The sequence below is a fragment of the Phyllostomus discolor genome, chromosome 5, assembly GCF_004126475.2.
Source record: "Phyllostomus discolor isolate MPI-MPIP mPhyDis1 chromosome 5, mPhyDis1.pri.v3, whole genome shotgun sequence".
In the NCBI taxonomy this organism is placed as follows: Eukaryota; Metazoa; Chordata; class Mammalia; order Chiroptera; family Phyllostomidae; genus Phyllostomus; species Phyllostomus discolor.
The window spans coordinates 171,490,198-171,774,145 of NC_040907.2; the positions used below are offsets into that span (position 1 = coordinate 171,490,198).

At 57.0% G+C, this 283,948-nt stretch overlaps 1 protein-coding gene across 1 annotated transcript; it reads right to left on the reverse strand.

The window, feature by feature from the left end:
• Positions 1-2,196: 2,196 nt before the first annotated feature.
• On the reverse strand, positions 2,197-233,195 carry ADAM12 (ADAM metallopeptidase domain 12). Its single transcript, XM_036027533.1, has 23 exons — positions 233,144-233,195; positions 232,194-232,330; positions 196,402-196,475; positions 103,994-104,072; positions 92,519-92,595; positions 81,286-81,472; positions 74,752-74,817; positions 73,557-73,628; positions 68,817-68,986; positions 66,416-66,500; positions 62,708-62,856; positions 47,414-47,591; positions 42,594-42,683; positions 40,983-41,178; positions 30,100-30,208; positions 29,791-29,989; positions 27,637-27,714; positions 24,928-25,036; positions 22,612-22,747; positions 21,664-21,772; positions 19,801-19,980; positions 4,915-5,045; positions 2,197-3,096 (listed from the first exon to the last, which is right to left on the reverse strand). The coding sequence occupies exons 1-23, from the start codon at positions 233,193-233,195 to the stop codon at positions 3,036-3,038; spliced, it is 2,724 nt and encodes a 907-aa protein (XP_035883426.1). The 3' UTR covers positions 2,197-3,035.
• Positions 233,196-283,948: the final 50,753 nt, after the last annotated feature.

Consider the following 283,948-nt stretch of genomic DNA (forward strand, 5'->3'; position numbering starts at 1 on the left):
CATTCTTCCCGGGGCAGCGCCGCTGCGTGGTGCTGATCTGCCGGAGAACAATGGCCGCTGCTTTTAGCCTGAGAATACCTCGTCAAGCTAAGGAGGCGTGAAAACATCCCCTCCGAGGCCAGTGAGGAGTGGTTGCTCTCATGTCATTTAACTTGTGGCCCGTGTGGTTTCTGTGATGTCACCCCACATGTGTGAGCTGGAAACATTCACAGTGGGCAGTGTGGCGGGCCTCCGTGTGCACATTTCTCGACAATGGAAAATGTTAGACATTGTTTCTCTTGGTTGCTACACATCTGACTCCATGTGTCGGGAAAACAAACTGTTACAAAACCACTGAGGAGATAAATCTGGGAACAGCACACCAGGAAGGCTAGCCCCGTCCTCACCAGGAAAGTGGGGGCACGTAACCTCGGCTACCGTGAGTTGGGGGGAGTGGAGCGGAGACCCTCAGGGCCCACCGTGGGTCCCCGCACATCAGCTTGCTCGGTGGTGGCCGTGGAAACGCAAATCAACTCCATCACACACGTCTATACACCTTCAAACAATGGGGAAAACAGGCTGCCGTTGAAAGATGAGTATTGGTTTTCGTTTCCATCGTCTAGGAGGATATAAAAAGAGGGAGGCATACCGCCCCCACCCCCAAAACCTGGCTACTGTTCCCTTTCCTAAGTTAGAGGAAAAGAGGAGTTATTGCTAAGTCTGCCCAGTCCATACGTACTGCATCTGGGAGGCACTGTCCCTTTAACAGTGGCACCTGTGCACGGGAGGGGGCTGTGGGGGTTAGATACGTTCTCACCCAGGGATACATTGCGTGGCTCTAGAAAGGCCATCAGGACTGCAGTGACGAGCAAGTGCCACCAGCTGCGCCCCTGCAGTGGCCGGTGGGTGACGACGAGACGTGGGGGTCACAGCATTAACCGTGTCGGCTGTCAGGCCGTCCCCGGTTCCCTGAGGCAGCGTGGGAACCGGAGCTGAGGACCGACATGCGGGGTTCCCGGCCTCCGCCTCCCAGCGGGAGGAGGGGCTCCGAGGCCGCGGCCAAGGCTGTGGGCGTCCGCAAAGCCCCGCAGGATGCACCGTGAAAATTCTGTAAACTTTTCGACAGTGTGTTTTGGCCTTAATACGATCAGCAAATGTGACGGCAGTCCCAGTAATTCTGTCCAGACGCCTCGGCCGTCCTGTTCTCCAACACGGATTTGCATTTTTTAAGAAGTCAATAATTGCATAATAAACAGACGCCACGAGAGCCGGCATGGGGCCTCGCCGGTTTCCCGGGTGTGTGTGTGTGTGTGTGTGTGTGTGTGAACCGTGGACTCCCTACCCACGATCGTGGACATGGCGTTGCCTAGAGGCGGCGGGGAGCGGGAGAGAGTGATACGCAGGCCTGTTTTCAGGAAGGCAAACCGGGATTCTCGGCACCTTTTGCCTTTCTGCGTCGAGGCAGAGAGGGGCCAGGGAAAAGGACCCTCATCGCACGGCAGAGCGGACGATGGGACCGCTGTCGGCTGCTGCCTTCCGTGGCGCAGCCCATGCGGGGACAGAGGCACAGTGGCGGTCTGCGTTGCCTGAGTACTTCCCACCTTCCCTGCCGCCAACTCGGGCGTCTCCAGGGCCTCCTCGTGGACGTGGCCCCCGAGCCGGGCGCCTGAAGAGCGAGTGGTTGTGGGGCTGCTGCCCCCACACTGCATTTCGTGGCTGTTGGGGATCGAGACATCAATCTCCTCGTCGCGTTCCGTGGCGCTCAGCGGGTAGGTGGCGAGTGTTTAACAGATTCAGGCTCTGTGCTCGAAACATCTTTTAGAAATCCTTGCAGCCAGGCTTGGAAACAGGGCGCCCCCCGCCCCCTGTCCCAAAGAGCTCACTGGAACTTACAGTTCTTCGGCCAACAGATGCTAACAAGCAGACGCAGGCGCAGCCGGCACCAGGGAGTGCGGCACTGCATTCGGTTGTCGTTTTTGCAAGCTGAGGGCTTCTGCCTAATTTCTAATAAGCTGAACCTTGCGACGAAGGGAGATTTTATCTACGGCAATGATTCACTAGGTCTGGGCACTGGGTCACATCTGCACGTAGTTACGGCCCCGTGGCGAGCCGCCTCTGTCTGTCTGAACAGAGTCCCTGGGCTTGGGGGGAGAGGACGAGGTGGTGGTTTGCTGAGCCCCCAACAGTGCGGGGGGGGGGGCGGGCGGGGGGGGGGGGGGGGGGCTGCAGGGCTTGCGGAGGGTCCTCGAGGAAACCCCGCCTTTCCCACCCGAATCAGGTGCTGAGGGCGCTCCCCCGAGGCGGGCCGCGGGCAGGAGGAGTTGCTGGTGTTTCTGTAAAGCAAACCTTGCAGCCTGCTGTCCAAAGAGGCTCATGGCCGGTGAGCTCAAGGTCAAGTCTCGGCCTGGCCTGGTGCTCCCGTCTCCGACCTGGTGAGGCCACACCTCCCAACTCCTCTCTGAGACCCAGCTTCTCTCCACAGCTTCCTGGTCAGAAGCCGGACCCTCCCCTGCCCTTCTGGACCTTTGAGGCGGAGTCCCCGGTGGGCCCGGCACGGCCTGGACCTGCAGCCCCCGGCCCCGGCCCCGGCCTCGGCCTGAGGGGGCAGGTTCCAGAAAAGCACTCGAGGTTCTGCCTGGGGTCTCCGGAGCTGCGTCTAGCCCCACGACCACAGCCCCGGCCAGTGGGGGGGCGGCTCGCCAACAAAGCCTCGATCCGAAGGCCACTTCCTGTCCGGAGTCCCGGCAAGCGTGACATTTCAAGTTCGCTCAGCTAGTATGAGCACGAGACGCCTTCCTTCCGAGGAAAACCCCGTGGTGGTGGACCGCCCGAGACGGCGCGCCGCGCTGAGATGGGCGAGCTGCATAAATTAATAATTTACAGGTACCTGAGCACGCTCACGGAGCACCACTGCGGTGGCAGGAGCTTGGAGTTCTTAAAGTAGCGGTGGTGTCGACATGAAAATTCTACAAGTTGGTACAAAAAAGGAACTCCGCCTGGAGTTGAAAGATAGTGCAAACTTCTGTCTTCACCATGGAAAGGTGTCGGCTGGCTTCTCACTTAGCGTAGGCGGGGTGGGCGGGCCTGGGCACCGGGTGTGGCCGTTTGGGAGCCGCTCTGCGTCAGGAGGAAAATGAAACCAGAGTCAGAGGCCTCGGACGGAAGCCGCTGGGTGGGCGCAGGCGTCCTGGGTGGGTGGTCTCTGCTTGCACTCGGACCTGAGTCTGGGACCGGACGCCAGCCCTTTGCTCTGGGGCCGGGGGCGTGGGGCCTGGGGCCTGCTCTGGGCCTCAGCAGGGCTGCAGACCCCCTAAGGGACCAGGCTTCCCAGCAGCTGGGGACTTCTGACCAGGAGAGGTGCCCTCCGGGAAGCTGCCCCTCCCGTCCACAAGTGGGCGCTAGAGGGGCAGGAGGGGAGTGAGCCCCAGGTGTCATTGAGCACCTCAAGGAGTTACTGATAGTTGGTATTTGGGGGCCACTTAATCTCCACAACCCCGAGTGGGTCTGCACTCACAGCCTATCTCGTTTTTACCGGCCCGAGTGTGCCTGTGGGGAGGGGAGCCGGGCACGTGGGACCCCCCGCCCCCCACAACCCCAGAGGGACCGGGCAGTGTCCTCCTCCTCCCAGGACAGGGCCACCCGGGCGAGCACTGGGTCAGCAGCGGAGAGGTGAGGTGGCCACCGCGGGAGGGCTGTCCCCGGGGCACACCCATGCAAAGTGGTTTTTCAGTCTGTAAAGGCCTAAGGAGAAGGTGGCGGTTCTTCTGAACGAGGAAGGGAACTTCCCAGCCCGTGTACGGACCGGACCGCAGTGAGAGCACCCGGAGGCTCTCTGCGACTGATGAGGCAGCGAGCCCTTTCCCGGGCCGGGCGTTGCCCCCCACAGCTGTGGTGAGGTCGCCGACAGGCACCCTCCCCCCTGCTGCAGAGAGACTGAAGGTCGAACCCAGGTACCCCCACCTTTGGCTGCCTGCAGGGGGGTGGCATGCAAGATGGGGGACGGTGTGACCCGCCTGTGTGCTGGGCGGATGGGGTGGGGGCCTGGCCCACGGCACCCTCCTCAGCACCCTCCTGCCCCCACGGGCACAGACCGGGCTACTGACACCCTGTGCCTGACCCGGGACGAGCTGGGCAGTGGCCTCCAGGCGGAGACAACAGGTGCAGGTGACCTTAGCGCACAGGTGACGGTAAAATGTGGTCAGGAGCGGAAGAGGGTGTGTTGTGCATGCGTGACATCTCGTTTTACACACAACTCGTATCACTGGACGTGTATATAACACAGTTTTCGGCGGAGGCTGGGCTCAACACCCGGCTTGCCCAGTTCCTGGGAATGGGCCCTTGAAAACCGGCGCAGGCTGGCTTCAGGGCCCCACCCGGTTCACCTCCCCCAGTAAGTCGGGGTGCAGGACGAGGCCTTCCCGTCCTCTGGGGGACAGTGGCGGGGGCGAGCATGGCTGCAGAGGGTCTGTACGGTGGTCCCTCTGCCCGTTGTCCCGAGAAGCTCCCACGTGTACCGGGTCTTGGCCTGCCGCGTGGCTTCGCCAGCCTGACTCCCCGTCACCAGCCCCCTGCTTTCACTGCCCCTCCAACCCCACTGCACTGCTCAGGCCCGGGGGGCAGGGGACAGCACCTGCCAAGGACTGTGATTGTTCTGGAAGTATGGGATTGCCCTCACAATACTGCATCCCTCGGTGGCCCATCTCAGCAGCCGCTGCCACTGTCTACTTCTCCTGGACACGCTGGGGCCATCGCTAAGGGTGATGTGGTCGCATCTGGGATCACAGGCTTGCAGCGGCCCCCATGTGTGGGGGTGCAGGAAGCCCGGCCCAGACCACCGCCCCCCGTCCTGCCATGATCTGAAAGACCCAGCTCCATGCAGCGGCCCCACACGGCCCGGGGGAGGAGGAGGAGGAGGGGCGTCTGTGTCTCACCGACCTGAGGGGGGCCAGGCAGAGCCCGGGCTCCGGCTGCCCCGGGGTCCTGGCAGAGGTGTGGCTGAGCCGGGCCCCCTTGCTCAGAGGGTCTGCAGGCAGCGGCTTCTGGGGAGGGTTCGGCTTCCAAGTTCCCTGCAACGAGCCACGAGATGGTACGTGAGCACCCGTCGCTGTGAACTGAGATAGGACACTGGCCTCTGAGGCCACGGGTGTCCCCTGAGAAGTGGGGGGTGGAGCACGGTAGGTAAGTGGTCGTGTGGCCTGGGTCCCCTTTTCTGGGTGCATTTCCTGAACACAATGTTCTCACCGCACAGGTGGTGGCCTCGGGGGTCTCCCCGCCAAGGTCTCTCCAGCACTCGAGCCACCCATTGCACCAGGTGGTCCCACGCACTCAGGGGCGGGGCTGCAGGGCCCTGCTGCCCCCAGGCCTGGGCGGACGGCTGAGGCTGGCGTTTCGGGGCCGGTGTCCCCAGGGGCTAGAAACCTGCCTGTGTCCCTGGGTGTCTTTCCAACTTGTAAAGGCCTACAACAAGGAGAAGGCGGTGACCATCTTTCTCAACTTCCCATTCACGTCTTCCAGTTTTCCAGAGTCACACGACGGAACCTGTTCACCTGTGGATGGATTGGCTGAAGAGGGTGGCCGCCACCCGTCTGGGTGAGGTCGGTGTGCCAGAGGTCGGTGCAGGCACCCGTGAAATACGCACAAGCCACACCGCCAAAATGCGCTCGAAGCGTCCGATCAAAGACTGACAGACTCGTCTGGAAAGTGGCGCCAAGAGGTGATGGCCAGGACCCCCAGGTTGAGGGACGGCGGTGGCTCTCCGAGGACGCTGACAGGGACATGGGACACGGGCCCAAGACCAGTGAGGGAGTCGGCAGGAGTCCAGTTGGGTTCTCGCCGGAGACCGACGCTTTGTTACCCCGAAGGTCCCCTCGCTGCCACTGAACCTCAACTTCTCCCTCTGTAAAATGGGAGGCCACAGGCCTCTCTCGTACGTAGCACCGTTACGCAGACTGGCTAGTTCCTAGGAAGCCCCCAGAACACAGATAACGATCACACCAGCCTTCCTTCTCGACACACATTTTAAAGCGCTTAATGGGAACAGGAGAAAACCAGCAGCAACAGTAGGACAGTGAAATGACAGGACACTCGTGTTCGTGGGACCCCCTCCCACCAACCCTGGCCACTCACACAGGGGGTTCCCCGGGGCCCGGCTGGGAACCCGGTGCTGGCAGTGTCCCGAAGGCCCAGACCGTCCCCAGGAGATGGCGCTAGAAGCCCCAGGGAGACAGGACGGCCCGCTGGGCGGCAATCTAGGGTAACTCTCGGTCCCTGGACGCAGCATCCCACGCTCCAGGAGCGCGCAGGCGCGTTTAAGACACGTGCGCCGATGAGTGCCCGGCAGGACTCATCCCACCAAAGCGACAGTTCCTCGGTGGCCGGAGCTCACGCGAAAGCACGCAGCAGGACAACCACCATTTAGCGTGTCTTTGTACAGAGAGGGAGGCAGCCACCCCGAAGCTTGTCAGCACGGCCGTGTGGGAAGCACTCCACGTCACAGCAGCCGGCAGATGGGGACAGGGAGGAGCCACGGGAGGGGGACAGACGGGAAGGGGCGTTTCTGCGGAGGCTCTCACTGAGGGAAACGGGAACCGGCTGCGGACTATGAACCTGGGCGCATCCCTCCGCGGGGACGCAAGCCCGCAGAGCGAGCCCCGTGGCGTGAGCCCTGACGGCGGGCTGGCTGCGGGGCGGCGCGCTCTGCATGCGGCTCGAGGCACAGGTGCGCCATCTCACTCCTCTAAGCTGCAGAGAGAGGACGGCGACAGCACCTTCCTCCCGGGGTTGACGCGAGGACGACGTGAGACGTTCCCTGTGGATACCGGCGCCCAAGCAAAACTCTCCGCGCAGGGCGGGGCACGCGGCGTCCGGCGTGGCGCACGGGTCCTGCACTGTTCCCGATGGAGTAATTTACCCTCTGAAGGCGCCGTGACCCTGCCAACCGGCTCCGAGTAATAAACTGCGGCAATAAACCAAGCCCCACTTCCCACGAGGGCAGGGGACCGCGAGCAAGATATTAGCGTGCAGTGTAAAAACGAATGTGTGCACCCGTAAAACTGAAAGACTCCGAGGGTTAAATAATTCATTACGGAACGACACTAGCTTTGCTGCTAAGTATGAGTAACCATCTAAAGATAAAGTCAGGTTTTTACTGCAATACTGGAGAAAAAGTGAGTCATGTATCACAATATACTTGGATTTATCACAGAAACTTAGGAGATAATTAGGTTGGCCATTCATTCTGGTTTGCCTGGGCTGTTCCCAATTTAAGTTTATGGCTCTGCTTAATTATTAATCCCACGCTCCCAGCTGTGTCCTGGCTGGGTGGGAGGGTAAATTACATGGTCACCATGGTGACGACAGGCCAAGCTTTTGAGACACCGATGGCAAGTTCTGACTTCACACCTGGGGGTCAGCAAAGGTACCCGTCCCCGCCCTCCTGCCGTGCCCAGGGCGCGGTTTTGACGGAACTGGACACCAGCTAATGCTCACGAGGCAGCCGGGATGGGGGACTTGCTTCCTAGCAGGACTCACAGGGACAAAATGGCCCAGGGGGGCAGTGGAGTCCGTGACAGCGGGTCCATCCGCACTGGTCAGCTGTCAGGCATGGTGACAGGGGGCCCAGGGAGCCCCTGGCCTCGGAGGAAGGGGCAGGACTCCCACACTCCCTCTCGGGGTTGGCTTCTCACGTGGGCCTTGAAACACCAACCCGGGGGGCTCCCAGGGGCCCGGCCCAGCCTGGCCACAGGGCGTCCCCTGCAGGGAGAGGGGACACGCCCCCAGCCAGGCCGCTCACACTCAGTAAGTATTCCCTTGTTTCATTTTAAACAAGAAAACGAGGAATCCGGACCCCCGCTCCTCCCCGTTTTCAGCCTCTCGGTGCCGGAGGGAAACCGGGGCGCCCTGTAGAGTTGCTCCGGTTCTCCACGACCGGCCCACGTTCTGGCGGCAAGCGCGCGTTGCCGGTTTTACAGAGGACTGAGGACAACGTTCCAGACACGGACACAGCCCTTCGCCCTGCCCATCAGCACAGAGAATGCTCAACCGGTGGCTCCTTCTGCAGGAGAAGCAAGAGTAAATGCATCCTGCCTGTGCAGAGCGGTCTCCCGGGACCCCAGGGTGTCGTCCCGGGAGGATGATGCAGGGATCCCGATGCCCGCCTCTGGTGCGGCCTGCTTCCAGCCCCACCCACCTCTGGCCCCGTGGGGAATGCACCCTCGGAGGCAACACGCCCCGCGGGGTGGGGGCGGGGGCGGGGGGATGCCTCAGACCCTCCGTGCTCCCTGTTCAGGAAAAGTGGGGCTCTCGACAAATCTGCTCTTAACAGAGCATGATTACACCCAGCTCCAAGGTGTCTCCGGCACCTTCTGTCTAAAACTAGCTGAAAACAGCAAGGAAAATGCACAAAAAGGAGCGAAACTCCATTTCTGAGGAAAATCCAGAGCCCCAAGTATATGTGGAAAGGATGCAGAGTCCCCAGCAGGTGAGGGTGAGGAGAGACCCCGCCGGCAGAGGACAGAGGGAAGCCGTCTGCCCAGGCTGGAACAGGAGGGGGCGCCAGCGAGAACATGCAGCGTCGGGGCTGAGCACGCAGCCAGCCACGCAGACACGGCCCGGTCATCTGTGCAGGCCTGCAGCCGCGGAGCGGGCCCCGGGTCAGTCCGCACGAGAGCACGGGGGCCAGCCCGCCATCCTCCCTCAGAGCTGCCTGTCCAGTGTCCTCCATGCGGCGGGCCACGTGGAGCTGGCCCCGAGCACTGGCCCGGCCGTGCCTTTAATCGTCCTGCAGCTGGTTCCCTGGGAAGAACGCTGCCCCTTTAAACAAAACCATTGCAAGGAAAAGGAAGTGAGGAGCCACGATAAAAAGGCAAACCGAGGCCCCACCCTGAGAAAGTGTATACGTCGGAAAATCAGAAGGGAGCTGGCAGCAGCGAGGAGAAAAGGGGAAGAAGGAAATAAAGCAGCGGCACAAACTTACGACCAAGCTAGTGGCACCGAACCCAGGCAGGGCTGTGGGGTCCTGCTTGACGGGGTTCAAGGTCGGGGTGGGGGGTAGACAGTAAACGACAGATGGAGAGAAAAGTGATACAACACATGCATAAATGGCATCACATGCGGAATCTGAGCAAATAGTAAAGACAGGAAACAATACTCAGGTGTAATGCGCAAGGAGCCAAATCCGTGGGTCGAGGGGGCGAGAGTTTCCCTGGGGGAGATGAGTCAGACCCCCCCCCCCCCCCACCGTGAAGATGCAGCCCAGGGAAGCCAGTGGACCTTGAGGATGCGGAGTGGTGAGCGTCACCCACACCCGAACACGTCCGTCCCCGGATCCCCGAGCGGGAGGAAAAGCCGGCTGCAGCTTTCTCCGGAGCAGAGCGAGGAGGCACGTGGGTACGAGTGCTGGGGGAGGACAGTGTGGTCCGTCAGTTCTCCCTGTCCAACCGCCTCTGAGGAAACAGAGCGACAGCCAAACGTCTTCAAGCTTGGGAAAACCCGGGACGGGACGTCCTCAGGGCCCTCCCGGGAGGAAGCACGGCAGAAGGACCCCGGCCAGCTGGGGGCGAAGAGGAGAGCTGGCAAAGGGGGGGGGCGTTGGCGAGCACAACGTCCTTCCGGTGCAGACTTGGGGCGCACGGCTGTGGGAGCCACGGTTCCGAGGCGCGAGGCGTGTGCTGTGAACCGTGCACGTGATTCCACAGCACAGGACCGGCCCCGGTCAGGTGGCAGGCCCTCCGCTTCCCCACCTGGCAGACGGGGTTGGTGGGACCTACCGTCTCGCTAAAACCACTGAACCTGTCAGGTAAAACACACTTCCAATGTTTCTTGAAAGCATCCAAGGTCCCAGGAGACGTTCTCGGGCCGGTACCTTGGGGACAGAAGCACCCAGAGAGGCGAGGGGCCGTCTGAGAACGCAGGCATTTGCTGAATGAGGGACACCTGGGCTCTGGCCTTGGTACCCTTTTCAGGTGTGGGAGGCAGGGGTCAGAGGTCGACGACAGCAGCCCATCAGTGGAGACCTTTCCCCTCCCGACCTGCCCCGGGGAAGCTGGGCTCCGTGCCGCACGGCACTGCAGGCAGGACTGGGCTGGGACTCCTGCCCAGCGCCGGGACGCTGCCAGGAGAGGGTTTCCGTGCCGGGCAGATCCAGGCAGGAGCATAAACCGGTAACCGCAAACAGCCCCCGAGGACCGGAAGCTCAGATGGCAGCGCCCGGCCGGCTGAACAGACTCCGCGCCATTGAAAGGGGTTGGGGAGGCTGGCGGTCAAGGGGGCCGCGCAGGGGAACGCGGCACTCGCCTCCTCCCACAACCACGTGCACATGGAAGCTACAATGGAACTGCAGAGCTGCCATCGGTGGGGACCGCCTGACGTCCCTCCAAAGGGAGCTGCTGGGACTGGAGCCATCCCAACACGGCCACGCTGGGACCAGGAGGAGCGGTGGGGGCACCGAGGGGCTGGCCCGACGTACGAGTGCTGGGTGACAATCGGGGGATTTGCGCCTTGGCCGTGGGGGTCCCCGCCCTGTCCCGAGGGGCCAGAGGTCCCCGTAACTGCTGCCTGTACAACCAGCCGGGATCGAGGCTGAGGGAGATGAAGGGCTTCTAGAGTCTCAGGTAGTTCTCTTAAAAAATTATTTTATTTTTAGAGAGAGGGGAAGGGAGGGAGAAAAGCATCAATGTGTGGTTGCCTCTCACATGCCCTCTGCTGGGACTTGGCCCTCAACCGAGGCATGGGCACTGGCTGGGAACTGAACCGGTGACCCTTTAGTTTGCAGGCTGGTGCTCAATCCACTGAGCTACAGCAGCCAGGGCCCAGGTGCTCCTCTTAAAGGGCCCTTGTATGGAGTTACTCGGGCTTGCCTGCTTTGAGCTCCAGCACTGGGAAGCGGCTCAGAACAAGCCAGGGACACGGAGAGAGGAACTGAATCATCCAAAATCAGGGTGAGGGCTGGCAGGCAGCTCTCTTCCAGAGAGAAGTGCTGGCAGAGGCCACTGTTCTTTCACTGAGTCCCCCCACCCCCGAGGGCAGGCAGGCAGGCGGTGCCGTATCTGAGTCTCCGTCGACCTGGCTCACTCTCTTGCCTCGCCCTGCCAATTCCCTGAGACCCTACCCCACCCCACTTCTGGGCCCACCCAGGCTGTTTCCAGTGGCTTTTCATACAAACATGTTAAAGAATGGCTCATGCTAAAGACTTCCCTAAAGCTGCTCAAGATGCATGAACCTCAAGCAGCATCTGGCCTTGGCACGCCCTGTATCTCTCACTAAGCGGTCCTGGGCCTGGCATGAGCCGTAGCCGGCCTGGGTTCACAACTTGGCCTTTCCCAGGCACTCCCAAGCGCAGCAGACTAAGTAGCAGTCATCTGCAGGTGGCTCCGTAGCTCATACCGGGTGGCCCCAGGGCAGGGCACTGCCCAGGACACCCCAGAGCCAGTGCGGCTGGTGGCCGGCTTCAGGCCACACCAGGGCACCACACCCCGCCATCTCCACGAGGGACACACGCAAGGGGCGGCCTCCTCCAGTGCCAGGGCCCTGCGGAAGGAAGCCCTGCTCTGTAGGGGTGGCCCCTGAGCGGCAGCTGCTCTGCGGTGGTCTCTGTCCGTCCTCCCAGCCAATCAGCACGGGGTCAGTCCCTCCCAGTGACATGCTAACAGCAGCCAGGGCTCAACTGCAGTGGGAGGGTGTACACCGCCCACGTGGTGGGTGCACCTCGAGTGCCCAGCTTGGGTGAGGGGGAGGCTGCGCCACTGGGGCCTGCAGGACACCTACTGTGTTAGGCCACTCGCCACGCCTGGGAGACATAGCAACGCTACCTGATACGTAGAGACAAACACAGGGAGGCTGCCAGAACAAGGAGACGAAGAAACATGGCCCAAATGAAGGGACGGAGTAAAACGCCAGAAAAAGAACTAAATGAAATGGAGACAAGCAAGCTACTAGACGAATAGCTCAAAACACTCCTTACGGGGATGCTCAGGGAACTTGGGGGAAGAGCAGATGAGCTCAGTGAGAACCTCAACGGAGAAATAGGAAACAAACATGGGAGTAAAAAAACACAAAAGAAACCGTCATGAATGCAGACGGCAATAACTGACCTGAAGAATACACCACGGGGAGTCAATGGTAGAGCAGATGAAGTGGAATCAAGTCAGCAGTTTGGAAGGTAAGGAAGCAGAAAAGCGCCCAATCGGAACAGCAGAAAGAAAAAGGAATCCAGAAAATGAGACTGGGTTAGGAGCCCCTGGCACAACTTCCAGCGTGCCACCATTCGCATCATGGGGGTGCTGGAAGAAGAGAGAGAGAAAGAGATTGGAAAATTAGTTGAAAAAAAAAATGACAGAAAACTTCCCTAAGGTGGTGAAGGAAACAGACATACAAGTCCAGGAAACACAGAGAGTCCCGAACAAGATGAACCGAAAGAGACCCACTCCAAGACCCATCGCAACTAAAACGCCACAGGTTAAAGGTCGAGAGAGAATGTTAAAAGCAGCAACACAGAAACCGTTAGTTACCTACCAGGGAGCGCCCATAAGACTGTCTCTACGGAAACACCACGCAGCAGGGAAAAGAGGGAGGCAGATCTCCACGTAACTGACGTGAAACAGCCATTTTCATTGAAAAACGCGGACCCCAGGGAAACAAGAGTGACAGCAGGCCGGTGGCGGCCGAACCCGGGTGGTAAGCCCAAGGCTTCACTGAACTTCTTCTTTCTCATTTTCAGCGTCTGGAAATGTTCACGTTTTCCATCAGCTCTCTCTCTGCAGAGAGAAACGGGTGGGCCTGAGACTTTCTGCCGTGTCCCAGGCTGTGCGTCACAAAGCTCAGCGACAACGGTCGCTTCCAGGAAGGGAGCCTGGACACAGGGGGGAGGGGACCGGTTTCTGAGTAGACTATTGGGGTTTATAATTACGGGCACACGTCATCTATTACCAAGTACAAAGGTGAGATACCAGGCATCTGTTTTCACGTACGGTTGGCGTGTTTATAGCCGCTGAAAGGAGTGGGAATCACACACCCCTTCGAATACCGTATTCACAGGAATGCCTTCCCCTGAAGTTCCTTTTCCCCAGGTTTGCTACGTGAATAATCTGTGTAGGATACGAAAGCAAAGACATTTGGGTTCAAGTCTCCGGAAGTCCTCAGGTGGCGGGGGGAGGTTAGCAGGAGTCCCAGCCCTCGACAGCCACTCTGAGGTTTACTGGGGGAGGCGACCCCTTACATGCAAGGGCCGCGTGGGGAATGGGGACTAACTGGCGCTGGGGCAGAGCTTGTGTTTTCATGTTTAAAATTCACATCAGCTTGGCACACGCCCTCCCCGTCCGCTGCCTTCGAGGGACGGGACCCAGGTGTGTGCACCTGGTGTGAAACTCTCAGCCTCTGCCCCCGAGATGGCGGCACGGCGGCCTCCAGGCCAGGCGGCCGGTGAGCGAGTGGACCTGCGGGAGGAGGCGGGCTCGGAGGCCCCCCGGGAGCTAGGGGGAGCCCCGGAGAGCGGGGACCAGGTGCGGGGGACGCGACCCAGCTCTTCCTTGGTGAGGAGCTCCGGGTTGTGTGCGGCCGGGAGGGCTTTTCCAAGGATCCCTGCTCCCACAGCTCATCTCCCTTCCTCGGGAGCCCGTCCTGAGAGATGGGTTTCCTCCCCTCATTATGTGCTGGCACTTCTGATGAGCACGGAGCTGAGCCAACTGGTGGCCGGACTCCGTGAGTGGCTGGTTCACGTGTCAGACACCCACACGGGTCAGGAGGGGACAGGCCCCCATCCATTCAAACGCAGAATGCCTTCTGCTGGGGGCTGTGGAAACTGGGGCTCCACCTCGGAGCGCACCAGCCACCCCCAGACGGCTCTGAAACCCGGGTCCGAACCAGTTTGTTTTGCTGACGTTTATATCCCGACAGAGCACTGACGAATGAGTAGCTGTCACTCACCAGGGACAGCCCGTGTTCATCGGTCAGCGCCCTGCGTGGGTCTGGGGAGGGAGGGCATTGGGACCTTCTTGAAATAGACCCCCCACACCCCGTGGCCGCTCAGGCAAAGTCTGAGTGTTCTACGGCCTTCAGTTGGAAGAGCCTACAGGGTCGGCCAGGCGTGCTTTACACACGCATGCCGGCGTGTTGCAGGCCCTTCAGACACGGAGCAGGCGTGGTTGGCAGCGACGCTGCGTGCGTCAGGCACACGGAACTGAGGATCTGCACTTCCACAGGAAAGGCCGAGCCTCCCAAGGGCAAGCCCACCGCTTCCGAACGGGGGCTGGCTCCAAGAAAGACCCACAGGGACAAGGGGGACTGGAGCAGAAGGAAAGAGAGTTGCAAGACCCTCACTTCAGACTGAGCTCCCCGCCCTCCCCTCTCCCACCTTGTCCTCTGTGGCAAGAGAGGTGGGACGGAGGAAAGGTCGCCGAGGCCGTTGGCTGTCTCAGTTGTATGAGCCACCGCTGTCTTCCCCGCACTGTCTCCTTCCCTCCCTCCCTCCGCTCTGGCTGGCCTCGAGTGCACCCGCGTGAAGGCTTGGGAGAGGACACGGCTCTGCGTCCCGGCTCTCCCACCCCTGGGGGCTGTGCCGGCTGCCGGGCCCCACCGTGCCTTGCTCCCCCCGAGGTACGACGGTGGTGTCTGCCTGCCAGGCTCCTCGCTGAGAGGGTCAGAGGTGCTGTGAGGGCCCAGCAGAGCCCGCCACATCGCTGGGGCCCGAGATGTGCTTGCTCTTTTATGACAACTCAAAACACAACCAGGAGCTCCTTCTCCAGCAAAAGAAAGCCCCCATCAATCTCCCCCACACCCCCCCCACCACACATACACAAGCACAATGGTACACCATTCGGTTGGAAGAATAACAATAGCAATGAACCCTGCCATCGCAGACCCCCAGAAATGTCTGCAGTGCAGACGCGTGGGGCCAGAAGCCGGGCAGGAGCGTTCTCAGGGTCTGTCGGCCCCTGCAGGAAAGGACGTGGGTTTGGCAAACGTCAACCTGCCAGACGCATTGGGCTGTGTTTCCTTGCTTCCTATTGTTCTAGCCCAGACGCTGATCCGACTGGGAAAACAACCTCAGCCGTTTGCTCGGGGCTCTGGGCCCGATAACATTGTCTGCGGGAAAAGCCGCTTCCTCACCTTCCCTGGGAACCCGGGGCTCCCCACAATCAGGGCCGCCTGCAGCTAACTCCTGCCACTCGGCTGCACGTACGGCCCCGGTGCCCCTTCCCGGGCTGCCTCAGGAAGAATGCAGGTGAGTTGGGGGGGGAGGGGCAGCCCTCTCTGAGGTTTTCTCCTGGGGAGGAGGCCCCCCTCTGCACCGAGGGTGCCTCTCGCCCTCCTTCTGGCGCCGTGCCACCCTGTGGCAGAAAATGACTTTTCGATCTGTGACTTCTTGGCACAGCCTCCTCCAGACACAATTTTCTGCGAGCAGGGAAATCCACCTCACATGGGCCGCAGGGCCCGTGTTCGTTTACCCCTGAAGTCAAGCCAATTACTCGGAAGAAACTGCGTGGAGGATTTCAGTTGAAGAGGTTCTAGAAATCTAACTAAACCCCCAAAAGGCCGTATCCCTGTGTCTTCCCGGTTTTCCTCCAGGAGTGAAGTTGTGCAGACCGGTGTTTGATTGACAGTTAGGAACATCCCCTGACCCTGGCCGCTGGCCCCGTGGGTTAGAGCTCCGTCCCGAGCCGCCGAGGTCAGGGCGCCGGCAGGCACCGGCCAACGAAGGCATCACCAGGCGGAACGGCACATCCAGGTCCCCCTCCCCCTTCCAATATCAATCAATTAAGTAAAAGAGAATGTCACCTGCCTGCCCTCGTATCTTCTAGTCTTTTGAGGGTCACACTTTTTTAAGTTCAAGTTTGGTACCTGAGAGCCTGTCTTGTGTGACGGTAGGGACACCCGTCCATGCCTGAACCTTCCTGCTTCCCCAGGTGGCTCTGCGTCTGGGCTGCTGCCCAACCCCTCCCCCTCCCCCCATGCCCCTCGCCCACCCCTGGACTCCCTCTCCGTCAGGCCCTCTCGGCCCCTCAGACCCGACTGCGGGACCCTGTCCCCTCTCCGGACATCTGTCCTTAGTGTGACGATGGCTCCTCCTCCCTTCTCTGGCCCACTCGGGCCACGGAGGTTAGGGGCTCCTCAGAAGGTCTGGGGAGGCCCTAAAGGACCCCGCATGCGGGAGAGAAAAACACACCCACTCCGTGTCGGATGGGACTCCTCCGTGGGGCCCCCCGCTCGCCCGGTGTCCCGGGGCCCCTTCCCTCCCGGAAGCCAAGTCACCGACTTCACACACGGCGGCTGAGTTAAGCGCAGCGATCCCTTTACTCCGTGGGAACAGCTCCCAGCACCCCACCCCCCAGGCCTTGGGGGGCCCGAGGAGGCCCCTCCCAAGCAGGCCCTTTCAGCGCCCTGCTCAGACACAGGCCAGGCACGCACCTGCCTTCTCTCCCTTTCATGCGTATTATTCTTTTTATTGTAAACATGATCATATAGTAAAACTGGCTTTTTCGGGTACTGTCATCAGAGAACAGCCTGAAATATTGAACCATCTCCAGCAAGTCTCTGAAAGCCCCCGGGCTCTGTAGGCAGCCGCCCCTGTAGCTTCTCCTTTTCCCTTCCACTTCCTCTTCTCTCCAGAGTTGGGGGGACCCCCCACCCTGCAGCAGTAGGTGCAGAAAGGTGCCCTGGTGCTTCCAAAGGGGCCTGTGCCGTGCAGAGGGCGCCGCTCTGTCCCTCTCCCACCGGGGTCCGCACGCCCAGTCCTCTGGGTCCCGGGGACTGCAGACCTCACGCCCAGCCCTGGGGACCACGGACCTCGCGCCCAGCCAGGATAAGGAAACTCACAGGGAAGGGGCGCACCGCTCCGTGGCTACCTGAGACTCGCCTGCAAAACACGGAGTTTTATCGGTGCGTTTTCCAAGCGCTCACACCTGTCATGGGAGTCTCAGGTCAGTCCCTGGCCCGGAAAAGTGTGTGCCGCGCCCCCGCCTCCCGCCAAAGGCTGCAGAAACGAAGGTGGGACAGCGGCCGACGGCCGATGACGGGAAAGGAGATTGCTGGTGGGCCCTGATCCCGGAGTGGGGCGGGGGCGGGGGGACTCTGCGAGCACAGAGGGAAAGGGAGAATTCACGAGAGAAAAGACAAACAAACTCTTCAAAAACTGGAATTCCTCCTTTACCAAAAAAGCATCATAAAGAAAATTACAAGACAAACGAAGGAGGGAACATGTGCACAGTGAATTCCTGGGAAAGGGCAGGTGCTCCCAACCTGCTAAGAAAACAGGCTCTCCCACGCCGGGAAGGAAACCGGACCTCTCACCCAGAAAAACCTGGTCCCGGGGGTGGGGGGGCACGGACACTTCGCAGAGCAGATGGAGCGGGCAGCGGCCGATTCTCTGTCCGGGTCAGTGACGGCACGTCACCTGCTTGATGTCGGCCCTGTCGGGGGTTTTTACAGCCGAGAAATCACCTGCGGGTCGGGGCGCCTTCTTTTTTGACAGCCAATTTACCAGCAAATCACTGGGAACAGAAATATAACAAGAGCTTCAAGGGTACCAGGAATCAAAGAAATACGGAAAGAAAAGAGATCTGGAGAAGACGGAAGAAGCACGTCTCACCCCGTTTCTCCCGCTAATTATGGGAGTCTAGAAACCCGTAAGGCAACAGAAGGAGCCTCTGAAAGTTTACGAGAAGTGGACTTCAAGGAACTACCCAATAATGATTGATTGATTGATTGATTGATTGATTTTTGCCTTTTTTAGATCCTGACCTGGGCTCTGGAAGAGTCTGGAAATGCCAACGGCACCAGATGAACAGAAAACCCAAGGAGAGCCTGGTGTCTCCGGGCAAAAGACCCGGACGAAAGAGACCCGACGCACGAGAGACATTCTGAGCATCCACCCCTGACCTCGCTGTACCGGCAGGTGAGCGGCCGAACAACCACACTCAGAAGCCCCACAGACGCATCAGCACAGACCACTGAGAGATGCTCAGCTAACCCCCGGGAGCTCCGGAAAGAACAGCACGACAGACGAGAGAAGGAGCAAACACACGGATGAAACGGCGGGCGTCCGCGCTCACAGACCAGGAACGGCATCACCGGTAAACGGCCTACACACGCTGACGAGCAGACAGCGGCCGGCGGAGGGATGGAGACACAGCCCAACTGCGTGCTGTCGCCGAGGAACTCATTTCACAGAAAAGGACACAGGCGGGTTAAAAGTAAAAAAAGATGAAAAAAGCCGTACCTTGCAAACGCCACTCAGAAGTGAAGTAGTTACAGTAACGTGAGATGAAGCTGGTTTTAGAACAGAGGACGGCACCAGAGGTCAAGGGGGACATTACACAGAGGTCAGGGACATTACACAGAGGTCAGAGGGCCCGTTCCCCCGGGGAGACACCCCACCCAGCCGTGTGTTGTCACCAACAAGGGGGCTTCAGAGCACGGGAGGAAAAGCAGAGGGACTGAAAGGAGACACATTTGTGGATTGGAACTTCAACGCCCCCTTTCAGTGATCGAGGGGACGTTGTGTTCTGTACGTGACGTTGGCAAAGCTCTGAAAGGCTCTGTAGTAACAAAGTTGCAAGGAGACACAGGGAGACAGCTGCTCTGTAGTAACGGTATAAAAAATGAATATAAAAGTCCTGAAAAAAATATTTAAAGTGGTTCTACCAGTCTTCAACCCCGTACTTTCACTTTTAGGAGAGTCTCCTCAGGGAATGAAGGGGTCCAAAACTTATCTCTCTGGGCCTTCGTATCAGAACTCTTTATTACAGCAAAACTTAGCACTACCCAAACATACCCATTGATTGTCAAGTACTTAAAACATATTCTGTATGCCTGTGTAGTGCTGTTAGGATAACATTTTAAAAAAAGATTTTATTGCCCTGGCTGGCATAGCTCAGTGGATTGAGCATGGGCTGTGAACCAAAACATCGCAGGTTTGATTCCCAGTCAAGGCACATGCCTGGGTTGCAGGCCATGGCCCCCAGCAACCGCACATTGATGTTTCTCTCTCTCTCTTTCTCCCTCCCTTCCCTCCATAAAAATAAATAAATAAAACCAGCCAGGACAGGATAACAAGAAAAAGAATTTTTTTAAAAAGAATCTTTTAAAAATAATTATTAGTCCTGTGGTAAATGTGAGTAATTTTAAGGTAAAAAAGGAGTATACAAAGCCATGTCCATATAAAATGATCTATGTGACGTTTTTAAAATACACGTAATTATGGACATATACAAAATTACTAGAAGAAAATGTAGCGGATAATCATGAAAAGTTACCAGTGGTTACCTGCTTGTGCTTTTCATTTGCTTGTCTGTACTCCCTGCCCCACGTTTCCTATTGTGAAACAATGTCCCGTTCACGGTCAGAACACAGTTCCGCCCCACCCAGCACGGAAACGAGACGGCACGCAAGGGTGTCTAGTGCAGTGCTGCGTCCGCCGTGGAGAAACCGAACAGGTGGCGAACTCTCTGTAAACCATTTGGAAAATGACAGCGAGAAAGCCCTCCCACCGCCGCTCCCACAGCGACCGCCTCTGTTTTGTCGTCCAGGTCCAACTGTTCCCAGTGGCCCCTCGAGTCTCAAAAGTGTCACGGTTAGGACAGTGGTTTCAAGGGCACCCTCGCTGCTCCGATGACTGAGACACCCCTCACAGTAACTAACAAATGTTGCACCGTCGTTCCTGCACACCCAACACCGCACACACGGCTGTACTCGGTGGACCGCCTCATCGAAGCATCCGAGGGGGTCCGGCGGCCCCGCAAGGAAAGCGACCTGGCCCAGTCCAGGCATCAGCGGGTCCCAGAGCCGGGACTTGGACTGCACCCATCACGCTGGCAGCCGAGGGCCTACCTGGACCTGCCTGGGAGCAGGGGTGGCTGGCAGGGGCCTGGCGGGGACCCCAGGTGCGCGGGCAGCCTGGTGGAGGGTCGGGAGCACCCGCTGAGGCGAGCTGGGCCGCGGGAGGTCCAGGGCTTGGAGGGGCCTGCTGATGTCGACGCTTGGACCCGGCGGCGGTCTCTTGGGGCTGTCCTGCAGGGTCAGAGCAAACAGCCATGACACGAGGGTCTCAGAAGCGTGTGTTATTCCTTAAGGATGAGGCCTGGCTGACGCGTCTGCTGTAGCCGAAGGGGAGGTGGGGGGGGGTGAGGGGTGGAAATCCAGAAGGTGCACCGGAGGGGATCTGTCATCATTTACTTAAACTTCACATTCTGACGGAAGCAGCATCTCCCCCACCCCCTCTGGCCCAATCTGGAATAGAGGGCTTGAGTTCTATTTGGATTATAAAAAACTGGTTTCGTTCATGGACCAGTAGGTTCAAGACACCTGAGCAAGTGCCGAGCAAGGAGACACAGACCAGGCCGAAGGGAGTGGCAAAGGAGTTGTGGAGACATGGAGTCGCCCAGGGCACACGGCCTTGACGGGAAACCAGGAGACTCCTACCAAAGGAGCTTGGGGTCCTGGAGGCCAGGGCTGGGGTCAGGGCCCCCAGGCGGAGGGCCTTAGTGACCGATGAGGGCAGAGGCGGTGTGAGGCTGTGCCTCGTGCCCCCCGCCCTCCCTCTTCTCCCCCTCTCGTTCTGAAAACGGCTGTCCTGAGGTGCGCTTAATGTGATTAATTGCACGTATTTAAAATGTGCTGTTTGGTCCGTTTCGACACATGTCCGCACCCATGGAGCCATCAGAAGCAGCGAGATAATGAAATGATCCATCATCCCAGAGAGACTCCTTGTCACCCCCCCGCCCACCCTCCCAGCTCCCTCCCCCGTAACTGCGGGCCTGCTTTCCGTCACTGTTAATGAGCGTGTGTTTTCGGGAATTTCACGTGAGTGACATCAGGGCATCTACCCCTTCCTGTCTGGCTCCTCTCACTCGGTGTCATTGCTTCACAGTTCATCACGACGTGGGCTGTGCCAGGGGCTCATCCCTTCTGCCTGTGGGGTGGCCGTCCACCATGCAAAGGTGCCGAAGCAGGTTGACCCTTTCACCGACCGATGCCTGTTTGGGTCACCCCCCCCATCCCCCCGTTTCTGGCTCTCGGAAATAAAGCTGTTCCTGCTCTAGTCCTGCGTTCGGGGACGAAGGGTGGCGAACGCCTGTCAGGAGTGGCGGCCTCCTCTTTGGAGCCCCGCCCCCTCCACTTTCAGACGTAGGGAGGTAAAATCCTTGGAATGAGTCCGACAGTCAAGGATTCCTGTGGATACATCAAAGCCCGAGGTGGAGATACTACGTATCAGAGCGAACTCCGGTTGTAATTTATCAGGGTGGTGGGAAGTCACAAGGCAGCAGGGAGCCAGGAGGTCTTGGGGTTAAGGATCTGACTCCTCGAAACCACGGAGTGGACAGGGCTTCCCTAGCCCAGGGCCGTGTGACTTTCAGAAGTTCCCTGGGCGTGGCGGTGGGCCAAGGGAGCTCGCCCCACCCAGTGGGTGGCATCTGAGGCCACAGGAGCGGCCTGGAGACAGGCACCTGTTTGGCGGCAGGCCCAGTGGCCTCCTGGGAGTCTGGCTGGCCTATGTGACTGGATGGACCGTGGCTCACAACCACCTCCCACCATGTCGCACAGGGGACACTGCCTGCCCCAGTGAGGCCTCGTAGAGCCGCCACGGGGCGCTGCGGTCACCCCCAGCCCCTGGCCACCGCCTCAGGACCCGAGGTGCTGCCGTGTGTTTCACCCTGGGGCCCAGCCCCCGCCTTCCCACGCACACGGACTCACCTTGGTGGGGCTGGGCTGGGCTGGCTTCCGCGTCCAGCCTTTGCCGAGCTGCGGGAGGGGAGCCTGACCAGGCCGGGGGCCGCCGGAGGGCCGGGCCGGGCGCACACACCTGCAACGCAAGCCCACACGTGCTCGCCGGGTGGTTTTCCCTCCAGCTGGCTCAGTTTGTTCGATTTTGTTCACCAGCACACTAAAAAACCCCAATTTACTGAAATTTAACTCCACGTGGGTAAACATGCAAAGGTAAAATCATCTGACACTCTCTCAAGAATAAAAAATAAATACCAGCCCTCGCTGGTGTGGCTCAGTGGATCGAGCACCAGCCTGTGAACTAAAGGGTCTCTCCCGTTGGATTCCCAGTCCGGGCAGATGTCTGGGTTGCGGGCCAGGTCCCCAGTAGGGGGCGTGTGAGAGGCAACCACACACTGATATTTCTCTCTCTTTCTCCCTCCTTTCATCTCTCTCTAAAAATAAATAAATAAAATCTTCAAGTAAATAAATAAACACGAATTGTTTTCTCCCCGAAGTCACTATGCTGTCAAATCAGCTCCTGAAATCCACAGATTCGAGGCCCCGTGAGCCCCGGGAGGCACTTGGTATAAAGCTGGTGTTTCAGCAACACTGTCTGAACGCACTGGACTCAGAGCCCTGGGGAAACGCTTTAACGTCCTGCGTCTCATCAAAGTAGCCAACGCCAGGGCGGCGAGACCCCACGGGCGAGCTTCGTGGGCTCCCTGCCTGCTTGTGTGAGAAGCAGGCAGCAAACAGGGGGTGGGGGGGTGGGGGGGGGTGGGGGTGGGGGGTGGGGTGAAGGGCAGTGCAAAGAGGCCGCCGGTCTGGCGGGAACGCAGCGATGGGACCCCGTGCCGGTTCTGCCCGCCAGAGCACCTGCCCGCCTCTTTGCTGGGGGGCCGCCGCGCCTCGCAGAGACCACCCGCGCCCGGGCACCTGAGCTTCTCCACGGTGGTCTTCTTGTCCGTGAGCAGCAGTCGTGTGAGCGGCCTCCTGGTGAGATACGCCGCGGACCCGGCCGTGAGGAGGCACAGGACGGTCACCAGGATGGCCACGGTCAGACCCTGGTTGTCTGGAACAGAACGTGCCGCGCTCAGGTCAGGGGAGGGGGCGGGGATGGCGCAGTCGGGGGGGAGCCTCGGACCTCGACCTTTACGGCCGTGCGGACCCTGAAGGGACGAGGATGAAGGGAGTGGAGCCCCGTCCCAGGCACCGTCACTCCCCGCTGGCCGCTCTGGGAGTGGGACCGCGGCCCTGGCCTCACGGGCCCCCGGAGCGTGGGAGCAGCAGGGAAACGGGGGCCACGGGGGGCCACGGCTGACGTCCCTTCCCAGCCCCCAACACACACACACACACACACACACACACACTCGTGTGCTACTCCAGCTCCTTCCTCCCCTCCTGCTTTAGTGTGGGAGCCTGGTTTGTTTTTTTATCTGCACACTTCTCTGACCAAGACTCCTTATTTCTGGACATTGTCAAATTAGAAGGGAAAAAAGGAAGAAAGGAAAACTCCCCGCAGCGCGGTGAGATGCCCACAGGCTCTGTTTCACGTCAGGGTGTGCGGCTCAGCTTCTGGGGGCAAACCCTCTTTCTGGGAGGATGCGGTTCATCTTCTCCATGGAAACAGGGCCTTCCTGTGCTGGGACCCATTTCGTGCTGGCCAGGACACGGTGGCCCCTCCGAGTGCGGAAAGGAAGGGAAGGTGCCGGCGCCGGGTGGCTCTCAGCGGCCGCTGGAGCAGGGGCCTGGGGCGGACGCTCAGGGCCGGGCCTCCAGGGGCTTCCTTTGTCCGTGCTTCAACAGGACGGAACCTCCTGGGCTCACGGAGCTTGTGCACCAGTCCCTGTTCTCCTGCCAACAACGGGCAGGGTGGGCGGCACACAGTAGGTGCACGGCCGTCCTTTCAGGCTGCTGCTCCTGTCACCCAGGCTGCCCACCGCTGCCTTGGACCGGGGCGTCCGGCTGGCTGCAGACTGGAGCGACACGGCTCGCACCTCAGGGTGGGGGGGAGGCCCTCACACCCTCCCTGCCCCTGGCCCTCGGCTCCGACCGGCAGGTCCTGTCAGGGACGTGTCCTAGCCTGCGCGTGGCCACCAGCACAGGCCAGCTCCACCCACTTGTCAGTGCTACTGGGAAGGCCCTGCCTCTGGTTTCCTGGCTGAAATGTCCTCCTCGACAGACGGCGTGCCGGCCATCACGGGGCACCGGCTGCAGCCCTGCTGTCTCCGAACGAAGCTCATTGAAAAGGCAGCAGCGAGAGCCTTGCGTCAAACTCCACCTGGCTTGGGGAGGGTGACGTCCTGTGCGGCAGCACCGGCCACCAGGAGAGTGTCGTGGGGCTCAGCTGAGCGGCAGGGGGCGACACCCGGGGGCTGGCTCCCGGGTCTCCAGCTGTACCTCAGCACCTTTGGTCTTGGGTTTTTCTCTGTCAAAGGGACGCTGCTCAGACTTGCTCCTTGAGTGCCTGGCCGGAGCTCGGAGGAGAGGCCGCTGCACTGGGGGACATTTCTCAATGTCACCCAAGATGAGGAGGACAGAGGGTTCAGGCGCAGCCGTGATAAGGAGCGTCTTCGGGGGTAGACAGGCCTGTGTCCCCACCTCGGCCGTGGGACTCTGGGCAGGTTACTCAACGTCCCCCAGCCTCTGGTCCTTTGTAAGTGTGGAAAGGACAATGCTGACCTCAGAGTCCCGTAAGGGCTGGGTGGGATAATGCGCGTGAAATGCCACGTGTGGCACCGGCACGTAAAGAACCTCTAGGCAGACAGAGGCTGCTGCCGCTGCCACGGGGCGCACGCCCTTTCTGAAGAGGAGGGTGTCTTTCCGGTGAGAGTTTTAAAAGGCAAGAAGCGTCCCACCTCTTGGCCCTGGGGCACAGAGGCTGGCCTTTACCGAGTCCTTTGAGTGGACAGGGACGGGCTTGCCCATTTGGCACTCTGCTGCAGAAGCGACCTCAGTTAAGGAAAGCGTCACAGGCTACACACTGGCAAACTCAGCCCCCCCGCCAAAGCAGCCTGGGGGGTCTCCAAAAAGACCGGGAGGGGACAACGGAGAATTCAGGAATGGAGAGCGACCTCAGGCCGTGTCAGACCCAGGTGGGGCCCCCCCTGGGTTTCCTGCTCCCGGGGGTCTACACACCCACAGCCACGACCACCCTGTCCTCCTTGGGAAGCTCCGCCCACCCTGGCATCCCACCGCCCCCCACTCCCCAGAACTCGGCCCCCTCCCCTCACATGTGCTCTCCCCACCAACCTGCTTGCCGGACGGGGCCGCTGTCCGTGCTCCCACCGAAGCCGAACTTGTCGCAGAAGGGGGGTGCCCAGTGGGCCTCGCAATGGCAGTTCTTCCTGTTGTTGCACACCTTTCCGGGCAGCCGGGGGGGGGGGGAGGGCATGACAGGGAAGCAGAGTTAGGGTGCCTCGTCCCCCGGGGCAGGGGCGCCATGGCCCAGCGAAGGCCCTGAGCCAGAGCCCCCCCCCCCCAGCACCCACAGAGCCAGACTCAGTAGATGTCACCGCGAGAACAAGCCCCAAGCGCCAACGACACCGGAGACCGGGGCCTGGGGCTGCCGGTGTCACCTGCACGTGTCACTTCGCCTGCCTGTTGGCAGCTGTCCAGGGAGTCGTGACGACAGATAGGGCATCTCCATTCCCCTGCCCCACTGCTCCTCAACCCCCGAGTCCCTCTTCTTAAATCCAGGACCACCCTCCGCACCCCCCGTCTGGCCGACATGAGAGGCCTTCTCGGCGGTGAGGAGGGACCCTGCGTCGGGATGTGGCGTCTGAACCCTCGGGTGTCGCAGGCCCGACAACCTCTGGGCACCTCGGACAGGAGGCTGGGTGGCCGGGGTCCCAGAGCAGCCCCTGGTGGGGCCCTGGGGACACTCCCACAGGGCCTGCCCCCCCATCTCCTGCTCAGAATGCCCCGCTTCCTCCCCACAGAGCCTCTGGCAGCTGTTTCCCAGGGCTACAGTCCCACGCGGTGGGCACAGCCAGTGAGGACCACTGTCCCCCTGGAACAAGAAGATGGCTCTCCTGTGACAGGGGAGACGACCCCAGAAAGCAGGCGGAGGCCCTGAACAGGGAGCTTAAGGTGGAGGCCAGAGCCCTCCCTGGATGGGCCAGTTCCAGCACCCCTGGTTACCACGGCGACAGCTGGTGGCTGCTCCCGAGCCCGGGTCCCTGTTGGACCTGCTGTTGTGACCTGTGTTTACTGAACTGCTACCTGCTGCTGTGACCTGTGTTTACTGAACTGCTACGTGGGCTGTTCGAAGAGGAGCCGGAGGACGAGGGTGTTGTTCCTCTGAAAACGAGGTCGTGTGCTCTGGGAACGCTGGGAAAACCCAGCCCCTAAAGGGAACCGTGACAGATTTGGAGTGGGCGGGGCACCTGCAGGGCGACAGCGAGAGCTGCGGGAGACAGGCTGGCTTCTGCACATGGGCTGCTCCCGTGGCCACGTCCCCCTTCCACTTGGGGAAACAGGCTGCCCGGGGCCAGAGCACGCTGCTATGTTTCAAGGCAAAATACAGTGTTTGGGGTGTAGGTCTCACTTGTGGTGTCTGCCTGCTGTCACTGACTTGTTTTTTTTTTTTAAATCCATCAACCGCCTGCCCCGGTGCTTCGAGGAAGGCCGTACGTCAGGACAGCCTGCGGGAAGAGGGAGCCGCTGCTGCTCTGGGCGGGAGCTGAGAGCACTAGTGACCGGTGGCCTGGCCTGTGCGGAGTCAGAGCGTCCGGCCCGTTTCCTCGGAGACGCTGCTGGCGTCCCACCGGGGCCCCAGGCCGGGGCTGCCCACACGGCTCCGTGTGGCTCTGTGCCCTTCGCAGCTGGTGGCGGAGAGAGACTGCAGCCCCTGCACCCCCCTGCAGGGGCTGCTGGGGGGCCTGGCTCACCCGGGAAGGGCTGTGGTCACGTGACATGCTGCCAAGTCCAGCAGCGGCCCCACCCACCCGGCGGACGTGGGCCTTTCCTCTCCGGTGTGCAGATGGGACCCCCCAGGAGTGCTGGGAAGGGAGGGGTCTGTGGCCCAGCGCTGCTGCTAGCCGGTCAAGCCACCTCGGACGTGTCCCAGCCCCCGCGTGAGCCTGGGCTCCCTCGTCCATCAAGTCCCGAGGCTGCACGAGGCTGCACGAGGCCATCTCTTCCCGCAGTCAGAAAGGAATCCAGGGCCCAGTGCAGACATAAAGGGACCCGTTCCCCACTGACGGCCCCTCACGAGGGGGGTGGCACTGTCATCCTCTGCGGTGACAGTAACTTTCTGAAAACCCCAGAATTCTATGTTAGAATCCTGGGTGAGTGTCTGCAAGTTCTAAAAATAGGATTTGGAGAATGATTTCTGTAGAAAAGGTTTCAGAGAAACAAATGAACCACTGGCGTGGCAAATCAAGATGAACGTAGTTTCGTTGGAAATAATTAAGCCCATCAGGAAAATAAATTACGTTTTAAACAATCAGAGTCTTCTTCTCCCCAAAAGAGTCTCTGAACTAAAATAACAGCCTTTGTTCGTCGAAACCCGTTGCCCGGGATTTCAAGCACATGTGGTCAGTATCCCGTCTCCTTTAATTCCTTGTGGAGTTTAATTCCTTCCGGAAGCATTTCAGTTCAGACACATTCTGAATCTTGGCTGTAAAGGGAACAGCGCTGTCTGAAATATTCTTGCAGAACTCTGCATGAAGGATGGGTTGCTTTTAAAATTACTTTGCAAATGACAAAGTCTTTTTTCCAAAAAAAAAAAAATCACAGAATGTTCATGTGCAAGTTAATTACTGCTCAATCTAATTTTTTTTTGTTAAATAAAAATCACATTTGTGATGCCACGTAAAGGTCGAAGGAAACTAAACGTCTTTAGAAGAACCTACGCAGGAGACCCTGCTCTGTCTTTAAAAAGTCACCGATCGGGGAGAGCTTGACACGCGAGCCAGGCGGCGCCTAGCGGGTGGCGGACCCGCGGGAGGAACTCACCCCTCTGCTGTGGCACTGCTTCGCACACTCGTGGACGCCGAACACGCTGATGTTTTGACACCGACGGTTGAGGCAAATCTGCGGGAGAAGGGAAACACAGCGCAAGCTGCAGTACCGCGGCGGGCACGCACGTGTGCGCACGCACATCTGCGGGTGTAAGACCAGAAATCGAAGGAAGTCCTGGGGGGAGGAGCTTCCAGCCGAGGTGGGCGGCGCCGCAGTGGGGCGTGTCCCCCGTGACGTAACGCGGGTCCCGCCTGACGCCCCACCCCCATACTCAGCCCGCTTCGATCGCTGGGGGCGCCATGGAGTTCTTCCTGGCCTTCTATGGGGTGTTAGTCGAACCAGAAATTATAACTGATTTTCCATGATCTGTGCTTAGAGCTGGCGATGACACCTGCGCCCCGCAGCACTGCCCCTCCGTTACAAGATGCAAGAGAGGGCGACATGGATCCTCCTTACCCCGGGGCCTGTGTGGGCGCAGAGACCCGGACAGCAGGGCCCGGGAATCGTGTACAGGAGACAGGGAAGGGTGGGGGCCTCTCCAAAATACTACTGGACGAGTGCGGTCACCGATGGCGTACACTGCCAACCGCAGTGCTCGGCGGAGGAACACAGTCGGTCCCCTTGAATTTATCAAGCCCTCGCGGAGGCAGCCCTTTGCCGGATGACACCGGGCGCGCTGAGAGCGTTTGCTTTCATTTCAAAGGGGGCGTCACCCGCTCCAGACTTTGGGGATCAGGCCCTCGACCTCCCGTAAGACGCTACAGATTAGCGGAGTCGATGGAGGAAAGTCTAATGTTCCCATTGCAGAAGCATTTTTAATCATGTGGAACCTTCCTAGGGGAAATTCACCACCCGGCCCAAACGGCCTGGGTCAGGCGCAATTCACGCAGCCCTAGGGGCCGGCGGCAACCTTGGCCAAGGGGACTGCCACATTCCAGCTGATGAAAGAAATGGTCTGAGACCGCAGGGACACGCTGGAGCCTGCTCTCCTCCAAACCTGCAGACAAGGTGACAGAGGCTTTCGAGGAACGCCATGTGCTGCAGAAGCCAAGGCCAAGGCCCACGGAACATGGCGCGTGGAGGAAAAAACCTCATTACTAAACGGATTCCGGGAACCTCAGCGCTCGGGTGCACCTGCCCCGGCTGTTCCGACTACGGCTTTAGAAACGGGTGCCGTTCGAACGCCAGGGCCTGACTGTGGGTGGGCTGGCGTGTGTGGCGAAGGAGACAGCCGGCGTGTATGACACATGACACGCGTCACTCGAGCTCCTTGAGGACCGTTTGCAGCTCAGGGTGTAGGAGGGACGGGGGTGAGGAGGGGGCGTTTCTGGCAGGAACTCTGCCGAAGGAGCTGCGTGGGCGTCCGTCTCCTCTGGCCTCCCTGGCGTGAGCGATCTCATAATTGTTTTGAAAACAGGGTCCTCAGAAAGCACGCGGGGCTGACTCACCTTCGCTCCTGCCATCATTTGGTCTGATGAAGAAGGACGGCGAGAAACATGAATGTGGCAGACGGTGAAAAATCTCTATTTCTTTTTTTAAATTTGGATTTTATTTCTAAACCCTAAAATATCTGTCTACCTTTCTCCCTGGTCTCCAAAGAACTCTCTTTCGGCCTTAGGGGAATCCCACCTCTTCCTCTTCCTCTTCCTTCTCCTCCCTTCCCCTCCCCTTACCCCTCCCTTCCTCGCCTATCTTCTCCTGGCGGGGTGGGGGAACGTCTCTGAAAATACATCTGACTTCCCAGTGCAACCCCCGCCCCCTCCGGTGAGAACAAGACCCCAAGAACTCTGCCAGAATCCGAGGCCACGTTTCCAAAAACAATACAACAAGGGGCCGAGTTTCCTCCCAAAGGAACCTCCCGGCTGCAAACCCTCACGGCACCCAGAGTACAGAAATGACTTATTAACACTGAAGGACTGAGGAGGCAGGTCGATTCCCCCAAGTCTGCATCTCAACGGTCGGCCCGGGGTCTAACATGTATCGATGTTTCCTTCCAGGAGCAAAGAACTGGATCCAGGAGAGGGAAGGGACTCACAGGGAAACAAACCGACCTCGTCACTCAGCCCTTGTGAGATGAGACGTTTCTGGGCGGGCCTCGCCCCGGACTTACGCTAATGACGCAAGTGAGCATCACACTTTGGGCCTTACTTTCCCGTCTGCGCACTTGGTGCCGGCAAGCACGAGCCCGGGGTCCGGCACGTCATCGCCCAGGTACACGTGGGTCCCGCGGCACATGATCCGGCCTCCCTCCTGCAGCGGGATGTTCGTTTCTATGGAAACCGCATTGGTGCCGATGACCGGCCGGCTGGCACCTCCTTGACACTGGATTTTCCCACACTTGGCGTCTCTGGAAGGGCGAGAACAGACAGTCCCCCGACAGGAGGGGGAGCTGGGACCAGCTGTCTGCCACGTGGGACACTCAGAGTGACGGCGGTGGGTGAGGACGCGGGACCCTACCTCGTCTCACACTTGGCGAAGGAACTCCTGGAATCTTTGCCGCAGTTGCCGTACGGGTCGCCTGCAGAGTTGACTCTCTCGAAGCAGATGCCGGGGGCAGGTTTAGCGCCTGGAATGAGAGCAAGGCAGCACGGTCACCGCCTGCCAGTGGCTTTGGTGTTTTCCTGCGAATGGCACTGGGTGGTGGGTTCCGTCCGGGAGGAAGTGTTCTGTGCCCAGAGGACTGGCACCCGGTGTCCCGGCTGACTGCCGACAGGGGCTGGCTGGTGGCAGCCCAGCCTCCTCTCCTGGCTCAGCTCCTGGCCAAGCACGCGTTTCACAGCTCAGGGGACAAGGCCCGGCTGGGGGGCTGGACCCAACGCGGACAGAAAGGGGGTGGCTGGCTAGAAAAGGGGGTGGCTGGTTCTCCCCCACCACATCCCACACGGTTCTGGTGGGAAAACGCACGCTCTAGCAGGTTCCAAAGAGCAATGATGATTGCCGTGGGCAAGCAGAGAGAGAGAGAGAGAGAGCAAATGAGAGCGCGGCCACCTCACCCCAAATTTTCAGTCCCCTGAGGCTCCCTGTATTTGCAGGACGGACTCCTGGGAGGCCACGGAGATGCAAAACCCGACAGCCGTTTTGCCCCACGTGGCAGTGCCCACAGACAGGGACACGGGAGGGACGCAGGGAGCTCCGGAAACGGCCACTCTGAGCCCATCTGTGGGCCAGTGACGGAGAGCGCAATCGGGTCTGTGACGCTGAGGCTTTGGAGGACCCGAGAGTCCCACGAGCGGGGCTATCAGCTGGAGACCATGTGGGAAATTCAGGAAAATGTCCCAGGGTCATCGGCGCACACCGTGCCCTGTGGTGTGACCTGGGCCCTGGCCTCTCTCCCACATGTGTCTGGCCGCTTCCTGACACATCACGTCCGATGGCCCGGATGCCGCTCCCGGCTCTGGGGAGGGAGGCTCCTCTCACCTTCCCAGGGGACCGCTGACTCTTTAACACAGCGACCTACGGAAGGGCAAGGCCCCCTCCTCCCAAGAAACAGGAGGTGCTCTCACTGCTAAAAACCCCCGTCTTCCCCAGCCCGTACCCGACTCCTCTTCACCAGCCACCAGCGGATACCATCGGCATCTCGTGGAAACAAAGAAGCAGACAAATCGGACCAAACCGAGCCCTTGCAGCAGCCGAGGTCAGGAATGTGCTCAGCCGCTGACGCCCGCCACCCCGGTCTCTAGTGCATGTCAGAGAGGCCCCCATCTCCTCTCTACAGCGTCGCCTCGGACCGGACGCATTCTGTGGACAGAGGTGAGGCCGCAGCCCCTTGGCCACACAACCCTGTCACTGTGCCCTCTGCACGCCGTGTGGCTTCGGCACCGACCTGCTCGGCTCCCCACTCTGGTGGGCCCGTTCCCCCCACACTCAGCCGTCTCGTTCTTCCCCGTCTACTTCCTGGAAGGGGCTGGGCGGGGCGGGGAGGGTGAGCCTCCATGCGGAGCCTGCACTTTGTGCTGAAATGAATCCTGTTTGATGGCGTTGGGACCAAAGTGCCCGGGCTCCATCGATCAAGGCAGCCGGAAAAAACTGGTCGAGAACACCAGTAGCTCAACGGTCGTTCGTGCATTTGCGAGGACCCCGTGCGTCTACCTACTGCTTGTCTGTCTGGCTTTGTCTCCCCTCCCTCCCTCCCTCCCTCCCTCCCTCCCGTCCTCTGGTCGCACTGCAGACTGCCATCACACACACACACGCTCTTCCGGCATGTACTGTCCGCCGGGCTGGGAATAATACAATAGTGACCAATTTGGACACACATCCTGCTGGCGTTAGAATTGCAAGAAGAAACAGAAAACACACGGGTGGACATGTTCCTCTGCGGCGGAGGGTGGGGAGTGCCTCGAAGGAAGAACTCCGGAGTCGGGGGTCCCGGCCGCTGCTTTGCACAGGCTGTCAGGGAAACCCCTCGGGGACCGACAGCGTTCCTCGGCCGCTCTGCAACTGCTGCTGTTTTCACTGGGGGGGGGGGGGGGCGGTGGTGAGTGGGGGGGGGAGAGGATGGAGCAGAGCCCTGTTTACAAAGCTCGGTCTCCCCCGGGGGCCTGGCGCTCTCTACCCTGGAGTCTCCAGGCTGGGACGGGGGATCTTACACGAATGTTTGAGGGCCGAGGGGTGTGAAATGCACAGGACGCCCTTTAGAAACGTGTGCACGTAAGCAGTCGTGTGACTCGATCCTGGTTGCTACACGGTCCGGCAGCGCCAGCTCCGGTTCCAGGCGGCAGGACTGCGCCGGGCGGGCTTCTGGGCCACCCCCTGGGGCCAGCGAGCTCCCAGCGGGAGGCGGGGCACTGCTCAGCACGGCCTCCCCGGGCCCCCTCCCAGGAGACAGAGGCTGCGCAGTGGGGAGGGTGTCTGCTGGTCGCTCGGAGCCTCGGGAGCTTGTGACGATGAACCGTAGCCTAGGAGACACGGGGTTGTCCCAGCGTTCATCTCATCGGACATTTCTCCCGTGTCCCCCTTTCTAGGAACAAACCCCTTTTCTTATGGGAAACCCATTCGATGTGGCTTGGGTGGGGCTCCCTCTCCCTCCCCGGTGCCAGAAGGATGAGCGTGAGATTCAAGTCTGGGCCCCCAGAGCACTCCACGCCGCAGTGTCCCGGGGTGGGGTCAGCGCCGGCACAGGGCTGTAGGCTGGCCATTGGGGTCGTCACTGCCGGAGCCAGCCGGGGGAGGCTGTGCCCTCCACACTCCATCCTTCAGGGCCTTTCTCCCCCTCACCGGCTTCCCCGGAGGCCAAGGCCACAGCCTCCCTCCTCTCGTCCCTCCTGTGGGCTGTCCCCTCCTCATCCGGATGCTTGCTTTTGCCTCCTGTGACGTCTGGAGGACAGGGGTGGTCCTCCGGCCAGCGCAGAGTCAGTGTGAGCCAGGGATGAGTGACTGAAAAGCCACTGGAAAAGCCACCGTCCTCCCCAGGGGAAGCCACCTGTGACTTCTGGTTTATGTCCATAAAGCATCCTGGTTTATGTTGTCTGTGACTCCGGATTTCCCCGTAGTTGTTCACGTCAACGATCGCCCTGATGACGAGGAAAGAAGATACAAGGTCACGACAAAGCAGACGGTTTTTACTTACTGCAGAGAGCAACGGTCGTTCCCTGCGAGCTGATGCAAAGTGAGAAACCTCTCCAGCAGGAAATCCTCTTTCCTGGGGCTCAGTGCCCATCCTGGGAGTGGAGGCAGCTCTGCGTGAAAGACAACATCAGCACAGGAAACGGACGTGAAGACGCAGACCCAGAGACAAACTCTCGAGTGCCCACGTGTTCAGAATCTGCTGATGCCAGTGAGGACAGTGGTGCGGCCCCTGCAGGGTCCTTCCTGTGGCCTCGGAGCGTTAGGGGCGGCCTGGCAGTTACCTTAGTTGGTGTCATCAACAGTCCATCGTTGATGAGGCGCAGGCCTCACCTTGCCTCTGCAGGGAGTGGTGGATGCTCAGGTGAGGCCCCCGCCCCGCACTGGGCGTGGCCAGTCACCGCTGCTGCCTGGACCGGGCCCTGCTGGGGCTCCAGGTGGCTCAGGCGGCGTCCCAGGTGAGCTCCTGGGAAGAGGACTCGAGGTCCTGGTGGAGCGGGTCCTTCTGCACGTTGTCCAGGCGCAGGCAGAAGCTACTTGAGGTTAAATCACAGGGATGGGCGCATCCTGACCGTGCAGCGCGTGATACGGACCTGCGCGTGTGTCTGACCGCACCCTGCACCCCATCCTCCCCCGGCACTGGGTGTCCTCGCACACTTCCAGCACCCTGCGGGGGTTGGGGTGTGCCGGAACCCACCACGCCAGGATGGCGAGTTTGAAACGGAAGTGTGTTTCGACCCGATGGTCCAGCGACCCCATCTGCTGACGCCGCTTATTCGGGGGATATGGCCTGCACAGAGACGGTCACGTGCACGCTGAGGGCCGAGAGGGTGCGTCTCACGAGGCAGAGTCCGTGCTCTGTCTGGACGGTGCTGATTGGTGTTTGGACAGTGGTACTCGAGACTCTTTTCTGATTGCTTGGACGCACTCTGGAGCAGGAGGACAGGACCGTGAATCCGTGCGGGCGCTGGCCGCTGGCTGCGAACCTGCTCCTTGCACCTGCCTGGGAACTCTGCTCCCTCTTCCAGCTGGGGGGTGGGAACAAAGCCACACAGTCTCGTTACCTTGGTTACCCCCCAAGGAGGCGGAGCAGCAAGCTCAACACCCGTTTTCTTTAAAGATCAAACTTCCTGTAAAAGGAATATGCACGATACACTAAGCTCGAAGAGAAGGAATGTAAATGACTTCCGTCCATGCCTAAGCTGATACGAGGCTTTAGCTCTTTTTCTGGAGTTCTTGTTCTGTTTTTTTTTTTTTTATTTGGGCCGTATTTCTTTGTCTCCTCGTTTTGGCAGCCTCTCTGTGTTTGTTTCCACGTATCAGGTAGAGCTTCTTTGACTCCCTGTCTTAGCGGCGTGGCCTACTGTGGACAAGTGCACCTGTAGATGGGGTGGGGCAGAGTCCTAAGGAACTGGCAGGGCAGCCTGTGCGGACCAGGTTGATGGGGTCTCAGGTACGGTGTGGCTGCTCTGGGACTGTGTCGGGGAGGGCTCGGAAAGGGGACAGGGCCACTGCCTGGCCTCTGGAGGTCTGTCTGGGAGGAAGCCGTACCCTGGCACCGGCCCTGATGTCAGACACTTCAGTTTCTCCCACTTTCGCCGCCGGTGCCGCCCCAGGTGCTGGAGCCCAGAGGGAGCGAGTCTGTGTTTAAGTCCCAAGTCCCCTGTGGGCCCTTTAAGAGGAGACCCCCGAGAATCCCGCAGTCTCTTCTGCTGCCCCCACCCCCACAGATGTGTGCAGCCAGGAGTTATGGGGACTCATCTTCCTGGGGCTGGAACCCGGGGCTTGGTGGTACGGTGTGGGGCTGGGACCCCTCGATCTTGGGGCATGCCTCCTGATTTTTATCTACCACACGTGGGTGCGGGACCACCTGTTCTGTGCTTCTGCCCCTCCTGCCTGTCTGGATGAATGCGTCTTCTTTAATTCCTTGATTGTGGGACTTCCATGCAGCCCGATTTTCCGATGCTTGTGGGCGATACTTGGTTGGTAGTCCAGCTGTCATTTTCGCTCGGGTGGTGCAAGGAGGCGAGCCGTGTTTACCTGCGTCCCCATCTTGAGCGGAAGTCTCAAAAAATGACACGTTTTCTTTCTGCCACTATATTGCATCAATGTACAGCCTTTGAATTCTTAATGCTGGAATACTCCGATGTTCTGCCATTATCAAAAGATGAAATTTAACTTTCAGAGGGAATGTTGACACCCTACTGTATTTTATAATCATCCGGGAAGGGATAGGTTTTAATGACCAGCTTTAGCTTCAGAGCGATGGAACTGATATTTATAATCATAGTTTGGAAGTTCCCAATGTCATCGTGTCTTTGAGAGAGACATGATGACATCTTGAATTAGACGCACACTCGGCTTGATTGAATCTTCCCTTAAAATGACTCCATTATGCAAATGAGCTTCTCTAGCTCAGTCAAATCAGCCCCTCCCCCCCCGTCACCGATCCCGCTAACCCCCATCACTAACACGCACAGGCTCGCGCATCCTGGCAACAGCCGAGTGCTGTCCCAACCTGTCTGCGTTTCTCTCTCTCTTCCTCTTCTCCAACTTGGCCTTGCACTCATCAGAAAACGAAGTCCCAATGAACAAATCGTTTCTTTCTCAAACAGAGGGACAACAGGGACACTTTTCTGACTCCTAAACAATGACACTTGGAAGAACTGGTTTCCATCTGTAGCCGTCATAGCTGAAGAGGATGAGCAGAAGTACTGCCCCAGGTGTCTCGTAACAAACCCAACTCATTTAAACCGGTCTTGCAGCCCCGGCTGGGTAGCTCGGTTGGTTAGAGCATCGTCCCGATACACCAAGGTGGTGGGTTCCATCCTTGGTCAGGCAGGGCACATGCAAAAATCAACCAATGAATGCAGCAATAAGTGGAACAATGACAACTGATGTTTCTCTTTCTCTCTCTCAAATCGATTTAAAAAAATCAACCAGCCTTGCTGATAAACACTATTTTTCCACCATAAAAGACTGCCTGGCTAGCTCCCACGGCAGGCTGAGCGGCACCAGACCCGGGGCGGGAGGGGAGAGGGAAGGCGAGTGCGTCCCAGGCCCGCTCCGACACAGACGGTGCGCGGCTGGCCACACGTGGTCATCCGTGCGCTGTACGTGCACGCGGGGCTTCCAGTGACCATGCTAGCAGCTCGGATAAGCGGCGTTGGCAACGGCCACCATTCTGCCCGAGGAAAACGCCCCCTCGGTGTTGCGGAAGGAACGGAGGTCGGGTCGCGCTGGCGGAACGTCTCTGCGGCCGATAAGACTGAGCTGGACGAGGTCAGCTCACTGCTCGTCACCGCCTGAAGACGTGTGTGTTCGACCTCAGGACACAAAGCCTTGAGATACAAGATTTATGGGAGACAAATCAGTGAGGGGAAACAAAAATGAAACTCCTGGCCAATAAGATCAACATCAACAATAACAATTTGAGCCCTAGCTGGCGTAGCTCAGTGGATTGAGCACGGGCTGGGAACCAAAGTGTCCCAGGTTTGATTCCCGGTCAGGGCACGTGCCTGGGTTGCAGGCCATGACCCCCAGTAACCACACATTGATGTTTCTCTCTCTCTTTCTCCCTCCCTTCCCTCCCTAAAAATAAATAAAAAAGTTTTTAAAAAAAGTAAACCAATAAAATCTTAAAAAAAACAATAACAATTTGAAAAACAAACAAACAAAATAACCCCAGAAACTCCAAAGATATTCCGAAAGTGGGTGACTTTGCCAGCTAGGAGGGGCAGGCATGTGTTTTGAATTTTTCTCCTTTTATTGGAGGGAGATCTGGAAGCAAGACTATGTTACTGAAGTGTCACGCCGGGTGGAGACACGCCCCCTCCACAAGGGTTCGCTGCGGGAAGGGCTTCGTCCGGCCAGTGCTCGGATGGCCGGGGCTGGGGGGCGGGCAGCGGGCTGACCTCCTGAGGGGAACCGGAGAGCCCTGGGCGTGGCAGAACTTGGCCGTGCGACCTGGGGGCAGACGGCCGGGCTGGTGCAGCGGGAACTCAAGGGCTCCTGGAGCCGAGAGGTTGCAAACGCGCCCCTGACCATAAGGTTCCCATTTCTGAGCCCTGGAAGCACATTCAAACCGACTGCTGTCACCCGGCGCTCTAGGGCTCTCGGCCGGCGCACCCAGCTGGCACGGGGCCCGGCAGAGGACACCCCCTCCGCCCCCGGCAAGGGCACAGGGACTGTGGGAAGTCCGTCACCCTAGCGGCGGACTCAGGGCCCTGGAGTCAGCACCCTGTAACGGCAGGGCAGCGTGAGCATCGCACAGATGAGGGGGCGGGGGTGACGGTGCAGCCATGGCTCTCCGAGCCGCAGCCCGAGCTCCCGACAAGCAGAACCGCCGGCATTTCGTGGCACGGCCCCGTGGTTCCACCCCCCGCCCCCTCATGGCCTCACTATAGCCCTGGGCCTCGAGGGTCCTGCTCACTCCTGACTGTGAGCTTCCTGCAAACATGGTCCCGTCTGATTTATACAGTGTCAGTGTCGCACGTACCGGGCACCGACCGGGCACCTAGCATCCGGTGAAGGTGACAGATTACACAAAAGACACACCAGGCTATGTCAGGGGACAGCAATACACCCAAGGGGGCGGCCTCTCGCTACCCCCATGGCTCGACGAGGCACAGCAAGGCTGAGGGGTCTGCGGAAGGTCCCCCTGCCAGGAAGAGGTCTGGGTGATGCCTGTGGGGCGGGGGGGGGGGGGGCGGCGCAGAAAACCGGCCCCCCGGTGAGGGCCCCGTGCCCATTCTGAGAGCCTGGCATGGCCGGAAGGACCCTGGAGATGTGGTGAAGGGAAGGCTCTTCCTGGGCGATCCGGGTGGGTCCCATGTAGCCACAGGGCCCTTCTGCGAGACAGGCAGGGGGGTCGGAGTCGGAGAAGGACATGTGACCACAGAAGCAGGGGTCAGAGAGCGACAGAAGCTTGGAGACGCTGTGCGGCTGGCCAGGGAGGAGGAAGGAAGAGACCAGTAGCCAGGGAGCCCCTGTGTGCTGGAGAGGGACCTGGGGTCGCCCCCCTCCGGATCCTCCCGGGGGGGGGGCCCGCCCCACCTGCATCTGACTTCAGGACTCTGACCCCCAGAACTAGAAGGTGGTGAGTTCATATTGTCGCAAGCCACTCAGTGTGTGGTACTTGTTCGGGCAGCCACAAGGGACCCACACGGGGCCCTGGAACTGGGAGGCAAAGCGGCCACACTGGTACGGGAGGACAGGGGCGCCTGCCCTTGCAAAGGCGGCCGTCGAGGCCGTCAAGGTCCTGAGGGCCATGGCTGGCCCTGAGGACGCCTCCAGGGTGACCTGAGGTGCTGAGAAGGGGTTGGTGATGTGGACTGAAGTCTCAGGCCCGAGGTGGCTCTCCATGTCTGGTCCCCCCAAGCCCATCGTTTCGGGAACTCTGAGCATCCCCGAGGCCAAGCGTGTCTAGTTGGCGTGCTGTGACGCCCCCGGCGAGCCCGGTACTGCCCCAGGGAGGCCTCCTCCGTCCCAGCAGCTGGGGTGGGGCAGGGGAGCGGGGTGGGGGCTCCGGGGGATGGCGGCGTGGGGCCCCAGGCTGCCGGGCCTCTGGCTTCGCCCTGGGCCGCGAGGACGGCAGAAGTTCAAAGCAGGTAACTTCCTACCACTCCCGCTGTTGGAAAGCTTGGTTCGTGAGTCAGCTCCCTGGTGTCTCCGCCCGTCTGGCTCCGGCTCCGGTCAGGGAGTCCGAGGAGGAGGAGCCGATGAGCTAATAAATGCCGGACTGGGTCGCCAGCGGGCAGAGGCGCGTGGCCAGCTGACTCGGCCCGTGGCCGTGGCTCTGGGAGAGCCTGGGGGGCTCCGTGTGGACTCACTTCAGACTCGGGGCCAGACGTCCTAACGCAGCAGGGCCCCGAAGGCCCACGGCACCCCGAGGGCTCTGGTGCTGGGTGTGCTCTGGCCAAGGGTGCCCCCTGGAAGGTGGCACTGACACATCCCCTGGGACCCAAGAACCGGAGGTTGCCAAGTCTGGGGGGAGGCTGGGAAGGGACGGTCACTGGGGACGCTTTAGGCCACAAAGACTTGGCCTGCAGCAGGAGTGACTGTCCCACCGGTAGCCAGTGACCTCACTGGGCTAGAAGGTGTCGAAAGTCACCAACCCATTCAGAAGCCACACAGCCGTCTGGCATGTGTAGCGTGAGTGCCTACTTTGTGCTTGTCTTTGCAAAGAATTCGCCTAGCTTAGGACGGCAAGATGACCCCACCCTTGCCTGCGGGTCCTCGCAGCCCAGTGGGCCAGTGGGCCGGGACTGGGGGCTGGCCAGGGCCCATGGGTGGAGCCCTGGGGCCCCAGGCACTGCAGGGCCCCCCTTTGCCCCTGCCCCAGTGCACCCACAAACCCCAAGGTTCATGGGAAGGCCCGGGTGGGAGAGGGCAGGGCCGCATGCATGAGCCCCAGGTTGCCGTGCCCCTCAGGAAGTTCAAGTGCAGAGACGCATGTCGGGCTGGTGTGAGGAGGGGCTCCCCGCCAGGACTCAGCCCGGGACACGTCTCCGGGTTCTCCTCCCTCGGGTCGTTGCTGCCGCACACAGTTCCACCCCAAGGGTTGGTGTTTAGTCATCATCTTCTGCCCTAGTTTGCTCGCGGCGTCACCCCTGGAATCCAAACCTCACCACGAAGTCTGACACAGTCCATGTGGGGTTTCTGTGCCCTCACTTGCCGGGGCCCGAGCTGGCCTGGCTCTCTGCCTGGCTCACCACCGTGGCCTTGTCCCCACTGGGCTCCCTGCCCAGAGCGGAGGTCACCCCTGCAGCCAGCGGGGGAAGAGAGACGACAGATGAGTCCGGGGGTCCTGCAGGCCTGGGAGGAGCTCTGCCAGGGCCTGAGGCGGGCGGCACACCTCGGGCCACGAGCCCCTTGGCCTGGGCTGCCCTCCGAGCTGGGGACCTCCGGCCCCAGAGGGAGGGGCCCCACACGAGAGACACACACAGGGGACCGATTCTTCCCCCTCTCACACCCGCATGGGCTCGGGGCCTCACAGGCCTGTGTCCCAGCCTGGCCTCACGGCCTGGGGAAACTGACTTGTGGCCTCTGAGCCTGAGCTTCACCGTCTGGAAACTGGAGTCAGGGTGCCCACCTCCAGGGTCCCTGCAGGGTCGGAAGGGACCAAGCGTCCGGCCCAGAGTCGCCCACACGAGAAGCGGTGAACGGCCGGCTACTACCTGACCCGGCTGCCGCCTGCCTGGGGCTTTCTCTGGAACACCGCACCTGACACTCGGCCTGCAGAACCACGCGGGCACGGGGGGCCTCACACTCCGGCGTCCCTGCTCCTCCTCTGAGCCCTGGTGTCCAGTGTCCCATCCCCACGGTCCCTCCCGTGTGCCGCCCGTTTGGAGGCTGGACGCCTGCTCCCTGCCCTTCCTGGTCACAGAGGACTCGTGCGCCAGGTCTGTGTGGGGCTGTCACGGTGCTGGGCAGTGCCTTCCTGGGGTGCCCGCCCTCAGCCCTTGCCGGGGGTCCCCGTCAGGCACGAAGAAGCACGTGAGCCATCGGAGCGGTGGTGGGCAGTGCTGCCTGCCCATCCGTCTGCCCGACCCCCTGCTAAGCTACCTGAGAGCAGGGGCCATGGCTGATTCTCCCTGGCACCCACGGGCACACAGCAGGCGCTCACACGTCTCCCACTGCACAGCGCTGAGCTCCTCAGGGCTGGCTCCGCCGGGTTGTACCCCGTGCCCGGCAGTCCCCAGCCCCACCGGGGAGCTAAACCCGGCGGAGGACAGTGCGCCCCGCCCTGCCCGGAGCGGCGGGCCCCCGGTACCTACCTGGCCCCCAGAGGGTGACGCACTGCTGCTCGTGGGTCTGGCAGACGCCGTTGTAGCAGTAGCCATCCACGCCCTGGCACGGGTGCCCGTCGTGCAGGTGCACGTTGGCCGGGCAGTGGGGGCTGGCCCCCGAGCAGGACTCCGGCAGGTCGCAGGCGTTGCTCGGCCCCCTGCACGCCGTGCCCGCGGGCTTCAGCTGAGGGGAGAGGGTGTTGACAGCGCGTGCTCTGTGGGAAGGGGGCGGCCGTCCCCGCAGCGCTCCCGGGACGGACCGAGCCGCTGTCCTCGCGTGTCCCGGAAAGGGGCACGGGGTTCCAAGCCAGTCCCCTTGGAGCAGAGGGAGCCACCGAGTAAACAGGCTTGCTCTGGTGACAATGGCTGGATGGCTACGGGGGGGGGGACCTCAGGAGCACCCTCTTTTCAGCGTCCCGCACCTTAGGGTTGTCTGGTGGGCAGACGAGCTGGTCCCTGGTGCCTGCCCCTCGGGCGCAGGGAGGGGAAGGGAGAATTGCCTGAATTTTAAGAAGGTGTCTGGTCACCAGTGCCATCGCCTGTGCCAAGGAGAGGCTAGCACTTGTGGCATTAGCATTCATGGGCAAGCGGACACAAATAATTCTGAGGGCACCATCCTAAAGCTACTTTACATTGACCTCAGCGCACGGAGCTGGACACCGGTCAGGAGGGCCTCGTGGGGCGGGGTGCAGAGGACAGGAAGCGGGGGCGGGCACAGGATGTCAGGGACCACCCGGCCAATGCCTCATGGCTTGTCTGAGGCTGCTCGGGGTGGCCTCCCCGCCCCAGCCATGTCCAGCCATCTCCTGCCACCCGCTGCCACAGGCCGGGGGTGCTGGCTGCTCTCAGGGTCCCATTAGCTCATCCCGAGTAGGAAGCGGGTAAAGGGTGTTCTGAGCGGAACGTCAAACGCTTCCCTGGGCTGTGGGGGGGGGGGGGGGGGGGGGTCCTGCAGGCGGGATGCTGAGATCCACTGCCTCATTGAAAAGAAATAAAATCCTGCCCCTGGAGCCTCTGAATCAAAAGCTGGGCCTCCGGGTCAGATCTCAGCTCTGAATGAGGAGGCAGACAGTGTAGCAAATGCGGCGATGGCCGTGCAAACGGCAAAGGCGTGAAACCGCCAGGCTGGGCTGGGCTGGGCTGGGGCGCCCTCCGTGGGGAGGGCATCGAGATCAGGGTGTTCACACGCGCACCCCGGGACAGCCCGCAGGGGGCTCCTCAGCCCAGCGGTGGGTCGTTCTCGGGGTCCAGCCCAGGGAGCAGGCGGGAGGTGGAGTGACAGGAGTGGGGCTTGTTCTGGAACCCTCCTCTGGTCCCGGTGACAGGGCTGCCCGGGCCGCCAGCAGCACGGCTGCAGCGGAGGGTCCCGGTCCAACCCCTTTTCAGCTCACGGATAGCTGATCGCAGACGACTCAGCAGGAAAAGGTGCCCTTCACACGCAGATCGGGAGGGGCTACAAACGGCAGGTGGTCCCGCCAACTCTAGCGAGGGGGTACCGCTTCTGCAGCAACGGGTGCCGGGGAGCGGCCCTGCCCTCTTACTGCTTGCCGGGCCGAACCGCCCGGGCGTGGGGGCGACCCTGGGGCTGGGAGACCTCACCTGGCAGCCTTCGCAGCACAGCCCGTGGGCACAGACGGCGCCCGGCCTCAGGGTGCAGGTGGTGGCGTTGCAGCAGAGACTCGTGCATTCCTGGGGAGGGAAGGGGGTGCGGTGGTCAGCGTCACGGGGAGCAACCCTCATGGAGAGCAAACGTCCCTGCAGAGACTCGAAAGAGAAGAAAGAACCCGGCGGCCCAGCTCTTGAGCGGAAGACGGAGGACCATCTTCACCTGTACGGAAGCAGAACCCTGTGAGTGTCTATAGACTGAGGGGGCGTGTGGGTCCCTGGAGAGAGCCAGCAGCACCCAGGTGTGGCCGTGAAGGGGTTGGGGAGCCCGGGCAGGAGGGCTGGTGGCGAGGCAGCCCGTTCAGGGCAGCTGCTGCTGGGGGGCTCCGGAGGGAGGAGGGGCCTCCCGTGCCTACGGGTCTTATGGCGGGGGGGCTGCAGCGGGGTCGCTAGCACACTGTGAGCTTGAGTGAGTTATCAGACAGCACACAGAGACGCAGGCAAACACGACTCTTCCGAGGCGACTGTCTCCGTCCGGAGCGCACTGGCAGGGAATGAGGTCCAATCAGCAGTGTTGGAACCGCAGCTCCTTGCCGTCCTGCCCGGAGCGGTGGACAAGACTCTCTCTCGCTCAGCCCGGTGGGGCTGTTGAACAGGACCCAACTCCTCGGACCCGATTCCTCGGGGCCGACATGCACACGGGAGTGACCGAGAGGCAGGGAGGAGGTCTGTGGGCCACCCGTTGGCAAGGGATTGAAACCCAGAGGTTTACATATGAGAGGCATTGTCTTCTCTGAAATCGAAGTGAGAGAGGAACCGAACTCCTCTGTTCGCCGTGAGCCACGAGTACCCGCTGTTCTTCTGACAACAAGAAACACGAGCCGTGGGCTTAGCTCCCGACAGGGGGTTCTCACGCATCTACCTGGCGTCTTTATGAAGTCACGGCACAGCACGCTCTCCCATAACTTGGAGCTTAGACACTTTAGAAAAACCCGAATTATCAAAAGGAGTAACAGTTCATAGACTAGAGTCTTTGGCATTAATTCAGCAGTGTCCTTTACTGTTACTTAATATGTGGTGTATGCTAAAGAATTATATACTGTTGGCTACCATGCGGCCAATCCTGCGCTATTTTAATAGTAGAGTGTTTCACTCCTGAAAACCATCTCGTGTGAATGAATTTACAACTAGTATCGTTAATGCAATTGATTAAGTTTTGTCGATAATCCAGAACACTGAAGGCTGACCCAGATATCTGAGTCGCACCCTGGGTAAACTATGAATTCTATTCTTGTTTGGGGTTTGCCTTGCGCTCCCATGATGCATGCATCCAAAGCTGTTAGATGTAAAATTTGTGCAAGGGCTTTATAAATCTCCTCAGTGTGTTGTGTCCACGGTAAGATAAAACTGCTAAGCAGAAGTCGTGGCCGTCACGATGGTGTGGGTTTCTAACTCCTGGACCTACAACCCTAAAAAGCTCGGGAACCTGTTATTAGTATTTTTCTCTTTTTCGGAGGGTCCATCGGCTGCATTCCTGACCCGCACCATCGAGTGTACAGCAGCGTCGTCTGCTCGTGAGGGTCTCCAGGGCCCTGCTAAGGACGCGTGAACCGAATCACAGGCTTCCCAGGTCTAAGTGAAATCAGCCATCCTAAGACTGGGCCCTAAGGCCCTTTAGGAATACCTCCCCCGCCAACCACTCCCTGAATAATAGTAGCAGCAGCAGCAGCTCACATGGAAATGCAGCCAAGCGGAGGGCCTGGACTTCAAAGGGGACTGATACTATGAGAAGGGAACCACATTTAAAAGCGATTTGCAAGCGAGTGGCCTCCTGGTGACTTTCCACCAGGAGCCGAGGTGGATTCCCATTAGCAGAGGATGAGTGAGCGGGCACATCCTTGTGGCCGGCAGAAATCCAGTGTCCCCACACGGGAAGCTTCCCCGGTCACGCGCCTCTTTAACGACACAGGATCTACTTCCGCAGCGTTCTACTGATCAGGAGGGACCGGTTCTTCCTCTGCCGACCCACTCGTTATTCTAGGGCTCAACAGAGGAGCTCAGCAGAGCCGACGAGCACCCCGGCTGCAGAGAAGGAAGAACAGCGCGGCCGTGGGAGGGCTGTCTGCAGACGCCCCCACTGCCATTCTTGAGTGGAGGGTCCTGCGTGGACGTGGACCCTTCACGACAGCACCCCGGGGCGAGCAGTCGCACACCCTTGCGAAGGTGGTGGAGATTACTCCTGGGGGCGAGGGTGCAGAAGCTGGCTCCAGCGGTGAGCTGGGGACCCACAGAGCCCCCGGGTGGGCCGCAGGACGCGCGGGCCAATGCGGAGGAGAGGCGTGGGGGGTGTTTCCAGGGCCTGAGCATGGGAGGGGAGGGGGTGCAGAGCCTAGGTCAGCAGGTGGGACTACACATTTTGGTCAAAGCGATTTGGAAACTGGGGTTGGGCTGCCACACTATTGGACACAGTTTGAGCTCAAACACTGAAAACTAAAAAATAAAAAAAACAACAACGGCAACAAAAAATTAGGCCCTGGCCAAATTGCACAGTTGGTTAGTGTCATCCTGATACGCCAAGGTTGCAGGTTCGATCCTCAGTCAGGACACATATGAGAATTAACCAGTGAGTGCATCAGTAAGTGGAACAGCACATCTGTGTTTCTTTCTCTCCCAAATCAATCAATAAAATTTTTTTTAAATTTAAAAAATGAGGCAAAGGCTCACCTGTGACTTCACAACATTTCTCGGAAGGACTTTGGTTGAGGAGAATGAGAGTTTTCTTCAAGTATCAAGAGCTTATCCTATGAAATAAGGCCGCTAACCGCAGCCACATAAATTTGGGGATTATGTGTAAGTGAAATCTGGCTCCACACAAGGAAAGAGTTTGAGTTAATCCAATCTGCCCTGCAGTGCAACGTGCTGCCTGGCCAGAGAGGAAGCATCCTGTCAAAGCGGACTGACCCCTTGATGGAGGTGAGAGAGAGGCCACAGTGTCCACGGATGGCAGAGCTCAGGTGCACAAGCATTTGCTGATAGCCGGTGGTGGCTGTGGGGATGCTGATTGGTGGGACTGATGGGGATGGTGGGGGTGCTGATTGGTGGGATTGATAGGGATGGTGGGGATGCTGATAGGTGTGGGTAGAGGTAACATTGTTGTGGTGATGATGATGATGACAGTGGTAGTAACAGCGGAGTGGTTATGGCAGAGATGGGTGGTGGCGACAGAGATGGAGGTGGAGACGGTGACAGTGCTAATGTTAACAGTACTGATGGTGAGGGGGGCAGCGACGCTGGTGGTCCTGCTGGAATGTGGGGTGAGTGATGCTGACAGTCACCCCGAACCTGGCAGCTCGTGGCTCCAGGAAGAGCCGTCCAAGCCATTTAGATCAGTGAACAGTCCCCAGGAGTTCCGATCAAAGATGAGCCATTTTTAAGTCAGCATGGTCTCCCCTGAGAAATATGGGGGACCTCAGCTAATTTTGTTTTCTTCTCTAGGTAATTAACAAAGACTCTAAGGAGTCTCCCCTGGGCACACCCCACCCCAGAACAGTTTCACACTTTCCTCCACTGACCCTAGGGAGTTCCTGTCGCCCCGTGATGAGGCCTGGTGCCTCGCCGGCAACCCAGCCCGTGCACCGGGAGCAAAACCAGCCACCGCGGGGGACGAAACCTTTGATAAAACCACCACTAGAACCCCCTCCCCGGTGCTTACTTATTCACGCCCGACATTCTTGCTGAAAGGGTCCGACCGAGACCAAGGCCATTCCCGCGGGGGCGGGAAATCTCCGAGTCTTGGAGAAGGATGCGGTGAAGATTCCCCGAAGTTGTTTGTTGGGCGAAGACTGGAGTCTGAGGCCCGTCCCGAAGTCTCAGCACGATTTTCCCCAGTTGGAGTGGCTCTCCAAAACACACCCTTCCCAAGCCTCCACCATCCTGTCCGTGGACTGAGCCAAGCCTGCCTTGACCTTGTCGTCAGCCCCCCTGGCTCGCAGACGCTGGCGGGCAGGGCATCCCACACTCGGCCCGCCTCTGCGCAAGCTCCTTGCTTTCATTCACTCTAAGCACAACCTCCCGAAAGCTTCCAGGGGGCACTTGTTTTACCAGGGGCCTCCCTGTCTCCTGTCCTTCTCGTTCGTTCCCTCTCAAGACTGTTTGAGAGACTAAAGAGTGGCTGTTACAATTTTTATGCTGATTAACGGCACCTGGGGCCCTCCAGGAACAAGACGGTTTCCCAGCACTGGCTGGAGAATGGGGTGGAATAAAGCCCTTTGCTGGACACAAGCGTCCCCTGCGTTTGCCTAGTGCTCCTGAAAGCTAATGAGCAGGGAGGCGGGGGGCCGCGGGCCGGCTGGCCGGCGGAGGCGGCTGCGGCAGCCACACGGGGTTCCAACCTGGGAGGAAGCGCCTGGTGAAAAGTGAGTGTTGCGTATTCAAATTCCCCTCGTTCACCCGCTGCACAGAGAGAGAGAAGTGGTGCTTATTAGCCGTTTGCAGCCGGCGGGCCCGGGCTCTCTCCTCTGTCGAACTCAAAGCTGAGTGCTTCGCCACTGTGCCGGTGCTCGCCTTGCCAAGGACACCGTGTCCTTCAACAGAGAGGGTCCTTTAGCTCTTTAAGCCAGTGTTACGACTTATTTTGTGCAACGGTTACAATCTAAGACAGAGTCCTGGCTGGGGGCTTGTTGCAGGTGTCCCTGAAGGTCTTTGCCAGCTGCAGCCCAGCCAGCCCGGCCACTCAGCCGTGTGAGTGCTCCGTGTTCCCGCCGCTCCGCCCGGGCACGCCCACGGGGCCTCAGCCAGGAAATGACGCCCCTTACCTCCGGCTCCCCGCAGTCACACTCCTCTCCTTCCTCCACGTAGCCGTTCCCGCACTTCGGGCCCCCGAAGGCCTGCTTGACCTCCGGCAGGTTGAAGAGGCACATGCCCACGCCCTTCTCCAGGCTGGCCTCCAGGTCCTTCCGGCTGCAGCTGCTGAACACCATGGGGAAGGGGTACCTGCGGAGAGGAGCAGAGGGGCCGGCGGTCAGGGCCTGGCCCGGCCTCGCCTGTGTCCTGCACTGCGACTCCTGGCCCCCCCCCGGTGACTCCCACCGCAGGTTTGCTGCTGGGCTCGCGAGCAAAGCCTCCAACATGCAGTGCAGGACGAGGCAGACCAGGCACTGCTTGCTGGGTGTGCCCTGAGACCCCTCCCTGCACAGAGCCAACGCCACCGACGAGGACTGCGTTATCCTAAAGGACACGATCTTCCGACGGTCCTCAGGCCAACTGGTGTAGACAGAGTCACATCTACGTTATTAATAGTTCCACGTGGGCCGACACCCTGGCAAGTGAATTCTTAGGATTGTAGCCAGTGCCTCGGACACATACTGATGTCCTTATGGGAAAGCGCAAAGAAGGAAGGGGGACAAAGGACTGTGCTAGCAGTCCCAGGGATCCAGGGACACCGCCCCGCTGTGGTCGGGGCTGGCTGATCCTGGCTGCGTGTTTGTGAAGGCCCACCCGTGTTCCCCAAGCACAGCGAGGAGAGAGTGGAGGGGCCGCGGTGCAGGGCCCGCTCTTGCCTCAAAACGCCAGGGATACGGAGGGACGCGGCTGGGTCGGCCACCTTCCCAGGAGGTTCGTGTTCTCCGTTCCACGGTCAGAGGGGCTGCCCTGCCCCCTCGCACCGGGTGGGTTCCTGGGTTTGGCTCAGGAGCAGGGGTGGCAATGTGCGTCACTTTGGGTCAGAGGTGTTTAAGCGAATGTTCCTCTGTGTGCCCGCTGAGCTCAGGGTGCTCCAGGGTCCTAGGACCCGGAGGAGCTGGGCCTGGTCCCGACTCACTGTGGGGAGGGACGCCACTGGCAGCGCAGAGCCCCGGAGGGTCATTCTGCCATGGCCAGCCCCTGGAGGTCAGGGCTTTGTCCCTTTAGCAGCTGAGTCACCCGGTCTCGCTCTGTTTACAGGTGCATTTTTGCATGGCCTCGGGCAACCAGGGTCGGAAGGGACGGGCATGCCAGAACCCAGAGGTCTTCTCGCTTAGGGAGAAGGCGGGTCTGCTGAGTAGCCACCCAGCACCCTCACCCCGTGCAGGTGGCTACAGGATGACATTACAGCTGGGTCCCAGTCGACTGGCCACCCCAGTGCACGCCGCCCGCCATCCACCCAGACCATCTGGGTCAGAGAGCCCAGGGGTGGGGCCCGGCAGCCTGTGTGCTACCAGCTCTCCAGACGAACATCAAGTTCATGATTTGGAAGTATAGTCTAGTTGCTTCTAATACATTCACAAGGGCGCACAACCACCACTGCTATCTAATTCCAGAACACTCTCCTGACTCCCAAAACCACCCACCCCACACCCAGCAACAGTCACTCCTCCTCCTCCCCTCCCCCCACATCACTGCCAACCACTGGCCTGTGGTCAGTCTCCCCGGGTTTGCTATTCTGGGCTGTTCCTGTGAGTGGAGTCACACAACACGTGACCTCTCGTGTCCGGCTTCTCTTGCACAGTGTAACGTTCTCAGGGCCCACCCATGTCGAGGCACGTGCTAGCGCTTTGTTCTTTTTCACGGCTGAATAGTATTCCATTGCAAGTAAGACCGTCCGCCACCGCGTGTTTCGTCGGTTCTGGCCCAAGCGATTTATCAAAATTACAGTTTGGGAACAAATGACCCAGATTTAAAAACCCAAACCCTGTGGAGATAATATACGAACCAATCCATGCCCATCTGCATCAACAAATAAATGTAACGGAGGCTCATCACAGGTCACCACTCAGGCACTTAAATGAGAAAGAGTTTTTTCACCGTGGTTCCATTTCCTCAGAAAAGCCCAACACACAGCGTTTTGAAAAATCTTCCGTGATTTTAGGCACACGCCAAACCATTCCACGAGCCCCGACCTGTCTCTTAGAGCCAGACTCAAATCGTGACGGAGTGTTCAGGCATCTCCCAGCGCGACAGCGGGCAGACGAGCTGTCACACCGTCAGGTAGTCAAGGGGTCGGGAATGTTTCCGACTGCGAACAGCGATGTCTCTGTTCTGAGGCCAGTTCCTCCCTTCGGCTCCGAATTCAGCGTACAGTATTTGGCCTTCCGTTGGCTCAGACTGTCCCTTTTGTAGTCTGTGCCTTTACCCGCTGGCATAGGGACAAGGACGTGGCGTGGAGTCGGGCCACGGAGCCGCCCACGATACCGCAGACGCTGCGCCGACCGTGTCACTGGTTGAGAAGCACAAGCTTCCGTGTCTCCCACAGCGTTTGGCAAACTCTTCCCAGAGTATGTGTGTGTGTGTGTGTGTGTGTGTGTGTGTGTTTAATACTTCTCCTGAACACCCCAAACACGTCAGGATGGGAGCTAACTGAACCGACAGATCTCGAAGACGAACTGGTGCAAAGCGAGAAAACTGGAGAATTATCCAGAAAAGAAGCCCTTCCGCGTGGCACTTGGCCTCAACATGAGAACGCTCGACAGTAACTGTGTCCCGGACCCAGAAAAAGGTGCCGCTTTCGGCTCCCGGGCAGAGGCGCTCCCCGGGCAGCTGCGACCTGGTCAGTGTCCACACGTCCCCCCCTTGTTCTAAGGCTTGAGCACCAAGGACACCTGGGGGGCAGATTCACCGAGCTGCACGCACGGTTGGGAACAGGAAGGGGGTGCGACAACTGGGTGGTTCTGGGAAATAAAACCACACATGAAACCCAGTGTTCCAGAGAGGAACGCCACCTGCCACTTCCGACCATAGACAGAGCCCCGGCTTAAGACGGCAGCTGCCCCGCAGCTGCCACGGAAAGCAGGACCGGGCCCCTTGTTCCTCTGACAAAACGGTCGTTAGAAACCTGTTCTTGCAGGGGCCCCCTGTGCATTTCAGTGCTATGTTCTCGGGGTGCGCCCCCCCAGAAGCCAACTGATCGACCCCGGCAGTGGGGCTGGGGCACTCTCGGCCTGCGAGAGCTCTCTAGCGTTCTTGGGGGGACAACGGCTTTTCCTGAGGGAAACCGGGCAGCGGGGAAGCAGCCGAGATCAGGCTGCAGGCCACGGTTCTCGGCGTGTCGGGCGACTCTGCTGCCTCCCTGAGGAGCGTGCGCTGCTGGGTCCCGGAGTCCCGGCTCTCCTGCCTCACGCTCAGGGGTGACATCGGGCCATCTGCCGACTGCAGGACAGGGGTGGAAGGGACCAGGGGAAGCAGGATGACGCAGCGTGGGCGGCAGCTGCGGGAGCAGACACCGCTGTGGGGCAGGAAACGCCAACGTCGCCGGAAGCCGGGGACGGATGGGGAGCTGTCCGGAGGTCTCTTTTTCAATCCATTCAAAAAGAAAAATAAAAAAGGAAACCTCCCATTTCCCGCCACTGAGAAATGATCAGTTAAGGAATAGCTGCTTCTGGAAAATATTCTGCTTCCCACTGGCTTCGTCCTGCAGACTGGAACTGAGCTGTATTCTCTCCCGACGGCGGAAGGGACAGAGTTAGCCGCCCTGGGGGTCGTGTCTCTGGGCCTGGGCCTGTGGCGCGGAGGCGCTGGAGAAGCACTGAAACTGGAAGACCAGGTGTGAGCACCACCGATCACAACGAAAGCTCAGCTTTAAAACGGAGCCTCAGCCTTCCTGTCTGCAGAATGGGGATCAGAGCAAAGCCCTCACGTGGATGAGGATGAGGACCAGCGCGCTCCATACAAACACACGAGAGGCTCTGGTTCATTTCAATGCACCGTGAGATGCCGGTTGCCGGTATTTATATGAAAAATGGTGCGTATCTATTTTCCTCACTTAGAGTTGCTGCTTCGGCTCTTTCAAATTGCTGCCTGGCAGCGCCTGGGACATTCAGCGGCCGGGCAGCCTTTCCAACGTGGGACAGAATTTATTCTAATTGCAGCCCAAACATAGCCATCGTTATAAAACCACAAGGACAAGTGAACTCGAGAGGAAACTGACTCAGGGGCCAAAGGCAGGGTCGGGCCGTTCCACACGGCCCCTCCCTTCCACACGTGCACACGTGGTGTGAGAGCGGAGAAAGACTCCGCTCCATTCTGGGGGGGGCCGGCTGCCGCTCACTCAACCAGGCCTTGACCTTGGGAGCACAACCAGCCAACCAAACGGCCAGCACACTGGAACAAACAGAACGTGCTTCGACGGCTGCCACCGGCCGGGCGGCCACGGCTGTGTTCAGTTGCTGGACGCGTCTTCCAAATGTCTTTCCCCCCCAGAGCACTGGAGCACCCTCCAGGGGTTCTCCCGTCCTGCTACTCCATGGTCAAGACCACCTGAGCTCAGAGCGGGCGGGGCCACAGGCAGACTGCACCTGGCACCGTGCTCTGAGAACATGACCCGATCGATGACTTGCTCTTTATCATTACCTCCACAGCCAGTTTGAAGACGTTCTCAAAAGCGGCTTGCTCTGTCACCGTTCATGGCCAGTTCCACTCATTTCTTGCCCCTCGGGGGCATGACCCCTGCGTGACCACCGTCTCCTCTGCCTGGGTGGGCTCAAGGCCCACGCAGAGCCAGAGGGTGCGAGAGGTCACGCTGCGGATGGACGCTGCTCCGCCATGCTTCAAGCCGAGGACTCTGGGGCCACCTTCAGAAAAACCCTCAGGGTTGTCACAAGAATGCCCAGGAATAAAACTTGCAAACGCACAGAATTCAGGGGAACAGCAAAGACTGCCCTGTTGGGGCTGGTGGCGGCGTCCTGGCCCGCGGGGACCAGCCTTGTGGGCAGCGGGGGATTCCGGGCCTCACCTCACCTTGCATTTCGAGGATGATGATGATAAATATCAACAGCACTTGCTATTCTTCAGTGAGCCCCTGCTGTGGGCCAGAGCCTGGTGGGCACCCTCGCTCACCGACACCCTTGGGAGTCCCATGGTATCACTCCCATTTTACAGACGGGGAAACCGAGGCTCAGAGAGGTCGGGTGCCCGGCCACAGTCGTGCGGTTCAAGTCAGGACTAACAACGGCCTTTGACCTGAAAGCCTGTGCTTTTCCCAAGCAACCACGCTGCCATGAGGGTGGTCAGGAGGCCCCCGGGGATGGCAGGGGACGGTGGTCTGGGGTCGCCTGCAGGGCAGGCTCAGGCACGACCTGGCACAGGTGGCCGGGCGAGGACCGTCAGCATCCGTGGGGGAGAAGGCAGCGGCCTTGGCGCCCCGGGCCCCTGGGTTTAGCGCGTGAACCCGTGGTCCTGCCCGTGACTCTGAGGGACCCGCAAGCCCCTCCCTGACCATCTTCAGTGCAACGGCAAACAAAGGCCGGGGCTCGGGGTTTGTCCAGCACGCTCAAGGTCAAGGCCGGCCAGCCCGCACACCCCTGCGGGAGGCCGTGAGGCCGCTCGGCCCCAACGAGCTGTGAACGGAGGAGAGAGCCCCCCCTCCTGGACTGCAGGCGCTGGGCCGGACTCCTCCAGGGTGTGATGGGCGGCGGAGGCGGACCCAGGGCACCCTCCGCCGGGCTGGCGAGGACACCGGCTTCGGCACGGAGCACAGGGTGGGGGCACAAGGAGAACGCTTCCTCCCGTCAGCGCCAGGGGAGGGGTGGAGAGGGGCGGTGTCAGGGCTGAGCACGGACCCAGCGGACTCCCCAGATGGGCTGCAGGTGCCAAAGGAAAGTGCCAGGCCAGGAGCAAAGGGTCACAAATATGTCCTTAGTAGGACACTTCCCTCGCTAATAGCAAACCCCTGGGCCCCAAGCAGAGCCATCTGCGACACATTATAATTCCCGTTTTTAACAGGTGAACCTTGACCTCCGCACCTCCTCCTGGAAGCCCGTGAAAGTGCAAATGTAATTCCCAGAACGTCTAATAGAGAGAGAGACCGACCGAGCTCTGGGCAGAGGAGAGGTGCTCAAGAGCCCTCCGGCGTCACCAGAAAGGAGACCCTTCACTTCTGAGCGACAGCGGCTGCGTCCCCCCAAACCCAGTCCCGGAAGGCAGGGGACTCACGGGCAGGGCACCCAGAGCCACACTGCAGTGACCCCAGCCCATCAGAGGGGGCGTCTGAGGTGCACTTCTCAGCTTCACTACGAGAAAAGGCTGCGGGGCTCGCCCAGGGCGGGGCTCTGGCACACACAGACAGGCTCCGAGGTTAGTCAGGGACAGTGGACAGCCGGAGATGACTCGGCCCTCTCCCCCCACCCCGGGGACGGACCTGCACAGATCCTGCTGGCCGCTTCTGCAAGCCCGGGGCAGGGAAGACACTTCTAATCAAAGGTGACACAAAAACTGGTCCAGGTGGATGCCTCTGAGCCACGGCCCCAGGGCAGGCGTCTACACGGGCCATGCTCCGGCTTCCCTGAGCTCTGGGCCCTGGGCACGCCACCATGGCCATCGGGAGACTCAGGAGCGGAGCAGGGCTGGCCCCGGCCCCCCCCCACCCCCCCTCCCCCCCGCCCCAGGGATCGGGAACACATATGCAGCGAGGAGCCAGGGACCGGGCCCAAGGCCACGAGCCAGAAGCTGTGGGCTGACATCCGGATCGGAGCCCGACTGGGCCTCAGTCTTCCCGCCTGTGGAATGGAGGAGCTGCCATCTGCTCGCTCCTCTCGGGGCCGTGACAACTAGACGCGGAGGGAGAGGAGGCCGTTCTTTGTGACCCGGAGTGCTCGCCGGGGTCTCGTTCCTGCAGCCACTTCCAGTTTTCCTAGTTCGGGTCCTCTCCTCCTCCTTTAGCTGAGCCGAGCCGGGGCTGCAGGAGGGGCCCCTTCTGGACGGGCTCTGCCTCCGGAAAGCAGGTCGCTCCTTCGCCCTGACCTCCGTGAGCATTAAAACAAAAGAGGCCACCATGGACCAGGTTATCTACACACCTGGGGTTTCTCAGCCCTCATTCTGTTTTACGTTAGTTTTGCTTTTCTGCTTATTGTGTGGTAGGTATTCTCTCGCGAGAGCTACTGGAAGCCCGTGGCAGGCTGGTGTGGGGGATACACAGGAAAGGAAGGTGGCAATGTTGCAGGAGGTGCTCAAGTTAGTGTGAGAGACAGGAGACCGGACTCTTTCCCTGGAGCTTCAGCCGTTACCAGGAGTGGGGGGTTGGCCTCACTCCTCCTGCATCTGATTGTACTGTAACCGCCCTCACCCGTTCATCCACCCGCCATCACCTAACCATCTGCTCTGCACCCACGCAGCCATCCCCCCACCCACCCACCCATAATCCATCCCTCTGCCATCCATGCACCCACCCTCCCTTCCACCCATCCTTTCAGTGAAGAAGGATTTTTTGAACTCTACGACGCACCAGGCCCTCTTCTAGGTGCTGGGGACTCAGCAGTGAACAAAACCGTCCAAACTCCTGACCTAGTGGAGCTTGAAGTGGGTCCTTCTGGGTGCTGTGGGTTGCGGAGAGGCCCGTGATTTGCCCTTGACCCCACCCTGCAGCCCCCGCGCCACCTGTCCCAGGGAGCGGAGGAAGCCGTGGGTGTGTGTCGCGGTGGGGGGGGGGGGCAGGTCGACAGGACTGCAGCCGAACTGTTTTCACACATGTTCTGCCACAAATAAAACGCTGGATTAATGAGCAACGGCAGGAAGCAATTCTCTGCTGTTGTAACATAAGCTGAGGTTTGCAGAACTAAACGGCTTAAAAATGGGGCACCGTTCCCGCCTCCCAGAAGTCGCACAGGGACACTGCTCTGGGCTGAGGCTTCGGTCTCCACACGAAGTCCAAACATGGCAACACACTTGTGGCCACTTCCGTGTGGCAAACAGGGGGAGGCCTGATTGCCCAGCTGCCCAGGCTTATGCTTAGCTCGGCTGCACGGAGCCCAGCTGCACAGAGCCCGGCTGCATGGAGCCCAGCTGCACGGAGCCCAGCTGCAAGGAGCCCAGGTGCACAGAGCCCGGCTGCACGGAGCCCGGCTGCATGGATCCCAGGTGCAAGGAGCCCAGGTGCACAGAGCCCGGCTGCACGGAGCCCAGGTGCAAGGAGCCTGGCTGCACGGAGCCTGGTGACACTGAGCCCAGGTGCTGGGAGCCCAGGTGCACGGAGCCCAGCTGCACGGAGCCTGGTGACACTGAGCCCACGTGAACGGAGCCTGGTGACACTGAGCCCAGCTGCACAGAGCCTGGTGACATTGAGCCCTCGTGAAGCCCGTGGTTGGAAGCTTAGCACATTTGTCTCTGACCAGTACCCTGGGACACATGCCTTTCTCCTCTTCCTGAGGGTTGGAGCTGCTGCAGACCTTTATTTGAGAGAAGGAACACGAAGGTGGAAAGCCAGGGGGCTGGCTCCTGGCGACGTGGCCTATGCTGGGGGCTTCTGTGCGGGTCGTGTTGAAAGTGTAGGCAATTCTCTTAACTTTCTGAGCTCCTGCTCCCTTCTCTTTAAGATGGGTTATAATCCTGCCCACGTCACACAGTTTACTGATGAAGGGAGACACCCTGAAGGCAGTCCTCCAGGGTCAAAGTCAAGTTTGCTTCCCCTGAGCTGGATATTCCAGGAACGGTGGCCACGCAGACCCGTCTCCCTAGCGTGGCCTACGTCGTGTGTCTCACTTAAGAGGGGAGGACCGTTCCGTCATGCCCCTGGGCAGTGACTCCCAGTGTCCCGGCTCTGCAGCCATCACTGATGGACGCCTTTCCCGTCCAGGGAGCGACGTTTAATCGTGCGGAGCGGAAACAAAACGTGCCCATACATATCCACGTGTCCCACACCGGTCCTGCCAGGCCGGGTTTCCCGGGTGATAACTTCAGCTGCGGCCGCCTCAGCCACTCCGGCCGCAGCGGAAGGAAACCGATCCCGACCCGTTCTGTCCTAATCTCACTGGGCTTCCTCGTTTTGCAGCTGCTGCTCCTCCCTTTTCTTCCCCTTCTGCAGGAAGATTTCCCTGTTTCCTCCTACACTTGGAAGGAAGAAGTAAAGACTGTCTTAAACTTTTCATTGAGAAAAAAAAAATGATCAAATGGAGAGCCGACACGGGGAAATAGCCTCCTCCAGTCCCGTTCTCACCAAGTGCCTTTACGGCAAATATTTTTCGCGGCCTCCGCCCCCCAGAGTTCAGAAGGGGGTGAGTTTTAACGAAGTGCGTCCTGCACTAATTTGCAGGAAAGCAAGTTCTACAAACAGGATGTAGGGCTTCCAGATGCATCGTATTTCTGTCCATTCCCACCACGTCCAAAGCTCCAGGGAGTTTTTCACTGAAAAGTGCCGTTTACTTCAGTCCTTTAAAACACATTTTCAGACAGAGGCCTCCACAAAAAAAAATCCGCTTTCCCCACCATGTGAGGGAGGAGCTCCGTGGAGACCCACCGGACCCTGTTCATGCCTTCAGGGGTCGGCTCGGACCGGACTTCATCCCAGGAGGTCTTCCAGGGCCATCTCCCCTTTCCAGCCTTTGCTCCTGTTCACAGTGAGTTACAGGTTGGTTTTAAAACGGTGTAAAATGCCGTGATGATGATGATGATTATCTTTTAGAGGCACACCCTGAAACACTCAGAGGGGAGTGTTTCAGGGAGGGGCGAGGAGGCCCGGGGTCGTGTAAATGGGTCAGAGTAGGGACCCTAAGGTGCCCGAATGTGTCCCACCAGCACCCCGGGCTTCCGGTCGGGGAGCCCCCGCTCACTTGCCCGTCCTCCCCGCCACAGCACAAGTTCCCAGGCGTTGAGGCCCCCGCCTTCTGCATCTGCACCCCCGCCCGCTCCTCGGCCCCTGCACACAGCCGCAGTGCACGTTGGTTGAGTCAGCGACGGGCCGCCTAACCCCCTTTCCTGCAGTGGGCCTGTCCTGAGTGGGAGGCCGGGCCTGCTTCCTCCGGGTTTTCATTAGACAAGGCTGAACTTGGGTGGAGGCCACCCAGAGGTGCTCCACGTCCAGACAGCTGGGGAGCCAGTAGGCGAGTTAGAAGGAATCGAAGGAGCCAATTATACAAACTCCAGGGGGAGGAGAAGGGCCACGTTTCTCCTTCAGCGTGGTTGTTGGATCTAGTTGCACACGGTGCTCCTGACTGTCCAACCGCAGCGGAACGTGGGTGACTGACCCCCCCGGGGGCCCGGGCTGACCCTCGAGTGCTTATTTTCTCAGCCCCCATTACCCCGGGCACTTGACGTGCAGCTGTCACTCCCGCTGGGGGCCGGGAGCACGTCCCTTCCCCAGGAGCCCTTTGCCGGTCCGGACTAGACAACTCGAACAGCCCCACCTCGCTCTGCTTGGCCTCAGCGTGCGAACCACGGCCGGGAGCCCTCTCTGACACACGGGCAGGGGTGATGGGCTTGGTGGCGGCCCCTAGAGGACACTGGCCATAGGGAAAGCAGAGCGCAATCCGGACAGGAAAGGATCTTCTACCGCCCACACCGCGTCTCCGGACTGCAGAGCTGAGCGGAGGGGGCGGGCAGAGACGGGGTACGGGTGGGCTCACGTGGGACCTCGTTGTGATTCCAGCCTGTTCACTGCACTGATGCGCAGCTAGTGTTTATGGACTACTGCCCCCCTTTTTTTTTCCCAGGAAGCTCCTTAATGTGGCGAGCAACAATATCTCAGATGCTACGTGATCCTCTTAACAATGAAAAAATCCGCAAAGAGAAATCAGGTCACCCCCCTGGCTCCGCCTAAGCCCCCCACCACCCTGGTGACTTCTCACTGGTCACCCTGGGGACCCGAGAGGAGGCCCTGCCCCTGCTGTGTGGACCGGGCTCTGCCCTTGGGGGCTCCCCCAGTCTGTCCAGCAGCACCAGCCCCCCCACATGCTGATCCAGCCCCATAAGCCGCTGGGCTCCCATGGGCAATGCCGCCAGCTTCCAAGCCCTGGCTCAGCGTCCCCTCCGAGACCTGTGACCTCTGCAGGCGCGCCGTCCCTGTCTTCCTTTTGGGCTTTGCTTGAAGGTCCCGCCCACACAGAACTGGTCCTTCCCCAGACCCCCAGTTCAGGTCGGGTCCCCCCGCTGGCGTGCCTGCGTCCTTTCCATCCTCACCATTTGCTTCCCTCGGGTCTCTCTCCCCTCCCCGGAGCGCAAGTTCCGTGAGGGCGCCGGAGGGTCTGTCCCGCTCACGGCGGGAACCCCCGCCCTTACCGGAGTGCGTACCGAGTGGCAGGACCCAGTGCCCTCCCAGTTCGGCAGCCGTGCGCAGCTGGCTCTGTGACCCCAGCCTCCTTTTAACACAAACCTTGCTGCCAAAAATAAACACGCTGTGAGAGTAATTTCTGAATGTTAATACTGCTCCCCCCTACTCTAGGAAGTGGTATTTTCTACTATGCTAAATATCCTTTTCCAAAAGTGTTCCAATCACGTCCACAATGTGCTCACTCCCTTCACTGTGGCATGCTTAGCTCTCACCCCCTGGAGACCCAAAGCTCCGAGCAGCTCAGGAAGGGATGGACTCCACCGGGCTGGGACTCCCACGCGAATTCCCAGATAGCGCCTTGGCCAGAGAGTGATTTCCAGGGCGGGCCTCACCGTCAGCTACCCACAGACATAAAACACACCCTGTCACACACCCTCCAAGACGCGTGTAATTCACGATACCACCGGCGAGGATACTCCCCCCGCCACGCTGGTAATGTGCGGCGTGAGTTACGACCCATGGGTTCAAAAGACCTCCCTGCGCTCCTAGTATTTTTGGGCCCGCGGGTCCAATGTGTCAGCGACGGCAGCTGGTTACAATGTCCGGAGTCCAGAGTCCGGATTCCGGATTCCGGAATGCCTTCCCGAGGACCGAACAAGGTGTATATTGGGGGGCACTTCCTCCCAGAGGCGGTCTGTACACTGTCTGCAGGGCTGGGTTCTTTGTGAATCTGGGAGGTTTTAATACCAGTCACCGACTCTTCTCTTTGAGAGTCACCTTCGGGGTGACCCCTGAGACCCTATCTTTAACATTTGCCATGCACGCCTGGATCGGTAGTGGGGAGGCCGCGAGGAAGCCGGTGCTGGGACCGGCGCCGTTCACACAGAATCCGTGGGCACGCTGCCCAGTGACCCTGCTGTGGCCTTCGAGTGCCTTCCAGAAACTACGAACCAGAGTTTGGAAAGAGGCCTTTCACTCATTGATGGTTCCAAGGTCCCTCTGCGCTAAACAGCAACCCCAATACCACCACCCACTCGTGGAGTGATTTACGGTTCCCCGAGACACATGATCTCATGTAATCCGCTCTCCCGTTCTCGGGGGGACCCTATGAGGTAAGGGAACGGCCACACGGAGATAACCCTGGAGATGAGAGGCAGCCCGGAAAGTCGACAGTGGGTGATGGATGGCCGGGGGTCGCCCGGGTGGCGTGACCTCCCCCACACTCTGGGCCCTGGTGATTAATTCACCCACTTGCTTAGGAAGTTTCTTTCCATTGGAGAAAATTAAAAACACCACTCTCTGGACGGGAATGCAGGATCATAAATGAGGACCGAAGAGAAAAGATTTACACAAAGGCACAAGCTCAGCAAAAGGGAAAACTTCGAAATCGCTAATAAGGTATAAATCAAGCAAGGGCTATTAGCAAACCCCTGGTAAGGAGGGAAAAAAAAGCCTTTTACGTGATTTGCTGGTCTCTGAACAATACCATTCTGCCCACGGCTGTCAAGCATCTCCCGGGGGGTGGGGGGCTGGCTCATGTCCGTAAACACTGGCGAGAAGACCTCCGGTTTGACACAACGGCCTGGAGAGGACCAGAAAGAGGGCCTCCTGTCTGTGGTGCCCCCAGAATCACGCACTTCCTAGAGCTGTGGGGTGCCCTTCATCTGGGTGCGCCCCACGACAACAAACCTAGGGGTCAAATATTTGTGCGCCAATCGGCAGAAAGATGGGCGATGGATGGACGGACAGACGGATGGATGGAATAATGAATGGACGGATGGGTGGAGGGAGAGAAGGAGGGAGGGAGGGAGGGAGGGAGGAAGGAAGGAAGGATACACTGCCTCATTTTACTGATGGGGAGCTGGAGAGCCAGAGGAGGCACTAATTTGCCCGCATTACCAAAAACAACGGGTGTCAGAGCTGGGGCCACCAGCTCTCTTGGATCCCAGCCTAGCATTTCCGGTCCAGATTTTCCTTTCTTCCATTTGTCTCTTGTACCAAGAGTTCAAAAACACTAACAATATTGGTTAATGGTATGACCTGTCCAGTCACTGGGAACCACCTGGGCAGCACCTACAGTGGACCCTTGAACGACTCGGGGGTTGCGGAGCTGACACCCTCCCCATCCTCTGAGATGTTGAAAATCTGGGTGCAACTTGGACTCCCCAGGTACTTCAGCAGTCCCTCGGGTCCCTCCTATCCGTGCAGGGCTGGTTCCAGGACACCTAGCCCCTCCCCGTGGGTACCAGGGGCTGTGGACGCTCAAGACCCGCCAGTCAAATTCATAGAACAAGGCACGCAGCCAGCCCTCTGCATCCCAGTCCCCAGCCTCAGAGGGAAACATGGTTTCAGTCGCCGGCGGTTGAATCTGCAGATGCGGAACCTGGGGGTACGAGGGGCCGACTGCTGTTTACTGGACACGATGTGCGTGCACCTGGGCCCACGCAGACCCAGCCCACCTCGCTCAGGGGACCCTGGTGTGGGACGTGTGGGTGCCCGTTGGGTGCCAGGGGAATCAAACCCAGAGTGAGCGTTTGGCAGCCACTTCGAGTCCGTCAGGGACGAGAAAGCGTGTGAGGACTCACTTCAGCCTCCTCCCGCCTCGCCGGGAGGGTCACACAGCAGGCTGGCTGGCTGGCCTGCAAAGCAGGGCTCCATCTGGGCTGGTGGGGTGCTGGAAACAGGAGCCCCCCACCAGGCCCCGGCCAACCCCACACCCTACAGAGGAATGCTTGCCCCAAGTGCCCAACCCGCAGTGACTCTCCCCACCCGACACTCTACGTGACAAGGGGCACACTGTGTCTCGGTGCCCGGCCCCCCTGTGGGGGAGCTCCCCTCGCTGGTGCCGGAGTCTGCACTACTTCACTCCCTGTTGGCGTGGGCCCGAGACACCCACTTGGGCTCGGGTCCTTGCCCTCCGTCGTCACAGACGCAGGGGGCCAGTTCCGCTAGCAGGCCTCGGCCTGGACTGGTGCACGAGGCAGAGCCGTGAGCTGCAGGGGCTGCTCCCGAGGGCTCCGTGCCCACGGCGGCGGCAGACGGAAGGGGCAGCGGCTGCTGGAGGAGGACACCTGGCCGCAGCTCGCACGGAGGGACGTGAGCGTGCCGGTCTGGTCTGCTGCCCTTCGTTCCAGGGGTCCGGTGAGGCCCCGCAGCCACTGGACAGCGGGCTTCCAGGGCTATCGCTTATAAAAGCAGGGCCACATTCCACAACGATGCATCCCTCCCCTGGGACCCCGACACCCGCTTTAGCAGGGGTCCCCCTTTTGGTATGACTGCCCCGTGCTCATGAGTCTTGGCAGAGGCCTGTGTCCGGGCTGCCTGTCTGCAAAGTGAACCCCAGAGCAGCCTCGGCCTGGGGCGTACCTTGAAGATATGCGCCGGGAAGGTCTCGAGGGGTGGTGAAAAGGATGGAGGTGCTGAGGAAGGGCGTGCTTCCCTTGCTAATGGAGATCTCGGGTGAGCACCACATTCTGGGCTGGGACTGGCCCTCGAGGCGCACGGAGACAGCAGAATCTGCAGCCACTCCGAGCCGGTCTGTCTCCACCTCACCTCATGCTGTGATAACAAAACTGCCTTTCTTTGGCTCTGGGCGAACCCGGTCTAGAGCTCCAGGAGGGCGTAAAGTGAGGGGTGACAGCAGCATCTGCTGAGACGGAAGTCACGGCCCCGAGCCCTCTAAGACCGGCTGTGGTGACGTGGTATCAGAGGCGGGGGCCCAAGTCCCCCAGCTGCCAGCACCCTTCGAGTCCCCCGCAGGGCCAGCCCCGTGGGAGGAAGCCCCTCTCACTCAGCACCCCGAGGGACGTGGGTCTGTGTGACCTCACCCACTCTGCCCCTGGGGGCACCAGGCCCTCCGGCGGCCGCAGCACGGGGGCCGTGGGTTCGAATCACACATGTGCCAGGGCTGCAGGGCGGTGTGTGGTTTCCGGACGAGGACAGCGGCACGAGTGCCACCCGTGCTCGGGAGGAGGTCAGTCCTCTCCATGCAGCACTGCAACCCGGTCGCCTAAGGCTCTCTCAGAGCAGCATGGTCCACTCTTGCTACTCAGGGAGAAATTTCTTTCTAGAAACTTCCACGGGTGCCCTGGCCGGAAGACCCGGGAGTGCCGGGCCCAGCCGTTTCCCAACGAAGCGGCGGGAGGCGGGCGGGAGTACTTGCCCGGTGGAAGGGTTCATGATGCAGCCTCCTTTGTCGGCAGCCGTCCTGCAGCCGCAGCCTCTCTCCGGGGTGTCGTGGTTCATCCCGAAATTGTGGCCCAGCTCGTGTGCCAGGGTCACGGCCGCGCCAAGGGGGCTGTCCGAATGGTCCTCCAAGAAAACACAAGGGCACAGATGCACAGTTCACACGTCTCCTCGGCCCTGTTCCCCCGGGTCCCTCCATCCCAACATGCACTTTTCCTCGACATTTGACTGCACCCACCCCCCTGGGAACCCGCATTGTCCCGGGAACCTGCTGCTGCTGACCGAAGGGAAGGCTGTCCTCCATCAGAGGAAGGTCTGGTTCCTCCACGGGGAATAACAGCATCGTTCCATGCGTGACTGAGACCTTGCCACGGGAGACCGGTGCGGGGAAACACACCCTGTGATATACCCTGGACGACACCTGAACGCTGTTGCTGAGCACGCCCCCTCCCGCCTGCTCGGGGGAAGGACGCCTGGGAACCTCACGGTGATTCCCAGTAAACGCTACCCACGTCGAGGAATCCGTGTGGATTCACTGAGACCTCACTGAGCTGAGCCTGCGAGCCAGTCGGGCCCCTCGTTTAGCCAGGTGGCCTTTGGGACTGTGTGGAGCGGCCTCCTGACTCTCTGACTCTGGTGGCTGGGGTTCCCTCAGCCTCCTGCTCGATGACGGGACACAGTCTATTTACTCAGCAGTGCTTGGCCACTGTACCTCGGCGGAGTGCGTGTGTGCATGCGTGCGTGCGTGGCTTGGCTAACCAGAGATTTAAAATGAACTAAGAGAATCGATACACTGTTATGTGACTTTAACAAACGGAAACCGGTCAGTGGATGAGACCTGCGGCGCCATGCCCACGGTGTTTCCAGGGAGGGCTGCACGCCGAGGAGCGCTGAGGGCCCTCTGTTTGAGTGCCGCTTTGCACTGCCCCGGGATTTCAAGAAAGCATTGTGCTGGAAAATGGAGTTTTTGCGAGGCCTCTCCAGAAAGGTGCCTTCAGGCCCGATCCCGCAGGTGAGTTAGCGGTTCCAGCTGCCACCGCCTCTGCCCCCAGCCCCCGGTCTAAGGCAAGGACAGCGTGTCAAGGGAGCGAGTTATTCCTAGGGCAGATGGAATGCCTAGAAAATGACTCTGTTTGGATTTTACAGTTTCCTGTTGTAGGAAGCTTCACAAATATGTTTCAGGAAATCGATTCTCAAGAATAACACACGCCGGCGAAGAGCGTTGGAGCCAAAACTGCAAATGCAAAGGGCTCGATTTAGCATGCTTTGGCCCGAAATTCAAGGACTTCATCCTTAAAAAATTACTCGGCATCTGATTCTTTTGCATCACCGAATATCTCGGTTTTGATTTTAATTGCCAAATTGTTTTGCATTCTTTCACGCATAGGTGATTATAAGCAGAAGGCCTCTTAAGAGACCCTGATAAACAGTTTACGTTTGCAGTAAGGGGGAAAAAAAAGCGACCTCTTTATTCATGGCATTATCCCCAAACCAAGACTGTTTTAGCTCAGTGTCACCAAAGTAAATGCCCGCCCCACGCTGAGAACATCGAGAAACGGTGTCAGAAGGCACGGTTTCGTCCCAATGAGCAGCCCTGCTCCCTTGCTCCTCCACGTCCTTCCCTGCGCAGCTGTAAGTTTCTGAATGCGGCATGGCCGCATGGGACCCCACCCCCCCCACCCCCCCAGGGATGTAAGTTCAGAGGCACTAGGAGAACATCCAGGGGCTTTAGATCTGGTCAGGCCGTGGATCTTGCTTATCGCGTGAATGTGATAGACGTCAAGGGGCTGTGTCCTCCTTTGCCCACCTGATGCTTCTCTTGTGTGTGTGGAGCAAACAAGGAGGGTGTCTGGGGCCCACCTGAGCGGCTGCCAAGTCGGCCAAATGCACTTCCTGCCGGTTGACTTTGGCCTTGAGGACCTTACTGCAGAGTGCATATTTGCTTCTGTTTCCCATATTCATGTACAACTTTTTTTTTTTTTTTTTTTTTAGGCTGGGCATTCCTGTGTGCTTTTGCAGAAGGCATCTTGGCGCAATGCTCACAGGGAAACAGAATAAGGGGTACAAACCCCGGAAAGACATTTAGTGCGATCAGGTTGGTTATAAAAACGTCGAAGCACCGCACAGGGACCCAACTGGCCATGCTTATGAGGGATTTGCTTCGGCTCTAAAAAATGTTTACACTAATTCGCAGTGGCAAAGTCAGTGAGCGACTGACCGTGGAGCCATGCGACAGGAAATGATCCCCTTTTGAAACTTCGCAGGCTGCTCTGTAAAAACACTGTTGGGACCTGGCTTGAAATTGACGTGGCACCGAGAAAAAGCAAACTTCCCAGTGACTTCCGCGGTGCGCAGTGCGTACAGGGCTCCCGGGTTCAAACAAAGCGGAGCGCAGCCCGTTCAAGCCAGAAGTCAGGGCGTGGGCGCGACCCCTCCGCGCGGCCTCCCCGGCCTCTCCGTGCGCGCGGGGGAGGGCGCACCGGAACCCCCAGCACTGCCCCGAGAGAGGAAACGCTCCCTCGCGTCCGGTCACTAAGGAGACGGGGGTGGGCGGTGTGTGGAGGGAAATCAGAGTCAGCAGAACATACCATACCTCCTTCCGCCCTTGAACACAATGGAACAGTCACAAATGTTCTGTTTGACAGATGCAGAGGGGTTCGGGGTTCCTGGGAAGGGCCAGGCTCTGCTCGTTTCATGGAGGTGGTGGGACGGTCCCTGAGGACACTGCCCCTGTCTGAGGGCGGGTGCAAAGGGGGCACCCCACTTTCAGAGCAGGGGCAGCACTGGCCCGGGGTGAACTTCCCCCCAGTTATGGAAGGGATCCGCGCAGGAGTACCTTGCTGGGCGGCCCATCAAAGCCGCCTCCCTCTGAAGTTCGTAAGAAACGAGTCCCAAATATCCCTCCCATTTTTATTTCCTTTTACAAACACCTAGAGTCCAGACACGACAAAAGGATCTTTGTACAGCAATAAACCCGGGCCGCTGCCTTCCAAGAATAAGGTTTCACACAGACGGATTGGACACTGGCTAGGAGGTATGTCAGGCATTTGCGGTGGTAAATAGTTAAAAACCTCAGACTTCTGGCTGTCGGGCCTGGAGGCAGAAGCCTCAGAAAACCGTTCTAACGGTTCTGTTTGGGGAGACCACAGGCCATCCGACAAGCGGAGCGGTGAGGGCAACCCCGGGGCCCTGGCTCCTCCCAGCGCCCGGAGGGGATTCCCGGACTGGAATGCTCTGACCAGAATCCCAGCTGAAACTTCTTCCCCATAAATGGGGAAGACGGGTTTGCACTGAGCTATTTTTTGCACGCTCACCTTTCCAGTGTGCAAATCGACATGTTTCCTAAGCAGTCCCTCAAATATTGTGGGTTATGTACGATCACGAACAGAGCTACAGGGAAGGTAGAATGAAATCTAAAAGGCATTCAGGAAAAGAATCTGATTTTACAAAGTCCGGCCGGAGGGGGGATTTGCTGGGACCGCCTCCGGGGGAAGCGGGACCCGGTGCCGGCTGCCCAGGGCACAGAGATTTACCCTGACCACGCCCCTGAGTTACCCTGACCACGCCCCTGATTTACCACGACCACGCCCAGATCTAACATGACCATGCCCCTGACTTACCATGACCACGCCCTCTACTTACCACGACCACGCCCAGATCTAGCATGACCACGCCCCCGACTTACCATGACCACGCCCCCGGACTGCTCCGCCGTGCACATGCTCATGATGGGCGCCATGCCGATGATGGTCCCCTGGAAGTACACCCCGCTAGGGAGGAAAAGAAAGGACTTGCTTCAACTAATAGAGAATGAAGACATTTTCTAATACGTATCTTTGGGTTCTGAACCTTGAACGAGAAAAAATACGGCGCGCTGAGAACGCTGCGAGCAGGGCGTGTGCCTGGGTCCGGGGCTGGGGACTCACGGGGCAGGACCAACACGCAGAGGGGGCACAGAAGCAGAGACACACGCGGTCCCGGGATGACCCGTGTGCCCCCCCCCGTGGGAAAAGCCTCGCCCAAGACCGGGGTCGCTGCGTGAGGGCGCGTGGACGGGCGGTTTTCATCATCCTCACGGTACTTGCCGATTGGTGCGTTCAAGACCCGGACCTCCAACACAAAAGTCGAGCCCTTTGCGACCGTGTGGCGTTCGGTCGCGACACCAGGCACGATCCTTGTAGGTGTGCGTTGTGTTCTGCCTGGTGGCTAAGGGGCGAGGGAGCTGCTCCCCTACACGGGCGCGCCGGTGGGAGGCTGGACCAGAGCCCCAGGGGATCGCGCCTCGTTAAGGGGAGTGCAGGAAGGGCTGCCCAGGGGTTCTGCTGCGGGGGAGTCGTGCTCCCCCCTGTGACCTGACAGGTCGGACACCCAAGCTCTTCCGCAACGTCGTGCTGACGGAGCTTGTAAAACCGAAGTGGGCAGAACACTAAGGGACCCTCCGGAGTCGGTGGAGAGGTGAGCACCCACAAAGCCTCAGCACCCTGGGCGGAGGCTTCCGGAAGGGGACCTGTGGATCGGGCGCAGCTTCCCTCATGGGGGCTCCGGTCAGTGAGTCTGATGACATCAGAGCCTGGTTGACGCAAGTGCATACTCGTTCCAACTTCATGCATTAAAGATGAGGCATTGTTTGTAGGGGTTGAACCTCTGCTAAGGGAAACACATGGTTTAGCCATGTTATCGTGGCCATGCACATACAAGGACTTTACCTATATTACTTGAAAAGTGAGGCGTTTCGGCAGTGGTCAGCTGGCCGAAAGGCAGCAAGTACATATTGAACCTTATCCATGTAGGTATGAACGTATGCATGTGCACATGTATGTACCCAGCCCTCCCTCCCATTGCATTCTTACAGACAATAGTAGAGACGGCAGCTTTTACATTTGTATCTCTATAGGCCATTTTATATATGTATAGAAATAAGAAGGTTATATAAAAAGCTAATTTATTTCCAGATGTTCAAGTTGGACAGACTCCATTTGGGAAAAAAATCAAAACAAAACACTTTGATTCTACTTTTTAGTAGTTCAGGATTAATCAATGCCCAAAATATGAGGCAACCGCAAATATCCAAGGCAAGGGAGCAAAAAAAAAAAAAAAAAACGAAACAGTGGAAAAAGGCCAAAGTAAATAACCAGGGAACGGCACCAGCCTCAGCTCGGACGGGGGCATTTTCCAAAGTGAGGGCGGGGTAGGGTCGGTTTTTCACTTTCCATAAATGTTCAGTAAGTTAAACCCAATTTGCCAGAGAAAAGTGGCTCTAACTCCAAAGCTTTTAACTCAGCGATAGGAGCGACACGAGGAGAAAAGAATCATGGCGTGAACGGTTTAAGAATTTTAGTAAAAAGTTTGTGACTTTGGGAAAAATCTACTTCCTACCCGTTTAGATTATGATAAGAATTTTTTTCTTTGAAAAATAAAGGTGTCTGTAATGTCTCGCCCATGTACTGTGTTACGTTAGAGCTGGGTGTTCCCTCACTCATTACATCACACGCTCCTTGCCCTGGGATTTCCTCGCTACCGATGCTTCTCCCAGCACAGCGCAGACCCCACGAGCGGGATGGGGGTGGGGTCAGTCCGCACTGGGTTCACATCTCCTCGCGTGAGGACGTCTGGTTCCTAACTGCTGCTCAGTCCCATTTGGTTGGAAGGCAGAACCCAGGTTACCGCGCTATGCTGCTGGTAGGTCCCTGACCCAGAAATGCAGAGCATGACAGCGAACCAGGGGGAGGAACGAGCTGCTCCTTCTCCAAGCGTCTGACCATGACCGCCCGGATGCCCTGTCTTCAGATGGTGCATACACACTCTTCCCACTAATGAGGAAAGACACTAGGCTTTAAAAATAGCCCGTTCTGGGCGACTTCCCACGGGGACTACGACTAGAAAAAGTTGCATAAGGACAGCATCCAGGTGACAGAAGGAGGACAGGGCATCAGCCAGAGGAAGAGGTCTCCCAGGGTGTCCGCAGGGCGAGAGACACCTGCGGCACCCAGGAAAGGCGCCAGGGACCACCCCCGTGGGGCCAGAGCAGAGTGGGCGCGCCGAGGTCCTGCGCTCCTCACGCCCAGGAGCGGCCGCGGATGCCCTACCTGATGAGCTGCGCATTGTCGTGGGGTTTGCGTGGCAGAAGCTTCATCTTTCTCCAGTCCAGGAACTCGTGGAGGCTGGTGAACGGGTCCTGGCTGATGGGGCACTTGTCCAGGTCGTTCCACACCTCCACGCCGACCAGCACGATCCGGATGTTCAGCGGCCTGTAGAACTGAGCACACGGACGTCCTATGGGGGTCACGCTAATGAGAACGTACACCGCGCAGGGGTGGGCAGATCGGCGCGGGTGAGAGAAACGCTGCCGCGTCCCCCGGTCCCCGAGGCGTGGGGGTGTTTGCGGCGCCAGGTGCGCTAGGTCGTGTTCACGGGGCGCTTGGACGCTGCAGAGCAAGCGCGTGCCACCGCCGTGAGCCTTTCCGGCATCTGCCCTTACTGTTTCGGAAGCACTGGTTTCACACGACTCCCGGGTGCCTGAAACGGCGCGCACAGGTGGGGAGTGTACCTGACGTGGCTCTGTTACGGCTAACGCCTGCCAGTTCCTGTCTACTGCGAGGAAGGCAGTGAGGGAGTTAGGATTCTCAGAGACTCTGCCAGAGACAGTAATTTGTTCATTTGAAGCCTAAACGTTCTGCCTACGAGGCGGTGAGGATACATCTGCGTTAATTTCTTGGCAGAGACTCAGGCTTGGCCGACACCGTTCTGTTCTGTCACCTGCACTCAATCTGGGGGTTTGGATTAAACGAGAAAAGCAAGAGATTTCAGAGCAACACAGGTACACGCGAACTCTTCTTGGGGAACTTGAGCGACCCCTCTCCTCTCCGGGGCCGGAAGGCGGCTCGCCTCGGGTGTCCCGGGAAAGGGCTCTTACAAAAAGGATCTCCCCTTTGACGGGCGGGTGGGCGGAGCTTCGGGTGCGCTCACTGGCTCTCTGCGCCCGGTCTCCGGGTCATGGCTGCAGCCCCCAGCCCCTTCTCCACAAGCATATCATCCTGGGCCGGAGGTAGGGAAGCCACCTTTCCAACAGCGAAGGATGGTTTTGTCCCAGACGAGTTTATCTGGACAAGGGTCAGGGGTCAGGTAAGGACCGCCCACGTCCCCCAACTACCGTGCTGCTGGATGTGCATCGCACAGACAGGGGGGTGGCTCTGTCGTCAGAGCGTGGGGTGGGGTGGGGTGGGGTGGGGGGTCGCCTGGCCGGCTGTGCGATCTCTCAGGGCCCGCGGTGTGTGAGGCGGGGCCCGGGGAGAAGGCCTCATCCTCCGGCTGCCAAATCGGGCTCCAGTGTGGGCAGGTCCTACAATTAGCTGCTAGAAACATCTGGACCAACGAGTAACGGAATCACAGGAGTGATTTCGAGTTGCGTAGTGCAGCCCCAGTCCGATGCTGTGTGCCAGAGTACAATGAACCTCTGAGGCTGGGCATCTCGCCCTGGGTTCTGACCCAGGGAGGGCAGGCTTGTCTTGTCCCTCGCTCCTCCCCCCAGCCGTCTGGTGAGCGTTAGGTGAGCAGAAGATGCCAGATGGAACCCAAATCACATCACGGACCAGAGACAGACGGCGGCCGTTGGGATCGGTTCCGAGCAGATAGCAATTACGAGCTTTACATTAACAAGCTAATGAGACAATTACAGGACCAGAGGGCTGCCTGACAGCTTCTTAGTCAAGAGTGGCTGGGGAACACCCAGACAAAGTGGGGCTCCCGGACTCCGCCGGACCTCTGAGTGCACGCATCTGGCCGCTGTCCTCTGTCTCATGTACAAAGGCAACGGGGACCAGATGGCAGAGATGCAGGGGACCCAGTGCAATGTCCACACCAGCGTCCCGGGTGGGGGCCCCAGGGCCGTCATCCATGTAGGGGGCCCTGGCTGCCTCCGACAGGCGCTGCAGGGAAGTGGTCACTAAGGTGTACAACGGACAGACACCGCTTCTCTGAGCTTCTCCTGGTCCTAGGGGTTGTCACCCCCATCCATCGGCCCTCTCAGATCGCACCCTGGGGGCCGACTCCCTGCGGAGAGGGACAGAAGGTGCAGCCCCTCCGCTCCGACCTCCGACCTCTGTCGTGTGAGGCTGGAGTCACCTCAGGGCATCACACACAGTCCCCAGCTCCCTGCTGCGTGCGGACCTCCCCTCCCCACCCTGGGACTGCGATGCCCCTCCTGGTTCTTCCCAGTGACGACCACCGCAGCTGACACGTGATGCGTGTGCGCTCCGTCTTGGGCCCAGGGCCAAGGGTGTTCTATGCTGTCACTCTCTCGGTCCTCGTAACAACGCAGGGTTCAGAACAATCTGTATTCCCATTGTACAGTCCAGGACACTGAGACCCGGAGGGCCGAGGAACCTTCAGGACCCGACCGGCCTGGCTGGGGTGTGCATGCGGGTGGGCTGGGCCCGGGGCCTAGGTTTTAAACCCCAGCCCTCCCCGCCTGTGAATGCTCAGACCCTCTGCCAAGGGGACGCCCTTGCGACCCCAGGTGCAGATAGAGAGGCTCAGCCGGAGCTGGGCAGCCACTCACGGGGCTGTCGCTCTGGGCCCAGCTGGGCTCTGGCACAGAGAGGAGGAAGGACCAGGGCGGCCCTGCCCTGGGCTCCCGAGGGCTGGGGCGTCAGCCGGAAGCTCACAGGCCCCCCCCCGCCCAGTGAACTCCAGAGGGGCGAACTGCCGGGAAGGCGCGTGAACCGGAAGTTCGGAGGATGCTGTGCTCCACGGCTCAAGGAAGGCCTCCTGCAAAAAATGGATCTGAAAGAAAAAAACGGGTCCAACTACAGGGCGGTCTCCTGAGACCCAACGCACGGCCTCGTGTCCTTCAGGCAATGGGCTTGGGAGAGGAGGGAAGACCCACACGAGCGCGAAAAGACCCGAAGAAATTAAACTCATGCAAGACGGGTCCCTCGAGGAGGTCGAGGAGGTTCAGCCTGAAAGAATGTGCAGCTGCTGCTGACTCCTTAATGAATAAGGAGTAGGAAGAGAGGGGTGAGAGGTCAAAGAGGCGACCCAATGACTGCACTTGGCAGGCACCCCCACCCTGCCTGGCCAACATCTTCCTCCTGCCTGCCGGGTCCGCTGCCAAGTACAAGCCTCAGGCAGACTTGCTGTGTTTGGCTTACGGGGGGTGGGGTGTGGGGGGGTTTCCTGAGTGTTTCAGAAATGTCACCTCTGTCGTTAAATCACTTCGGGGTCTTCCAGCCCCGCCTGCGCCTCTCCCCCTTCCCTCCAATGCAGCTGCCCAGCAGTTACTCGCCTGGAACGGCCGAGAAGAGCCAAGAGGTTTGCACAGCAGGAAGTTGCCGCGGGGACAGTCACTGTGTGACCGGGGCCGAGACACGTGCAGAATACACGGTCGCACAAGTGAAATCTGGGACCCGCGCCAGGCCCGGGCCAGTCGGTCGGTACACGTGGCGGCCGGGAGTGTGGGAAGGGGCCAGGGCGCCCCACCGGCGTCTTCGGGGTCTGCAGGGGCAGGCCCTGCACGTGCGTGCTGAGCCCTTCCGCGCTCTCCCACCCGAAACCGGAGCCGCCGGGTTGGCAAACCCCACCGAGGCCGCGGGGACTTTGCTCAGCTCGATTGCTCTCTAATTACTGGTGCGAGTTATTAACAAACTCCCAAACGCTCGTTTTCGGTTTTGCAGACGGAGGCAACACGGAAAGGCAGACGCTTCACTTTAAAATGGGTTCTGGCAACGAGCGGTCTCGGTTTAGGGTGGTTCGTGGCTTCCTCCTCCTCCGCCCAAGGTGTGCGAGGCGACCTGGTGCGCTGCGTTCTGACCTCCGTGCGCGCGCGAGGTGCTCGGGGCTGCCCGTGCATCTTTTAGGACAGAGTCGCCCTTCCAGGAGGGCCTTTGCTCCCACTGTTCTGAGAACCCCGACAACCCCCCTCACTCACACGCAGCAGGATTGTTGGTGTGCGCAGCTGTCGCGGGACACCCTCCGACGGCGTGTGTAAAACGCGAGCGTTCTGGAGGAGCCTGCCGTGACTCTCTCGCCTTGCACCCGCCCGCACAGGCGGGAGACCGGCAGTGGCTGAGAACTACGGTTGTGTTAGGGTAGCGGTCACACCCGTGTTGCAAGGGAGAACCCCAGGGGAGACCCTGGCGCCCGGGCCCCACCCAGACACCCCGCTGCAAAGCCGTTGACGGGCGAGAGGCCCGGTTTAGGCTCTGAGACCATCCATCCGCACCAACAGCTCGCTGCTCTCCCTCCCACCCAGGGGGCGGGCACCCAACAGCTTGCGGCTCTCCCTCCCACCCGGGGGCGGGAGGTGTAGAGAAGAGAGTTCGACCACCTCCTCACGAACAGGAAGTGTAAGGAACTTCAGGGGGCACACCCCCTCATCCTTAATAACTGAGAGGCCACCCTCAGGGCCATGCCGGCGCAGGGCTGGGCTGGTGGGGGCAGGAGGCAGGGACTGGTGCGCTCCTCCCGGGAAGACCCGGGAAGAGGCTGGCCTGGGAGTTGTCGCCCAGGTGGGCTGCACCCTGTCGGGACCGCAGATCTAACTGGGAGTCGGAGACGCCTGAGACGGGGGCTCTGTAGAGGCCAGCAGAGTGCCTGGAGGTGTTGGCAGGCCGCTGCCACGGGGACAGCGGGGACGGGTGGGTCCTGCAGCCGCTCTGGGCCCTGGGGTTCCAGGCTCCAAGGAGCGAAGTCTGCGGTCCCCCGGGACCAGGGGCAGACCCCCAGCTCCCTGCCCCGTTGGGCGAGGTGAGCTGCATTCCCGCCCCCCCCACCTCTTTTCCAAACATTTACGGGATCCGAGTGATTTAATTACCCGAAAGAGAACGTACCTTGTCAACGTGATTAGCGATCTCTATTAATCGCTGTTTAACTTTTTCCAGGTCCTTGCCTTGCCTCTGAAACTTAATAATTTTAAATGTCAGTATTAATAACAGCAAGCACATCCATCAAAGCTCATCTTCCCAGCTCCTGGAGACGTCAAGCCTTGAGCTTGACAACCCCTGGGACCCTCCCTGGGTTCCCGTGGAATGAGGTCCCGCCCTGCCGAGAAGCCTCCCCGGCCGGGACGTTCTGAAAGCCCCTGGAACTCGCCCGAGCCGAGCGCCCCTAAGACCGTCTGCACCGTTCCAGCCTTGTGCACGAGGGACGGAGGGAGGGAGGGAGGGGGCCGCAGCTCGGGCCAAGAGCAGGCAGACAACGGGAAGGCAGTCCAGAGCCATTTCTCATATCGTCAACTCGATTTTAACTTCCCCAGAAACTGCCTTTCTATTTGTTTTTTTTTTTTTTTTTTTTTTTTAAATTAAACAGTCACAGGAATCGATGCCCATGGCAATGAGTCGCACAAGAAAGACGGAGGAGACGGGATAAAACGCTAGTCGGGTCCCTCTCCTCCCCTCTGATCACACCTTCTCGGTTTTCCGAGAAACTGTCAGCCTGTTTCAGTCGTACGTGCTGGAGCGATGAGAAAGTGTCGCCCGATTTGTCATGTGTGGCAGAGGCAGGAACGGATAGAGAAGACACTCCCAGAAATGCTAGTGACACGTCAGTTGAAAGAAACAACTAACGTAACATCGATTTGTGCTTCGGAAGGCAGGATTTTCCCGCGTCGTCTCGATGGCGTCTACCCGTTCGTTTTGGGCGAGGGCACAGCGGACAGTTTTTAAGCTAAACTCTTCTCTCAAACATTTTAGGATGCACTCTAAAGGCCTCTGCCGAGTCCCCGGGCAGATCCCCCCCCCCCCCCCCCCCCCCCCCCCCCCCGCCGTTGAGAGAGCTTGGCTACAGAGTAACTGTTTTGTCCTGTTTGTTTGCAGCCCTCGGCTCCTCTTTGGTAATAGCAGAGACATTTTTAATATTTTATGCTTTACAACAGCAGAACACCACTCTCCCATGAGTTGTTTATAATGCCTTCACGGGCCCACAGAGAACGAGGCTCATTCAGCACATGATGACTCGCTAAACATGCTCTTTTCCCTTTCCCTGGTTTGCAGCCGGCCGGGCCGAGGACCGCCGCGACGCTCTTACCTCTCGGTTGTCCGCGACGATGACCAGCTCCACGTACTTGGTCGTCTTGAGGGTGTCTCTTTTGTGCTGGCAAGGTAAACACGGGGTTAATTTCCCGTGGCGCCTCCCGGGGGCACTCCCAGGACACTGCCGGCGCCCCTCCGCCCAGACCCTCGACCTAAAGGGGCTCGTCCTCGCCATCACGGCCCCCACACCTCCTTTCCACCCAGAAGTCCCCCTCCAACCCCAGTGACCCCTGCGGAACCTTCTCAACACGAGGGACCGGTTTCCGTTTGTCTGGGAAATCCTGGCCCGGGGATCTCACGTGCCTGCGGAGCACGGGCCGTGAGGTTAGGCCACGGATGTGCAGAGACACGCCGGGAAGCGGGCGGCGGGCCCAGCCTCTCCAGACCAGGGGCCTGTCACATCCGTCAATGGCTGTTCACACCAGCCGTGCACAGCACTACAGCAAAGTGGGGAGCAGGGTCCCGTGGGCCTTCCCTTGCCTCTAGGGCCCAGTTTTGTGATTGGAGAACCGTGGAAGGGACCGTGAGTGCAGCAGGACCCGCAGACCCCTTCCGGAGAGACACCGAGTGGGCCCCACCAAGCCAGGCCAGTGGCTTATTTCCCGGGGCCGACGGCGGCGGAAACCCCGCGCTAGGAGCGGTGGGAGACGGGCGGGGCTGAGTGCGGGGAACAGCCAGGCTGGTCAACAGGGAACAGCCAGGCGAGGAAGAGACGTCGGGAGGAAAATCAGAGAGGAACAGAAAGGAAAAAAACAACACGGAAAGAAACAGTGGCAAGAAGAGAAAACACCACCAGAGAAAAGGGGTTTGGGAGGAGTGAAACGGTGCAGGGGAGTGTGGTGGACACTGCATATCCTGGGTGGGGACAGGGAGGACCCCCCCACCCCCCCAACAGGAAGGCATCCTCGGAAGCGGGTTGCGTCTGAATCAGGCTTCCTCAAGAAACACTCGCCCTCTTCCGTGAAGTACTGGGAGAATCCCAGAGGCGTTTTGAGGAGAAGAAGAGGAATTCGTGGAGGGTGGTCTCAGAAAGCAAACACTGAAAACAAACACACACAGATCCTTCTGTCTCTGAGACAAAATGCAGTGGCAGGACAGGGGGCTGAGCGGGTCGTGGGCCTCGAGACCGCACCTCTGGCGTGTGCGTCGGCTGCGCACGCCACCTCATGTGTGACACCTGCACGCCACGGCCACACTTTCAGACAACGGCGCAAACGACCAAGGCATGCTTTGCATCAGCTCTCCGGTCACATAATCCTGAGGGAAACATCCTTTATAAAACAGATCCCAGTGCGTCCGGGGTTTTGCAAACAGATCTTCCTAAGAAAAATGTTTGTACCCCAGCACTGTTCCCCCTCGCTGCCCAGCTGTGCTGATTCACGAATTTAGGGTTCCCCGAAGAAATCTGGAACCCTTAAGGAGGAAGAAAAAAAAAAGCACCATGAAAAGTATAATTTCCTGAACTTTTATAACATTACAAAAAAAAGTGTTGTGTTGTCACTCTATGTTGTAGGTGTGTTTTATGATGATCAGTATATATTTATAGGGCAAACCAGATTCGCCTCCGTGGTACCCACTGGATCCACAAAATGAGACACCTTCTCCAAGAGCGGGGCCCCTGCCCCTCTTCCTCACTGGGGTGCGAAGAAGCGCAAGTCTCCCCCCACCCCCTCAGTTCCCTGCTAACCGTGAACAGATCCAGCTAACTGGATAGCAGGAAATAAAGCTCTGAACATGGAAACATGAGTTCATCTCCCATTAGACAACCCCTAGAGAGGGTGCCGGTCACTTCACATGTTCACAGCTTTGGGTGGCTGGGGGGTGAGGCCGACACGGCCAGGGGACGTTTCCCAGCGGCCTCGGCTCACCGTGGAGGAAACATGTGATTCCAGACCACGGAAACACACACGTCAGCACAGTTTTCCTGCCTCTGCAGTTTTCGGGAGTCCAGACTTTCTCATGAGTCAGAGAACTGCAAGCTCGGAGGGCCGCTAACCGCACTGTAATAAAAAGCCCTCCGGGAGTGGTCGGCCTGCAGCCATGGGGGGTGGGGGAGGCGGGGGGGGGGGTTCTTCCGTCAGCTGTGCCCCGAGAGAGCCTCAGACGACCTCCCTGTGGTTGCCACCTATGCAGGCTGCCCAGTTTAAGAAACTCACGCTTAAAATTGCTGACATGCAGAGCAACATTTGAAACTGGTTGTCTGATTAATTTTTTTTTTATGTTGGGGGTTAAAAGCCAACACCCTTCCGCAAAGAGACAGGAACTTAAGCCTCTGGGAACGGCCCGGGGGGCTCTGCTCCAGGCTGGAGGCCGAGGCGCTCCTGGAATCCTGTTCCAGAGGGAAGGATTCCTGGGCCTCTCCAGTTCCCAGAGACAGAGTCCCCCCCCCCCGTGAACGCGCTGCATCGAGGACTCTGGCTCTGGAAACCTAAGTTAGGAAAGTGCTGATGAGATTAGGATGCCACCAAATTCTCATGTGACGTCTTCTTCCTACGGGCCGGACTGCCTGCGTGTCACTCCCTCGTCCCACAGATGCCCACCGGGGGCTGCCAGGTGCTGCGTGCCAGGCGCTGGGCTGGGTCCTAGGGCTAAAGGGACGGACAGGAGGCCCAAGACTCGGCTCTCGGGAAGCGCACACTCTGGGGCGAGGGTGGGGTGACTGTGAAGAATCAACAAAAAATCAAGCACAGGCTGTGAGAAGGTCCACAAAGGAGAGGAACAGGGCTCTCCAACTGGGATGAAGACGGGGAAGGGGCTAAGCAGAGGCCTGAGGAGGAGGTGCAGGGGGGATGTGGGGAAAGTGCGGTGGGAACAGTGTTTCGGGTCGATGGAACAGCGACGGCGCCAGTCCTGAGGGTGGAGGGGCCCTGGCGTGGTGGAGCAGCTGGCGGACAGCTGGCGTCTCCAGAGCCAGCGAAGAGCGCGGCCGACTCCAGGCCGCAGACGTGGGCGGGGCTCGGGGCTGCACCCGGGAAGGTCCACTGTAATCTAACAACCCAAGCGCCGCAGGGCTGTGGTGGGGAGGGGCGGGAGCGGGGACCACAGAGGCGAGAAAGGAAGCTGGGTGGTGGGAGCCGGTGAGTGGTTGGGGGCAGTAGCGGTGGAGACCGGCACACAGAGTCAGGCTGGTGGTGACCCAGCCGGACACCAAAAGCACAGGGACAAGGGAGCTGGGCCGGCGTTTCCCCAGGAGGCGTGACCAGCAAGTTAAATGACTCGAAAGTCGGGGTCATCTTCCTGTGAACGAGGGGAGGCTCGAGCAAGGCAGCACGTCTGGGCTCCAAGGCCACTTCGTGGATGTTTATAAGCTGAGCCGGGGTCTACCCCGGGGAAGGCTATCTCTTCGCCACCCTCGCCCGTGACCTGTGCTGGGGACAAAGCACGGTGATCGGATCTGAGCGGGATATGCCCCCCCCCACCCCGCCCCCGAGGCCGGACGACCCTACAGGCTGCGGAGCCAACCAGCAAACGAGACAGGAAGCGGGATGAATGGGCTGACGCTGATGAACCGCACGCTAATGGGAAAGCACTGGAGTCCAAAACCCTGGCGGCACCAGGGAGATCTGTCACTGACTCATCCGGGGTTTTAATCGATTCAGGACTCAGCAGGGGTCCGCACCTGCAGCTGCTGGAGCCGCAGCTCACGCTGCCAGATGCCGAGCCCAGGGCGGGGGAGGGAACGGGACTCCTGGCGGCTCTCCACCCCGGGCCTGGAGAGCAACCCGGGCGGGTGGGGAGAGGCCCCGCAGTGGCCTCTTCCCGGGGGCACGGAGCTGAGGAGGGCCACGTTGGGGAGGAGTCCCACCTGCCTGCTCTCGCCTGTGGGTCTTCGGATGGTCCTGCCTAGTTGCTGGTTGTCAGCCGTCCTGGGGCCCTGCAGACAACCCACGGGACCGTCACCGTTTCTACCGCCACCGGCACCGGGCTTCCCCTGGAGATGCCCGCCTGTCCAGACGCTCAGAACCGTGGCGCGGGGCCACGCCGCGGCGGCTGCCCTTGGGAGACACAACAGTGTCGCCCCGACACCCGTCCTCTTTGCAGTGGGCAGGCAAAGCGAACGCCGCTTTCTAGAAAAAGAAGTCGTTGGCTCTTACATTTGACTCATCATTTTCCCTACTAATGGAGGGGAAAATAGCACAGATTGTCCCTAAAGAAAGGATAATTTAAAACTAATGTGCCTGTGCCTCTGGGAGGTATTACGTGATTTTTTCCAGTAGCAGATTTGCGGAGCCTCTGCCTTCCTTCCGGCTGGCTGAGGCCAAGGTTAGAATGAGTGTGCTTTCTGGAGCGCGGCTGGCGGGGAGGGGCGGGGAGGGGCGCGCAGCTGGGAGCTGGGTGACTAGGGCTCTCCGGGCCGGCCTTGCAAATCCGCAGAACGGAGACCGGACGGAGCAGCTCTGACCGCGGGCGCCCACCGAGATCTGCTGGAAAGCCTGGTGAAAATGATGACCGCAGCTCAGCCCGTATTATGGCCAGTGCGTGCCCTGAGTCCGGGTTTCTCCTGCTGCTCCACGAGGAAAAATGGCAATATCTGCCGAAAATCCTCAGTCTCCAAGCCGATGTGTGCAACAGTTACCATTTCGCTGGGGCAGAAAAACGCTGGGCAGACGCCCGTGCAGTTGATGCACAGCGTAAACAAGATCAGTCAGCTGCAGTCATGCTCATTTTGGAGCATAAAGTAAAGGCAGCGCGGGCGAGGCAGGTGAGCAGCGTGGAACTTGAATGTGCCCTGCTCCTGTCCCCCACAGGTGCCACCCCAGACTACCAAGTACCTCATTCCGGTTCCCAAACACTCCACGTACCGAAGATTACTCTTTGCATCATTTTCATGATATAATTGCCCTTTGAGTCAAGGACACTTGCTCTTCCGTGAAAACACTCACAACTGTTTCCAGAGAGAAATATGGAGAGCGAGCCGAACTGCCTCGGACGCCTTCCCTTTCCAATTTGAAGGCTCATTTCCACTTCAGCATGTGTTATTAGCAACACAACACTTTTATTCCGGTTTCTGGCATTTCCCTTCAAACCGAAATGGCTGGAAATTGCCGTGCCAATCACGGTTGAGGGAGCTGTAGACTCAGTCAAAAAGTTGGAACGTGGCTGCCGGGCACGGCCCACGCACGCACTTCTCCCCGAGATGCCAGAGCACGGGAGCTTCGTCTCAATGGCCGGGTTACAAATCTCGGAACTCGGACGACGCCTGGCCCACACCACACTCAAAGCAAAGCCCCTCTGGGACAACGTGCCAACCGCCTGCTCGTCTGGGGCGTGCGAACGTGCGGGAAGTCGGGGTCACGTGGGCAGAGAGGAGGAATGCGGAGTTCAAGTGCAAAGCCCTGACCGGTCCAGCCGAGGCGAGGGGCACTCACACGGCCCCCAGCTGTGGGGGAACCTTGGAAGGACGGGAGGAAATCGTTTAGGACAATAACGTTCACTGTGTGAACTTAGAAAAATTACGTAGAAGGGACCAAAGGAAGACTATTTATGAAGTGTGGGACGTGGGGCAGCCCAGCGCCGAGTCGGGGAAGACAGCCTGTGTTCACTGGGAGCTTGGAGAACACTCCCTTGCTCCCTCCAGTGATGCCACAGCTACGGACTCCCGATCCCTTGTCCACAGGGCGTCGGGAGAGCCGAGATGGGAAAGCAGGGAACTGGGCCTATTTCCCGTGGTGCCCATTCTGTTTCAGGGCCTCTGGACGGACGTGGGGCACGGCTGCCCCGGTCCTTCCTAGGGCTGCCCCGCCTGGCCCGTGGGCCCCGGGTGACACAGGAGGGGACAGGGCCCGGCAGCCCCTTTGGGGAGGTTTGACGACGTTTTCCCTTGGGGTGTCGGGCCCCCCTGTGTCTGCCCACTTGGCAGGGAGAGAGATCCTGCCCGAGCTGGAGGAGCAGAGCAGGCCTCACAGAAGCAGACCCAGGGACAGACAACCAGAAAACCTGGCCCGCTGGGACAGTCCCAGCAGGTAAGCAGGACCGGCACCAGCTGCGTGGGCTGGGGAAGTGATGCCCCTTAGCCACACCCCCTGACAGACCCAAGTCACCTCCGCAGGGCCAGGTGGCAAAGCCTGGGGGCGTTGTGCGATCATCGGAAGACCCCAGCTGCAAAGCAGACCAGGTACAAAGAAACACCGCTCTTGCTGCCCCCCCCCGCCCCCGCAGAGTGCAGAGGGGGCTGTCTGAGAGCCGTGGTCGGGTCCCTTCCCTCGCCACGGCGGGCACAGACCTGCGTCTGGCCCACGGGGGCTCTCAGTGAAGCCACAATGAACGGTCCCTTTGTCCTCCTCTGAGCCCCGCTTTCCCAACTCAGGTCTGGACGTCTGAGCCCGACACCTGAAGTCAAGGTGGGGGTTTCCGTGTTTGAGGATGCTCAGTCCACGGGACACCTCCCCCCCCCACCCAGGTAAACCGGGTGACTCCACCCCCGACACAGCACCCAGATGGGAAAATTTCTCCAGGTATCCCAGCGCTGGGTGTCCCCAGCAGGCACCCCCCAGGTCCCCAGAAACATGACTTCGGGTTTCCCTCCTACCCTTCTGGCCCACGTCCGGGAGGGTGGCGGGAGCCTGCTGGCCGCGGCGAGGCCCGAGACATTGTGGTGTAACCCGCACGACCCCCAGATGCCCTTCAGGGTGGCTGCCGGGAAGAGCTTGTATCTGCTGGTCACGTTTTCCATCGGTTCTAGGACGTAGGTTTTATTTTCAAACGTGATCAGTCCCCTGTGGAAAAACAAATAAAAAAATATGTAACTTTTCAGGGGAGTGGCCTGTTTATGGCGGAAACAGAAAATGGAAGGAGAAATAACCAATCTATTGATATGCTCAGGCCTCAATTGAGGGAAAAGACATTCATTTTGCAGATCTTGTGACAAGTAAGTCTGAGAAATCTTTTGTTTCAAATATTTTCTGGTAAAAAAATAGACTATGTTGAGTCTTTATATATTTTTTATTTTTTTACTTCTCAAATATATAATGCTGAGTAAAGCAGTTGAGAGAAAACACGTTTCGCCTGCTTGGAAAACGACGACAGCGCTACCATGAGTCATTGGTCATGGGTTCCCACGGCCATCATGGATGTGTCCCTGAACTCGGGGCGGGTGCCGAAACCGCCGAGGACTGAACGATGGAGCGTCTTCTCCTTCAGGTGGTGCCCTGACTCGCACACGCCCCAGCCAGCGCGACCGGTCCCAGGCGAGGGCGAGCACGTGCCGGGCGCTGCAGCGTCCTTTTCTCGCCAGAACGCGACGTGTACGGGTTTGACGCGCCCTGAAGCCGGCGAGGACTGCGGGGAGACTGCGTGTGCCCGTGCAAGGGCAAATCTTTCTTTTTTAAAGAGGATTTCCTGCATCTGGGTTATCCCAGATATCTTAGATACCCATATATCTAAGTATGTCAAAGGATTCTGATGTGGGGTTGAGCGGAAACTGACTTTTTTATTTTTACTTCTTTAACTTGTGGGAGATGTGGGAGCGAAGGCACCGATGTCGGTGGCGCACAAAGCGTCGGAAATGCGTCTGGGAGGCCGGGCTCCGCCCTCGGGGCCATTCTGGCTAAAGGTGGGTGCTGTTTACAGGGGTGGACACCTTGGGGACCGGTCCCAGCCCCGAGGCTGAGAAGGTGGCCCTTGGAGCCCGACAGTCTGGTTTCAGTTCAAGCTCTGCCATTTACCAGCTGTGTGACCTGGACCTCTTTGAGCCTCAGTTTCTCCATCTGGGAAAGGGGATAATAATATTAGTTCCCAGGGCTGCTATGTCATCCGTTACAACATTTAGCCTAGCGGAGGTCACAAGCCGGTGCAGAGACGCTGGTGGCCGTCCTGGCAATGGACAAGGGCAGGTGCCCGGTCAGGGCCCCGTTGCCCTGCTGCTCCCAGAAGGCTCTAAGCGGTGCCAACGCATCTGCCCACGTGCTGACACGCGTGGCCCCTGATATGAAACACAGCCTGAATAAAGATAGTGTGCTTTTGGGAATAATGACACCTAAACGAACCGAGCTAATGTTTAGGTTTGGGAATAAAAGAATAAATTCTTTTTAAAAGTGGACAGATTTGCTAAATACTCTCAGTTGCAGAGACAGAAGGTGGCATTAGGCCACCAACCACCGTGTGCAGGTGACCCCCGGGGGCAGGACAGAGCCGAGGCTGCGTCCGCCCCCCTGGAAGTGAGCAGTGGCAGATGGCCTCAGGGGACAGGGACATCGGCCTGTGTGGTGGCTCTTGTTTCTCTCCTTCCCAGTGCGGGACCATCAAGTCCTCGTTCAGAAGGCTCTGTCTGAAGCGGACAAAAGGATTTTCTCCGGAGCAGCGGCATTCGGGCAGCAGGGAACCGGCCGTGTGCTGAGCCTATTTCCAACCATGCCGGCTTCCGTGACACTGAGCACATTTCCCCACTAGAGAGACTCACGGAAGTTTCATGCAAAATTCACGTGATTGTAAATACACTTCCGGCGCCGTGACTCAGCCTGCTTTGAGACGTGACCCTCCTTCCTCAGAATCACCCCCACACACCCGTGTGCACCCGTGTGCATACCACACACACCCGCGTGCACACCACTCATTATGCAGGGGGTCGGGAGGGTCAGCACTCTGAATGAGGCCGATGGGCTCCAGGCTTAGGGCATCGGCCCTAATAATGCATCTGGCATCAGCCCGCAGCTGGGCGTCCAGCTCAGTCCTCGAGAAAGAGTCAGAACGCTGGGCGCTCCGTTAGCCCCCTGCAGACCCCGAACTTGTCCCCAAAGGGGAGACCTGGAAAGGGGTTCCCGTGTCACCCACCACCACTCCCTTATTTCCATCCTTCGCCGATCCCGTGCTCCGGGATGACCCATCTATGGGCGGTATTTCATCGTCCTTAAATTAGAGGAGAGTGACAGTACTTCAATGCTCCGATACGGTGGACGGCAGAGGTTCGAAGCAGTGAAATATTCTGAGCACAGCGGGTGCTCACGCACGTGCCCATGAACCAATTCCTTACCCCCCCCCCCCCCCCCCCCCCCGGTCTATTCTGCCAGTCCCGTCTCAGGAGGTGTGGTGGGCGGCGGCGGAAATAGGCCGTGCCCCGGAAGCTCGCCCCCTGATGGAGAGGTCGGCATGGAGACGTGTGGGATAATGAGAAACCATTGGCAAGCCCGGTTGGGCGGTACCAGCACTCCTATAACCCCTGACTGCTGAGAGAGAGATGGGGGACCCAGTGTGGTGCGGAGGAACCGAGGACTTTTTGGCTATTTTGAAACCCCACAGATGGTCACAGAAAGCCAACATTGCTGCTGTCTCCTGTGCCCTGCCTCCCCCCGCCCCCGGCCAGGGACCTCGTGGACCTCTGGGCACGTCATACAGACGCGGCATCGGTCACTGCCTGCGTCCTCTCTCCTTGAAAAGTTCTTGACGGAACAGAACTTGGACTTCTAGTTTAGGAGGACAACTGGGGGATTTTCGCGGATTAAAGTAGATTTTTTAAGAAAGCCCAAATTCAGAAAGAGAACTTGAAACAGTGGGCCCGGGAAAGTGGAAAACGAACTTACTCGGAGGGGAAGAGCATACGACTGGGCTAGAAAAGCAAGGTTCCTGCCCTAAAAGGAAAACGGCCCCCACGTTTCATGGAGCATTACGGCGTTTTCTGTTTTTCTCTGGATTTCAGTAAGTGGAGGCCGAGTAAAGCATGTCACCAAGTTCTAATCATGAGAAGCAAACTACCGAAAACGTTTTTCTACTTGATGGAAAATTTCTAGAAATCGTTACTTAGTCATAAAAATGTTCTCATATCTCCTTTTATCTCTCGAGTCATCCAGAGGCCAGATGTTGAGAAACTGGGGTGAAGCCTTTCCCTTGCGCTGCACACAACTGGCAGCCTGTCACAGCGCTTAATTAATTGCTTTGGACTGTCGCGAGTATAATTAATCATTTAGCTCTAGAGATTGCTGGAAACCACGGACTTCAAGGATCCGGGGTTTTGGAGATATAAAATTCTGATGTTCTCACAGCCCTTGCTGGCCCCATGCTAGATAAGCGAATGTAATTTAGGTTGAATGTCATAGATACTTAGTTATGAACTTGGAGTTGGAAGTGGTTCTGAGCATGGAATTTCGGTCCAGCAGACTTGGAAAGTAGGGTTCTTCCCCCCTCGGCAGAGGGGGCGGAGGAGAGGTTGGAGAACAGTTGGGGGATGTCTGGGAAAGATGAAGATGGAGGACACCTTCCCTAGGGGCGGGCTAGGGAGATGGGCGTGCCCCCACGGGGAGGGGGTGGCCCGGTCCTGTGGCAGGGAGTGGGGCGCGGTGGAGAGAGAGTGGAGGAGAAAGCAGTTGTCCGGGGTGGCGAGGGCCACCACTCCCGGCGCCCTGCCGTGATCCAGGCTCTGGGCCATGCCCGTTCACTACCGCCCAGTAGGTCCCCACTGTCATGGGCGTTCGGGGGGCACGAGGTGGAGCTGAGCCCCACGCTGGGCCCCCCACTCTCCCACCTCCCTCCAGTGCTGTTTTAAGGGGGTTGTGGTGCCCAGACCGGGGACAAGTGTGATCGAAGCGAAGTTGGAAGGAAGGGGCCAGGGAGACAGGTCAGTGGCTTTGAAAACAGGCAGCCTTACTTTACACTGTGAAACCCTGCGGTTTTCCCTGCGGTGGAGATGAAGGGGCATCTACTCAGACTGTGAGCTGATTCTGTTAGCTTTCAGACTGCAAAGCCTCTCGGGAGGCCCGTGTTTCCTCCCGAGAGGTCCCTGCTCCGAAAATCCAGTTTTTCATCTCTCCGGCAATGGTGCGTCAGGCTATATCACGCAGCCTAATGTTCTTACTGTGACTTTCGTTGCCTCTGCCAGGCGAGCCAGACAGTGGTGCGTGGATTTCTGACCACCCGGTAGAGGGTAACGGCCGGAACGAATGAATTATCCTGGCCAGCTCCGTGTTCAGCCGCTGGTGTTCCTGGAGGAAGAGACGTGGCCCTCAGCACCGCACGCAGTTGCAATGCAGAAACGCAGCTGGTGTGAGCTTCACTGGGTCCTGTTCTGGAGGGGCTCCTGGGTCGAAGCACCATGCCACCTTGTGTGTGTCTGGGACACAGTGACAGCAGCCACAGTAGCCGGGGGGGGGGGGGGGCCATCAGCACTGAGGGGCTGGGTTCCCATCAGTCATTTCACAGGAAACCGCTCATGTGACATCAAGGCACATCCCGGCACCCCCGCCTCGTGCAGAGCCTGGGCTGGCTCCCTCGGATCACGTGGGGACGTCTCTCCCACGGCCCCGTTTCCGGCGGAGCTGCTAACCAGGTGCGGGGGCGCGGAGCAGAGCTAGAATGTTAAGCTAGGACAGAAGACTCTGGCGAGGTCTCAGGGACGCAGTGACAGCAGTGACCGCGGCCGTGACTGCTGAAGAGCCAGCGCTCCCTCGGCCGGGCTCCTTTGCAAAGGAGCAGCTTCGCCGGGAAGCAGTTCGCCTGCCGTTCCCCAATTACTGCACACGGCCCAGCGGTTTTTAATACAGTCGTCGGGCTGGGCCAGCATCGCCCCTGTCTGATTCTTGCATATCTTCTTTCAGATGTTTTATTTTTTTAATCATTACCTGAGGATATGGATTTTTATTGATTCTAGGGAGGAAGGGGGAAAGCGAGGAGGAGGGCGGGGGGGGCGAGGAAGGGGAAGAGAGAGACACACACACACACACACACACACACACTGATGTGAGATAAGAACATCAGTCGGTGGCTTCCCCGACCCCCCCCGACTGTGGTCCAGCTGCAACCTTTTGGTTGTCCGGGGTGACGCTCCAACCCACTGAGCAACCCGGCCAGAGCTAATTCCGAGCATTTTCACCGCCCCCAAAAGAAACCCTGTGCCCACTAGCAGTCACTCCTCCCCCACCCGCCGTGAACCAGGCTGTCGAATGTGCTATTTCTCTGACACTATTTACAGCAACCCTGTCGGGCGGGCACCACAAGCCCACGTGAAGAACAGAAGGTCAGTGATGAGGGCCCGAGGTCACTGCAGTGGGTCCAACAGTGTCCCCTCCCCCAATGTGTCCAAGTCCTGACCCCCAGAGGGGACCGTGAGTGTGACCCGGAAGTGGTGAAGAGGGGATCGTTCCGGATGTAGGGCGTGCCCTAAGTTCAGTGACATGTGCCTTCGTGGGAGACAGAGAAGGAGGAGACGCAGGGACGTGGGTCGCAGGCCCCGTGGGGACGGAGGCAGAGACTCCTTGGAGCGGTCCCTCCAAGGAACGCCGGGGCTGAGGAGCCCCGGGGGGGGGCCTGGGGGAGGCAGGGGGCGGATTCTCCCTGGGCGCCCAGAAGCAACCGCCCTGCCGACACCTTGAATCAGACTCCCGCCTCCAGGGCCGCGAGGGAATCGAGGTCGGCGGCTCGCAGGAGCCTGTGCCCGTGGGTCACAGCGGCCCCGGGAAACTACCACGGCCCCGCCGCTGGCCCCAGGCTGCGCCAGGGCTCCCCAGAGGGACCTGGCTCCTGAGCCCGCGCCCCGGTCCTCGGCCACCCTGGACGGCTGGCCCCGTCTTCTCGGTCACCGAGAACTTGCGCTGGGGTGGGCTTAGCCAACATTCAAGAGAGAGACAGACGCCAGAGGTCTGTGCGGGAGGGGGCCTTGAAGGAGACCTGGAGGACGGGGAGGACTGGGGACATGCGGAGCCCCAGGGGGCCGGGCGGGTGGCTCTGGGGGAGTGAGGGTGCAGGTGAGAGGAAGGTCGGAGTGCTCCAAGGGATGCCGAGGACAGGAGGACAGGAGGACAGGCGCAGGCGGGTGGCGGGGGCGTGGAAGGAAGGCAGGGCAGGGGACTCCGCGGCTCCCATCTCTGCCTCCACCCTTGACCTTGGCTTCAGGCCTCAGGCCGCACTGGAGCCTCGCCGCTCACCTCTCTACACGCCGCTCACACCGACTAAAACACCGCCTCTGGTGAGCCCTTCAGATTCCCCGCTGCCGGGGCCTGCTGTTTCCGTTTTGCTCTGCCTCCCCCCCTCCGTGCCGGGGCCACTGAGGAAAGGACCTGTCCCATGCACTACGACCCTCGGGGGCCACTCCTGCGGCCTCCCAGGATGCCAGCTGCTTTGTCCTGTTCCTCCGTGTCCCTCCCCGAAGCCCTTGCATGTTCCCGGGGCGGCCCTCGGCTGCAGCAATGACCTCCAGGCTGACGCATAACCTTTGACGTGCGGGTTAGCCCGGGTGCCAGCGGGACCCCCCAGCATTCCGGGCCCTTCTGCGGAGCCGCCCCGGTGCTTCTCAGCTCACTATGTCACAGCGCTTACTGCAGTGTCGTAAAACGGTGCCCCGCCCTGACCGGTGTTAGCTCAGGTGCTTGGGGGTCATCCTGCAAAGCGAAAGGCCCCCCCCCCCCCCCCGTTTGGTTCCTGGTCACGGCATGTGCCTGGGTCACAGGTTCAGTCCCTGGTCAGAGCACGAATGAGAGGCAACCGATCGATGTTTCTTTCCCTCTCCTTCCTTCCCTTCTCCTCTCTCTAAAAATAAATAAATAAAATCTTAAAAAAAAAAAAGAATAAAGGTATCTGGCTGCTTCTACGCCCAGGGAGAACTTTCCTGCTTTGTTTTCGTTTCCCGGCCCCGCTGGCACCGCACGACCGGACGGCAGTCAGGGTGTGAGCAGGGGATCGATAAGCGTCCTCGGGCGTGAAGGCGAGGCTCGGGTGTGGGGGCCGTGGGGAGCCCTGTGGTTCTGAGTGCAGGGCGGGGGCGGGGCGGAGGATAGGATCAGGCGGTGTTTCTGAAACTCGACCTTCTGGAATGCGCGAGGTGGCCGTGAGGGGAAGGGTGGAGGCAGGAAGCGCGGGTGGGAGGCCAGTTAAAGATCTTGGAGCGAGGGTCGATCTGGGGCGGTGACGAGACGTGTCTGGGCAGAGACGGGTGGAAGGGGTGCTGCGTGGCGGTGGGTGGGGGGCGGTGGGTGCAGGGGCCGGAGGGGGCTGTCAGAGACCCCGGGCCGAGCCTAGGAGCCTGGGATGGGTGGGGCCTCACTCAGAAGAGACCCCAGTCAGCAGGGCCGGTCAGCAGGCCCAGGCCCAGAGGAGCTTGGGGTTTGGACATCTCAAGCTTGGAGCGAGATCGGGCCTGGGGGGAGCCGAGACGTGACCTCGGGAGTCCTTCAGGGCGGAGGCCTTGGCTCCCTCAGATGTTTGCACAGGATGACGGAATGAGCGTCTCCACGGGAGGGAGCGCCAGGAGGGAGGACAGCCATGCAGAGCCCTGGCCAGGGGCAACGTGGCCGGAGGGTTGGAGCGGACCCACCTCCGGCTAGAGGATGACGCGCTGAAAGAGAAAACTGGGTCCCAGCTGTGCAAAAGGCTCAGTGGGACCGTCCGGAACGAGGAGTCGGCCAGACTTGGGCTTCAGACAGGGTTTTGCCCCTTGTGGCTGAGGGACCACGGGGAGTCGCTTCCTCATCTGCCATCTGAGGAGAGCCGCCCTGGCCTGTGACTCCAGGGAGCGTCGTGCGAGAACACACCAGAGCTCCATGTGAACGCAAGGGATGCCTCTGTCTGGAGGTGGCAGCTGACCCGGGAGGGGGGTGACAAGCATCACGACCTGAGAATCCGCAGCTCGGAGCTGCAGCCCCAGGGGGGAGCCCTGAGGACTGTGCCCCAGGCAGCTGCTCGGTGACACGGTGCCAATGGCATCGTCCTGGCCCTCATGACCTCAGAGGCTGCAATCGCAATGAAGGACAAAGTCTGACATAGCCTGAGTGTCATCATCATGCCACGGAGTACGTACACACACACACACACACACACACGAGCACACACGTGCCAATGTGCACACATGTATGTGAGTACCCGTGTGCGACAGCATGACCATGCACACGAGTGCATGCGTGCCCAGGTGCATGCGAATACCTATGTACAAGTGCATGTGTGTGATAGCATGACTGTAAACATTCATATGAATACCCATGTGCACACCTGCATAAGTTTGGGTGCACATGTGACAGTGTGAGTACGTGCATGTGAGGGTGTGTGAGTGCATGTGTGTGTGACTGTAGCTGTGTGTGAGTACATGTGCCTGTGTGCATGCCAGTGCATACATGTAAGTGCACGTGCGTGGCAGCATGATTGTGTAAGGGCGTGCACACCTTGTGCTCAGGAATCCTAATCCCCACTTAAAAGTGAAATCATTGTTATGCCCAGTGCCCCGGTTACATCCAGACACCACTTCCTCCTCTCTCACGTGACTGCCTGGCTTACGTCTGTCAAATCCCAGGTGGCCCCTTGAGAAACGGATCCTAGTCTGAACCCCCAGGCCCGCAGGTGATGGGGATGCGCTTGGCTGAGTCCGGCAGGGGGCGCCCGAGCCCCCCCCCCCCCCCCCCCCCCCCCCCCCCCCCCGGCACCAGGTAACAGTGCAGCAGCTGAGCGGGTGGAGCAGGAGGACAGGAAGGACTGGGGACCTTGTCTTCCTCCAGGAGCCCCTTGCTCGCTGGGGGCTGGGAGGCGTGGGGATGGGGCATTTATGAATAAAATCAAGTCACGGGGACACGGCTGTTTGGATGCTCCGGGGCTGGACGTCTGTCCCATTGCAAGCCACGGCAGGGTCGCTCCTCTGGGGACGGAGCAGGAGTCCCTCCCCACCACGTGACAGCCTGACGTCTGCGTGTGCCTGATGCTCACGGGGGTGCCCGTGGCCTTGGGCGATCACTAGCCGGGGAGAGGCCTGGAGCGCGGGAGTCAGTGAGAGACCAGATGTGGGAGAACCACAGGTATTTCAGGGAAACTGCACTGAGGAGGGCCGAGCGTACCAGGCCAACGTCCCCTTCACGGCACAGCACCACCTCAGGGCCCGGACCTCCCACTGGACTTGGGGTGAGAGGCGGAATCGACGCCGGGGCGGCACTCATTGTCACGGCCTGTCGTCCACTTCGCACGTCGTCCCCTCCGGGGAAGGGCTGTTTGCTCCTCGACCCCTTCCTCCTGGCCGCCGCTGCTTTTCCCTCCCTGGTCTTTCCCCTCCAGCTTCAGCGGAAGGATGGCTGCCTGCTTCCCTCCGCCCCTCTCCGTGCCAGGACGGTGCTCTGGCCTGCCTGCCCGTCTCCGATCGAGCCCTTTTGGAGCCAGCACGTGGGATGTTCCCTGTTTTTTCTTGCAGAACTGGGATGGGCCGGGCTCTCGTTGCTGTGTCCCCTGGGACACTCGAGTTTCCCCCCACATTCCTACACCCGGACGCATCTTTGGGTCACCCCATGTTTAACGTATTTTTCATCCCCTTTTCTTTCTCAAAGTCTGTCGGGCCAGTGCTGGGGGAGCTGCGCTTCCCCTTGGTTTCTGGTCTCCACTGAGTCCCCTGCAGGAGAGCAGCCCATTGGCCCGAGCACTCCCTCCGGTCCGACCCCCAACTGGCCCGACACCCCACTGGCCCGATGCCCCACCGGCAAGGTCGTAAAGGGGACTCCCCACCTCCCGAATTCTCTGGGGACATGCCCCGCCCCCTCTGGCACCAACAGCACAAAGGCTGGGAAGGGTAAATTCTGGGGAGCACCGTCTGCAGGCAGCGTCCCCTTCCTGCTCCCGCCCCGCCTTGGGGGTTGACACTGGAGGCCACAGCCCTCACTCTCCTGACGTTTCCTGAGATCCCAACCAAGAGGACGTCCCAGGATTCCTCCCTGCCAGGTTATGGGCGGTGCCAGGTCCCCGCAAGGCATGTCCTCCAGGGGCTGGAGGTCAGAGGTGAGTGCTGAGACCCAGACATTCTGCACAATCCGGCCGCAGAGACAGGCCTCTCTGCGCGGGCGGAGGCGGGGACCCTGACAATGCCCCTGAGCTCGTGGGGGGCCAGCCTGGGGAGAAGGGTGGGGGAGTTTTGACCGGCCGAGGGAGGGGAAGGCCAAGCACGGAGGAGGGCACCTTTGTGCCGCGTGACCGTTACTCCAGGAATCTGCCGCCCAGTTGCTCTCCTTGCGTTCTGACGCTAACTAGTGAATGTCACTGGCTTGTACGCCGTTTTGTGTCTTGTGAAAAAGAGCTATTAGGAAGACCTCGGAGACGCCCCTTTTCTCTGTACCGATCAAGAACCGGATATTCTGTAAATTGTCACCTGGAAATTATCCGACCAATGTGGGTGCCTCCGTTTTTGCCAGGTCTCGGTTTTGATCATTTAAAACTTCTTCCTAAAGGCCTGGAAGCTGGCTGGGGGGGGGGGGGTGTTCGTTTCTGGGCGCCCCGGCCCTCACGTGCCCTGCTCCCGGCAGAAGCTCGCTGGTCCTCCTTGGAGCACTCTCGGTTGCCCTGACTCCTGGCCCCGGGGCTGGGCACGGGTCACCCTCAGCCTGGCCCAGCGGGTGGGCACGTAACGTGTTAAACCAGGGCGCCGTGTCCACCACTGGCCACGGTGGTTGTCTCAGGGGTGAAGCTACGACCCAATCAGGACCAGTAATGTGCATTTGGGGGACCTCTGCTGAGCTTGAAAAAGGGGCCCTCCTTCTTTTCCTTGTCCTCTGAGCACACAAGCCTGGTGCTGTTCGCAACCCTCAGACGACACAAACAACTGTGCCTGAGAAGGCAGGCAGCAGCAGAAGGTGGAGGGGGAGAGAGGACGGACTCTGCGAGCATGGCTAGGGAGCGGCGCGCACAGAGGCGCGGACACGGAAACCACCAGCCCGGGGCAGCTGTGTGCCTGCGAGCCGCTGGCGCGGTCTCCGGTCTGGCCCGGGGAAGTGAGACCCCGGTGACTCCCTCTCAGTGCCTTGGAGTGAACAGGAGAAGGAGGAGGTGGCCTGCAGTGGCCGTGCTTGAGGCCAGCGCCGTCACTGTCACGGCCATTTACTTACCTGAGTCCGGAACATGTGCTGAGGCTGACCATCGACCCGGGATATCCGTGCACGTGCCCGTGGTAGTAGCAGTGGCCCTGAAAAAGGAGAAAGGCGGTTCAGCCACAGCATCTTCTTGCCGCTCCTAAACCAGCAGCTGCCCCGGGTCGTCGCCACTTGATTTGAACGACAGAATTTCCTTTTGCATAAAACATTACACGAGGGGTCCTAACATTAAATGCTGAGCCCGATGCGACCCAGCTGGGGTCTACGGCCAGGGTTGGAGATGCACCCCAGGTCCGTTCTTGTCTCTGACACCCTTCGGGAAAGCCGTGGGGCTGAACGTCCACCAAGTTCAGCCGCACAACCCGCTGTACCCACACGGCCAGGCCGCCCTCACTGACCCTCATTCGTGATGAGTTCAGGGGCGATGCGGGCAGTCACGCACACCGTGAAATGTAATGCAACGAGGTCTATGCCCATGGCTTCTGAAACCAGAAAAGCCGATGAGACGGAGGGGAGAGGAGAGAGTGGGGAACCTCACCGAATCGCCCGATTAAGTAAGAGCGAAACGTCTGACTCGGCAGGAGAGAAAACCTGAAAGGTGTCCTACGTCTGAGTCAAACTCCCCCGCGATGGGCCTGCGAGGTTCCGCGTCCTTAACAACGTCCGTGTTTGCCAGAAGCATGCCCAGGACGGACACTTTCTTCTTAGTGCGGACCCGCTTCTGTCCAGAATCAGGGTGAGGTCTGCCATTGAGCAAAGGCTAGGGGGCAGCCTCAGTGCGGTGGCTACTGGCGGGAAGTGGCCGAGTACACGCAGCCCTCCTCGCCCAAGTCCGCTGGACGCCACGGGCGTGTGGGGCCCACAGCCGAGGGCTGTGCGGTCTGAGGGTAAAGCGAAGTGGACGCGGGCCCCAGACCGTCCCCGCTGTGGCCCTGCACGCGGTTCCTTCGAGCACGACGACACCGCTTACTGTGTCCAGGGCGGGGCTCGCTGCCCCGTTGTTCTGCCAACGGAACAGACATTGCCGGGACCCCCTGCCCCTTGCACAGAGAGAGACCCACTACGGTGGTAGCGTGGAGGGAGTCGGAGAACCCCACGCCACAGGGGCCACGATGACCCTGTGTCTGAGAGGGCAGGACAGGATTCCGGGGTCACCTGGGCCACAGCTAAAGGCGGGGGACGGGAGTGGTGCAGGTTGTTTGTTAAACTGCCGCTTTCTCATTGGTTCCGGAAGTTCTTTATACATTTAGGGTATTAATACTTTGCCTGTTATGTGAGAAATGTCTTTTTACCCCCTTATTGTACAGTTTCCAGTTCTTACACAGTTGGATCTACCTTCATGCATGGTGTGCATGGCCTAAGGTGGCTTCGTTCAAGGTCGCTGGCATGTCCACCTTTATTCATATAGCATTTCAGTGGGCTCTTTAATCTACCTGGAACTTATTTTTGGGGGGGTGTGAGGTTGGAATTTAACTTTCCCCATAAACCAGAAGCAGCTGTTTCTACCACTTCCTCTCCTTACTGATGAGAAACACTGCCTTGCCACATGTCGAGTGTGCACACTGCATGTGGCTTCACGTTTGTGCTCCCCACGCAATTCCACGGAGGCACACCTTCCCGTGTCCACTCCTGCCAACCCCACCCCATCTGAGTTACCATTGGTCTAGACTGCATTTTGATATCAAGATCAAGGTTTTTTCTTAAGATAAATTCACATGCCATAGACTTCACCTTTTAAATGGACACAGTTTGAATACATTCACAGTGCTGTACAGCCATGGCCACCGTCTAATTCCAAGACATTTTCATTACTCCGAAAAGAAGCCTTCGCCCACCCGCCTAATGGAAACGGCAGGGGTTATTCCCAGGACCCCTGCCCCAGCCCCGGCCACCACGAGGCCCCCTCCTGTGTCTGTGGGTTTGCCTGCTCCACTCACGTCAGCTCCCGCTGTGGAATCACACAGCCCGTGCGTGGCCCCCGTGTCTGTCCTCCTTCCCTGAGCACCCGGATCGAGGTCCACTCATGGCGTAGCAGGTGTCATCAGTACGTCGTCCCTTTCCACACCGGATACAATTCCGTGGCACGGACAAACCAGGTGTTGTTCCCTGTTTCCCGGGCATCAGACCAGGGGGCCGGGCTGCTTCCACGGTCTGGCCACTGCCGTGAACATCTGTGAGCAAGTGTCTGTGTGGGCACACGTCTGCCATTCTCCTGGGTCCACTCCAGGAGTGGGTGTGTGGTTATGCATCCATGGGTAGAATCGCTGGGCCACGTGGTAACTGTGCGAATGAATTCCGAAGTGCTTCCCGCCCGGTTTCCCAGAATGCATGGGGGTTCCCAGCTCTCCAGTCCTCGCCCACCCTTACTGCCTGTCCTTTCGACCCTTCCCATCCCGATGCGAGCCGGTACCGCCCTGCGGTTTTGGTTTTCATTTCCCTCGTGACTGATGACATGGAGTGTCTTCTCATGTGCCTGTGGGCCATCTGCACGTCTTGTTTGGAGAAACGTTGACTCCAGGCCTCTGCCCATTTTAACGGGTTTATTGTCTGTTCAGTGCCGAGTTGGAAAATTTCTTTATCTACTCTCGATAGTAGACCCTTATCTGACATGGGGTTCACGCACATTTTCCTCATTTTGTGGGTTGTCTTGTCACTCTTTGGATAGTGTATTTTGAAGTGCAAAAAAAATTAATCATTTGCACAAAAGCCAAGCCACCTATTTTTTCCCTTTGGTTGCTCAGCTGTAGGTGCTTATCTCAGAGACCATCGGCTGATTTAAGGTGATGGAGACTTACACCTGTGTTTTCTTGTAAGCGTTTTGTAGGTTTAGCTCTTATGTTCATACCTTTTGTCCACTTTGAGTAAATCTGTGGCTCCCAGTAGGGGTCCGGTTTCATTCTTCTGCCTGCTGATACACAGGGCTCCCCAGAACCATTTGCTAAAAGGCTAATTCTTTCCTTAGTTTTTCTTGGCAACCTTGCTGAAAGCAAGTTTTCCTTTGGTATTATTATTTTTTTTTTCTTTCCTCAAAAGCTTCTGGGCTACTCTTGCCTACTTTCTCCTCTGGTGAATTTTAGAATCAGAATTTGAGTTCTGTGCTGATCCTCGAAGATTCCCAGGGGGGCTACCTGGCACGTGTAGGTCGATCCGGTCAGAATTTGTAGCTTTACAATAGCTTCCCTGTATGTATGCACAGTACATCTCCCTGTTACTACGGCTGTTCTCACGCCCTTCAGTCCAGCTTTAGATTTTTTTTTTCACGTGGCTTCTGGGGATTGTTCATCAGGCTGATGCCTAGCTGCTGCATAGGCTTGTCCATATCACGAGTAGGATCTTTTTTCTGTTATGTCTTCACCATGGGGACCTTTAATGCAAAGAAATGCTCTTTTTTTTTAAGTTTCTCTTGTATCAGACCCTCTGCTGAACCGTCCTATCAGCTTAGCAGTTTGTAGCATGTCTTGGATTTTTTGTGTTATTGATCATATCAGCTACAGTGAAAGTTCTGTGAGCTCCTTCTGGACCCCTACAACACTGCAGAGTGGGAGGGCTGGGTGTCCCGGGTGAAGGTGAGGGAGGGAGCTGCCCACAGAGGGAAAGCGACGCAAAGATGGGGGAGGGGGGCAAAGGGACGATGTTTGCAGCTCAGGGACGGGGTTGGCTCCTCTTGGCTGGAAGATTCGGGAAGAGCAGGGCTCTTGCACTGCCCTGCCCCCCACCGCCCCCCAGCCAGGGGGTCCTCTGCATTGAGTGTGTGGCTTAGGAAAGACCGCCTGAGGGACAGTGGCAGGGACAGTGGCCAGCCCGCCACAGCAGGCATTCTGGACATGCAGGTGCTTGCCGTCAGCTGCCTGCTGAGCATCCAGGAGAAATAATTTCTGCAAGTCCCCCTCTGTCCAGGTGGTCTAGCTCGGGTGCTTACGGGGGCGTGAGGGCAACCCTGTAAACAGAAGGGGATCCGGTAACCAGATGGGAAGGTTCTGGGGCCCCTCGGCCCAGGAAGGAGGTTCGGTCCTGGCCCCGCGCAGCAGTGCCGGAGCTGAGACTGGCCGGGGGGTGAAAGGACAGTGGCGACACTACAGCTCAGGCTGCCCGGGGCAGCGAGAGCCCCGGTTCTAACTGCGGCACACCTTTGGGGATCCCACATACTGCGGACCGCGCCTCATTTTAGAGAGGCAGGAAATGTTGGCACAGGCAGCAGAGCGTTGGTTAAAAGAAGTAAAAACCAAGTGGTGAGCAGAATCTTGTTGACTGACCCCTGAAACTTCACAGTCATTTACTTCCAGTCTCCATTTATTTTTAATAGACTAGTTCTCAAGTGCACTTTCAAATTAAGTGGCCAGGAATATAAGCAGAGTACAAATTAGTGTAAAGTTAATTTCCAGTCCTTAAGTGGGCCGAAGCGCTGCTCACAGAGGAGGGCTGGGGAGGGTTCGGCTCTCGGAAACCGGCCCTTCCGCCACCCGCCTCCCCCGGCCATGCCCGGCGTCAACCTCCAGCTTGTCTCTGCTCCTAAAGCTCCTCCGGTCTCACCTTCGGCCGGTCGACCAGCAGGCCCACGGCTCACTGCTGACTGATGCGAGCCGTGACTCACTTCTTGGGCGAGTAGGTGTAATCACCAGAGCCCCACATTCCAGATTCTCCAAGACAATTCCAGTTTCACAGAGTTGTTTTATTTTTTTCAACACGATTCCCTAAATGTTCAAACAAATTTGATTTTGTTTTTTATTGCGTAGTAACTCACCAGATACATTCACAACAGAGAGAGACGTACCTGTCACCCCACGACATGGGGTCGGTTGGGGAATTTGATTACGGGGCGGGTGAAGGGGATGCGCCCTCCTTTCTCTGGGGGCACGACCCCCTGGTGTGGGGGCTGAGGCGGGGGCTGGGGGAGGGGACTGCAGGCGACACCCCTCCCCCCCCCTTGAAGGAGCAGGCAGGTGTGTGTCCCCATGTCTGAGGGCCAGGCTGCCACCTGGGACAGGTGCTCAGCGGCAGGAACCTCCCAGTGGACTCGCCCACACCTGGCCTGCGGGAGCCACGGCGGCGGGAGACGCGGCGGGCGACCGTCCTGACTCGGGGGGGGGGGTCCCGTGACGCAGGACACGGCGGTCACAGCGATGACCCTGGGAAATGTCCCCACACTGCGTCCCCCTTCCACTGCCACAAGCGAGTCCACCGTCCTGTCTCGTCGTCACGGCTGTAACAAGGCGCTGTCCCATGCAGTCGCCTTCACCTCGTTCTGCTGACCCGATGCTTTCTCCTTCTGCCAGCGAAGCGTCACACAGGAAATGCCCCAAGCACACACGACCACGAAATGACATCTTCCCCTTCTCCACAAAACCTCCAGCCCTGTACTGCAGGCACTTATGACTTAACCCCATCATCTCCCCACGCCAGAACAACAAATTCTCCTCCTGGTGAATACGATCCGTCAGATGCGGTGGTGGGGGGAGAGGACGATGGTACGAGGATCCCCGAGTCTGAGAACAGTAGCCCCCAACTCAGGGCCACGGCGTGGGAAGGAAAATCCACCCGGCTTCCGGGGGACCGGAAACAGGTGCCTTCTGTGCTCCACCGCTGACAAGGAAGGGCTGACCCGGTGACCGAAAGGGACAGAGAGCACAGTTTGGGTGGGATGGAGGGGACATCGGGGAAGCGATTGCCCCTTGGGAGGGTCGGAACAGCAGTGCCAACGGGAATGGTATAAATAGGACGATGTTCTAGAAGGATCGTCAGGCAGGAGAGGGGCCGGGTTAAACCTAGGTGAGATGGGGGGAGGGGAGAAAGCATCGGGGTGGCAACGGCAGCTTCCGGTGAGAGGAAGGGGGACCTGAGCGGAGCAGAGTGTCGGGGGGGAGAAAGCGGGGGAGGCTGAGGTTGGCGGGGAGACCAGGGCCCACACGGCGGAGGCCTGAGGGGAAGCGGGCTCCCTGCGAGGGGCCTCGGTCTGCGAGGGGCAGGAAGCCCGGGGGAGCGCCGACGGAGCTGTGCGGAGAGTGTGGTGGCGCCGGAGGGCCGGAACCCACGGCACATCATCGTCAGGGACGCCGGTAATGGGCCCGCGCCTGCACACTCACGGCACGTGGGTGGCCCCTGAGCCCCTCCCACCTCCCAGATGCTCTCCTCCCGTAACACGCGGTGACCCCTATAATGCCCACGCGCCCCTTCGTGTTCAGGCCCCCCCCACCCCAGCAGCAGGCTCTCCTCCTCTGAGGCAGGAAGCAGTCAGCGTGGGTGGGCAGGGGCGTGCAGGTCCCCCAGCAACACCTGTGACCCAGCCAGTGGGCTCCACGCTGGCCTCTGTGACGTGGTCCCCGTGTGACGTCGGTCGCACCATGTTTTTGTGAGTGTTTTCTGTTTTCATACATTTTTCTAACGAGAAGCAGCACGCGCAGCAAACGGAAGCTTTCTGGGTGCCTCCCGTGACGCAAGGCCAGGTGAGCTCCCTTCCCCCACTGCCCAGCCCTGGCCCTGGCCCTGGCCCCGGCAGCCACCCCCTCTCAACTGCCTGCGCGGTCCGGCTGGGTTCCGGCCCCTGTTCCCTCTGATCATCTGCAGGCCGCTGCCGGGGTGTCTTTCAAAGCCCGCACCCACCCACAGCGCCCCCTTGGTCGGGACCTTCCAACGGCCCTGAGTGCTCCTCCGTGACAACCGGCGCCATCGCCCTGGCGTCCGACTCCCGCACACTCCGGCTCTTGCCGACTCCGCGGCACGCCCTCGCTCCAGGTCAACCGTGGCTTGCCCGAAAAGTCCTTCCCTCTGTCCTCCCCAGCTTCAGGCCTCCTCAGTGCTTCCTCAGTCTTCTGTCTGGTTCCCCTGTCCCTTCCTCCAGGCAGCCTTCCCTGATCCTTCAGACCAGATGAGGTTCTCGGGTCTTCTTTGCAGCACACTCAGCACAGGTGTTAATTAGGCTTGTGATTCTTGGAAAAACATCAGTCTCTTCCCTCCAGCCCGGCGCGGACCCCCTTGTCCTAACGCCTGCTGGACCCTCTGTGGCGGTCACCATGCCCGTCCGTGGAGGTGCCCGTTACCACATGTGCGGCGGACCAGTGCGTGCAGGCGACCTTCTGGAGGGCGACCCCGGCCTTTCCCAGCATTGCCTTCTGGGGTGAAAGTAGCGCCAATGCCTCGTGCATTGTCTCCCACAGGCCTTATTACAGGTGACGATATGAAACACAGTCGCCCCTCAGGTGTGGCCAGCAACGCAGAAGGCCACGCACGGTGGGCCCTGTCTGGACACTGGAGCGAGGAAAGGCAAGCCATCCACTCCCAAATGAAAGCCAGCCCCCACTCTGCTCGTCAGCCAGCTCATGCTGATCGTAGCAAGATTAAAAAAAAACAACAAAAAAAAAAAAGAAAAAGAAAAGACAAGAGCCAAAAAGGGGTTTTTATTTTATCTCTAACTTAAATTGAGGAAAAGCCGTTATGTGCTGACTGGAGGGGCGAGGCGATGAGTCAGCACATTTCTGTCCGTCTCCGGGCCGACTCAGTGAAATCGGCGCCCCTAGAGCCGCCTCTGCCCACGCGTGACGGATAATACCAGGCCCGGGACCCCCCGGCGGGGTGTCTGCTGGACGGGCCGCTGCCTGGGCCTGTGGGGATTCCTTAGCTGAGCGCGACTGTCCCCTCCTCACCCTGACAGGGGCCGGCAGCTCAGAAGGGCCCTGAGACACGGGCAGGCGCCCCGGGGGGCAGCTGGGTCGTGAGACAAGCCAGCCTCTCTCTCCCTCACTCACAGACGGTGTGTGCGTGCTGTTCCGGGGGCCTGGGGGGGCCTGGGGCGGGGGGGCCTGAGCGCCGACCTCCGGTCTCCTGGCCCAGAGAAGGCAGGTTCAAGGGGAGGTGCAGGGCGAGATGCAGCATGGGCTTCATTCCCTCCCAGCAGGGGGGCTTCTGGTATGTTCTGTCGGGGGACTCAGCCGAGACCGGGGCAGAGGTGAGGCTTCTGGAAATCTCCAACTCTCCCCCGCCCCCTGCCCTGCCCCACCCCGCGGCTAGCAAAGCCTGGGGGGGACCCACCCTGGGGGGGCTGGGGCTGCAGGTCACTGCCACTTAGCACAGCCCTGGGGCGCGGCAGTGGGAAGGGTGCGTCTCCTCCACCACTGAGGGAGGGAGGGAGGGCGGGCGGGCGGGCAGGGGGCTTTCTAAGGCAGACCTCCCCCCTCCCCCATTCACAGGGACCAGGGTTGTCAGTAACGATAAAAGCGATAATTAGGAAATGACCTGCTTTACCCTTAATAATGCCCTTTTTTTTTTTGCCCTAACGTCTGGCTTGTCCGATGTTCACACTAAGAAGGCAAATTTCTTTGGGTTAAGAGATCGTATTTTGCCCTGTATGATGTGTACTTTTTGCCCACATTTTTGAGGGGAGAACAACTATGTGCATTATACATGGGTGGAGTGAGTACACACAATGGGAACAGTGACGGGCATTGTGATCCCGTGTGTAATGCACACGAAACGGGGGTGCACGTTGTACGTGGCAAATGCAGCGAGCATATTGTGTTTGGGGTGAGGATCTTGCAAAAACCCCAGTAGCCAGATTTTAAGTTCTAAATAGATGAGCTGTTTATACTTTAACGGATTCAACCATTTACATATAATGAGATTAATGTGATGACTCATTTTTATCTTATTGTATTTTTCATTTTATATTTTATTCTGTTTCTTTTTTGGACTCCTTTCTCTCTCCCTGGCCATCCACTGGGTAGGTGCACTATTTTTATTCACCCTCTATTATTTGGAATTGTGCATTTTGTTTTTCTCTTCTGTTTCTGGATATTCCTAAATTTGTAAGATGCATACTTATTAAAATCTAAAGTTAACCGCATCTCTATTGTTTGCCAGTACAAAATAAATTCTTAAACTGTTTTAAAACTGATTGCTCATCATGTTTTATTTTTATTTTTATTTTTTTAGGGAGAGAGGAAGGGAGGGAGCGAGAGAGGGAGAGAAACATCAACGTGAGAGAGAACCATCAATTGGGTGCCCCTCCCACACTTCCCGGACGGGGGACCAAAGCCGTAACCCAGGCATATGCTCTGACCTGGGGGAATCGAACCCACGACCTTTTGACCTTTTGGTTTATGGGATGATGCTTCAACCAACGGAGCCATGCTGGCCAGGGCGCTAATCTTGTTTCAAAACACCCAGATGGGGCCGTTATTGCTGTCATTGTTAGCTTGAAGAGTGTATTGAGATTTATTCCCGTGCAAGCTGTCCGCTTGCTGTTGCCTCTGCCATCTGACCCTTGTGTCTGGCGTCCGCCTCCTTCTTCCCGGGACCTTCTGGGCGCAGGCGATTCTCCCCGGCGCTGCAGGAAAATGCCTGTCGCTCGTGCTTTGTGACGCAGGTCGACTGAGTGCAGCGCTGAGGCTGGCAGTGGCGTGCCCCCCCCCCCCCGCCCCCACTCTGACGTCTGGACTCCGCGGCTGCTGACGCAGCGGGCGCTGGCGGCTCCGCGGTCCTCTTGTGAGAATTGGGCCTCTTCCCTCGGGTGGTTTTAGGGTCTCTTCTGGGTCTCCGCCTGCGGGCTCACGCGGAGCCATCCTGGGGCGGGCTGGTATGTGGTCTTCCCGCCGGGACTCCTGTCTGTCCTCAGTTCAGGGGCGTCCTCGTCCTGCCGTGTTGAGACGCTGCTTCCTTCCTGTGTTTTCACCCTGGAATTTCTACTTGGCCCACCCTGTTCTCTTTAAAACAGTTATTTTCCCCTGGCTGGCATAGCCCAGTGGATTGAGCGTGGGCTGCGAACCAAGAGTGTTGCAGGTTCGATTCCCAGCCAGGGTACATGCCTGGGTTGCAGGCTATGACCCCCAGCAACTGCACATTGATGTTTCTCTCTCTCTCTCCTTCTCCCTCCCTCCCCTCTCTAAAAATAAATAAATAAAATCTTTTAAAAAACTGTTATTTTGTGCTCTGATTTTTCTGTTATCTCGAATTCCTGGCAGTGCTAAGTCTGGTTTCTCCTGTTCACCAGTGCTCGCTCACGGCGGTCTTTTCAGTTGTGTGGTTTGTCATTTTGATTTTGGGCTCATTGTTATATTTTTCCCTCCCTCCCCTCCTTCCCCTCCTTCCCTCCCTCCCTCCCTCCCTCCCTGCCTCCCTCCCACAGACATCTTACGTAGCCTGGGCTATGGAAACACCCCTGTAGATCGATTTGGGGTTGGCTTCAGCTTGGGCCCGTGGGGCACAGGGCTGCTGATCTGGGGTTCATTTTGGGGTCGATGTATGGACGGGGGTTGCATTCCCACGCAGGGGTTAGAAATCTGGGCAGGGGCCCACTCCCTTCCAACCATATGCTCGAGCGGCGAGCAGGGTTTCAGCTTCTCTCTGTGTTACGAGATCGCTCTCCAGCTCAGCACGGCCCTCTTCCTGCCCCTTCTCTGGGTGGAGTCGTTCTCCCCCTTTCTCACCGGGGACGCAACTCCCTGGGGGCCCAGCTTCTGTGGATTCTCCGTCACAGGGGCCCGCTCCTCTTGTCTCCAACCCCCCAGCACCAGGTCCTCTCTCTGGGCCCTGAACGGCCCTTGGGGGTCCCAAGACCCCCAGTCACCAGCCTACTGTTCTGGCCTCGCGTCCCCTCTGTGTTCCTGCCTCCTGACTCCCTCCCATGCTTGACCGGGTGTTGACAACCATCCTTCTGTGCGTCTCTCTTGTCTAGGGTGTCTCTGTGCTCCCTTCAGCCCACCCCCCGAATCGCTGGGGGTCGGGAGGTGTGTGTGCCACGTGCAAACACGTGACCACGAAACAAGTGCTGCCGTAAAGCAGAGTGTGCCACGGCGTGGGCTCACCACAGACCGTGGCGACGGCTACCTGACCACACTACAAACGCAATGCCCCTGCTAAGCTTGTCCTTTGAAAACAAATGCCCAGGTTTCCCTGAAACGGGTGACCGTCCTCATCCTCAGAGGGCGGCCACTCTCTCTGAGCCCCCACATTCACGCACGGAGACCAGGATGGGGTGCACAGCAAGCACGTCTTAAAAAGGAACAAATAAAACGAACACCTTGTCCGAGTCACGTGTAAGACGTCTGTAACAACCCCGATACAGCGCCCTGTCAACCTGCTGGGTACGTCTGTGGAAGGTGAAGCAGAACCAGTTTTCCTCCGAATTCTTTAAGGCACTTCCCAGTTGAACGCAGTCAAGTTCAGCCCAGGGATGACGGCTTTCTGAGCTGACTCTGACTTTGGAGGGGCTTTCTAGAGGAGACATGCCCAAACGAGCATCCCACAGTCCTTGGAAAGCGGGTTCAAGGTCAAGCTACAATGAAGCCGTATCGTCAAGGGCTGTCCCGGCACATTCTCGGCCAAGGCCAAGTTCCCCTGGGGTAACGATGGGATTGCTCAGGCACCAAGGGGTGCTCGCGCTCTCCTCGGGGCCCAGAGGAAGGGGCTGGGAGGCGGGGCTGTTTAGGCTCAAACAGCCCCAGGTGTCACGCACAGATGGGATGGCTGGGTATCACAGTGGGCCGAACACGCAGGGCTTACCGTGTGGTTTCGAGTGAGGGACACGTCGGTGCCGTCCTGCAGGTAGTGGGTTTCCGTGAAACCGCTGGCAATGAGGCCTCTGTGGGGGGAAACCAGGAAAAGCTGAGTGTGGGATCACTCTGATGTGTCGCTGGTGAATGTTCAGGTCGCAGGGCAGCCAGGGACTGACCCCGCCTCCTGCTTGTGTTACAGAAGACCCAGTTTCCCGGGGCTCCCAAAGGACCTGCATGGGGCAGGTTATCCTGGGAGAATCGGGGAGATTCAGGCAGGCGGGACTCAGACGTGTGGGCATGGAACACCCCCCACGTGGACCCCCACCCTCCCACCTTATTCTCCAACACACGCTCAGGCATCTGCACGCCCTGGCATATGTGCCCACAGGCACACATGCACACACACACTGGGACACGCACACACGCTCACTCTTCTCTAAAGAGCGTGAGGATTTCCAAGCAGGGAGAACCGCCCGCCTGGAAGTCCCACTGTCTAGAATGAACAGCACAGCCGCCTGCCTTGGCTTGGGACCCAGCCGCCTGGACAATGGCTTCAGACCCACAGTCTTGCCCTTGCGGATCCCCCAGTGGGTGAGTGGACAGCCGTCCATGTTAAAGTGTCAAAGAAGAGTTAGAACAACACTGCAGGAGGCTCCATCACCACCACCCACATCACGGAGCCCCTTCAGCTTCCGGCTTTATCTGCCTCCTGTTCACTCACCTGTCCATCTGCCCTCAGAAATGACGCCACAGGGCTCTTTGCTCCCCATTGCGGCCCCGCCCCCCGCCCAGGATTTGTTAAGCCCTTTACATGTATCTCATTTAATTCTAACAGCATCTAGTATCTGGCTCTGTGAGTTAGATACTACATTTTACCCAATTTAAACAAGGAGACCAAGATACAGGGAGGTTAAGTGACCTGCCCAAGGCAGCACCCCGTGGCTCTGCTCCAGAACTTGGCATTACTCATACCTTCACAAGCGGGTCAAAAGATATTTATTGCGTGCTGGCTGCAGGCCCTGTGCTGAGTGCTGAGTGAATATATGTTCAGTGGAATAATGGATGTATGGATGGATAGATGAATGGATGGTAGATGGATGGATCAATGAATGGATGATGGATAGGTGAATGGATGGATGAATGGGTGCATAGATGGGTGGGTGGGTGGGTGGATAGATGGTTGGATGGGTGGATGGATGATTGGATGATGGACAATGAATAGATGGATGCATGGATGATGGATGGATGGATGATAGACGGATTAATGAATGGATGGATAGATGAATGGATGGATGATGAATGGATGGATAAATGGATGATGGATGGATGGGTGATGGATGGATGGATGGATGATAGACAGATTAATGAATGGATGGATAGATGAATGGATGGATGATGAATGGATGGATAAATGGATGATGGATGGATGGATAGATGAATGGATGGATGATGAATGGATGAACGGATGAGGGATGGATGGATGTGTGGATGATGGATGTATGGATGATAGACGGATTAATGAATGGATGGATGGATGGGTGATGGATGGATGGATGGATGATAGATGGATAGATGAATGGATGGATAAATGGATGATGAATGGATGGATAAATGGATGATGGATGGATGGGTGATGGATGGATGGATGGATGATAGACAGATTAATGAATGGATGGATGGATGAGGGATGCACGGATGGATGAGTAGATGTGAGGAGAACACTGCAGGTACATTCTCGTTTGTCTAGGGCCAGCCTCTCCCACTTGTAAACAGATTTCCTGTCCTCCTTAGGGACTGCGGGTGACACCGAAGGGCGCTCAGTCAAGGCGTTCTGAGCCGTGCGTCTAATGTAAAAGGGGCTGAAAGTCAGAGGTCCCTTGAGAAAACGAGAGAGGCAGGCGGACAATGGCCACATTGGAAATGTGACAGCAACGGACCTGCAGCCTTTAGATTTCCCAAGGGAGGAAATCCAATTAGAGAGACTTTCTGTGTCAGCAAATGGAAACAGAAGGTGAATGCCTAATTTCATGAGAACATTCTTTTTCCCCTGCTTATTAGATTCGCTGATCTAACAAGGAACTCTGTTCTTCTCTATACCAGAAAATAAAATCAGGAGTTCATTGTGCTGTTTTTCATTTGTTTTGCTGTTATAAGTGATACCTCCACATTCTCTCATTTAGCCAGTATTTAGTACGCTGGATATCGGGAATACGATACCCCAAGAACTCGCCGTCTAGTGAGGGACAGACCCGGAGGGTGATCACAGCTCTGGGATAGAGACACATACACCCAAAGCACGGGGGTGGGGGGGATTCAAGGGAAGACTTCTAACCCAGAAGCCTGGGGGAGGTGGCGCTCATCGTGAAGGATGGGGGAGAAGGGGTCAGGCTGAGAGAGGGTCAGTGAGGTGGAATGTGGGGAGGAGTGAGGAAGAGAACATTCTAGATAGAGGAAACTACATTCTCAAAGGCACAGAGGGCACAGAAACAGCATGTTAATAGGGGGTGGGTGCAGGAGATGTAAAACTATAATTTCAAGTTGCTGGGGAGTAACATTTGAGGTTGGGAGACATGGTGCCCAGACAGGCAGGCCGGGGACCAATCCTGTAGGTTGCCATGAGTTGATAATTTTATCCCATGCGACGGGAAGCCATCAGACACAGTGGTGATCTAGCAGACACGAGCTTGGGAGCTGCAGGCCACCCCGACAGGCAGGGCGTGGCAGCGGGCAGGGCGGTCAGGAGGAGGCTGGAGTGCGAGTTCGCGCCAGGGCCCAAACCGGGGCGTGAGCCCTCAGGGTGGGAAGTTCAGGGGCGAGAACAGAACTGGAAACCTCGGTTTCCAATGGAGACAGGTCACTCAGAAAGGAGGGAAGGGACCGCGCGCTGAATCTCGGCTGTGCTGAGTGTGGGACGTCTGGGAGACGTTCTCCTGGCGATGTCCAGGAAGCAGCTGGCCCCGAGAGGCGGAGATTTCGGGAGCAGCTCGAAGACAGAGATGGAGCCACTCAGACAGGACACACTTCCCTGATGAGAAGACACAAGTAGAATCTTGTCCTTCCCGGCTGACCGTTGCATTTTCCGATTTCTGACCTCAGAGACTTCGTATACACAGGGTCCGGCGCAAATAATGCCCCTCGTTTTTGTGACAAAACCTTTCATTACAGAACCACCAGCATGTCAGTCTGTAACATCACAACATCACACTCGAGCACACCCTAGGACATTTTGGGTGAAACGTTCAGATTAAAACTATAAATTATCGCACCCGTATTACTATCCTATCGACCACACTCACGCAGGTGTTCCTTCTGCCGGACCCTGTCTGTGGCCGGAAACGATCATTTAGAATTTACGTTGAATATTATTATGTGCGTAATGTTCTTCCTAATAACATTTCTGAAATGATTTGAGTATGGCAATAAAAAAAACCCAAATTGTTTTTAGATCAATGTTGGAATTATTCTTCTCTAAATTCACCATTATATAATTTAGTTATCTAGGCTGCACACGATAGATTTCATCAATACGACATATTTTGCTCCCCGAAGTGCAGGAGAACAAGAAACACCTACTGGCGTCTGTCTGTGGGCGCACTTTCTCTGCCCACCTCCCCCCGTGGATTGAGTGCTCGTCTCTCCTGTATTCTTCCAGGATTCCGTTACAAGGCTTCCTCCCTTCTACCTCATTTCTCCTTGGCTCGTCTCCTCCCACCTCGGGCTGAGCTCAGGGCGGAAACCGACCCCTAAGCCTAGCACCATGGCTAGCATCCCGGAAGTGCTTAATGAATAAGCGGGTGGCACACACCGAATCATTCTTATAGAAAAGCAACCCAAGCCCTGGCTGGCGTGGCTCAGTGGATTGAGCGTGTGCTGCGAAGCAAAGCATCGCAGATTCGATTCCCAGTCAGGGCACCTGCCTGGGTTGCAGGCCAGGTCCCCAGTGGGGGCCACATGAGAGGCAACCACACATTGATGTTTCTTTCTTTCTCTTTCTTCCTCCCTTACCTTCTCTAAAAATAAATAAATAAAATCTTAAAAAAAAAAAAGAAAAGGAAAGCAACCCAAATTGTACAGAATGTGTTCCAACCAACTGGATCAAATAAAATGAAAAGAAACGTGGTTCGACATTGCAGGCCCCGATCGTGGAGGCGGGGGTGGAGGCGGGGGTGGGGGTGGGGCGAGGTCCAGACAGTCACATTCACTCTGTTGCTATTTCAACCACGTCGAGGGCTGCCAGATGCTCGACACCGGCCCTGACACCTGGTCGTCAATTCTAGAGCCACTGAGACGAGGGAAACAGGGGAAGAGGAGCTGTGAGATTGGCATCGATCATTCAGAATGAGGAAAAATGCAGTGATGACAGGCCCGCGTTGTCTGATCGTTTCGTGGGAGACCGCCCACGTGGGCGTGTACAGTTGAGTCTTTCTATGTGGAGGGAGGGCGGGGGGGCCACGCAAAGGCCGCATCAGGGGGTCCGGTCTGCCGGCTGCGCCCGCAGGCACTCTCACCCCTCGGTGGGTGAGAGCCGGGCTTCTGTGATCTCCCCGGCAAACCCACTTGGTATTCAGAGGCTCCAACTCAGTTTTCTGCCGAAGATTTACTTCGCCACACGTTGTTATTATCCCACAAATTACCAAATCACTCATACATGCATTTGGGTAATGATGTTCTCTTGCAAGGACGTGGAGATGCAGCGAGGAATATATTCCTAGGAGGGATGAACTGCCTGGAGCTTCCACGAGACACAGCGCACAATAAACACCATAATTAAAAATCATGATGTGACGTGCCTAGTTCTGAGAATAAATGCCCTTCATTAAAACGATCTGTTCCTCAACCGCAGCTAAATAAAGGCAGAGAAAGCCGGTCTGGACCCAGGCCGGGCACACTGCCTGCCCAGAGATCCCATTCTGGTCGGCGGCAAAAGCTCTAGACTGGCCGAGTCCTGGGCTCTGCACGCCGGCACCGTGGGCTCTCCTGGCCCTTTCACAGCGACCGGACAACTGAACAAGTCTCCATGGAGACAGCACGTCGTCAAGGGGTGACCTGAGAGCAGGAAATGAACAATAGTGAAAAGGGTAGAGACCGGGTGTTGTCTACGTCTCGGCTCGTGTTTCTTTCAGAATCGATCTTTGCAAATGTGTGTGCTCTTTGTTCTCCGCGTGGGAAAGTCTCCCGGGTAAATGACACAAGCTCCGGGGTCCTGATCTGGGGAGTGGGAGCAAAGTACCGGCCCTGTCCCTGTCCCTGTGTTGTGTCCCCAGCATCACCATCTCTCTCCCTCCTGGCGCTGCGGCTGTGGGCTGGGTGCGCCAGGCCTGGCGACACCTGCCCTTCAGGTACGTTTTCTTCACTGGCCTTGGCACGGGCCCTGCGGTTGTCGTCGGCGTGACAAGGAAGGGGCAGCTACTCAGAGAGGCTAAGTGACTTGTCCAGGGCCTCACAGCCGAGCCCGTGGAGACTGAACGTGGCTCCCTCTGGGCCCAAAGTCAGCTCGTCCTGACCGCTGGGCGATGCTGCCGGCCAGGAGGAAGGGTCAGCACGTGGTCTCAGAGAGACTGAAAATAAGCGGCAGCAAACCGTCCTCCATCTTTTTCCTGAAATTATTATTATTCTCGCAATGCAAAATGGGGCTTAACGCTGTGTCTCTTAGCACCCAATTCGATTTAGCTACAAAATCCAAATTATTTTTGGTTATAATTTCAGCATTTTGGGATCCTGACTATTTAGAACTCTGCATCTGTAAGAAGAATGGAGCATTCACACTCGACTTCCTCTTGTTATTCTCCATTTTCTAAAACTCTCAAAATAATCAAAACAACTTGTTTGTTTTTTTTTTTTCCCCTGGAATTGAAAAAAAAAGTTCCCTTTCCCCAGCTCTTTCTCATTTAGTTTCACAAAGTATAATAAATAAAACTGTTGATACAGCATTTTGGAAACTGTAGGGGACAATTTAGTTTCCTGCAAAATAATCTCTTAATACATTGCTTCCAAGTTAAGCCGTAAATACACAGAAGTTTGGACCCAGCCGTGCGGCAGCACTGACACTGAAGAATGTTATTACTACTGTTCGGGACTGCCCCGATGACCCCGTCCGTCCCCAGAGTAGACATGTTACACTCGGAGACGCGGTGGCAATCTGTGTGAGGACCGTAGGGCTGATTTGCCGATCGCATTTTCCAACAGAAATGCACAAGCCGGCGGAAAACGAGGGGCCCTTGACCACAGTGAGCTCCACGGCGTCTCTCTACACGGGCCTAACGCTTTGGGCTACGTTCTCCCCCTTTTTGTGATCCTCTGCAGCTCCAAAGACTTTTGGAGGGGGGCTTACGACGGCTCCAGTTTGTTCTTGATGTTCTATGACTGTCTTCACAATATGAGACTTACCATATTGTCCTTACCAAAGGACAACAGACTGTCCTTTTATGAGGACAATTTGTAGAACTAGAAGGATGTAAGGAACAGAGAAAAAGTTGAAAACTCAATAAATGATTGCTCCCCAAGATCCATCAAGCCCCCCACCCCCCTTAGAAGGGATCATGAGAATGATAGAGCTTAGCTTGCTTCCGCCATCGTCACGCGGCCCTGCCAACCTAGGTCACAACAGCCACTTCTCCTAAGCTTCAGAGCGTCCTTCTTGCTTTTGCCATTGAGCGCAGCTGCACCCGTGGTTACCACCCGTCTGAGCTCTTCCTAACACGCTTTGCACGCACGGTTTTGTTTCACTTTTACAACCACCGCAGTGGGTAGGTGCCCGTTGGAGATGAGGAACCGAGGCCCAGAGGGGTTAAGGGACTTGTGGAGGGTCACACAGCTGGTACTGTGTGGTCTGACCTCAGAGTCCACACCCGTACTGACACACTTGTGTGACTTCCGTGTCAGCCTTTCGTTGTGTTTTTCTGCTCATCTCTCTTTAAATGGACACTCCATTATATACATTAATGCCCGACCTTGAAAACAATTAGAAAGACATTACAGCTTGGGTTGTGTGGGTGGTCTACCCATTTCCTGTCTATTACAATGGGTTCCAAATGGGAAAGAGCAATGAGGTCCTGCAAATTGGAGGTCGTCGCCTCTGGAGCGAGGAAGAATCACCCGAGCGTGTCTGGTCACTTCATGAGTGGGGTGTGGGGAAGGTCAGCACGACACCACACACGAAGGTGCATGAATCCAGTCTTGCCAGGGAATGAAAAACCAAGCCCAGCCCTGACCAGTGTGGCGTGGTTGGTTGGGCGTCGTCCTGCAAAGGGAAAGGTCGCCGGTTCTATTCCCGGTCAGGGCACAGGCCTGGGTGGCAGGTTTGGCCCCCAGGCCGGGATGTGCGGGAGAGGCAAACGATCGATGTTTCTCTCTGACATCCATGTTTCTCTCCCTCTCTTTCTCCCTCCATTCCTCCCTCTCTAAAATCAATCAATCAATCTCAGAAAAAATCCCGCTCATGTACCTTATCCATCCGTGCCAAACATCCAGGCTGTAGCTGACAACGATGCACTGGGCTTGCCCCATCTCGTCCCAGTTGCTGATCCATGTCACCTTGCAAGTGGTACTTCTGGGCCCCGTGGTCTGCTCACGGAGGCCCGTGGTCTGGGGTGCCGCAGGACATGTTACGACCGGCGGGTTTTGAGCCCTTACAGAGCACTGCGCGGGTGACACAGGGCCGTTTTGTGGGTATAGAAGCTGGGCTCAGAGGGGTTAGGAAGTCTGCCCAAGTGACAATGGACGGAGGCTGTCGGATGCCAACATACCTAACACGCGGCCTTCGGTCGTCACTCGGATGTGGAAGGACCTTCCTCGGCCCCCTCCCGTCCTGTTGTCCTGTTGAATTCTTGGAGGGTCATTTTAAGAAATGCCTTTACCTGACGGAATAACTGAACACAGCGCCCAGGGGAATCAGAGGTGAGGAGCAGCCTCTCCCAGCGGGCGCAGTGCTGCAAGTTTGGGGGGGGGGGTCTTTGTCACTGCCGAGGCCCCACCCACCGGCCAGTTCCTGGCTCCCAGCGGGCTGCCAGTCCGTGTCTGCAGAACAGCTGGGCTGATACAGTTTCGGACCAGGAGACACATCTGCCTTCCAGACACCTCTTCGGCGGCCGGGCAGCCAGCCGCGGCTGAGAGCAGTCTGGCTCTGCCGCTCTCTGCTCGCGTGACCTTGGGCATGAAGTTTGACCTCATCGTACTGGAGCGTCCTCACCTGCGAGGGGGGTCATGCACGCACCTCGCAGGGCTCTTGTGAAGATAACGCACGTGGAACATTTGAAAACATGCCTGGCCTTGATGACGTGCTCACTGATGTGAGCAACCGTTATCATTAATGAACCTGTCGGCTCCCATCATCCGTCTGGCCCTCTGTCCCTGGGCCACATCGCCATTTCTGTCGCCCGACCTTGTGTGACAGCTGCCACATCGGTCTCCTGTGCGCGCGCCGGTCCCATTCGAGTCCATGTTTCATGCCATGGCTGGCATGTCAAGTTTTTAAAACAAAAGTCCGATCACGTGACTCCTCCACCTTCAATACTGTGCCGCTCCTTCCAGAGCCCAGAGCGAAGCTCAGATTCCGCAGTGTGGACTCGCCCCTGCCTCCCTCTCTACGCGTCCTCGCCTAGGCACTGCGCCTCCACCCTTCTAATCGTGGTCTGGGACATCCCCCCCGACTTCCCTGCCTGCCCCTTGTGATAGCTGCCTGTCCTTGGTGACCCCCCCCTCCCCACTGCCTTGTAGGGTCCCCTACGGCCCCTGGGGCTCTCATCACTGCTTATTTGCTCTGTGACTAGAGGTTTGGACGCCAGTTAGGGTAGGGCCTCCCCTGTGATCTTCTCTCTGTATCCCCAGCCCTTGGATGAGGGTCTGGAACCTAGCAGGTGCTCAATAAACATCTTTTTAAGGAATGTAGCCATCAGAAATGAGAAAGACACATCAAAGGCACTTATGGGCAACCCAGGGCCATTATTGGTTTGCCGCGGCTTTGGGGCTCCAGGAGGAGTTTTTTCCTTGTCCGAAACCAACACCACCAGCACCAACACACACGCCTACAGCCCGGCAGATAAAAGAGACGTGGACCATTCAAGGTGCCACCGCCTAGACCAGGTCTAGCCTTTCATTCACACCGTCGAGCAAATGATATACTTAAAAAAAAAAAAAAGATAGAAGAGCATTTTCTCAATTTCTAGCATGAAAAAAGAAAAGTCTAGCCAGGTGATTTAGAACCACTACATCAACACAGCTTTTAATTTTCAGACGCAGCTTTGAACCTGAAGACTGAAAGGGCTGGGGCCTGCGTGCGCCGCGCTCACGCCAGCTGCCGCAGGAGGGGATGCTGCATCGACCGCGTCCCCTTTTCGCTCAAGGCCGGGAGCCTGGCGCCGCGGTGGTCGGCCGGTCCCTGAGCTGCTCCACAGAGGGCTGGACGCGGTTCAGCCCGTTTTCCTCACCGGCACCGCTCGCTGAGACACTTTTATTGATTGGTGCTCTGAGGCAAGAGGGGGTTTTCCTGGCCTCGGGGAAGCCAGCCCACCCGCCAGCCCCCGGGGCAGACTTGCAGGCCTGCCAGCTGGGCTCTCTTAAAACCTGACCTACGCTGCACCAAACTCACAGAATGTTTGTGAGGTCAAATTTGTTCTTTCCTGCTTACGCAAAGACAGCTCCTCTCCGCAAGTTCCCGCGGCCTTGCGGCCAAGAGGCAGATGCCAGGAGTGACCTCGGGCTGGGTGCGGGGGAAAGACCCTAACTTTCCCGAGTTTGCTCAATCAGCCGCTGTGCTGCTGCTCAGACCTTCTCAGGGCACCGAGCAGTGTGCCTGGGTTTTGGTAAGGATGCCTGCCTCTTTTTAATTTATTTTTTAACGGCCAACCTGCTGTGCTGAGGCTGCACACAGAGCTACACCCTTGCTCCGGGGTCAGTGCCACCTCTGCCTGCTCAGACCCCGGAGGCTGAGCCAGAGAGACCCCCCCCAAAGCCCCGTGCTCCTGCCAGCACGTACTGGCGCCAGCCGCTCCGCCTGTGGGAGATCCATTCAGAAAGTACGTATCTTTGGGACAAGGAAGGGTTGTTCACACGGAAAACTTGAAGCTGAGACCATGTATCCGATCTGAATTCTAGCTGCTCTGCGAACTTTGCGGGAAGTCTTCTTCTGTTCCTTTTTTGAAGACACCAGCCCTGGCTGGCATAGCTCAGTGGATTGAGCACGGGCTGCGAACCAAAGCGTCGCAGGTTCGATTCCCAGTCAGGGCACATGCTTGGGTTGCAGGCCATGACCTCCAGCAACCGCACATTGATGTTTCTCTCTCTCTCTCTATCTCCCTCCCTTCCCTCTCTAAAAATAAATAAATAAGATCTTTAAAAAATTTTTTTAAAAAGTATTAACTTGTTTCTAAAAAAAAGACACCAGAGCACGAAGTACTTGTGCACCCAAGGCGGATATTTCTGTTTCTGGGTAACAAGTCTCAACATGCTGAGCTGACGGTTTCCTACCCGATCAGCACTGGTTTTGTTTTTTTGTTTTTAAATCATCAGGAAGGGGATGCATGTAGACTTCATGCTCCTGAGACCCCTCTGAGAAGAAGACCACGCAGCAGCCCCCCGTGACCACGGCCACTGGCAGACTTCCTCTCGGGAGAAGGGCCGTTCCCATCCGTGCTCCCTCCCCTGGGCTTGAGCTGTGGCCGCCTCCCGGCGGGCTCTCCAGAGGCAGGCGCACACTTCGTACAGGGCCCTTGTCTCTCCGGCCACGCCTGCTTCTAACTTAAAACGGAGGGTTCCGGCTCACGCTCGCAGCCCACTTCCTACGAGCACGTAAGGAGATGAGTCAGAATGGTGGTTGGGAATATTTTACGCTACTTCTATCAATCTTAGGGCAGTAGGAACTCCCTTCTCGGCTTCGTTAGCTAATGGAACCCACAACAAATATGGCCCTGGGTCCTGGAAGACATGTTCCGTGTGCATCGTGGCCTCGGTTGTAAAACTGGCCAGAAACCACGGCAGGGTGACCCGTGGGCTCACCCTGGACGGAAGCACGGATCGATCCCGCCATTCACGAGGTCTTCCTCACGCCGAGTGGGTTTGGGCAGGGCTGCCGGCGTGGCGGCAGTGGCGGCAGTGGCCGTGGAGCACCAGGCGAAGAGGCGGTGCTTCTCCTTCCGGAACGGAGGCGACTTCTCGCTGCTGAGCCCACGGGCTGTCCTGGCGCACAGGACGGGTGGGCGCCCACTGCACACCCCCGGCCTACAGCATCGCTTCACGTCTCGGGGTGAACTTCGGCCACGGCACAGACAAGCATGCATCCAGTATTTCTGGCTTCCCCAGGCACGGATCTGTTTCTCAGATGACAATATTGTGGTTTCTTATTTAAGAAAAAAAAAAGGAAAGAAGAGAATACTTCCTACAGAGAGCCCGGCAACCAGAACTCAGATGGGGTTTACGGTTTCATTTTCACACGGCGGTCTCGCACGCGAAGTGGGGAGCTGGGATTACATCATGCGCGCTACTAAACTCATGTTCTGACAACGCGCTCCAGAAAGGAGTTCTTCATTAAAACCTGAAATCTTTCCATGTGTCTTGGGGGGAAAAATAGCAAAATATATTGAGGAGGAAGAGGAGGAAGGTACAATGTCATGATTAAAAAATGTAATTTACAGTGATCCGCCTCTCAGTAATCTCTCTCCGTAGTTTCATGAAAAAAGTTCTGTGATCACCCACAAGCTTACTGGATTGGTCAACGCTGCCCAGGGGGTCAGGACCCACGGTGCTGACCGAGGCCGAGGGAATGGATCAAACCAGGACATGGATGGAATGTCAAGTTAATGCTCTTCGTGTTCTCGCAGGGCGGACACTTCCACAGTTAAACCACCCCGTTCTACATCTCCGGGGTCGGAGCCCTGATTGGCCCGGGGCATGTGGCGATGGACCTGTCCTGGGGTTATTGTTCATCTCCCCGGCCATGACAATAGCACTGGGGTCCCGTAAGAACGTGTCCGTGTTGTTTTGAAAATGCATGTTGACGTGTGGGGGGTGAGGTGACGTGATGGCCAGTGTCCGCTGAAAGTGACTTGGACAGGTGGGGCACCGGGGTGGGGGCACTGCTGACACGTGGCAACAATAACTCCCTGTGTGTGTGTGTGGGGGGCTGTCCCGTGTGACGTGGAATGTCTAGCAGTGACCTGCCTCTACGTGCTGGTGACAATCCCCAGCTGTGAACAACTGTGAACATCTGACTCCTCCCTCCCGAGGCTGTTTAAACGGCTTCAGAATGAGAAGCTGCTCAGTCAGAGGAGGAACGAAGGTGCGAAAGCTCGAGCTGCGGATTCCATCTCCCGGACTGTTGGGGGGATGGTCCCGAGGGGGGTGGCAGCACACGCCAGTGGGACCGGGGCCTCAGGACACCGAGGCGTGCGGACCACCTCAGGCCAGAGAGCCAGCCTCTCGGGGGCCTGGGGCCCAGGGAGGTGCGTCGGGCAACGAGCGTCAGTCTCCGATCACATGCTCTTCCACTTGCCTTCTCCTTTGCTCTCCCCCTCCCCTCCGTCCCCACACAGACCCAGTTGGCTTTCCCTTAACCAAGGCTCGGTTACACACACCATGGCCCTCAGCCCCGAAACACTCTGGGGTGCCCTTCCTACAAACGGGACGTTCTCCCACTGATCACGGTAGGCGGCCCCACGCCAGTCCAGGTCATCATGCAGCACGTCCCTCTCCTCCTTCATGCGTGTTTGACCCTGACCGTGGGCGTGGGGGTGCCCTGTGCGGCACTCCAACTCCTCCCAGGGCAGGATCCAGTCTGGGGTCAAGTCCGCTTACCTCCTTTTTTTCTTGTTTACGTTCACAGCTTTGAGCAATAATAATTCACGTGCCAGGTGACTCACCCGTTTACCATGTGCAGCCCAGTGGGTTTCGCTCCGTTCCCAGTTGTGCCACCGCCCAGCACAGTCCGATCTTACAGAACATTGTCGTCTTCCCTTCGCCTCTGCCCCCGTTCTCCCGAGCCTCAGCCGCCCTGAATCTGAAACATTTCCGAGGCTCTTTTCTTTTTATGATGCTGCCATTTCCCATGATTACTGTCCCCCCACTCCTGTAATAAAACATTCTTTATTTTGGGTACATTTCCTTCTGATTCCCTGAGGTCATTCATTCTCAACCAAAAGGCTCCCCAGCCGACCCTGTGTCCGCCGTAGGCTGTCGCCCACGCGGGTCCTTGGTGCTCATCTGTCCCCGCTGCTGACCTCGCTGTTAACTGCGAGCACCTGGTGAAGGTGCTGCCCGCCTTCCCGCCGTGACTCCCGCCGGGCGTCACGGGGCAGGGCAAGGTCTCCAGGGGCTCCTCACAGAGCGCCCCTCGGGCCCTGGGAGGAGGGACAGCCTGCTGCTTTCCAGGGGCTCCTCAGAGAGCGCCCCTCGGGCCCCGGGAGGAGGGACAGCCTGCTGCTCTCAGCCCAGCGCTGAGGCTGCGTGGTGCTCGTCCCAGGCTCCGCTCTGGGTCACCGCCCACCCCAAGGCACCCGACCCACGGGGGCTGCCTGCTGGCTCACAACCGCTCATTTCAGTCCGTGGCTGCTCCCAGCCCTCCAGGACCACGGGGGGGGGGGGGAGGAAGAGAACGTGTTTCTGGGGTTCAAGGCCGCCTGTGCTTCCCTGGAGGTGGCGCCCCTGTGTGCGGAGGAGTGAGCCCCTTCCCCTCAGAGGCCGTGCTGGCTGACCTGCGACAAGCCCCCTGTCCCCAACCCCTCTGCCTCCTCTCCTGCTCCGGCTCAGGCCTGTCGCCACTTTCCTAGTGTCGCCCGAGCAAAAGCAAACCACCGTGGGAGCCACGCCTCCCCTCCCCCGCCAGGTGGGAAGAAGGTGGCAGGGAAGGGGAAGCCGAATCAGACGCTGAGGGACGGGGACGGAGTGGGAGACGGCTTGTGGGTGACACATGACCCATGGTTCCAGGGGACCCGCTCTCCCTGGAGGCGAAGCACACCTCGGCTGCCCCCCCCCCCCCCCTTTCTGTGTCTGACATGGCTGAGGGCTGCAGAACGGGGCCGAGGGCCTGCCCCTGCTCTGCTCGGGAGGCTCGGGGTCCGGGTGGGGACCACTGCCGGAGCCCCGGCCCCGCAGGCATGGGCGGAAACGGCCACCCGGACCAGGACGACGCTTCCCAGAGAGCCTGAGCCAAGGAACACAGAGCAGCGTGCACGGGTGGGCGGGCGGGCGGGAGGTGGTGTCTTCACAAACAGCGGAGAGCCCCGCCGAGGGTCGCGCACGCGGCTTCGGGCGGCCCGTCCGCGCGGAGGTCACCGGGTCCCACAGCCAGGCGCTGAGAACCGCCGCTCTCCCAGGCCCGCGCTCGCCGGCTGGCGGGGCAGTGCTGCGAACTGTTGTTATTATTATTTCGTCGTAATGATAACAATTACTCAGAAGAATAAGAACCCAAACAGGCAAACCATGGGAACACCGAGAGGGGGTTTCTCCGGGCTTTTATTCCAAACATGTGTTCCTGGAGCGGCCAGCGCGCGGTGCCAGGAACACGGCGTCAGGTCTGTTTTCCTTCTGCCGCGCACACGGCCTGCTCTGGGGGCTGCCTGCGAACACCCCGCATTCCTCGCCTCTCATCAAGAGCGATCGGGGAGCGGCACGGGGAGTTCTGAAGCGCCACCTGGTTACTTCATCCGAGGGGAGTGTGACGCTCGGGCCGCAGGCGCGTGAAGTTGCGTGGGGCCGTGGGGAGGAGGGCTTGCTCCTCCGTGGGACAGACAGTGCGGGGGAGATGCCGTGCTGCACAGAATTCTGGGACGCCGGCCCAGCTGCCACTGGCTGCCCGGCACATGGGTCGTGCAGGGGGAGGGAAGACCCTCCACTCCCGTTCTGGCGTTTACGGGGCCGCGGTGTCGTGTAAGGGAGCTCAGGTGGCTTTCTACTCCCGCAGGTGGGCAGGGCATTCTGGCACCTTCTCTGGGCAGCAGGGGGCCTGGGAGCCCCCTCCCCAGAGCCGCGGGGATGGACACCCACACTCTCGGTGCGAGAGCTCAGCACGGAGGAGCGGCTGCCCTCGCGCTCACCTCACGCTCCACGCTGAGCTCCTCCGAGGGAGTTAGTTCGCCCGAGTCCGCGGGCCCGGGGTCAGGGACCCGGGAGGCTGATGAAACAAAACAGACCACGCACTGAGCGAGCGTGCTGATGTCACTCAGCACACATGAGAACCGCGGGACCCTTCCAAGTGAAGCAAGGAACCCTCCCGGGGACTCCATCAGCAGGGGCCTGGTGAATTAATACGCACTCGAGGCCTTCGCGGCCCCACCCCGCCCCCGCCTTTGGCTGCAAAGGTTCACAGCTCAAGTGAGAAGAGCAAACAGCGCTCTCTGTCCAAAGCGCCGGTTCAAAGTTCTGGCGTTGCTGTCCTCCAGCATGGGATTAATTATCACGAGGCCTCTTAGGGGATTCGTTTATATGTGATACAAAGTGCAGTGTACTGTCATTTTAAATAAAGACCCTAGATGAAATCTAAGACGTGCAAAGGGAAGGGAGAACACCAAACCAGAAATGGCAAGACGATGCAATTTCGAGAGGTCCGAAGCCCCGAGCTGGGGCACGGCGTAGCTCGCGTCCGGACGAAGGAAAGAGCTGTGTCCAGTGCATTCTGGGTGATTCGTCTGCCGGAGGAATGCAGTTCTTCTGTTTCAACTGCATACAAAGCAGTACTGTAACTACAATATGATCATCTTTAAGCCTAAGATAATGACCTTACAGAAAAGAAATTGGAAGAGAAACTTAATGCATAAGGGCTTTTAAACGAATCTCTGTCTCTTCAAGGAGGGAGATTTTCGTGGTTAAACAGAAGGAGATTTTTAGTGTGATGGCAACAGACCGTACAGTCCTTCCTCCGAGGGTTTGCCCGGATCTGTGGTCCTGGCTCCTGATCTTTCTGAAAAGGGCTCCCTGCATTTAAACGAGCAGCATCCCACGTGGGCAGAGCTGTAGTGAATCTGTTGTGAGATGTTTAACCAGGAGTGTGCCAAAGTGGAGAGAGAGGGGGACGGGGGCGGGGGTGGAGGAGGGGGGTGGCCTGGTTGAGTGCACTCAGTATCCATTTAGGGCCGCACACCGCTCCAGCTGCACTGTGCGACGTGTTTGAGAGCCTTTATGAAAGGAGAGCCCAGGATATCCGGAAATATTAAGAAAATGTACGAAACTTTACCTAGGAGGAAAGAAAAGATAGCGTATGCTTGTTAATGCAAAAAAAAAAAAGTAAAGAGAAGACAGGAGCTTTGATGCCCGTGAGATGTGGAACGCTGGTAATGATTAACGTTACTATTACGGAGTAGAAGCGGCCACCATGTGTGGAGCCCCTACTGTGTGTCACGAAGAGGGCTGAGCGCACTCTCGTTTAGTTCTGCAAAAGGCTCCCGCGGCCCCAGGCTGCGCCCGCTGTGGAGGAGGGGCACCGCCCAGCCAGGAGATGCCAGATGCAGGACTGCGACCTGAACCAGTCCCACTCCAGGCCCAGCTTCAAGGCTTCCCACCGAGGATTCCAGACTCCGATAGGAACAGGTTTGTTTGTGTCCCCCCCCCCCCCCAGCTGATTCTTTAAAAGATAAAAGTAAACAACACTTTGGTTTAAGAATTCGGGAAGGAAGCCTGGGGAGAAGCTGGATGCAAGACTGCAGATACACAGAAGTCAATACCGGGTAATGAGTGGAACGGCGAAGTCGGGAGCTGCCCCGTGCTGGGCTCGACGGCGGCGGGGGACGGGACGGACGGGAGGGGGGGTGCGCAGAAGGGGTTTTGTTACCGGGCTTTTCCCCGCAGTGAGAGAGGAAGGGTGTGCGCGTGGCCCGAGGTGCTTGGATAAAAGCGATGCGCTACTCAGATCTTCTTAAATAAGAATCTCTATGCGTTCATTCAATTTAATGAGTTAACCTCAATTCGAGTAACATTTTAGTCTCTGATTTTCCATTTTTTTCCCCTAACAATGACTGAGTGAGCTTTTGTGTCTCATTTATGGCGGTCCCCGCCGTGAAAGATGGCCGTGTTGCTGTCTCCGCGCCTGTGTCAGACGGAGTCCAGCATCGCGACCTCCCCCGAAGTCTCTGCAAGTGGGACCGACGCTCACGTGTGGACAGTAAACGCAGTCTCGAACGGTAAAACAACGAACAAACAAAGAGCAACAAATACCTCTGTGGTGACCAAGGGCCACATCAGAGGAGTTTCCTTTAAGATAACACGGTCCTGTTACCAATTCACATGTTTATGGAAGTGAGGGAATTTATCTGTTAAATGCAAATCCATCAAACATATTAGAAAATAGAGAAAAGTAATGCTTGTGTTTCTCCTGGGCTTGCCTAAGTCCTCCCTGAAGGACACCGCTTGTTATCATTATTATTTGATAAAAACCTTTAAGAGATTTCTGTGAACAGCAATTGAAAGGAAAACTCACACTGGTGTCAGCATCTCTTTTGTGGAAAAAAAAAGCAGTACGTTAAAAAGCAATACGTTTCTTTGTATGCTTGTAAAGACGGTTTATTGCTCACTCTCCTTTTGATGATACCAAAAGTACTAGAACACAACCAAACACAGGCTGAGGACAGAGAAACAGAATCGAAAGAACTCACAAGATAAAATCAGAACATTTGGCAAAGAATGTTCCAGCGAGTAGGGAGTACCAGCAGGAAAGTGGGAGACACAGCGTGCCCATTGCACGTGGACTGGAACTGCTGATACCCACTCCCACAGCCCCCCACCCACATGACTGTGTTTTAATTCATGGATATAAGTGCAGTGTGGGGGGATCTCCCACTGCCCCTGTCAAAAGCTGCCCTAAGGACCCACTAAACAAGCAGCAGGTCCGAGAGGGAAGTTGACAGTGATAAACGCATCTAGTAAGAAAACAGAAAGATCTCAAATAAGCAACCCAACTGGACACCTCAAGGAACTAGAGAGAGAAGAACAAGCTAAGCCCAAAGTTAACAAAAGGGAGGAAATAAAAATTAGAGTGGAAATACATGGAATAAAGACCAGAGAAACAAGAGCAAAGTTTAGCAAAAACTAAGATCTGGTTTTTGAAAAGATAATCAAAATGGACAAACTTTTAGCTACATTACAAAAGTAAGTAAAGACTCAAAGAAAACCAGGAGTGAAAGAAGAGACGTTGTGATTGCTCCTACAGAAAGGCGAAGGATCGTGGGAGCACTATGAATAATTAATTACACGCCAACAAAAGGAATGACCTGTGGAAGTGAAGAAACCCCTAGAAACACGCAGCCTCGCAAGACGGAGTCAGAAAGAACACAGCTTCCGCAAAAACCAGGAACGAGGAAGGACGCTGACTCTGTCATGAGAATCCTGCGACGCAGAAGAACGCAGGACCAGATGGTTTCACTGGAGAATTCCACCGAACGTTTAAAGAAGAATGCATGCCAATCCCTCTCAAATTGTTCCAGAAAACTGAAGAGAAGGAAACACTTCCAAACTCATTTTAAGAAGCCGGCATTAACCTGATTTCAGAGCCAAATACTGGATGAGAACATTACAAAAAAACTGGAGACGGATACCCCTGATGAATGTAGATGTTGAATATCTCTTTCCACGGGTCTATTGGCCATCTGTATGTCGTCTTCGTTCAGATGCTCTGCCCATTTTTGTGTTGTTGGTTTTTTTTACTGTTATTGTTGCTGAACTGTATGAATGCTTTATATATTAACTCCTTATTGGGTGTACAATTTGGAATATCTCTTCCCACTCAGCTGGCTGCCTTTTTGTTTTGTTGGTTTCCTCAGCTGCGCACAAGCTTTTCAGTTCGATGCGGCCCCACTTGTTTATTTTTGCTTCGGTTCCCCTTGCCTTTGACGCCGGTTCCACAGAAACCAGCGCTCAGGCATCACCACCCATGTCTTCTAGGGACTGCGTGGTTCCGGGCCTCGCCGTTTGGGGTGACATGGGTGAACCTGGAGGGCGTGACGCCAAGTGAAGTCAGAGGAGAAAGACAAGTACAATTTCACTCACATGTGGGATCTAAAAAAGAAACCAATGAGCAGAAAACAAAACAAAACCAAACCAAACTCGTTGACACAGAGAACAGACTGGTGACTGCACAGGGAAAGGGGGTGGGGGACGGGCAAAAGGGGCAGACTGTCCGTGGTACGGCGACGGGCGACGGACTCTAGGAGGGGGTCATAGGCAAATGTCGAATTACCACGTTGTGCACATGCAACTTATATAGTAAAGCCATCCTGTGACTGCATCTGGTGACCCGTGTTCAAACAAACATGCAAAGAACTTCCCCCAAACCAATCTGAGAGAGGAAGTTGAAGCAAGTTAGAAATGTTTGACCATGTGGGGGAAAACAGGTTGTACCTTTGGAGTGCCAAAACAGTCACACGTGGTCTTTCTGTCTTTTGACTACGTTCAGTGTCGCCTATTAACTGATTTCATAAACACTGAGTAACAACCAAAGCCAGGCTGGGTGCTGGGGACACAAACATGCATTAGACGGGGGCCACGTACTCAAGAGGCGCGCCCAGTCTAGTGGGGTGGCCTTGCTGTCAACGAGGACAAATAAAGTGTCATGGATGCTGCAGCTTATGGCAGAGGACAGAGCAAGACTGGAGCCATTATCCAGAACAGGTGCCATAGAGATAGATGAGAGCTTTAGAAAGGTCTCTGGGCCCTGGCTGGAGTGGCTCAGTGGATTGAGTGCCGGCCTCTGAACCAAAGGGTCGCTGGTTCAATTCCCAGTCAGGGTATGTGCCTGGGTTTTGGGCCAGGTCCCCAGTAGTGGGTGTGCAAGAGGCAGCCACACATTGATGTTTCTCTCCTCTTTCTCTCTACCTTCTCCTCTCTAAAATTAAATAAATAAAATCTTTAAAAAAATCAAGCCTTTAAAAAAAGAGAAAGGATTCTGAAATGTGATAACTGGACACTGATAACTCTTCTTGGTTTTTGGAGATGTTCTTTTACAATATTTTGAAACCCATGTGTAGAAGTTATTCTTCAAATAGAAACATTCTTCAGGCTCTAAGGTCCATCTAATATCTTTCCAAAGAATACCGACGATATCGGTACAAATAAGGGAAGTTATTTGGGATGATTCCCTGTCCCTGGTGCTACGTGCAGCGTTTTCTCGTCCTTACAACAAGGCCGGGCCCGCTGTTACTCTGATTTCCGAGCAAAGGCTGACGCCGGGAGAGGCGGAGAATGCCCTCAAGGCCGGCCGGCCGGGAAGCCGCTGCACAAAGCCGAGAGTCTGGGCTTCCTGACCCCGGGGTTCCAGGTGTGGGCTTCGGCCAGGTTTGTGGTCAGGAAAACCTTTCGCAGTGCTCTGCACTCAAGACCCAGGCTCCGGGACTCTGGGAAAACACATCAACAACCCCCCTGGGGCAGCGCACCGTGGGTGGGACGCTCGCGGGTGTGCGTGGGTGACTGCGCGCGGCTGACGCTTGGGGCTGGTCACCACGCTCAGGAGAAGGCCGAGGGGAGGCCCTGGACTGTGAACCAGGAAAAATGCGGGAAATGGACGTGTGACGGGGAAGCAGGATGATGCCTGCAACAGGCCTTCCTCGGTCTGTCTGGGCCGCTGTGCAGGATACAGCAGACGGGGGGGGGCGGGGCGCACCAACAGCGGCACTGGGGTGGTCACGGTTCCGGAGGCCAAGCTTCCAAGACCAGGAGGCGGGCGTGGCCAGGTGAGGGCCCCGTCCCTGCGAAGAGCAGCCCCCCTCACTGTGTCCTCACACGGCAGAGGGGCAAGGAGCTCTCTGGGGCCCCTCCTACGAGGGCGCCAATCCCATCACGAGGGCTCCACCCCCATGACCGACTCACCCCCAAAGGCCCCTCCTAGTACCGTCACCTTGAAGGGTTAGCATTTAAACACACACATTTTGGGGGGACACCGATGTGCAAATCATAGCAATATAATTATTTATTCTCTTTTAAAAAAACATAAGCCCCCCATCTGTCTGTCCAGCACCTGGTCTGAAAGGATGGAAACCAAGCAGCGAAGTGCCTCATTTCCCTCGTATAAATATTTATGAAGTTTCAATGTGCTTTTGCATTAGAAGTTATTGACCTTTCCCTTATTCAATTGTAAACCCTTATGACGTCCAAAGAGGCTTCTCAGAAAGGAAGTGAGCGATGAGTAAGCCTGTGACTTTGTGGGCTCCCGTCCCCCAGTGTGGCACTGGGCGCCTGGGGAGAGGGCCGCCGTGCTCGCGGTCACACTGCGTGCACTTGGACTATGGGACCACTGGCCAAAAGCACCTGGAAGAGGAGGAAGTACAGCTGCATTTCACATGAGGAAACTGTAGGTACTCCTTTGAGCCTGATAATTGAAACAGCGGACACTGTTTCACAGATAGAGCTTTATTAGCTTAGCAACCTAAGAATTCATAAAGTACCTGATGAATTTAAAAGCAGATTGTATTATGCTGGGATTTGGGTCAGGATTTTATTAATTCCTCAAGATAATTCCAAGAGTTATATTGATTTACATCACAGGGCACCCATGTCCCACTATTTTATCAGCAAGTATATTTGTACATGTAGCCTTCCATCCTTCCTTCCATCCATTTGTCCTTCCTTCCCCCCTCCCTCCTCCCTCCCTCCCTCCCTCCCTCTCGCCCACCCACCCACCACAGAAACTTCACGTAAGCGCCTGAGTCATGCTGGGGGAGTGAAAGACAAACGTGACCAACAAAGCGAAGAGGAGAGGGGAGAACCCAGGGAAGAGTCCGGCTGTGGGTCTCCCCTCCACATCTCGCTGGGTGAGGACTGCAGCTCTGCACCGGCCTTAGCTGGCGTCGTGCTGACGCGCCCGGGTCTCGGTCAGAAGCCTGGGCAGCCGGAAGCTGTGAGGCCCTGAGCGGCGGCCCTGGGAGTTCCACGAGATGTCGCGGGCGCCCCCCCCCCCCCCCGCCTGGGAGGGAGCTGAGGCCCACGGGGAGCTCTGACCCATCTGCTGCCCTTAGCTGCCTGGCCACGGGGCCGCTGCTCGGAGCAGCGGTGCCGTCCAAGCACTAGGGGACCTTCCCCGGGGAGGCAAGTCAAGCCTGAAGTTCAGCCTCACGCCACGCCGGCAATGCCCCTCACCCTGAGAAGGTGACGACGGGGGTGGCGTGCGGCGTGTCGTTGGAGGGGAAGGATGAGAGCCAGTCGGACGCCGGTGCTCAGGTTCAGGTTCAGGTTCGCGCCGCAGCACAGAGTGCTCCCCTGCAGCGTCTGGGGCGCCATGGACGCCTGACCGAAGGGCCACCTATTCTGCGGCAGGTGCAAGGACCTGAACACGCAACCTAGACTCGTCTAGCTGAGCAGAAAACTGCTCGCTGCTAACGGTTCTACTAATCGCTCATTTAGTTAACATTTATTGAATTGCTGGTCTTTGCAAAGTAGCCTGTGTGTGGGGTGGGGCAGGCAGAAGAGATGTACAAGAGCAGAAGCACCAGCTTCTGCCTGGGGGAAGTTTAAAGCTCCAAAGGAGTTGTGGACTGGTCACCCGTGCGAGGGAGCGAGCACCCACGGGAGAGAGGGTCTGCAGAGCTCAGACTGGGGGCAAACTGGCAGGGGCGGGTGGGGGGGGTACGGTCAAAGTGCATACCGCCCGGAGAGACAGACACACACATCCGCAAGGTGACCTGAGGGAGCCGCCGCGGGGTCCTGCCCACGGGGACGACTCCCCAGCCTAATGTCACAGCTTCGGGGGCTCCCACCCAGCACTTCCGACCCTTGACCCTCGAGTCCCACGAGTGAGAACATCGCCGTGTGTGCAGTCGGGGCTCCCTGTTCTCCTCGGCTCTGTCGGGGTACCACTGACGGAAGTGTGGGGCACTCAGGGGTGCAGGGTGCCGACTGGCTGGACGCACCCGCGTGGAAGGACCCCCCGTGGGGAGCCCCTGAACTCCCCCTTCCCCTCACACGCCTGTCCTTTCCTGAAGCTCCACGCTCAGCAATTTCAGTGACGCCATCCGGTCGCCAGTCACACAGTCTCGCCACCTCGCTGCATGGGGGGGTCCTCAGCCCTTGCTGACCTTACGGCTGAGAGTGTGACCCCCTTTCTCCAGCCTCTCCCCGCTTCTCTCGTCCCCAGCCCCAGGGCAACCACTTCTCTTCTGTTTCTGTGAGTTTGACCTTCAGAGAAAATCCCGCATATAATGATACTACGCAGTATCTCTCTCTCTCTGTGCCTTATTTCACTGACCCACACACCCTCAAGGTCCATCTGTGCTGCGGCAGATGACAGCGACCCCTTCTTTTCAAAGGCTAAGTGGTGCTCCGTGCTGTGAGTGCCTATATCCATTTCCACGTGGACATCTTGACCCGCCCATCCGCTGACCTAGGGGCGTTCCCGCCCCCCCCCCCCGAGGCTGCTGTGCACCACGCCGCCACACCTGCAGGAGGGCAGACGCCTGTTCGGCCGCCGGCCTCACCTCCTCCGGGTAAACACCCAGAAGCAGGACTGCGGGATCCTGTGGGGATCCTATTTTTAACTTCCCGAGGTTTTCTGTTCTCCACAGTGGCTTCACCCGTTAGCATTCCCACCAACGGCACAGGAGGGTCCCTTTTCTCTGCCCCCCCCAGCATCTGTTATCGCTTGTCTTTTTGATGACAGCCAGCCTAACAGGTGTGAAGCGGCAGCCTACTGTGCTTTTGATGTGGCTTCACGTCGTCCAACACCTCACCTGGCCCCGGGAGGACCGCCCGGCGGTGCACACCTGCCCCCAGCAGAGCAGCTCTGCAGGTGAACAAAGGCGGAGCATAAGCTTCGTGGAAACATCTGGCAAGGGAGTGACCTTCCCTACGTTTAACCACGCGTCCACACTCTGACTCTGGGGGACTGCGCCTGTAGTAGCCTGTTCAAGCACCTCCCGGCCGTCTGCCCTGGCCCCGCACCCGCTCCGGGGTGCCCAGGGCACGGCAAAGGCAACGGAGTGGCGGCCTCCTCCCTCCGAGCCCCTCGAAGGCAGAGGCAAGAGCCGTCTGCCAGAGCCCACCCGTCAGCATCCCGAGAAAGTTTAGCGAGTGGACGGACCGATGGAAAGGTGAATGACTGATAGGCTATTCTGAAACCGAAACACAGGGACGTTCGGCAATTTACGGCGACCACGCGAGAATCTGCCAGGGTGTCCTGTGCCTCCCCTGCAGGGCTGGGGCGACGCAGGGCCCCTCCTGCGCACGCACTTAAGAAGCGGCTGCCAGCCGGTGTCCTTCCCGTACGTGAGGGCTCTCCTTCTCGTGCGCTGGCCTTCCTCCAGAAGGAGGATCACATTTCTCTCTGACACCTACACTCGTGAGCCCAGGCGGCCGGAACCAGTCCCACCGAATCCGTGGCGAGACCGGAGCTCTGTCCCACCGAAGGCACGCATTTCCGCCCCTGCCGAGACGCGTCCGCCCCCCCTCTCCGGCGCCCACCCAGTCCGGGGAGCACGGCACTGGACCACCAGGTGGGCGCCCGCTGCCCAGCTGTGTCAGTGTGTTCAGTTCTGTGTTGTTGCATTGGCCAATTTTTGGTGAGACCCAGTCAGCCACGCCAGGGTTCCTCATGTCCCCCCCTCTCCCCCCCCAACGACGGGATTCTCTACGGACAGCCCGCGGGCTCCCGGGCATTCTGTAGAAGTGCCCGCACGTTCTCGAGTGTGTCCCAGAGCCTATGGGCCTGCTCAGGGTTCAGGCCCAAACGTTCGTGGTTACACTGGTCCTCCAGAAGGATGGACTTAGAGTCGAGCACTGCAGCGTGTCTGAAGCGGTGACAAACGCTGTATCGTGTGTCAGAGGCCGAAGTGGCATTTTCTGGAGAGTAGGGCGAAAGGCTTCAGCCCTAGGATTCAGTTTTACAGCCCGTGGTTTTGTCAGAGTGCAGTACTGGGGCACCTCTGAAACTCAGTGCCGTTTTCCCTGGCCGGTGTGGCCCGGCTGGCCGGAGCACCGTCCCGTGACTGAAAGGTTGCGGGTTCCCCTCCCGGGCAGGGCACGTACCTAGGCGGCGTGTTCGGTCCCGTTCTGGGCACGTGCGATCCCCAGCCAGGGCATGTGCGGAAGGCAACAGATGGGTGTTTCTCTTTCACGCCAATTATTTTCCTCTCTCACACCAATTTTTCCTCTGTCACTTCCTCCTTCCCCTCCCCTTTCTCTAAAAGCAATGAAAAAAAAGTGTCCTCAAGTGAGGATGAAAAAGAAAAATTAAAATACGCAGTGACCTTGCTGTTGGCTGTCGCCCATCCATGTCGCCTCCTGGACATTTGCCGACAACCGTGCCGCACGGAGAGCAGCAGCCTGGGCAGCACGGTGGGCGGGCAGCGCCGAAGACCTGGCCGGGAAGACCAGACAGAGGTCACGCCCCGGCCGGCCACCGCTGGTGCCCTCCACACGTGGGCAGCAGACACAACAAGGCACCATCATCCCGTCATCCTTCTGCGTGACCTGTGAGGATCTAAACAGTGTCAGTGGCCAACACCACTCCACGCGGCAGCAACTGGCCCAGGGGCACCTTCAGCAGGATTCGGAGACAAATGTGTGGGCTGGGTTCCCCCTTCCCGGCCCTTCCGTCTCCCCAGGACTGCTGGACACCGAGGTCTGGGTTTGACCCAGCAGAGCTGCGTCCTTGCTCCCACCTGCAGGGGATGGCGTGGGGCTGCTGTGGGGTGGTGGGCTCGCCTGTTCCGCGAGTCGCTGGATACTCTTTTGCTCCGACGTCCATGAAGATGCAGCAACTGGCCGCATCGTAGTTCTCAAACATGTTTTCATTTCTGGAACAGCGGTGCACAATGGTAAGCGTCTGAACTTCCCCGCGGGCCTTCTGGCCTGGGAGCCCTGGCCGGCGGGCAGGGCTGTGCCCTGGGGTCCGAGGGAAACCACACTGGGGTCGCAGAGGAGCCGACGGGAGACTCCTTTTCTGAGCACCGTGTTCCCGCTCGGCAAGCAAGGGTCAGGGGCTGTGGAGCATCCAGGTTCTAGTCGCATCTGCTTATTGTAGAGCAGGGCAGAAGCAACTTGTATAATGCACCGGAATGGGGTCTATCAGGTGTTTAACGGGAGCCCTGCCAGGGGAGTTGTGGTGAGAGCCTCCCCACCAGACTGGAGGGACAGACGGAGCCCCGCCCATCGAGGGACAGCGTCTAGGTGGGCAGGAGGACCAGACACGCTCCCCTGTGGGGCCGCGATGAAGGCGAGGGAGAGGCCGTGGTAACAAAGGGCAGACTGAGCAACACGAGTGGAAACAGCCCCCCACCCCCCGCCCAGCCCACTCGGCGAAAGGGCGCGTTTCGTCGGCGTGGCTCCTGCCTCCTGAAAGAGGGCCGTGCCCAGGGACGGCACGCTCCCTGGCTCCGGAGGAGCGGACCCTCGGAGAGAACATTCTCAGGATAGCCGGAGGTTAGCCTGGGGAGGGACGAGGCGACTGTCACGTCCCTTGTAATTCTGGAGGTGGATGATGCTTTGTTTAAATGTTCTGTCTAGACGTGCATGGTAATTGCGAGTCCCTGACCTCTGTCGGAATGCTGCCCGCTCGGGCCCCACGGAGTGGGGGGGTGGGGAGAGAGACAGAGAGAGGGCTGCTGAGCCCTGCTCTCCCGGGGGTCCACAGGAGCCAGCCAGGGTCCCACCAGGAATTCATCTCTGCACCCCCCTTTCCCTTCCCTGTCCCCGCTGCTCGGCGGGCAGTGTGCGGCCCCAGGGCCTCCTCCCTGCAGTGCCCTGGGGACAGCAGAAGTCTGTGACCGCACTCAGTAACCACTTCCTTGGAGGGACTCGGCCGGGACCGAATACAGGAGAGCCTGTGGGTAGGGAGCAGGGCCCCAGGGCCCTGTCCGTGGGGGAGTCTAAGGGACGTGGCCAGTGGGGCAGTTGGGTGGACAGAGGCACGGGGACCCCCAGGGACCATCCCGCTGACTCTCAGCCCCGGTGGGGTCCTGCCCAATGAACAGTCGCTTTGATGGGATGACAGAACACAGACACTTTCATCCACGCGTGATTTCCTTTCATTTCCAAAACAGCTCCGAGGTCCGGGCACCGGCAGCTTTGTCGTGGAGATGGGGAAACTGAGGCTCAGTGAGGCTCTTCCGAGGCCTCCCAGCCCCAGACGTGAGCACGTCTGTCCCCGATGTCCCACCTGTGGGGTCTCCCTGTGGGACCCCCGCCTTCCTGTCACGGCAGCTTTGCTCTGTCCTGTTTGTAGTTACTTCTGTGAGTGATGTCACAACTAATCACCTTGTTCATTCCCACGTTCAGGTGCTATTTACAGTTAAAAATCGTTTGCATCACGGGGATTACTGCGCAGGTAAACCTTTCTGTCCCGTCTTACAGCACGGTGACGGCGAAGGACCGGCGGCCCCAGGAAAAGGCCCCTCTTGGGCAAGAGTCTCGTGAGATGCGTACTGTTCTCCTTCTGTCTCTCCCCTCCCCGACCGTGAAAGAAGTGAAATAAAAAACACATGTTACATCACCAATAAATCATCAAGTGCCTTGCTGCTGCTGGGGGCATCTCAGAAAAACGATTTTGACCTTCCCTCTAGCTCCTTCTGAAGACCAAGGAAGCCGAAGTGCTGACACGCGGGTGTCTCGTGGGCTCTGCGAACGGCGGGTGTCGGCGCCGGCGCACAGGTGGCTCCGGTCTGGAGTCTCGGCCAGTACAGGCCGACGTCAGCAGCCCAGAGGGTCTCCTGCCCGACACTAGCTGGGGCGGCCCTCGGCTGGTTCAAGGTGACTCCAAGGAGACCTCCTGCAGGAGGAGGGGCATGTGCGTGAGGGCACAGACCAGGGCGTCATGTGGGAATCAGCCAGGCCCCGCCCACCTGCCAGTGTCCTGAGAGAATCAGCCAGGCCCCGCCCACCTGCCAGTGTCCTGAGACTGACCTTCTTGCTGGAGTTACTTTACGAGCTCAAGGTAAAGGTGCTTCGAGGACGCCCCCTGACGTGCGTCTGCGTGCTGCGTCGGTGAGCACGCCGCGGCCCGCTCCGCCCGGTGTCCACTGCTGTGTCCCCCACCGTCACCCTGCCCACGCCCAGGGGGCCCGGGGAGTGGGGCAAGCACCCCTCTGACGGAGCTCGGGGGCTGCTCAGCAACGACGTGGTTGCGGGGTGTTCAGGAAGCGCCGGTAAGCGCAGGGGCCCCTGGGGTTTTGTGAGGCGTGCCGAGGGCCCACTGCAGCGTGGGGGCGCCTGGGCCTCCTGAAACGGCTTTGACCTTGTTGGTCTGGAGCTGTGGGTTTCTGCCCCGTGATTCCGCCGGAGGCAAAACCATCCAGCTGGCTTGCAAAGGGGTCGGCAAACTTTACCAAAGGTTTTACTGTAATAATTTATTGTTTTAAAAAATGTGAAACATATGCAATCAACACAGCTAAGTAAGTGACCCCAGGAGACCATGGACTCAGGGAACCGGTATGATGACAGGTCATGACACTTAATTTGCAAAGTGGGCGGAGTCTCACGGCAACAAAGAGCAACCCATCCAAACCCTGACGCAGGTTAAATGGATCGGAGACACGCACTCACTGGGTCTACTTATTGTGCGTAATAAAACCCGCAGTCAGAACAGAGCTCGGTCTCGACACCCGGAAAGGGGACAGATTCTTCCAAAGACAGAGCAACAACGGGGCACGAGCATCTCTTTGGTCAGGGAGAGGGGCCAGGCGTGAGAAGCCAGGGTTGAGGGACGGATGTGAGAAGGCGGGGTGAGGGGTGGATACTGCTGTTGGGCAGCCTGAACTCTCCTGGAACAAACACTTCCCTTCCCGGAGCGTTCACAGCGGCGGAACGAGGAGAACGCCGTTCCGTAAACACTCCACGTTCTTATCAGGAGAAGACGCCGCGAAAGATAAGGCGGCTCCGACGGGCAGTGCTGTGTGAGTCATGGCAAAATGCAACTCCGGGTGACCCGGTCTCAGACACGGGAGGGTCCTTGGTGCTTGTGCTTTTTGACAGCAGCTGCAGACACCTAGTAAGAAGCTCAAAAAAAAACACCCAGCTTTCTGGAAGCTGTCAGCCCGTCTGTGGGAAGACTTTCAGTGAGGAATGAGCTCGGCTTTTGGAGCCAAAGCAAAGGAAAGGAGAGGAAGCAGACAGATGCACACAGTGTTGCTGGTGCCACGGCGGATGAACGTGGGGTCCCACGCAGCACTTCTCGCCCACGGACAAAGTCTCTGACTTTAAGATACCCCTGGGGTTGACCTCAGGGACTTTCGCTCACATTGTGTCCCGATGTATGCCAATGGAACGCTAGGTGGACACGTATGCTTCCAGCCGACTGAGGCGGTTTACAGGTGAAACCGGGCCCCCAGCCAACAGAACAATATCCATTCAACCAGACGGAGGCTGGGGCTTTGCCGAAACACCGTCGCTCCCTCTGAATTTCAGAAAAACGGGACCCTGGTTCCGGTCCTGATCACACCCGTGTGCACGGCGGCTGCAGACGCACCTGCGGAATGCACACGGGCACGGGTGTCTGCAGGGCTCCGTCTGCCTGAGCGGGGATGCCGGGCCCTGTCGGCCTCTGAAACTCTGCCAGCCGGCTGGCCCCCAGGCCGGCGACCACGAGGTGGGAGGCAGCGCCTGGCTGTTCGAAGCCCAGGTGGCATGAACGTGGTCTCGGAAATCTGCCTCAACCCTGTCCTGGTCTTCCACACTGTCGGACCCCTAAACACATCTTCATTTTCTTTTCACCACTCTGTTTACAAATGGTAAACTCCCGGGACACGGTATCGGAAAGATAGGAGTCCACGAAACTGTCAAGAACAACTACCTAGAACTCTAGAATGAGGCACGGAGTCAAGGCGGAGTCCACCGGACGAGCCCGCCGGGGTCTGTGTGGCTGCCCCCGGAGGCCTGCTTTTCGTAAATAAAACCATTTACACGTCACCCACATCTGCTTTTTTTAAAAAAGATTTTATTTATTTATTTTTAGAGAGGGAAGGGAGGGAGAAAGAGAGAGAGAGAGAGAAACATCCATGTGCGGTTGCTGGGGGTCATGGCCTACAACCCAGGCATGTGCCCTGGCTGGGAATCGAACCTGCGATGCTTTGGTTGGCAGCCTGAGCTCAGTCCACTGAGCTACGCCAGCCAGGGCCCGCCCGAGTCTGCTTTTGTGCCGTGACGGGAGAGCTGAGTCAGCGGGACAGAGCGCCGGCCCTGGGAAGCCCAAGGTCTTTCCTCTCTGGCCCTCTGCGGAGAAAGGCCCCGACCCCCATTCCAGGGAGGGCTGTTTGGGTTGACTCACTGTTTGCTGTCGACGGGGGACCCGCCTCCGTCAGGTTCCACACGAACGTGTGAGTCGGACGCCCTGCGAGTGGTTCCTGTCGGGCAGCAGAGAAGAACCCTAGGGCGGTGGCTCTCCTGCCTCAAGGATGTTAACCAGTTCCGAGCCCCGGCGAGCACCCATGTCCTCTTCCTCACTGCCCTCCGAGTCCGCTCTGTCACCCTGCAGGCCCCTCCTCCGTGAGCTGAGTCCACCCGGGGCGGCGGCTCCCTGCACGTTCGCACGAGCGTCGGGTGCTCCACTGTCTGAAACGTGCGCTTCGATGTGCGCCTTCGTCCAGTTTGACCGATGGAGCGCACACGGGGCTACTAGCCGGCTCTGGCCCCGTGACCGGCTGAGCGCGTCCGGTGTGGGAGCGGCCGGCTCGGCGGGACACAGAAGTGCACGGGAGCTGTGGCTGGCGGAGCAGCGGGACTGGAACTCATCGGCCCCGATCCCTGGGTGGCCCGGGGCGCGTGGGCTCAGGAAGGGCTGCGTCCAGTAAAGGTCGGAGCTCACGGTGACTGACGGCTTGGGTGTCCTCGCTTCCCGATGGCTCAGACTACACAGAGTTCAAGTTCTTCTCCTTCCCTTTCTGCACTGTCTGTAAAGAGCCTCTGTGGCTTCTTGTAGCTCTCTTTTTCTTTTTCAAGTGGGAGGATTTTAATTTTACAGAAATTCCAACTCAAGGTAAAAATACAAGGTCAAAGCACAAAGAGCTGGCTGACAGTCAAAGAGGTAGAGGTGCCTTTTTTCTTTTCCTTTCTTTTCTGAGAACGCAAGGGAAGGCCACGTAGTTTCAGCGGGAGATGAGGGATGCAGGAAAAAATTCAGAGAGGGTGCCCGGGGAACCAGGCAGGCGAGTCTGACTCATCGTCTTGGGTCAGAGCAGGCTGCTGTGGCCTTGCGATCGGAAGGAAGAGAGACAGGTAGGAGCCGCAGGGTCCGGACCGGAGACGAGAGGGCTCAGCCCTGGGAGCAGGCGGGGGTGGGTGGGGCGGGGGCGGGGGATGACGAAGTATGGCGGAACTCCCTGGTGCAGATGCCTCGAAGGGGGCAGTTTCTAGGGAGCAGACAGGCAAGAGCCAGATGGGGTGAGTAAGGCGAACGGGAATGCCTGCACGCCTGGAGAAGGGAGGGAGGTGGCAGGAGCCACAGAGAGAGGCCACACCGGTGAGACTGCCTCAGGGGACGTAGGAAGGGTGCTAAGGGGGAGGAAACCTGTTCACGAGCCCCAGCGCCCAGGAAGAGGGTGGGCACCTGGCAGACCCCCGGGGTCTCCACTAGGCGTGAGATAACATCACCGCCTGGAGCTCTAGGGGCGGGGTGGAGAGGGGACCTGGGGTCACCGTGCCACTACAGCACGTCGTGTGTTCCAGCTGGACAAGACAGATCCACGAGGAACGCAAAGATGCAAACGCACGTCCCTGCACGCGAGGGGCGGCTTTCAATCCAGAGAGCCGGGCCAAGGGTAGATCTCAGATGGGTGGGCAGGCCCCCGGGCGAGCCCCCGCCACACAGCCCGCAGACGGATGCAGGGGAGGGCTGAGGCACTGCTGGCAGATGCCACACGCTGTCCAGTGTCAACGGACACGTCTCAGAGGTTTCTCCTTGGCCCTGCTGCGGCTGAGAAGCCACACTATCTGGAGAGAGGTCTGATGAAGTGTCGGATGATGGAATTTACGGGGCCAGGAGAAAGGCCAGGGGGCCTGGAGCTCCCCCCCACCCCGCCCCTGTGCCGCTCTGAAGGGGAGCCATCGGGAGGGGCCCGAAGTTCCGGCTCCGCTGGCTCCCGCAGTGAAATATTTGCCATCTGGTTCGCTGGTGCAGAATGTGTGGCCGGGGCGGGCGCGGCCCCTTTGCTGGACGCTGATCCGCTGCTCCCGTTTCCGGGCCTGCCCAGCGCAGCTCCGCCCCCCGAGGCCGTGGGGGCCGCCCCTCCGCCCAGGTCTCGCGCGCGCCAGGGCCCCGCGCCTGGCAGCTGTCCTTGCAAAGCAAATGCACAACCCATTAGAAACAAGCTCGCTCTTTGTCTCAAGGTATGTCTGGGCTTAAACCTGACGATCTGCTCTTTCCATTCCATTTTTCTTCAAACCCCACCGATTCCATGTGTGTTTGTGAATATACGGTTGCTGCCGAATTCCTGGCGATGTATTCACACGCGAAACTCCCAGCTGTGCCGCGGGGAGAGGAGCACGTTTCTCAGGAGGGGAAGGAATGACTTTGCCCAGTAGATCACGACCGTGTCCCATTTTATTACCGCGGATGGATCTGATATCAAAGTGAGGCAGCGAGGCTGGAGGCCAGGCCTGAGGATTCGGGGGGCGCGCTCCTGCAGGGCGCCTTGGGTGCTTCCCGGCTGCGGGAGGACAGGTCTGTGCAGGCGAGTCCTCGGTCTCGCTCGTCGAACCACCTGCGTCCCCGGCCAAGGACCCCGCTGGGCTCTGACCACAAAGGTTTGGTTTGGGGCCGCTCTCTGCACAATTCAGGAACACGTAAGGAAAAAATGGCTCCGAGGACCCAGGTGACGCTGGTGAGGTGAGCTGACCTGGGGACACTGGGAAAGGCCCCCCCCCCCCCGCCCCGGCCACTCACACCTGCCACCAGACACGCAGCGCTGACCAAGACAGTGAGGTGGACCGTGTGAGAGTCGCCCCAACGGTTGGATCTGCTGGTGCGCTGGGGTGGCACCCAGTGCTGACCTTTCCTGACTCCACGCACGATCGATCAGCAGCCCTTTCCGGCTTCCAGGGCATGAGCTGGGGTGCCACCAACGAGCCTGTGGCAACCCCGGGGGGGGGGCCAGGAGGGCCCACTGAAACTCGGCCCCCACACTACCCTCACCCCTCTCCACAGAGGCTGCCCCTCGCCCACCACGGCCCTCTGCTCAGCGGGCGGCAGGCACCGGCACCAGGAGTGTCGCGCGTCACCCGGCCCTCTGCCGGCGTGCTAGTGCACTTCACACACTCGCCGTGGCCGGACAGGCCCGGACAGGCCCGCTTCCGTGTTAGACTTCAGAGAATTTTCGTTAAATTAGGGAAACACAAGTGTTTTTTAATTATAAATGAAATAAAAAAAAAGAGAATTAACCTCGAGTTTCCCTGCGTGTCCGTGACACCCCCCGGGAGTGGAACCGCGTGGGCGCTCCCACAGCCAGTCACACCCTTCTCTCTCCAGCTCACTGAGGTCAGACGGACGTGGTCCCGAAACGAGAGTGACGGTCTGCTCCGTTAGCGAGCGCCGGCATTGGCAGTGCTGATCAGATCAAAGCGACGCTTGTTGGGCAAAAAACTGGCCAATAAAAACGATGGGTTCCCTTGACCACCAGTGCTAACGCCAAACTCAGGCACTGGACCAGGCCACGTCTGGCCCCTGGCTGGGGTCTCCCGGGCGCAGCATCGTCAGCTGACCCACCAACAAACAGCAGGAGGGACAATGCCTTCCACAGTTACCGGCAAGTTACCGCCCGTGAGACACCCCTTAACACCCCCGTTTCGTTTGCTGGGAGCTCTTCAGGCCGCCATTTCCATGCAGGGTCCCCACTGGGCCCCAGAGGAGGCGGAACAGGCACCGACTGCTGAGGCCACGGAGAGGTGAGGCTCACCCAGGCCCGGGCAGGAGGGCCGCGCGAGCGGGGGCAGGACGCCTGACCTCCCGGGTCTTCAGGGGAGCCCGGTGGTCGTGACCTTGAAAAAGCCCGAGCGATGAATAAGTAACCACACCACCGGTCTCAAACGGGGTCGGATGCCTTCTGGATCACCAGGGGTTTCAGGGATGGCCTCAACGCTCTGGGAGCTTATGCCCAAATTACAGACACCAAACCTGCACATCAAAAAATAACCAACACCCGCGGAAGCAGCAGAGCGTGGAGGGTGAGAGCAAGAACTGTGGGGTCAGGCACACCGCGTGTGGCTCCTGGCTCCGCCTCCCACTAGTCTGCAAGACTCGGGGCCCCGCGTTCCTCTCTCTCGGCTGCCACGTCTTCTCGCGCACCGCGGCGATGTAACAGTGCCCACGTGCACCAGGTGCCCAGCGTGCGCCCCGAGAATTTTTTGACAGCTGTAGCGATGTACGGCAAGGGCACCCACCATCAGTGAACCTCCAGCAGGGGCGTCCGACCTTTCGGCATCTCTGGGCCACCCTGGAAGAGGAAGAGTTGTCTTGGGCCGCACATTAAATACACAAACACTAACGAAAACTGGTGAGCAAGACCAGCGTTTAAGTAAATGTACGGTTTTGTGTGGGGCTGTGTTCACGGCCATCCTGGGCTGCATGCGGCCCGTGGGCAGCGGGCTGGACACCCCTGCCGCCAGATGACCCGCTGCAAGTAGTCCAGAAAGGTCAGAGGAGAGAGGGACTCCCCGCGGGCTGGACTCCTCAAGGCTCAGAGAAAGAGACCCCGGGGTGTGGCTCTGAGACGGACCTGGGAGTCACGTGTGTGTACAGAGGGCAAAGACATGGACACTGTAAAAGCACAAGGAATGCTCTGGAGACAGCAAGTGGGCCAGTCTGGGCGGGGCCCAAGGCTCTCGCACCGGGGCAGGGGGGAGTGGGAGGTAAGCGTAGAAAGGTAGCGTGGGCCACGCTGGCCAGGAGTCTGAGCACCCAGCCAAAGCGGTCAGAGCTCCTCCCACAGGCCAGGTGATTTCTGAGCAACGGAGTGATGGGAAAGGGGGGTGTGAGCAAGGACACGTGGCGGGTGTGCTGGGTTGGGTCGTGTCCCCCGCAAAAGGCACGGTCGCATCCTAACTCCCCACACCTGTGATCGGGATCTGGTTTGCAGCAGGGTCTTTGCTGATGCCGTCAAACTGAGACGCGGGCACGCCGGCGTTGGGCGGGCCCTGCTGCACTGACTGGTATGGGTACAGGAGAGGAAAATGCGGACACAGGCCCACGGAGAAGAACACCACGTGAAGAAACAGGCACAGGGCAGAGGCCACGTGCCTTGGGAGCAGCGTTGGGGCGACGCAGCCGGAAGCCGAGAAACACCAAGGGGCTGCCAGCAGCCGCGGGAGGCGGGGCGAGGCAAGGGAGGGCCCTTCCCTGGGGCCCTGGAAACCAGAAGCGCTTGATCTGAGACTTCTGGCCTTCAGAACCGTCATTTTATTGTCAAGGATGAATTTCTGTCTCTTGACACAAAGTACCACGTGTGGTACTTTGTGGAGCCAGCCCAAGGAAATAATAATAATACGATATTCATGGGCTGTACCCCGGCAGAGCAGAGCCAAGCTGGACAGGAGAGCCGGCTGTGTCCCGGCGGTGACAGGGGACACAGCCGAGAAACCGTTCTCAGAGCAAATCAGCCAGACCTGGGGACTTAACAACTATGTGGACAGAACCGAGAGGAAGTGTGAAGGTCAGGGGGTTGAGGGGTGTCCGTCACTGTCACGGGAGACCTAGGGAGCGGAGCCTGGTTCGTGGGCCCCGGGCAGAGACCTGCAGCGTGTGGCGGTGAGAGTACGTTTAGCTACTACGTGGGTGACACAGAGGCCGTCTGGGAGGAGAGCGGGCGGCCTCTGCAACACAGGTGACAGAGCTCGTCCAGGGGCACAGCGGACGGGTCTCACGAAGCATGAGCGCCAGGGACCAGGCCTGCCGCTTCCCTCGCTGGTGCCCCGTGGGTCGGCGCCAGGCGTGGCCCCACGACCGCGTCCAAACGTCTCGGCCGGGTGGTTCTCCCAGGGCGGCGAGGGCTCCACCCCGCGTGCGGGACGCCGCCCGCCCGAAGCGCGTTCCTCTGGGTTCGCAGCTCTCACTACCTGTGGGAGGACTTTTGCTCCACTGCGAGGTCTTTAGAAAAACAAACAAGGCATGCCGTAATTGTGGGTTAATTTGTTTTCAGTTAATCGACTCCAGATTTTGGCCTTTCTGATGATGGCTGCTTGCACCGCTGTTGGCCCTCCCTCCCGTCCCCCGAACTGCAATTGTGCGTGAGCTCCGTGGCTACCCGGTGACGTGATGAAGTCCGACAGCCTTCCCTGCGCGCTCCAAGGTGTCCCGCCCTGTAATCTGAGGGCTCGGAAGCCCCCGCCACGCTCCATTCCTTCATCTCTCTGTCTCAACCAGAAGGGGTAACGGTCCCCCTCCAGTCAGAATAATTGCTATCGTGGAGAGAAGATATTTTTAAAGACTTTCCCTCGAAATTACAGCTTTGAGATGACAACGAAAGTAAAATTGCCGTTGAACTCCACAGCAAAAGCTTCAGCTAAAAATACAAGCCCCTCCCAGCGCCCCGTCGGGCCAGGTGGAGGCAGGAGGCCAGCGGCCCCTGAAGACCCCTCGTCCTCCCTGAGGGTCCGCAGAGTTCGAGTGGCTTTGAGCGCTACGGGGTCCCCGAGTCACCGGCCGTCCGCAGACTGGCCGCGTCTGAGAAATGCTGTCCTCGCGTTTTCAGGTCCAGCTGAGGCTCAGCCCTCAAACCGCAGAATGGAAAAGCACGTGTCCGTTCAGGACCTTTCCCCTTGATGTCGCATTGTTGCAGACGGGACAACGGTGGGGAGTTAGGTATCGACTTTTGCGCTGGCTCCTTTTAAATGTGTCCAGGCCAGCCTCGACTCCCACACGTCCCTAGGGAAGTGGCCCCTCCACGGTGACGTCCTTCACCGGCCGTCTTCTGGGGAAGTCTGGTGTTCTCCGAGACACCGGGGGTTCAGTCCCGGACCTCCGCAGTAAAGTGATCCTTGCAACAAAGTGAGTTTTGTTAGTGGAGGGGCTGGCCTTTGGATTGTAACAAACACGTCCATGAAGCATGCTAAAATGAGGCATGCCTGGATAGAGACGGAGACAGAGTGACAGGCAGGTGGGCGACACAGGAAAACCCGTGGGGAACGTGGATTGGAAGTCTCTTACCATAATACCTAACAGGAGTTATGCATTTTACTTAATCTGTAAGAACCACAGGAGTAGTTTTCTATACGGATCGAGAAAGCCTTCTCTTGTTGACATGGAGATTAATGTTCTTTGCCACCCTCCCAACATTTATTCAAGAGAGTTACAATTTGAGGGAGAAAAAAAACACACCTCCGTTCAATTGTAATTAAAATCATACTTAAGGTAAATACTGCAACAGACGTTTTAACTTTATTTTATAAAAAGCAAGTATAGTGGAATTCCTGTGTGGAATGTAGGCGCGCTTCGGCCAAGAAAAATGATGTTTCACAGACTTCAGACGTTCTCTTTCGAGCGAATACAGGAACGCAAACACGCCCTCGCACAGAGGTCAGCGAGGGGGGTGCTTTGACTGGGGAGCCGTCCGTTTTCAGGTAAGAGACCGCGTTGTGCAGACTCGCCGGAGGACGGCTCTCTCTCTGCCGGGGCCGGCGGAACGTTGTTCCAGGTCCGACCCCCCCACCCCCCACCAGCCCCTCCGGCCCGGCTCCGAGACACCTTCGCAAAACAGTCTCACACCTGTGGGCCGCGGCAGGTGGCCCCGGGGTGTGGCCCTGGGGACCGTCCTAGGCTGCTGATGGAACTTCCTTCTGCGGTGGATGCGTTCTTGCAAAAACAGAGTAAATCGGATTTTTTGGGGGGAGGGGGGACCATGTCATCTTCTCAGGGCCGTCGGGAGCCCCCCCTGGAGGTGAAGAGACCCCACAGCGAGGTCTTGGCCACAGGAGCAGCCACTGGCTTGGCGGCCAGTCCCGGTCCTTCTGGCCCAATGGCCTCCCTGCACCTACGACCCACCCTGGTCTGAGGGTCTGCTGGGAGCTTTCTGGAAAAGTTTTCTTCCTTCGAGGAAAGTGCATGCGAGGGAGAAAACATGGCTTCCTCCCTCCCTCCTCCCCTCCCTCCCCAAGTCACCACGGGACACTGCTGGGGGAAGGGTGATGCTTGCGACCCAGCGTCCCTGGACACTGCGGAGAGAGCCGGGAGAACCGGGATGCTGCTGCAGGTGGCGGGCAGGTGGGAGCGGCTGAGTGAACGAGCCGACAAGTGTCACCTCTGGGTGACCGTTTGCACGAGGCCTTCAGCTCTGCACTGTGGGCGCCGCTCTGGGCTGGAGGCTCTATGACTCACACGGGGAGCACGGGCCCCTCACGTCCTGTCTGCACAGGCGAGGGCGCTTGGGGAGTCCCCTGGCCCTTAAAGACGTGACTGGTGAGCGACTGAAGGGGGCCTGTGTGACCGGGCCGGCCTCCGCACCCCTCCCGGGCACCCCACGCACACAGGTGGCGCCGCGCTATGCCAGCCTGACTTTTTGTTGCCAGCAGGACCAGCCCTAAAACCTGTGGTTCCCCAGGCAAGGGGAAAGGCTTCTATCATAACGGCCAGGTGATTCCGTGCAGCAACAGCAGCGCCCGGAGCCCGGGCGGGCCCCCGCTGACCACGCGGCCTGCACACCTATGGCACACCTACAAGTCCACCTGCCTGGGAGGAAGGGCTCCGCACACCTGTCCCATGTGTGGCCAGATGGCACACTCGTCAGCCGAGGCAGCAGCCCCGCAGTCTTTGTCGCAAATTCCCAGCTCCGGCCGGGCGCTGGCAAAGCGGCCAGACAACACGATGTGAGTGAGTGGGCACGGCTGTGCCCCAATAAAACTTTATTCACAACAACGGCTGGGTTTGGCCGGGGGTCTCTGTGGGCCGAGTGCTGGTGCTGCCCGGAGCCTCCCGAACCTCGACAGACCCCTGGTCCTGTGAGCACGGACCTGCGGTTCAGATGGACAGACTGCCGCCTGGTCTGCACTCAAGGGCTCCCCGGGGAGGCCTGGGGCTCGGGGGCCGCGGCCCAGGGGCGCACAGTCGTGTCTGGGGAACAGTGGCCTGGACGGGAGGGTGCTTTCTCTCTGTGAGCAGTGCCCCGCCCGGGAAGGCCCCCACCCCCCAGGCCCCCGTGGAGCCCAAACCCCACGGAGACAGGAACCGAGCCTGCGTTCCTCAGCGCCCTGCGCAACCCGCACAGCGCTGGGCGTGGCTGGGCGTGGCTGGGCGTGTGCTCAGAAGCGCATGGTAGGTGCCGGGCCTGGGTAAACGCTTGCTGAGTGAGCTCACCGGGACGCACGCCCCTGAGGGACAGAGACTGTTTCTTACGGTTCCGGCGTCTTCTAGGAAAGAGCCTTCTGTGTTAGAGATTTTAAACATTTGTGGAATATCTTTTCGGTGTATGTCATCTGCCTTCTATTTTTATCCTGCGGCCACTGCTGTTCTGATCACCCATTTTCCCCTCTTTATCCGTCGATCCCTCCGGCTTCCTCCTGGGAATAGGACCCCACAGTCCTGCGGACACTCTGCTCTGAGTGGGTCCGGTGGCTCTGAGCCCACCCCCATCGCAGGAGCTGTCACGAAAACCCAGGCTGCCTGAGCAGCGCCAGTGCCCTGGCCACGGGGAGGGGTCAGGGGCGAGCACGCGATGGGAACCAGGCCAGGCAGACAGCTCCCTCAAGACGCTGCTGCCAGATCCTGGGAGAGGAGGTGCCTCCCACCTGCGGTTCCGAAGCTGAGATGCGTGGGGGTCTGGGGAGGACACCGGCCTTCTTGGCCATCACAGCGGGAGACCCTGGACCAAGACCCCACCGGAGACACAGGGTCCCGACGGCATCCGGGGTCCTTGGCTCCAGCCGCGGTGCAAAAACGCCTTCGCTTTTCTCTAAGCAGCTCGAGCTGGTTTGCTGTCACTTCACGACCAAGAGAATCCTGCCTCTACAGACGCCAAAGCCCAAACCAAGACAAAAACCACCTGCACACTTTGGTCAAGTTCACCCCTCTTAAGTTTAATTAGTGGAACGACAAGAACCCGCTTTCCATGGGGTGGCTAAACATTTAGTGTGGTATCGGTAACCGTCGCAAAACCTGAAAGGAGTGGGAACACCCACATCCGTTGGCTGGTTACCATTTCTCGCGGCTCAGCTCAATCCATTACCAGTTTGGGACCAGCCCCCGTGCGAAACGGCCTGTCCTCCACAGAGAAAGCCCCGAGAAAGGACAGTCTTCCCTGGTCAAGGGGACACGTGGCGTCAGGCAGGTGAGACGCAAGCTCGCACCACGCTTTCCAGCAGCGAGGACGGAACCCAGGCTAAGACACACTGTATGTGGTTCTGCACACTCCACGCCCGCCCACCCTCCCGTCGCGTGATGGCTCTCCGGCATTTCTAGAACAGCATATAACGCGGTGCTGCGTGGGAGATGCCGGTCGGTGTGCCGCGGCGCTGCTCCTTTGTACGGTTGTGGAGTTCATGCTTTCTAATGTACGGGATAGTCTGGTCACCAGATGATCAGTTTTATGAGCAAAAGCATCGCTGGCGTCTGGGGGCGTTCCAAGAACGCACGCTAACGTACACACTCGGGCACATCAGAAACAACAACGCATCATAGTCTAAAAATCCGGGGGCGCCGGCTGCGATCTAGCCTTCTCAGCAGGCCTTCATGTGTCGGAAGAGATGTTTATTTTTATTTTTCCCCCCAGGCAGCATCTAAACAAATTGCCTCGCGAGCAGCCAAGTTGGGTCTGACCGGAACCCTGATGACCGGGCCTCGGAAACCTCTGGCAGTGTTGCTGCTCGGCCGTACCGGGGGAAGGAGAAAAGGAGGTTTTTCTGCAAGGTGAGCCCACCTGTCTGCAGAGGCAGCACGCAGACACCGTGTTCCTCTCCAACCCTTTGGAAAGGACCCTCCACAGACGCTGGAAGTGCTGACCCCAAAGGCCTTTGGGGCCCTGAATCCGAACAGGACAACGTGCTGTCTGTCACCTGCCAGTCCGAGGGACGTCTCCTACCTGCCCGAGGGAGACGCACCCATCCAGCTCGGAAAGCGTTCTCAGACGCACGCCTCAAAGTGCAAGACCTGGCTCCTTGAACCTCGGCCAGGGAATGAAGGGGATCCTAGCGTCACGCGAAGGAAGGGAAACGGCCTCCTGCTGTGAGAACCCACGCGTTCACCTCACAGGTGGACACATGCGAACTGCTGTCCAACAATACCTCCTGCTCCGCCACCGGGGGTGCACCGGCCTCTGCTGACACCAGCCCTGGACCACGAGACTGCCCGGCCGACACTGACACGGAAAGAAAGACACACGTGGGCGCATGCTCTCGGTTCAGAGTGGCTGGCAGTGGGTGGCTTCCTTTCTCCTGAAGGCTCTGCAGGCCCCTGAGTCAGAGAGGGAGGGAGGCAAGGGCTAAGGGCCTGCACGGAAGTCGCTGCAGACGGACGTTTGTGATCGTGGGTCAGGAGGCTCAGAAGAGAGAGGACTGCGGAGGGAGGGCCCGGGCCAGGAAAAGGCAGAAGGCAGCGCCGCTCGGCTCCGGCACTGTGCGCAGGGCGGACGCACCTCTGATTTTATGAGTAAGAAATAGTGATGCACAAGGGCCTTTCCTCACAGCCTCAGCTGTGCTGGAGCACGGGTTACGCACATCAGGAGAGCTCCGTCTGCAGCCGGGTACTCCATGTGAAAGCGAATTAAAATGATCCCATCGGGGGTGCTTCTCAAAGAAAGATCAACGCACATCTGTCCACTTGAAACATCTTCTTAGGCTTAAAACGCCTTTGGTGCTGAGGGTCTGTCTAGGCTCTTGTCCTCCAAGTAATTAGCTCGACACAGATCACGCTACTCCAACGCTAGCTGTGCGGACTCACATGGCAGTGGCTACCAAAACACCAGTGCTTCTGTGGCCCTTAACATTTCTGTGAAACTTCCCGAGTTCATGTTACTCCAGATTACATACTAAGAAGGTGGTAGCTGCTGTTAGCTCAATGGTTATTCAAACACCTGTATTCTTCCAGATTCTTATTCCACTCGTCTCCTTATCATCGTCCCTCAGGCCCTAGAGGTGCCATTCCAGATTATATCATTTGATAAGCTTGCAAAAATACCCAAAAACCCTTATGCGTTTTAACAGGACGACACTAAAAGGAAAAAGAGCCAACAGCTCACCTGCCAAGGGGCACACTGTGATGATCTCTGCCATTTTCCCCCGTAACGTATGTTTGAAATAAATACAGGTATGACTCATGGACTGGCATCTCGTGTATAGGACCAGGTAGGTCTGCCAGCTCCGGGTTTCTGGACGCAGGGTGCGTGCTGCCCTGGCGGAGAACCGCGTCTCTCCATGGACTGAGGGAAGGGGCGGGGGTCCTGGGGGCCCGGGAGAAGCCGCCGTAAAAGCTCTCCCTTGGGCACCGTGGGTTCTCGACTGGGGGTGATTTGGGCCCTTGGGGGGACACTGGCAACACCTGGGACGTGCCTGGTGGTTGCAGCTCGAGGGCAGACTGTGGGCACAGGCCAGGGATGCGGTGAACGTGCTCCGCTGCCCAGGGGCACCCCGTCCCCGGAAGACTGACTCTCCTCCACAGAACTCACCAGTGCCGAGGTTCGGGAAGCTCCCTCGCGCCCCCCGGCGCTGCTCGCTGGCGGGCCCAAGAGCACTCGGAGCTCTTGGAGGGTCAGACGCGAGCGTGACAAGCGATGTGGCTGGCACGGCCAGGCACACCCCGCGGACAGGCCCTAGAGAAGTCGCAGCAAAGGGAGAGGACGCAAGTACGACTGATCTTTGCTTTTCAGTGACAGGTGATCGGCCAGCAGGAGACGTGGCACAGGTGCACTACGGGGCACATCGACACCTAGAACTGTCTAGAAGGAGCCCGCAGCCCGCCGCAAAGGAAGACTGAGCAGGGAGCGAGGAACGTCTATGCACCCTGGTTAAATGACTGTGTGACGGTCACAGGACAGGGCTGTAGAGCCCCGAGGGGCGGGGGGCGTCTCGGAATCGTATCCGTCAGAAACCCTGCACTGCAGCTTCACAAGAAGAGAAAAGAAAGGAAGGGGATTTTGTGGTTACCCCCCACGACTTCCTGGGGGATCCCGTCCCCTACAACGCACAGATCGAGTTTTTGTCCATTAGGCGCCGGCTGCCTGTCACGAGAATGTGCTCTGGGAATTGTCAAGGGACAGACTGTTTCTTTGCACGAATTAATGAGACTTTTTGATCATTCGTTATACTGCTGTCAACACAGAGACCAGGGAGCCACCAACTCCGGGACCCCGAAGGCAAGGCCGCTGTTGGCTCCCGGGCGGGAGCTCCGGCCGGGGACCCGGGCCCGTCAGCACGGACAGGGCGTGCATTTTCACCCTTCAGCTGCTTCCCGGGGCTGCTTCCAGGAAATGTGCCCCGTCCACACCTGGACGGAGAGCGAGAAAAGATAACACGCCTCCTGAAATCCTTATTATGACAGCACCCCTGGGCGTACCTGTCTTCTGCCACCTCTCTCACACTCTGTCGGACACTTCAATTGTTCCAAACGGATACAAATAAACAGAAGCCACCCAATCGACCGCCTGTTCCTCTCCGGTCTTGGTTTAAAGGACTAAAGTGTCTTATCCGTGACTGTTCGTTAGAACTCATAAGGGTAGGTATTGCTGGTACAATAAATGGCTGGGGGCCCTACGGTCGAGCAGAATTTAGTAGGATTTGTCATCAAGATACGATGCCTGGTCACGCTTTGGGTTGTGACAAGGGCACCAGTGAAAGTTCACCAACTGCGGGGCTCCAGGCAACGGTCACGTGGTGGTCAAAATAACCCTCGAATTTCTGTGGCGTTCTGTCCACAGCGATGCAGGAAGGTTCTAGAAGAGGACGACAAGACAAGGACTCTGTGGTGACCCTGGAGGCAGCTGGAAGCCAGAGAGGATCCCAGACAGGGGTTTGACGCAGCAGGAAGCTCTCTGGCTTCCTCTACTGGCGCTCCCAGTCCCCTCGGCACCGGGCGCCCGGCAGAACACAGGCTCCTACAGACTCTGAAGCTCAGCACCCAGCCGATGGCCCTAGTGAGCATCCGCCATCGCTGGGGGGATTTCTCCTAAAACAGCTCGCCCGGGACTTATCCTCCTTATTGCCCTTACTGACGCAGAACCACGTAGCCCCATCAGGGCGTTCTCCAGACACAAGGGTAATTCACTGGCGCGCTCACCGCCCTTGGGTGGGTGCAACGGCCAACTGGACTGCAGAACGCGCCACCTCCCGCTACCTGCCAGGTGGCTCCCTGGCTGCCGGCTCCCCCCTGGGCTGGCGTTTCTGGGGAGGGCCCTTCTGTCACCTCCGCCCAGTCAGTTCCAGGTCATCCTCCCGAAACCAGCACGTGAGAACGCTGGGGGACAGCGCGAGAGCCGACTGTGCTCTGCGCCGCGCCGGGGCCCTGCTGGCCGCGTTACAGCATGATCGTGTTTCACACTCCAGTCCTCGGCCCCGCAGCCCCAGTCCCGTATCGGGGCAGCGACCCCACGGCGTGCCAGATGGGGGAGGGCAAAGGTGATGGAGTGGCTGGTGGAAGGGGCCCAGGGAGAACGTTCTGGAAGACATCTTGGCTGAAGGGAAGCGTGGCGAGTCTCCCCTAAAGGTTGAGTCAGTGAGTCAGAGGAGGAGAGGAGGAGATGAACGTCGGGAGTGACTGGCGAGGGAGGCGATGATGAGGATGTGAGGAAGGTCCCTGGGGAGCCCCGCTCAGCAGAGGCAGGGAGCCAAGGACGAGGTGCCGGTGTCTGTACAGGAAGGAGGGGCGTCTCCCCACCAGCGCTCTGCGCCCCGAGAGGCAGAGAGAGGGCCTTTCCGGACCTCAGGGTGGGTTGATGGGGAAGGAGGACGGCCGTGGGGCGCTCAGAGCCTGGGAGACGGGGGGAGGCCGTGGCGGGCATGGATGGACAAGGTGGGTGGCACGCCGGCCCCCGTTTCCTGCCAGTAGCTCCATGTTTTGCTTTAGGCTCTGCCCCTTCCTGCCTCCCTCTCTGTGGTTTGGTGGAATCGGCTCCTCCAAAGGTGGGTCCTGGTCGTACTCAGGCCCGGGTGGCATAAGGAGCCTCCTCTCTTTCCGGTGTTCAGGGGCCATGGGGCCAGATCGAGGGATGCAAACTGCTGTGGCCATGAGCATCCATAGGGGGCGCCAGGAGGGAACGAGGAGGGGCTGGTTCCCCAGGAGGCACAGGTGTCAGGTGGGTGGGGAGGGCCCATCCCTGCGACCTCAGACAAGGGCTTGGAAACGCCTGTGAAGTGCGTTTCCTCCCTGCTGCTCTGACAGGTGGGAGGGCCTACGGTGGCTGCCCCATTCCCCTGCGCCGTGGTTGATGGGGCCCGGGCGGGGGGTGGTGGTTAACTCGTCTTCTAAGCCATGAACACAAAGGAGGGGGCACCCAAGAGCCACGTGACCCTGGACCTGCCAGCACCCATCTTGGCTTCCTGTGGACAGGGTCGGGTGGATGAGAAGCCCACAAGGAAGAAAGAGGGGGGACAATGAGGGGGCAGACCCTTCGTGTGTAAGGTGTTTTTTTACATTTTTAGTTTGGGGTTGGGTTTTCTGTTGCCGGAAACAAATCTGGAGCCGCCGCGAAGCCCAGCAAGGTGGAAGGCAAGACTCAGGTGGCAGGAGAGGAGTGCCCTGGGGCTCAGTCTCTGTCCCCGAGTGGGGCCCGCGTCCCGGCCCCGGGCGCCGTGCGGCCCCGAGGCCGGGCTGTGCATCCTGACGGCTGGCATTCAGCTGGCGGTGCAGATTCGGGCACAGACGCCCAGGCCCCCGATGAGGATCCGCCCGTCATGCAAGCTCCCCCCAGACCCGAAAAGAGGCTTCACACACAGGTGTGAAAATTTGTTCTGCACGTACAGCTTCAGTTCTGAAGCCACTCGGCCGGCGTGGGGTCACTGGTCAGGATTTTGGGAAAATACCAACGTATTCTAATAATGATCAGGGAGCTGCTGTTTCCCAAGTGGCTAAATCCTACCAGCTTTATCTTAAACTGAGGAATAAAAGGTATATTCTGAATACGCATATGCCCCCCTTCCAGCTTTATGAAAAAAATAAGGTACACGTATTTTGATGAAACATTAGTTGATCTTTTGGTACCGATCTCAGAGAGCAAATAAAATGAATGGACAGTTAAGTGGTAGCTTGTCCCTCCCTCCCTTCCTTCCTTCCCTGCCTCGCTCCCTCCCTCCCTCCCTCCCTCCCCTCCCCTCCCTCCCTCCTTCCTTCCTTCCCCACCCCCCCACCTTCCTTCCTTTTCTGTTTAGGACAGGCCCCCTCTTCCTGCATATATGAAGAAGTGGGCTGTCTTGGTTTCGCAGGTACCATTAGATCTCTCTTGATTTGCTAAGCTAATCTAATGTTATCCACCTCAGTAACTGATATAAGAATCGGTTAAACACAAGTATTTGCATTCCCCCGAACTTAATTAAAAGAGCAGCTTTGATTACGGAGAGATCGATCCGTTTCCATTTCCCTGCAAGAGTAGGCGCAGGGCTTCTCCCCCTGGGTCATGACCACATGCTTAAGAATGTGCTTGGCCTCTGAGCTCAGTCCCGGCGTCTGCTTCCTGTGTGCTTGCCTCTGAGCCCCCAGAGGGGTTTTAACAACAACAGCGTTACTGAGATATAACTCACATCCCACAAGATTCAACCCTTTCAAGTATACAGTCCGGTGGGGTTTGTCGTAGTATATTCATGGGGTGATCTTTTTTAAATGCACATCTTTTAGTATAATCATAGGCTGATTTTTTAAAACAAGGCTCTTTTTAAAAATTTATTATTTTTTTAACGAACAGCTTTCATGTTTTTAAAAGTTTTTATTTATTGATTTTAGAGAGATGGAGGAAGGGGGGAAATAGAGAAACAGATTTACTATTCCACATATTTGTTCATTCATGGATTGATTCATGCATATGCCCTGCCCTGGGATTGAACCTGCAACCTCGGTGTACCAGGACAATGCTCTCACCAACGGAGCGACCCGGCCAGGGCTCAACAGTGTTCTTAGAAGTCCGCCTGCCGGGGTGCTGGAACGAAGGAGCCCGTCCTACTCCCTCCTCCTGAGGCTGAGACCCTCCGCCTGCCGCCCTGGCCCCCCCGGGAGGCAGCACCAGCACATTAAAGCAGCTCCTCCGTGTAAAAACCGGCTCCCCCACTGACATGAGTTCTAGGCCCTGTGACGAGTACCTCGGCAAACATCTTGCTACTGCCCCCAAGAAAGGAACGTGGCGACTGCAAAAGTCCGATTTTAGGACTTGCCCCGGTGAGCCGCTTCGGAAGTACGGCGAAACCGGAAGGCTGGAAGCGACCTGGATGTCACCGACAAGAAGCCGGTGGGTGAATCAGGGCTCTGTGCGCGTGAGAACCGTGTCGTGGGAGGAAGTGCGTGGGGGACAAGAAGTGACAGCCAGCAGGGAAGCCCAGGAGGCCGGGTGTCGCGTGACCAGTATTACGGCCTCAGCCCAGCTCGGCCCTAGGTCAGCCGTGTGACCTAGGGGAGCCCTCCTCTGTTACCCCGCCTGTGGAATGGGGGGGCGGTGAGAGTCCCTCCCTCACGGGGCAGCCGCGAGGGGCTTCTATGAGGAGACGCTTGTAAAGCGCGAGGGATGGTGCACGAGACACCGCAAACACTGTGTGAACACTCGTGACTCTGCGTCCCCGTCACCTTACCAGCAGCGCACAGACATGCCAACACGCGCACACACACACACGCAGAGAGACTGCCCCCGGCAAGGTGTGCGAGGAACGAGCAACGAGCAACGAGAGACGGCGGCTGCCCCTGGGGGAAAGTGCGGGGGGGGGGGGTCTGGAAGTAGGCGGCCAGGGGGAGGCCCACCCGTGCCCACGCCTGCTCTGCGGGGTTTCCTCGTCGCCGTGTGCCTCCGTCACGTTGAACGCAGCACGAAGCTCTCACTCTTTAGGCGGAGCACAGGGGAGGAAGTGTTCTGGGCGTGAGCGGCCGTGACGCTCACGGGGACTCAACTTGGACTCCGGGTGGAATTCGGGGGGGGGGGGGGGGGACCCAGGCTTGACGTCGGGCGCTAAAAACGTGTTGCTCCCAGCTCGTGTCTTTGACACAGTCGGGTGATTGGAGAGAAGACGGCGACACTCCCGATGTGAGACACGCTCTTGCGTCTGGTACGCACACGTTTTCCTTTGTCCCGCGGCGCGCTCCAGTCTCACCCGCGTCTGACCGCCTGCCGCGTGCGACATGCCAGGGTGGGAGCTGGGGGGGGGGGCAAGCCCGGCAAGGTGGCGAGAACCCCCAGGAAGCTGACAGGACGGACTCGGCACGAGCACGGGGCGGCTCCTGGACGCCCGGCCCTCCGTTCCCCGACTGGCACCGAGTGCGCCCGTGCCTGGCTTCGCCTCCAGCCACCTGCACTCCGCCAGAGCTTGCTCCATCCATCACGGCTTGAGAGAGACCCTTTGTTTCAGCCTCGGGAAGCTGCTAGGCCTGAAAAACTCCCGGAAAGGGGCTTATCCTCCGGGATGACAAATCTCCCCCTTCCCCGGTGATGCGGGATGGATCACACCGCTTCACACGGTGTTTCAGGCTCGTCCTCTATAAACGATGGCTTGGCTTCCGACCGTTCAGAAGGCTGACCATCCATCACAACACCGGAGGGTTCGGTGGGTCCCGGTGGCAGCCTCTCCTTTCCTGGAACGCGGCCAGGCCTCCAGGGTGACCCCTGGCAAAAGGCCAGGGGACACTCACTGCTTTGGGCCACAGAGAGAATTCCAGGTTTTGAAAGATGAGCCTTGAGATGCCCCCCGAAGGGGCTGCAGGTCCTCATGTGCACACACTCCCCCCCACAAATCATCAGTCCTGGTGTCTTTCCCCTGTGACTTCCCATTTACTGTGGCTTCAGCCCAAATCCCATGTGACAATCAAGGGGAAGATTTTTCTGCGTCTCCGTCCTCTACTGGCACTCAAGTTTCAGATTCCAAGCCCAAGAATCAGAGATGCTAGCTCTGGCTGGTGGTGGTGGGTTGGGTGTCATCCAGCAAACAGGAAGGTTGTAGGTTCAATTCCCAGTCAGGGCACATGCCTGGGTTGCAAGTCAGACCCCTGGTTGGGGGCGTACGAGAGGCAACCAATGGATGTTTCTGTCCCCCTCTTTCTCCCTCCCTTTCCCTCTCTCTAAAAATAAATAAATAAAATCTTTTAAAAAAAGAATCAGGGATGCTAGCAAACGAACCCTTGTCCATTAGAGGAGCTGAATTAATACAATAATAAAAGTAAGTGAAAATATCTTTTACAGTGGAGAAGACAATATGGTGAATGCACTTTTGTAATAATGACCATAAAAGGCTAAACTTTAGTTACCTAGTATATGTCCTAAATACATGTGACCTTTGAAGAGATGAACTAAATTTATCCAGAATTGAGGTTACTGAGAAAAACCAGTCCCACAGGTTTGTACAGGAAGAAACACAAATACCCTAAATCTACGAAGCTGTTATTGGAAAACAGGAAAAGATTATGCACGAGGCACAGTTTTGAATCCAGATACAGTACCGTCTTTTTAATAAGAAAAATGAGAAGTTTTTAATTGCATGGGGGCATTGCACGGTTCTGTGTAATTCAGTCCCACCCAGCTGCCAGCAGGGACGGCGGGCCTGGTCGTAACCACCCGGCTTCGCCGACCAGAGGCACCCGCTGGCCGGTCATCTGCAGAGCTAGGTCGGGTGCCGGGCCGTGCGGCTGTCCGTCTGGGCCTGTGCTCATCTCCTTGGCTCTAGGCGACACGCACACACCCATACACACCAACGGTCTTCTCCTTTTCCTTCTCTTTTCTTAAAGGACTGGCAGAGCTATAAAATGTCCACGTTTTATGGAGAAGAGGAACATCCATAAATCTAACTGTGTTACTACGATGGTATGTTTTAACAACTCAGAGGAGGCAGTGAAAACCCTCACAGTGGTTGACCTTTGTCAAACAGAATAGCTCACGGCTGAAAGAGACACACAGCGGGTGTCTAGACGGCACCGTTTGTCTGGAAGCTGTAGGTTCCAGGGGACAATCGTTACCTTTGGTGACTCAGTTAAACCAGGAACTTAACAAGCTTAATACATTCATTAAAGCCTCCTGCTTAAAATTTTGTTTTGCTAGACTCTCTTTCTTACTGCTAATACCAGATATCTTTGAAAGATAAGTGAAAGATAATTGTCAGCTTGTAGGAAAAAGGGCTTTGTGCTGAAGGGGACAGCCAATGGGAAATGACCTGATTTGTCCAAACCAGGCCACTGGCAACCAGAAACTGGGTGAGCAAATGGAAAAGCTGTATGATTCCAGAACTGGCCGTGATGATAAACAGCGCCTTACCCCTCCCAGCGGATGTCTCCAAACCTTGGTGGAGACCACACCTGGGCAGGTGGGTGGCCACAGGTCCCCGGGGGGGCAGCGCCTGCCCACAGGCCGTCAACTACAACTCTCAAGAACGGGGCTCTCCTGTTCGCGAACATGGCAGCGGTCCTCTGTACGGACTGGGCACTCACGGGTACCGTGCGCTTCTCAACCCTCTCTGCAGGCCAGCATGCCCGGCCACCAGCTGAGGACGTGGTCAGGGGGGTGAGTAACGAGCCCACGGCCTCGCAGCCCCACCCCGAAGGAGGCCACCCAGTTGGGGGTGGCTGGACGGGGTTGCTGGATTAAACACGGGGCGCCCGGTCAAGTCTGAACTTCAGATAAGCGAGGATCACTGCTTTAGTACAAGTCTGTCTCACGCACTACTCGGGACACGTCTCTACAGAACGGTTGCTCACCTGAAACCCCAGGCTCCCTGCGGCCGGTGTTTACATCTGCTGCACCGGCCGCCCTCGGCACCCTCCCTTCCTCCACGACGCTAAGGCACTGCTCCAAAAAGTCAGGGTCGGTTCACTTATAAAACCACTGGCTTTGAAAATCTTTTTCAAAGACCTGAGCCGTGGGGAAGGACACGAGTAACCGTCCGGGGCCAGGGAGCCGCCCCCTTCCTCCATGCGAGTCTGGTAGCATCCCTGTCCCTGTCAGAGGCATCGGGCCCTCCCGAGTCCCGGGGCCCCGGCTGGCTCCTGGGTGGGACTTTGCCACTGCCCGGTGCTCAGAGCCTCGGGCAGAGAGCGGGGACCCCTGCGGAGCGTCTGCAGCTGGTCCCCGAGGCCTGAGGCTTCCCGGTCCCACCCCTGGCGGAACGAAGCCCTGGTCCCCACTTCCCCCGGCGCTTGGACACACAGCCCTGTGCCGAGCGATGTGATTAACCATGCACAGATACTCCCGTGCCCACGCACTCCCACGACACCCGTGACTCTCTCTCAAGGAGACGGTGTACAGTCCCCAGGGTCTGTGCATTGGCGACGGCCACCCCTGCACACTGGACTCGACAGAGACCAGGCATGCCTGGATGCCCAGCGACAAGGGAACGGCTCAGACAGACGGCGAGCGCCCATGGGGCTGGTGTGCAGCCGGGCACCGGGGCGGTGGTCCTGAGGACGGGCAGTGGCGTGGAAACGGCAGAGGGCGTGTTAGAAAAGAGGGAGGAGGATGCGAGTCACGTTGCTGTGATGATGTGACACCCACAGAAACGTGCTGAAGGGGACACGCGAAGCCCTTCTGACGCCGGGGTCACTGGATCCGGGGCGATCTTCATACGTGCCCGTCTCCACGCTTTTCATACTGTTACAACATGTGGGCAAGGTTGAGACACTCACGTAAACTCTGCACCATCGGTCTGTTCTCTCTCGCTTGCGGGAAAGGAACTCAGCTGGCAAGGGCCCGCCCACCACTCATTCCCGTTCTGCACAGAGCAGGTTGGGGTGGGGGTGCCGCCCTCTGTCACCAGGCAGGAAACTCGGGCTGAGGAGCCCGGGCACCCCAGGGGCTTATTTACGTGACAACTGCCAGTCTGCACCTCTCATGCCCTTCACCGTACGGCACAGGGGGAGGGTCGGTGATGTTGGGATAACTTTGCACGGCGCCTGGTGGTTACTAGACACACGCTGTGGTGGCCGCACGGCAAGGTACATAAGCGTCGAATCGCTGCAGTGTACGCCTGACAGTCAAGTGATACTGTACGCCAACGGTGCTGTGAGAAAACCTCAGACAAAACGAAACAACAAAGACTCGGACCCTCCCCTTTGCCCAGGAGATCTGAAACTGTCCTGTTAAAGGGACCCCCAGCCACCCAGGTGGTCACCAATCGAAGGTGAAAGCATCTTTAGCCTCCTTGATGCCAAGGTTTACCCTTGGACCGCTGGACACTCATGGACCCTCGGAACCAGAAAGCCAGACAGGATCTCGAGAGCTCATCCGGCCCTGGGCCACACAGGGGGCAGTCCCCCTGCCCACCGGAAGTCCCTCCCCCCTGGGGTTGTCTCCCGAGGCCCTCGGCAGCTGAGTTTAGCCCTTCTGCGCGGGGAGCGGGCCCCCTGGCACGTGCAAACACAAGCATCGCGTGGAGTCACGGGCACGGCCGCTCTCGGAACAAGGAGGCGGCGCTCGGGTGGAAGGAGGGCTGATTGCACACTGCGGGCTTCTGCAAGAAGCTTTTGTTTGCAGAGAAGATGCTGGGCTTGCAACTCTCCGCAGCACGGCAGCCTCCCTCGGCGGAGAGCTCCGTGTCCGGGGCGACGTGCCTCTGAGGTCTCGCTTGGAACCAGGCTGCCAGGGCTGCGAGGCACGGGCGGCCTCGGCCCCAGCTGCGTGTTCTCGGGCGGGCTCCTCGGACTCTCCGTGAGTCCGTTTCCTCCTCTGAAGCCCTGGACGAGGCGCGTGCTTCTCTCTTGGGTTGCTGGAGGAAGAGTGGACCTTGCGCTTCTTGCCAAGTGCTGTTTCCAGGGTCCCCCCAGCCCCAGAACGGGTGGGAGCCCAGCAGGCTCCCCCATGGCCCTCCCGTGGGTCTGACCGGCATGCCGGTCCAGACACTCGCCTCCAGCTTCCATGTTTCGGCCCTCACCCCGCCTTTCCGGGTTGTTTTCTAACCGTAAAGGAGACAGGCACGTTGGCGGTGACTTTAATTTTCAGGAGTGGCAGGTGATAACGGAGGTGGTGGGAAACGTGCAATTTCACACCTGTGCGGGCAGCGGATGAGAGGCAAATAAATCGTCTCCCTGGCTCCGCGCACTCTGCCTCGTGAGTTGCTCTCTGCTCTCCTTGGAGACCTTGGCCTTAGTCAATACATGCTCCGATTTCTTGAGAAATGAGACTTGCAATAGGAAACTTTCCGCCGTTTCAGACAGGGCCAGCGAAAAAGCCCGTGTCAGCTGATCCATCATGCTTGCTAATTGTTCCCCCGTCGCTCCCCGGGGAGCCCGAGCGCACAGCCCCGCCAGGCCTTCCGCAGATGCTTCCCTCGAACAGAAACCCTCCTTTGTTTTGCCTTTTCCCATCATTTGTCCCATCAATTCATGGTTTATGAAACTTCCCAAGTCCTTCCATGTAGAGAGGCTACAGTGTGCGGGGGTGGGGGGTGGTATTTTGCCTTTGAGAAGCGCGATTCTGGATAACTGTGCACAGCGGAAGCTAGAGGTGCCTCCTCCCTTATTTAGTGTGACGTGCAGTGCTCTGACACAGGTTCAAGTTCAGTTTCAAAGCAGCATTCCGTGGGGAGACGGGGAAGGGCGCCGTCTCCCCACGGAAGGCCCTGCTGGGTGCCGCATGGGCCCGTGCAAGAAACTGCACGGCGACCTTCTGTTTACAATGTCCTTGACGGCACGAGCTGGGAATCTATTAGGGAGGTACATAAAACGTTGGAAGGCCACAACTCAAATGTGAAGAGCCGTAAGAGCAAACGGTGTTAGGAGAACGTCCCCAGCCCCACAGGAGCGCCGCGGGGAAATCGGCCACCAGCCTCCTCCTTCACAGTGCGGGACGGGAGCCAGTGCCACACGGACACCGGGACGGCAGGGCAGGTGGCCTTGAGGCAGAGTCCACCTGGCCCTTTGACCGCAAGGACTGAGCCGGAAGTGAGCGCCTGCTGCTGGAGGGACGGGGAGCTGCGCGGCAAGTGTGGCCGGTTCGGGTGTGATTATAATAGTCAGGGTGCTGGGGCCCCAGCTCTGTACGAGGCCTGGGGCCGACGCCCCGCCTCCCGGAGCCCCCGCTGCATCCCGTGGGGCGGCTCTCAGTTCTGCAGAGGAGAACACCGGGACCCCAGAGAGGCTGCGGGACTGTCTGGGGCTGGCCCGGAGGCAAGCCCAGCGCTGAGTCCTCAGCGTGGAACTCGGGACCCCGCCCCAGCCAAGGGGAGGGTATACGGGGAGGCAGCTTTCAGGTGGGTCTCCGGGTGACCGAGCAGTTGGGGCCACACGGGGGGCGGCCTGAGACAAAGCTGACGAGGCCACGACCTGCGGAACAGCCACGCTAGTGCATCTGTCTCGGGCCTTCTCCTCCCCCCTCCCCATCCCCCGGGGTTCCTCCATCCTTCATTCCTCACAGCCCCTGCAGCTTCCAGCTGGAGCTGTGACAGGTAGGAGAGTCCCAGGACGGGGGAAAGCCCTGCCAGGACACGTCTCTGATATTTAGGCCCCTCTGCGTCCTGGAGCCCGGAGCCCGCCGTGTCCAGACTCAGCCCCACTCCACGGGCCCTTCCAGGGACAGGATGCCCTCGTCCCTGCCACGCCCCCTGCCCCCAGGAACCCCAGCACTTCCGGGCAGGACCCGGGAGCTGCCGGGCAGGGGAGGGAGGAACAGGTGCGGGGAGGGCAGAAGGAGGTTCCTCCAAGTCTGAGGAAGGTTCTGGGTTGCAGCGCCCAGCACCCCCACAACAGAAGCTTCCGGGAACGTGTTCACAGGCCCTGCCTGCAGCCCATCGCCGGCGATGGGTTACAAACCGCCCCCTCCAGGGCTCCGAGGTGTCCCCCCTTCCCTGGCTGGCCTTGGCTCCGGGGGCCACAGCGCCATCGTCGCACTGCTGACCACCCACGCGTCCTCTCAGGCTCGGACACAGCTCCTGCCTCCTGGCCTGCGAGTCAGGGCTGGGAGTGGGGAGCAGTTCTTCCGAAAGAGTGCTCACAGGAGGAGGAGGCAGCGTGTGGTCCCGCAGTGCAGCCACAGTCACAAGAGGCGTCCCCGTGGGGGGGGCGGTGAGCGGGCCTCTCTGGGGGCGAAGGGCACTCCCAGCCTTTCAAGCCTCGCAGAGGCTGACTGAGCGCCCCCGGTGTGGGGTGTGACAGAGCTGGGTGCACTTGCTAAAGCACCACCTGCGTGTCCCACGTCGCATCCTGAGATGGCAAAGCCAGGGGCCAAAGGTGAAAGAATGAGAAAGGGGTTATTTACACACGTCACATCCTCAGGGATGCTGAGCTGGCGGCAGTCACAGTTTCAAAGCAGCGTCACTGCCTAGTTAGGTGCCCCCTGCGACAGGTGAGGGAACGCGCCCGGAGAGGTGAGAACATCTGTGCGAGATAACACAGCCGATCAGGCTGAGGTCAGGATGAGAACCCCCTCGATCCTTCTGGCACCTTGCCTGATTCTTGAAAACACTGACCGGCTTTGGGGCCGGCCGGGAGCCAGACTCCCCTGCACGCAGGTGGAGGCCTGCATGCCGGGCACATGTGGCTGGAAAACGAGTGTGCATTCAGGATGCACACGGGGGTGAGGACCCCCTCCCCAGAGCAGGCTGGCCTGGTCTGCCAGCCCGATAACCAGCTGTGATGTCTGCACACCCCCCGCTCTGCGGCTTTCACCACCCAAACAGGCAAAGGGGCCGGGGTGAACCACAGTTCATGGAAGTGTGCTGGGAACATGCTTCTCTCTGAGTGTTCTGGAATTGCATCTGGGAAATCCTGGGGTCCCCGGGCGACCTCGGCAATGACTGTACACAGGACGTGAGGACGCTCTGAGCAGTCATCCCCGCCCACCTCCCCACTGGAACAAAGGGAAGCTCCTCACAGCGTTAAGAGACACGGGGGCACGGCGGGAAGTCACCAGTGCACCTGGGTTCCGGCTGGTCCCTGCGGGAGGCCAGCAGGGACAGGCATCCCCCCGGGGACCAGCTGTGGGCCCGGGGCAGGCAGCGCGGGCAGCCCACGTGAGCTGGGATTGTGTGGGGTTGAGCTCCGCGCACGTGAGCTGAGTCTCAGAGAGGACGGTGGACAGCGGAGCCTCGAACTCTGCGTGGCTCCCGGGGGCCCGAGCTGCTGCGTCAGCCCCTGGATGCCTGCCTGAGCCCTTCTCTCCCGGACAGAGTCAGAGCCACGTGTGGGAGGGCGGGACAGCGGCCAGGGGGAGCGGGGGATGCGGGGGGGGGGGTGTGGGTGTGGCGGATGAGCTCCCTGTCCGCCTGCTGGGAAGCTTCCCTGTGCGCAGGCAGGGGGGGCCCTGCCATCCTCCCGCCTACCGAGCCCGCGGGCAGAGGGTCGGCAGGCCCCGGAGCCAGGCTGCCGTGCGCACGCTGACGGCGCAGCACCCGGAACCCGGCATTGTCACGGCAGGACCGGGAGGGCGTGAGGCTCCGGGTTTGGGCTGTGCAACCCGTGGACCTGAGTCTGACATCTGGCTCTGTCCCCACCTGCTGAGTGACCTCGGGCAAGACTTAGTTTTCACATCTGTGAAGTGGGATTAGTAAGTGTAGACCCTGCCACCACCAAGTTCATCGTGAAGGTAAAATGAGCAAGAGGCACGTGGAGGGCTGGCAGACGGTGAGTGCTCAGTGAGCGAAGAGAGCAGCAGCACGTACGGAGGGGTTGCCAGGCGCCGGGCACGTCCGCCAGGTGCCAGGACCCAGGGGTGACAAGGACCGACTCTGCCCCCAGGACTTATGGTCTGGAGAGCTCGGGCTGGTGTGCAAACTGGACTCAGTTCCCGGGTGGACACGCGAACACACCCTTTCTGGCCAAAGCTTCTGCTCTCGGTCCTCCTGGCTGCTTGCCCTCAGGAGGTACCTCCTCGTCCTCGAGCAGGGGTGACAAAGGCATTTCTGCAGAGACAACGGCAACGGTGTCCTGCCAGCAGCCGCACCTTCACGGTCACTGCCACCACCGCCACCACCCTGGACCGCTGCCATCGCCACGGCCATCTCCGCCATCATCCCCGTACTGTTCACCGCCATCACCACCACCACCACCACCGGCACCGGCACCAGCACCTTCTGCATCATCACCATCATCTGCAAGCACATTACTGAGTGCTTACCAGGCCCTTTGCTCAGCCCCTCGTGTGGATTCTCTCGCTGACTTTCGAGTGAAGCCCCCTTTGCAGACGACACCCTCGCAGCCCGAAGCGTGGGCCGGCGGCTGGCATCTCCCCCGGGAGAGCGTCAGGAGCACGGACTCTCGGGCGGACCCCGGCCCGGCCGCGTCAGAACCTGCACGCCAACCACATCCCCAGGGACCCGCAGGGCGGTTCAGGGCTGAGCAGCCCCAGGTCACGACAGCGGCCACCTCTTGGCCAGATGTGTGACGGGCTGGTGAGAGTCACCGTCACGCCTCTCCCCCTGCCCTTCGTCCTGCTCAGGGACCCCACTGACCAGTCAGGACCCCCTCGTGAAGCTAAGAGAACAAAGGGCAGAAAGACAAACATCACAATACTCTCCTGAGGCTGCAGGAGAGTGGGGGCGGGGAGGAGGGTGAGAAGAAGAGAGTCCTGGGCAGAGGGCTGGCGACCCCAAAGCCCCCAAAGCCGTGAGGTCCCTGGGGGGATGGGAATGGAGGGACGGGGGTGGGGGTGGGGTGGGGGGCAGGCGCTTTCCTGCCCTGACGTCCTGAGTCAGAGCCGTGGTCTTGGAGTGGCGGGTGGGGCTTCCACAAGCCGGGGAACAGAGAGGGCCAAGGGCCGCCCAGAATCTCTGAGTCCCCACGGGAAATAGAGAAAGTTGCCTAACAGGGCAGACGACCCCCTGACTGCCTGCGAACCCTGTGGGAGCCCCCGTGTCCAGGGTCTCCAGTGAAAGCCAAGGCCGGTTAACAGTTGCTGAAAGTTCGCAGAGTCTCCCGAGGGCCCCGAAAGGCCAGCACGCGATGGTGTTAATAAACGCTCCACCCCAGCAGCCTGAGCATCTCTGCTGCGCTGACGGACATCCAAAGGTGTCCCCCCCGTCCGACTTCTGTTGGACACACGGTGCCCAGAGATCGTGTCGGTTAAGCCCGAGAACCGGCCGGCAGCTGGAGGAACAGAAGCAAAACATGTTCAGAAAAGTCACTTCAAAATGTGCAACGCTGGGCTCAGAGAGAGAGAGAGGATTTAATTTCGTAAAACCCTAAGAAGGTTTGGTCCTGCCTTTAAGGAAGACTTCAGTGGGAAAGGCCCGACTCACGAGTCCATGCCCCACCCGAGGGAGAGAGAGAACGAGAGTGCGTGTTTCTGGCGGGGTGCTACGTGCTCCGGAGCGCAGGCCGCCTCCCGCTCAGGGCGACAGGCATCTGTCCTTCCCGGCGGCGCCTTCCGGCCCCGACCGCCAGCAGCGCAGGGGACTTCGGACTCATCTCGCTGCCTATTAATCCCCATCTGCAGTCAGGGCAGGCCTCCCGCCGCCACGGCGCTGCGTGCAAGCCTCCTCTGTTCTCGGTGAGAAGGCTGCTTGCTATGCAGGGACATCATAAATCTAGCTGGACATCCGGTCGTTACGTGGGAGGAAATTTCATAGCATCGTTTTAAGATCAAAAACCTTATTGGCGGTGCATGCGAGGGTGGTTGGAGGCCATGCGGAGTCCGTGGGGACGGGAGGAAGGAAAATCCAACCCGGGTGGCTCCTGTTTGCCCAGAAACACAGAACAACGTGGAACGAAACCTGGGGGAGCAGACCCTGGGAGACGCGGAGCCCGGGGGTCTCCTTAGTCCAGTGATCACGTGTGTGGGTGTCTCTGGTGCACCCCCACGTCCCCAGGCACAGGCAGGGCGTGAGGGTGGACAGAGGAGGGGGCTGGGGAGCAAATGCATTCATTGCTCTGCAGGCTCTTAGTGTGCCTTTTGAGAAAAAGTCTGTAGAAGCCAAATCCTGGTCTTGTCTGGTTCCCATGGCTTCACAGCCTTGATTTGGGGGCTTCTTAGGGGGCACCCCTTTTTCAAGGCATGGCAGGCTCAAGGATAAGGACGTCAGATGTATGAAAACTGTTGTGCATTTCAATGACTTTATATAATAAGGAGTAGGCTTTAAAATTATTTTCAGAATTATAAGCGCAATATGTATCAAACGGAGAAAATGATAAAGAAGGCATTTGAAGTTCTCATAACGCAGCCCGGAGAATATAAATGAGCACTGTTTGTACACTGTCCTGCCATTCTTGCCCCAGCCACGTGATCTCCTCCAACCGTCTCTCTCTCTCTCTCTCCCCCCCCTCCCCCTTCCCTGTCCTCACCCTCTCTGCTTCCGATCGCAAAGGTGATTCCTTCCTTTGGAGTCCTGCCCTTTCTCACCCTCACACCTGGGGCTCAGGTAGAGCTTTGCCCTTGCCCTTCTCCCCCTAATAAATACTTTTCCTATTGGAGGGAGAACGCAGGCTTCCCAAGGCCCTCGGGACCTGACCTGGTGCCCACCCCGTCTTCCACATACGTACACGACGCCCGGGGCCCAGTGTCCCTCCAGCAGCGCTTGTACCCGCTGTGGGCCGGCCCACTCTTCCTCGACCCTGGCCAGTTCCTTCCCGTCCTTCATATGAGGCAAGATCCTCTTCATCTTGGCTGAGACTTGGCTTCCTCCAGGAAGCCCTCTCGGGGCACTCCCCAGCCCTCTACCATGAAGCTCAGGGTGGGTGTGTGGGGTCTCCCTGTGGTCTTTCGGCCCCGAAGCAGCCCTGTCATTGAGCTGTGGTGGCCGGTTTGCCAATGTGTAGCTCAGATGCCAGTGCAGAGGGAGGGCAGGCAGGGGCGGGTCTGCTCCCTCCCACCCCACTGTCTCCCGGTACCCAGCACTGCCCCTGGCTCTTGGTTGATATTCAGTAAGTATATCTGCAGTGAATATCATGGCCACACTGTCATGAATATACTGAGTTGGCCAAAAAGCCCGTATGGTTTTATTTTTCCTGTAAAATAAAAGGCACATTTTTCATTTTCACCAATACCTTTATTAATTTGGATATTCTGAGTGTGTCGGCTATCTCCTGCTATTGGCTTCTAGTGGGTAGAGGCCGGGGGAGCTGCTAAACACCTTCCAGTTATTTCGCTCAAATGTCAATAGCACCAAGGAACTCCGCAAACCACCTCTGACACGTTGGATCCGCCACTGCACCTTCTCCGCGCCCCGCACAGGTCTTTTCCTGCCTTTCGGTTGTATGTTTCCCTTTCTTGAGATAATAAAGCATACCACCCCAAAATGAGGCATATTTCCTTCCATCTCCAATGTTAAAATGGCTGCACAAAAATTCATCAATGTTGATGGTCTTTTTTAAATGCACGCTGATATGACAGCTGTCACAATACAACCTAACACAATTGTTTTGAAGGACCTCAAAGACAGCTAAGCACCACTGGAGCTGTCGTATGGAAGAAGCCAGACTTTCTGACCGACCTGGTCCTTGGGCACACACCTCGGAATACATGAGCCACTTTCCTTCGAATAAACACCCGATGCGAAACTGCTGAGTCAAAGGCTACAGACACATTGAATAGTCTCAGTGTTTACTGGGAAGGGCCCTCCCACAGGGTGCACAGGCTTCCCTCCTTCCAAGCTGGGTCGGATCCACCCCCTTTCCTGGAACCTCTCGGACAGTGAATGAGCCCTTTGTATCCTTGCCAATCTGATAAATGAGAGTCCCCCCGTTGAGTGTGCATTTCAGTGTCAACCAATTTGAGTGTCTTCCCACATATTCCTCAGTGATTTGTCCTTTCTCTGTGATTATCTTAAGCCAGCTTTGCAGTGTGAGCGTCTTTTGTTTCTTGATTTATGAAGTTCTTTAGTAACTGACCACACGGATGCTGACAGTTCTGCTTCCGGTGTACCGCCTGCACTTTGCCCTGGATTTTTCTGTGTTAACGTCTCTGAGTTTTAAATTTTTAATTAAATATCGCCCTCGTCTCCTTGAGAGTTTTTTCCCTTACCTTTATGCTGAGGATGTATGTAAAATCCGAGGATTCTGTCCCATGTCAGTTGCAACAGATTGTGTTTTCAAAGGTTACAAGTTGATTTTTAGCAACTGAAAACACTCCATTAAGAAAGTAGGACATCAATTTAAAAGGAATTTGTTGGTGTTTTTTTTTTTTGTAAATGGAAGCGACCCGTGTCCTCTCTGGCCTTTGTCCCCCATACACAGTAAATCTCTGTGTTTCTGCACCAGAATAGCTTTAGTTTAAAACATGATTTCTTCAACCTGCTAGAGGCCGAGGTTTGCTGGAATGAGACATTCCACCCCACTCGGCCGAGGTTATGGAAACTTTGCTAGAAAGTTCTTTACGACATGTGCTTTTCTCTGTGTCGGAACACTTGACCTCCTTCTCCCAGTGGTTTCGTAACAGTGATGCCTTTTCAGGAACTGAGAACCTCTCAGGAGGGAGGGAGGAGGGGGACGGGAATAGGACATTAGTAGGAAGAAAACCGCAAGCTAATGGGTCCTTCCCAACACACAGATGCACCGCAAACACACCCGCCTCCTAACCGGGACCACCCGTCTGCAGCGCCAGCTTCCCTCACTCCTGGCGGCTGTCCTGCCTTCTCTCCTCTCCTGCTGCAGGGGGGCTCTTGTCCCACTTGAAGGCCACTAGGGTCACCAAGGGCCCTGCAGCCTGGCTTCTCTCCCCCTCTCTGGCTGCTCCTTTCCCTCCTTCATCGGAAGACCCGCCTCCTCTTCCCGACCTCAACGTGTGGCAGACAGAGAGGGACACGAGGACGGTCCTTGACCTGGCTTTCTCCCCACAGCTTCTCTCTTTAGGTGACTCAGTCTGGTCTTAGTGCACGTTCTTCTGAGCCCTCGACTGGATTCCCCCAGGACCAGAGAGAACACCTAGAGGAGACAGGACAAGCTCAAGACTCGAGAAGCATCCAACGGCAGACACAGCCCAGGGGATGGGTGAGCCCAGGGCTTTGGGGCCGGCCAGCCCGGCTTGGAGCCAGGCTCTGCCCTCAATGCTTCACGGCCGGCCTCAGGCCGCCTAAACTTCCCGCAAGAGTGTGTCCTCAGCTGTGAGATGGGACTTGGCTATCCCACAGGGACGTGGGGTGTGGGGCGCGTGGTGTGTGGACAGTGTGGGGCATGCCAGTTCAGGGTCAGGCAGGTGTGGAGGCGACAGCTGGGGCTGGAGCACCGAGGGCCCCCACAGGGGTCAGACTTCATCCAGAGAGGGACAGGGTGACACCAGGGAGGACGAAGAGCACATTCCTGATTTGGAAGGAGCCCTCGCTCGCGTGTGGATGATGCCTGCAGGCCGTCGCCAGGCTCCCAACAAGCCATGCTGGGGCTGGGCCACGTGAGTGGTGGCAGAGACCAGGAAGGAAGGGGATCAGGACATGGGGCAGATGGCATCTGCAAGGCCTGGTGGCGGAGGTGAGGCACAGGCGCCTCGGCTCACTCTCGGGTGTCTGACTGGGACCCCTGGGAAGATGGGGACCCCTGTGGATAACGGCTGGGTGAGGAGAGGAAAACCGTGAGCTCGGTGTTGGGTTTGCCGCGTTGAGAACGCCCTCGGGGCGGCCGGGTGTGGATAGTCTGGTTTCTGGAAATCACGGGACCGATCTGGACTCCGGAGGAGTCAGCGCTGGAGACACAGGGCTGTGTGCGTCATGATGGGGGAGAATGTGGGGAGGGGGAGAGTCCAGCGGAGGAGGAGCGGTGGGGGGCCCCGGGAGGGATCGGATCTCAGCCCGTCGAAGGGAAGCCAGGGGTGTGGTGGCGCCGCCCAGGCCAAGGGAAGGGCCCTCCGAGGGTGGTGGTGGTGGGAGAGACGCGCCCCCACAGGGGACAGGCAGCGAGGGGGGGGTGCTGTCTGCAGGAAATCTAAGACGAGGCAAAGCTGACCAGAGCCGCTCTGCTTTTTATCAGCTCCAGGAGATTCTCAGCAGTGTCCGTGAGAGCACATTCCCCCGCCCGGGCGACCTCTCCCACCACCCCACCACCGCTGCGGTTGCTCACACATCGCCGGGGCTCTCCACACACGTGCTCTCTCGGGAGGTTGGGTCTGGAGATGCTCTTTGAAAGGACAATGCTTGCTTTTCTGGACCAGGAGAGGGACACCACCCCCCATTTCAGTCTTTGCTCGGCTGTGGAGTGCTATGGGGATTTTTGTCTGTTTTTTTTTTAATTTTATTGTTTATTTTTTTGTTTTGTTTGTTAGCTACACAAAAGATTCATCCAAAACATTCCTATAAAAAAGCCATTGGAATGGTTTGATTTGAAAGAATTCAACTTCCATTCTCTTTCAAGTACATATGCTGTAGAAATCAAAGCTCTTGCCGCTGCGATACTGTAAGCTAGATCTTGAGAGTTTACACTGTAAGTCTAAAAATACACAGAACATTCTAGAAATTCACACAGGAAGGTGGAATTTACTCTCTAGAACAGGAATGTGTGTGGTCTTAGCCTGAATGTATCCACGTCATTACGTCTTCCGTCAACGGCTCATAAATGCTGAGACTCCCGGCCAAGATGGAGGCGCAGGTAGACACACTGTGCCTCCTTGTACAACCAGGATAGGGACGACGATAATTTAGAAACAGAATAACAACCAGAACTGACGGGACATTGAACTGTATGGAAGTCGGACAACCAAGGAGTTAAAATAGACACGTTCACCCAGACTGGTAGGAGGGGTGGAGTCGGGCAGCCGGGTGGAGAGGGGTTGGGGCACAAAGAGCAGTGGGACTGGGTCCGTAAGGTATCCCAGTGCTCAAGACCGCAGCAGCGGGCCCTGGGCGTGCAGGCAGTGGCTGGCAGACCCCGGGCCCAGGGTGGCAACCGGCAGACCCAGTGAGGAGGCAGCTGTGAAGCGAGGCACTGCGCGCAACCCAGGATCCCAGCGCCGGGAAACACAGCCTCGGGGCACTGATTGAAAACACCTGTGGGGGTTGAGGCGCAGGGAGAGACTCCCAGCCGCACAGGAGAGTTCGTTGGAGAGACCCACGGGGTCCTAGAACGTGCACAAGCCCACCCACACGGGAATCAGCACCAGAAGGGCCCAGTTTGCTTGGGGGAAGTGCAGAAGGGACTGAGGTCTGACGGAGAGCTCTCGGACCCCGCCCCCACATACAGCGTCATAACCCAGCAACTGGGTTGCCCCACCCTGGGGAACACCTAAGGCCCTGCCCCTCATACGTACGTAACAGGTATGACAAAAAAAAAAAAAAAAGGCCCAAACAGAAGAACAGATCAAAGTTCCACAGCAAATACAACTAAGTGACCAAGAGATAGCCAACTTATCAGATACACAGTTCAAAGCACTGGTGGTCAGGATGCTCACAGAATTGGTTGAATTTGGTCACAAATTACGTGAAAAAATGAAGGCTATGCTAAATGAAATGAAAGAAAATGCACAGGGAACCAACACTGATGGGAAGAAAACTGGGACTCAAATCAATGGAGTGGACCAGAAGGAAGAAAGAAACAACCAAACAGAAAAGAATGAAGCAACAAGAATTCAAAAACTGAGAGGAGGCTCAGGAACCTCCAGGACATCTTAAACATTCCAACATTCGAATTATAGGGGTACCAGAAGGGGAAGAGGAAAAGCAACAAGTAGAAAAGTATTTGAGCAAATAATGAAGGAGAACTTCCCCAATCTGGCAAAGGAAATAGACTTCCAGGAAGTCCAGAAAGCTCAGAGAGTCCCAAAGAAGGTGGACCCAAGGAGGAACACACCAAGGCACATCATAAATACATTAGCCAAGGTAAAAATGAAGGAGAGAATCCTAGAAGCAGCAAGAGATAAGGGGACAGTAACCTACAAAGGAGTTCCCATCAGACTGTCAGCTGATTTCTCAAAAGAGACCTTACAGGCAAGAAGGGGCTGGAGAGAAGTATTCCAAGTCATGAAAGGCAAGAACCTACATCCAAGATCACTCTATCCAGCAAAGCTTTCATTGAGAATGGAAGGACAGATAAAGTGCTTCTCAGATAAGGTCAAGTTAAAGGAATTCATCATCACCAAGCCCTTATTTTATGAGATGTTAAAGGGACTTATCTAAGAAAAAGAAGATAAAAAACTTGGACAGTAAAATGGCAGCAAACTCACAATTATGAGCAACCACACCTAAAGCAAAAGCAAAGGCAAACTAAGCGAACAACTAGAGCAGGGACAGAACCATGGAAATGGAGATCGCATGGAGGGTTAGCAACAGGGGAGTGGGAGGAGGAGAAGGGGAAAAGGTACGGAGAATAAGTAGCATAGACGATAGGTAGAAAATAGACAGGGGGAGGGCAGGAATGGTGTGGGAACTGTAGAAGCTAAAGAACTTATGACACATAGACATGAACTAAAGGGAGGGAATGTGGGTGGGAGAGGGGGTACAGGGTGGAGGGGAGTGAAGGGGGGAAATGGGACAACTGTAATAGCATAATCAATAAAATGCATTTAAAACAAAACAGCTCATAAATGAAATCGGAGCTACCCGCCCACGGTAGCTGTGTGAGACAGAGTCCTCTTCCCTCCCGAAGTCCTCACTCCGGAGTCTGAGGGCAACCCTGAGCTACTCTCCGCTCTGCTACATCCCCTCCCCCCCTTTCCCTTACACAGGGAGCCTGCTGCAGAGGCTGGCGGACGAATGAATTATGCATCGGCCAGCAGATAAAAGAGGTTTCGGGGACTGGAGTATTCAGGCCTCGGGTTCTAGGAGCCTCATTGCATTGACTAAGTAGGCACCTCGGGAGCCGAAAGAAACCAAAATCATGAAATAAAAACTGTGTCCACATTTATTTTACCGTTTGTTTGTGTGTGGGCAAGGCTGGGGCTGGGGAGAACCCCTTCCAGCGATCACGGCGGTGTTTAAAGATGAACTTTTGCTGCTGAACTAGTTCGAAGAGCATGACGTGTGCACAGAATTTCACGACGTTTTCCAGCTGCAGCCGGGAGCTGAGAGCCGCTGCAGCGGAAGCGGTACAGGGTACAGGAGAGACTGTCACCGGCGACAGGAACCTGTGCCACGGCCCTTCCGGGGAGAGGCACGGACACCTGGGGTTGAAGGTCCGGCGGGGCAGGGCGGCTGCACGTTTCTGTCAACGCTCTGGAGCAACTGGGCGGGGTGTGGGCCTGAGCCAGGGTGGGGGGCAAGTCCCTCCCCTCTAAGATGGCATTGGAGGGGTGACGCGCTCTTTCCAGAAACGAAGGCATACAATATATCTTTCTTTCCCTCTATGAAAAAAGAAAGGCCATCCTCTTCAAAGGGAGAAATAAACACCCCAGAATTCTGTGCGGCTCACACCTGCAGGCTCTCCCGGGCCACACCGCTGCCTCCCGACAAGCAGGACGCAGAGAGCGGGCGACGGGGCGGTCTGCTATTTGTAAGACCCGCGGACGCCAGGACAGGGGGCTGCTTCTTCCCGTCCGTCACTTGGGAGGGAGGGCCCAGGAAGCCGCGGGGAAGCAGACATGTTCAGCGCCAGGGTAAACTGAGTCTGGACCCTGACTTGGTGCCCCCTTCCCTGTGTGGCCTGGGGCCAGCTGTGCAAACATTCTGGAGGGTGCCCTCCTGTCTGCAGCGGGACAGGAATGCTTGTAAGGTTCCCGAGCCGGCTGGAGAGCACGTGAGCACGGGATTCATGTAAGTAGCAGCTTCGTAGTAAATCCGGTTATTAATAGTCTTATTGATTCGTTCTCTGGCGTCTTGGCAGGTGGCGGCTTTTATACACGCCCTCGGGCTCCCCCGTGGCAGAGGGAGAGAGCTGGAGGAGCAGGGGGTGTCCGCCGTAAGCCAGACCCTTCTTTTCCTTTTCCAAATCCGATAATCGTCTCCTGACACAGTCGTTTGGAATCTTAGGCAATCCCCCCCGCCCCCATTCCATGAGTCGGTCAGCTCGCTTCGGTTTGTGCTGGCTAAGCCGTGTTTCCGAAAAGTTGCACGCAAATCAGATTCTTACAATGCTGATAATATTTTCCCGTTGTTCCACAGCATAGGCTCAGGGGTGATTTATCTCCATTTGTGATTCATTTTCAACTGGCAGCCACTCCTCACGCTTCAGTTTCAAGCGTCTTTTCTCCCCAGATTCTGTCAGGTTGTAAAAATGTACTTTAAAACACCCTTGACATTTTGAGGAACCCCACTGACCTATTTTACAAAATCAGGCTTTCAGTTCGAAGGCTTTTCTACCAGCGGAGGACTGACTTGTATTTCTGGGGCACCAGGAAACGCCGAACACACTTGCTCCGTCTCCACTGAAACTCCCCAAAGACTTTCAGAATCGAGGCCAAAGTGATGCACAGTGAAATGCAATGTAAGCAGCTCTGGCGTGGCACGGGGGAGGGGGTGAGGGCAGCCACCCCTCCACGAGACTGTGAGAGAGAGAGCAGCGGTTTGTAGAGTCGTAAGGTCTTCCTGGCCCGGCCACGCTGGGTCCCCACAGACCCTGTGACGACGGTGGAGCGAGCCTGCTGACTGACGCCCGGTCCGTCCTCGCTTGCGTTGCAGTAGGTACGGACGTGCCGTCTTTTGGTTTTCTGCACAAACCGCACCAGGCTGTGGCTGGGGTCCCAGGCTCCTCGGAAACCGAGACGTCCACGTCGGGGAAGAAACAGGCCAGGCTGTCCGTCCCCCAGCTCGGTCGGGGCTGAGTCACGGTGAGACACCGCTTCAGTTCGCCCCTTCCCCTGCCTCACTGGGACGTCACCCGGTGCTGTGGGGTTTTATGACCTCGTGGAGGGGCGCATTCCTCCCTCCTTCCCCACATGAAAACTGCCCCCTGGACGGGATGTGACTCAGCCAAGGCCGTGACCCAGGAGTACCAGCAAGGCCAAGGGGTGGCCACCCGTCCACCCACGTGGGACCTCGAATGACTTCATCCCTGTCTTTCCCCCTTAGACACATCCGTCATGTCTGCAGGCTCGGAGCGGCTGGGGGGGCTGCAGGGTGTGGTGGGGTGGGGGGTGAGGGGTGGGGGTGCCTGTGGCCACGCCATCCGCCTGCAGCTGCTGGGCAGGCGGCTCAGAGGACCCCCCTACAGCGTTCCCACCTCGGCTAATGCCATGGTCCCTCACGTCCTTGCCGGTGTCTCGTGCCCGACTCTTAGAGGTTAAGCAATGCACAGACCAGGTTGGTAATGATTGCAGACGGTGACCTTGAGCGTGCAATTAAACCCAGCCCGGCTGCGAGGTTCCACTCTGCCCAGGACTGTGCCACGCTCTCTCCGCGTGACATCTTACTCAACTCCTGGTGCTGGGCGTGGACGAGCGGGGAGCGACTCTCCTGCGTGCCTGCGCGCTGGGGGGGGCACCGGGCAACACGCAAACACGGGCGAGGTGCACTGTCCCCTCCCAGGGGGACCGCATTTCACCGGCCTCTTCTGGGGGGGGTAAAGGTGGCATTCTCACAGACCCCCGACCTGCAAACAGGCGAGGACTGGTACGAAGACATACCCTGTTTTAGCATCTAGGCACTTCGGAGACGCAGCCCCTGACAGCTTCGCCCTGGCACCGGGCCAGGGACGCTCTGCAGCACCAGGCCGGCCTCGGGCGGCTTTGGGACGGCGCGCACTTTGGCCGAGCTCGGCCTCAGAGACTGCCTGCCCTCTGTCAGCACGCTCCTCTGCATTCTGGAGTAAAGAGTTGAGAGAGATCTGCAGCTGTTACACTCCGGGGAAGGGCACGGCACCAGCTGGGTCAGGCTGGGGGCAGGAGGTTCCTGCTGCTCGGATTCTAGTCATCTCCAGCCTCCGACTCATGCTCTGGCAGTGCCGTGACTGCGGAGCTCGGGTTCAGCCCCGAAGCCGTGGGCCTGGCGTTCCCGACTGCTTGGAAATGAAGTGTAAGACGTCTAAACAGCTCATCGGGCTTCTGACGTGCAGCTCTGCGCGCCCCGCACATCCACCCAACACGGGGAGTGAGTGCTCGCAACCGTCCCCCGGGGCCTCTGTCTTCGTTCCGCTCGCACGGGGCTCTGGGACAGGAGACGAGTCGGGGGAGACAGCTGGGGAGCACGCTCGAGGCCTCCAGCGTGCGGTGTGCCAGCTGGGTCAGTGCAGGGAAGGGGGCTGCGTGGAGGAGAGGGGAGGGGGGTGGTGCAGGGAGGAGGGCGTGCAGGAGGGAAGCAGGGAGAGACCGCACCTCCTGGGGAGGGGCCCAGGGTGTTCTGGGAAATGTGGGCTGGCCGTACATCGGGAATCATCGTAAGCATGGGGGAGAGTTTGAACTCGGTAAGCCAGTTCATGGGGGCCCGACCTGTTCCTTCGGCAGGAAAGTGTCACTTAAAGCTTAATGCAATCCGTATTTATGGCGTCTTTTACTCAACAGGCCTGGTGCTGGGGACACTGCATGTCCGACTTCAGGTGGCTCATCCCCTGTTGTGTAAGCAGACCTGTTTGTGGGTTTAATAAAACGCACGGCTATGGTTAAGTTGCGTGGGAAGAAAGAGGAGGAAAAATCCTACTTAAGCTGGGACAGTGGTGAGGCGGCCATGCACGGGACAGGAAGAGCTTCGAAAAGGTGACGTCGGCACCGGACACGAGTTCCCCCAGCAAAGGGGATGCCCGGGTTCCAGAGGAGAGGCCTGTGTGAGAGGCAGGACGGGAGACGCCCGGGAGAAACTCTGCAGGAAGAGACACGGGAACTCGGGCTCTATCTAGGGGTGAGAGGGGTCCCCGTCGGCCGGAGAAGGCTGGGAAGGGGAAGCCCACCACGGAGGGCTGGGGGATGTAGGGGCTCACGTCTGGAGAGTTTGGGAGCCGCTGGGACAACCCTGAAGAAGTGGACAGTGGACGGCAGGTCAGGGCCAGTGGCATTCACTTTGGAAACCAGGGCAGAGGGCGATGGGTCAGACAAAGCCCAGGAATTCAGGCCTCGGGGGCTGAGAACTGGGTGTCCCGGCTTCCGTCGACCCGGAGTGGCCCGAGGAAGAAGTGAGAATGTAAAGGGGATTAGTAGGGGGGACAGGTTGGGGACACAGAAATCAGAGCAGGGGTCCCCCTCCAGGAGAGGAGGACCACAGGGGTCACAGTCAAGGAGGAAGGGGCCCTTCCTTTGGGGTCCCTGAAAGTGGGGGTGTGGGGGCGACAGAGGGAGAAGGGCCGGCAGCAGGGCCCATGGCTGTGCAGAGTGGCTGCAAGACAGAGGAGAAACATCTGATGGTGGGGGGGGGGGGGGGGGAGGAGGGAGGGAGGGATGGATGGATGGATGGACTCAGACATTTTTCTTTTTTCTTTTTTATAATACATATTTTATTTACTTATTTATTTATTTTAGAGAGGGAAGGGAGGGAGAAAGAGAGAAAGAGAAACATAAATGTGCGGTTGCTGGGGCTGTGGCCTGCAACCCAGGCATGTGCCCTGACTGGGAATCGAACCTGCGACGCTTTGGTTCGCAGCCTGATCTCAATCCATTGAGCTACGCCAGCCAGGGCTACATTTTTTTTTTTAACAACGGAGACACCAGAGTGCATTTAGAAGTTGAAAGGGAGGAGCAAATGAAGAAAGGCCTTAAAAAGTTGGGGAAAAATGAATAGAAATACAAAATCCTGGAGTTTCAGGGGGAGAAGAGATAAATAGGACCCAATAAACAGCTTCCCCACCCCAACAATGGCACTAGGGACACAACGGAAACCCTGTTTCTCAGAGACAGGGTGGGGGAGATGAAAAGGCACCTGTGAGGACGGTCGCCTTCTCAGGCAACGCTACCAGTAACGGTTTAACTCCCCACTTTCTCTCGGACCTGTCACAAACCCCCCGATTTAACACATTGTATGCGGGAAACGTATTCATACGTTCTACGTTGACTGGTAGTAGAGCGCGCGATAGAAACTACCCGAAAACAATGTGCTAACGGTCCCGTCCTCGGGAAGATGCCCACAGATGACCCAAGAGAAACCTGCGAACAGCCAGCTGTCCACACAGGCGCATACTGAAGCTCTTGTCACTTGATGTTTCAGTGAAAATGGTTTGGAAATGGCATAAAATCACTTCTCCTTGGAAAGTAACTCCAACTATGCTTGCAAAGACCCGAACGTGGTTCCCGAGGAGCCCTCTCTGTATCCGGCCCCAACCGCCCCTCCCCGACGGACCCTGCTGTGCGCCCAGTGGGAGGGCAGGGGGCTCCAGGAGAGTCGAGTGTGTGCTCTAGGTACGCGTTGCTGCCTTGGGAGACGCCCTAAATGTCGCTGTGCGAAGCACTCATGTGCAACATTAACCCTTCTTGCCCTTTCCCTAGGCAAAATAGCTTTGATTCAAGCCAAGGACAATGTCAACATAACCAGCAAAGAGAAAAGTTTCACGGCAACAGAGCTGATGACCATCTGTCACTCGGGCATCACCTTCGCTGCAGGAGCGTGGAAGCCCCCCTTCCCTCCCATGGTGACCCGTAGGTACTCAGGAGAGAGCCTGCCATCAGTGATGCACGGGCGGACCCTGTGTCACCCGGCCTGAGATGCCACTGTACCCTCCCCGCCCCAGGCCCGGTCCCAATAACAGAGTGAAGCATTTAGGACGTGTCTGGCCACGAACCTTGGGAACAAGTCACCAGCCAGGGATTCTTTGCCGTGTTCTGGTCTGGGGCACTAGTGACAATGTGAACCCCGCATAATGAACACGAGCCTCTAAAAATGCCGCTCCCGCCGGCACGGCGGCCGCAAAGAGAGGGCAGAGCCGGCGACAGCGGCCGCACCTCCCCCGCCTGGCTGGCCACCCACTTGAACTGCGAGGGATGAGCGCAGCGCCTGCTTCCCGAGCCCTGCGGCCACCTAGAGACCGGGGACAGGCCCTGGGGACTCTCCGCCCTTTCTTTGCACCGAAGGCCCGAGAGTCCAGTCCCAGGGTCTCTGGGGTGTGAAGACAGGGGGCCCTGGCGGAGGGTGGCTTCACGCCCCGGGCCCCGCCCGCTGCCGGTGGCAGAGGTCGGGCGCCGCCTTTCGCCTCCCTGGGCTTCAACATCCTCCCCTGCAGGGCACGGACGGCCGCCTGCTCCTCTGCGCGGCCAGGTCAGGGAAGGGTCGTGTGCTCCTTTTGGAAGGAGGCCTTGGGGGCTCAGGGAGGAGGAAACCGGGGAGGCTCCCCAAGGAAGACCACATGGGCAGGGCCTGGCGCACCGCAAATGATGGCGTCTGTCCTTCCTCCTGCTGCTGCCTCCCAGGCGGGCCACGCCCCACTGCCACCACTGGGCCCTCCCAGACACAACCCGCCAGCCCCAGGCAGCCCTGCCGTTTGGGTGTGTCCCCTTGGTTTCTCCTCTGTCATACGGTATCTTCCTGTCACCCGTCCACTGCCGCCCTGGGTGGCCAGTCAGAAGACATCTCCGCCACCCTCCCCCCACTCCATGGCCATGGGAAGATGTTTCTGTAATTTCAACGGTTACCGAGTGCTTCCTGGGGCTCCACCACCTGTGTCATCCCCAGAGCCACCCACGGAGTGCAGTTACTGTCCCGAGTTCATTGTTTGAGGAAACCGAGGCACAGAGCAATGAAGTCCCCTGCCTGGGACCGCACAGCCCGAGTTTCCCCTCAGTCCCGCCTCCTGCAGGAGAACGCGCCCCTGTCTTCTCCCCGGTGAGCGCTGGAAGACGGTTTCATCCTGATCACTTCCCCTCCTGAAATGCAGCCGGTGGGGGGGTGGGGGGGTAACAAGAGTCGAGGCAAACCCTCTGCTCCCCGCTCCTGGCCTCCGGACCACAGAGACAGGGTGGGGTGCGGGGGTGGGTATGGGTACCCCGGAGGGCCGCCGAGTCTGCAGGCGTGCTTTGGAAAGCCAGCACCCACACAGAGCCCTCGCAAAACATGGTTGAGATCACAGAAGCTCTGGTGTCTCCATGGCTGAACCCTCTTTCTCCCTCTTGAATGCACCCAGCACTATGCGGTGCACCCAGGACGGACGGGCCCCTGAACTTGACCGGTCATCACTGGAGCGCACAGCAGGGACCTCTGTCCAGCTGCGGATTTCTCCAGTTTCCTGGCTCCTGGTGTCCACTCAGCTTGGCACAGAGACACGTGCATGACGGGACACCAGGAAGTGACCAGAACGACTAGAAAGAGAAGGCATGGATGAGCAGAAGGCTGGCGTGTGGCCAGAGGTCGCCTGCCACCAGGGCGGGGCTCCGATCCTCCCGGGTGGCCGGGGGAAGCTGGGAGCCACGCCCCCTGCCCACAGACTCTTCAAAGCCCTTACACTAGGCTTATCCCCCAGCATAATCCCAGAATCGATACACAGAGACTCAAGGACCCAGTAAACCTCACAAACATCCCTCACAGGCTGACACTCCCTGGGGCCCGCCTTTACTTAAATGAACTGACATTTGGGACAGGGGTCCCCAACCTTGGCGGGGGGTGGAGGACAGGTACTGGCCTGGGCCTTCCGGGAACTGGGCGGCACAGTGGGAGCTGAGCTTGCCTGGAATGTGCCTGAATCATCCCCACACCACCCCCGGTCTGGGAGAAAACTCTTCCATGAAACTGGTTCCTGGTGCCAAAAGGGTCGGGGATTGCTGAGTTAGGAGATAAGATTTGAGAGTAAACAGCCCTCTCTAAGATAAACCACGGAGACAGAGCCCATGTGCTCACCGGGAGGGCGGGGTGTGGACGTGCAGGGGTGGGGGCAGGGGCCGCCCTGGGTCCCCCAGGGAGGGTTTTTACAAAGGGACTGTCCCGAGCTGACCTTGCTCACTGTTGTAACTTCTGTTCTTCTCAAACGCTGACAAAGAGGGCCGAATCTGTCAGGACGCTTGCACTCAAACAGCGATTTTCTGGCCATGTTTTCGGGCACTGAGGTGGGGAGGGAAAACAAGGAACTCCAACGCAGGGAGAAACTTCTCGGAACTTTGAAGCCATCTTTAATTTGTTCCTTACTCCCTGGAGTTTGTATCGAGATCCCTGTCGAACCCCATGCAGCTGTGGGGAAACGACAGAGAGCCCCACGACGCGTGTTGCCCATCTCCCCCGCACGGTTGCGTTTTGCAAAAACCGAGTGTAACAGCCCCCTCGGGGACACTGCCCCCCACGGGGATGCTGCCATTGGCGGGGACGCTGCCATCGATGCGTTCCCCGACCTTATCCCGCTTTCCCCTCTTAATTGTGCTCAGCTGCGGGCGTGCTTCATTAGCTTTTTATTTGGAATAGCTCATATTATCGATCCGCTGCAATCATTCCAGCTTGTAATTGCTAATCCAGCACTGCCGAGTGTTCGGCTCTTACCAGGTGGTGGTCCCCTGCCAGGACCAGACAGGCACGCTGTGAAATAACCCCTCGGCATTCCCGCCTCCCTGCTTCCCTGGCGGAAACCCTTGCCCCCCTCCCCCGCCCCCCCCGCCAGGGGGTGGGAGGTGACTGAATGAACTCATCCGTCGCTGCGCTATCTAAGGGCTGATTCTTCGTGCTTCCTCCAGTCCCATCAGCGACTCCTCCTCGTCCTGCCCGGGTCTGCTTTCTGCTGGAGTCAGCAGAGTCTGCTTCTGCAGCCCGCGATCGAACCTGCCAATCACGTGGGGGCTGTGACTCTGATTCCCCTGCGAGTCGAGGAGGCGGGCCTAGAGGAGTCTGGGCCCCGTCCCAGGCCACAGGGCTACCACGTGGCAGAGCAGCCTGCCCGTGTGCGCAGCTGACCCTTTAGCCACTGAGCTAACTGCCCATGGCAGCGGACAGACGTGGCATTTGCGAGCCCACGGTCCCTTCCCTGGGACGGCTCTGTGTGGCAGTCCCACCCACACACTCAAGCCTCCAGTGGACACTCGGTGAGGGAGTTTTCTCACGCGGGACGTGCCCATGCAGGACTGGGATTCCCAGTCTGCTGCCTAGAGAGTCACGGCACCAGACGACACTCACACTCACTCTCGCCGATGGAGGGTCTCCTTTCAAACCCGCCCTCCCCCGAACCTCTCTCCCTCGGGGGCTCAGCACAGGAAACGTGGTTGCAGCACTCTCGACATTTACTGCAAAATTAAAAAAAAAAAAGAAGAGCGAGAGCACGGGGAGATGCACCCATCACACGTGTGAGTGAGTCCCCGCGTGCATTTCTGCGGCATGAGCTCGCGCCGGAGCAACTGGCCTGCATCACGGGCTGTCATCTGCTCGCCAGTGTGTCCTCCGTCCTAATGACTCACGGGGAGGGCTCATTCCTCTCGGGGTGATTTATGGCCGCTTATCATTCCCCGGTTCCCGGGGCGGGTGCGGGGGCTGCTCTCCGGGCGAGCTCAGCCCCGAGACAGAGCCACCGACCAGCCGACTCTTCGTGTCGAGGAAGCAGCCAATTGCCCGTGAACTCTCGGGCCCACCGGAGGGGAGAGCAGACGTCCACTCCCTGCCGGGTGCCAGAGGCGGCACACCGCGTGGGGCCCCTGCCCCCGGGAGGGACCGCCGGGCCCTCGGAGGGGGCTCGGGCTCGCTTTCCACTAGACATCCTTAGGGTTAGGATGGGGGGCGGGGGGAGGGGTGTCCTCTTTACTCACTACCCAAGCGGCCCAGAGCACTGTGGTGGGGCGGGGGGCAGGCTTGCACAGGCTCCACGGGGGCAGCACACACGAGTGAGCCAGGCACTGAGCCTGCCCCGTGCTTCTGCCTGGTGGCCCACCCCCAACCCTGCCCCAACCCTGTCCGCCCCCTCCCGGTCCCTGGGGTTGAGACATTCCATGCCCAGCAGGATGCAGAGGGCCAGAGTTCCAGAGAGTGAGCGGTGGCCCACTCGCCTGGCCCAGTGGACTGCGCAGGCGGAGCCACTGGTTGCTTCTCCAAGGCCCCCGGGTGCCCCCGTGGCTCTCCTGCTCACCTTTCTCCACGGGGACCATCCCCTCAGTCCTGCTACCCGGCCTCCATCTCAAATTTGGCCCAGGTCCCCCCACCCTGGGACTCTTCCCCCTAGAACTGCTGTCATTTCCTCCCCGGGATTTCAGTAAGGGCCCGTGGGAGCTGCCATCTCCCGGGAGCTGCCCAGCCTCGAGGGCGCTTGCTCACAGGGTTGGAAATTGTCCGGGTGCAGGAGGCCTCACAGACATCCCGGCTGGAGGAAGCTGTGTTTAGACACCGTCTTCCTCCCTGACTTCTGCGCCCTCTCCTGAGCCACACGGGACATGTGTCCTGGCCGAGACTCGCCCCGGTCACCGGCCCGGGGTGTCCGGAGATCTGCAGCTTCGGACCCCTGGTCTCCGGCCCCTGGAACCGGCATCCTCCCCGGGCAGTTTGGGACGCTCCTTTCCCGGGCTCCTCTGCCAGTTTCTCCCGCGACACCTCGCTCCACGGGGTCCCGGCTCCATCGGAGCAGCCTGGCCGCGGGCTGTCATCCACCCCGTGACAGGCGTGGCTTTCTTCTCGTCTCCCTTCGTTACACTCAACAGCAGTCTGTGAGTGCTGAGCCCTGCACAGTCGGGTCCTGGCCTCCCGGACAAGCGAGGGGTGGCTCGTTTCTACCCGGCAGTAACCTCAGGCACGTGACCACCTCAGCCTGGGTCCGCGTCTCGTTCGTTCCCAGCTTCCCTCCCTTCTCCGACCCCCGCAGTCATGGCCCTCTCCCCCGAGAACGCAGTGCCTTCGTGGTGGGAGGGCTGGGAAGGGCCAACGAAGCTCTTTAAACATTGAGACAGTGTTGTTGGCCATGCAGTTAGACTTCAAGAAAGGTTTCCAGGAAAGCAAGTTGTGAAATCCCAGCATAAACACGTGTCTGTGGCCTGGCACTAGCACGGAGGAACCCCGAAACGGCCTTCCCTGGGCACTGAGAAGCCCTCGGGATCGGAGGTTTCATCCCCCCTTCTCTGAATCTCCCACAAAACCCCTGGCTCCACTGGGGCCGCGTCCGGGAGCAGCCGAGGGACAGACTGAAGAGGGGATGACGGCTAACTGCCTGCCCACCAAAGCTGCCTTCCAGAAGCTTCCATGCCAGCTCACATCCTCACTTCCCTCTACTTCTGGTTTGGAAGGTCTACGAACCTGAGAGTCCACCTCGTTTACCCGAACAGCTCAGTTCAGAGACGCAGAGATTACACCAAATAAAAACAGGAACAGCTGCAGGAGACTTTCCCCAGCATCCTGGGGAGTGTGACGGTGGTGGTGGTGCGGCTCAGTAGGAGCCACAGGGGACGGGAAGACAGTGGATTCACCCAGAAATCTCTGTGGCATCATTTCCAAGGTTGCAAAGGCCAGCTCCGTGGGTACCAAGTCAGCACGTTCCTTCTTAACAAGTTCTGTCCCTGCGGCTCTGGTGTGGGAATAATGATGAGAATAAAGGGCCTCCTGCGGCTTGGCGACCTTCCCCGTCTGCAGGGTGCTCCCTGACTCAGGCCCAGCAGCTGCCCACCCTGGCAGCCCCAGGGCCCACCCACTTCTGCAGCCCCGCCCACAGCCTGCTGCCTGGCTCCCCATGGCCCGGCTCCCTTTCTGCCCCAAAGGCGAGCTACCAGCGACCGCCTGCATTGCTGGGGTCCCAGCGCCCAAACTTGTCTGCAGCCTGCTCCACAGGCAAGCCAGGAGGAGATGACATAGGACAATGACGCAGGACAGGGATGTTCTCCAGCCACGATGGCAGCAGGGCCCACCCCAGCCTCCTCACAACGTCGCCCTAGCAAGTCGCCCAGGCAAGTCCTGCAGCGGCGCCCATGCCCGCTGCAGCCCTGGGATCGAAATGCTCCTCGGCAGCGAGCGGGCGTCCTCCCTCCTCGGAGAAGGCGGGCGCGGCCTGGTGTTAGCAGGACCATCCCTCCCGGACCACCGAGCGCTCGGAGCAAAGCAGAGCTCCCCTCTGCAGGGGACAGTCTTCTCCCTGCACCCACTCCCTCACGTTCGCGGAAGGGGGAACGGACTTCGATGCTGTATTTTTAATAAAACGTGTTATCGACTCTTGAAATAAAACTCCATGCCCAACAACACAAGACGAATGGGGAAATGTGACCCGTGACAGCAATCACACAAGAACTGTATCACATGTAAAGCACTTACACCTGCTTCGTGACACAACTTTCAGCCACCAAGAAGGGTAGCTACCCCACCCATCTGACAGCCTCCCATGGCTTCCCGTGGCTTCAGGACAGAGTCCGAAACCTGTCTGAGGTTTGGGGGGTCCGGCTTCGTGAGCCCTCTTGGTGGGTTGGCAGGTCGCCCTCAAGCCTCCATCCTCTGGGCCCGCTGCCAGCTTCCATGCCCCAGGCCCTGCTGCCCCCCGCTCCCTGACCTGTAACATCCCATGTCTGCATCTGGCCGACTCCTACAGGTGACAGTGCCGCTGGCCTGTGGGCCCTCCCTGGCCGAGAGCACGCACGGCCCCTGCGCCCCTCTGCTGACCCCTCTCGGAGGCCCGTCCAATGCTTGTAACAAACACTGGCAGCTTGCTGCCCTCCCCCCACCCCCAGCTGCAAGCGGTCTGGGGCCAAGCCTGCCCTCCTCTGTCCCTGCTGGACGGAATGTCGGCCGAACGGACTTGCGTGCCAGCGACCGGGGAAGGTGCTCTCGCTGCGTCTCAGGCTCCGAGCTAAGTCCTCTCGTGGGTTATTGATTGAATTCTTAAAGCAACAGGATAATCTCGGTGACCTGAGCTCCACAAATGTCCCCCTGGGGCTGGGAGCGGTCAGCTCCTCAGTTTGCACAGCAGAGTCCGGGGATCGCGAGATCGCGGGCTCCCCGGCCCCACCTACCCCGTGCAGCCAAGCGGACACGCCTCTGCGGGCCGGGCACAGTGACACGGGAAAGGAAAAAACTTTCCTGAAAAGCTTGAAGACCATCTAAGAAGACCAATAATCAAACTCTGTAGAGTCAAGTCGCAGCACCTGTGGCTCCCTGAACCCCCTGTTTTCTTTTTCCTTTTTTCCATGAATTTTATTTATTTTTACAAATTTATTTTATTTTAATTGTTGTTCAAGTACAGTTGTCTGCCTTTTACCCCCATCCTTGCCCACCCCCCCAGCCCTCCCCACCTCCCTCCCGTTTCCACCCACCTGTAGTTTTTGTCCATGTGTCCTTATACTTGTTCCGGCAAACCCTTCCCCTCTTCCCCTTAAATTCCCTCTTCTCTCCCCTCCGGTCACTGTCAGCCTGTCCTCTATTTCAGTGTCTTTGACTATATTTTGCTTGTTTCTTTGTTTTGTTGTTTAGGTTCCTGTTAAAGGTGAGATCATATGGTATTTGTCTCTCACTGCCTGGCTTGTTTCGCTTAGCATAATGCTTTCCAGCTCCATCCACGCTGTTGCAAAGGGTAGGAGCTCCTTCTTCCTTTCTGCTGCATAGAATTCCATCGTGTAAATGTACCATAGTTTTTTGATCCACTCACTTACTGATGGGCATCTTGGTTGCTTCCAGCATCTAGCTATTGTAAATTGTGCTGCTATGAACATCGAGGTGCAAAGGTTCTTTTGTATTGGTGTTTTGGGGTTCTTAGGATAGAGTCCCAGCAGTGGAATCGCTGGGTCAAAAGGCAGTTCCATTTTTAGTTTCCTGAGGAAATTCCATACTGCTTTCCACAGCGGCTGCACCAGTCTGCATTCCCACCAACAGTGCACTAGGGTCCCTTTTACTCCACAACCTCTCCACCCCTCTTTTCAAGGTCCCTGCCACATTTGTTTACCGAGAGAGCTACAGCTTGCTTTCCTTCACGACAAGACAGCAAGGCACGCGTACTTCTTTGTAGTTCACTTCAAGTTGTCAGGCACCGATCTGGTCTGAGGCAGCTGAAGGCGATGCTCGCCCTTGATACTTAAGGTCAGTGTGCTGGCTGCTGTCTCTGGTTGTCGACAGCAGTGGCCCTGAGCCGCCCGTCACCTCGGTCTGCACATGGGGTGGGGAGGAAGCGCCCCTTCTCCGACCTCGGGGGGGAGCAAGCGCCCTCCGAGAGTGAAGCCGGAGCACTGGCCCTGCCGGCCGGCCGATCTCTGCTTCCAGGAAACGCTTCAAAGCCCTCAGAGTGGGTTTGGTAGGGGAAACTCCTCGTACGGGATATTTTTTTAAAAAAGAGAACTGTGTGACCGGTGGTAAGGAGTGCTGGAAATGCCATGTGAAGAGTTGTGGTGGGAATAAAGAAAGTGAACGTTTTACTTGGCAGGTTATACCGATAAAATTTATTGTTTGGAAAGGAGGCGTCCCGGCGCCCACTGCATCCCCCGTGGAGCATGCGCTGCCCCCTCCCAGGTGTGAGGCTGGAGGGCGAGGCCAGAGACGCGGGAAGTGGGAAGCGCAGCTGCCATCCAGGGCCAGCAGGCGTCCGGTGGGGACCACCGCTGCGGCTGAAGGAGGGACCCGTGGACAGGAAGAGCTGCTCTGGATGGAACCCAGAAGTGGGACGTCCGAGGAAGCAGAAAGGAAAATAAAGAAGAGGAAGATGGTGGCTGTGGAAGCCGACAAGGTTCTGTGCCCTGGAGCGGCGGGCTGGAGCGGGACAGCGACAGTGTCCCGGGCCCCTCCCTCTGCCCTGCAGAATGAAAGCTAACTAACTGAACATTAATCCAGGCCAGGCACTGGGCAAAAATACCCTGTGAGGACCACATCATTTAACCCACCCCGATGCTAGGAGGTATTATTCCCATTGTACAGACAAGGAAACCGAGGCTTAGAGAGGTTCAGAGTGTGACCAGCGTCCCACAAACAATAAGCAGCATGACCTATAAGTCAGACCCCCTGACTCCACGGCTGATGACCCCCCCCACACGCCTCAGGGCGGGCCCCCCTTGCCCTTCATTCTGGTCCTGAGAATACATTCTGGTCTAGACATCTGTCGTGTGAGTTCGGTCATTGTGACTCAGACCTCCTGAGCTCTGTCAAGAGCAATTTATGGGAGTGCGAAGCTGGGCTGACCTCCCTGAGGTGGCAGCCCTGCCTCGGAGGTTGGCCGTCACACCAGGGGACCAGATGACACCTGGGTCCTGCCATCTACCCTGGCACCGGCGGCCGTTCTGAGAAAACAGGACGGACTGTGGGGACCAAGCTCTCCAAGGTGCCCGCTGCATTATCTGTGTTGGCCAGCAACCTGGGTGCGAATCTGCATTTGAAAAGTCAGCCCCTGCTCCTGCCTGTGATTCCCATAAATCAAAGCGGTCAGCGTTCGCAGCGGAGTCCACTGGGAGGCTGCTGGGACGGCCCCGAACCCTTCGGAATTCTGCATGGGAACCAAGCAAGCTTCCTCCTGGGACGGGAGACCGGAGGAACGGATGGGCCGCTTTCATCTGGTTCTCATTTAGACACATTGGACTACTAGGGAAAAGAGTGAAAGTAAAACATTGGAAGCGAAAAAAATCTTTAAAGGCAAGCGGATCCCCCCTGGTGAACGCGCGGGGACCGATGCGGCTCTGCCCTCTCCTTCCGGCCCGTTCATCGTGACGTGCTCGCCGGGCCGGGAGCAAGGCCACCCGGGAAGTTGAGAGGGGATGGGGGACAATGGCCACGGCACCCGGGAGAAGAGTCGTCACCCAAAACCAGAGACCGCCAGTCTAAAGACGGGCGGGGTTTGCTGCGGTGAGGCCGGGGTGACATTTGGCCCCGTATCACCCAAAGGCCCCGTGGCAGAGGCAGCCCGCCCATAGATGGCACTAGGAAACACATGATCACGCACAATAGTATGCACGGTATATGTGATCGCATGTTTACGTAGATGCACACGCACGCATATGCACACATGTATCAGTAGTTTAAAGCAATTACAATTATACTTAGAAAAAGGCAAAAATTATCCATTTCTTTGGAGAAGGCAGGGCAAAGACTGAAAGGAGGAGAACAGACTATTATTTCTTTGAGTTTCCCTTTACATTGATCAGGAGTCTTCATTTCTCAATGCCCCGTGGGGAGTATTTGTTGTAAGTCAACTCCTATAAGCCCATCCTGGACTGTTCTGGAAGATGGCGGTGGATTAAGCATGGCAAAGGACAGGCGCACTGTGTCATCCCCCTTTCTACCCCATCCCCTCAACGTCTAAAACACAGCTTGTGGATGGGTGAATGGACGGACAAATATAAATGAACGAACAGGATTTGTGATGTTGACAGTACCAAGTACCTCCATGTGAAAAATAAAAATGGCAGAACACAACTCAGATTAAAAGTCCTTTTCTCCATGAATAAAAACTTGAGACTATTTAATACGCAACATGTAAATGTTGAAACAGCTTCACGTTCAAGTCTTCCCTTCGAGGGAGCCCTAGTTTCTGTGTCTAAATCAAACCCTACACATCACTTTGACGGCGTAAGTCAACTTGGCACCACGGCAGAATTTTTTGCGAAGTCACTGGATGTCACCTGACATCCGGAAGCCACCTGAACCGATAGATTTTTCTGAACACACCACATTGGTTCTACTTAACAAAAGGAGCCATGGTGTTCTAGAATGACCGATTATTTGTGCAATGTTATGTAACGCATTAGGATCCGTAAGTATGTTTGTGTGCGTTCATGTCAGTGTAGGAATTTAATTACAAATACATTCTGAGAAACCCCTTCCTTATATTATAGTTGTGTTTGCTCTATTTCCACCTAGGTTATAGAAAAGAAAAGAAAAGATGTCAACTCATCAAAACATTTTGCCAGTTCTTGACTTCAGTAACAGAAGGCGATCATTCCCCTTGAACTCACGCCGGCTGGACGCGAGGCCTGGGCTCGCACGGAAATTGTGTAATTGGTCTCGATGCTTAAATACAATATGCACTGCATCAGCGAGTTTCAACCTTTCTCATCTCGTGGCACATAAACTAATTACTCAAATTCTGCAGCACAGCAAAAAATGTTTTTGCTGACCTGACAAAAAAACAGGTATAATTTTGATTCATTCACTCTGAATGACCACTGTGGTGTTGGCTGTTATTATCGTTTTCTTTGTTTGGCCGCCTAAGGGAACAGAGGTCGGGGCCCCGACCAGGTAGCCAGGGACTGTGAGCGCTAAGAATCCCCACGGCACTCCGGCTGAAAGTCGCCGCTCCACAGCGTCCCTGCCTCGTAGCGTAAGTGCGGTTCCTCCCAGTGGCAACCCCACCAAGAATTCCTGCAGATGAAGTGAAACAGGTTCTGACTTGGGCCATTCCTGAGGCCGTAGATCTGAGAGGAAGCACGTACCCCTTCAGAACCACCCCGTCCGGCCCCCGAGCTGAGAGCCAGAGCAGAGAGGCTCCCTCTTTTGCCTGAAGTCGCAGAGCTCACCCATACCAGACATTTCCCGTTTCCCGGACTCAGCGCTTCCCCCAGGGCTTCACTAAAACTTCGCGCTGAAAATAAAAATAGTGAAGCGACGACAAGCACGTGTCATGCTTCCGCACCTGGTCGTCTCCATAATCTCCATCACCCTGGACTGCAGACTGATTTGTGCTCTGGACACAGAGTGAATGCACAGTCGGTTCCTTTGAGCTGGAGGGTACCCTAATGCATCTGAAGTCAGTCCATTGATTACTGTATGTTTTCGGACCATAAGACGCACCCAGGTTTTAGAGGAGGAAAATAGGGAAAAAATCTTTGAAGCAAAAAATGTGGTAAAATATTTAATAACATAAATAACATAATATTTCGCCAATGTAAATGTAAACAGAACTCCACAGCAGCATTAACAACCATTATTCCTCCCAAATTTGGGGGATGGGGCAGGGAATGTGCGTCTTATTGTCCAAAAAATACGGTAATTTTTGTGGGGTTATTTTTTTTTAGCAACCTGGATCTTCTGGGGGATATGCTAGAGCATGAACCAATTAATTAATTCGTTAACCAATTAATAATATATTGTCATCTACAACAATGATTATATTTAGGTTCCTACCTAAAATGCAAAATTTACTTTGGAAGACATCAGTTTTGAACTGATACTTTTCTAAAGAAAAGAGATTTGTATACCGTCACACAGGTAATTTATGGTCCACTGTAAAAGCAGGCTTTCGGATGAAGGACCGCTTATAGATTATAATTAGTACTGTCAGTAAGTCATAAGCATCATCCCCCTTGGTGAGAAAATCAATTCAATGCAAAATTTAAATGTGTTTTAAAATACCTATTAAATTATAGGGCTACTACCTTTAGTGAGTTTTTAACATTTAACATTATATATTTTTTCATTCAACCAAACTCTTAGCATTCTATATATTTTGTCATATTAAAACTACAGTACCGCCAGGACCTTCCTGGAAATGTCACTGATTCTCTGGTCTGCGAAAACTGCACATGCGCCCATGTCCCCTCCCCGGGAACTTGGGGGCCACAGGGATTGGTCAGAGGGATGTCGCTCGGCTGAGGACAGAGTGCGAAGGGAATCTCCGCTGGAGCCTGTCGGAGCTTCAGAGAAAACGGAGAAACGGACCCACAGGATCTGGGCCCGCGGAGACCGAGGAGCTGGGCTGGGCGGGGCTGGGAAGGATCCCCTCCATATAAACAAACCATCCCGGCGCTCCTGCTGCGGGCTGGGCCCACATCCTCTTCTATCTGCCCACATGTTTGTAATAAGGAAGAAAATCATAGAAAAATAAAGAAGCGCTTTCTCCACTCATGTTAAACCCACCGCACCCCACGGTGACACCCCCCAGCACGCCGAGAGGGGAAAGGGGTCCATTTCGTAGCCCTGGGGATGGCGTCCTCTCCGTGTTTCTCAGGTGTGCCCCGCCCCTGTGCGCACGTGGGGCAGGCTGCCTGGCGTCTGTGTCGTCTCCGGCCATGGGTCTTCGAGGCAATCATTGCCATTTCCCTGCGGTCAGCTAAAGCCACTTGTCAGCAAAACAGTGGCTTTAATGTGCCCTTGTCACCATCATGAGAACAGCCCTTGAAAGGACAGGCGACGTCTGGACTCCAATCCAACGTCCCAAACACGGGACTCACAGAGGTCATAGAGCTCCCGACGGGGTGCAGGAGAGAAGGGTGCAGCGTGACCCGTGCTGGACTCCTGCCAAAAGATCTGAACCCACCCACGGCTGCAGATCTCACTCCTGGGCACCACAGCGCAGGGGCCAGGGGAACAGGCCAGACAGCAGCACCTCGGAGATGACGCGAGCGAACTCAGGACTGTGGGCAAGCCACCTACCTGGTTTCGGCTGCAGCAATCAGAAAGAGGGGAGGGGAAGCCACGTATTAAAAGAGACTTAGATGTAGCAGCCAAACACGAGGCGGGGACTGTGTTTATACCCGGAGTCAAACAACCCAAATGCCAAAGAAAATGTTCCACGCCCTCTGGGGAGTGAGCTGCGCTCTCTGAAGCCGGCAGCGAAGGGTGTTAGTAAGTCACGCAAACACAAGTGCCGTGGCCTTTCCGTCGAGGACATGACAACTAGGGGATGTCAACAAGAGACTTGCCGTAAATACACCGGCCCGGACAGCCACCTGCGAGGAACCACCGCGGCCATTCCCCAGGGAAGGGGACGGTGAGATGGCTACCGTGAAGACAGCACGGGTGCTCCCCTCGGCCCCCCAGACATCACCTGGAAATGGCCAAGACAGCCATTACTGTCCCTTCGGGGTTCTTGGGGGTTAACCCTGAGGATGCGGCAGGGTTTTCATCAGAAAATCACCCCCCACCCCGTGGCCCTGGAAGTGAGGATCTCGAGTGATGTGCTTACACGGGGAAGCCCGCTTCCGTATCAGACGCCCTTTTGAACCCTTCTGCCATGGAAGAAGTCCCCCCAAAGAGGCCATGCTCTCACGTGGAACCCGGAGGGGCACGGCTTTGAAAAGGTTGATCTTCACTCATTCAGGCACCTTAAACTTAAGTCAGGGCGGGGAACAAAAAAACTCAAAATGGTGTTCTGACATTTTCCGATGTCTGTTTCACTTCAAAGACGAAATGAGGAGGGAAGCTCGAGGGAATTTAGTTCCTATTCGGGAAGCAAAACGCAGTCCAATTAGAAAGATCTCAAATGTTACGGCTGAGAGAGTTGAACCGAAATCGAAAGGAGCGTGGTTGGGGTGGCTGCCGCCCCTTAGCCTGCGTCGGCGCTGGGAGAACTTTCTCCCGTTCTTTCCTGCTTCGCCAGCGCACAGAGGGGGCCCACAGGAGTCCCTAAGGTGGGGGCGGGAAGAGCAGTCCCATGGGCAATGCATCTGTGGAGACAGAACCCCCAAACTGGAAGGGCCTGGGGGGCTGGCACCCACCACAGGCTCGTGCCCCCCTGGCTCCCAGCCCTGGCCTGCTCTATGAGGTCAGCCGCAACCACCCATGGGTCCCATTTCCTGTGGGAAATGCCACTCTCGTTTCCACGTGAGGACCCACTGCAGGTCACCTCCAAACTGGATTCTTGTTAGGCCCGGATGTCCCCCTTCCTCCAGGACTCTGAGGTCCATGCCCACTGCCAGCCACATCTGCGCGTCCTTGAACGCTGCTCAAGGGCAAAGTCTCGGTCCCTTCCCAGGGTTCTCTGTTCTTCTCAAAGGCATCCCCGTTCTCCCAGCGCTTCCTGCAGGGCGGCGGTCCCGGACAGCTTCCCTCCTTTACCCACACGTTCAACTGCGCATCGGTTTCTGGGCATTCTCTCTCCTGCGCGTTCCTCCCCCTTGAGCCCCTTCCGGCAGGTTCTCCCCCGGCTGCATCTGTCCGGTTTGCTGCTGGGACAAGGACTCTGCCTTGCATGTCCCTCTGTCTGCAGGGCCATCCACAAGGACTGGTGGTAAATCAATGTTTGGGACTAAATGACTTGTGTCTACAAAACTTATCTCGCTGGTTTATTACTGACTACTGCTTTATTCATCATCTGACTGAATAGAGGCTCTGACAAGGATTTGTGAATGGAAGAAGGGCAGTGGAGAGGCCGAAACGTGAGGCTCGACAGCACGGTCTCTGAGACACGCCCGCCCCCCGCCCGCCCCAGCAGCTGCGGCCACAACCAGAGCCTCCAGGCGGGGAGCGGCCGGGGCTGCCGCAGGCGGGCTGGCCTCCCCCGCGAGAGGAGCGATGGAAAGGAACAGCGCCAGCATTTTGAAACCCGAGTTCCCGAGGGCGTCCAGGCTGTGGGGTTCGGACCCCGCCTGCCCCCGGAGCCCCGAGGACTGACTCGTGAACCCTCCGCAGCTCTCGCCAGCACCGAGGTGTTCGGCCACCACGAAGTCACACAGGTGACGGCGAGGCGTGGCCTCGCCTCCATTCGTTAGGGAGACTGAGACGGATGTGGTTACGGTGCCGCCCGTCAGGCAAGACCGCTCACTGCTGGAGCCACAGGGCTAGGTCGCTGGGTCATTCAAACCTGGCCCCAAAGACACCATGGGCTCCAGCCTTTCGGCACGGACTGTACACGGACTGCACACGGACTGTACACGGACTGTACACGGACTGCACATGGACTGCACACGGACTGTACACGGACTGCACACGGACTGTACACGGACTGTACACGGACTGCAGTGTTCCACTTTGCAGATGAGGAAGCAAAGAGAGGAGGAGCAGCTTAGTGTTGATTCCTCCGCCTGGAAGAAAAGTGAGTTCCACCTTTGGAGGCCTGGAGGCCACAGCCCATGTCCTTTCCAGAAGATTGCTCCTTAAATAGTTTCTCGCCCAGCCCACGACAGACCTTCAACCTCCAGCTGACTCACTGCTGGCGTGGTCCTGGCCATCCACCTTGCACCCTTCACGCATCTGCTGAGTGCTTATCGGGGGCCCACTACCGGCCAGGCCTTGGGCAGGGCACGGGGGAGGACATGAAGACCCTGCACCTGACCTTGAGGGCACCGCTGGCTGGTAGGGGGGTAAGGACAGCTCGATAATGGGCAGGAAGACAGCAACAGGCAGTTCCCAGAGTGCCGGGACCGGCACGGGGCCAGGGTCTGGCCAGCGCAGTGACTCTGGTGTAGGGCCCGCCAGGACCCATGCACACGCGGGAGGCGGTCACCTCTCAGCAGCCACGTCACCGAGGGGCTCAGGGTGAGTGTGCGGGGCTCACTCACAAGAGCGACTAGCAAACTTCCTTCTGAATTTACGGAGCTGGTGGTTTTGTTCACCCGAGAGCAGGGCACCCCCTTTGGCCCTCAGACCTCATCTCGTCCCTTTTACCCCGTTGACCCAAACTCCTGAAATCCCCACAATCCAGATCCCAATGCTCAAAGCGCAGTCGTCCCCCGCAGCCTTGCGCTGCCCAGAAATGTGGCCAGTGCACCTGGATGTCCTCACGGAGGTCACTGACAGACCCGTGGGCCAGGGCGAGGCCCATCCACAGCCCCGGAGCCACCGACGGCGGTCTCGATCCGGCCGTGCCACTCGGTGTGGGTCCATGGGAACAACAGACCGGTGTCTTCTGGGTGGTCGCCCAGCCAACTGTGAGCCCCTCCGATGCTCCCTGCACCCCAGCAGCACATCCCCTCCTGCGTCACCTCCCCATCCTGCATCACCTCCCCATCCTGCGTCACCTCCCCATCCTGCATCACCTCTCCATCCTGCGTCACCTCCCCATCCTGCGTCACCTACCTCCCCATCCTGCGTCACCTCCCCATCCTGCGTCATCTACCTCCCCATCCTGCGTCGCAAGATGCCGAGGGATGCGGCCAAATGAACGCCTTCCCCCCCAGGTGGGCCCACGAGCAAGGGACGTAAAACACCCTTTCAGCTACTGTTCGGGAGCGCGAATTAATTGGAGCTGCCTCGAGAGAGTTGTCTGGCACTGTTCCAGACAGAATAGGAGTCAAGGCCAGAGTTCTAGCTCAGTGACTGCCTTCCACCGGGGCCGGGGACCGGCTTAGAAGCACGAAGCTCGGCGGGTTGAGGGAAGGAGGGAGGGTGACCTCCTGCCGTCAGTTTTAATTACCTTCAACTGGAGAAACGGGTGTCCACGCCGGCTGGCTGGCCGGCGCCATAAAGCATCGCGGTCAGAAGTGCAGCCGCGCAGTGCACCTGCTCGAGGCCGGGCCCGGCAGTCCGCGGGGACCCGACGAGTTATGGAGGTCGTAAAGCGGCCCCGAGGCTCCAGGAGGACTAATGCTTCTCTGGGGAAGCCTTCGGTTCCTTTAAACATTCAATTACGGCTCCGCAAACACAGATTTAAAGCGAGTGGCGACCGATGGCCGCACGAGGGATGCCGGGGAGGTAAGCGCGCAGATTCCCTGGGACGGCCGTTGCTGGGGCAGACGCAGCCCTGCTCCCCGAAACGCTGGCTGACGGGAAGAGTTTCTGGGCGGGTCGCTGAGCTCTGGATTCTGACTCTTAAGATTTAATGCACAGAGACCACCTCTCTCTCGGCTGTGATTTCTAAAGCAGGTTTTTCATGAAAACAGATTCCTGGACATTTGAAGGCCCAGCCGTCAGTGGGGGGAGCATCTCAGCCCTTTGACAGACGCTCGAGGCCTCCTTGTGACCCAGCGCTTCCCGTCCGTGGGTAACAGACACTCCGGCGTTCTTCTTTCCAACAACTTCCCGGTTTCTGGGGAGCTTTTCCCCCTTCAGGACGGAAAGTTCTCCTGATTCGAATAGTAAGATTCTCTCGTTGTAAAAACATGAAGACAGTCAAGAATGCAAAGGTCTTCCATAATCTTGCTACTCAGAGACAGACGCACGCAGGGGAAATTTAAAAATAAGACCCGCCCTGGCTGGCGTAGCTCAGTGGACTGAGCTTGGGCTGTGAACCAAAGTGTCGCAAAGTGTACCAGCCAGGGTACATGCCTGGGCTGCAGGCCATGACCCCCAGCAACCGCACATTGATGTTTCTTTCTCTCTCTCTCTCTATCTCCCTCCCTTCCCTCTCTAAAAATAAAATAATTAAAATTAAAAAAAAAAATAAGACCCGAGGGCCCTGTCGACTGTTACGACGCAGCAGGTAGTTTGTAACAGTAAAGTTCCCCGCCGTCACTCTTAATCTCTGCGCCGTACTGTTTCACAGCTGACTCGAAATCTACTCATTCAGTCTCCCACTGACGTATTTTTACTTTATTTTTTTAAAGATTGCATTTATTTCATTTTAGAGAGAAGGGAAGGAGGGAGAGAGAGAGAGAAACACCAATGTGCAAGAGCAACATGGATTGGCTGCCTCTTGCACTCCCCACCCCCCAGCTGGGAACCTGGCCCACTGCTGAGGCACGTGCCCTGACTGGGGATCGAACTGGCGACCTTTCTGTTTGTGGGACCGTGCCCAACCCACCGAGCCACACAAGCCAGGGCCTGTTGATGTACTTTTAGGTGAAACATTCTGCAGCGAGCATCCTGGCACACAGGACTGCCGACCAGGGCCCCAAGCCTCTGACCTCTGCGGGCCCAGGTGCTCGGCTGCGTTGTCTGTGAAGCGCTGAACGGCGCTCGCTTGCACCTTTCCCGTTGGGCGCCCGGGGCTCCGTCTGGGTAGGTCCCTAGTTGGATGTGTTTGGCCAAAGTCTGTGCAGATTAGAACTTCTCTTTCCTACCAGATAACTGATGCCCTTTTGTGTCAGCCAGCCGTAAGAGCTAGTAGCAAATGAACCTTTTACTCTGTTTATTAAACTGTAGACTTTTTTGGTATTCGTTGTGTCAAAAGGGAAGTTCACAGAAAAGACGGATTACCTTTTACCAAAAAATCTTATGTGAGAGTATTTTGGGGACTGCGTTATTAGAACAGGGACATGGGCATGCTCGAATTATGACAACGGTATTTTTTCAGCACGTGGCCTCTGGCGTTGGTGTAAGTGGTGCAATTATGGTTCCGCTCCAGAACGTCATAGCAACACACTCAACACCCTCCTCATATTTGCTGCAATGCAGGTTGACAGTGAGGTTGGGAAGAGAGAAATAAGTCAAGAAGAAAGAGTTTTATGCTTTTTGCTGTTCTAATTTTGAGGTTATTTTGTGAAAGGCCCAGAACTGGACGTGAGCAAATTAAGGCACCTTTTACAACGCTCTTCTATGTAAACCGGGCAGCCCGGCAGCCAGCCTGCCTGAGTCCTCTTGCCTTGATGTAGAGGTCAGTCAGCTTCCGAGGGAACCACGAACAGGGTGTGTAAGCCGTTTTATAGACTCCGAGAACCAGATGGGCTCCAGGAAGGGCATTTCTATATGAAAAGGTGAGTCTATAGCAAAGCTAAAGGAAGACATGGGGTACCAAGTTCCACGCAGGCTGCGGTCTCAACTCGGAAGACTCAAGGTGCAAACACAACTCATAAAAAGGTCTGCATGGACACGCACCAAAATATTAACTGGACTGTGTTTGGTAGTAGTATTTTTTTTATTGGCTCTTTGTTCTTTTCCTTCTTATAGCACTGCACATGTATTCCTTTCTAGAAAAAAACAAATAACTTACGCTTTTAGTACGTCTATTTCCGTTCCTCTACCTGCAGGCGTGACACGGCCTGAGGGTCCAGGATGGGTCCCATTATGCCGTTGAGTTTACCACATCCCCCCCACAGCCCCACAAAGGAAAGACACTTCCCGAGTCCACGGCCGACCCTAATGCCCATCGGGGACTCCCGCCACCACCGAGGGGGCCTGGTCTTCTTTTGACCTTTCAGACAACACCTAGTTTTGTTCAGCGAGACATTTTCAAAACCATATCCAAACAGCAACGTACACAAGTTCAAGTGCCCCACAGCGTTCTTAAGGGGAACAAAGAGCACGAAGATGTTGACCGTGCCACGAGAGACGTGTGCAAAGCGACGTGCGGGCTTCCGGTCGGCCCCCTGACTACCCAGGCTGTGTGTCCGAGGCTGTTTCAAGATCATCGAGGCCCAAGGAGAGCCGAAAACACACTGTCTCCTGCTCACAGAAGCCCAGCGGTGAGGGGCAAACGCGCAAGAAATACAGAGGCAGAGTGTTGTGACCGGGTAGCTCTGGTAGAACTCATTCCAGTGAAGCTGTCATTTCAGGGGGAAAAAAGAAAGAAAGAAAGAAAGAAACAATAGAAACCCAGGCAGTCCACTGCTGGGTAAGGGGTGGGAAGGAGCAGGCGCCTTGGAAGAGAGAAGGAAGTGGCCCGGGGGCGGGCCTGATGCGCAGCGTTCGGAGCAGATTGCCTGTCGGGAGCGCGCCCTTGTTTCCCGAGACCAATCGGACAGAACAGCGAGGGTCCCTGTGAGGGGAGGGGCCCACGGGGGCAGCCGCACCGTGTGAGGGGGTCCACGAACATGGGCTGTTTCTACATACACCCCGAGGCAGACAGAATTCGACTGGGAAGGCACACTCGGGATGTAACAATATCCATGTGCCCCAGAAAAGAAAAAATACCATTTTCTGGGAATTCATATAATTTTGTAAAAAAAAAAAAAGGAGGGACCACATTTTTAAATAAAATGATAAAATAAATACTTTATGCCACTGGAGACAAACTTGGAAAGATACAATAAACTCTTGGTGCTTCTCAGGGAAGAAGAATTTCTCCCCTTTGGAAGCCGGTTTTCCTTCCATAACCCGGGAACTGCAGAAACCCAGCTAGCGACAGACACTGGTGTCCGTCACTGGTGTTCCGTTTGAACGGAACAGGCGGTGCTCAAATGCTGGTCTTCAAGCCCCGGGCTCTGAGAGCCACAGCCGTGAGAACGAGCTGCCAGTTACCAGGCTCTTTTTTAGAATGGAGGAATTCTTCATCCTCCCACCGGCTCCTCGTCTGAGGCCAATTCCAGCCTCCGGCTCGAATCGGGACTAGGGACCCACGTCCCGAGTCCCAGTTCCCCGGACGGCAACGCCAGCCACACGGCACCCGCTGCTCGGCCCGCACCCCCTTCGCTTTCCCCTGTCGTGCGACGAGCAACAAGCAGCGTGACTCACTCGTTTCTCTCCAGGTTTACGATCAGCTCCTTGCTTTCCAGCCGCATTCGAAAGCTCAGCACTTCTGGATGATGCTGAAAAGTAAACAAGAAGAGTCAGTGGAAAAACATTTCACTTTGACTTGCCAATATTTCAATCTGCTCCACAGGCAGGCGCGGTGGAGGGAGAGAACAGTCACTTTCTTGCGAGGGCCATTTCGAAACCCAAGCGGAGGAGACCAGGCGACCAAGACAAGTCTGGACAACGTGTCCCTCCCCCCACCCCCCAGAGGCACGGCCGTGGCCTGCGTTCCTGGCCTTGGCACTCCTGTTCACTGGCCGCACACCCTCGGGGTGTACGCCCTTCTGGGCCCTGGCCTCCTTGCCACAATCAGCACCTTCCTCAGTTTCCCCGTCTCTACGAAGGCCAGACATGTGAGGGCCTCCCGGAAGCTTCCTGTTCCCTCACCAGCTCCGTCTAATCCATCGAAAGGTCCTGTTGCTTGGCCCCCCAAAACACAACTCCCGTTGTCCCAGGGATCCCCATCCCCACCCCACTCCAGCCAGACCTCAGTCACCTCTCACCGGGGCCACGCAAACCCCTTGGAACGTGGGTCCGTCCCACCCACCTGGGCTGTGTCCCCCCCCCCCCCGGCCCCCCGCTGTCTCCAAAGGCGGCAGAGGGGTGTCTTCACAAGCACAGCCCCGCCCACCCAGCCCTGCGGACTCGGCGCCCGCACCCCCCACCCCCCGAGTATTCCGCCAAGGCCCTCCGCTTCCTCCCGCCCGTGCACCCTCCGCGATCCTGCAGCGGGACACCCGGCGCTACCTGTCCCTCATCCAAGCCAACAGACCTCACGTGGGGGTTCTACGTATCCAGGGGGCACTTCTCACTCACAGAGTCAACACTGTGCAATGTTTATTTTTAAACACGGGCGCTGTGTTTTCATTCTGATGGCGCGCGAAGGCCGGGTTGGGGAGGGAGGCTGGAGGGATGCCCGGTGGCCCAGGCGGATGGGGGAAGGGCAGGGGACAGCGGGTGGGTGAGCTCTCAGAGGACACAGGCAGCCTAAGGGAGGGCCCCAGGGTCCCCGGGGCTTTGGAAGAGCGCAGCTGGGGACAGTGTGACACCAGGAGCTCAGAGCGCCCTGCCTCGATGTCAGCCCTGCCTCAGCGCCACTGCGGGAGGGGTCTCAGCCTGCGTCACACAGTGCCACCCCCCACCCATGTCCGTGCTGCCAGCCTCGGCCCGACGGGCTCCGTGGGCCCTCGCTTTGCCAGTTTACACGAAGTCCCCTAACATTCCCCGTTTGACAGTCACTCTTGAACTCCGGAGTTCCAGAGGCTTGTCTGGCAACACAGCGTTTCGGCTACACTGGGTCGACTGGCCACATGTTGCCGTGTTGTAAGAGAAAATAAAGGGGAAAAAGGAGAGAAAACAGGTTGTAAATTCCAGGATCCAACATCAACATAATTAGTTAAAATGAAACAGAATTTAAACAAAAACCACCGCAAAGGTCACTTGAGTTCTGAGAAAATGCTCAAACCCGAATTAACTAGTGCCACTAATTAACCAATTAACTAATGGGGTACAATCGATCGTCGAGGGCGAAGTGCTCACTCGCTTTATTTTTAGGGCGGCTTTTGGCATATCTTTTGGTAGTTTCCCACGTTTGATGCGGTAGCACAGTAGGGCTACTTACACTGGGATTAATTAGAATACAGTGGAATTGTTTCATCCGTCGCCCCGGGCACATTTCAAGGCTCAGCAGCAGCAGCGCGTGGCCATGCCGCGGCCAGAGAGCGGGGCCGCCTTCCCGGAGAGGCCACAGAGACTTCCGTCCGCGCCGGACACCACCGAGTCAGCAGTCAGGGCCTCACGCCGGCCTCCTCCGCCGCCCCGAGTGACACACTGTTTCCGGTATCGGTGCCTTCAGGGGACACACTTAGGTGCCAACCCAGTGGGTTGCGTGTGTGTGCGCTCTTTCAGAAGGTACTTCTCAATTTTAATACATGGATGATTTTTTAAAAGCAATTATTTAAGCTGGAAAGTGAAACTGGCGAATTCCCACGTACACGTGAGGTTTGTGTATGTTTTCTTGGTCCGAACAGATCTCGTTTTCTATGGATTTATTCTAGCACATGACTACGCAGCCGTGACCTGGTGAAAACCATGCTTCTTAGTCGACATGTGTTGACATCTGTTGCTTATAAGAATCGCATGCATTGCTGAGTGGTTGCTGAACATTCAAAATCAATGTTACTATGCCGACCCTGTGCAACATTAAACGTACTGCTTCTTTCGATTTCAATATAGCGGGCAGAAGTGTTTCTAGGACATGTATATTCGGTTTTCGGTCCGTCACAGGGACTTCTGCCTAAATTGGTCTCCTATTTTGACACTTGGATTTCATTGCAAACACACAGAACGTTCTCTCCAGGGCTTGCGAGTTGTACTCACTGATTATATCTTAGAGAAACAAGATGTTAATTGTGGTTACAACGAAGTATTAGAACAAAAGCACCTGTCACGATTCTGTCAAGAGATGCCTCGTGCATCGATGCGTATTTGTAATCTCCCGCCGCTGCGTAAATAACTTAATTGCAAATTGTGTGTGTCTAAGGTATTGACACGCATCACTATTTAAAAGAGAAATCCTGGCCATTGTGTTTGTGAATGAAAATGTGTACAGTAACCATCTATTTATTCTCCCAAAGACGTGAGCGGTTTACCCAGGGACGTTTGGACTAATTCTACATGAAGTCCCTACAGGGGCTGGTCTAACATTCTAAAGTCAACATCTTCAAACAAATACATCCCCCCCGCGGAGGCGAAAAGACGGCTCTCTGCATATTTTAGCTGAGATCTGATCGGTAGGGAAGAAATCAACGGAGAAGGAGAACAGAGTGCTCGTTCAGCTCAAAGGCAATCTATTGCATTAGATTTCTTAGTTTAAAAGCATGCGTTCCTTCCATTTTCTTTTGATTTTTATACGTTGGAGGTAATGAACCACCGCTGGTTAAACACAGCAATCCTTTTCTTAAAAATGATGCATTGATTACCCTCCGGGAACTGTGCCTTTCATCGAATGCCTAAAGAACTTCACTTGCTGAGTAAACCAATTGAATGCTAATCAATACACTGGAAGTGTTTGGGCAGTCATAATTCTGTTTTTCTAACTGGGAAAAATACATTCAAAGAGCATATAAAATATGTAAGCACAATTTAAAAAAAAAACAACGATAAAATAATCATCCATAAAACCACCCAGCTGAGAATCACAGTGTGTAACCAGAACCTTAGAAGGCCCTGTCTTAGCTGGCTTGGCCAGCCAGGGCACAACGCCACAGACAGGAAGCTTAACCATAGCCATTTGTTTTCTCCCAGTTCTGGAAGCGAGAGGTCCAAAATCAAGGTCTGTTTCCTTGTGCGGTCTCTCTCCCCCGTCTGCAAGCCCCTCCCCCAAGTGAGTCCACGCAGGCTCCCCAGGGCGTTTGCCCAGACAGGTCTGCAAGGTCCAGCTCTGGCCCGGGCGCCGCTGCCCGACGCTCGGACCCTCAGTGACCCCGGGCGCTCTCTGAGGTCTCCCACGGGCCCCTGGGCCAGCGCATCCTACGTCACTGGAGGTAGAAGCAGATGGTTCAAAAACGACTGCTCGGCTCATTGTGTTTCCTTCTCAGGGTTATCCACGTTGGCCCGCCTTCTTTAATTTGTGCCACCGGGAGCTCCCCCCGAGCTTGAACTTAAATTATTGCACCCTTCATGGGGAAGCATGTCTCCAGTCAATAAATGCAGCTTTCTGCCCTGGCTGGTGTGGCTCAGGGGATTGAGTGCTGGCCTGTGAACCGAAAGGTCGCAGGTTCGATTCCCGGTCAGGGCACATGCCTGGGTTGCAGGCCAGGTCCCCACGTGGGGAAATGTGAGAGGCAACCGATCCATGTATCTCTCGCACATTGATGCCTCTCTCTTTCTCTCTTCCTTCCCCTTTCTTACATACATATATACATACATATATACATACATATAACAGGTGATGCGGGGACGCTTACAACCTGTTCCCCTCTGGTGAATGAAATGGTACACAGCATCCTCTTCTCGGTGTTCCTGTGTCCTTCAAGAAGAGCCAGTTCTCAATGGCTTAGGAAGATCTGAACCTGGCCATGGGGTTGAACCAAGGTGGCAGTGAGTCAGCCACAGTAGGTAATTAAACTCCGGGGTCAACAGCCAGGTTCACTGCCACCACAGCTTCGAGGTTACAACGGTCGATTCTAGGCCAGAGTCATCCATCTCGGCCCTCAATGCTGGGGGCTTTCGGGGATCTAGTTTTTCGAGCAGAACACCACGAAAAGACTGCATTCAAGGGACTCTGAAACAGCTCGATCCCTGCCTGGCACTAAATAAACGCCGGAGACCGTGGCGCCGGCATTCACGGGGCTCGAGGGAGTCGTTTATTGCAATGGATATTTAGGGGCAATGCCGATGACCAGTTTAGCATCAGTGGGCTCGCTTCCCAGCCGGGAGGCGGCGCACACTTCGGGGCTGGGAGAGGACAGAGGGATGTAACCGCGGAGTAACTAGCTCAGTGAGGAAGGAGGCTCCGTGGCGTCGTAATGGAGGGTCCCCCGCCAGCGGCCTTTAAGTCATCACACACAGGCCAATGACGTTTAGTCACGAGTTATTGATCGTTTCTTCCGATGGAAAGCGGCACTGGCACACACCTCGTGAGACTGCACAGAAGGGCGCATGCGCACCTTGGGTGAAGGCCGCCTCTGAATCACACGCATTGTAGCTCTCACGGTTGACACGGTGGCCTGGAGCTGGTCTGTGTTGCTGACACAACGTGCCGAGGGGTTGTTGCTGAAATCGGCCTCTCCGGGCACAGGGCTGACACCGGACCCCGCCAGGGGGTGGCACCGCGGGCCCAGACGTCCGCAGTCCTCTGTCCCCTCTGCCCTCCGAGTCCCTCTCAGCAGGAAGGAGGGACAGACCCATCCGTGCACCCGCTGCCTGCGGACGGCTTCGGGACACCAGGACGCCTGGGGCGGGGGCCGTGACCGAGGCAGGACTTTCCTCCCAGCCACGCACCTGATCGACCCATCAATCAGACCACCGGCCGCTCTGGCGTCATGCACCAGCATCTGCACAGCCTGTCGTGCGCATCAGGGTCACGCACCCCTGGGAACTAGGGCTCTCGACGGGGAATGTGGCCCAACTCCCTCCAGGGGCCCCGGAGAGGGTTGCCGAGTGCCGACTGGCGTCTGGGGACATCCTGAGTTGGGAGTTTGCAGATAATGTAACAGGTCCTCCTCCCCTGACGGCAGAGGAGCGGTCGTGTCAATGAGGAAGAGCCGCTTCGTTTCTGCTAGGAGATGTGCCCTTTTTCCGTGTGGGAGGCTGTGCATGGGGAAGGGCTAAGGCAAGAAACCTGTCCACCTGGTTTGTCCACCTGGACTGGCTGGGAGCTCGGGCTGGGGACGAACTGCCGGCCAGTCGCTAACTCTGCCGGGCCTCAGTTTCCCTACCCGGAGAACGGGAATGACAACGCTCGTCCCGGCTACCAGCGTGGATGGCAGAGGGGTGGGCCCCAGAGGGGCTCTCAGATGCGCCCCGGGAATGTGTGACCCCGTCAGCTTCCTTGGGAAGAGGGACGGCGTGTGTGCGATTAAGGGTAAAGCTGGGAAGATTAGCCTGGGTGTTCGGATGGGCCCGAAGTCCTTGTGAGGGTCCTTGGCTGGCTCTGAAGATGGACTAATAAGGAACGTGCTGACCTCTCGAAGCTGGGAGTGGCCCTCAGCTTACAGCCAGCTGGAACACGGAGGCCTTGGCCTTTGAACCTCAGAGAGCCGAATTCTGCCAACATCTCGAATGAGCAGGAAACAGGTCCAGCCCTTAATGCCTCCGAACAAGGAACCCTTAGGCTGTCAGCAGATGCGAGTAGGACCAGGGACCCCCGCTGAGCGCCGGACCTCGGAGCTTCATGATGGAGCGATCACAGACGGGCGCCCTGTGACGCCCTCATGTTGTGGAAACCAGTCACAGCAGCGGTGGGAAGCTGGCAGAGTCAGGCGGTGGGGGGGGCCCGTGAGGTTCCGACGGTGAACCTTCGTCGGCGTGAAAACCGTCGTGCATGATGCGGTAAAAGTGCGTGTTTATTACAGGAACCCGATCGCCAGTGAAACCGCTGGTCACAGCACAACAGCATCAAAACACCGTTTCACTTAGTATTTATTGCTATGCACCCACGTCGTGACCTCCCTATATGCCTTTTGTAGTTAGATCTAATGGACACAGTCACTTTGGTGGTTTTTGTCTTTAAGGATGTTGCACGTTCCCTGACTGAGAGCCTGCAGATGAGCCGGCCGCGAGGCCAGTTCTTGGGGAGTGGCCGAGAGCGACACAGCTCTTCATGTGTTTCACAGGGAACTGAGGACCATATGCCCCACGACTGGCACTGACGTCACAGCAGGGGCTGGGGGTCCTGAAAGAGCCCTGAAGATCCGGCACCAACTGTGCGAAATATTCTGAAAGGAAGACTGTCTAAGATCTGTCTCCTGATAAAGTCAGGGACATTGTAACCCCAAAAGTGGCCCAGAACACTGCTCTCCAGAAGGACACAGCCCCCAAACAGCGTGCACGGTGTTTATGAACGGGGGAGCTTGGTTTCCCATTCAAAGCTCATTTATCTAATGAACTGGATGTCTGGAAATCACGATTTTTTCTATCATGTTTTCCACATACCATGTTTTCAGGCAGCGGCCGAAGCTGCGAGTTTGTTTGCACACGAGCTGTCTTAATAATCTCTTTCCGATGAACTTCGGCACAATATCACACGCCCTTCAAAACTAACCCTCCTACGACCACGGTGGCCCCGCCGCCTCATCGTGTCCTAACGAACCCGCTAACGAGCCCGAGCGCGGGCGGACAAGCTTTTCTGTTGCAAACCGGGTCACAGCCAGTCGCCAGCTTCTCCTAAAACGCACTCTAATTGCTCCGGGAAAAGTCCTGCTGAAAGTCTCTCAGAGATCCTTGAGAATCCACACTTGAACTTCAGACAAAAACTGGAGTATGACCATGGCCAGCTTTCCCCGTGGCTTGCCTGTCGGCTGAAACTGAACCACAGTGGCCAGGCTGCCCAGCGTGGCTGGGTCCGGCGTGTCTGCCCCCGGAGGTGAGGAGCCAGGGCCACCTCTCCGCTTGTGCCCGGCCAGCCTCGCTCGTCTCACCTGTAACACCAGCCAGGCCCGGGCGGCATGTGCACCCGCAATCTCCGGTGTAAAGGCAGACAGGACGGGGACACAGCACGGTGATGACTGACGTGCGAGGAAGGAATGGATGAGCAGCCCCTTTCCTCCTCCGGCTTCCTGTCTGCTTCCTGCACGGCTTCCTCCCCACCCCCAAGGGCCCTGACCGCCGAAGCCCTCCCGGACGGCTCCCACGCAACCGCCCTCTCATCTCCGCCTTCGGCCTGAAATGCGGTTACCTCTGCTCCTGGCCGTGCACTCCTGACGCTACGCGCCCCCGGGAGCCTTAGCCCACCTTGAGAATGCGTCGTGTGGCCTGGGCACTGCTCCCTTGTGCGTCCCAAGTGCAAAAGTCGATGCTTGTGGGTTCGATTAACTTGATCCAGAAAACACTGTAAGATGTTGCTCACCCTCCCTCCATCTGATATTACATGCTTAGCAAAGACGCTGTGCTAAGCGCAGGCTGTCCACCCTGCTGACCAATCTTGACCTTCGTCACGGAGTTCAAAGTCACGCCCGTATCTGTCTATGCTGAGCAAATGAGCGTCCTAGCTGCTCTGTTCGTGGTGCCGTGTTGACAGAGTGAGGTCTTTGCATCCACCCTTAACACGGCTTTCGGACCAGGCTGGGAAATCTGGCCCTTGCTGAGACCGAGGCTGGCATCGTCACGGGGTGTGTTCTCAGCCTCTCGGGTCACTCCATCTTGAACCGAACCGTACGCGTGTCCGCAAGATGGCATCTAAGAGGCCACTGTGGAAACTACAGGATTTCTGCCGGACGGTACTAGCAGCCGGCAGCCTTCAAGTGGAGGCAGCAGATGAAGGTCACGGTCACTGCCTTCGTTGCCTCCACTGGGGCTGCTCATGGCTTTGCCTTTGGGAGCATGGCCAGGAGGGCTGAGGGCTCCCTCCCTGTCCTGCTGGGAAGAGGAAAGGGTTTGTCCTAAGAACGACCTTACAACAGCGATGCACAACTGGACAAGAAATGAGTGTAACAGGACTTGAAAACGATGTGGGCTGGACAAAAGGCAAAACAGGGGGAGCAGAGACAAGGCGGCTGGCGGAGGCAGCTCGTGGGCATGAATAATTCATAAATGACCAGCACGATTTTCAACCAGTGCAAACCAAAATCCCATTATTTTCTAGAGACAGAAGGTCATGCAGGGATACCTGAAGTCCTGCTGAAAATCTCTTATTTGCAACAGTTTCGAAGAGACTTTTCAGAAAACTTTCAGATGAGTTATGAGCTAGAAGAGGTGTCATATACACAGAATAGTTTCTATGTGCATGCATCTTTTCCTAAGTACAGAACCCGATCCCACCGAAAGGCACGCTAACATAAGGAAGTACACAAACGGTGGCATCGTTACCAAGTTTACATGAAAGGTTTCCCCGCTGGCTCTTTATAAATGGGAAGCCCAGGTTTAGCGGCAGATAAAAGACACGGCCAATGCAGCCCATCAGGGGGCTTTACCCTAAAGTAGAGCTCATTTTTCACCACAGCCTCCTCCCCCTCTCCCCGAATAAATTAGAATCACATAGACCTGGGTCAAGTCAGAGCTGCATGACTTCCTACCTGTGTGACCTGGTGATTGTTAGCCTCCCCAAGCCCCCGTGTCCTCATCTGCGAATCATGAGCAGACCAGCGGGGAGGGTCAAAGGGCCTGGTCTATGTCCACGGCTGGACGGGCCGAGGGGGGCAGGGGGCAGGGGGCGGGCCGTGGGTGTGACGGACAGGAAGGGCTGCGCTGCACTGCCCGTTGCACCCACCAAACCTCTGTGCCTTCGTCCAAGCGTATGTGTTGCCCTCCAACCCAGCAAAACAGTCCCGCTATTATAGCCTCATTTCCAATTCGTTGTAAACCGTGACATTTTATCACAAAACTGTATGCGCGCACACACACACACATACACACACACACACAGTTTCTATTCTATTGGAATTGTTGGGGAAAAAAGTATTCCTCATGAGACCCTCATCCAAGCTGTCCATCATAGTTACCTGAATAAGAAGGGGAAGGCTCATAAATCCCCCACAACATAATTCGAGGGGACTCCCTCCCGCACCACAAAGACGGATGCGGTCCCCTCCCCCACTCCACCCACACGTTTTGTTAGCCTGTCCCAGAAGGGTGCTGTTGACAAAAGAAAAAAGACAAAACCGTGGGATGTGAAGAGGACAAAAGGCAAGCCGGTCTGTCTTCATTCGACAAAGAAAGCTAAACACGAACCACTGCGAGGAAGCGCTGAATGGCACGCGCTCCCCGGGGAAACCGGGCGTCCACACGCCCTGTCCGCTGCGAACGGGCCCGACTCCGGGCAGGCGGACCCCACGAAGGGCGGGGGCTGCAGCGCTGAGCCCTCCCTGACTGTGAGGACCCTCAGGAGGCTGTGCCAAGACATTTTTAAAAATAAAATGCTTTGTAGGTGCCTGCCTGCTCCTTATTCTTGCAGAAGCAATGGGAGAGGACCACATTCTCAAGGTCATGCAAAGTCATCCTCCCCCCCCCAAACACGTCCCTGGTGGGAGCTACACATCCCTGTCCCTTCAGCTCCTTTCCACATGGGGAGGGACAGACCGTCACCACTGTGGGACTCCGGTCTGGGGCCACACTGAGGTGGGCTGGGCTCCTGTGGTCACATCCTAAAAGCAGCCACAGTCGTGGTATTTCAGACAAGAGCCACCTGGTGTAGAGCTCAGTGAGCTCCTTACCCCCCGAGATCTGTACCCTTAAGTCCTGTCAATTCAGGACAGGAGTGTGCTAGCGTGTCACCTACTCTGACCCCTATCTCCTCCTCCTGCTATTATAGGTACCAGATTCCCCCATCCTGGACCTGCTTACCGATTTATATTGAACTGCAGTCTTTGTCATTTTACGTATTGATTTGTCTTACGAGTTTTCACCCATAATCCCAACTAGTTGGGAACTGTCAAATCCACGAGTCTTTTCATCAACCTGATAGCTATCCGGGGCCGTGCCAGGCTCACTAAAGTGTAACATTCTGGTGCTTGTGAGATGCCAAGGAATGGGAAGCTTCATGCACAGCTGGTGTAAGTGTAAATCCATACAGCCTTCCATGAAGCAATTTGGAAACAGTTATAGTACTCCTCAGAAATGTACATATCTTTGACTCAACAATTCTACTACCAAGAATTCATGCAAAGGAAATAATCAGAAAAGTATGCACACAGAAAAGCAGAAAAACATTTAGCACAGTTCATTCTGAAGAGTCAGAAAACACCTATCTGTCCGCCCAGAAGAATGATTTAAAAAATGACACAGGAGCCACATGATGTGGTATCACCCAGTCATCAAACTCTTGGTACAAGAATGGAGGGGTTCTGCCTTTGGCAATGACAATCTGAGAAATTTGGACTCTTCCTTCCACTGGGAAAAAAAAAACAAGAAAAGATGCGAAAATATACACAACTCCATTTGGAGGCAATGTGGAGTTTCCAAAGTCACCAAGAATCACAGGACCGTGATCCAGGTAGAGAAGGAGATCCGAGGCATGAACTTGGAATTGGAGGTTAACTTTCCTGCCCCGCAGCATCTGCAGGTTTTAGAGGAGACACGGGAAGGGCTGAACCTCCAGCAGGACGTTCGGCAGACTCACAGGGCTACGGGGACAAAAACTGCGCGGCAGAGTCTGCGGAGAGGTGGTACTGGTGACTCACCCCCACTCTGGACTTGCAGTAGGCTAGTTCTCACGGACACTGCCACCAGCTCAGTCCCTGATCCCGAGCGCCCCTAGCTCAGGCACCAGCCACAGAACATCAGTGTCTCAGACTACCTTTAAGGTGCTCACATACATTCAATATCTGACACGCAAAAAATAACCAGTCCTGCGCGGACGCCAAGAGCATGAGCCCTACACGCGGGAGGAACAACAGGCGACAGGCACCGGCCCGCAGTCTCCTGCAGGTTTCGGAGGACTGGTCTCCTCCAGCTCACGGAGCGAACAGAAGCAGACCTTCAAGTGACGATGCTTAATCTATTCAAGAAGTTAAAAAAAAGTAACAATTTTAGCAGAGAACCAGCATCACATGAACATTCAAGAATGGGAAACTACAGCTCAGTGAACGGGTTCCACAATAGAGTAAACACAGCTGAAGAGAGAAGTAATGAAGTGGAAAACAGATCTAAAGAAAATATGCAGGCCCTGGCTGGCGTAGCTCAGTGGATTGAGTGCAGGCTGCGAACCAAAGTGTCACAGGTTCGATTCCCAGTCAGGGCACATGCCTGGGTTTCAGGCCACGGCCCCCAGCAACCGCACATTGATGTTTCTCTCCCCCTCTCTCTCTCTCCCCCCGCTTCCCTCTCTAAAAAATAAATAAATAAAATCTTAAAAAAAGAAAGAAAATGTGCAGAACTAAAGCACAAAGGGAGAGGAGGATGGAGAGTCTGGTGAGGAGCTTAAAGGACACACGGGGCACGGTGAACGGTGTGCGTGTGCGCAAGCAGGGATGTACTAACGGAGACAAGGAGAAACACGGCAGAAGCGATGTATGAAGAGGAAATAACTAGAAAATGTCCCAGACTGGCAAAAGACATCAAGACCCACTATAATCCCAGGTACTAGAAATAAATACTCCTAGCCTTCACATAGTGCAACTGCTGAAATCAGAGACTGAGTGAAAAGACATACAATGTCTTAAAAGGAGCAACAACAGTGGACAGATGATGTCACAGAAAACAGTGTTATAGTACTCACAGAAAAGACTCTCCACCTGGAGTTCTGTATCCCACGAACTATCCCCCAAAGTTGAAGGTGCAGTGGAGATATTTTCAGAGACAAAAACGGAAAGAACTCACAAGTTACAGATGGCACTAAAGAAAGACAAGCACTTTGCTCAGATAAGAGAAAAATTGGTCCTTGGAGGCGCAGGAAGACAGGAAGCAGGAGTCGCCCGTGGGGACTTCTCATGGCCACCGAAGGCCTGAGACCACATCTCGCGTCTTCATCACCCTCTGACCAGAGACGGAGGTAGATGCAGCCCTACGGATGCTCGTGCAGGACTCTAGGCGAAGCCGGTGAGCTGTCCAGTCACATCCTTCTCAGCGGGCGGAGGGAGATTCCCGAGCACGGGGCTGGCAGTCCCACCTGGCACCTTGGTCCCAGGGACACAGCCCAGATCCCTCCTGGACAAACCCGTTTCTTCACTGCCACTCATTCCCATGACAAATCCGGGCCAGCCCTGGGTGCGGGGTGCCGGGTGACAGAAACGAGACCCCCATCTTGCAGGTGAAGAAGAAAAACTCAGGGAGGTCAAGCCACGTGCTCAAGGTCGCCTGGCTCACGCACGGCCGAACCACAGCTCGGATCTGGTTCCCTCCCACGGATGTTTTACGGAGCGGCTCGGGCCCCGTGAGCAGCAGCCCACACGGGAGCGCTCAGCTGGAGTCCCCCCAACATTATCCTCCCTCTCCAGGGTCACGTTGCCATTGCCACTTAGCCTTGTCTCCTGTCCCACCCCTCCATCACTGTCACTCTTCATCGTCTTCAAATTATTCCCTTCTACTCCTTTTCCTGCTCTCCATGCCCTTATAGGATAAGATGCTTTGAATTGATCTGTGAAATGCATGGCCTTCTCTTTCTTGAAATGTCAGCACTCCCAGGATCCCCCTGGAGCATGCCAACCGTCTGAGGCTCCAGATCACCCTCAGCCGCTGTCCTCTTGCCCTGGCCAAGAGCTGGGGTCAAGGTCATGGGTGAAACTCCCAGGTGGCCTAGGAAATAAGGAAGGAGGTTGCTGTTCCCTCCACCGGCCTGTCCCCATCGCACCTGATAGGGCCTTCGTGCTCGTGGCCCACTAATGGGGGGGGGGGAATTGGGAGGGGGAGGGGGCGGGGCCAGTGCCGACGCCGGCAATGGGGCTCTTCCAGCTTCCATGGCCACATGCGGTCCCTCCGAGCTAAGCGTTAGCCCTGAGCCCTGGCAACAACGTCCGGTGCCTGAACTGCAATCTGACCACTGGGAGGGAAAACGTCTTTCTGCCGGGCGGTGACACCTCGCGTCTCTGTGCCATCGATGGCCGAGACCATTTCTGGATGCCGAGATGCTGCTATGAACGTAAGGCCCCGCTTTCATCTGTTGGACAACTTATTAACAAGGAGCCTCACGCTTTTTCTTTATTAGTGTGAAACACACACAGATGCTGGCCCGACTGGGGAATAGAAGGTTCCGCAGAAAAATCAGCGTTAAAAGCCCCTGTGGTAAGAGTCCGCATGGGTTGAGCGCCTAACGCTTTTCACACGTCTGCACACTGAGCAAGCGCTGCTCGAATACCAACGGCGCTGGCAGACTCCACGGGCTCCCACGGCCACACCGTGACCAGAGAGAGAGACCAGCTTCCGAGGGGGCCCGAGGGTCCTGGCGAGAGGCCTTTCCCGTTGCGTTTGCTGAGTGTAACCAAGCGTCCAGACAAGTGACCGTTCCCATCAGCCGGTTGCAATCAGTGCCGACCCCGAGGCGACCTCACCCCCACCCCCAGGGAACATGTGAGACCTTCTCAATGGTCATGAGTGCTGCTGGCACCTAGTGCGTGGAGAGCGGAGGCGCGGCTAAGCACCTCACGACGCACGGGGCGGCCCCCACCGGTCCCAGCAGGGGACCGTCCAGCCCAAGACGTCACCCATCGCTCGGCTGAGGACCCTGGTTGGGACCGTTCTTCAGGACGAGGCGTGTGTGGGCAGATGGCCTGTGACTCGAGGAGCACTCACGGCCTCTTTCTTGTCGTGTTATGTATCCACGCCAGCAGATGCACCGTGTGTTTTTAAGGTCGCCTCTGAGCGGGAGAAAACTTGCCGAGACGGAACGACCGCCGACGTGTGTCGATGTGAACATAGTCGTCACCGCGCTTGGCCCCAGAAACGCGGGCACTTGGGAAAACAGATTCGTGAGCATCTAATCCGGGGAGGGCTTCTGGACCAGATGGGTCTTCAGCTCGCGTTTAAAGGAAAGCCAGGGCGAGCTGGTGGGAGGAAAGAGCTTCCACGTTCCCGAGTCCCACGTACAAAACCTCGGATACAGGCCAAAGGAACCTGGGGGTGGGGAGTGGGCAGCGGGGCAGAAACAGTGGATTTTGGGAGGGGGGTGGGTTTATGTGAGGTCAAGGCTCGTGGGGTGTGACCCGTGGGCGGGAAGACTTGAGGACACTCATCCTCAGTGATGTGTCAAGTCCTGAGCGGCGCAAAGGCAGGACAGTGAGGAGCCTCCTGAGAGACACTCAGGGGATAAAAACACACCGGTGCCCTCGCCTCCCGCCCAGAGGACGCCAGGCCTCCTTGCAAACACTCTCGCGTCTTTCCCAGTTCCCGGGCCTGGTTTAGTCCCAGTTTATGGTCTGTGCCCGGGGCCCGACCAATCATTTGCAATTTTAAGCGACATATATCGGGGAGCACGCATCACGAGCACGGGCCAGCTTGAGCCACTTAAGAAAAACTGCACGTCCAGAGGGGGGACAGAAACAGCCCGGCCTCATGTAGCATTCCCGCATCTCTGGAGAAGCAACAGTCCGGCATGTTCTCCCGGGGGTTTGCGGAGGGCCGGCCAGCGCTGACACTGAGACCGAATGACCATCTGGCTTACTTCTCCCCGTCCGCCACCGCACACCCAGACCTTCACCATTCCGACGGTTCATTCCGCCTCACCACGTTCGCATCTGTGCTGAGCTCTGCGGGCTCAGCCCCGGCCCTCAGACCGCCCTTCTGCGAGACGGGGTGCAAGTTAACCCCCCCCAGCCCTCAGACCGCCCTTCTGCGGGACGGGGTGCAAGTGAACCCCCCCCAGCCCTCAGACCGCCCTTCTGCGAGACGGGCCCAGACTAGGCCCTCGCTAACTTGTCGGGATCACAGATGTGCTCCTGGGTCTGTGCTCCTTCTGCGTGTGATCACACAGACTTGGCCTGAAAACGGGAAAGTCAGCAGCTTTGGGAAAGGAATTGGTCTTTTACGACAGCTTAAGAATGATAAATGCGTTTCAGCCAAAGCAGAAATTCTTATGACGGGAAAGGACGCACGCGTGGGAAGAGCTCGCCCCCTGCGTGCGGACACGTGGGGCGAGGAGCCCGAGCCCGAGGAGCAGGCGGCGGCAGGGTCTGAGGAGTGTGACATGGTCTCTGTAAATTTAAGGTAAAAGCCCAGTTGCCTCCTGTCTAGGTCGGTCCGCACTCAGTTGTTTTTAAAAAGGAAACCACCAAGAGAGAGGACCCGCTGGGACACTAAATTATAAATCACCCCAAAAAGTAACTTGTGGAAAGAAAAGAAAAAGTTTTTTTTAAAAATAGGCTGTCCATCCCATTACCAGAGAATGCTGCTTTGCAGAACCACACACGCCTGAAGCGTGTGGATTTCTGAGTCTTCATGCGGTGGAGGACTCCCTAGGCCCCATGTTTCCTCCTTGGGCCCCGTGGCTGTGATGCCACAAGTGACCCGTGAACGAGACGAGCAAAGGGAGGGCTGGCGCGGCTCTGAAACAGGCTGTCCCTCGGGAACAAGAAGGAAGCCCTGGCCGGCAAGCTCAGCTGATTAGAGCACTGTCCCATGACACCAAGGATGCGGGTTCGATCCCCGGTCAGGGCACATACAAGAATCAACCAGTGAATGCATCGATAACTGGAACAACAAATTGATGTTTCTTTCCTTCCCTGTCTCTTTCTCCTCCCCACTCTCTCAAATCGATTATTAAAAAAAGAATAAGAGATAAGCCAAGGAAAGGACAAATTAGAAAGCTGGGTGCTGGGTGAAATTAAGGGAAGGGGAGACAGGGCCGAAGTGATAATTGTTTAAAGTGGACGGGTGCAACGCTTTCACAGACGTGACTGATGTTTCCTTTAGGATGACGTGGCGGTGCTTTCGGGCAGCAGAGATGTCCCTGGACACGGGTGGGCTGGAGGCGCACCACTGCGTGGGTACTCCCCCCTCGGTATTTCCAGTTGCTCGTGCCGGCCTGGGCGCGTCTCGTGTAACAACAGCTGCTTTTACGGCTGCTGCCGTCGTCCTGGAAAAGTACAAAGGTCTGGACAGCTTTTCTAAGCCGGACGGTCACTGTCCTTTTTATTGCCGTGGTCTCTAGTGATGAGTGGGGATGGTTAAGTGGCGGAGGAAATCCGATAAAAAAGAGTAACAGGGCCGCACACCCAGGGGTCCCGGGCCACCTCCCCAGAGGGTTGTCAAGTTACTTCCTGCAAAGAGGAAAGTCGCCGCCTGCAGCATTTGTCCCATAAGATGCTCATTCAGGGCCCGTAAGACGGTCCTGAGGTCTTGGAAATGTTCTGAGGCGAGGTATTATGCTCTGAGCCAAACCAGGGAGCTCGGTGAAAGCAGATTGTCTCCGCACGACAGGGGAGCGAGCAACCTGTTTGCGGGCTGTCGGCCCTGCACGCACGCCCCGAGACAGACGCCCCTGCACGTCGAGCCTCTGGACCCGGGGGGCTTGGGCTCCTTGAGTCACTGTAGGGTCAGGCCTCACCCTGCTTCTCCTGCGTGTGAGCCCACGCTTCCGTGGGGGGCCGGGTCACAGGGGTGGCGGTGGGGGGTGGGGAAGATCCTAGGCTGAAGGAACTTTTAAAATTTCCCACCGTGGTATATACAATATTAGCCGACAGAAGACGATGGGTAAGTTAAAGAAGCATATTGTGAATTCCACAGCCTTTCCCAATCTCGACTTCCTCCTGAGATTAAGCTGTAATGCTTTAAGACATCCATTATACATCAGGAATTAACTTGCCTCCTACGCATGGGTGCAATGCCGGCCACGTAGCCGCCTTGGGAGAGCGGGGAAAGTGCGCACGCAAATCATGTTTTGGCTTTGTGGTGCAGATGAGGGAACCCTGACAAAGGCCAAGTCTCGCACAAACAGCATCCATCAAGTAATCAATGAAGACAAAGAGAACACAGCGTAGAAAAATGAAACATTAAAAAAAAATCCTCTACATGAATCCAAAACAAAGTAGGGAAAAGGAACATAAAAACAGATGGAAACGTAGAAAAGGAAAAGCAACCACTTCAATCGAGCTAACCATATCAATAAATATGTCGCATAGTTGCGGTCTGAACACTCCAAATTAATGGCAGAGACGGTCGCGCCGTGTGAAAAAGCAAGGCTTAACTAGACGCTGTCAGCAAGAAACCCACTTTAAACATAAAATGCAGATAGGTTGAAAGTTAAAGTACGGAAAATGACAGGCTATGGAAAATAAAATACTATTTGATAAATTGGACTTCGAAGAAATTCTGCTCACCAAAAGACAATGGGGAGTTAAGAAAACAGAACATTAAGGAAAATATAAAGTTAAGCCATCCGGTTGGAGAATATATTTGCAATAGAAAGGGTTGGTACCCGGAACACATAAAGAGCAGTTATCACTCAAGAAGAAAAGTCTAAATAATCCACTTAAAAATGGGCAGTTTTTTAAACAAGTATTTACCAAAAATAAAAGATATGCGCATGGCCAACAAATGGACATAAACACGGCCACTCTCATCAGAGAGCCGTGACCTGGGAACTGAGAACTGATGACCTGGGAACTGAGACCACGAAGAGACGCCAACCCTCGGCCCCTGGAGCAGCCCGAACCTGCATGCCGGCATCGCCGGCGGGAAAGTGAAACGGTGCCTGCTTTCAGGAAAACAGCGCAACAACGTCTCAGAAAGTGAAACGTGAACTCAGCATTTGAAACAGGAATTCCACTGCTGAATGTTTTCCCAAGAGAAATAAAAATGTAAATCTGAACAACGATTTACCCGGGGATAATTACAACAGCTTTACTCTTCATCGTTTGAACCTCGAACCGATCCACACACCCGTCAGTGGGCGAAGGGAACCACGAACTGCGGAACAGCCCACAATGAGTTACCACGGTAACAGCAGCATCCGCGAGCCTCGGAAGCATCACGCCCATCGAAGGGAGTGGGGCTCGAAAGAGCGCACAGTGGGTGATTCTCTGCTGCACGTGAACTTCTACCGAGAGGAATCTGGGAGTTAGTGGGAAAAACAGATCAGAGCCAGATGAAGGCAGGGGTGGTGGGAATGTTTGATGATCATCATTTTGGTGGGGGTTTCACTGGTGTAGGCATTCATCAAAATTCACTTAACTCTATACTTAAAATAGGTACATTTTATCATTTTTTGTTTTATTTTGAAGATGGTTATATTTTAAAAATCTCCACTGTGATACTGGTTTGGCTATCTATGATTTTAGTTCTAGTCATTTTAGTGGTGCATATTTTGAATACATTCCTGAAACAGTTTTGAAGACTCCAGGGAAATGAGTCCATAGAATTACGGCAAGGCAATTGACCCCCCTTTCATCACGACATGTCCCTCATTATTTCTAATTATGATTCTTATCTTGAGTCTATTCTGTGTGATGGTATTATTGCTCGTCAGCTTTATCTGATGAGTGTTTACATGCCATATATTCTTCCATCCTTTTATTTCTATAAAAACTTCTGTTTTTATTCCTATGTTTTACAGTTGTTTCAATTGCTTTCCCCTTTGCCCCCAACCCAGCCTGCCCCCGACTTCCACTGTCAATCCCCACCCCGCATCCTGTCCATGGGTCTGACACACACACACACACGTTCCCCCACTAATTAGTCCCTTCCCCTTCTTTCAGCCCGTCCCCCCCACCTCCCCTCCTGCTGCCGGCAGTGTGCTCCGTCACTCCGTGCCTCTGGACTTCTATATGTATCGATGTTTAAAGTGCATCTCTGGTAAACCCCGTATAGGACGTTTGGTTTCCTAATTCTACCTGAAATTCTTTGCTTTTTTTTTTAAAGATTTTATTTCTTTATTTTTAGAGAGGGAAGGGAGGGAAAAAGAAAGAGAGAGAGAGAGAAACATCAATGTGCGGTTGCTGGGGGCCGTGGCCTACAACCCAGGCGTGTGCCCTGACTGGGAATTGAACCTGCGATGTTTTGGTTTGCAGCCTGTGCTCAATCCACTGAGCTACACCAGCCAGGGCTATACCTTTCTTTTTTTAAAAAAAATGAATCATGTTCATATTATTATCCCCTTTTCTCCTAATACCTTCTTATATTTTGTATTATTCTGTTAATGTATACTTTTGAGATTAAGATATCCATCCTAGACTTACTACGGTATGTCTTAAATGAGTGTCCTTACTGCTCTCGGAACAGTGTGACAAAGGCCAACAGCAGTTGGCCTTTGCTTCTGGCCTCGGGCTGCCGGCGCCGTGGACTTCACCTCTGCACGCGCTGCCAATCCTTGCACATCTGGTTACGGCTCACATTCACCAGCACACTGGCGTTCTCGTGCGCTCTGAAGGTCTCTTTTCCCCTCTGGTGCAATCTCCCTCCGACCTGGGGCACCTCCTTCCATCGCTCTCCTACTATTGTGGTGCTGGATACAAATTCTATCGCCTCTTGTTAGTCCTTGGACACCTTTACTGCTTGCTCACTTTTGAAGAACATCACCCCTGCCTGGGTTTGAGTTCTAGGCTGGCAGTTTTCCTTACTTGCTGCCCTTTCAAAGCAGCTTTCCATGTCTCCTGGCTGGTATGTTTCTGCTGAAAATCCTGCAGTGGATCGTCATTTTGTTCTTTTGAAGGTGGCATTTAACGATTTTCTCTTGGACTTTGATTTTCAGCAGCTTGATGAGGTTTTCTTTGCATTTATCCTAATCGGGGTTCGCAAGTTTCTTGAGTGAAATTCACGAGTTTCTTGGATGAAATGGCTGCTTCTCATCACTTGAAAAAACTTCTCAGCCGTAATCCCCCCAGACAACGCCTCCGCCCCAGCCTGTCACTCTTCCTCACGGGGTTCCAGCCGCACGCAACTCAGACTTCCCCTGTTTCGTATGTCCTGCTGTGTTCTTCCCGCTTTTTCACGCGTTTGGTCTTGTTCTGCTTCTCTGCCTTCAAGTTCACTGTTCCCGCCTCCTGTTTCCATTTTGCTGTTAAATTTTCCAGCGAATACTTAACTTGAGATATGGCATTATTCCACTGTCCAGTGTCCATTTGATTTATTTTGTTGATTCCACACGACAGCTGAAATTCTCCATTCTGAGCTTTTACTATTTTTCTCCATTTTGAACTTGCGTTTACTATTAATATATCCATGCTAATTATTCTTAAGTCACTCTCAGCTCATTCCAGGATCGACTCTGCTATCATTATTTGTCTTTGTCTCCGGTCAGTCCCAATTCCCTGCCTCTTCTCTCACGTGTCTTTTTCATGCGTGCCCCCGCAGAGAAGGCAGCCTGTCCTCCGTGGGCAGATCAGACCCACGTGACAAGGCCCTCACCTGTTGGGATGACGCCAGCTCCAGGCCGGGCCGCACTGTCTAGAGACGCAGCCCACCTCTGACTAGCGCCCGCGTCCTGGGGGTGACCCTCCCGGGTCCTGAGAGCCTGGAGGCTCTCTGCCCTCTCGACCCCGAGGGGGTACAGAGGAGTCCGCTTCTACCTTTCGGAGATCTTGGAGCTCACCCTTTAGCCCCCTTGCCCACGGAAATTTAAACTCTGGCATGAGGGGGAGGCCAAGTGTGTGCCTGTTGCGAACCCGTCGCTCTGGCTGGATCTTGTCTCCGCGTGACCACCAGGGCGCGGGGGAGTTCCTCCTGCCTCTCCCGCTGGCACCCAGCCTCCCGGGCCGCCAGGACTCTCACGTGCATGTGCACTACTGAAGTTGAAGTAACTCCGACGACCCAACCCTGTCTTTACTGCCCTAGCCACCCTCACGGAAGTCTTGCTTCCGCTATTCATTCACTCAGCGTTTTCCACAGAAAGCAGAAAGCACACATCGACACGGTCATTGTTTCAATGTAACTCAAGGTTTAAGGAAGAGCGGTTCAGACGACTTTTTTCTAGTCTGGATCTTCTGTTTGAGGAAATGCCCTCAAATGACCGTATTTTGCCATGTATGATGAGCATGTCTGGCCCGAATGTTTGAGGGAAAAATAAGGATGGGCATCATACATGGGTGTAATGATTACCTATCGTGAATATGATACTCCTGTGTATAATACGCAGAAGGTGTGGGTGTGCATTACACACGGCAAAATACGGGATCTCCTGGAAGTGTAGAAATCTCCCCTGCCAGGTGGCCGACGCCTGGCGTGCTGTGAGGCGGAGGACATGTGGACACCTCGCCCCAGGTGAGGAGCAGTGTGGTCCCACCGCTGGCGACCGCGAGGAACAGCTGCAGCGTGCACACACAGGCCGCCTTCCTACGGCATCTGGAGCTGAAGGTCAGTTTGAGAGCGACACATGCGTCAGCTGCCACGAAGCATCTTCCAGGATAACCGGACAGACGCATTTGCACAATCGACTGGACATCTGTCACGTTGGCCTCCCCGCCATCCTCTCATAGGGTCCGTGAACCTGGGGGCATTTTGGGGGAGTCACTACTGGCCCACTCAGTCCTTGACTGTGTCCTCTTCCCAGTGCCAAGACGGGCATATGGCCCAGGCCAGACCAGTCACGTACTCCATTCCCCTGGCCCCGCTGATCACTCCCAGTGCGGACAAACGGCCCAGATTCATCCTCAGAGACCCGAGAGGGGGCCTCCTGTGCGCACGGCTGAGGAGGGGAGAGTGGGCAGTGGGCACTGGGCGGTGGGGGGCCTGTGGGCACTGAGGGTTAACACTAAAGAGTGCCAAGGTCACGACCTTGTCTCTGTCAGGCACCGGGTAGGATGCCCATCTCACTTTCAGTGGGACGGTACGAGAAACTCGGCACCCCAACGTGGGAGGCCCCCATGCAGAGAGCACCTGCTCGGTGCAAAGGTCAAGAGCGGAACACTGCCTGTCCGGTGAGAAGGGGCCGAAACAGGAGACTGTGCCCATGACGAGGAGAATCGGATCTTACCCAGGATCCACCGTGCCGGGTGAGACAGCGGGTCCGAAGGAGGAGAAGGCGAGGTGTTTGGCCTGTAGAGGGCGCCAGTGGGCGCTGAGGTCCAGTGTGAAATCACACCCCTCCCCAGCAAGCCTCCTCTGAGCTGTGCTCCTGAAACACTAAGGCCCTACCCCCACCGGGTTGGGGCCCTCCTCACCCCCGCCCCCGCCCCACCCCCCCCCCCCCCCCCGCCCCAGGCCGGGTGTGGTTCTCTCGGAGCCGTAGGAGCACTGTTTTTTCTGCTGAGGTGCTGGCTCTTCTCCTGGGCTGGAAACTCCAGGGGGCAGGGATTACACGTTTTTTATGTGTCTTCACATCGGAGACTCTGGCGCGGGGCAGACAGCCCGCTGGAGCGAGCAGATTTAGGAAAAGGGAAAAAAAGGACATCTAGCTACGCTTGGAATTCCAATTCGATCAAGTTATCGGTCTGAAAGTGCAGTTTCTCTGTGTTGCCGAGTGACTACAGAAGCGTAACTCGGGCAGGGCAGGGGTGGGTGGCGGGGTGAGCTGGGGGAGGACGTCACTCTCCTTCTGGGTGCCTTCTCCCAACCTGATCGTTTTTACAAAAGCGGCGCGAGGCTGAAGGTCGTCCACGGGCGGTGAGGGTAAGACCGCGAGAGGAAGCTACGAGAAGGGTTAGGGGAACCCCACAGCAGGAACGCCGGCCGGCTGGGGGCCACAGGATGCGTGGGGAGGCTGCGCGGGGGCCTTTTGGGCATGCCTCCTCCCCCCTCTGCAGTAGCTGGGTCCTGCCCTCTCGCCACCCCCTTCCCCAAATCCCAGCCCCTCACGCTGGAAGCTGGCTGGGCCTCTGTGTCGATGTGGCTGCAGCTCGGTCGTGTCTGTCCTCCACACAGACACATGAGGAGGGGCGCTGTGTGCGGCTGGGTGGTCCTGACCGCACGGGGAGGGCATTCGGAGGCCGTGGGGTCAGCGGAGCCTGGGTGGTCAGGGAAGGCTTCAGGGAGGAGGCGGGCCTGCGGTGGGGCCTTCCAGGAGGAGGAAAGCATAAACAGGCAGAAACCTCTTCTGAAGCTCTAACCCTGAATTCTTTGTCATTAAACCCAAAGCCCCAGCCAGCCGTGAGACCGAGGCTGTGGCTGGCTCCCTTAAACACCCCGTGTTTGCTGTCTTAGCCTTCCCCCGGCTTCCACAACGAGCGACACTCTCTCGTCTTTTCGGCAGACGCCGGTCCCGTCAGCCGCGTTGGGAGCAGCGCGACCTCTGTCCCCCAGCACGGGGAACCACGTCCTGCCACGGCAGCCTCCTGCCACGGGGCGGAGGGGGTTCCGAACGGTGAGGATCGTCTGAGAGGCTGTTGAACGTGAAGCCAGCTCAAAATAGTCAACTTAGAAAATTCAAAGTATACTAACTGGGAATGAAGTCTCTTGCCCTGGAAACAGAAAACACCGTAGGATCTTACAAAGAACAGCCAGGGGCCCCAGGAGATCACATACGGGGGGTGGGGGTGGGGCGCAGAGAACAGAAAGGCCTGGTTAGCACCGGCTGCTTCAGGGTGACGGCCCCGCCCGCCCACTCAGCCAGATGTCACTGGTTTTATCACGCCCGCTTCTGTGACGGCCTCTGGGGACCAGCAGTGAGCAAAAGAGGTAGATCTCCGTCCATTTGGGACAGCCAGCCCAGTGGCGGGGGTGGGGTGGGGGGGACGTGAAACCCGGATGCAAGCAGATGAAAAGGTGAGGCACACTGCAAAAGGCTCGATGGGCAATTATAGCAACAGCAGAGTGGGCGCTGCGTCAGCGACGTGGCCGGCGAGGCCCCTTACGACAGTGGTGTCCATCCAGCAGGGGTGGAAGGGCTCACCCGGCCTGTGCGGGGGCGGGGGGGGGTGGTGGCGGCGGGGTGCTCAGGAGCTGAGATCGGGAGCAGGCATTCACAGGAGGCCCCCTAGGGCTCTTCCTCAGAGGAGAAGCCTGGGGTGGAATGACATCACCGACTTTGTCCCAAGCAGCTTCAAATAGCGGGGCTGGGGCCCTGGCCGGTGTGGCTCAGTGGACTGAGCACTGACCTGCAAACCAAAGGGTCATTGGTTCGATTCCCAGTCAGGGCACATGCCTGGGTTGTGGGCCAGGTCCCTAGTAGGGAGCACATAAGAGGCAACCACATATTGATGTTTCTCTCCTTTTCTTTCTCCCTCCTTTCCTCTCTCTCTAAAAATAAATAAAATATTTTTTTAAAAAATTAGAGGAGTTAGGGTACATGCTGCCCAGCCTCGGAGCTGCTGAAGGGGCTGAGGGTGCAGAGGGAATCAAGCCAGGAGACAGGAGTGTGAACAGAAGTCCCAAGGATGTGGGAAAAGGAGGCGTTTTTATTTCTGGACAGGAGACCGGACGTCCCAGGGGAGGCGAAGCAGAAACCAGGTGGGGGCGGGGCAGGATGTGGCGGGAGAGAGCTGGGACGCAGAGGAGCGGAGCGGGGTGGGTTCGGGCAAGTCTGGTGCATGCGGAACATCGTCCTGGCGGGGCCTCCCGGAACCCGTGCGGCTGCGCACTGTGGACAAACTCTGGGGGTGCCACCCACTCACAGGTGGGGTACACCTGAGTCAAGAGCTCTGACGTGTGTATTTTTAGGGACAGAGGTTTGCCTAAGAGCTCACTGTTTGTAGTGACATTTTCAATCATTGGAGAATGCAAGGAAAATGATTGTTAAACTGTTTATGAAAATCATTTTTTATTTTTTGTGGCATCCATCAAACCTAAATTACAAAAAGCACTGGGCAAAGACAAAAGTCGAGATAAAAGTAAATGAGATGGAATGACTGAAAGACCGGGGACTCTCAACGTAGACACTGAGATGAACTTGAGCGTCTCTGGGGATCTGCTATGCGCCCAGCCCTGTGACGGAGCTGAGGGCACGAGACGCGGGGCACACAGTACCTGCCTTTACAGACACCCCCGCTGCCCTGGGAAACCAACGGGCAGGCCGGCTGCTCTGTGCGGAGAACACGCGCCTCCATGGAGGGACCGACTGCGTCCCCGGATGACCTGACCCCCGACGGAGGCGCTGACCGAGGACTTGGGTCAGGTCCATAATGGCGGTTCTGACCGGGGGCCTGGCAGCCAGCCGGGCCTTGGCCAGGGGTGTGAATGCAAGGAGCTTAGGAAGAACCACCGTCTTAGTCTGTTCGGGCTGCGTCAACATAACACCATAGACGGGGCGGCTTAAACAACAGTTCTGGGGGCTGGGGAGACCCAGACTGGTGCCAGCATGGTCAGGATCTGGGGGCGGGGGGGGGCTCGTCCTGCCTTGTGTCTCGCCGCCTTATTGCTGTGTCCGCAGCTGGAGGAGCGAAGGCTCTGCTTATAAGGGCACTAACCCCGTGGTGCGGGCCCCTGCCGCGACCTTATCACGGCCTGATGACCCCCCAAAGGCCCCATCTCCAAACAGCATCACGCTGCTGGTTAGGGCTTGCGCACGTAGATTTGGAGGGACACAGACGTCTGGTCCGGAACACCGCCCGGAAGGGCAACTTCAGCGATGAACCCAGACACGCAGAGGCGCGTCGGGGACCGTGGGGGAGGGCCTCCGGGCATGGGGGGGAAGAGTGTGCAGGGAAAGCGTGTGGAGCGCAGAGGCAGGAACGGGCCCCTGGGGACAGGAGTAGCTGTGGCAGGTGGCGCACAGCGTGAGGAAGACAGAGGGGGGCTCTGGCCACGGATCGGTGCCGCCACAGCCCCTCACTGAAGGGCTGAAAGAGATGGAAAGTTGCGATGGCCTTCCAGCAGTTCTGAGACACACGGCCAGCTCTGTGCTGAAGACAGACCCGTCCGAGGACCATGAGGACGGATTAGCGGCCGGAGAGGGAGGGGCCCAGTGAGATGCTATGAACAGGACGTGCCCTTCAAAACCCGAGTTTCCAAACACCTTTCACGGCAGGGGAGTACAAATCACAACAACAACAACAAATCCCTCCCGCCAAGTGCCAGACTCTCAAACACCGTCTTATCAAACTTAGCAACAACCCTCTGAAACAAGTGCTTGGGGGGGGGGTTCCTGTTTTTACTGGAGAAGCAGGGGCTCGGAGAGGTCACCCAACTTGCTAAAGCCACAGAGCGAGACGGTGGCAGCACTGGGTGTGGCCCCTGAGGCCCTGCCCCTCCTGGCCAGGCCACCTTGTCGACAGCCAGCTGGGATGGTCTCAGGGCTGGGGACAGGTGTGTTGGTGAGGAGGGTCCCACGCAGAGCCACTCTGCACCCTGGAAACAGCCCCTGGGCCAAGTGGAATCTGCTAGGGTGACGCCCCTGGGAGTGGCCTCTTGGGGACTGTGGGCTCTCGCCGCCCCCACCCCAGTCCCACTGCAAGGCCACCACTGCGCATATAGTGAGAGCTCAGGGATGGGGGGATGAGAGACGTAGGATACCTTGTTTTAAACGGTCAGACTCAGATGCCACTGCACACCGGTGAGGACGGCCATCATAGCCAGACAACAAACAGCAAGTGCTGGCGAGGATGCAGAGAAAAGGGGGCCCTAGTGTGCCGTTGGTGGGAATGCAGACCGGTGCAGCCGCTGTGGGAAACGGTATGGAACTTCCTCAGAAAACCGAAAATGGAACTGCCTTCTGACCCTGCAATTCCACTGCTGGGATTGTTCCCTAAGAACCCTGAAACACCAATCCAAAAGAACCTATGCACCCCGATATTCATAGCAGCACAATTTACAACAACCAAGTGCTGGAAACAGCCCAAGTGCCCATCAGTAAATGAGTGGATTAAAAAACTACGGTACATCGACACGATGGAACACTACGCAGCAGAGAGAAGGAAGGAGCTCCTACCCTTTGCATGAATGAACTCCGCCCTCTCAGCTCGGCACTCCAGGCCCCGCCGAATCGGAAACCTGTTCCCCTCGAGCCCCCCTCCTGACGGTGATCTCATCTGCGATAGGCGCTTCGGGGCCCCGGGAGGGGACGGAGACAGGAAAGCCTGACGGCTAGTTTTCCACACGCAGGGCGCGGGCAGTGCTGCGCGCGGTTTGCGGGTCCGCGTCTCTGCTGGGACCCTTCCTCGGGGAGGGGGGTTTCCCCAGGCCACCTTGGTCTGAAAAGCACCTAGGATTTGTCACCTAATGTCTTTTCCCGAGGGACCCAGAAATACAAGCAAGGACATTGGAAGGCCAGCTGCTGCAAATAAAGAGTCGAATGGACCTGCCAGCGCGGCCGTAGGCACTTGGGCTTGAAAGGAGCTGCCCCGAGGAGGTCCACGGGGCCAGGAGGCCCACGCTGCGCGCGCTGCACTGCTTGCAATCCGAAAAGATGGGCGGCTGTAAGCGGGGAGGTTTCCGTGAAAAATGTACATGTTTTGTCTTTGAGGCTATTTACTTAAGTAAAGACGTCCAGTCCCACAGCTTCTGGACATTCATTTTATAGGAACAGATCTTTAAAGCTTCTCCAACTCATTTCCCCACCTGCCAGCTCGGCTGGCCAGCCCTTTCCTCGCAATGCCTGTCGGTGCCAAAAGAACGTCTCTAGGTCCCTTCTCTCGGAACGAACAAAAATGCACTCGATGTTTTGGGTCTAGGTTTCCCAGCCGACGGCTCCTCCTCGCCCCGTCTAGGCCATGAAGGGGGGTGGCAAGAAAAGCAGGCTCCTGCTTTCGCCCTCGGAACTCAGGGCACACGCAGCCTGCGTTGTGCCCGTTCCAGGCATTTCCCGTGGCAGCTGCGTTCCCAGAAAGGCTTCTAGACTGAACCAGACGAGCCTCGATACCTGCCAATGAAACAGCAGGCTGGAAGTGGCCGGCTCTGGGACTCCACCAAGACTGTTCCGGGGGAGACGAGCCCTAAAATGCTCCCTGCTCCCCTCCTTCGGGCCAGGAGGCCAGGACTCTCCAGAACCGGAATTCTGAACTCCTCCAAAACGGCCCAGACGTGAAAACTGCGAGACAGCAAATGTCTGCTCCCCGTGCCCCAAATGAGCAGAGAGACAGGCGCAGCGGCCAGCTGGGGCCGCCCAACGGCCCCAGGGGATCGCGTGCATTCCCACGTACTCCACTTAAGACACTCAAACCAGCAATAACCTTTGGCAACGCAAACACATTCCTATTAGCTGAATAGGCACAACCGAAGATTATATGCCCCAGTGGTCTCGTTTTGAACTATAAAAGAAGGGTCTAGATTTCAAAGGAGCTAGGATAGAATTCTCTACCCCTGGTGGGCTCTTAACTCTTCTTATGTTTGTTCTGCAGGAGGAGCTGACATTTCCTGGAGTTCTGTGCGAGCGCACTTCAAAGTGGTCCTGAAATGAAACGGCCCGTTCGTGCGCATTTTTTAAAAGGGCAGAATCTCTCCAGCACCTAGCACAGGGCCTGGGACATAATGGGTTTCCAATGACTGTTTGCTGTCTGAGTGAATACACAGAAAGAACTCCCCGGGAAAGCAGGTCGCTTTGTAAGGTATGTACACGTGTCCCGCCGCTGTGCTGTCTACCCGAGACCACGGATGTTGACCGCCATGGAAATTTTTTTTTAATAAATTCAAAAAGCAAAGAAAAACAGGGTAATCTCGAATCAGTAAGCTTTTCCCTTCAAAAGTGACACCTTGAAACTCTCGGCTGGAAATCCACGGAGTGGTACCTTGTCCCCAGGCAGGGCCACCCCCCTTGGAAGCCAAGCAGGTTGTGAACCACCCAACTCCGGGGACTGGACGGATCCCCTGCCCGGGTCTCTGCAGGGCTCAGCCTGCATGGCTCGACGTGGCCCCCTGAGGAGACACTCGGCAAGCATCTCCTGGACGAAAACACTGAGCCACTGTTAAAGGTGTAAAACACCGTTTTCATGTAGTGTAATGTGCTCCCCCGGTGACACGTGGATGCATTTGAAGAGGCGTGCAGCATCTTCATTTAAATAGTTCCTGTTCTACCCTGGCTGGTGTGGCTCAGTGGATTGAGCATGGGCTTGCTAACCCAAGGGTCACTGGTTCGATTCCCAGTCAGGGCACATGCCTGGGTTGTGGGCCAGGTCCCCAGTGGGGGGGGAGGTGTGAGAGGCAACCACACATTGATGTTTGTCTCCCTCTCTTTCTCCCTCCCTTCCCCTTTCTCTAAAAATAAATACATAAATAATTTGTGTTCCTTTAATGTGTTTGAAGAAAAAAATCACGGTGCACCTCAAGCTTGCCAAGCTATTAAGTGTGGCTGCTTCTATAATGAGGCTCCCATACTGCATTTGGGTCACGGGTGACCGAGGTTGAGAACCAGGTAAAATATGCCCCCTACCTATATAAACACAGCCCTGATAATCCCTCACTGCTGGGGGATCGTGTGCCCATAACGTTTCTGAACTTGGGCTGCCCCGTCCGCGTGACTTCAGAGACGTGCCACGTAAGGCCGAGAAACCGAGCCCAGTGAATGGCTCCCGAGGGCACGGGGACTCTTAATGTGGAATGGGGACTCTGGATGGACACAATCCATAACCCCGGTCTCATTAGCCCTGTGCTCTTGCTGGCTCTCTTCTGGGTTTACGACCGTGTCTTTAAATTATACGCTCGGAAAATTAGCAGGTTCGAGCAGAAAGAAGACCCGTACACCTTCGCTGGGTAAAGCCTGCATATGAAAATGATTATGCCAGCAGAATAAAATCTTTTAGAAAAAGGTCGAATTCATTTTCAGTAGCTAGCAGAAAGGCAGCCGGGAGGCAGGGCTCGCCTTAGGGGAAATGAGAAGCCACAGTTAGGTCAAGTGCCGGAGAGTTGGGTATTAATTTTTTACGCTAACATTTTGGGGAAGAGAACATAATGATGGGGTTGGACCTCAAGAAATGATTTAGTTTACTGAAAATAGCCATTCTTCTTTTTGACCTATATAGGCACGGCCATAAAAAGCCAATTCCTGCTCTACTTTCTCCGAGGCACCGTTTGGAATGGAATAGACCGCGTGGAAAGGCGTGGTGCGCCTCAGTGACGACCCAGCACGGAAGGTTCGCTTCTTGGAAGTCGAGCGGGTGCGCACGCTCAGCCGGCTATGGACACCGGGAAGCTGCAACGCCGCGGGAGCCGAGGGCCCACGCGAGCCCAGGTCTTGGCGTCTCACACCCGTGTCCAGGGAACCCAGGCTCCGTGGAGAAATGGCTGGTTTTAGGACTGGGGCAGGGAATATACAAGATGAAACTGGTACCTCTTGTATAATTAAAAAAAAACCCCATCTAATTCCAGGTTGATGCTAGAGGTTTGGGGGGTGGGGCTGGAGGTGTTGCAGAAACTGGAGGGAGACCGGGTGCGAGAAAGACCTTTCTTTTTAGTCGTACCAGGGCCTCGCTGAGAGGTCACGGGAAGTACACGAGCTAGCGGAGGCCCCGTGGGAGCGCGGTCCCAGCTGTCCCCAGCTGAGCCGTCTGCTCCCAGAGGGGTATCGCCAAAATGAGCCCCGTTCCTTGGCTTGCTTTCCCCTCTGGGCGCTGGCCAGGAAGGAGTGAGCAGGGGAGGGCCCGGCAGGGAGCTGGCCTGGAGCAGTCACATGTTTGAAGAAGGCTGGCGCTCCCTCCGGGGACAAGTTGGCAGCCGCGGCCACCTCCACACCAGTGGGCGGTGCGGCCTGGGCACAGCCGGGACTCAGGGCCGGTCAGCGAACATTCCCCATCGCCCTGCGAGGCGCCGAGACTGCTCTAAGGGACGAGGGCGTAGAGCTGAGGCCACTGCCCTCAGGGAGGCCCTGCGGGTGGGAGAAGCAGGAATATAAACCGACAGAGACCGCCCAGGAGGTCCGTGCCCCAGAGATGGGTCCCGGGTCTCATGGACGGAGGCGCTGACGCCGCACGGAAGTCAGAAGCTGGACCGAAGGCAGTGTCTCAGTTACTCCATCGGACACCTTACAGTTCCCTGCTTTCGCCCAAGTTCAACACGGCCATCGCTTCTCTCTGGAACTGGTTCTTGGGTTGGACACAGTTGAACTGGCTTATTTGGGGGCTCTGCTATTGAATGACACCCAGCAAAGACCGAGGATTGCAATCGGGGACAAAGACAGCAGGTACCCCTCCCCCTGCATGCCCGCCCTGGCCGCATGCTCCGTGGGGACATTAGAGGATCTTAACCACGTGCCTTCAGTGTCTGTTTCTGCCGTGTCCACAGGCTCAATTTGGGGTTGGTGTGCCTGCGCGTCGCAGAGATGCTCCCAAGGTCAAAGGCACGGGCTGGGGAGGTCAGAACGGGCGTCTCAGGGGCAGGGGCTCTGGGAACGCGCAGGACTCGGCACGCAGCACTCACGCAGCACCGTGGCGAACAGTGTGGCACGTTCTGGGCCACAGGCTGCCAGCCGCAAGCTAGGTGGCTGGGAGGTCGGCGTGGGGTCTCCCTCCGGAGCCGGGACGGCCCAGCCTGCCAAGCGTCTGTCTTGGGCGCCACCTCAGGAACCTGGCTTTGATGACAGGTGTCAGGAGACGCTCCGGGAGGATGGGCCCTCCCACCTCTGACTTCAGGGCTGGTGGGGGATGACAAGTTTATCTCCTGGGCACCATGGACCAGAGAACATGGGCGGAGGGCTGTGTCCCCTCTGGGGCACAGAGTGTCTACAGTAACTGGGAATTTCTTTTGTTGGGGGGGGGTGCCTGAAATCCCTGAGAAGTCAATGACCCACCTCAGGGGTCGAGGCAGGGTGAGTGATGTGGGTTGTAAGTCACATGGCCGGCTTAGCATGTGAAGAGTGTCTGACGGCTCCGGGTGGACAGGAGGCCGCAGGGCCGAGCGACAGGGCCCGTGGGGGCCCTCCGTCAGAAGTGGGCCCAGGAAGAAGCTCGGGGGAAACCAGCAGGTAAAGGACAAAGCCAAAGGGAGGACTGAAAACATGAATTAAAAACACATGAGGGGAGACGAGGGCGCAGGGGCTCGGGAGCCAAAGGAGGTGAGACTTCCAAGGGAGAGTGAGTCAGTGTCAAGCTACATAAGAGAAGAGTGAAAGGCAGGCACTGGCTGGGGCAGCGGCGGGGTCGGGGGCGCACCTACGACCTTGCCCAGAGCAGCTGTGATGAAGTGTGGGGAGTGGAAGCTGCTACTGGGGGGTGCGGGGGAATGTGCCCCCCCCCCCCCGAGAAGGCTGACGGGACGGGGGTGGGGTGGGGTGGGACAAGGGGGCCGGGATGGTTATCTGGGGACAGGCAGGGCCCGTGTTCCCCGCTGTGAGCCAACAAAGCCCGTGCAAATGCATGGAGCAGAGTCCACCGCTGCTGTTTGATAGTTGATATTCGAGCCCCGGGGACAGGCTTCGGTTTCGTGTTCTAATCCATCTGCCTTTCCTATTTTCCATTTCATGTACTCTTTCCATGAGTTCATTCCCGTGCGCGAGAGCTGGAAACGGGACGCTTCCTGCAGCATTCCCGGGCTGAGCTCGGGGGAGGCCGCCTCTCGACCCACCCCACCGCGACAGGGTCCAGGGTCCCGGGTCCCGGGGGGACTTTTCTCAGGGCGTGACCTGGAGCTCGGTCTCTAGACACACTTCAAACTTTCCATATCCCCTTACACGTATGTAGTCGCTTGCAGTTGCCAAGTTATTTTATAGCCATTGTTTCGACTCATTCTTACAATGACCCCCGGGGGTGGGGGGCGGGTGGTGAAGGCAGATAATCTGACCCCTGGGTCACAGCTGCAAACAGACAAGGCGCACGAGGTCACCTCCTTCCCCATCCGGTGGCTCTTCCAACGTAGTTGCCAGTCAGTGCCCACGAAGGCGGTTTACGTCTCCATTTGCAAAGGTCATAATGTCCTATCACGTATTACAGTCCGAGGTGAGGGGGAAGGGAGAAGAAGGGAGGAAGGGGGAGGGGGAAGAGGCAGAGGATGGGAGCCCAGGTGCCCAGCACCCCAGTGGCGGATGAAGCCTGACTGTCCACCGGTGTCGAGGTTATACACGCAGCGTGCTCCCCGGGCGCCTGATAGAAAGGAAGATGCCTGGACCTTCCCCCAAACCAATGAGATCACACGCTTCTAGCCCGTGCGCTGGACACCACTATTTATACACGTTTCCGGCCGATTCTCACGTGCAGCCAGGCTGAGACCCACTGTACACAGTAGGCTGACGATGCCGTGAAAACCACACTAATAAGGGGGTCCTTCCTCTTGGGGGTGTTTATGAGGTTAGCAGGTACAAAATGCTTCTAATCCATCGGTCAGTTCGATGGCCTTCCCCTTCAACCTGACCACGGCTCACCACCCCCCCCCCCTTGCCTCCCTGCTGGTTACACCAGCCCCCACCGCTGGGTCTCCTCGTTCCCCCCCCACCCACACACACACTGGAGTCTCTGCACAGCCACTCGAGTCCTGTGCAAACGCACTGCCACTCCCGGGCTGAGAGCCCTGCAGTGCCCTCTCACCCCAGCCAAGCCTCTTCTGGGCCCCACAGACCTCTGCACACTCCTCTTCCTCCCCCTCTGTTCCAGCCTATGCTTGCTGTTCCCTCTGCCTGGATGCTCTTTGCCAGATCTCAGCACGGCTGGCTCACCAGTCACTTCCTCTGGGTCACAGCCCGATGTGACCTCCACAAGGAGACCTCTCCGGACCACCCTGTCCACAGCCTCCCCCTCACACACTTCCCGTGTGTCTCCACGCTTCCCTCGGGCAGTCGGGGGGAGGCTCCGGCAGGGCAGAGAGGGGGCTGCAGCCCCTAGAACAGGGCCGTGTGCACCGTAGGCCTGGCCTCGGTGTTTGTGAATGAACGAGGAGTTCCCGGGGACCGACCGGCTACTGCCCTCCAGGCCCCATCGCTCTGGAAAGCACAGTGAGGGTCACGGGTGGCCCCGAACTCGGGCCAGTGGGAGGCCGGCAGGTCCAGGGCTGGTTTGGGGGGTGGGGTACAGATCTGAACAGTGAATCCTGGGGAGGCGAGTGAGTCAGGGCCTCCAGGAACAGGCTTGTCCCACCAAGCCTAGTCTTCCCGCATGCTGTGACTCGAAGTCCACCTCCGAAGGTCTCCGGGGACCCGGTGAGTTAGGGCTTCGTTGGAGGAACAGCAGAGGGGACCGGCGCTCCCGACTGGAAGCCATCTGCTCGAACTCCCAGGGGCAGCGGGCTGGGCTTCGGATGGCCGCCCGGACACAAGCCATGTTTACGTTTAAGAGCGAGGAGTTTCTGTCTGCAGCATGAGGAGTGCCTCTCGCCGCTATGAAGGCCGAGTGTGGCAGCTCTCGAAAGAACAATGACAGGAATTGGGTGGGCATGTCACAAGATCAGAATGTTTGCCCATCCGAGATCGAGGGCTACAGGGAGGGGGTCCTCTCCTCGGGACACACGTCTGTTTTCCATAGGCTACCGTGTCTCCGGTGAGGTCACGTGGGACCCGCTGAGCTGGCCCGCCGCTTGGCCGCTGCTGTATGACGCCACCCCAGGACCGTATCCCTGCAGACAGACCGGGCTCCCCCTGCCCTCCCCCCCGCCCGTGCCTGGCTCTCTCAAGCCTGTTGACAAAGTCTGATGGCTCTAAGGGAAAGGTCTGCCCCGGCCACTCAGCAAATATCTCTCCCCTACGGGCACCTTTAATAACTTGTCGTTTCTTTCCTAGCACAATGGGAAGTTATTTTATTTACGCTTCCCTCATTAGAATGTCATTTGCATAGGGCAGAGAGCTGGTCTGCCTCCGTCACTGACTGTCCGCCCGGCACCTGGCGGATAATAGGTGCTCAGTTAAAGACGGCAGAAAAGAAAGCACCAGGGGAGCGAGGAATAAAAGAGGAGCACAGGCAAGCGAGACTGCAAACCTGAACGCCTCTATTCTAAGGTATGGGAGGCGCAGCCGTGCTGTGAAAACCTTCCTTGCTGTGTATTTTCTGCGCCTGAGGATACGTTCTCTTCATGCAGTTGAAAATGAAAACGGCCCCTGCTACGCTCGCTAACAAAGAAGGACTCACAGAGACACCATTAGCCAGACTCTCCATTCCCACAGCAGGTACACGCACCCGTCCCACGGGGGATTATGGCAAATGTGTGCACACACTTTAACAGATATTCACAGGCGGACCTTCCCATCCACTCAGGGTCACAGGGGTCAACCACTGCATACGGGCACGCATTGGAATTATAGCGCCATAATGCTGCTCCTGTGAGCCATACGTTGAAATGAGCCGTTATGACAAAGGGCCGTTCCCCAAATCACCTAGCTCCCTATTCCCTTAAATAGTGCAGCAGGCCCATGCCTCCGGCCACAGGTTCTAATCCTGGAGGTGGAATCCCAGAGGAGTCGGGACAGCTACCAGGGGGTGGACTTGGCAGATAACACTCATCACGATGTTTAATTTCATCATTAATATCGCAATTACTTCATATTATGCCTTTACACTGTAGAAGACTCAAGTCACACGAGTCAAAATAAAGTGTGAAACTGCATCAAAATTCATCACAAGTTTTTTTCAAAATGCTTCTAACAATAGCCTATCAGTAAAACCAAAACATCGATGGTCTAGCCGTGAATACAGAAAATCACCCAGCACTCAGGAAAGAACAACTCAAAAGTGTGTCTCTGCCGATGTGACCCCTGGTGCGCGCTGGGAAAATGACTTGGAACCGATGCAGGTACTGCCAGCCGCTCACTGAAACGGACACAAAGCTGGTTTGTAGTTCATCTTCGCAAGAACAAAGACTTCACCTCAGGAGGATAAAGTGAGCATTAAAATAGAGACACAACTTGAACAAGAGAACATGAGTGCAGCGAGTGTGATCGTACAACTTCGGCCGTCGAACAGTCAGAAAAAAAAAAGCAAAACCAGGACACCAACCTTGGCGGCGGCACTCTGCACCGGGTCCCACACATCTCCGTTCAAAAGAGAGGCGCTGACGACGTCATAGGCTCCTCCCTGGTCCCCCGCTGGGGCCTGGGGCGCGGCAGGTGCTAGGCTGCTCCCCAAGACCGCCCCTGCATGGGAGAGAAAACAGCACTGTTCTTCACCCTGGCCAGGAAGAGTTTGGCACTGGAAGCTCGGGATGTAAAGACTGGGCCGGAACACCAGGAGCTGGGTAAGCCTGGGGAGACACCACCCCCTTGTAAATCGTCTTGAGTGGGGAAACCGATGACGTCCCGGTCACTCTAACTGTAAACTCTGTAACTTAAAGCAAACGAAAGCTAGAGCTTTTCCTTCAAGACGGACGGCCTGTGCCCGGTGGTTATCACAGTCAAACTAGGGGGTGCCGCTCTTCAACAAGCAGCATGAGCGCACACACAGTGACTTCCCAAGGGAGGAGTGGGTGCTTTGCGTGAGGTCAGCTCTCGGTGGAAAGGGTCCCGGGTCTGGCCACAGGAAGAGACTTACCCCATTTCCTGAAGTCCCCAGGAATCAGTTCAACACAATGCCAACCCCACCCCCGGCCTCCCGGCGGCTAATTTTATATGCTTCGGTGAGAGATTCCATAGACAAAATTAATTTGCCAGTTCAGACTGACTAGACTGGTGTATGAAAAAAAAATTAAGTAATTCAATAAACGATTATACGATCTTGTTTCTTGGGGTCTGTCTGTCCAACCCGTTAATACACCGACACAGGTTCAACTCAGCCCAATTTCCATCAACAATCCTAATGGAAAGTATAACATTTTTCTCTTCTGGAGAGTGTATCACTTTCTCAACAAACGCAGTAATTTCTCTGGGCTGGCTCGCCGATGAGGTCACGCTCCTGCTATGCGCCGTGACCACAGGGCATCCCTCAAGGTGAAGGGCAGGAGCGGAACCTGCCTGCTATTCCCATTCCTTCAAGCAGGATGCCGGCGTTTCGGGCCCGAGTCATAACAGCCCAGTTTTAGGTTACTCAGGAGTTCGTATTTATTGGGCACAAGTGGTATTGAAATTTTAATCCTAGACATTTTACAGCCCCCCGAATACTTGTAAATCCACACCGTTTTATCATTCTCGATGTGGAAGTCTGCGGTTGCAGTCGGGTTGCAGAGGGATCGCTCCCCGGGCCGTCCGTGTCTGACACCGCCGCTCTGGAAAATCCTCCAGCTGGTCTCGCAGCGCTTAAAGCTCCAGGTGTTGCGGACCAAGGGGACCGGGAGTACGGGCAGTGGCAGGGGGCCCCTCGGCACGTGGGGGAGGGACTGTGAGCGCAGGTGGGGGAGGGGCGGGGGACACGTGGGGTTCAGGGCCGGGGCGTGCTGAGTCTTCAGGGCTGAACCCGCACGCCTGCCCCTGGGCAGGAGGGGGCCCCAGCTGCGCATGTGCAAGGGCTGGCTCCAGCCGGTGACCTCTGCGCACGTGGGGGCGGGCTGGCGCAAGGAGAAAAGAATGGTACTAAGCTCCGGAGACACCGGCAGTCCTTCTAGCAGCGGGGGGCGGCGCGGACGTCTGTAACCACTGAGCCCCGCCCAGTGGCGTGACCTCTTGTGCGCTTCCGCGTGTTCCGGGTAGGGCAGCGCGGCTGCGGCCGGGGCTTTGGGGGAAGCCGCGCCCCGGTGTCGGGACGGCTGCACCACGTGCCCTTTGCACGCCCTCCACCCGGCAGTGCGCCCGTCTGTGTCCGTCCGTCCGTTCCCTCGCGCACTCATCCAGCGCCACTTTGAACTGCCTGCCTGGCGAGGGGACTCTGCCCAGAAAGCCCACTCTTTCCTCTCCAGGCCAGCGCTCCCTCGGGCCACCTGGAGCCCGTCGTCCCCTGTGCCTGCCCTGCAGGGACCCTCATGCTGCAGGGCTCAGGTCGGGCGGTTCGGAGCTGCCCTCCCGACTTCACAGACTCACACCGGGACGGCGTCGCCTTAACAGATAAGGCCATTGCAGAGCTTGCCTGGCTCGGAAACGGCAGGGCCTCCCAGGGGAGGGACCATCTGTGCCGTCCCCGTTGCTCTTCCGTAAACGGAAACGGGTTCAAAACAGAGAGCGGATGACACGAGGGGACGGCGGGGTGGCGGGAAGCCCTGCTGACTGGTGAACCAGGGAAGACCTTTCTTTTGTGGGGTGGGGACACCTACGTGCAGACGTGAAGAGGGGCACTGCCCCCCCAGCCCCGGGAAGAACGCCTCCACGGAGGGACAGGAGGGGCTGCCCTTTGTCACAGAGGGAGGCAGAGCTCCAAGAGGCCCGAGGCAGGTGACACACTGCAGCCTGAGGAACGCCAGCCAGTCGGCTGGCTCCACTGGCATTGCTCCCCACGCTCTGCGGGGACTTGGGCCTCTTGCTCAGGACCCTGCGTGAGCTGCCCCGTTTCCAAATATTCCAAGGGGAATTTACTGGAACAAAGTGACTTCTGGTCCAGTTGTTCGCCCTGCTAAGCCTGACTACACAGTGCAATTAACGGAACATCTAAAACTAGAGAGAGTGGCTGTGATGTGTGATTTGGATTAAGAAGGCTTTAAAATACCAGCAATTAGGCAGGAAAAACTGGAGATCCGTTTGAACTTTCCCCTCCATCAGTGAAACGCTCGCCGTGTGCCAGGAGTCATCACGGCCATTATTTAATCTTTTGAAAAGTCAGGTAAAACTGTTACAGTGATCACAAGCATTTTAAAATGTCCTCTCAGTAAACAAGCTAATTTCACTGTAAGCTTCTCCTAGCAGCTCCGATAGGAGTGAATAGTTAAACTGACGAGTTAATCGCAAATCCGATGGCCCAGGTGCATGTTAAATGGGACAGGGGAGGAATTCCCAGACTGGGGTCCCCTGCCTCCCCCCGCCCGCCCCGGCGAGGAGGGCGGAAGGGCTCCCGTGGGAGTCTCAGCCGCAGCGCGGAAAGGCTGGAAAGATTCTCCCCAGCTCGCATTTAACAGATTCCGTTGAGAAGCCTTAAGTATGTCTTAGAAGCAAGGAGCTGGCCCCACAAAACCCCGATCCCCAGTCAGCAACTGAGATGCCGGTGCCCGCAGGGGAGCTGGGGGAGGCAGGGACTCCTCGCCCTCGACTTTGTGGATGCTGGGGAGGCCTTCGAGGGGCCCCCCGGTTGATCACCAGGCTGAAGCCGAACGTGCTCAGGCCTCGGGACCTTTTTCCTCCAGGATGCTTAGTAACAGAGAAAGACCAGGTTATTTATTGTCACGAAGGCAAAAGGCTCCATCCCTTTTCACCTACATATTCCAGCATTTTAATCCAAAACAAGTCCTTTCGGGCTGGACTTGTTCCTTCCAAGAGGCCCTGTTTCCAAATATTCCAAGGGGAATAGACCGTGCCAGCGCTTGTGGAAGGTTGTGCAACCTTTTCAAGGAACGGCGCGATGGTGCGCTTTGCTGAGCCCGGGGCTCGTTATCTGTGCGCTCGGGGAACGCAGCCGTAGCTCAGCTTCTCTGCTGGCTGCACCGGGGTCCCCCGGCAGTATCTGCAGTCAGAAGGCTGCTTCTCATGAGCTTTGCTTATGTATTTACACACTGGTATTCCTTTCAGATGATGCAAATAAAAATGTTATTTGTGCAGCATGGGTAGACAGAGTAAATTATACACAGCTGTGAGGTATCAGAATGTACTTTATGGAGTGGCCTTGTTGACAAACCATAAAAGCAGGTCTTGAATGATGGGCGCATCCAAGCCGGAGAAACCCGGGGGGAGAAAATATACGAGCTTACGAAACGGAGAGTTTGCATTACATTTTTTTTGTTTCTCATAATATTTCGGCATCAACAAAACTCAGTTGCCTAAATAAAACATTCAAATAGCTGATATCAGGGAGGAACTGCTGGACTCTTTCGCCGTTGGGTAATGTGACCCACGGCTCGCTGTTCTGATAAAACGTGGCCAGTTGGCTTCAGCCTCTTCGTGGAAAGGAGCGTATTAGACATTCTGGTTTCTCACGCAATTATCTTCTCTAACAACCGGCTCTGCTCCCCCAGGGGGGGCGGTGGGGGTGCCTGCTTCTCTCGTCTCCTTGTCCGAGCTTGTCATCTTCGGACTCATGACAGCTGGGCAAGCAGGAAGTCACAGACCCGGCTCCTCAGGCAAGAATCTTTGCAGCGATGACTTTTAACAGATTGAAAAAGCCAGCAATGAAGACACTGCCCCAAAGTGACTCCAGATCCCCCCGGATGAGTCACCTGGAGCCTGGCTGCTGCCTGAGTCCTGCCCTATCCCTGCGCTGGCCAAGCCTCCTTTGCCTGACTTACCAAGGGAGGTCCAGACCCCCGCCCCCAGGCCCACCTAAGTAAGGGCTCTGAGGTGGTGAACAGGGAATTTCTCAGAGCCGCACCCCCGGCTCTGGGCCTGACTCTTCTTTGACGTGCCGCCTCCCAGTGTGGGTCTGAGGTCCTGCCCCCCATGAGACGGGAACGTGTTCCTTCCCTTCGTGGTTCTTCCTGAGGAAGCTCAGATAAGTCAATGTGCTCAAAGAGTCTTCGAAAAGCTTAAAGTGGGGGATCAGTCTGGGATATTGGAATCCAAGTTTCCAGACGTTGGCACAGGGCCTGTCTGACCAAACCACACTCTCATGGTGTGAAAATGCCAACCACACACCAGTCAGAAGGGGCCGGGGTTCGGGTGCAGGCGGGTGCCCACCGAAGCCACTCAAGGGCCACTGGGGAAACAGAAGTCACGAGATGAAACTTGAACCTCACACCCGGGGTTCTGTCTTTAGACAGAAACCATTCTAAGCACCTACATGGACGTAAGGGAGGAGAATCCGTGCGAGGCGCCGAAAGTAGAATTAAGATAAATATTCTTTTCAAAATCTAGGGTAGGGAGGGCTGGGTGAGGCAGCCATTGGAGGCTGCAAGAGAAGCTGAAAACTCGTCAAGCGTTTCACTTCGTCCCCGATGTCCAGGAGCTGAAGAGACTCTTACACACCTGACCGAGCAGCGGCTCCCTCCAGGAAACGACGGTGGCAATGCTCCCTCGCGGATGAAAATATTCCTTTGGTTCGGACTCATTATGTTCGGTCTTAACCAAATAACAGTGCCACCCGTTCACCTCGTCCCTCCCTGGGCAGAAACGAGGGCGGTGGTTTTATAATGCCAGAGCTCAGGACGCTCAAAAGAACAATGGCAAGAGTTCGTGTGAACACAGTGATTTTGCAGTGGGAAAACCCGAAAAGCACTACTTCAACCAGATGGTCAAGGTCAGCGTCAGCAGGGGTTAAGTCATGTTGTTGGTGTGACCCCTTCGTGGGTTGTGGTGAACATGACGCCTTACCTCTGCAATCCTACCCCCAACCCCGTCCCCCAGTCTCCTTGGGGGGAGTGCATCACCCCACCACAGACCTGCCCAACACCCCTGGAAGCAATGTCATCAAAAACAAGGACAGCCTGGGAAACCGCCAGCCAAGAGGAGCCTGAAGACACATATATGGCGACTGAAGGTCAAGCAGGGTCCTGGATGGGATCCAGGAACCAGAAACAGACCTTGGGGCAAAAGTCAGGAAGTCTGAATAAAGTATCAACTTTAGTTAAAAATAGTAAGTCAGCCACGTTTCATTCATTGCAATAAAGGCACAACACTAACGTGAGCTGTTGGTCATAGGAGAAGTGGATTCAGGGGTGTATGGGACCTCTCTGTACTATCTTATCAATTTTCCCATGAATCTAAAGTTGTCCTGTAAAAGTCTGTAAGAATAGTTTTATAGATGTAGCCCGAGCCTTGCAAGGATGATGTTCTTCTGCAGCAATCCAGTATCAAAACACTCAGAGATGGTGGGTCACCACCAAGGGCTCCGTGTACCAGCACACGGGAGTCTTGGCCCCCCTGCCCCCCTTCCGACATCGCTATTTGTTCAGATGGAGAAAACGATGCAGCAACCACAGTCAAGCAGAACAGCGCAGCGTGATTAACTGCCCGGGTTGCTGAGAGGATAACAAGGCCGAGATGTGTGAAGCCCGTGGTCCTTGAGCAGTTGGAAGTCTAGGCGCCTGGAGAACTCCAGATAACTTACAAACAGCGATAAAAAACTTCAATTTTTCTGGATCATTGGCTACAGTGCTCCGGGAGAGTCAAGGAGTGAAATGGAGGACCTGTCACTTGATTTAGGAAGGTGACAGTAAGTGGCTGTCACATAAATACTTTGATAAAAGGATGTCAAAACCGAAGCAGATGCCCGCAGAGCTGAGCCTGCAGCCGTCCACACCGGCTGGCTGACCAATCAGGAGTCGACATGAGGCAGGGTGACCAATCAGGAGGCGGCATGGGGCGGGGAGGCAGCCCTAGCATTCTGGGTCAGGAGTCACAGCCGGTGCCCACCACCAGGCTCTACAGGGTGGGCCAAAGGTGGGATTGCAGTTGTTGGTGAGGAAAAGAATCCAATCATCAGTGAATGACAGTGCAAGAATAAACGCTGTGCTTCACGTACTCTCAACTGTAAACCCGCGTCTGCCCACCCCGTGTGGATGACCTCGGGCAAGTTCCCGCATCTCTTCCCGCTACTCGCATCCCTCCCGGGTCCCACCAGGGATGGTTGGCCCTTCACTGCAGAGGGCTGGCCCGAGGACCAGGTGAGGTCACACGTGCAAGGTGTTCGTGGATGTCCTCTGCCCTCGCTTGAGTCCTCACTGTTTTTTTTTTAATCAGTCTTTGGAAAGAAATGCACCCAAATGCTCTTGCAGGTTTCCCTTCAGTGTTGAGGCTATGGATTCATTATGGTTTTCTTGACGTTTGTATGTATTCTTTATTTTTCTATAACCGGCACATCTAAGTTTTATGAGGGATAAACTCTTATGATGGCTGAAAACCAAACTTTTAAAAAAACCTATCAGTTGGATTCACGATGGCACATCTGCCGGCTGAGTGTCTCTCCTCAGTACAGGTGCACGGCCGTGGGCGGCTGGGGAACAGAGCTCAGGTGGAAATAAAATAAACCACGTCCTACAGAACAATTATAATTTTGAAAAGATGGTTTATGTGTCATCTAAACATTCAAAGAAAGCTAGCTGCCCATAAATGTTTCAAATGGATTCACACCCCAAGCACGAGTCATCTCCATGATACAGAAAAATAACTTCTCGTGCCCCCAGTGTCTCTTGTCTCTGGGGAGCAAAATCATTTACAATCACTTACAGCATGAGCTTACATTATCACACCGCTCTGCTGGTCAGAGGACCCAGCGCAAGCCCCAGTTTACAAGTGGTGAGACAAAGCTGGGGTCACACGAGGGTCGTTCCTAATGCTGCTCAGTGATGAATGGCAGAAGTAAGAGCGGAACCCAGGCCCTGTACACCTCAGACGCGCTCACCCACTTTGTCCTCCACACCAGGGACAAGGGCGTGCCATATGGCTTCCTCTGTAGGACTTGTGGAGGCGGGGAGGTGGGGTCAGAACGTCTCAAAGTTTACTTTGCAGGAGATGACAGAGGGGAGGAAATGGAACCCATCATTAGGATCTACACCCCAGGAGGAGCTTTTAGACGTTACAGCAGAAGGACAGGAGTGTATCCCGTTCCCTGTCGTAAGTGCTCAAGCGGAATGAAGCCACCGAGAGGGGCAGACAGCTGCATCCCCACGGGGGACCCGGTTCCGTCCCGGGCGCTCCCACGTGCTCGCTGCCCTGAGGGCCTCCCGGCCGACCGCCTTCTGCTGAAACGCGCGTGCGGTTTGGGAGCCCTCAGCGACTCTGGGCTTCTTGCGCGGCTCTGCCCAGGTCTCGCTGCTCTCCACTCCCACTCCTCTCTCCGGCCAACTTCCCTCCTAGGGGGACTTGAACGCCCCCCAAGTCTTAGCTCTTGACCATCTTCCCTCTCTCTTACGGTCCCCCAGAGAACTCATTAATTTTTAAGCAGATGTTGTCCAAACCAATGTTTTTCCATGTGGCCGGTCCCCTCGGGCACAGGCCGTGCTCCAGGACTTACTGGGGGGGGGTCTCACTTCGATGCCTTGTTGCCACCGTGACCTCGGATCCAGCTCGTCTGACCATCGAGGTCCCAGGCCCAGCTGGAAACGACACATTTTCCAGCCCAGGTGCCGCACCGACGCCCCCACCCCCATCACCACACCTGGGGGGGGCGCTCTGGGCCGGCCGCTGCCCCCCACCCCCCGCCATCCTTTGCTTATTGCCCACAGTCACCCCTCCAGTCAGGGGTTTTGTGCTTTGTTGTAGCTCTTTTGTTTTCTGAAAATGCTTCCTACTTTTTAATTAAATCCTTCCAGAACCCTCAGCACCCGCCATTCCCCCCTCCCGACCTTAGAGGGGACGCACATCCGCTAGGCACAAAACGCTACAGCAGGGTGACCCCTGCCGAGGCCGGGACGGGAACGGGAACGCCCTCAGGCGGCGGAGAGCCGCGTGGGGTCCTCAGCCAGCAAGGCGGCCAGTGCGTCCGGAACGGAGTGAGTGGAGGGGTGGAGAGGGGGTGCGCCGGAGGACCGGGGACAGACGAGGCCTGGGTCGTGCTGGGGCACCTGAGGCAGAGTGTGCGTGCCTTGGGAGGGCATTCCAGAGTGTTTAAGCAGAACAGCTCTGGCTGACATGGGGAACCTCCCCCCCGCCCTGAGCATGGAAGGCCGGGGAAGAATGGAGAAGCGAGAGAGAACTCCTCAGAGGGTAGAACACTAGGTTGAGCGCGCATTCCATAACCACGCAGCAGCGAACTTGAACTGAACAGCGGTGAGGCACCGAGCCCCGCTCTAACCCTTTGCAATTTAACTTGTTCAAACCCCACAACGACCCTGAGGTGTTTACCCCCCACTGACAAGCGGGGGAACCGAGGCACAGAGAAAGCAAGCAACTTGCCTGCCGTCGAACAACCCAGGAAGCCAGGAGGCCTCCCCCCGCCAGCTAAGTCCTCGGGTCTGCGCTCCAGCTGCTCGACAAAGCAAACAATCACACCGGCCAGGACACTCTTGGCATAACACCGAGACTCCTGCCTGGGTCCAACAAGCTCTGGACCCTCACCGCCTGGTGCTCCATCCTGCTCGGGTGCTCCGTGGTGACCACACTGACCAGCCCTTCCGACCACTCACTATGCCCAGCTCTGTCCTAGCTCACACTCTTTGCAGGAGAAGATTCTACTCGCCACCCTTGGCCGGCCCACCCCCGGTTTCCCCATTCATGACTCTGCTCCAATACTAGGCGCTGGGAGCAGCTGCCTTAGTTCAGTGCCCCACCTCCCACCCCAAGCTTCTCTCTGGTCCACCACCCCCTTTCCTAGCGCTCACCAGGGTCTGCACCTGTCACCTGTCTCACTTCCTTATCCTTCTGCCTGCCTCCACCACGCGCCCCGATCTAAGGGGCTTTGTCTGTGAAATGCAGTTACATCCTCAGGCGCAGACCAGTGTTTCATGAATTATCGCCACATGGAAAGTTTCCACGGCCTTGTGATGATGATGACACAGGGGAGGGGGCCGGGGCCCGGTCCTCTCCTTGGAGTTTCTGGCAGGCGATTGATTTCTAAGAGCTCACCCAGCGACCATGCGAGTTCCCCGGCAGGTCCCTGCCCAGAACCAAACCCGCTGAGTCTTATTTACAAGCCAGGATTCTAATGGACTTATTTTTAGTGGGAAAGAGCTGGCACGCCCACCAGAACCCTCCTCTGAGGCGTTCTGCTCGCTACCCTCCCGGCGGGAAACCTTTCGGGAAAAGCCAAATTAAGATCAGAGCAGCGAAGTAAGGAGCCGTAATAGGAACTGTCATCCCGGAGCCTGCTATTTCCTTCCCTGCCCAAGAGTGCGCACCTGCGGCAGGGGCGGGGGAAGGCTGAGCCCCAGCAGCGGCGAGGACGCGGGGGCACGAGAACCACGTGGGCGCGGGCCGATGCCTGGGGCTTGAGTGCACTTTCTGTCGCCTCGGTGAGCTCTCAGAGGCTGATTAGCGTGTAACGGCCTTGACTCTCCATGCCACCCTTTAGAGCACATCATGTTCTTTATGAGAAAAAAAAAAAAAAACAACGCACGTTGAGTTTTAAGTCAGGTAGGAGTTTGTGACCGGAAACCCCAGGCGTGTGTAGGAGGAAATGGATTCAGAATCACAAATGCAACTCTAGCCGTGTGCCCTGTGCCTCGTGTCCCTCCCGCAGGGATGGCCCCTGCCCGCTTCTCCACCTGCTGGGCTTCCACTGTGGGACCCCAGAGCTTGGGCAGGATGGGGGAGGGGACGGGGCGGCGCTGCCAGTCCCGGCTGCCAGGCGGGACTTGAGGCGGAGTGAGCACGGGGGCATTCGCTAGGCGATGCCGACCCAAGTCCTGGCGACCAAGGTCAAGTTGGGTCCCCGGAGGCAGGTGCCGGTGTGATCTTTATAGCTTTGCACTTTCTAGCTGTTGACTCTGCCCGTTGGGTTTAGAAGGCCCAAATGGGAAATCTAATTTTAATAGTTGAATAGGATAACCAAAATCTATCGTAACAGGAGAATTAGAGCCCTGAGCGCGGAGAAGTTGAAATTCGATGCGACGTGACAAATATTTTCTAAGCCTACAGGACAACCTGGGCACATGTTTAATGATTGCCATTGGAAATACGTTTGTTCTCAGGTTTTGGAACTGAGCGAAGGGCTTTGCTGTCTTCCGATCCTTGCTTCGTCTTACACGGACGAAGCCCCAAAAGGAGAGAAAACAGTTCATTGTAGGAACCTTCAAACAATTTCTTCCACGCCCAGCCCGACTCTGATCCGCTCCCACAGACAACGGAACGGGTTTCAGAGAGCATCCCATCGGCGCGTGCACTTGTGGCCTGGGAGTCACGGCCCTGGTTTAAAATTCCCACTCATGATACATAATTGTTCTAAATGGACTCCGGATTCTCTGCGAAATTGGCGCTGTGTCATCCAAGTGTCGCCGTCGTGGGCACACAATCGGCCGTGCTGGGAGCTTGCTGTGCCTCCTCTCTTGCCCCTCACCACCCGCAGTGGAGCTCAGCGGAACGGAAAACAGCAGGTCCGATTCTCCCGCCCCCCTGCACTAGCAACGCAGGAGGCAGGGCGCCCCCTAGGTCTTCCCTGGATCTGAAGAGGGACTGTCTTCTGGTCTTTCAGCCGTAACCGGGCCCTGGCAGACTGAGAGCTCAGTAGCCAATCATCGTAAAGAAAAGGCCATAAAAAATATTTGACCCTGGAGCCCTGGCTGGCATAGCTCAGTGGATTGAGCGTGGGCTGTGAACCAAAGTGTCGCAGGTTCGATTCCCAGCCAGGGCACATGCCTGGGTTGCAGGCCACGGCCCCCAGCAACCGCACATTGATGTTTCTCTCTCTCTCTCTTTCCCCCTCTCTTCCCTCTCTAAAAATAAATAAAATCTTAAAAAAATATATTTGACCCTCTGTAAAGAAAAATACCATATTTCTTTGTTGTTTTAGTGTGCATTTGGCAGCGAAGTTGAACTTCTTCAGATTTTTATGAGATATTTTTATTTCTTAATTTGGGGAATATTTGTTCACATCTATTGCCTGTTGTTAATTGTTCTAATTTATCTGTATGTAAATAACACTAAACAGGCTTATTTCTAAAACAAACCTATGACTGCCGAGTCAGCCAGAGTCCCGCCCCCAGCTGGAGCCTGGCCTCACACGTCCAGCGGAGATTTCTCTTCCGCTCATCGGAAGTGGGGCGCAGGCGGTGGGGACCATGGCCAGCGGCACTGCAGGGGTCCATGTCATCAAGGACACATTCAAGGCCTGCCTTTCACCACAGGTGACGCCTTTCTAAGGCAAGCCATGAAGCACAGGGTGCTCAGCCCTGGCACGGATGGCAGGACGTGTTGAGAGAGGAGAAGGGAAGTCGGGGAGAGAGAGCCTTTGGCGGAATGCTTGGTCTGTGGTGGGGCTCCTTGAGAAGTGGCCATTGCAGGGGGGAGGGGGAAGGGAAGGAGCCTTCCCCGCATGTCCAGTCCCTGCCAGCTTCCACGCTGTGTGTCTTTCTGTGGTTCACGCTGGGCTCTGACTCGGGCCGCACAGGGTCCAGTAAAGGAGACCAGAAGGGCAGACGCCTTCCAGAGTGATGCGAGCCGAGCTGGAAAACTCTCTGCAGTTGAGATGGCCTTGGGAGTCCTCCTGGGAGGGGGGCCCGGGACCCCTGGCTTCCAGCAGGTGGGGCTGGGCCACGCCCGTGTGTGCATGTTGGGGAGACACAAGAGCAGGGGAGACTGGGAGGTGGGGGACTGGTTCTTAGACCGGGTCTCCCTGCACGACCCGGGTACCAGCAGCCAAGGGGGGAGTGGGGACATGGGTGCGTGTACGAGGAGAAACAGGGCATTAGTCCAATCAGAACCGCGGCAGGTGTGAGCTCCTGGCTCTTACGTATTTTCGTGGTGATTGTTTCTATTTGATTTTACTTACACTTTTGTGTATTGATAATGAATGGAAGACAGGGTGCAAGAATATTCTTTTTCACTGTTACTAGGAACACTGAAAACATCATGAGGGTGTTCTGTGTCCTGTTAAGCACCTTTCTTTCATCTCCTGGTCAATGTGTAACTACATTAGTGTATTTGGTTTTTACTTGAACACTTTTACTTGTTTACATTAGACTTTGTTCTAATAGAACATTAGCTTTTATTCCACGGGGTGGGGGGGACTGACCCTTCCTCCATCTCTGCTCCACATGGACTTTCAACATCACAAAGCCTGCAAGCGAGAGGGATTTCCTTGGACAATGACCGTCTGCGAGAGCGAACAATAAATCGGGATCTGGGCAGTGCTGCCAGATTCAGCAAACACACACACGACTTCCAGCGCCACCTGAACCTCAGATGGACACGAGCGAGGTCTGGCGTGTGAGCGTGCGCCCTGCACTACCGAGGACATGCTTCCTAAAAACCACCCGGCGTTCACGTGAAATCAGAGAGAGGCGGGAGTCCTCTGTCGTATCCGGCAGCCCCAGAGCCAGGCTCCCTCGGATACTTTATGGGTGACAAAGCCAAGAAACAAACAAACAAACAAACAAACAAAACCCTCCAATCAACTCACAGGAACACGTTCTCGTTTGAAGATTCGAAGCTAACCCGAGAATGCCTGACATGTAGTTATTTTCCACGGATTCGGAGCGTCTGACCACGTTTTCTGCGGCACAGGAGTTGGGACCGAAGACCCCAGGGACCGGTCTGAGGGGGGAGGACGAGGTTTGACGCCCCGCCGAGAGGACGCCTCCTAGGGAACCGGACCCACTCAGTCTGCCAGCGCGTCGAACCCATCTGCCGGGGGACGCAGCCCCCACGCCATAAAGAGCCGCGCTCGGGTCCGCCCGGCTCCGTCCGTCGCTGCAGCACATGTTTGGCACGGACTGAAAGCCGAGAGCGGTCTAGCAGACGTTTCAGGACCGACTTTATATCTTTCTAACACATGGTTTATATACGGATGTAATACCTCAAGAGCTTTGCACTTCTCAAATAATAGCCCGGCTAAGACACAAATGATGTCTACAGCAGACCACAATACCAACATTATTTGCTTTTTAAATATGTTAGAGGAAGCTCGGGTTCTGAGGGGGCCGGTGCCCGAGATGCCTGCGTTAGTACGCCACGGTTAGAAAGGACCAGGATCCAAAGATGTTCCGTCCAAGCTCAACCTTTGCATAATTTCTTAGGCAAAGAGGGAGCTCCCTGTGGAAGCTCCAGCTCTAGGATGAAGTCATCAAGGATGGGAGCTCAGACTGGAATAAACTGGGAGTTCTGGCTCTCTCTCCCATCTAGCGAAACCACGCGAAGGTCACATCTATACCGAGTCACATCTACACACTAACATGCTTGCTTGCGCTAGTCGAAGCAGAAAAAGTTAGCAAGCATGCTCAGGTATACTGGCCTGTTCTTTGGAATGGTTTCCCTGAAGACACATGTGTGGATGGAAACTGAAAATTACTGAAAGATAAACACGCTATTTTCAGGGTGAAAAAGCCGTATATTTGTAGATTGCTTTCCCCCCATCTTTTCCGTTTTTACTCCAACTGTCTGCTGGTGTGTGGACACAGCTTCGGTCTGTGTGCGCCACGGGCTGGCCAGTGAGGTCCCTGCAAACACGCCGATGCCCTCCCCGCTCCCAGGGGGACAACGGGAAACCGCAAACGACGGTGAGAAGGCAGCGTCCACACCTGGCCCACGCTGTCCTCCTCCCAACTCTTCCAGCGTGTCCGAGAGATTATCTTTCGTGGGAAGGGCTCGGTGGGGAGCAAAGAAATAGCTGTCACATCCATCTTCTGTGAAAAAATACAATTCGTGTTTTCCAACGTGACAGGATGGGCATCAACTAGAGCCACGTGGACAGAAACGCTTCCCGAACACGGGAACAAACACACCGACGGCCTCACCGCTAGGGAGGGGCCCTGAGCCCGCAGAGGCTGTGGGGGGCTTCAGGGGTCACCTCCCCCCCGCCACCTCTGATCCCAGCGTTCGGGCTCACGGGGCCTTTGGATGCGCACCCAAGGAGCGAACCATTGAACGCACTCAGAGATCACCGGAGGCTTCTGGGCCCTCCCTCTTTCACGGTAACTCGGCCCTCTCCTCCCACTTTAGATAAAAGGTCACCGAGTGGTCACCAGGCCTTCACGGAATGAGCCCAGCCCTCCAGTCTCCCAGCGGCGCCCTTCCGAGGGGCGGGCCCCCAGCTGGCTGGACAGGAGTGGCTTCTGCGTGCACCCGTAGGTCAAGGGGGTGGTGGGGACAAGTTGTTTCCTCTTCACTCCCTAGCGAGTCCCTGATGGGGACGAAGTCTGTTTGGCCCGACATGCCCCCAGCCTCCCCAGCCACGGGCTGGCCTCCCTCTTTCACAGGCGCGCAGGTCACTGGAGTGGGGGCGTCAACAGCCTCTGTCGTGCGGCTGGCGTGCGACAACATGGCTTTGTTTCCCTTCCCTTTACCGCCACACTACTTGTGACAAGAGATGCTGGCTTTCTCTTCATAAAAGTACGAATAGAATATGAATAAAAGCATAAACGTATGAGTTTCTCTCTAAATAAATGTGTATCTGCCCTAAAGGAAATTTTAAAACAAGCGAAGAAAGAGTACCATGTAAGTAAACACCAGCACAGGTGACGCGCACCTGCGAGAACGTCACGAAGCCCTCACACCGAGCTGGGACAACGGGCAGAGCCGGGCCGCCCGACCGCAGCTGGCCAACGCTGCTCTGCGCCGAGCTGCGTAAAGAGCCCCCGAAACAGGCAGGCTTCTCCTCCCCAGGCGGAGGCGAGATCCTGGTTCAGGGTGGGACACCACGCGGGGCACACATCTGCATTCATAAAGCTCCCACGGGTGGCGGCAAGGCGGGCCATCTGGTAGACCCACGTCTCGGGCAGCCTGGCTTCTGAACCAGCGGCCCCTGACCGCGCCCCTAAAATGAAAGCACGGAGGCTGCCCTTGCCGTCGGCACGTCCCTGTTTGGTGACCCGCCTCTGATCACAGCAGGCCTCTCTCTCCTGCTCCTGGGCACCGTCCTTTCCTCCAGGGGACCGTTCAGCACCCCCCACGTGCCACACACAGCCCGCAGGCTCACGGGGCGTCGCCGCCTCTCCCTGTGCTCAGTGGATGCGAGATGCTCTGAGCGGAACTCAGAGTTCCCCAGAGATGGGAACTCTGACATCAATGTGCTCCCAGGGTCACGGGGTCATTATTGAACCCACCGCCTTCCCTGAGCACCTGCCGCATGCAGGCCCTTGGGGTCGCCGAGAGTCAGAGGTCACAAGTCCAGCTCTGGAAGATGTCACAGCACGAGAGAGGGACGCGTGGTGCCGTACCAAGCAGACGGAGCCCCTGGCGGGAACGCCTGCCGCAGCCTGGAGGGGGGAGGGGGAGGCACCCGAGGGACGGAGGGGAGGTGTGGAGAGCAGCATTCGGGGCGGGAAAAGCAACGTCGGCAACAGGCACCTCGTGGTAAAATAAGGAGACACTGGCTGCACTGGTATGGTGTGGCTTCCATTGAACGGGCAGAGTACGCCACCCGTCCGCTAAAGACCCGAGCTAGCGGGGGCCCCTGCGAGCTCCAGAAAGTCACTAGGAGATCTGGGACTCTTCCAGCGCCGACCGCCCTCGTGAGCGGATGGAGCTGATGGGACCTGGGTCTGGGCCTGGGCCTGCTGTGATGACCCCCCCGGAGTCCCTAGAAAACTCCTGTAACCAATCGACTGCTCTGCCACCAACGGTCACCCTGATTCTGGGAAAGGCATTCCCCAGGAATGATGACCCTTTGCTAGTCTACAAAAGTAGGTCTCAACCTTGGCCCAGGAGTCATGTACCCAAAAGTCTACACGCCTGAAGGTAACAGCAAAGGACACTGGCCCCTTTAAATCTGAGATGATGTCATTTACATAATTTTTTATGCTGACAAAACACTTTGTTTTTTAAAGGGACAGATGTTCGTGTGTACTTTCTTAGCTTATTTTTCCATTCATACTTCATCTCCGCCTCTTTCACTAGTTTGGTGTCTGTCTTTGGACAAGTCGTCTGACCTCCTCAGCCTTACCTGCATCATCTGACAAGTGACAGACTTATGGGCTGTCACCCTGGCTTCTTGGAGTCCCAAGAATGTGGTATTGTGGTTCCGGGTGTCATTTTTATTAAAGTAACAACCCCGGAACGTGCCCCATAATAATGCTGGCTTGTTTCATGCACTTGGCCCCCGCCTTCCACCAAGCCTTGGCTTACAAGTAACAGCGGTCCTGTACGCTGGAGGGGAGGGGCCGCACATGGTGTCCCACTCCAGTGGGTGCTCGTGAAACCTTCCCCCTGCAAGGGGACGGGGGACAGGTCACTAACCAGAGGACTGGGTGAGTCCCTAGGTTCTGATCTATCTCTATCCTCAAATCCTTTACACTCTGTACATCTTACTAGCAATTATATAGGCAAATGACACTTAAATTTAACTAAAATTTACATCGCTGATTTTTTCAGAGTTTTAATGGAAAATCACGTTTAATGCTTAGAACAAACTAGTTGACTCTTCAAAAAATAAAAGCTTCAGGGAGTCATGTCTGGGGAGAAAAGGGTTCCCGCCCATGCACTCGCCTGGGGACTGGCAGGGGACCAGCAGGCGAGATTTGCCGCAACCACTGCTAAGAAATTTTTTTTTTGGTTAAAGGAATGCTCTAAAGAGATAGTCAAGCAATAGAATTCTAAATCTACAGTTATTTTGTCTTGGAGTAGTAGCAAAACAAAGAGGTGGAAGCTTTTCACATATTTCTAGGAAAACTTGTCTCAGTCCTGAAATTCCCAGCAATTCACAGAAAATCCAATCTCACAGGATGGTTTATGTCAATCTCCACACTGCAATTCACACAGAAAAAGGAAAATGTTTTTAAAGATAGGAAATGTTCTAAATTCTGTCTAAAGAATACTACACATCAAAATATACAGAGGGCAGGGGAGCCAAAAATCTACCAGTAAGAAAATGTACAGTTCTAAGTGCATATATAATTGTACTTAGAAATATAAATGTATCAAGAAATATCAAGAAATATAAATGTATTAAGTATTAAACTAGACTAAATCAATACAACGAAAATTAATGGAAAGAAGTTATAAAAGCGTAAGTTCCTAAATTAGAACTCCTACATAAAAGCAATGGAATTGATTAATAAATCCAAGACTTAATTCCCAGACAGACCAAATACATATCCCAAATTCTGATGAGTCCAAACAAGGAGAAAGATAAATTGTGCATAAAGAGAAGTGGGTAAAATTTTAGATACAGAATTTAAACGACAATCCGGTATTACCCATTCTTTACACTACTAAATCTGAATACAGAGACAGAACAGAAGATTTCCCAGGAAACAATGTTATTAGCATCGGCTCATAAGAAACACCACCACCAGCGGCCGTGGAAGCAGCTGACAAATCTGTAAGAGATTCATGTCCCTTGGAGACGCTGGACACAAACACTGTTAACGGGGAGTTTTGAAAGCTCCCAGAGGCAGATTATTCTCGTGTTATTCTCACTGCCCACCCACCAGCACACCCACGGGCAGGACAGAGGACACGTCCAGATTACCACTGGTTGCCTGGATGGCCCTATCTGTGCCCCTAGGAGTCACCTGCTTCGGGGCTGGGATGTGGCTTTGAGACTCAAGAGGTGGGGCCTATTAACCCTCCGCTCGCCGCGGGTCCGCCTACCTGACAGGGCCGCGGAGGCTGGAAGTGGGCTTGAGCCTCAGGGCCCACGTGTCCCGTCCTCTTCCTTCCCCGTGAGAAGGCGCTGGGCTCGGCCTGCTGCAGGGACGGGCGAGACACGGGGGTGGGGCCCAGTGCCCCCATCCACAGTCGGTGGGCCCACCAAGGCACAGGAGGCCTCACGGAGACCAGAGCCCCCCCCCCCCCCCCACGTCAGTCCCTGACTCGCAGATTCGAGAACTAAAAGAATGTTTCCTTGGGTGAGGCCCTGAATTGAGAGCTAATTTATTAAGCGGTTTTACCGTGTCAATAAACAACTGATACAAGACCGCTTTACCTTCGTAATAGAGAGGCGGGAAGTCTTAATTAGAGCACCAGGAAATGAAATTCAGCAGCATATTGAGAAAATACGATACAGCTCGACAGAATTGGATGTGTTCCAAAGATGTAAAGATGTTTTCATACTGGGCAACCCACCACTGACTGATTATATTAGTAAGTCAGGGAATATGTACATGTACCAGCAGGTCACAGGATTGAGGGAGAGAGAGAGAGAAAGACATGGCGTCTCAGCAAATGCCCCAAAGACAGTAAATAAAACTCAATATCCAGTGCTGATTTTAAAAAGTTCCTCTATTAAAACCAGAAATAGATTCTTCCTTAAAATAATGAACTTGCACCTGAACTCTGCAGCCTGCGTCATAATCGATGGGGAAGCACCAGGGGCCCTCCCAGCAAAGGCCAAACATCAAAGGCATGCTTGCGCCCTGGCTGGTAGCTCAGTGGATTGAGCGGGGGCTGCGAACCAAAGCATCGCAGGTTCGATTCCCAGTCAGGGCACATGCCTGGGTTGCAGGCCATAGCCCCCAGCAACTGCACATTGATGTTTCTCTCTCTCACTCTTTCTCCCTCCCTTCCCTCTCTAAAAATAAATAAATTAAAAAAAAAGGCATGCTTGCTACTCATACAAGTGTCTAAAGTTGTTCTTTATGTTTCAGAGGCTGCAAGGAAGCAATAAAAAAAAAACAAAAAAGAATGCAGAGAAATAAACAATAGAAAAGAGAAGTTATTTATAGGTGATATGATTAGTTAGTTACCTGGGAAACCCAAGAAAATGAACTGCATATCTACTAAAAACAACAAGATATTTTTATAAACAGATAAGTCCCAGAATGTATATATAAATCAATACAAGAAAATACTCTTACTACAATAAAATTGGATCTCATTTATAATGACAAGAAAAAATATAACAAGGAAAAGAACACCTAAGAAATGCTTATAAGAAATAAATTATAATGCTGTTCTCTCAAAATTACGGCTCACGGCTGGGTAAGCACCGTAATACACACACGGCTCTTAACAAATCCGAGAGAGAAGGCGAGTGACAACGTGGCCGCAGGGTGGGAGCTGACAATTCAAAAAGCCTCACGAATTGTTGATAAACGGCAGGGGGGAATTCAACTGCATTAGGGAGTATTTACGGAGGTTCTCCGTCTCCTGACTCCTCCACCCACACCCCACCCTTGCTCCTGGTGCTCGAGCTTACACCCTCCCCCTCCGCTTCCCCACCTCCTCCGGGGAAGGCACAGCGACACATGGGGCAGGAGGGACTGGGTGTGTGGCTCCGCTTCCTCTGGCTTCTCCTCCTCCCCTTGGATCTGTCCGTCTCCAACCCGTGCATTCTGGGCTGTCCCCCGCCACACGTCGAGGGCCGTGACTCCAGGAGACATGATCCCACGTTACCCAGCGGGACTGGAGGCCTCAGATCCGGGCATGAACCAGCAAAACCCCTCCGCCCCGGGCTGGAAGCCCACGTCTCCCACGCTTCCCAGGAACAGCCGAGCATTTGACCTCTAACCTTCAGCCTCCTGACCCGTGGGCTAGTTCTGAACTGAAGAAGGGAAGACTGGTGTCGCCGAGGAGACCCCTAAACCCCAACAATAAGTTCCTAATGGGAACTGAAACATTTTAGTCTGGGAAATCGGCAAAGACCATGTGATGACAACTGGAAATGATGCTGCCCCGAGCCGGTGACGAGGAGGCCTCAGAAGAGCGGGTGGAGGAGAGCAAAGGCGTGTGGGTCCTGGGAGAGAAACTGAGGCACGGCGCGGGACAGAAGGTGCTCGCTCCTCCCGCCCTTGTTGGTCTGTGCCCTCAGCACCGCCCTGTTCCCGCTCGCCGGGCTGCCTTCTGGGGCCTCCAGCTCACGTGGAAAGTGAGCCAGCGGGCACAGAGGGGTTCTGAATGCACGGCCTGAGCGTTCCGGACCCACCAGAAATTGGAGTGATTCGGTAGCGATGATTAAGCACTGGGTGCTCCTGCCTGGATGGACAGATCGACAGAAACAAAGAAGACCAGGCAGCCGAACCAAACATGTACGGAAAGGGAGCATGTGACCGAGGTGGCATTTCAAATCAGTTGACATAAAACAGTGGTCGCCAGTGGGTCCCCACCTGAAAAGAAAGTGGATTCCTAGTCTCAGTCTACATCAAAGCAAATGCTAGCTGGGTCTCTGATACACAGGTAAGGACAACAGAATTGCAAAACTGCCAGAGAAAACACCAGGCGGACTTCACGGAGCCTGCCTGGACCACGTGCGGAGCCGGACCCTGGATTTCTCCGACCCCCGTGACCACACGGCGAGTCACAGACACACAGTCCAACCCCCGGAGCAACCGCTAAGAAATAACCGTGATCAAACTGAGAAAAAGAGCTTGAAAAATACTGCCCCATCCAAAAGGAAACAGGAAAAGAAGGGAAAAAAAGAAACAAAAATACACTGGGCAAATATAAAAGAAACAGCAAGAGAACAAGCTGAACTCCACACACAAATAATTAGATTACATGTAATTGAATTAAAGGTCCGCTTTTAAAGGCAGACCCTCCAAAGGGATTAAAATGCAAGGTCAGCTATTCAAGAAATGCACTTTAAGTGTACATACGCAGGCTGAAAGTAATGATGATGATAATAATAATAATAATAATAATGGAAAAAGCCACTCTGTACACACCTACTCCTAGACTGAGCATGAGCAAGCAGAGGTGCTGCATTAGCACCAGTCAGAGCAGGCGAACAGAAAAGAATTACCACCTGAGGGAAACGGGAAGCTGTACAGTAATAAAAGGTCAACTCATCAGGCAGGCCTGACAATTCTAGATGTGTGTAAACCTCACTGAGTTTCAAAATGCATTGAAGAAAAGTGGTCGAAATCAAAGGAGAAATAGATCAATTAACAACTCTAGTTGAAGGCTGTACCACCCTCCTAGTAATCGGCAGAAATGGCAAAAACAAAAACAAAAACAAAAATAAAAAAACAACACATCAGTAACCTTCTGTAAGTCTACAGAAGATTCGGTAGCACCTCCCAACAGGCTTGCTGGGTGTGGGACAGGGCCCCGCCCGACAGCTGCAGGAGACGCCTTCCCTTTGGCGGCCCGAGCGGCAGTCGCCGGGAGCGACCATCAGCGGGGGCGTGAGACACGTCCCAACAAATGGAACGACCAGAATCCTAGGGAATCTGTTCTTTGACCACAAGAAAATAAGAGCAGAACTAAATAACAAGAAGGTGTGTTTAGAAACCCTCAGCTCTGTGGGAGTTAGACAGCGGGTCCTGGGAGCCTGGCTCGGAGAAGAGAATGACAGGAGAAGTTCTAAATACTTTGAACGGAGATGCAAGGAGAACACAGCCCGTAACGCTGTGGGATGGGCAGTCAAGGAGCGCTTGCAGAGTGGGTTGTATCTCTAAGTGGCGACGCAGGGGTGGGAAATGTTTCATGCCGATAGTCTAAGGATCCACCGTAGGAAGCTAACAGATGAGAAACTGAAGATGAAGTGAAAGGAAAGAAGTGTTCAAGAGTGGAAGTCATTGAAAAAGGGGAAAAAACATTGGTAAAATGTTATATTCTTCGCAAGAGGAAAAAATGAGAAAAAACATGTTTTATCAGGTTCAGCCCTGGCGATCGATGGGGCAACAGTGTCGCGGCCAGGTTGCCCTCACAGCCATGATCTGTCAACTCCAGGAGTTAAGGACAGGGTAATCATGACAGATTGACCGCGGAGTGCGATTTCCGAAGGCATTAAGATGGTAAGAAAACATGACAGACACATAAGCCCAGGAACTTGTTAACTCAGAGGACGTGCACTTGTTCTTCGAAAGACACAAATGACCGAAACTGGCGCAAGAAAGAAAAAAAAATCCGTCTGGCTTATAGTTGTTGAAGAAATGGAATTCATGATGAACCCCTCCCCCAACCCACGCATGCACACACATGCACACTCATGCACAGGCACTCACGCATGCCCCTTTCCAGCCCACAGAGCCGCACTGACGGCTTTTTAAGCCGTTTTTAAGACATTTAAGAGAGAAATAATAGCCACCGTACACGAAGTCTTTCGCCCACTGGGGAAAGAAGGAAAACCTGCCTCACTCTCACGGGGGCTGTGTCACTCTGGTGAGAATACAACAAGAAGAACATTGCAAACCAAGTATCTTATGAACACAGACATAAATCCTTAATAAAACTGGGGAAACCAAACCCAGCACTCCATCTTTCCGCTCTCTCTCTCTCTCACGCACACACACACACAGCTGACCCTCGAACACAGCAGCACGGGTTCAAACTACAGGGGCCCCCCATTGCCGATCATTTTCCAATACATGCTGTATTACAAGTGTATTTTCTCTTCCTTCTAATTTTAATACTGTTCTCTTTTCTCTAGCTGACAGGGTAAGCATACAGTATAAAATCTATCCAATATACAAAATATGTGTTCATCAACTGTTCACATTGTCAGCAGACAACGGTGGACTGCTAGGAGTAGTTAAATCCTGAGGGGAGTCCAAAGTTATAAGCCAATTTTTTAATGCATGCAGGGAGTAGGGAGGGGGTCAGCGCCCCTGACCCCAAGCTGTTCATCTGTATGTAAACAGGAAGAGAACGGCATGCTAGTGTGTGGACCTAAACGGTCCATATTCCCCACATCGTACCTCATTAGGCTGCTCCTTATTTATACTAACTTAACGCCCATCAGCAACACTCAGTTCCACTGCTCCTTTGATAAGCTCCTCCAAAATGTTGCGTTCTGGGCTTCGTTTTATGCTCTTTCTGCAGAGGATGGATGCAAACCCTCGATAGGGAAATGTATTATAAAAATAAACAGGGCTTGACCTTCGGAAATGAGCTTTTTAAAGTTTCTGTGAGTTTCCCAACGATGCACTTTGATGTTTTCAGATTTCTGTATGTAGAAATGTTTTCCTCCAAACCACCGTCCTCCCACTTGGACAGAAGTGAAGGTCAATGTAAGGAAACAATATGAAACAAAGTAACGTTTGTGATCTGTCAATGAGCCCCACGGGAGGTCTGGGGTTTTGTTTTTTGGTTGCCTTTGTAGCTGCTGAAGCTGAGCTCTGTTTGAGAAAGGGTCATTTTACCCAGTTGAATTTTGACTCATTTGGGTTCAAATCACTTTGAACGTCTGAAGCGGCAGTGGGGAACGAAAAGCGAAAAAACGCGTGGACAGTTCAACGCCTCTTTCAGGTCCCCGGACAGCAGCTCAGGACAACCCAGACCCAAACCAGCACAGAACCATTCACGCGCCTCCCTCCACCCACGTGCCTCTCGGGCGACCCCGGGGCCAGGCTGCGCTGGGTAGAGACAGCTTCTGAGGGTCACGAGGCGATCAGCTCACACTTTCTACCCGATATAAAAACAGCCTTCGGTGATTCCAAGTGTCCCTTAGCGATGTTTCCTTGGGCTCACTCTCGGACACCACCCGTTTGACGCCCAACATGAGGACACGTGGTCTCTTTAGAACCGGTCTCCCGCACGCTCCAATTCATTCACAGGAAAAGTCACACGGAGCCCGGCAGTCAGGCTCGGGGCGGAGCGTGGTGAGATGCATTGTGTTGGGACGGGAGAGAAGCGGTGGAGCGGGGTGGGTGCTCAAGAATGGTACCGTGTGTACTAAGCAGCTGGGACGGGCTGGGTGCGGGGGACGCCGGACAGTGATGGGGACCTGGTCTCTTCCCCAGCAAGACACCCGAGGATTAGCACGTGGTACGGGCTCTGCTGCACCATGGGGAGCCCTCGGGATGCACTTCACAGGGGGGACCTGTTCCCGACGGGAGTGGGGTGCAGAGACTGGGCCCCAGAAGAGGGGATGTGTAAGCGGGGCAGGAGGCAAGCCGAGCGCTGGAGGTGAAGGTGGGGTCGGAGCTGGCGGGCAGAGGCGAGGACCTCCGCGGCAAGAAGGGCAGGCAGCCGCTGGTCAGGGAAGGAATGAAGATGCAGAGACACAGAGCCGGCGCATGAACGGATGCTGCCGCTGGTTCGGATGTCTGGGCGTGCTCCGTGGACACCTCTCAAACGGAAGCTTCCAGGGTCCAAGCCACACCTGATATCAACGGTGCCTTATCTGAGTAAGTCACATGCAGGCCGGTCAGTGGCTCCGAGTGACCGCCACCTCCCGGCCCAACCTCCTCCCCTGGAGAGAGGCTGACCTGGTGACTCTCTCCTAACCGATGGGACGTGATCAGATTACAAGGTATGTGAAGTTTGTCTCTCCAGTGGCCTCTCTACTGCCTTCCAGGCTTGTGTGCTTTCATGAAGCAGCTGGACCGGGGGACAGGCTTGCCCGTCAGGGGACGAGGCAGGGCGCCTGGCAGTGGCCCCCTAGGGACTGAGGCCCCCAGTCCGACAGCTTGCAAGGACCCGAATTCTGCCGGCAACTGCATGCGCTTGGAAGCCGGTCGGTTCCCGGTCCGACCTCCGGGTGGACCCCGCCGGGCGGACACCCTGATTGCAGCTGAGAGAGAAGCAGAAGCAGGGGACCCCGCTAAGCCGCCCCCACATCCCTGGCCCACAGACACTGTGATCACGAACGTGTGCACTCCTGAGCCACTGAGTCGTGGCAGCCTGTCACACGGCGATAGGTGACAAGCACACACGTACCTGTGCATTCGTGGCGCGGCGTTTACTGAAGCTGTCAAGGACGGCCGTGGTGGGGACACGCCCTGCGGCTACCTGCGAGAGACAGCAGACGGCGCACAGTCCCGGCTCCAAGAGCTTCCCTGTCCGTGAGTCACGCCAGTGACGTCCGCACGCGCCTTTCACGTAGAGACCAAAGGTCATGGAGGTCGGACCCTGCCAATGGGCCCCTGCCTCTATTTCCTGTCTGCCCCTGAAGGTCAAGGGTGGGTCTCCAGGACCGACACTGTGGAGGTCTCAAGGGCCGCTCTAGCTCAGGGCCTTCCTGGGGAGACCAGCTGTTGTCTCCCCAAACCCCGGACCCCCCAGGTCAGCGCCCAGCGGGAAGGCTGCGAAGGCTCCGCCCCTGCCAGGGCGCTCACTGGGAAGGCGTGGTCCTTCCCCCCGTGGCCCGGTGCTCCACCACGTGGCCTCGGCAGTCAGCCGTCTGCTTTGGGCCGGCTCAGCCTCTTCCGAGAGGCAGGGGCTGCGGCAGGCCCCGCGTTCTCTGTGCCTTCGTCCCGTCACCCGTGGAATGGCGATGTTAACACCAGACCCACGCGCCCAGCCCCCCCCCCCAGTCTGAAGGGAGGGCCGCACAGCACCGCCACGTGCTTTGCCCCACACTGTCCCCGCGCCGTGCTCACTGCCGCCTGGGGAGGGAGGCGGTGCACCCTTCCTCCTCTCGGGCCCGTAGGACACTGGGGTCCCGAAACCTTTGGTGGGGGGCCTCCGGGCTGCACGGCTGGAAGGAGGCCAGGCCGGGGCTCAGAGCCAGGCCTTCTCCGTCCGAGGCGGAACCGCGGCCACCGGCCCAACGGCCTCCCAGGGTCTCCACCGCACTGGGCGCCCGCGACATCGGGGTGTCGGGAGACAAAGGAACCTCCTTATTTGCTGGCATGCATGTCCACGAGAGAAGCAACAGCCTCCGTGCGGGACTTTTTTTTTTAAGGCTTCAAGCAGCTGTCCTGGCTTGGCTTTCCCAGCCACCTCCTCTCCAGTCCCGTCTGCCTCCCCTCCCGAGGTGGCCGCCCCCCCGCCCCCCCCCCCCCATGCCTCTGCGACCAGAGTCTCCGCTTCTCACCTGCGCCGAGTGGGAACGCAGGCCGAGACGCACTCTTTACGGGGCAGCAGACCCGAGAAGAAGAGGAGAGCCTGACACGTGGGTGGCGGTGGGAAGGAGCTCCAGGCCCCCCGTTTCCTGCCGGGGAGTGCGCCCTGCGTACAGGGGCGGGTCTCGCCCTGCTGAGACACTGGGAGCGACACGGGACGCACCGCGTCCACGTGACCCAACGTCCGGGGACGCATCCGACGTCCGGTTTTTCTAGGTCGGTCACAGGAGAGATCAGTCCGCGTGGGGTCGTGTTACTCATTCCCAAGCCTACGGAGGTGTACGTGCGCGAGCGTTTCGGTCATCGGCGTTCACACGCCCCTTTGCACGGTCGGCCTCCGTTCTGGGGCTTTAACGCATGGAGCACGCTCGGTCCACGCTCCCCGGGGGGCTCACGTGGCAGGAACTCTGGGGGCACCTCGGCTGGTGGAGGAGTGGCTTTGAGTAGTGGACGTGGCCTTGTGTCCCAGCTGTCGTCACTCGGCCTCAGCCGGAGGGCGGTGGGAACAGCTGACGCCTCCCCCTCCGCACAGGCCAAGCTCAGCTCGGCCCCAACCCCAACCCCAACCCCAGCGCGTCTCCCCCTACAGCTGCCGTCGGGAAGATGGACGCGCCCCCAGGACAGCAGCTGACTCACTTCTGTGACCGAGTTGGGGGGTGGGGGCATTGGAAGCAGAGAGTCAGGGGGCCAGGTGAGCTCCCGCAATCTCTGTCCATCTCTGGGGTCCATTCGCTCTGCCTGCCCCAGGGCGAGGGTCAGTGCTGGTGCCCACTGTCCTGTCCCCAGCGCCTGGCGGAATCTGAGGACAGCAGGCCAATCAACTGTGGACTAAGGGCCACGGAATCAGCGGGGCGGGGTCTCCAGTCCCGAAAGCATGGTGCCCTGAGCTGGTGCAGACAGAAAACCTCCCTGCTACAACCGCCTAGAAATACTAAATATAACGCGACACGTTAACAGTATATACGTAAGTGAACTGGGAAGGAAGGAAGGGAAATGAACGGGATCTATACACACAGAGGGAATTTATGGGCAGAGCACTGGGACCCTGCTGACGGGTGGAAACGCAAGAAGACTGGCAGGTCTGGGCCCGCCGCCTGGAAGGTGCGATTGTAATGACAGGAAGCCCGGGCTCACACACGTGACACGGGGACAGGAACTGAGAGGCTCCCAAGGGACTGCCCTTCCCAAGTTCAAGGGGCTAGAGTGACTCTACCAAATGCCCCAGGGAGACCCCAGAGGGGCCCCGTCAACCCACAGGGCTGGTGAGGGTTAAGGAGGCTCCCCAGGGAAATACGTAAAAACTTCAAGCCTTTGCCACATGCCTGTGGAGACCAACATTATAATAACCACGTGGAGCACAGTTGCCACAATGGGAAATTAACATGAAAACTGGGCTCCACGCAACCTGGAAACACCTACCCGCTCCCCTGGGCCTTTCACAGTCAAGGTGCACAGCCCCCCAACCCCCCCCCCGGAAAGGGGAGGGCGGTGACCCAGGACAACCCGGACTTGGCACCCCCAGGACGGGATAACAGAATAATCTGAAAAGGACAACAACACATCGATACACACCCAAAAGTTTTCAAGACGTGGAAGCATACACAGAAATCCTAATGGAAGATAATGAAAGGACATTATTCGTAAAAGATCTAGCAGGCTTGACAAAAGTTTGAAATCAAGATTCCATAATTGATGCATTAAAGGCAGTGGAAAATGCAGTGTAAGCCCGGGGATCCATTAGACAGCAATCTGGACTCAGTGAGAGAGAACTGGGAAATGCAACTTGGAGTTGGAGACACTGCCCAGAGGATAAAGAAGGGCGATGAAGAGACACGGAGGAATTAAAAGCAGGAAGACTGAATGAGAAGGTCCGATTCTACGTAATGAAAGTTCCGGAGAGGGCAATAGAGAAAATGAAGACAAAGCAGGGACTAACGAGAAAATGGCTGAGAATTGCCCACGACTGATCAGATTCAAGAAGTGGAGGAAGGCCGTGTACACAAATTAAAAAGAAACCCATATGAAAATGACGCTGCGGCTACAGGACTAGCGACACAGACACACAGAGGAAAGAGTCCCCAAGCCCCCGCCCCCCCCACAGAACAAGGCAAGTTTGGTGCAGAGGGGCCATCACTACGGTACAGGCACCCAAAGCAGGAGGGGCGGGGCACCACGGGCGATCCCGCTGACGGGCTGTCAGCGAAGCTAACACTCACCAGAAAGCGACAAACGTTTTCCAGGCATGCAAGTACAGAGAATTTGCTATTCCCTGATAGATCCTCGTGGCACGCGACTCTGATCAGAAGCTCCCTGAATCCAGGAGGTGGGTGTGGTCTGCATGAAGCCAGGACGGTGCGAAGAGACTGGTCACGCCGGACAAATCCAGACAAGCCAGGACGATGAACAACAAAGCCAAGCCTACCGCCACCCCCCGGTTGTCCGTGAGAGGTGTGTTCCAAAGGGTAGAACGAAATGCGGGAAACCACAGTGGTCAATGGGAGGGGGGGTGAGAGGCATCCACGCATGCTCAGCCCCTAGCAGCGTTGTTTCAGGGGGGGCCGCTGACGAGCCCCCCCCACCCCGCACACGCTGCTGCCTGCGGTGCGAATGTGAGCCATGTAACGGTCCCGCTGAAAATGTGGAAACACATACCTAACATCTAAATGAACAGAACTGGAGAGGAGCAGATGGGCACAACCCTTCAGCAGTGGAGTAGCACACGGAGAAGGAGAAAGGGTGTAACAGTAGCAATGGTGGGCAGAGGGAAAACATGGAGGGAGAGTTCAAAGACACCCGAAATGAGAATGACCGTGAGTGGACGAGCTAGGTGGTTACCAGGCAGCGATAACAAAGTTTTAAAAATCCAGACTATCTTGTTTACAACAGACATGTGCGACGTTTAATGACCTGGAAAATTTGAAAGACATAGAAAAGGTACACCAGAAAAATAGTGACCGAAAGAAAACGGATTTAGTGATATTTGCCTTAGACTAATCTCAACCTATACACATCTTAATGGATCCCACACATTAACCTCAGATTGGGTAATGCCACACTGACAGAATTACAAGGAAAATGGAAAATCCATGGTTATATTAGAGTCTTCAAACCTCTCTTAGAAGCAGAAATATTGAACCAAAACATGTAATTCATCAAAATAGAACCTTTTTTTAAGATTTTATTTGTTTATTTTTAGAGGGGAAGGGAGGGAGATAGAGAGAGAGAGAAACATCAATGTGCGGTTGCTGGGGGCCGTGGCCTGCAACCCAGGCATGTACCCTGGCTGGGAATTGAACCTGGAACACTTTGGTTCCCAGCCCGTGCTCAATCCACTGAGCTATGCCAACCAGGGCTACAATAGAACCTTTAACATCAGTTAAGAAGCTTCATCTAGCTGACGTATCTGACACACTATCCCCGATACTCATTAGTGCGGAGTCTCAAACCGACACGAGATTTTTATAAACACCAATAATGCACTGGCTCATGGAGAAAACGTCACATCTGAGAACCAACGGGACACAGGCCACGTTCTCCGACACAGGCAACAGAATCCGGTGTAAATAACAAAGGCCACCTCACTCCAGCACCTGGACAGTAAAGCCCACACATCCACGCTGGCACACACACCGATCAGAACACGAGCAATCCACAATCACAGTGTGAGTTGCGGACTGTGGGACATCGGATGGGATGGTGCCGCGCTGGAAGCAAAACGTGGGCCACGGGGAACGCAGGACTCGAAGGGAAACGTCGCCCTTCGTGGAGGGAACAGAAGAAAAGGGCGACTGAGAACGGAGGAGCGAAGCTTGGAACATGAGAAGAGAAACAGAACGCCACGAACTCCAGGGAGGGACCAGAGTCAACGACACAGAAAAAAAAATAAAGGAGATCTAATAAATAAAAGCGCAACAGAATTATTTCAGAAAGGAAGAGAAAACAGGAAGACCACCACAGCCACTGGAGGGGGTTGAGTCAACTGTCACATTTCTGATGAAAAGAACAGTGCGCTTTCATGCTATTAAGACCAATTCCAACGACTATTAAAGAAAAAATAACCTGCCGTACCTCGTACCTCGGCTGTCCTAGGAGGAGAAAAAGCTCCCCAACTCCCCCCAGGGGGCTCACAGTGCAGCTTTGAAATGAAAACTGAACAGAGGCGTTTAGAGAAAGCAAAGTCCGTGGTCACTATCTGAGGATTTCTCTGAAGTCAATCTACAGACTATTAGAAGTAACAAAAATCAAGCAAGGTGGCTCAATACAAAATCAAAACATGAAAATAAGTAACATTCATTTGTACTGAAAAGAAAACATCCACTGGAACTTGTAAAAAAAGATATAATTCACAGATAAAACAAAAATAGCCGTGAGCTGGTTGGTGCCTGCAGAAGCCGGGCAATAAGACACGTCTGTTCATTACACCAGACTGTCTGCCTTTGTACACATTTACAATTCTCCATATGAAAAAGTTAAAATCTAAAAATAAGAACAGTGATACCATCCAGACTCCCAACAAGTCTATTAGGCACTTGGGGTACCTAGAAATATATCTTTCAAAGATGCGCCCACTTTCTGAGACAAAGCTATTGAAGACATGTTGAATAACATTAAAGAAAACACGTAAATAAAGAAGGGGCCACAGGATGCCATGGCGTCAGACCTTCCACAGACCTTCCGTGACAGGGAGGTTTGGTGTCCTGAAAATGTCGCTTCTTCCCCACATTAATCTACAAGTTCCCAGGGGTATTCTGCAGAAGTTAACAAGGAGATTCTCGAGTTCACAGGAAATACCCACATTTCAAGAAGAGTCGAAACGGCTTTGACGGGGAGTCAGAGAGAAGAAGAGGGGAACTGACCTGTCTGTCCTTGAGTGCTTAGCTGGGGCCGGGCACTGGTCAAAGCGTTTTTCGCACCCCTGTGGGGGCAGAGGCCACCGCCGTCACCCTTTCATCGGGGGAGGAACAGAGATGACATCATTTGTCTGCGGGTCAGCGTGACCCACCGTCACGCTTGCCCAGCACTAAGGGGCCTTGGGCCACCCGAGATTCTCAGTAGTAAAACTGGGCGAGTCCCAACGACACAGGATGGTTAATGGCCTTGTGGAGGTCCCACGCCCATAGCCGGGGGGCAGAGCGGATATGCAACCCCCTGCAAGCTGACCTCAGTGTCTGCCCTCCACACCCTGCTGTGCCCACCAGCCTGAGTGCGTGAGACGCCTCGGGCGGTGTAGGGGAGGGAAACGGTGTAATGTTAGGAACGGGGTGGATAAACAGCCCAACGTGAGAGGGAGCCCAGAAGCCTGTCTGCCTGCTCAGGGTGTTTATCAGAAGGAGGAGAGGGCCCGATAAGCGTCACTAGGGCGACGGATCCTGGTATCTCTACGGGGGAAATAGATGCGAACCTCCCACAATAAGCAAAAAATAAACTCCAGTTATAGTAAAAGTAAAGAGTGAAAAGTTAAAACTTAGAAGAAGTTACTTAAAAAATCTCTTCTGAAGCCTACGAAAGAGAGAAGGATTTCTTAAACCGAACTTCAAAAGAAAAAAAATGGGCAAATGATAAGAATAAATAATTCAAAGAAGAAACAATATACACACAGAAAAAGTCTCGGTTTCTCTTGATAAGGAAAATGCCACTTAAAACAATGGAACATTTCACGTCCAGCCTGGCAACGTTTAAAAGTCTGAAAATGCTAAGAGTTGGCAAAAATGTGAGTCACTGGAACCCTCTCACAGGTTGGAATGCCCATCGGTGCAGAAAGGATAGAAGGTGTAGAAAGCGACACAGCCGGATGCGTCAGGGCAGAAAACTGGCGCACGCCACAGCGCGGCAACCCGCCGTGTACGAGGAGGTCGGTGCAAGCATCCGAACCATCGTGGCACCAAGGAGTTGGGGAAACAGACGTTCATCATCAGGGTAGGGCACAGGGAATGACTCAGCCACTCAGCTAACAAGAGTGAAGCAAGCACAGACATCAGCTTGAATAAGGCTTTAAAATACATTAGTTTTGAAAAAACAAGTTGCAGAAGCCTGTTGGATACAGCAGGGTTCCATTTGTATAATATTTACATGCAAAAGCAATATAAAATGTTGATCAGTGCATACATGTAAACCCACTGACTTTAGAAGAGTAGTTAGCATCTGCAGAAGGAGGAGCAACTGGATGGGCAAGAACAGGGAGGGGGTCGTTATAAATCTACCGTTGACATTTTACACGTCTACATTTAAAAAATCCTGAAGCATATGCAGAAATCTGGTTGGTAAAAATAGGGGCAACCTATCCTATGTCCTTTCGTCAACTTTTAAAATATTTCACGTTTTACGAGGGAATAAATGACGAGGGAGTAAGGGAATAGATAATGAGAAATTCTTCAGCAATCATCTTTTTCATGATCGTATCTCATGCTATACTGAAATTGGCTAAAAATCATTTTAATTCAGAAATTAAATTGTGCTCAGTATGCCTCGCGCAGGAATACGTCTGCCCCATCAGCCAGCGGCACTCAGGATGTAACGCAGCCTCTGAGTCCTAGTTCAGGGTCCCGCGAAGACTACCAAACAACCCGGGATTTAAAAAAACAAAGGCGAAAAAGCAAAACCAGGCTCTCGGATGATGCTCGGATGCATGCGACCAGCGACCTGGTGAGAGACGCTTGTATCCTACCCGGCCTGAATGACAGTGACACAGCAAACAGGGACTGTTTCGGTCCAGCGCGGGCAGCGCCCCCGTGCCCAGCCGGGGGAAGAAGGACAGCGCGTGTCCTCAGCTCTAGAAGGCCTTGCCTGACCCGGCTGGGGAGCGTCCAGAAGCAGGTCAGCAGCATGAGGGTGCACCGTTTCCCGGAGGAGAGTGCCCAATGTGGTTGCCTAGAAGCACAGCTCTCGATGCAGCCTTGGGAGGGCACAGAAGCTTCCAGGGTAAGGAAGGGCCCAGGGAGGCTGAATCACGCCGCTCTGCACGGTGCGCATGCGGGCGGGAGGCAGGACCTGAACGAGGAGGCGGGACGAAAGGGCGACCCGGTTGGAACGCAGCTGTTCCACGCGCACGTTTCCCCCGGCAGTCAAGTTTCATCGCACTGCGTTCTGTTTGGAACCAAACCAAGTCCCAATCTCATTGCTAGAGACATTTTAATTACCCCACAGACGCAGTGCTTTGATCAGGGAGTGTTGATCTCGGCGAGGCGAAGACCTGGTCTCCACCGCGAAGCGGCCCTGCGCCTGCCGCTGGGCGAGCCCACCCGAAGCCCCCCGGGGTCTCCTCCTCTGTCGGGTGAGGGTGCAGGCAGGACTGCCCGCACGCCACAGTGCGCGCGAACATCTCAGACCAGCTCCAGGCGCCAAAGCGCTCGATAAACGCCTGTTTAAGTAACTACGCCCTGGGATAAAAACTGCAGGTTTAATAAAGTACTAAAAAAAACACCCATAGACAAACAGCTACTAAAAACACACAGAAGCGATTTCCTGAAACATTCTGTCTAGTTTGAACCAACTTGGCTTTCTCGACCGCAGGGAGCGGACGACGAGGACCCGGCGCACTCCCGGCCATGCAGTACCGCTCCCGGGGGCGCACACCCCGCCGCGCCCGCCGGTCCCCCCGGAAGGACACCTGGGACGCTTCTCACGCCTGTCTGTGCACATTACAGATACCGCAGGGACAATGCCACGGGGAGAGGCCTCTGGAACGCACTCTGATACAGAACCAAAAACGTCCCCTGCAGCTGTAACACATTCATCGCGGGCTCCCGTGCACCAGGGCAGTGGGCTGCCCCTTCTGATGACGATGGAGCCACTTCCTTAAAAAAATAAAAAAATAAAAAAGCTGTACAGCTCCCACAGCTGCCACGTCCATCTAATTAGGTGTGTGTTGACGCTGAGTATTTATAGATCTTTTAAAAAAGTTTCAAAACATTACAAAGTGGATGTGATTTTTGTTTCCACGGGAAGGAGTAAAGCGAGCCAAATGAGAGGGGGGCAGAAGCCCGTCCGTAGGTGGGCGTGGTGATGAAAGCCCGTTGCCTGGTGGGGGCCGCAGCACGCCCACGGGTGTGCTAGTCCTAGTAATAATAATGATGGTAATAATACAAAACGAAGAACTAGAGCGAGGGTGACAGGTCAGGGGAGAGGACAGAGCTGGAGCTCTGTTGCCTGGAGAGGAGGGAAGCCATCACCAAGGTGACACGGGTCCTGCAGAGGCCCTGGGCCCCTCTGACAGGCCACATGACCCTCCAAAGACAAGTAAGAGCTCCGTGGTCCTCGCACAGCCAGCGCAGCAGGGTGACAGCCCCTCTGTCCCCAATAAACCGGGAAATGGCTTTTCTGGAGACATTGGGGGGGGGGGGCAGACAAGTTCTATATTCAAGACCCGAGGCCTGGCTGAGAGCGAGGGAGGGGTCGTCTGGTGCCGCGGTGAAAACAAAACATTTTGATTAAAAAATTTTTTAAAAAAGGCCCTGGCTGGCGTAGCTCAGTGGATTGAGTTCAGGCTTCGAACCAAAGTGTTGCAGGTTCGATTCCCAGTCAGGGCACACGCCTGGGTTGCAGGCCATGACACCCAGCAACCACACATGGATGTTTCTTTCTCTCCCTCGTCTTCCCTCCCTTCCCTTTCTAAAAATAAATAAAATCTTTAAAAAAATTTTTTAAAAAGAAAAACCACATTGAATAGCGAGACGTCCAGGTGAACCCTGCTCTCCCCGCCCAGCTCTCAGACCCCGGCCCTGGGTTCACCCCTCCGCTGTGGAGGCTGCGGGGCTCCTCTGTGGGGAGAGGGAGCAGCCAGAGAAAAGTGACAGAGGCCCTGATGCGAGGTGGTCCCCACATCGAAATGTGAGCTGCTGAAGCACGCGGGGCTCTCCACGGGCTTTCCTGGGTCTCACGTTCAACATTAGCAGAGAGCCGAAATGTAGGCCCTTGAATCAAGTCTCAGACCATCCATCACAAGTGGCGGGGGGTGGGGAGACTCTTGAAGCAAATGTGAGGACATGGTGAGTCAAAACAATGCTTATGAAATAAAAATATGCTCAAGAGTTCACAGAAATCTTGCATCCAATTATAAAAAATATGCACAGAATGCTTAAAAAAAAGGAACATTCATAGAACAAGAAAACGCTCCTTGGAAATTAAATATCTCCTAGCAGAAATAAATAACTTGACTAGTGGAGCTGGAAAATGAAATCAAACCCTCCCAGAAGGTAGAACAAAAATATAAAGGGATGAAAAATAGGTAAGAAAAATGGGAGGACGTTTTCAGGAGCTCGGGCCCTCCCTCTGACAGCAGTTTCGGGGAACGCGTGATGAAAACAGTGGGGAAGGGAACCCTGAAGAAATCATACAGTAAAATCTACCGGAACTGAGCCGCGTGAAGTTTTCCAACTGAAAGGCGACAGAGTTCCCAGAACAATTTTTCACAAGAAGGCAGCTGAAGCACGTAGTTCGGAGATGCGGAAATTCTGGGATGAAAAGGTGATGGGAGTTTTGGACGGAAAAACAGGCTACATGCAAAGGATGGACAGACAGCCATCAGGACTTCGGGCAGCAAAGGGTATAGAGACGGTGAAGGAAAGCCTTATAAAATGTTGAGGAAATAGGACTTCACCTTGGAGTTTTATACCTAAACAAACTAGCAGTCAAGGGAAAACATATAGAGATATTTGTGTGCAGACACATATTCTACCCTTCTTTCCTATTCACAGGCCTCGGTTTTATTTGCAACAGCTAAAAGTATTTACTTTTCTATCTTCCAGTGCAGCTGGCAGTGGTCCTGGGCAACAGTTTGGCCAAGAGAAAATCTGCCACAAAAGTTTCCAGAAATATTCGTATTTTTCTGATAAAACAGATTTGGTTGGCTCTGCTCTTGCCTCTTGTGCCCTATTCCTTCCTGGAATGCAGATACAATGCCAAGAGGTACAGCAGCCATCATGTGACCAAGAGGCAGCAAGTGTAAAGGCAAAAACCAACGCATAAGTATGGCAGACACAAACAAGAGCTTGAGTCCCTGGTAGCATCATTGACCTGCTTCACCACTTACTTCACTACTGTGTGTTATGTAAAGGTAAAGAAAGGGAAACTTTAAAAAATGTCTGTAGTCAGGTTTTCTGTTACTTGCAGGTGAAAGAAAGCATTGTAGCAAGTTCTCAAAAACACGTTACCTCCCAGGCACCCTTCTTTGGGAAGCTACTAGGAAATGCACTCCACCAAAACAAGGAGTGAACTAAGAAGGAGAAAGTTCCGGTGCTCACAGAACAGGTGATCCAACACAAGAAGGAGGCAGGGCGATTTCCAGCATCTTGGCAATACGGGTGGAGACAATGGCTATACTGCACACCTAAAAAGTAAGCAGTTTCTATTGGAACAGGCGGATAACGCCAAGAAAAAAAAAAACAATGGATAGATTACCTGGTGTGCCTGATAATGTTGAAGGAATTTAATACTTCTCCCAGAAAATCTGGAAGTAAAGATTAGTACGAACACACACACACAAAAAGCAAAACATTTAAACGCCAAAGCAACGACTAACTCCAGGAAAAATGAAAAGTCGCAAGAGGGATGAAAGGGAATCAGAACGCCGGCTGGCCCAACTGGGCACAGTATTTGCACTCATGACGAGAACCTGAATATTGCTGATGAAAATGATGGCGATGCTCTATTGGGTAGTTGGAAAGAACAGAAGCCAGTGTGGTTGGGGTCGAGGGAGTGAGAATGATAAGAAAGGCGGTCAGAGAGAAAAACAGAGATTAGGTTATCCTGAGGTTCGGATTTTCTTTCCCGAGAGCCACAGAACGCCACTGGAGGGGTTTAAACAGGAAACCTGCATGATCCGACTCATGACTGAACGTGATGACTTTGGCCGTGGTGCTGGGAAGAATGCACTGCGCGGGGACAGGCAGGAAGGCCAGCAGACCAGCGGGGAGGCTGCCGTGCAGAGGATAAGGTGCTTCCGCAGAAACCGATAAAAAGAAGGTGGGAATAGACTTTGGTGGCTTATGGAGAGAAGCTGGGAATGCTGGGGAAGGGATGGACTCCGGAGGGGAGGGTTTGGGATCTGTTAGGGCGAACACGCCCCTGAAGGTGACCAGGTGAGCAACTGTTTGGGGATCAGGGTAACTGACACACACAGGAGACAAACCCCAGGATACACTCCGCCTTCAGCAAGCGGCACCTCCTCCTTCCCTCTTGCCAACACAAAGAAATGTTTCATTGTACATTTGGATGTTCAAATAACTTCAATGCTAGGATTTGGGGCCCTGATTTAAGACTTGATACGGAGAACCCAGGATAAAGAGGAAATGAATCCTGGGGTATCACATGAAACCCATTCAAAATGTTTAGGTCGAACTGGCATTTTATTCTGAGTCCTATCTATGCTAAGGAAAAAGTCTCCCCACCAAAGCTGCAGTCTCGACATAATAAAAGTCCCCCCTCTATAAAATATTTCCCCATTATTAGCTTGATTTAGTGAGCATTTTCCACTTAAAAAAATGTCCATGCCCAGTGGAATTCTGTTTATGCATACAGAGCATGTGCAGAGTTAAAGGCCACCTCAGCCACACTTTGAGATTCTGTTTCCGTTTTGCAAAAAAGGGATTTCTCAAGAAACATTCAAAAGGACCCATTTGTACAAAAGGCTTTCAAAACACTCGAGAGCGCTCTCATTTTCGCTTGCAGGTCAGAGTTCCTGAACCACGAAGCCAGCAGCGCGCTCCTTCTTGGCCTCCCCTTTGCTTCTTCGTAGCTCCGGGCAGCGCTTGGATTTCATCATGGGTTCCCAAATTGGCCTGACTTGCCGTGTGGATTTTAACGAGGGCTGGGTCTCAGCCACGTTACAGTAGATGCGGTACGGGAGGGGGGCAGCGGTGGCAACTGCAGGATAAAGCGTACCGTATCGTGGTAACGGGTCACGGCTGCGACCAGTTGTTGAAAAAGAAAAAAAAAAAAAAAGCCCGGGTGTAGAACCCTGGAAACGCGGGGCGGGAGGTCACGGCCGGTCGTCCATTGGCGGGCCGACAGCGCCCCTAGCGGCAGAGAGGGGCGGCGAGGACTGAGGGGAGCATCCGAATTGTTGAAAAGACACCTGCTGGGTGAGCCCTCATTATGCAAAAAGGAAGGATCCACAGGTGCCCGGCTTCAAGGGGCTAGAACTCAGGGAAATCTAGATCTGGCGAACAGCTAGCATAGCCACACACTTTCACTTCCAAATGAGTCGTCGCTTGGCTCAAGGTGGATTTAAGCGGTTTGTTTATGGCTGAGCAACCGGTGAAGAAGTGGCAGGGGGCGGGAGCATTCTGCCCAAGTTTGGCCCCCACTGACAACCGGGGACCAGCCCGGAACTGACACAAGAGGGAAAGAAAACTGAAGGAAACAAGTGTCAGTTTTTAAAAATGGGGACTGCTGTGGGGCGCAGCAGGCACACCTGCGAGAAGGGGGCGACTCACCTGCGTGTGTGTCGCGCGTCCCCCAAGTGCACCCGTGGGGAGCAGGGGCGGGAAGAGAACTTTGGGGGGGTCCACCCAGAGCCCAGGTTGGAGGTGTCACTAAGGGACTGGGTAAGATGACTCGATGTGCCTCATCCTTGGCGACACGTGTAATGTCAAGACTTAGACACCTTGGCAAATGACACCCGAGATTAGGGGACAGGGCGGTGGGGCGAGGCCGCAGGGCTACACGGTGGCGGCTTCCCGGCCCCGAGCCGAGTTCTCCCTCCTCGCCCCGAGAACTGGCACCTGGTAGTGGTGGTGGTGGCGGTGGAGGGAGACAGGGACTGTCCTCCCAGGGCCCGTGGCCCGTAGCCCGTAGCCCGAACCGGAGGGCTCAGCGGATGCGCCCCAGTGTGCGCTTTGCTGGGCAGCCCCGCCCACCCGGCGTTCCCCCAGGGCTGCGCGAGGTGCCACACTGGGTGAGTCCGCAGCCATCGGACGACCCCAGGTGGCGGGCGGGAGAGGAGAGCAGGGGACCGGCAGGGAGCCGCCGGGGCTCTTCGACTTACCTCGGGCGGCGCCGGGCGCCAGCAGGGCCCCAGCCAGGGCGAGCAAGAGGGCGCGGGCGGGGGGCGCGGGCGGAGGGCGCGCTGCCATGGTCGCCGGCCTTCGGTGCAGCAGCTCTGGGGGTCCCGCGGCTAGCGCGCACCATTCCACGCGGACGGCGAGCCGGGGCTGGGAGTCGCGACCCGAGGGATTTCCTGCTGCGGGGAGTCAGCTCCGAACCCCTCGCGCAGCGCCCGCGCCGCCGACGAGCTGGTCTAGGCTTTCATTAAAAAAAAAAAAGTTTTCCCCCCCCGTGTGTGCGCGCGCGCGCGCTGCTCTGACACGAGCCAGCCTTGACCGTTGCAGTAAATGAGCAAGCTGTCCGAGTTGGCGTGGGGACGAGGAAGATCGTCAGTGAGAGAGGGCAAGCCTGTGAAAGGGATCCGCGGCCAACGGTCACCGTCTCATCACCACGGAACAAATTATGGTCTCCCCCGCCCCCCCCCCCGCCCCCCGGCGGCGTCCCGCGGGTCCTAGAGACCGCTCAGGGTCCCAGCCAGGGTCCCGCCCAGATCCGGCGCTCGCCCACCCCCGGGGCGGCTCGGCGCAGGGCGCCTCCCCGGCCGCGCGCCCCGGCGGCACAGACGTGGCCCGGAGCGCACACTTCCCCGCCCCGGGATGATGTGGCCGCGGGGCCCCGGGCGCCCGGCTGCCAAGAGCACTCGCGGCTGCACGGTCCAGCTTTTCCAGTCTGAGCTGGAAATGCTGACTCGGCTGCTCGCTCCCTGGCGTGCTGAGAACTCGTGGAACGCGGGTGGCAGTTCTGAAAGGCGGTCCCCAGCCAGGCGGGCGTCCCGGGCCATCCCCTAAGCCCCTGAGTGGATGTCTGGTGCCTGAGAAATAAACTTGGACTTGCAGCCACGCGGCGTCTGGGCATAAAGCTTTTGATGTATATCGCTTTAGATTTTACGTGGATACATTGACTCACGTTTCTTGTCCATGGCCTGGACCCAGAAAAGAGTGTATGGAGATGTTTCCCAAACTTTTCTGTTGATGAGAATTATCTGGGTTTGTCTCTTAAAAACACAGGTCCTGGGCACACGCCCACGCCTCTGGAATGAGACTCTCCCAGGGAGCATGCCGAAACACCAGTGAGGTGAGTGGTGGGCTTGGCCTTCAAGCCCTGATTCCAGTGACCTCCACCTCTTTCTCTGGAGAGCCTGGCTCAGCTTCTTAGAACCCCGAGGGTTAAGGAGCTAACCCCGCCACCCCTGTCCACATTATTTAGCTCAGAAGCTCCTAAGAGGAGCCGCTCCTGAGTGGTCCTCCAAGACCCAAGGGGGGTTCTACTGTGGAGCCAGGAAGGAGGCCCACCTGTACAAAGCTGTCTCGTGGCCCCCCACTCTTCCTGACCCACGCCCCCATTCTCAGAGGCAGGCGGCCAACGTGGGAGGAAGTTCCGTCTTTTACCATCTCTTCCTCCTGGAATGTAACTGTCCTCACCACCTCCCTCCGCCCCTCGATTCGCCTGTGTTCCCAAGAACCAGGTCAAACCCCTCCAACCCCTCGACAAAGTGCAGGCCTTAAAAAAAGAAAAAAAGCCGGTCTCACCCAAGGGTCCCCTTCCCAGGGCCAGGGAATCTCAGCACTTCTCCTGGAAGCAAGGCCTGGGTCCCAGCCCCCGGTTCACTCCCAGGCCTGCTCTCGCTGGACCTGCAGGCCCTGCACTGCCCTTCCTTTGTTCCCCCACTCGCTAGGCCAGCACTGGCCACACTGCGCGCCAGGGGCCTGGGAGAGCAAGCCCGTGGGAAGCGCCTCTCGCCTTCCAACGCTTTTCTGTCTGAGGGACAAACCGAGAAATCGTGACTATTGTAAACAGTCTGAGCCAGTTATTCAACCTCTTTAATGACCGTTTGATGGTTAACTAGGACAGCATCTATCACGTTCCCCGTGGAATCGGGGGGCTGTGCTGCCATGCACCCTGCACAGCGGTTCCTTTAAAACCCCGCATGGACGGGGGAGGAGACCGCAGGGCCCAGCGCTGAGCGGCTTCCCCGTGGTCCAGTGGCTAAGGGGCAGGTGAGTGGGCACCCGCCCCACATCTGTCTGAGGACACAGTCTGTGTCTTCAACCCCTGACTTCAGGGTCCACATTCATCACGGGCAGGCAAAACCCCGACCTCCCGGGTGGCAGCGAGGGTCTGTGGCCAACTGCACGGTGTGGGTTAAGAATCCAAACCCCTGGGGGAGCTCTGGAGATCCTCAGGGAGGTCTGGGAGGGGAGTTTCAGAAATCACTCGGGTGGTTCGATCCTGGTGTCCCCCAGAGCTTCCGGAAACCCCGCACAGGAGAACCACACGTTGCTCCCTTCGAGGTCAATGGGACGGCCGTGTTTTCGGGGGCGGGGGGGGGGGCGCCCAGTGGCCGGCCTCCTGCGTCATCCCCACTGGTTGCGTCCTGTATAACAGCCCTGATGTGTGCTAGGCGCTGGGCTGAGGCTTTATACATGTTCTCTGCTAATAATCTATCTCTTTTCATTCTTTAATATTTGGCTGTTACTCTTGGCTATAGATGTCTAATTAACAAAACAAGAAAAACAAACAAACAAACAAACAAACAAACAAACACCTGGTGTAAAGTTCTCTCCAGAAGGCTAAGTGTGACCCAGGCCTGTCCTGGCTGCTTTGGTGGAACCAAACAGCCAGCCAGTGCAGGGGAGAGGGGACGGGGGAGAAAGTCCGAGCCCCCAGCCTCGGCTGCTCAGGCTTCTCATCCGCTGTCTTTCTGAAGCAAGGAGCCCTGGCGGACGCACTGCTCTGGAAGACTTCAGGCTCATCGGCGACAGCCAGCTGGGCAGATGGCTGGGCCGGCCTCCGGACGGGACCCGACCTCCACATTCCCAGGAAGCGGAGGCCGGCCCGGCATTCAATCCCGGATTGTTAGGTAATGGCCTGGGGTCAGAGGCCAGGCTCTGCTCATTGCAACTGCAGATAGATGGCTTGTTGTCTCTTCCTTTCCAGAAGAGCTGACCTTTGCAGTGCCGTTTCCTGTGGGCTATTTTGGAGCAGCGGCCTGGGTGCTCACGATGAACAGGGCACTTATTTCCTACCCAAGTCACACGGAGCTTGGTCCGCTTTGAGGACAAGCCAATGAAACATGGAGGCGGGTCTCGCCGGAGCCGGGGTGTTACCGGCAGCCGCACCCGACTTCTGGGGAACCAAAGGGTCAGCGCCCTTGCAGTCCAACCTATTTTTTTAACTTTTAAAAAAGATTTTATTTATTTATTTTTAGAGGGAGGGAAGGGAGGGAGAAGGAGAGAGAGAGAGAAACATCAATGTGTGGTTGCTGGGGGCCGTGGCCTGCAACCCAGGCATGTACCCTGGCTGGGAATCGAACCTGCAATGCTTTGGTTCGCAGCCCGAGCTCAATCCACTGAGCTGCGCCAGCCAGGGCCGCAGTCCAACCTATTGACGGAGCATCCGACACGGGCTCACGGAGCCCCTTTCACGGCCCCAGCCCAGCGCCCCTGCTCGCTGCAGGACAGACACACACAGTTGCCCTCGATTAGGGGCCTCGAGAACCTTTTTAGCTCCTTTCCCCAGGGAGATTGCAACTCATGACCCTCTCGGCCAGCAGTGACACCCAGTGCATTCTTCTTCCCATGGGTCTTCTCACCTCAGCCACCCACGGGGCACCTCCTCAGAACCTGCCCCCCGAAGCCAGCCCCCCCGGGGCTCCGACAGGCCCACCGCTGCACGGGACCAGTACTCAGGAGCCGTTCACACACAATTAGAAAGGACGGTCTTGGAGCATCAGGGACTCGGGGGTGCTCCCCCAGCCCCACGTATACTCACCTGAGTCACCCCGCCTTCGCACTTCCCCTTCTGTGCGCCTGCTGTGTCTGGCTCCCTGACCAGTCGCCCCGCTGCCCACTCTGTAGGTGCACGGCTTCCAGGTGGCGCCGAGGGGTGGGAAGGAAGGCTGCCACAGTGTTGTCCTGCACCTTGGCTGAGCTCCTCCTAGGAAGGATGCTCGAGCGAATGAGTGAACTCCCAGCGCTGGATGCTTTGCCCGAGCCTGGGGACAGCCGGGCCTCCCAAAGCGGGCTCCGGGGCTGCGGGGCTGCCCGAGCTTCTCTGGGCCCCGCCGCGGCACGGCGAGCATGAGCCAGCCGCCTGATCTAAACTGCCGCTTCAGATCTCGCGAGACAAACTGCTCCGGCCGCCGCGGAGCCCGCACTGTGCCGGCGTACCACGGTGCTCGCTGTCTCGAACACACTGGAGAAAACGTGGGACTCAAGGCCAGGCTTGCTCTGGGGCGGAGAGACCCTCCACAGGAAGCAGAGCGGCTCCTGTCTGTCCAGGCCGGCCATGCACTGGCAGGCCAAGGGTGGGCTGGGGCTGACGGGGCTCTGGAGCTGGGCCACGGCCCCGGGTCTCGGGTCCCTCAGCTTCCTCCCGGGGCGAGAGGCCGCCCTGTTTCACAGTGACCCCGGGGGAGGCCCTCCGAGATGCGCGCACCTCTGTGAAACTGCTTCCTTACCTCCCCCCTCCGGCGGCGAGCGAGGCCATCTGCCCCAGTGCTGTGCCCTTGACATTGGGAATGACTGGACACTGGCCCCTCTTCGTGCCTCGGAGTCCAGTTCCCGGTTCCCTTTACCGTTTTAGGCAAATCAACCCCAATATCTTTAACTTGCCTCTAGGGTCCTATTCTCACTCTCTTTAATCATGCTTTTTGCTCTCCGTTGGATCCTCTCCAGTTTCTTGATTTCTCTTAAACCGTGGAGGCCAAATGGGGCCACCGAGCTGCAGGGGGTCTGCCCGTGGCCAGGGGAGCGGGGGCTGGCTCATCGGGTGGGTTGCCGTGCCGGAGACTCTGACCTCCTCCTCCTCCTCAGAGGGCCGGGCTGGTCCCTGCTTCGGGGGAAGGATCGACTCGGGCGGGGGCTGCTGGGAGGCCGGCTGACACGGCAGGGTGTGTGTGGCTCTCTGTCCCTGTCCCCACGGCCAGACAGCCCTTCCCCTTCCCCGGCACTGTTTCCGTCCACTTCCTGGGCTTCCGTCATCCAGGCCACTTTGATTTCCCGGTTCTGCACCCCGGGGGGCGGGGCGCTTGGAGGGGCAGCTCCTTTCTCCCATTAGGTCCCTGGTGGGCTCAGGCAGAAAAGCCTTCTCCAGATTCCCGGGGCCTGGCATCCCGCACCGAGCTCGGCTCTGGGACCTGATGTGGCTTTCACGTCGTATAGTCACCGAGCGCCAGGCGTTCGTCCTCGTCTCCCCATCCTGACCCAGCAGCAGCCCCCCCCCCCACACCCCTTAAACCTGCCAGCGCCTGCCAGCGGGGGACACACAGCACCGCCTCCTCGGGCACCCCTGTCCCCCTGAGACTCGGAAACACTCCTCACCGGGGACTTTTTCAGCGTCCTCTGTCCTAGACCGGGCTTCAAAATGCAGGGAAGATGTGGACCAAACATCCCCAGAGCCCCTTCTGTGTCCTGTGCTGGGGCGAGGGACACAGGCGCTGGCCCCTGTTCTCATGACCCCTTGGTCCGGTGACACCGAGAACACCTAAGCTCACGTCAGTGGCCAGCGGCCAGCCTCTGGCTTGCGTCTGCCGGGCCCCAGGCCGCCGGGAGCCCCTCACCCCTCGCCCCTCGCCCCTCACCCCATCCTGGCGCCTGCCCTTCTGTTGCAGGGGAAGGGAGGCTCGCAGAGCGACTTGCCCAGGAGAGCAAGGCTGGAAGGAGGTGCGGCTGGGCCCGGAGGCTGGTCCGTCTGACCCCAATGACCCTCTGCTGTACTTCCTTCCCCAGGATGCGTGCCCCAAACGTGAGTCACGTCTGGTCCCGTCCTCTCCCTCCCCCGCCCCCGTGCCCTCTCCTGAGTCATCACATCCTGTAGCTCCACCTCGGACTGCGTCCTCCCCCCACCCAGGCCCCGGGTGGGGCAGCCCGGGGCCTCCCTCCAGGACAGATACTGCTCCCGGGGCTCCCGGGGCTGTCGAGCCAGCTGCTGCTCATTCAGGGGCACTTTTGTTTATTTTTCATTTTTAAGTATTTTTTATTGATTATGCTATTACAGTTTTCCCAATTTCCCCCCCTGTGGCCCCTCTCCACCCTGCCCCCCAACCCTCCAGCATTCCCACCCCCCTTAGTTCATGTCCATGGGTTGTACATATAAGTTCTTTGAGTCCTCTGTTTCCTATACCGTTTTTTATCTCTCCCCGTCTAGTTTATGCCTGCCAATTATGCCGCTTCTTCCCTGTACCGTTTCCCCCTTATCCCTCCCTCCCCCTGCCTGCTGAGCTCCCTCTGTGTTCTGGTGGTTTGCTCAGTGTTTGTTTTCATGGCTTTTCTTTTCTTTTACGTTCGTTTGTTAATACTTGTGAGTGTGTTGTCATTTTATTGTTCGTATTTTTGATCTTCTTTTTCTTAGAATAAATCCCTTTAACACTTCATATCATGAGGGCCTGCTTTAACTTGACCTTATCTGGGAAGCACTTTATCTGCCCTTCCATTCTAAATGAATGCTTTGCTGGATAGAGTGATCTTGAATGTAGGCCCTTGCCTTTCATGACCTTGAATACTTCTTTCCAGCCCCTTCTTGCCTGCAAGGTTTCTTTTGAGAAATCAGCTGACAGTCTGATGGGAACTCCTTTGTAGGTAACTGTCTCCTTTTCTCTTGCTGCTTTTAAGATTCTCTCCTTCTCTTTAATCTTGGGTAATGCAATTATGACATTCCTTGGTGTGTGCTTCCTTGGGTCCAACTTCTTTGGGACTGTCTGGACTTCCTGGAAGTCTATTTCCTTTGCCAGATTGGGGGAGTTTTCCATCATTATTTGTTCAAATAAGTTTTCAATTTCTTGCTCTTGTTCTTCTCCTTCTGGTGCCTCCGGGGCACTTTCCAGTGAAAGCCGGACAGAAGTCCCCAGCCCCTCCTTGCCTTCGGGAAGGTAGCGCATGTCTCTCATGGGACATTTCCTTTGCGGCTGGTGGGTCCCTCTGCGTTTGAGACTTCTAACTCCTGTTTGGGGTTTGACCACAAGCCGTGTTCCCAGCCTCTTCTCTCGCCCACCCCCAGCCCCACCCCCAGTCCCACTCCAGCCCCCTCCTGTAGCCCCACGGGACACTCCACATTTGAATGTGTTTAGCACTCCGTGGTTTTCCACATGTGGTTTTCCACACGTGGCTCTCCCCACTGGCGGACACGCTTCTCCCCCGCCCTCCACCCTCTGACCATCCTCCGTGGCCCCGTCCGTCTGGGCTGTCTTCCTTCTGTCCTCTGCCAACCTGCTCAGCTCATGTGGCCTGGCGTCAGGGTGTCACTCTGCACCGCAGTGGCAGCTGTGCGAACCTGCATGGGCCCACTGCCTCGACTCCCCCCGGCCCTGCCGCCGCGTCTCATGGGCCCAGGCCTCCCCTGCAGCCTGGCAAAAAGGAAAAGGGACGGCAATTTCTGGGTGACCCGATAAGTGAGCCGCTGTGTGGCCACGTGCTGCCCGTGGCTCCCCTCTGCGCGGCTTCCCGGGGCGGGGGCCAGGGCCCATGACCTCAGCGGTCCCAGGGGAGGCTCGTCGCTCCCGAGGTCCGAGAAGGGGAGCATGTCCCGTCTCCCCCAAACTGCCCTCCCAGTCCCCTCCCCGACTTTCCCAGCTGGGGCCCGTCGCCACCGCCGCCACCGCCGAGAGAGAGCTGAGCGCCGTGGCGCTGGCACCTGCGCCTGGACTTGTTCGAGTCTCTGAACTCCTCGGGCTTTAACTAAGCCGTCACTTCTGGTGTTATTTCTGAATGTAACAAAAAACAAAACAGAACTGCCTAAAAGCTCCAGACGGCCCCAAACCGCGTTGTGCCCTGGTGATCAGACAGTGGGCGAGGGCTGCGGTCTCCCGGAGAGGCTGCGGGCCGCGGGACAAGGAAAGACGGGCGTGAGTCGGGACGCTCTGAAAGCAGGAGTGTGTGTCGGGGATAACAGCGCAGGCACACGGGGCGGCCGCCTCGCTCACCGAATCAGATGCGTGGGTTTTAGAAAGTCTCATCTCCTGTATCGGGCAGCCCCTTGCCCCCGGCCCGGCGCCGAGAAGCCTTACACACTGGCCTTGGGAGATGGAAATCCTGCCCCCTGACCCCGCAGGAAACTGCGGTCTGTCCTGGGGGCACACGTGGACACTCTCGTGGGCCGTGCGGACAGATGACCCACAGGGGCGCACAAGCAGCGCGTCGTGCAGGAGGAGCCCGTGAGAGGAAGGCGAGCGTCGCCCGTGCAGCCCGGTCCTGCCGGCACGGAGCCGGTGGCAGCGCCGAGGCCGTGCAGCCCCCCTCCGGGCGGGAGTGAGTGAGGTGACCCCGGGGGCCACGTCCAAGGGCATCGCACTGGGACACCAGAAGCATTACATTACCCAAAAGTAGGCTTTAGCTATTCAGAGCCGGTCGCTTCCCCCCGTGTCCACGGAGGCAAGCAAGGCCCCTGCCCGTTCCTCCCCGAGAGGAGTGCTGTCCCCACACCTGTGTGGGGCTTCCCGGCGGCCACTGGCTTCGGTCTGCCAGCCGGGTTTTGGCCTCCCGCACCCACACTCTGTCCTGCAGGTGGCTGGCCATAAAGTGCCCGCTGTCCGCAACAGGACCCCGGAGCGTCCGGGAACATCCCCCCACGCACCTCCCGGAATGACCCCATGGGCCGTGACAGAACAGGAACCAGAGGGCTACACGAGAAGGAAGCCTGTCCAGAGCTGAACCCCACTTCCTTCTTCGGCTTAGATTGGTGGCAACTGACCTATTTTATGGCTCTTTCGTTGACCTACTTTTGAATTCTATTTTGGAAAGTGACACAAAGCCTCTTGTGTCCCTGCAAAGAGGAAGGGGGATGCCCACGCTCAGGCACACGGACACCCCGGGACCAAGGCTGTGTGAGCTTCCAGAATGGGGGGGGGCTTTGTTCTGTCACACAACAAACAAACAACCCCCCCCCCCAAAAAAAAATATACACAAGCTTGTCAGAAAGTTCTTAAAAGTGTCACCAGTCCTTTCAGAAGTAAGAGATATCTGTGTTGGTTTATTAGGTGTTTATTTTCCGGTGAAAGACCTCCAGGTCCTGTCAGTGCTGTGGGTGGAAAGTCTAAGCCGGTTCTCAGAAGCGGCAGATGGGGGAGTCATGGCAGGTTTAGAGGCAAACGTCCCCCTGAAACCCTCCCCTGCGTATCTGAATCGTGACCTGACGGTACGCTGGTGGGATAGAAGGTCCTTATCTTTTTTATGAGGATTGTACTCTGGATGGCAGCTGGCTGGACGTCCAGTTCCCGGATGATGCTCTGATGCATTATCTTCATCGAGCACTTTTACGGTCCACGCACCTCACATACATGATTTACAGACTCCCCTGTTACCTGGCGAGGTGTTCGAGGTCTGTCTGGGAGAAGTCCAGCCATTGTAAATACAAGGAGACTGGTTTGTGTGACATGGATGTAACCTGGCAGCCAAGGGGACTGGAGTGCACATGTGTGAACAAGGACGACTGCACTGTACTAGTCAGTGGGGTGGGAGACGCCATTGAGTGGGCATGTGTACTGTGTGGTTGTCACATTGAAAATGACTGAGTGAGGAGAGCATGAATATTCTTCAAATTTTGCATTCCTCCACAGAAACTATTCCTTCTGAATCTATCGTTCAGAAGGCTGCGGCTGTAGGCCAATGGTGATGGGCAGCTTCATCACGACAAAGCTCCCGCTCGTGCGTCATATCTCATGCGGAGATTTTTGGTGAAACATCGAATCACCCAGGTGACTCAGTCCCCGCTAGGGCCCAGATGTGGTGCCCTGTGACTCCTGGGTTTTCCCAGAACTAAAATCACCTCTGACAGGGAGGAGATTGCAGACCATCAGTGAGATTCGGGAAAATACAGTGGGGCAGCTGCTGGAGACTGGGAGAACTGGGTGGGGTCCCAAGGTGCCCCCCTTGAAGGGGTCTGAGGCGTCAGTGTCCTGTGTGCAGTGTTTCTTGTATCTTCCAGATCACCGTTGGGCTAAATGACACGGACTTTAAAATTTAAACTTGGACTCGGAGGTCTGTCCCTGGGGGTTGTCTCTCTGCCTTTCGGCTGCTTCCCCCCCCCCCCCATGGGCCCGACGCCCCGGTAGAGACGTGCAGGGGCGCCCTTGCAGATCCTCGAGACTCACGCAGTTTCTCACCCTTCCTCCTCTGAACTTCGCAACGCCTCACCGAGGCCGTTCCTGCTGAGACAGAGGATTTGCCGTTGAGAATGTTGCTATTTTTAATAACTTTCTTTTCTCTTTCAGCAGCAGTTCTGGCCACATTCATCTTAGAATTGATTTTTTTTTTTGAAAGATTGGACAAGTCGCATTAGAGAAGGACCCATCCTTCCTCGCCCCAGATGGGCCAACTCGGCTCCTTGGGGGCCAGTGGCCCTGGTCTGGGGTCTGCTCAGGGGCCCGAGCCTGTGTCCCCACATTTGTCCAGGACCCCGGCAGGAAGGCTGGCAGAGAACAGCATCCTGCTCTTCAAAGTCATGGCCACGCCCACCTGCCGCTGAGCTTCCGCGGAGCGCACGGGAGGCCCACGCTGAGAGCTGTGGGGGCAGTCGCCCCCATAAAGGACATTGTAAGTCACGAGGTCATTCAAGTGGCCCTGGAAGAAGTACAACACGATGGAACCAGGAGGGTCCCACAGGTTCGAAACGAACGTTCCCCCCGCGGTGACCGTGGTGGCGGAACACTGGCCTTTTGGGAGGCGGGTCTTCGCTCCCAGGGCGCTGATGGCTCTGGGCACGGCCAGCTGACCGCTCCACCGGTCACCCCCAGGCTCCAAGGTCCAGAAGTCTCCACTTGCACTTTCACCTCCATGGTTTGGCCCCGGGGGCGCCGATAGGGCGGCCTCCAGAATGCCTTGTCAAGAACAATTCTCAGGCCGCAGGGGCGTTGAGGAGAGAGGGCAGCTGCTGGTCAAGGATGGCCTTGGGTGCCCAAGGGGAAGAGACTTCAGTCCTCGCTGCTGTGCTCGGGGGGCCCCCCTGTGCTCACTGTCTTTGGGAGAGGGGTCCCCTCTCTCTGGTCTCTCTCCTCCTGACAGGGGAGCTGGGCCTGGCCCGCCGGCTGGACGGGTCCCCAGCTTTCTCAGGGGCTCCACCAGAGCCTGTGCAGGAGGACCCCATTACACACCCCGCCCACCCAAATCATCAGCCTGTGATGTTGCCACGGATTTCCCGGCAGGAACAGTTCTTCATACGGGCCACTTCTGTGGGTGCATAATAACAGCTCTTCAAATGGAGACGGTATCACTTTTCACAAACACCGCTCTCCTGCCGGACATTGCGCTTATTTACACTTTTCCTCTTACAAAGAACACTGTCATTACATTTTGTACACAGAGCCCCCTTGGAGTGTTAGAAGAGAATCTCAGAATAGAATCCCAGGGGAAAACTTCTCAGTTCAAAAGAAATGTACATTTTAAAATTTAAATATGCATTTCTAAGCTGATTTCAAAAGAGTTGTGTCCACTTACTGTCTAGCCCATAATTTAAAAATAACTTTAAAAACTTAAGAGGTAACAGTTATTATTTATGTCTTAAAATGACGGAAGTTGTCATTTTTATCTAATTAAAAATGTAGAAAATTTGGAGAATGTAGAGTAACGAAAAAAAGGGAGAAAATAAAAATGATAAACGAGGTCCCTATTTAGGAGACCTTATATATGTATACAGCATGCATGTCATACATAGAAAATATAAATATTACACACATACAGATAATGTCTCACATTAAGATTACATGTTGCATATAAATTATGTGACACGCCTATTATACATGCATGTTAATGTATAAAATATATATTTCATAGAGATATGTATTTCTCTTTCTACGTACACATAATAAACATGTTCTGTCTACTATGAGTGTGTGTGCAGAGAAAGGACAATAACGCAAATGCGTCAGAATGCGAACCGCTGGTGAGCCTGGGTGACGGCACGTGAGGATTCTTCGTGCCGCTCTGGCAGCTGACCTGCAAAGGGGGTGTGTTTTCAGCATGAAGGGTTAATAGACTCTGGGCAACAATGCACTTCCTGTGCATAACACACCGCTTCCTGCCAGGGTCGGCCGCTACGATGGAGCTTTCCCAGCGGTGGCCCTCATACCGCTGCAGCCCCTGGCGCCACGCTGCCACAGCTTCGGTGTCTTCGTCCCGGTGCAAACAGCTTCCTCCCCGTGCGACGTTTAAGATGTTTCCCGTGTTTCGCTACTCACAGCGTCTCAGTCCGCGTCCCGGCCCCGAGCCCTCGAGCGCATCCTGAGAAGCATTCTCACCGGGAAGGGCCGCTCTGCCATTTCCTCGGAATGCAGACCTGCTGGCCCGTGGTCAGAAACGGAGCCAGACTGGGGGCAGCTCAGGTGGGAGCGGGGCTGCTGGAGGCACCCCTGGGGGGTGGGGGGCGGTCTCGGGACCCCTGCCCCAGGACGCACCGCCTAGCCCCCAGTGTGGGTGTCAGAGAGCCTGGGTGCTGCAGCCTCCCCGGCGGCTCCCTTCTGCAGCCTTGCCCCACCCGCCGCTCGCCCTCGGCAGCCTGCCGGCTCCTTTGCAGAGCTCTGAGC

Excerpts from the sequence above, each read along its gene's own strand:
- ADAM12 (XM_036027533.1), bottom strand. The coding sequence starts at position 233,195 with ATGACTCGGGCCCGAAACGCCGGCATCCTGCTTGAAGGAATGGGAATA. Across the intron at positions 42,684-47,413 it reads GTGACTGCGGGGAGCCGGAG|GAATGCACGAGTCTCTGCTG; the intron begins GTAAGGGGCGTC and ends TTCCCTCCCCAG. Across the intron at positions 25,037-27,636 it reads AGCAGTGCCACAGCAGAGGG|GTGTGCAACAACAGGAAGAA; the intron begins GTGAGTTCCTCC and ends CTGCCCGGAAAG.